Below are 288,358 nucleotides of genomic sequence, written 5' to 3'. Positions count from 1 at the left end.
AGGTCTGTGATTTGGTGCCTCTGCTTCATAACTGTAACAAGTGTTCTCTGTAAGAGTAATCTCTCTCTCAGAAGTATAAGAAAGCATACTTTAATACTTTTAACACGGTTGCTTTCTTCTTTAATTTATGAAAAGTACTATCAGCAAGGATACCATTATTAGCTCCATGTGATCAAAAAGAGATTTCTGGGGCGCCTGGGTGGCTCAGTTGGTTGGGCGACTGCCTTCGGCTCAGGTCATGATCCTGGAGTCCTGGGATCGAGTCCCGCATCGGGCTCCCAGCTCGGCAGGGAGTCTGCTTCTCCCTCTGACCCTCCCCCCTCTCATGTGCTCTCTCATTCTCTCTCTCTCAAATAAATAAGTAAAATTTAAAAAAAAAAAGAGATTTCTGCAATTCTGTCTTAGATAAGCAGTGAGAAGTGCTCTCAGGAGTTTGATCTACATGTTATGGAGACGTTAGTGGACCTCAGCAGAAGGAAGCTCCTTATTTTAAAAACTTTCTTGATCAAATGTTCAAACTCAGAGTCCAAGTACTGTTGAAATGGGCCATCTGTATTGACTATAGTTGTTTCAGTAGGACATAGGGCATATTATTGCTTCATTTATCTGGGAAAGAAGGTGGTCAGTGTGATAGTCCTCAGGTGGTAGCAACAGGAAAACCAGGGTGTCACATGCAATACACCTCCCCAGACCAGTTTGTGCCCTTGATGAGGAATGACACAAGAGAGGCAAGGGGTACCAGCTACCTTTTATTTAAATCATGCAATCTACCGTAAGCAATGTAATATGAGATCTGAAGAGAGATTATCCAGAATGTTAGGAAAACAGGAAGAAACATTCTACTTCTTTGATCAAAACCAAGACAAACAGAAGTGTTATTTTCTTTGTCTCTGCTCTGCTACTGCACAAATACTTTTCTAGATAAAAGTTATTATAACCACCGGAAAAATGGGGAGGAAGTTGTGAGGGGGAGGGGCCAATAAAGTCCCAACACAGGCAAGGCTGATATCGTGGACCCATTTCTCACCACACCGTAAATTTTTCTTCATCTTCTGTCTCCCTTTACTTCCCCCTCCCATTTTAGAACCTCAGTGAAAAATATGTATATATGTGTGTGTGTGTGTGTGTGTGTGTGTGTGTGTGTGTATATATATAGTGTCGTCATTATAGTGAATTCAGCGATTCTCATGGAAAAGCAAGCATGTCTTGCTCTGTTTCCCAGGCTTTCTTGTCTTTTTTTTGAAAGACCAAAAAAAGGAAAAAAAAAATGAAAGAAAAAGAAAAAGCAACAAGGGGAGACTGTTGGGCGCTGCCCAGCTCCCCATCATGCGATGCTGATGTAACGGGCTGGGGGCGTGCGGACTGGCTGCCTGCGAACTGGTCATGCTCTCTTCACACATGGAGCGGCAATCAGCTTACAACTAAATCACATCTGAACACAATCTGTCTCCACAAAGGCAACCAAAGAGGCGGCATTCAAGAGCTGACAACGCATCTCAAAAGCCAGAAAGAAAAGGAGATCCTGAAGCTGCTGAAGGGGAAGGCTTCCAACAGTAATACTCACTCTGTGTGGGCATTGTGCAGCCTACAGAGGGAGAATGACGGATGGAATACCGTCTGAAGTTCACACTTGGAAAACGCTTCATGTTTAACACCAGGGCTTAGAAGAAAGTGCCAAGATACAGAATAAACAAATAAATAAGGAGAAGAGGAAAAGGAAGATGTCGTGTGGTAACAGCAGAACTGATGGTGTTTGTTACATCTTAGGCTTCCAGTGAACTCAGCTAATTATTCACAAGCAGGAATTTTGTGAATTGCATATAATTTGCATGTCATTTATTTTCTAATGTAAGCATTAGGAACAGTCATTTCTTGAAAGTTCAAATGCTTTTGTTGGAAGCACTTTAAAAAAAATTTAACACTGACCAAAGACCATCAAATGATATCTAAAATAGCATTTAGTAAATCTGTTCTTCCTGGGCAGAGATTGTTAGTTAATACGCTATAAATTATTTACAGTCACATCATTGTTCATCTCAGAAATGGGTTGTACTAGAAGAAATGTAGCGGCTCTGACTTAATCTGGCCCTGAGATCTGAACAAATTCTCCTCACAGGATAGTGCAAGATATTTTATAGGATACCTGCCTTTGTTATCCACACACTTGTCTGCCTATTCCTATCTATGCATCCTTCTATGCATCCAATACTCACCAAGTAGGTCACATATTGCTTGGCTGTATTTACCTTTTTGTCATCACCTTCCTCTTCTGAAAGCCTTCGGCAATACGAAGTTACAGATTTTTATCATAGATTCTTTCAAAGAGATATTTGGTAAGATCCATATATGGAAACTTGCTTCATTCCAGGTTGAAAATATACAAATGTCAATTTCCTTCCAATTGAGCTAAACAGAATAATCAAAACGAAACAATGAGCCTACTAAAAGAATGTGAAAAAATTGGATGTTAGAGATATAAGGTTTGAGAATGAGATGTGGAGTGAAAGAGGAAACTAAGAGATTAGTTTGCATGTGTACACAATTACAGCATTTATTTACTCATACTAACTTATGGTTATGTAGTGCTTACCTTTTGCCAGGCGCTTTTCAAAGCACTCAATAAATATTCATTCCTTTAATACATACAATAATTTTGTGATATAAATTGTATTGCTAATCATATTTTATTGATTAGGAAAACCAAAGCTCGCAAACTTACCAAGGTCATACAGCTAATAAGTAGCAGAAATGAGATTTGAACCCCAGCTGTCCAGATCTAAAAGCTGAGTTCTTAAAATCTCTGATACACATCCTTTGTGTTAAAGCATGTTTAAGATTTTTTTTTTTTTATCAGCCCTTTCAAGGAACTTTGACACCTATTTTTTAAAATTAAAAATAAATGTCAGTGGATTGACTTGCAAAAATAAATGTGAGCACTAAGCAGATCAAACTATTTATCAGCTTAGCCAGCAAGAATTCCAGCTACCTGGGAAGTCAAACCATAAGAAAGATGCTGGATAAGAAAGGGATTAGAACAAGAGGATTTTGCTATGTGTCTTAATTTGGACTGCCATGACAAAGCAAAAAACAAAAAACAAAAAAAAACTATAGACTGTGTTGTGTGGCTTAAGCAACAATTCATTTCTCACCATTCTGGAGGCTGGGAACCCCAAGATCAAGGTGCCAGGAGATCCAGCGTCTGGTGAGAGCACTCTTCTTGGTTTGCAGATGGTCATCTCCTCCTTGTATCCTCACATAGTTGGAGAACAAAAGAGCAAACTGTCCTGTCTCTTCTTATAAAGGCACTAATTCCATTCTTGGGGCTCCACCCTCCTGACCCAATTATCTCCCACAGTACCCACTTCCTAATACCACCACGTCGGGAGTTGGAATTCCAACAGAAGAATTTTGAGGGGATACCAACATTCAGTCCATAATGCTAGCGATTTAAATGTGGAAGAGTATCAGGTCCTAACATCCCGATGCCGGCATCTCCATCGGAGGTGCAACCAAGCCTTGTGCGGAGCTGATTCCAGAGCCTTTCTTTTTTCTTTTTCTTTTTTTTTTAAAGCTTTTATTTATTTATTTGACAGAGAGAAAAATTATTTATTTTATTTATTTATTTGACATAGCGAGAGAGGGAACACAAGCAGGGGGAGTGGGAGAGGGAGAAGCAGGCTTCCCGCGGAGCAGGGAGCCCCATGTGGGGCTCGACCCAGGACCCTGGAATCATGACCCGAGCCGAAGGCAGACGCTTGATCACTGAGCCACCCAGGTGGCCCCAGAGCCTTTCTAAAAGTTGGCCTTGAAGAATCAAAATTACCCTCTGATTTGGCATTGGGATATTTTATGTACTACCCTTTTGGAAGATATGCACACATCTTCACATGCGCCACATTTTCATTTGGAAGCTATGATATAACCAAGTAAGGCGGGATGCATATTTGGGTCTAGAATGTCAAAAAGAGGTTTTTGAGGGGAAAACAAATTAAGAACATAACAGAATACAGTTTCAAACAATATGGGCCTGAATTTTAAATGTTGTCAAAGTGTAAGAGTAATTTCAAAATGGATTATATATTAATCAAGACTAGGTTACTTTAAAAGCCTATGGTTATTGTTGAAACCCCGAGAAAAATAACAATGATCATAACAATGCTGTATTACTGAGAAGGAGAAGCTGATTTTACATAGTGATCAACTCTGTTCCGGAGGGTGGTGTTTACAGTACTGCAGTTGGACTGAATGTGTAATAATGAGGAATGCCTTTGAGGAATGGAACGTGGGGGAAGAAGGTGGCTCAGGATTTAGAATCTACAATCCTTCTAGCACATAATCTAATCATCAGGTGCAGCCAGTTTTTTAGTTTGTGTATGAAATGGAGATGGAGAGACACTTCAGAAAACATACTCTAGTTCAATCCAGAGTAGTCCTGCTTCTTACTTTTTTTCAGAAGTTACTACTCAACATCAAAAATGATTTGTTCAAAGAAATGCATAATAAAATCGCACTGTCATCGATCCCACGGTTGAAAGTCTTTTGAAATGATAATAATCGTTGTTTGGTAAAGTGCGTACTCTGCTTTACTAGTGAAGGTATAAATTGGAATATAAAATCTTATATGGAGAAAATCGGTATCAACAAAATTTTTCACATCATTTGATCCAGTAATTCCATTTCTAGAAACTGATGCTAGGAAAATAATAAAAAATCTACTCGAAGATTAATGTATAATATCCCTTATAGCATTATTTGTTATGGTAAAGCATTGGAAACAGCCTAGATTTCTAATACTAAGTAAATGGTTATATTATTGGTTATATTATTTGTTTTAACTGCTATGTCAATGATTACCCATGTTTTAAAGAACATTAACTACCAAACTCCCTCAAGAGATTGTGGCAAGAGATTGTGGCCCCCGGCTCCACGCTAAGAGGGCTGCACTCAGCTTTCTGCTCTGGCTTCATCCTCTATTCCTTGTCTCAGGCTGCTGCCTATCCCCTTCTTTTCTAGTTTTCCACAGGGACTCAGCTTTGCATCTCTCTCCTCAAAATGCCATGCTATAAAACTGGTTCTAATCCCTAATCTCTCAGCTGCCTTCCCCTCCTCCACACAACTCAGGAGGGAGCCAGGTGGCACATTTCTCAGTCCTGAATTGGAAAGTTATTGGTACTTAGGAACCCAATTAAGGAAGAGGGTCACGTCATTAGGAATCCATGCAGTATCTGGCTATTCCAGAGCCAGACATACAACAGGGACTCACTTTCTGGGAAATCTATTTGCTTGGGGCAGAAGCCACACTAAGGAGGTAAGGAACAAGGCTGGGTCCGAAAGAATTTAAAGCAGCTGCTTAAGGCTCTGTTTATTTTAATAATCTATCTCTGTTATTTTTAAAAATCTATCCATGTATTGAAAGTAACTATCTCACTTACAACAGGATTTGTTATTCAGTCATTAAAGGGTATTCACTTTTTCAACATTGCAGTACTTCTAAGTGACCCTTTATTTTGGACCTGGGAAATTTTGACACAGTGGGGGTCATGAGCCATAGAAAGATCTTGGATAGATGAGAATACTGTCTTTTTTTGTAAAATGGGAGAAGGTGGTTATGAATGAGACAATGGAAAAGGACTGTCTTGAGGCTATATCATAGGTGCTTTCTTAGGTAGATAAATTTTAGAAAGAGTGACCTTGGAAAATGTTTGTCAGCATTATCTGGCATTAACTATACTCTCTTCAAGCTCTAATGTTGCTATGATTATATAATTCCAGGGATAGAAAAGGTACTGGGAATTTCAAGTCCTTTCATCTATATTCAGACAAACAAAAACTAATGCTAAACAGGCAGAAAAAGAAAAAAACCATTTCTTGGACTTTCGGGCAAGGCCCCAACTTCTTATTACAAATTACAAAGACGTTTTTTCATAATTACCTCCACGCCAAAGAGCTTCTTCATTTGCAACAAAAGCCAGATTTTCAAACCTTTCCTCCTGCAAATATTAGTGTTTAATTATAAGTTCCAGATGCTTCAAAGAGAAATACAATCTAAGGGAAACATGTCTGCAGTGACTTTGACAGTAAAAGAGACACGGTAGGACTGATTAAGTCTGCCTTAAAACTCTGCAGTGGAAAATGGGTACCACAAAAATCCCCTGTTGCTAAATCCCTGTTGTTCTTTCAGCGATAATGACGTAATAGCACCAGGAAATGAGGAAGATCCCAGAAAATGAGGAAGATCCCAGGTCACTGATACTATGAAAATACTCTTTAAAGTAGTGCTGGGTAAGTTCTTTCATTATAACCTGCCAGTTTTTATCACTAAAAACTTAAAATTTTGAAAATATAAATTAGTGTATTTGATTTTGTGTAAGACATTAGGTCATCACAACCGCAAACACAAAAGAAAGCTTTACATTTTCCTTCTCCTCTAAGCTTTACAGGGAAATGTGAGAAAAGCATTTCCTTTCCCCCAGGAAAATGTAGCTCCCAGTCACATGGCTTCCGGCTACTCATTGCTGCATTAATATAGGAAAGAAAGAAAGCATTTTTTCAGGATCATTTAAATAGAGGGATGAAAATGCCTTAAAGAGATGTTGAAAATGGAAAGAAGCCACGCTAGAAAGGTTATCAATTTTAAAGGCTCAGAAAGACACTGAAAATGGCTGTGGGAAAGTAAGAAGCATAGTTCCTACAGATCTTGAACTTGGCCTTTTGGGAGAACAGATAGATTGTACCCAGTGCTTACAGCATCTAATCCTTATCACCTCCAGGAGAAGAAAGCCTGTAATGAAAGCCGATTCCCTCACAACATGCCCCTAGAAAGAATGAACCATCTACTTTCCACTGCTTACTGAGTTACAGGGTTACCATGGTTCGGGCAGCCTCATTATAAGCAATGCTAAACATGCCCTGTGTGAATGGAGATGACATAAAGGCACCGGGATGGTGCTGTGTGAAATCGCATGGTCCCTTGTAGAGCCACAGAACCATCTGCCTGAATGGTGAGTATAGCAAGAGAGAAAGAAGTTCAAGAAAGCATAATTAAGTTTCCTTCTATGCAAAAGTTCGTAAGCTACCTAAAGCAATTAAGAAATAGTTTATGGGGGCGCCTGGGTGGCTCAGTCGTTAAGCGTCTGCCTTCGGCTCAGGTCATGATCCCAGGGTCCTGGGATCGAGCCCCACATTGGGCTCCCTGCTCTGTGGGGTGCCTGCTTCTCCCTCTCCCACTCTCCCTGCTTATGTTTCCTCTCTCGCTGTGTCTCTCTCTGTCAAATAAATAAATAAAATCTTTAAAAAAAAAAAAAGAAATAGTTTATGACACCGAAGCAAAAAAAAAAAAAAAAAAGTGGACCTTTTAGAGAGTAAGAAGAGTGTAAATAAAACAAATCTGACAGTTTTGTCCCTAATCTTTATTACTTGGTTTAAAGTATTCTGTTATTTCTCAGGCCACAGACTGCAGAGAATAACAACCATTGTTGTTTCAATAAGTTTCACTTTTGTTTCGGTTTTTAGCTTGGAAGATTTTCATATTTTATTTTACTTTTTAACATTTTATTTTATGCTTATGTATTTGAGTGTGTGTGTGTGTGTGCACTAGGCTTTTTTTTTTTCCTGACCTATTTAACAGTTGCAAACACCATGCTCTTTACCCTTCAATACTTAACTTCAGTGTGTATTCCAAGAACAAGGACATTTCTTACCTAACTACAGATAATTATCAAATGTAGAGCTTTACATGAATGCAATATTATACAATTTACATCTTATCTTCAATCTTCACTAATTATCCCAATCAAGTTCTTTTTGGAAATTTCTGTCCCAGTCCAGGACTTTGCACTGCATTTACCTGTCAGGTCTCCTTGGTCTCCTTTCATCTAAAATAATTCCTTAGTCTTTTGTTTACTTTCATGACATTAATCTTTTTGAAGATTATGGACCAGCTGTTTCACAGAATGTCTCTCAATGTGGATTTGTCTGATGTTTCCTTAAGTGTACATTCATTAACACTACACATCTTAGGCAGGGATAGCATGTCATTAATGAATCACAACAGGATGCTCAGCTGTTTGTTAGTGACTTTAAAGATTAAGACTTGGTTAAGGTGGCATTGGCCGGGTTTCTCTATGAGAAAGTTACTCTTAATTTTTATAATTAACTTGTAATTTGTTGGGAGGTACTTTGAGATCATAGTTTCAGCATTTTAACATACATCAGTGATGCTTGCTGGAAATAATTATTACATGATGGTTGAAAAATAATTTCAGTAGCTTTTAAAAAAACTATATTGGTAGAAACTGAGAAAAGAGATTTGGATTTTGTCATTTCTCATTTTTATGTCTTTGGATATACGAGGAGATGCTTGCGCAATTTGATCGAACACACAATTTAACCGACTTCCTAAAACAATACAGAAATGTTTCTTTCCAGCTCACATTATCTTTGAATAAGAAGCCTTTTCTCTCATGAGGGTACCTTAATGTGTGTGTAAGTGCATGTGTGTGTATCAGTTATATTATTTATTGCTTCTTAAGAAAGATCGGTGGCATAATATGTATTGGAGATATATATATATATATATATATATATATATATATATATATACACACATAGAGTGTATGTGTGTGTGCGTGCGTGTGTGTGTTTTCCAGTATAATCCTTATTTCTTCATGCAGCTGTAGGACTTTTCCCCTGTGAACAAAAGGATTGGTGCATGGATGTCCAAATGATGGGTCCTTTTTAAATATCAGATGCTCTGGGGGCCCAGAAGCAGTGCAGAAACTTGAAGACCATTCCATAAACTGGAATAATCAGGTATATAGGAACTAATTTTGTAGCTTGCATAAAATGGTTGTTCAATAGACTATGTTAAATGGATAATTGACTGAGCCCCATTAAATACATAATGAGCTGTTAAAAAAAGATAAAGTTTTCTAGCAACATATTAAAGGTAACGATGCATTTAATACGTAAAAGTCAAGATTGAACAAAACTCTCTTATACTTGAAAGGTAACATTTTACCTATTCTGAAGCAATAGGAAACGGATAAACTCTTGCTTGCTTGATTCCTAAATTATATCTTGGTGAGGAGAAAAAGCAAACCAAGATATACAATAGAAGTGTTAATTTAACAGAAGCAGGTCAAGACAACATCCTGCAGCTTTAGTGTTGGTTGTGTTTTCAACTCAGCAATAACCATGGAGTATTTCTTTATAAGAAGGCATGTAGCATCTGAGGAGTGCTGATTCTGAGCTCTCAGAACAGGCAGAATCTAATATGACAGACACAAGAGGCTTCCTGAATAAACACAATATTTTGAAATACCGACAGGCAATTTTCAAAAAAATCCATCGTCTGACTCAGTTGTGAAATATATAACTAAAATTGTTTTGGTGGAAGAGTTTATTATTGGTTGTCCTGTGAACCTGATGAATCATGCATCACTGTGGAAAGTCCTGGAAACTACAAACTTGCCTAGTATAATGGAAATAGTACTGACCTTGGAAGCCAGAAGGCTTGGGTTTGAGTTTCAGCTTCTTTACTTAATTGGGTATATCCCCTGGGGAGGTTACTCAATCTTTCTGAGTCAACTCTACCTATAAGTAATGTGGCAGATAGGTTAAAATGTTTTTGAAATATTAAAGTGCTAAAAAAAAGTACATTATTTTGAAAGTCCATGGAGGAAATAAGTGAAATGCTATACAGTTTTACTTAAAATGTTTAATCTCATTAAGGGGTAACATATGGATATTAGAATCGATTAAACTGATAATGACCCTAAATATTGAAGTTCACTAGATATGCCTAAAATGTTTGGGGTTGGACTTCAAATGACATCTGTCTAGCAGTTCATCATACTGCTGCCCCATGAATTCTTATTCAGAATAAAATCAAAAGGCACAACAATAATTTAAGCTCCGTAAAGATGGGGATATTTTTTCCTGTATCTCTAGTGCCTAAAACAGCACCTAGCATGAAGGAGGAATTTCATAAACACTTGAGAAAGGCTAAATTAGTTAACTAGGACTAGGTGTCATCTTATTGCGAGAATCTGGGAAGTATTTGAACTGATAACTAGTTGGGAAGATAAATTACCCATCTCTGTAAAATATACAATCAAGCAATGCAAACTGCTGGCTCGAAAGAAGAAAAGAAACTTTTGTCCCTACCCCATTGTCTGCCACTGGCTCAGAAGCACAAGGTATTTACCAACCAGAAATCAAGGTGTGTGCCTTTCTCCAGCTAGAGTGCAGAAACCTGAGTATTAGTTTCCTTCATCCTCAATCGATCCATCTCTTTCTGTAAAAAAATTAGACTAAGACCCCCAGAAAATAAGTAGGCAAGAAATAAGGAGGAGAAATGTTTGTAGAACTATGGGAGATGTAGTCTTCATAAAAAAAAATTATACGTACACGGGGGCACCTGGGTGGCTCAATCAGTTAAGCGTCTGACTTAGACTCAGGTCATGATCTCAGGGTCTTGGCTGGGATCGAGCCCTGTATGGACTCCCTGCTCAGTGGACTGTCTGCTTGTCCCCCTTCCTATGCCCTACCTCCCTCACTGTCTCTCTCTCAAATAAATAAAATCTTTTTAAAAAAATATGTGGGGGTTCCTGGGTGGCTCAGTTGGTTAAGCGTCTGCCTTCAGTTCAGGTCATGATCGCAGAGTCCTGGGATCCAGCCCAGCATCAGGCTCCCTGTTCAGTGGGGAGCCTGCTTCTCCCTCTCCCTCTGCAGCTCCCCCTGCCTCTCTCTCTCTCTCTGACAAATAAATAAATAAAATCTTTTTAAAAATTATATGTATGGATGTAGGATGAGCCCAAATACTACAGAAAAATTATGCCTTGTCCCATAATAATGGTGTTTTAGCATCTCAGACAACCAAATAGTAGAGACAAAATAAGATATCAGCTTAAGTCAACAGAACCCCATTCTCTATATGTTTGGCATATATTTAAATTAGCCTAGGAGGTAAGCAGCAATGTGCTGTCCAACTTTAGATCAAATAATATATTGACTAAAATTCAGTGTTGCACTGTGACTTACTTTAAAATACCCCATCGAAGACATAGTGTTATGTATGTGTCACTTAGTTTAAGCTTCAGCTCTAGGGGCAGTCCATTTGTAATCGAAAAGTTCACATGCTTGAAGGATCAATGAACTTTCCATCAAGAATACAGGCCTGGAAGTGGTCAGTGTGGGTCCTAATCAGAAAGCTATTGCTCTGCTAATTTTCACACAATTGCAAAAATGGGTTTTTATTGGTCGAAACAATGGCCTGTGGACTGGCATGATGAATGTTGGAAATGAACTCTCAAAAGTTAAATTAATGATATTCAAAGTATTTCAATTAGCTAAAACAGCATGGCTAGAAAGATGGATGGATGGATAGATAGATAGATAGATGATAGATCATAGACATAGACATATATGCATGTATTTTTGAAGAGACACTCACTCCTACCACATAAACAAGGAAGAAGAGCCCAGAAAGGTCAGCAGCCTTTAGGGATGATGCCTTGGACTAAAACTCTACCCTCTTTGCCTTCAAAAATGAATCTTGAGGGCTTTGAGTGGTGCCCTGTCCAGCCATATTGGAGCCTGAGCTTGGTAACAAAACAAGTGTGTCCTTTTATGCACTAGCCAAAATGTTCTCCCATATTTTGAACCAAGTGGAAAAAGTTAATGGAATCTCTATAATCAAAAATACGACCATATATAAAACCCTGCATTGGCATAATGGGATCGGATGCCATTGTTAACCTTCATAATTGTTATGGAAGGCCAGTAACCACTGGCTACTCAGAACTGACTTTTTTATTGCACAATAATGCAGAAATTTAAACAGTCTGTCTTTATTTAAAATTTTGACCTTTTGCTCATAATAAATTATTTTGCATTCATTTTGAGTTTTTAAAATATTGACTTTAAATATTTCTCTTGATTACTAAGTTTTTTGGCACCTCTTCAAATTTTGCACCAGATGCCAATGACTCACATCCCCGATTTTGAGTGTCAGAGAATGCTACAAGACTGAAATATCTTGTTTCTAGAATTTTGGCACTTGGCTCCAGCAAACCTTTTATTCCAGGTAGTACTCAAAGCACCTCAGTGGATGATAGACTGTATCTTCTAGAGACTATAAAATGAGTAGTGTAAAATTTTTGTTTTGTTTTTATTTTCTATTTTTTTATGTTATCTTACTAATAAATATTTAGTTTATAAATGTCTTTATGTGTGGTATAACTTAGCTCAAACCAGCTTTCATTTTAACCTTAACAATTTCAGGATGGCTACCAGTATCTGCCAAAAAGAAGCCAAGAGCAAGCTGACTTAGGTTAGTTCATAACACTCAAGGACACAAAGCATGAAATCAAGGGTAATGCAAATTCAGTTTCATTTACCTACATTTTTGTAGCACTTACTATGTGCCAGACATTATTTTACATGCTCTACAAAAATTGACTCACAACAACCTTCCATGTGAAATACTATTGGCATCTCTGTTTATAGATGAGAAAACTTGCTTCTCTCTCGGTAAAATGCAGAATCAGGTTTACTGCAGCTGGAACTGCATGATGGAAAAAGTCCACATGGATATTATATAAAACTAACACAGCAAAAGTAAAACAGAAACAAAAACACTGAAACTTAGGACTCAGAGGGGGACTATATTTTTAAAATAATTAATCAAAAGAACAAAAAAATTAGAAACCTTGTTAAAATCCTCCATGTAATGCAAAAACAATTCATAATTATGAAAAATCAGGCAAAGCAAGACAGCAAATCAATTAGAGTTATCTACTCTAACAATTTTTGGGAGAGCAGAGTAAGTTCTATTGTTAAGTTAAATGTAAATCCTCATAAAGCCTTCATTGAAAATATTTCTGCTCCACTCTCGGTTTAAATATACTTTAAAACTCAATTGCAGCACTGATTAACACAAAAATATTCTGGTTCAGAAAAATGTCTCAAAGACTGGCATTTAATGCTATCCATTCTCAGAGTGTGTCATGTGAATTCTAAGGGTGGATATAATTTCTGAATTTAGAACTTCTCAGCCTAATAGCCCTTTTTTCCTCCAGCTTTATTGAGATGTAATTGATATACAGCATAGCTAAAGTTTGAAGTGTACATGTTGATTTGATACATTTATATATTGCAATAGTACTACAACCTTAGCATTAACTAGCACCTCCATCACATCATATAATTACCACTTCTTTTTTTGTGGTAAGTATAATAATTTTTAATTATTTACTTATGTGTGTGTCTTCCCTTTGTCCCATGATTCAATTACTTTTGTACACTCATACCTAACATAGGCCCTGCACACAAGAGGCATTAAAAAATGTTTAATGAATAAATGTAGGAATCCACTCCTCCCTTTTCCATAAAAAGGTGTGGAACATATGAGTAACTTAAATAAACACATTTCCACAATTTAATATTCTGTGGCCTATCATTCTCAACTAAAGAAGATGGATAGCATCTTAAAAGTACTCTTATTGAAAAGATCGTCTTTTGCTTCTAAAGTATTCCATATGAAAGATTTTGGCTCTTTCTGATATAGCAAACATATCCATAAAATATAACAATAAGTAGGGGCGACTGGGTGGCTCAGTTGGTTAAGTGTCCAACTCTTGATTTCAGCTCAGGTCATGATCTCATGGTCATGAGATAGAGCCCCGCATCCAGCTCTGTGCTGAGCATAGAGCCTGTTTAAGATGTTCTCTTTCCCTCCGCACTGCCTCACAACCCCCCACCCCCGGTTAGAGCATGCATGCACACTCTCTCTCTCTCTCTCTCTAAAAAGATCTCGAATGCCTCTAACTAGAAGCCTTACCTCATCACCTTGTCATATCATTCCCCATGACCTCTTACTCAGTACACCTCCTCGGTAACACAATGGTAAGAGGACATGCTACCCTTCTTTTCTTATGTCTCAAAACCTCCACCTCCTTTCTCAGTTCCTTTTCCTCAACCTGCCAATGCCAGAATCCATCCTCTCTGCCTCAACTAGAATGGGGATTCTTCAATTATGTAGGATGGCTGACTAATCAACTCATTACCCTTTTGGGTAAATAAGTTTCAGTCGATGTACTGCCTAAGCCAAGCATTTCCATCTTAAACCTTTGATCTCTGCTCAATGGTAAGTTTCATCTATTCATCTAGGAATTCAGGCACCAGCAAAAAATTGAAAAAAAATCTCCAAAGGTATATACAATTTCATTCATTTAACACTCTTCATTATAAAGCTTATTTGTCTATTTGTCAAGCATTGTGCTAGGCATTGGGGATATGAAGTTGAGTAAAGTAGAGCCCTCATCCTCTCAGAACTAATGGAGGAGAGGAAATGAGAGAAAAAAGAGGCATGATAATAGCATTAATGTTTTTAAATAAGGTGTAATGGTGGTCCCGAGAGGAAGATTCATTCTACATGAAGAGGTTAGGTAAGTTTTGACAACAAAGGCAATTTTTATGTTGGGTCTTTTAGAAAAAATAGTATTGGAGAGAGAAATAAATGGGGGGGAGTAGACTGAGAAAAGGAACAATGTGAGCAAAGGTGAAGAAAATGGGTAATTGCATTTGTGTTTAGAAACTGATTGTCTATTTTAATTAGAATACATCCCTGGCCGTCTTTCTAAATTACCAGTTTGAGGACACAGACTTTTCAAAAGGGAATGTATTATATATAGAATAGAAAGCAAAAGAGCATGTATTATATATAGAATAGAATGCAAAAGAGCTGAAGTTTTACAACATAAGAGAAAGAAGTTTTATACTGATTTAATTTTTAAAATTAAAGAAGAGATACATATTATAGAAAGGAATTCATTTTATTAAAAGGTAAGGATGCTAAAGGCTGCTAAAATTTAATGAGGACAATTTTGCAAAACAGGAACTTTAGTTATGTCTTAAAAAACTAAAGTTATAAAATAGGTATGATCCTTATATTTTCATTATTTCTTTCAATGTTTCATGGAGTGGTTGCCTACATTAATGCATATGCATATAATTACTCCAAGAAGAAGCAACCCAAGTAAGGGATTCTGTAGCAAGAGAAAATCCATTCTCCACCAAAAGAATAGATAGCTCATCAATAATTCAATCAATACTATTTTTCTTTTCCATAACTGTCCTCAACATTTGTCTAGAATGGTTTAGGTAATACCAGTAGGGAGGCAGGCAGATGATAAACTTTCATAAGTCAGTCATATTTATTCCTAACAAATTTTAAATGTTGTAGAAGTAGTCATACTAGTAATGTCTAAGTTGGTTTGGCTTCTTTCTTAGGATACTAATTTATTTTTAAAAAGAAACCCTAACATCCTAAAGAGATGATTAGAATAGCAAAATGTTTAATGAACTAGATGAATTCTTCCGCAGCCTGCATTAGCTATAAGACACAATGATACCCTCAATCTGTTACTCTATCCCCCCCACATACTCCCCACCAGCCTTCTCCTCGCCTAGTAATCCCAACTCCTTCATGACACCACCATCTACCAGTTTTCCAGCCACAAATCTAGGAATCAACCTTTATTTCTCTCTGTACTTCATCTCTTATATCCATGTCATCAACAAATCCTGCTGCTTCTCCTTCCAAAATATATCACAAAATGTCTACTTTTCTCCACTGCCTTGGCCTCCGTCCTACAATCCCTTCAATGTGACTATTCAAACCCTCCCAGTGTCTCCATGCTTTCATTTTGAAGCATTCTCCAAGAAGAGTTAAAACTGATCAATTTTAAATGCTGGGTTTCCAATTCCCCTTACAAAAAGCAAGTATATGATATTTAACATATAAAAAATGTATAGAGAAAAATAGGGCAAACCTCAGTGTAGCCACTGACTATACTAGGAAATAAAACTTTACCAACACATTTCAATCCCCTTACCTATCTCTCCTCAATCAACTTTCTCATTCACTAACCTCCAACGTTCCTGTATTTGATGTTTATTTTACCAGCATACCTCTTTTTAGTGTGCTACATACATATCTCTAAGCAATGCTATTTCTTCATTTTTAAAGTTTGATATAAATGGTACGATATTGTATTTATCCCTTGGCAACTTGTTTTTTCACTCATTGTTATGCTTGTGACATTTATGAATGTTAATTTTCAGTTCTGCATAATACTCCACTTTCTGAATAAATAATATTTCATTCATCCATTCTCCTGTTGAGGTATATTTAAGTGGTTTTTAGGTTTTTTTATTGTTACTACAAACAATGCTTCCATAGGTATTTTTATACTCTTACTGTGTATTTTTGAGAGCTTAATCTTAGGTATACTCCTCAGACTAAATTGCTAAGCAGCAGAGAATTTCATCTTCAAATTTATATTATAGAACCTACCCACTGTAGTTATTTTCAGTGATTCAGTTCTTTTGGAAGATAAAATAGCTCCAGTAGTTAGAGGAAGGTGAATACCATGCTCACCTGCCAAGAGTCTAGAGTAATAGAACTCTCTCAGGAGTCTGAATGCAAGATCAGATGATGTCCCAGGACAAGGCAACACACGGAGGGCTGCTGAATCCACTAAGCAAATTCTTCAACTGCATTCATGCAAGATGGAAGATGTCTGCTCAGTTTAGCCAACTCACTCATAATATGCAAAGATATTACTATTATAAATGGGAAGAATTCATTCAAATAGATATTTCTAGTATTGCATACATAAGCAGGTGCATTTTGCCCTTAAATCTCTCTACCCACTGAAATCAGTGGCCCTTATTAAGACCTATCTGCCATTTTCCTCACTTTTGCACCCCTCCTTCCTAAAAACAAAACTGGTTTCAAAGTAGCAATTTTAAAAATCTAAGTAGGATGTAGTTTATGAATTTGTCAAAGCACTATCCATAACCAGAGACAAATCAAGACAAGTTTTAGTGTGGGCATTATAACATTTATTACATATTTGAACATAATGTTACTGAATCCCAAATTTGACTGCCTGTTGCAGGAAAGATCAACACTCAGGAGACAAGTGTTGACTGGGAAGGAACAGAGCTTTATTCAGGAGGCTGACCACCTGGAAGACTGCAGGCAATGAACAGGTCAGGGCTAGATGGTCTCCAGGAGGGAATCTGAGAGCTCTGTCCCTGCAGGTGCAGAGGCTTCTTTTGTCTCGGGGAAACTGCCTGTTGATTCCCAACCAACACTAACTGCCAGTTTCACTTTTGACTTGAAGGGAAAGGAAAAGAACATTTGGAACAAGGTGACTACCATGTGAGTTTGTCAGAAGGTGAGTGGACCAGGTGAGTTTGTCAGAGTGCACAGTGACATAGTTTTTTGTGACGTGCCAGGTGATTTTGTTGTTGTCTGAGCTCTTCTGTTCTGGGAGAGGCACAACATTGAGAGAAACTAAGAACTTGAGTAACAGCCAATTTCTTCAAGATTCAGGGCAGATCTGGGGTGTGTGTGTGTGTGTGTGTGTGTGTGTGTGTGTGTGTTTATAGTCTCTTGTGTAATGGGAAGTTCTATCTCTATCCCACCAATTACCCCTGTTTGGTTGGATTTTGAATAAATGGAAAGAATACAGCCAGGAATCTATGACTCAGAAAAGATGGTTTTCTATTTTTTTTTTTAAGATTATATTTATTTATTTGACAGAGAGCACTAGAGAGAACAAGCACAAGTGGGGGGCAGAGGGAGAGGGAGAAGCAGGCCCCCTGCTAAGCGGGGAGCCCAACATGGGGCTTGATTCCAGGACCCTGGGATTATGACCTGAGCTGAAGGTAGACACTTAACTGACTGAGCCACCCAGGGCCCAATTTTCTACTTTAATACTGCCTGGCCAATATGCCATCTAGAATCAGATGAGAGATGGTCCTTAAATGGATCTTTAAAATATTACACTATTTTACAGTTAGAGTTTTTTTGTCAAAGGGCAGGAAAGGATGATGAGATACCCTATGTTCAGGCCTTCATGTCTTTACATCATAAAGATGCTGCTCAGGAAACCAGTAACTTAATGGCGCAGAGACTAAAAGAAAGACCAAAAGTGTGTCTTGATAATGTGAATGAAAAACAAAGAGAGAAGGAGGAGGAAGAATATACGGTAAATCTAGCTCTACTGTTTCCTCTGCCAGAGTTCTTACCTACACCTGCTTCTCCTCCTGTTGGGGCTTTAATCCCACCATCCTATGGGATGGGACAAGGGAATCCTGGAATAGTCTCTCCCTTTAAGACCTGACAGGGCATCCAATTTGGACAGGGAGCACCTACTATGGTGCCTAGGCAATATCCTTTGAGACAATACCCATTAGAGAGCATTGACGCTCAAGGAGAGCCAGTCAGATATTATTGGACATAAACTCCTTTTTCAATTTCAGACTTAATGAATTGAAAAAAATGACAATCTCTCTTATAGGGATGACCCCCAAAAGGTGGTGGAACTCTTTTTAAGCATTTTTGTGACCCATCAACCAACTTGGGCAGACATGTAAGCTTTAATGAATATGATATTCACTGCCAACAAAAGACATCTGGTACTAGCTAAAGCAGATGAGAAAATCCAGCCCAGACCCCAGACCCAGGAACTGCCATCCTATTGGTTGAGCCCAACTGGGACCCAAACGGTTTGAGCATTATCAGTGGTGTATGACGGCAGGTTTAAGTAAAGAGGTTCCTAGGAGCAGTACAGTTTGGGTAAGATTCAAGAATCAAGGAAAGAAATAACTGAAAACCCAGCAGCCTGGTTAGAAAGAACTTATCAAGCCTGTTGGAAATATACATATTGACCCAGGGGCCCCAGAAACATGACCTTCATTGGACAGAGCACCCCTGATAGACAGAAAAAACTCCAAAAGGAGAAAGGAGCAATAGGAATGAATGAAGAAGCCCTGGGTCTCCCTATACCTCACTGATCATTTCCCCACAGGAGACCCAGGTACAATTGACAGTAGGCAACGAACTGATGGACTTTTGAGTAGATACAGGGGTCACACACAGTATCTTGAATACTAAATTGACACGAATGCCCAGAAGACTGTCTCCGTGGTTGGGATCTCAGGTCAAGCACAACAAAGCCCAGCAAAGGGCCATATCTACGGAAAATGGCCCATATAATCACCCAGAGATGCCCTATATGTCCAAAGAATAATCAAAAAATGAGAGACACCCACCAAGCCAAGGGATATAATATAAAGGGGAATTGGCAAATAGACTTTATCCGATGCCTAGGACTACTGGGAATTTTAAATATTTACTAGTGTTTGTAGATACCTTTTTGGGATGGGTTGACTTTTTGGGATGGGTTGAAGATTTCCCCACCCAAAAAGAAAAATCTTCAAACATTGTAAGACTCTTGCTAAAGGAAATTTTCCTAGATTTGGTTTACCCTACACTATTCTGAATGATAATGGACCTGCCTTTGGATTTAATGTGGTACAGAAAGGAAATACTGCTTTACAGATCAACTAGAAATCATATGCTTTATGGAAACCTCAAGGAAAAATAGCAAAAATGAATCATACACTGAAAAAGACTTTGGCCAAAATCTGTCAAGAAACAAACTTGAAATGGGATAAAATTCGATTGCCCTGCTCTGCATTAGGGTTGCCCCCAGAAGCAGGCTAAAATCAAGCCCTTTTGAGATTATAAATGGAAGACCCTTTCAGAACTCGCTCTGGGGACATCACCTTTAGACTAAGAAAGTGAAAATAGGAGTAAACAACATGTAAAACTTTTGAGTCAAATATGAACTGTTTTGCACAAGTTTGTCCCCTCTAGGTCTATGTATCCATCAGATGAGCCACTACATCCTTTCAGGCCTGGAGACACAGAACTATTAAAGACCTGGAAAAATTAAGGACCCAATCAGCAGTTGGCTGAGAAATGGTTGGGGCCTTGTGAAGTCTTACTAACCACTCATACATCTCTAAAACTTGCAGAGGTAGTCATGGATGCACCACACCAGGGTGAAGAGGGCTCCACCTACTGACAACAAGAGGCCACTAAAACCCCCCCGCTGGGGAAGCCATCCTATTCAGGATTTAAAATACCCCTTTAGGAAAGGAAATCCATGACAACTGTGTTCACTCTGTGATCCATATTAACCATGTCTTCTCTCACCCTAGATTGGAAAGACAGGACACTAGGATGGGTAATTCAGACTTTGGCTACAGCCACATGTGCTATTGATTGTTGGACATGTCATCCGAAAGCCCAGTCAGTGCTCGACCATGGAGACCCCTTGGTCCACTCCATTTATAACATCTCAGAAATCCCCAAAGGCAATTGGTTTCCAATCCCTAAGGCCAGGATAAAAATGTATAGGGTTAGAGGGCACCTGGATGACTCAGTCAGTAGAACATGTGACTCTTGATCGCGGGGTCATATCCCACATTGGGCATAAAGCTTACTTAATTAAAAAAAAAAAGACTATTTAAAAATCTATAGTGTTAGAATAGCTAGATTCTCTCAAAATGATCATGAGGCACCCCAGTGTCTCATAGTCCCTCTAAGTACTGTACTAAAAGAGGTTATTTTCAAAGGACAGAAAATAGGCATGTATTCCCCAGTTAGATAGCACATGAAACCATCTTGCAAAAGGGACCAGCTCCCTATGTGTGAACAAGAGTCTTGTTTTCTTTCTGGCTACAGGTGATAGCCATAGCCAGGTTCAGGTGAGCAGAGATTGGATGGAGTGAGCTGCCCTGTCGGTAAGCTGATTCTCACGAAGACTTGAGAAGGACTCCACCTTTCGTCATTGTGCTCTGGCTGGGTTTGTCTTTACTTGCAAATCAGATGGAGTCCCCTGGGTCACAGACTGTATTACAAATTCTTCTACCCTTTCTGGACACCCCAGGAATCCCCTTGTCCCTCTACTTGGCTAATGAGACTAAACACTGGGCTAGTTCCCTGATATTATTTACTAGACTTACTGTGACCACACAGGCAATATCCCTGACGGGGACGAATATTTCTTTGGTCACACGGTGTTGCCATAATGGGAAGCTGCCACTCAGCAACATGTGATTTGCAACTTGTCCCAAACTCTAACCATCACGAAACCACCGAATCTTTGGCTAACTTGAGCAAATATCATTAGATTCCCTAAAGGCCTGCATAAGCATATGGCCCTAGACTATATCCTAGCTTATCAAGGGGGTGTTGATGTTGCTGCCAATTCATCTTGCTGTGCTTATATCAATACCTCCTCAGAAGTGGAAGCCAGTATTGATAAAATCAGAAAGCAAGCCACTTGGTTGCAGCAAACTCTAGATTGCCATACACCCCTGTTCCAGAAAGGATGGAATTGGTTCACAAACATCTTGTCCTGGATACCATCAGGACTTAGGTCCATATGAGAAGGCATTCTAAGGCATTCTAAAATTAGGACTCACCCTCATGCTAGTAGTATGATGTGTATACATAGGAATTAAGCTCATTACAATGTGTGCGACAAAACTGTGCAAGCAAGTCACATCAGTTGTGCATAAAGGAATGCTTCAAACCCACATTAACATGTTCCATTCGAAGGTCCTGACTGTGCCCTATATCAGCATGGAGAAACTCCGGAAAATGGACCTTGGTCCTTAATCCCATAGATATGGAATGGCAAATTGACAGTGGGGAATTGAGGCTGCCTTGATCTTCATAACTAGCAAGATGGTCTTTAATAGGTGTTCTTAAGTTCATATGATTGATTTACTAACCCTCCTTGTGAATCTATAAATCTTACCTTCCTTCCTAGAAGGAGAATAGAAAGCCCTCACACATCCCAGAATGGGAATTAGGCCTCTTGCACTACCCTCAAGCACTGAAAGTTGTAAATAGGCACCATGAAATCTACAGAGAATTAGGAAATGATACAGGCCACTGCACCCCCTCACTGATTAATAAGACCTCCTGTCCTTCTAAAACCCTCTTGGCGAGACAGAAACCTCAGAGCTGGCTTTTGGACAAGTGTCTGCCTTCTCTCCAGGTGGCTGGCCTTCTGAATAAAGCTCATATTCCTTTCCAATCAACACTTATCTCTTGAGTATTGACCTTTCAAGCAATGGGCAGCTGAATTTGAGATTTGGTAATAATAACCTGAAAAGAAAGCCACGATAAATAATTGTAACATGCTCTGATTTTAGAATGGTAAAATTCATTTAATTACTGATAAAATCCCTGAATATTACTTGAAACGTGAGACCATTTATTTCTATTTTAAGGTAAAAGTAATCTGAACACAAAAAGATAGCATTAAAAATTTTAAGCCGTAGAATAACGTAGAAAGGACCCTGTCGGTTCACTGCCCCAAATCTTAGCCAATGCAGGAATTTCCTCCACTGTAATCCTGCAAACCCAAACTTCTTCACTCCCACCGCAGGGACTCATTTGGAGTCAGTGCGCATCATCTTTGGTTTTCACCATTTAAAATTCTTTTTCTTATATGGTACAAACCTGTTTTCTTAAAACTTTTGTCCATGAGTATAAAAATATATAAATATATAATGTAGGCATTTGACAATACCAACTTTGAATATAAAATTGAAGTCAGGATGAATTCTAAATAATGAGATTATTTTATAACATTGAATTTTTGCTTTGTTTCCAGATCCTCACTTCTTTTTTTTAATTAAGAAAATGTTTCCTTAATGAATATCGATAGTCTCTTAGATGTTATATTTTTATTTTGCAATATTTGTGTTCTCAGCCCTTTGGAAATCAGAATTATTTAGTGTCATTATGGTGAGATCTTACATGTATAAGTTTTGTTTTTGTTTTTGTTTTTGTTTTTTACACAAAGTCAAACCAGTCACAGGATAATGAGTTTCACTCTTCTTGTTGATTGACCTCAGGATTGACCTCAGGTTGATTGTATTCAGTGAGCCAAAGTACTGAGGTTTCCTAAATCCCCAGGCCTCCTCCTCTGCTCTTCTACTCAAATTCTCCTACTTAGCCTGGAAGCAAACAACAGCTTGAGGGAAGCTGCTGAGAGGCAAGCAACCATGGGAGAACCCAAAAAACAATCCCACAAAATAAAAGCTCATTTTTATCCTCTCTTGAGGTATCGTGACAAAGAAAACACCACTGCTGCATCCTCACAAATTTCTTTGAGAAATACTCATACCTTTCAATTCCTTTCGGCAATTATTTACTAAGTGCCAGGCACTGGGCCAGGATCTAGGCCTTATGCTAGTATTGCAGTTACAAGAAGCACAACTTGTGACATTCTCTTCCTTAAAAGTTAGCGGTGCTAAAGAGGACTCCCCTTCATTCACAGAGTAAAGACAGCTAAGCAACTCATGTCCTGTGGTGTTTCCACGCTCCATGATGGCCTCGATGAGACCTTGGTGTTTTCCCAACAGTAGACAGTGCATGGAAGCAATGCTAGCCTCAGTTTACACATGAGATTTAAACAGTTTGAACCTCAGTTTACACATAAATTTTTAAGAGTGAATTAAAAGAAAATTTTCTTATTAAAAATAGTTCATCATGGAAAAAATAAGACGAAATCAGAGAGGGAGACAAAATATAAGAGACTCTCAATCATCGGAAACAAACTGAGGGATGCTGGAGGGGAGGGGGTGGGGGGATGGGATAAATGGGTGATGGACATTAAGGAGGGCATATGATGTAACGAGCACTGGGTGTTATGTAAGACTGAAGAAACAGTGACCTCTACCTCTCAAACCAATAATATATTATACGTTAATTGCATTTAAATAAAAATAAATATATTAAAAAATAAAAATAATTCATCATACTTGAGGAGAAATCATTTGCTTTATTGCATAAATGACAATTTCAAGAGTGTACAAGAGTTTGCATTAGATCTATAAACTGGAAGATAGGGTATTCACGTCCAGACATCATTCTAGAAATGGGCAGTTCAAATATATTTGATATAATAAGATTTAGAATGTTACAAATATCTACGTTTGAGGATTATAAAAAAGAAAGCAAAGATAGGAATTCTGCTTGCCCACTCAGTAACTCACAAAGATTTATGTAACAATTTCCACAAACTGAGCTCAGAAACAGAGCAGTGTTACATTTTCTATGAACACAAACCATGAAATACTAGGGATGGTACTTTATATAATGTTGTTTGAGGCAATCTACATAGGAACTATGATCAAGACTCAAAAATGCACAAATTTGATAGGTCTTACACATCCCATCGCAAATTACACTGCTGTCGTAACTCACAAAGAAGTAATTGTAGTATTTTGTAAACTGCTCACTGCCTAGGACTGCAAATTGTTTAGCTAATCCATACAAACTTTTTGGCTGCAAATCTTCAATGCTGTAGGTCTGAGTCAGCACATACTCCAGCTTCCAATTGGATTCTCCCTTTAGATTTGCATCTGTCAGGTTCAAATAATACTGCAACATATCCTATGTCAAAAACAAAGCTTGGTTCATTCTTTGGCATATAAAGTACGGCACAGCAAGAAGAGTCCTTATTAGGATTTGTGTGACATTCTTCATTTAAAGTTGTAGTCATTTAAAAACAGTGAGAAAAAAAAAAAGTCCCAATAGAAAAATCTATATTACTTTTTTCTATGGGAAATAATGAAGGAACATAACAGAAAGTAATCTCAACTATACAGAGAGATGTACAAAATAAAAAGCTTTTGATTCACACGCCTCAAAAGTAACCACTGCTAATAAAATCACTGCATATAAATCAGCGGTGTGCTGAAGCTGCTGCATCAGCTCGCAGAGCCGACCGTCCAATTTTTAGCAGTCTTGCAAGTTAATTGACATCACTTGGGCAGCTTAAAATTGGCCGTGATGGGAGTATCTATATCATGGAAATCGGCACTGTAAATTAAAGTGGGTTTTGTCTCCCCAATGAACAACTTGTTAAACCAGTGTATGTGTGTTTTTCTAGACTTTATGTACAAAACAAATATAAATATTTAGAATATATATACCTATTTACTATCTTTTTGGCTTTTTCAAAAAATGAAGTTATACAATGCACTGTTTTGCACTTTTAAAAATAATTCAGTGCTGGGCACCTGGGTGGCTCAGATGGTTAAGCGTCTGCCTTCGGCTCAGGTCATGATCCCAAGGTCCTGAGATCGAGTCCCATATCGGGCTCCCTGCTCCTTGGGAGCCTGCTTCTCCCTCTGCCTCTCTCTCTCTGTCTCTCATGAATAAATAAATAAAATCTTAAAATAAATAAATAAATAAATAAATAAATAAATAAATAAATAAATAAAAATAATTCAGTGCTATATCACGGCATCTTCCCATGTCAGTATGTGTGTGTATATATACACACATGCATATGTACATGTATACACATACATAATATATATAACATATATGTATATATACGTGTATGTGTATCTGATGTTCAGATCCCAAAATAGGAAACTAAGAATTGTAAAAATAATTCAGTCAACTGTTTTATTTAATCTAATGCTTACACATTAAATCAGACTTTCCCTGCCCTTCTTCCTTCATAAAAACATGTTCTACAGAATAAGAGAGCTACCTCCTATTAAATTTATCTAGAAAAAAATGCATTTACATCAATAGAGCTTTAATTGAAAATTTCTTTTCAAATTATATTAATTAAAAGGGGCAGTACTCATAAGCAAAACACCCAGCCTTTTGAGGCTAAATTGATCTAAAACATAGTCGGGTGTAAGCTCCAGAGAACATGTGTCTCAAAAATAAATGTCCAGCTCAATTTATTTTCTTTACAAAAAAATATTTGCCAACATGTATTGAGTGCTTACTATAAGCCAAGCATTTTTCTAAGTGTTTTACACATATCTGTTCACGTAATCCTGACAGCAACTCTGTGAGGTCAGTAATGCTTAGTTTAATCCTCATTTTACAGAAGAATAGACTGAGGGCAAGGAAGTTAAGTAAAACAACTCTTGAAAGAGTACGGCTTCAGAGTCTACAATGATCTGCACAACTATGTTTTAGGGAAGAGTAATTAGTAATAAATAGGGCTTAGTGAAAAGTTTCAGTATGTATACAAGTCCACAAATCAGGCCCTGACTAATGTGCTAAACAAATGTGAAGTCCTTAGGACAGAAACAACCTCCCCAAAGCTGACCTCCTATACCCATTCTTAGCAAATGCTGATACACCAAATATAAAAAAGAAGAAAGACATCATGAGATTTCAACATAGAAACAACTTACATAGTTAAGCTGAAAACATTCAACTAAACTAATGAAAACTGTACAAAGACATGCATAATTCTAAAATTGTGCCAACTTACCAATAATTTATAATCATGAGGATCATACTGAAATAGCCTGACGCCAGGATTGTTGGTCTGTTTTTGCAAAACACTCTTCACTGGGGTAACAGCAGGAGCCACAAACAAAGAATTTATTGGACTTCCTGGATAAAACATATGTACATAAACATATTTTTTAATTGAGTTTAACTTTATTAAAAATGTGAACAAATTCAAATTAAGAGATAACAGACATCACAGCCAAATGACATATGGTCCTTGATGAATCCTGACTTGAAACAACTATAAAGAGACACTTTTGAGAAAATAGAGAAATCTTTATTATGATTTGGTATTAGATGATACCAAAGAATTTTTGTTGATCTTGTTAGGTAAGTCAATCATATTAAGATTATGTAAGCTAGTCATATATTTAGCAATGCATACAGAAGCACGTAGGGCTAAAATAGATCTAATGTTTGAGACTCACTTTCAAATACTTAAGGAAAAGAAAAAAGAATAAAAAAATGAACAGGTAAAGCAAATGTGGCAAAATCTTGACAGGTGTCAAATATAAGTGATGGTACATGGGGGGTTGTTTTATTATTCTCTGCTTTGGGGCATATTTGAAAATTTTCGTAATAACAAAATCCAAGTTATTACAAGTACACACACACACAAATACAAAACTAGTTTGTTCTATGCATCTACCTAGAGCAACATGCCAATAATGACACATAAGAATCTGATTAATGTCACCATGTTTTTATACATAGCTACTATAGGACTAAATTTCTGAGTAAAAAAAGCTATCAAATGCTGAAAAATGGTCATTTTTTTTACCAAGCCTATTCATTGTAGATGAAAGAGGTAATGCATTTTGAAAACATTCCCCAATTGCTGAAAAAAATACGTAGTTTTTTTTCCCTAGCTGACTACTCTAAAATCAGAACTCTTATTTTGTTAACTCCCAATTTCCTGTCCTTGTGAGGAGGTCATCTTTAAAAATAGGTAATCATTGTTTGTTTGATGCTCGAGCTTCTTCTATTTTTTTTTCTTCTAATTCTGAGTAAATGACAATGTTGATTTGCACTTAAAATTAAGTGCTTGATATATTTTAAACCAATGGTAAATTGTGCTTTGCTAATCAAATTCTGAGAAGTAAAACAAATCATATCACAAGAAATTTGAGTCTAGGAGGTAAATAACGAACAGCAGTATTTCTCTCAACGTGAGGATCTGAAAGAAAAGTTGAGTGAGCTGAGGGTTTCAGAGGGTTTCTTTGTTGACAGCTATCAAATGATGGTGGCCCCGTGGAACAAGTAGGGAGAAACCCAACTGCAGGCCTAAATATGAATTAGACACTTGACTTACAAGTATAAAAGATAATTCAGAAAAATCTGGGGCTGGCAGGTTGATTTAGTGAAACTTTTAATTTGCTGGCTCAATAAAAATTACCGGATATCCACTGCTCTGCTCTAGCATCTTGGATTGGGGAGATGCAAACAGAATATCCTATTACCTTTTTTATCAGAAAGAACCATCATGCTATCTCGGTGAGTGTGTCCATAAAATTGTCCTGCAATGACACTGCTGTATTTTCTGAAAATATCTATCAATTTCTCATTATGGACTTCCCTCATTGTCGTGGTGCTGCCGGAATAGGGCAGATACCCCACCGGAATATGTGCCATGATGTACACCTGGAAAAAGAAACACAAGGAAGACTGATGAGGATCTTTTTGCACACTTACCACAACCAAATGGCATTTAGATACCCGAGACGGAAAGTATATTAATTAAAATTTAGAAAGCTAATATCCCATCTCTCCTATGCCCCCAAAAAGATGAAATTTGGTCTCTGGGATCTACCTTCTCCTTATTTTGCTGAGAGGTGTTCAGTGTATTCTCCAGCCATTCAAACTGATTTGCTGGGTCAGTCTCATTCAGAGTCACAATATTTGGGCCATAGTACAAGTTTGTGTTTAGACTGATGATCCTAAGGTTCAGATTAGGTGATACTTTCTGTGAATAAAAGCCCCCTATAAAAAGAAATTTAAGACACACTCTAGAAAAACACATGTAGAGATTCACAGTGACTATGAAAGCAAATTCTTAATTATGGCTCACAAGCCAGTCAGGAAGGTTATACTTATTTCTCATTATTTAGTTTGTATGTACACAGGCTGTTCTTAAATAAGAATCAGGTTTAATACTGAAAACCTACTGTGTGCCAGGTCCAGCAGCAGCCTTCCCACATCCCGAGCTAATCATAACAGTTGTATCCAATATTCAGATGAAACATGAATTGTTTGGGCACTAGGCCACGAGGTATCGAATTTTAGACAAGAAATATTAGTGCATCAACTTCTACCTCTGCATGTTTGGGTAGTTAAGATGAGAGATAGCATGAAATATAAAATGCAAAGAATGGGAACACAGCTGGACCTTGCCAGAGACTGCCTTGGAAGAGACGTCAGGTAAACCTGTGCTGCTACAGTCTCCGGGGGGATGAGGCTTAAAGGCAGAACCCCACTCACACCCACGAGCCGGTGATGACAACACCCAAGGAGCTGCTGCAGTGGTACTTTTAGAGCTGGTCCCTGACCTTGGACCTGCTCGCTTTGCCCTGGGTCCGCTCACCACCCCTGCCTCTCCTCAGCTTTCAAATATGACTTATGGCCTCCAGAAAAACTGGGCACATCCAGAATGAATACACCCAAGCAAACATTAAAGATCTTAGTTTAAACAACATGAATAAAAAGAGAGACAAATTAAGGATGAATAAATCTTTCACTTACCTTTCCGTAAAGTATGAATAGCTTCTTCATCTAGCCAGGGTTTCCAGAGATCTGCTACTGCATTGTATATCTTGCTGGTGACCGCAGGCAGTTGATCCTGGCCACAAACAATATAACCCACCATTGAAACTTTAAAGACACGTGGATTAACTAATTTAAACATTACTTGAGCACATACCACTATGTTAGACATCTGGAGATGCAAGGATGAATACTAGATAGACGTAACCTTCAAGGAATTTATAACTCAAGGAGACAAAAAAAATATATAATCAATCACCTATAAGACAATGTGCAAGGTGATACTACAAAGGTTCTAGGAGGATAGAGGCGTGAATAATTGAGTCTGGCCCACAGCATCAGGGGGGAAAGTGAAGAGAACATACAAACCAGGCCTTGAATAATGATTTCATCAAGTTGACAAGAAAGGGCATCAAAGCAAAGACAGTGACCCAGACGCCAACATGCACAGTGTAATTTACAGAGAAAAGCACTTTTGCTGGTTGGCCAGGATATAGGATAGATGTGGGAGTGAGCTCATTAAACAGACACACAGGCAGGTTTGAGCCTGAACATGCATGCTGGTATAGCACGCTGAGGGAATGGAGAAAACTTCATGGTTTTAGAACTAAACAATGTCCTCTGAAATGCTCACCCCAGTATAAAACTTCTGAACTTCTTGAATGAAAATTTACAACCACATGATTTTGATTTGAAGATGTCTCTTTATATCAGCAGGTTCTGATTTTTTTTTTTTTTTAAGATTTTATTTATTTATTTGACAGACAGAGACAGCGAGAGAGGGAACACAAGCAGGGGGAGTGGGAGAGGGAGAAGCAGGCTTCCCGCTGAGCAGGGAGCCCGATGCGGAGCTCGATCCCAGGACCCTGGGATCATGACCTGAGCCAAAGGCAGACACTTAACGACTGAGCCACCCAGGCGCCCCACGGTTTTGATTTTTTTAAACAATATGTGTATAAAACATTTTTATTATCATAAAGTATTTTTTATCATCCTATTTTATCATATTATAATAGTCTTTATGGTGACATAAGCTTCAAGGAAGGAAAAATACCCCAAACTTTAAGAAAATACATACTGAATAAAAATGCACAGGGCGCCTGGGTGGCTCAGTTGGTTAAGCGACTGCCTTCGGCTCAGGTCATGATCCTGGAGTCCCGGGATCGAGTCCCGCATCGGGCTCCCTGCTCGGCAGGGGGTCTGCTTCTCCCTCTGACTCTCCCCCCTCTCATGCTCTCTCTCTCTATCTCATTGTCTCTCTCAAATAAATAAATTTAAAAAAATGCACAAATCATGTGTGAAATTTGGTAATTATTCCTATTTTTTGTTTTAAAAAATTGTATTAATAAACTGAAGCCATTTTCTTCACTCTCCTTACATTTTTCTGTATATTGGTAATATGGACCTATCTCTTAAAGGAGTTTTCCTGTCAGCATTAGTTGAAATGCTTAGTTAGTTTTCAAGATGACACCCAAGTCACTATTCATTCCTAATACATATCTCTAATACATGATGAAAATATAAGTACATTCAGGGAATGTAATAACCAAATGACTTGTTCTAACTAGAACTAACTATCCTAAGTATATTTTCAATTTATGTAAGATATCAGAATCATCTGTCTGAAAATCATACAATGACTTATAAATCAATCCCGATTCTGATTAAAAATTGGTTGTCATCAACATCAAAAACTTAAAAGTGTTAGCCATGCCAACATACTGGTATGGTCATGTATAATCTTAAAATTACATAAAATTACTCTAGACTCTTCTCTCAACTTTAGATCTGAGAACTATGAGCACCAGAGAAGTTAGATGATTCATCCAGGGACAGCTGATCAGTTCCAGAGCTCAGTCTAAATCCCAGGTCTTTCGACTATCACTCCGATGTCCAAGTATCTGGTGTACCATACCATCATCTCAGTCCTCTTTGGCTGTGACATGAGCACTGCCGAGAAATGAGGTACAATGAGAAGTGACTCACTCATAAGTTTGTTAGCACCAGTCTGGCCAGTGTAGGAGTAAATGAGGACCCTGGCCCAGACTGCTTCCTTGGGTGGCGACTGGAAGGAATCCCTGGGCAGCCCACGCTAATATCTACTTCTGATGTAATGGGTGGGGATGTGCATCTGTATATGTTTGCTTATGTAACTAGGTTTATGTGCATGTTTATGAGATTATAATGGAGAAAAAGTAGTTAACAAATTATTTGCTCAATTTGTTACTAACATATTTGTTACTAACATTCACCAAAATTCGACCTCGGCTCTCCGTCTGTCGGAGAATTTGTTGTGGGGCTTTCATGTTACATTTGACATTTCTGAAACTGGGGTGGAAGGGTGGAAATAGAATAGTAGAAAGAAGATTTTCATATATAAAGTCATAAGCTAGAAAGAGAAAAAAATTAACTCTTTATGGTGTACAGGCTGCCCAATATACCCTAGCTATACATATAATAGGATGCATTTTAGAATTTAGATATCATCTATATCTTTGAATTATTATAAGATTTGGCTTCACAAAAAGAAGACAGAAATAAAAGTAAAATGAAACAAATCCCCAGAGGAGGTAGGAAAAATGTACCCCATGTCCCCGCTCACTGTGCAACTGCCACTTCCCACTTACTGAGGGCCTAGTATGTGCCGGGCAAGAAGCCATGGCCTTTTCGTGTAGTATCACTAATTCTCACAAAAACTTCCCTGGACAGCTATTTATTGCTGCTATTTATTGCTGCTATTTATAAATGAGTGACTTATGGGTCAAGGGCAGTAAGTGAATTATCCAAGTTGGTCAAGCTGTTAGTAGTAGAGCAGGATGGGGTTTTACATTCTAATGAATACAACCATAAACCCCATGTGTTCTCCACGACACCATTCTGCATGTCACCTAAAGCATATAAAAACAATGTGCGCAGGGCGCCCGGGTGGCTCAGTGAGTTAGGCGGCTGACTCTTGTTTTCGGCTCAGGTCATGATCTCAGGGTCCTGTGATTGAACCCCTCGTCGGGCTCCACGCTCAGTGGGGAGTCTGCTTCAAGATTCTCTCTCTCCCTCTCTCCCTTCCCCCTCTCACTCTCTCTCTCTCTCAAATAAATAAATCTTTAAAAAACAAAACAAAACACCAACGTGGCTAGCCTCTGGCTTCTAGAGATTGTTCATCCCCAAGCCTTTGCCCTGTGTGGTCTACCATCTTAGCAGTAACAAAGTTGACCACCGGCTTACAGGATGACTTGGCAAAGACTAACATATTGTTCATTTCAAGCCTGGAGGCCAGTGCCAAGAAATTACTTGAAACTTAAGCTCATCCTAGAGTACAACTTTTCAAAATCACTCTACTTAGGTGATCAAACCCCTCATGAAGCATTCTTTTGACATGAGATGGAAAAGACATTCTAAGCAAGGAGATAAATCTAGACAAAGAGAGGTAGGAAAGTAAATGCCATGTTCAGGAATACTGAGCATGTGAATCTGGCAATAACAAGGGATAAATGAGCAGATGTTAGTCTAATTGAACACCAAAGATCCAGGATGTGGGCTCTACCACTAAGCAATTGTGAGCACGTGAACAAACAACGTGACGTTTCTGGGCCTCAGTTTTCCCATCTATAAAATGAAGACCAAGGATCAGCAAATTTTTCCTATAAAGGGCCAAATAATAAGTATTTTAAGCTTATGGGCCATACAGTCTCTGTGGCCACAATTCTACTCTGCTGTTCTAGCACAAAATCAGAAATCAGCCACAAGCAATACAGAAAGAAGAGCCACGGCTGTGTTCTGATAAAACTTTATTAACAAAAACAAGTGGCAGGCCCAATTTGGACCACAGATCACAGTTTGTCAAGCCCTGAACTAAAAATGATCTCTGAGCTCTCTTGAATCTTTACAAGTCTAAGATTCTACATTACTCTAAGAGGACCCTATAGGCAAGGCCCAGCATCCAACTGTTATGTACAGGCTGCTTAACAAATGGCCACTCTAATAGGTTGAGACCTGGGCTTATCAGCCATTAAATATTCTGAACACAATCTCTGTCTTGAATCACATCTTAATTAGATAAACTAGACTTGAACAGGAACCTCCCTCTTTGGTTCTTATGATAGTTTGCTATGTTTTGGGGTTTTTTAATATTTTTTATTTATATATTTGAGAGAAACAGAGATAGCGAGACAGAGCATGAGCAGGGAGGAGAGGGAGAAGCAGGCTCCCCGCTGAGCAGGGAGCCTGATGCGGGGCTCGATCCGGGGACCTGAGCTGAGGGCAGACACTTAACCAACTGAACTGAACCTATGTTTTTGTTTTTAATCATAATCTAGCATAGGTCAGACTGTGGAGAACTTTGTATGTCTGATAGAAATTCTGCAAGATGTGAACATTTGTCAATATTAAACTTCTTTGCTAACCTTATTATGGAAATGTGAATGAACAACAGAATTATTCAAAAGAATGTAGAAATTGAGGAAGAATATGAAGGGAAACAAGAACGAATAATCCACAAACTAGGCAATTTGCTTCCATAACTCACTATGAACATAACTTTTTTTATGGATTATTAAGAGTCACTTTAAAGTCTCCAAAGCACTTGTCTTACCTTCTTCAATAGTTATTAAGAGCACACTCCCCTACCTCCATGAGCCCCGCTCCCACTCCCTACCATCAGCTAGTTATTGTCATAGTTTTGACAGTCCTGATGGGAAAAATCCTTTAAACACTTTTGGAAGTTGAAATCAAATTCACCTGTGGCCAGTAGTCATGATTACCCAGCGCAGGGAAAACCTGGAGATTTGGAAAGACACTCCGGATGGTGGTTGTCATATTAGCAATTACATCTATGACTTTGTCTGTTGAGAGTTCATGCACTGGAACATGAGGTGGGCTATCCCTGAAAAGGAGACAGAATCACAGAGAACAAAATCAATTTCTAAACTTCTTTTTTTTAAAGACTTATTTGTTTATTTTAGAGAGAGAGTGCAGGCAGGGGGAGGGGCAGAAGGAGAGGGTGCAAGCAGGGGGAGGGGTTGAGGGAGGGGGAGAAAGAATCCTCAAGCAGACTCCCTGCCAAGTGTGGAGGCTGGAGTGGAGCTCGATCCCAGGACCCTGAGATCATGACCTGAGCTGAAATCAACCGAGTCACCCAGGCGCCCCGAGAATAAAATCAATTTCTCTATTAAGTCACTAGATTTATGCATGATGTCTTGTTACCCTGAGGGTAAATTGCACACTTCCACAACAAAACAACAGATGATTTTTTTAAGAGTTGATAAACTACTCTTCATTTACCTTTCTCCCATAGAGAGTCCTATTTTAAAAAAATTGGCGTAATACAAATACAAGCCTATTACACCGCTTGACTGAAGATTTATGAGAAGCAAATATTTTAGCAACTAAAAGCACAGATTCCAGAGCTAAAATGCCCAGCTTTGCCATTTACTAGCTATGTGCCCTTGAGCAAGTTACTTAGATGCTCAGCCTTCATCTCTTCATCTGTAAAATGGGAATAATAATAATATCAATTGCAAAGATTAAATGAGTTATAATGTATAAATTAGTTAAATAGCACCATGGTCATTAGAGCTGGCACAGGAAATCTAGACCTCGTCACTCTGTCATGGCAGACAGAATTAATTAATTATACCACCAGGAGACGATATGTACAAAATTGCTATCACAGGTTAAGTCCCATTATAGCCTTTTATTTTTGATTATCTAATCAAGACCTATTATCACATTAATAAACACCTCAAAACACTGATGTAAGTGTTCTGTTTGTGGAGTCATCTCTTAGCTAACATCGACATTTTTCTAGAGCCTGTATTCTAAAAAAATAAAAATTCTGAGACTTCTAAAGTCTTCCTTATCTCTAATAATCTAATGATTAATTTGACATAGTATTTTTTTTAAAGATTTTATTTTTATTATTTATTTGACAGAGAGACACAGCGAGAGAGGGAACACAAGCAGGGGGAGTGGGAGAGGGAGAAGCAGGCTCCCTGCAGAGCGGGGAGCCCGACACGGGACTCGATCCCAGGACCCCAGGATTATGACCTGAGCCGAAGGCAGTCGCTTAACCGACTGAGCCACCCAGGCGCCCTTGACATAGTATTTTTAAAACCCAAATAATTCTTAACTTAAAACCTAATTAATCTTCATAGGAATTCAGCATTCTAATGAAGCTTAGGACACCATAGATAAATATTGAGTAACTAATGGTATTTATATAGTCACTTACCCTGTCCATATCATGAAAGATGCTTCTTGTCCTGAACTTTTAATAAAATCAAATGCTGACAAAATAAGGTGATATGGAGAATCACACAGAACATCTCCAAAAGGGCCAGGATTGGAGGCATTGGCGCCTTTAGATGAAGCACACACTTTTGTGTGGTCATCTGTGATGTGGTAAGTAGGGTCTAAGTGCAAGTCAGTCACATGCCAAAACTGTCCTGTTGATTAGAAAAGAAATGGTGTTAAATCCACTTCCCTTTAGCAATTTCCATAAAAATATTTACAGTAAAACTAGAGAGAGTCCTCCCTGTGATGGAGGAAAGCCTTAATGATTGAAATGTTCATTTGCCCCGAAGGTAAATACAATACTTCTCTGTCAGAAGATGAGGATTCCAAAGATAGTAAGAAGAATTTACTAAAATTTACTACTTACATGTGTCAGAACTCATGAGCTCAGGGACGGCACGACTACCTAACAAAGATTACATAACAAACATAAGTTGCATAATGAAATATAGGGAGATATCCTTCTGGGAGGTCACTAATAATATATATTGTGTCTTAGTATGTTTCCCTCCTTGTAGAATTTAAGGTTTTATAGTTTATTTATTTTCTTCTTGTGGAAAAATTGACACAGAAACATGATGTGGTCTGTTAGGGTTTCACAGTGAATAGATTGCAGAACCAGGAACTAAATCTCACTCCTGCTTTCTTGAAAATCCTTGCCTCTCAACATTAATGGAAAAAGAATATAAATTTTTAATACTAGCTTTAAGCCAAAAGTAGGGATTGCCAGAAGCTCCTAAAAGGTACTAAATACAGGAAAATCTCCTAGTGTACACTTGTATCAAATGTTACTAATATTAAGGAAAGCATTTGTTAAAGAGGATGAAACCTCAGGGAGAAACCGAGAACCCATCTGAGAACATGGGAAAGATTCTTTAATTGAAGGAAATACAAGTACAAATAATCATAGTAGTACCTCTCTTTATTAAGCATTTGTGCCGGGCATTATAATAAGGAAACTAAATATACTATGTCATTTCATTCTCAAAACTTGAAGTAGGAATCACTGTTCTCATTTTAGAGTTGAAAAATGAATGCTGGGTCAATTAGGAAATTTGCTCAGGTATACACAGCTAATAAATGGCAGAGTCAAAATCTGAACCCCATTTTGAAAGGTCCTCCAGTTTGTTTATACCTAATTTACATATATCATCTATGATTTTGCTGCCTTCTTATTTGCAATTAATAAATTATTTTAATATTGAGGCTTTTTCACACTTTGAATTTTGAGTTCACTCTGATGATGTCTAATTTATATCAGAAACACATCGGAAGTGGCACAGCAGCTGGTCCTACACCAGAAACGTGGAGCAAACAAGTGGAAGGCGAACTTGTATCTGTCTGTACAAAGATGACGAAGGCTGAGTATGGATGGGAGCAAACACCTGAAAAGAACCCAAAGCTGGGATAATAAAGCAAAAAACTGAAAACTGTTAACTTGTTAAGGTGAAAAAAGTATGTTATATCTGGGTTATTTTTTCTCCACAACATTGTTACAATTTTATAACTTATTTAAGTTGACAGCTAAGAAGTGGTAGACAAAAGATCCAGGAGAAAGTAGACATAAAGCAGGCTTTATGATCAGTTACTTGGTATTCCGTCCCCATTTGAAAACATTTGTCAAGAGAGATTTAGTTTATTCTTTAACGTAGAAAAATGCTCTAGCTTTGATTTTTAGCTTAGACATACTTTAGCCAGAACACAAAATAGGGTTAGCAAGCAGCTCAGAATCATCCTGGAGGCTGTCCTTCTTGGCATATAAATATATAGTACATCTTACTTTTATGCAAACATGTTTTTTTAATTACTTGTAGAATGTTAAGGAACAATAAACTGCAAACAGAACAATATAGTGTTGTGATTAAGAGTGGGGACTCCAGAATGAAACTACCATGACTTTCAATCCTGAGTGACGCTTGTTTGAGCTTGGTTGAGCTACCAACTCTTGGTTTCGGCTCAGGTCATGATCTCAGGGTCATGGATCCAGCCCCGCATGGGGCTCCACGCTCAGTACAAAGTCTACTTAAGACTCTCTCCCTCTCCCTCTGCCCCTCCCCACCCCCCTCTTTCTCTCTCTCTCTCAAATAAATAATCTTTAAAAATCAATCAATCAATCCAAGTTCCACTTACTAATCTAATGGTGTGATCTTGGCTTGTTTTATATGCAGAATGGGAATATCACTGCCTCCTATATGAGAGTTAAGTGATTTAGTAGAATAAAGCTCTTAGGAGATACCTGGCATCTAGTAAACTCAATGTTAGTTATACTATTATTATTTTGACCCCAAGCTTGAATTTGAGATTGAACCTCCTCATCTCCAAGTAAGAGTTAGAATTTATCAAGTACTTACTCTAAGTTTTGTACTTTTTTTTTATGCTTTACATGCATTAACTCATCATTATTTTCAATTTACAGGAAAGGAATTGCAGCACATAGAGATTAATTCAAATCACATGTGTCATATACAACAGAGTCGAGCTAGGGATTCAGGAAATCTAACACCAGGTTCCATGCTGCTCTTAACCACTGAACTGCTTGCCTCTCTGTGTGTGCTCATCTTCAAATGTCCTTCCGTCCCACTTGCCTCATGTAAAATAGATGACAACACTTGCATGAGATACCGTGATGATTAAGGAACATGAGATAATAAATATACTAAAATTTTATAAACCCAAACTGGAAACACATTAAGAACACATCTCTAGTACCTAGATTTATGTATCCTCAGCATCTAGAAGATGTCCGACCTATAGTGGGCCCTCAATAAACATTCTTTAATTAGGCACAGACAGATTTCAGGATTTCCTCCAGATCACACGGTGACTCAGTAATGAAAGCTGAACCAGAACCAGTCTCTCCAGACTTCCAGTAGAGTGCTCTTTCCACTACATTGCATTGCCAGATCCAGATAAGTGAGGGGATAATTACTGAGATGCACTGAAGGAAGTCTTTAAATAGAAGCCAAGAGGAGCTCAGCCAGGTTCTTAGCCTGGGATTTATGAATAATGAACCTCTGGAGGCCTCACCTTCCACCTATAGTGAAATTATAAAGTACAGTGTGTGTGTGTGTGTCTGTGTGTGTGTGTGTGTGTCTAAGGCCACAAACCTGGCCTGTGGCAGAGCCCACACTCTGCTACAGATTCTCTGGTTTGCAGTCCCAAGTTCTTTTCACTACACGATGATTTCTCTCTTGTTCTGCAGATAAAATTCAACAAGATTTCCACAAATGGATATGCACATGCATGTGTGTTTTGTCAACATAGCTAGATAAATGCTCAACACTATACCAAAAAAAACCCTTATAATTTATCTAAAAACATTAAAATTTATCCTAAAGAACGTAGTAAACCATAATTCAGATGTTTAGACACATGATTGTTTCAAATAGGTATTTTTGTTTGTTTGCTTATGTCAGTTCCTACCAAATACTCCTGCAGGCCCTGACCTACTAATTCTTTTTTTTTTTTTAAGATTTTATTTATTTATTTGAGACAGAATGAGAGAGAGAGAGAGAGAGAGCACATGAGAGGGGGGAGGGTCAGAGGGAGAAGCAGACTCCCCGCTAAGCAGGGAGCCCGATGCGGGACTCGATCCAGGGACTCCAGGATCATGACCTGAGCCGAAGGCAGTCGCTTAACCAACTGAGCCACCCAGGCACCCCTCTTTTTTTTTTTTTTTAAGATTTTATTTATTTATTTGAGAGAGAGCACGCACAAGCAGGGGGAGTGGCAGGCAGAGGAAGAGGGAGAAGGAAGCTCCCCACAGAGCAGGGAGCCTGATGCGGGACTTGATCCCAGGACCCTGGGAGCATGACCTGAGCCACAGGCAGATGCTGAACTGACTGAGCCACCCAGGCGCCCTTAATTCTAAAGAGCTGTAGACAAACACACCCACATAAGGTCTCCCTGGGTTGTTGTCCTCTGACCCCTGGGACTTGACAGGACTGGGAATTTACATACACACACAGACCAAGGAAGCAGAAGCCAGTCAAGGTGGGTATTGTAAAGGAAGCAATTTGGGATGGGGTCAGGAGGAAAGAGACGGTCACATCAAGTGGAAAACATATAAAATAATATATCCAGTGAAACTGCTGAGTCGACACATCAGCAGGTCTTTAAACCCCAGTTACTGCATCCCTACCCCCTCCCTAAGTGACAGCCTTGTAGCTTCCCTATCAAAATGGGGAAGTGTAAGTGAAGATTCCCTACACATCAGAAAGTTGTCATTGAGGCATTCTGCAATCAAATCCTTAAAGCCAAACAGCAAATTCGCTATTGGGTGGTCCCATGCAAGCCGGGACATTTTATCTCAAAATCCTAAACAGTCCCATAATTAAAGAAAAACAACACTAGCTTTGATAAAAAGAGAAACCAGCATGCGTAAGTATTTTGGGACAATTTCTTGTTATGACTGACAGTTGGGAAACCAGATTCACAGTTCTTGCTTTCAACTGCCTGACAGCTGAGTCATGAGAACTTGGCTCTCAGACAAAGAGGAGGGACTTTTTTCAGAGCATTTCCAAAGTCGTGTGAGAGAGCAAGGGCATCAGAGAAGAGAGGAGGTTTCAGCACCAAGCACTGTGCTGAGTTTCAGAGACCGCTTTGCCCAAAACACAGAACAGAGCTCCACCTATCAACATTTTCCGCCTCTAATTAACAAAGCAATTCTTTTCAAAGGGAGTCAGGGAGGCGGGGGTACCTTGATCTTTGAAACTGAAGGCTCAAAAGGCATTCAAAAATCTTAAAATTCGTTAAACAGGTTGTTGGGCCCCCATTCTCAGAGTTTCGTACTCCATAGGTCTGGGGTGGGTTGGAAACCTGCCTTTCTAACAAATTTAGGTGATGCTGATGCTGCTGGTCCCGTACCATATTTTGAGAACCCCTCCTGCAACAGTGTTAAGAATGAATAAAATTGGGGCGCCTGGGTGGCTCAGTTGGTTAAGCGACTGCCTTCGGCTCAGGTCATGGTCCCAGGGTCCTGGGATGGAGTCCCACATCGGGCTCCCGGCTCAGCGGGGAGCCTGCTTCTCCCTCTGACCCTCTCCCCTCTCATGCTGTTTCTCTCTCTCTCTCTCAAATAAATAAATAAATAAATAAAATCTTTAAAAAAATTTTAAAAAAAAAGAATGAATAAAATTGGTCCCACCCACAGAGAACCCCGTGGCATCCAGGTCCCACGAGTTCTAACATAGACTAAGAGGTGGGTAGCATCGGGACTGTGATGGTCCTCTGCTGGAGGAGTGGGAAGAAAAGGCCACCACACCCCGGCGAGCAGGACAGAAGACACCCCGAGTCCCACTGAAATGTACACCCCTGTGGGGAAGAGAAAACTCCGCAGCTCCCCTACGCTCTGGGCAGATCGAGCCCTCTGGGAAGGCGGGACATGCAGCTTCTAGCTTCGGTTTTCCTTGGGACAAGCAGAGATCTCCTTCCTTCCTCCGGGGACAAAGACCCGGAGGAATCTGGTCTCCGCAGCCCCCTGCAGCGCCCCCCACTGGCAAGGATACTTCCCCAGCCCGACCTCCCGCCGGTCGCTAGGCGCTCTCGCCCCGCAGTCGCCCTCCTCCTCCCAGCGCTCCGCGCGTCTGGGGCTCCGCTCCCCCGAGCCCCGGCGGGGGCGCACTTCTGCCCCCAAGCACTTCTCCTGACTGCGCGGGCGCTTTAACCCGGCGCTCTCCGGCAGACTCACCCATGGCCGGAGCGGGACCCGGGCTGCCACCGGGCGCCAGGGGCAGCCCGAGCCCGGGACGGCCGTGCCAGGCGACCAACAGGCAGCAGACGAGCGCACCCAGCAGCGCCATCGCGGGTCAAGGCCACGAGCCGGGGAGCCTGGGGCTGCCTAGCCCGGGGGTGGAGGGAAGGCAGAAGGCTGAGGGTGTAGACGCCCAGCGGTCACGTGCGAGGGCAGATTCCGCAACGAGTGGGTTCGTTTGACCTTCTGCAACTGTCTAGCGATTATCTGCCCTCTTATGTCTTCGCGTCAGTGACTGGCCTAGGAAGGAATGTGCTTGGGCAAACCCCAAGCAGATCATCTTTCCTAAACACCACTGGCACCAAACGGATGGGGCTCCTCTGCGGAACACGCGCAGAGAACCTTGAAGTATCATAATTTGGAGTAGGTCATCAGAAGTTTTGGATAGCACAGTGGATCTCAAAGGGCGGTCCCTAGACTAGCAGCATCGGAACCACCTGGGAATTTTAGTTAGAAATGAAAATTCCCGGGTCCCATCCCAGATCAATGACTTCGGAAACTCAGGAGGGAGCGTAGGAGTAGTCCAGTAATTGTGTTTTTAATAGCCCTCCAGGTGATGCTAAAGTGATGGTGATGTTTGAGAACACTGCTCAAAGACACTAGGTTTTAGTTTTTTTGGTTGTTTGGGGGTTTTTGTTTGCTCAACTGAGTTAGAACAATGTCTCAGAACTGTGCTTTAGGCGGTCCAGAGATACATGAAAAGCATAGAGCAAGTTGATTTTACTCTTCTAAGGAATTTTTGAAGATACTCAGTCTGACAATAGAACCAAGATCCCCAAACTGCTTTGGGTTCTGTGCTCCTTCTTTTACCATTTATGATATGAGGATGCTGGTCTCTTTAAGATAAAAAGCATATAGCTTAAATTTGTAGGGCATGGAATTCCTTTGGAGAAGAAAATATCCTGCAGAATGACTAACCTCATAAAAGAGGTTGTTAAATGTATTTGTTTCTCATCAGAGGAAACCTTATATTGTGTCCTGTGTAATTTAATGGGAAAGTGCCACATGAAAGGGGCTTTGAAATGGGAATCGAGGTGCCTCCATCTAGTTTCATGTATTGTCAGAGTGCTTAAGTCCTGCCTCAGTTTTAGGATAATTCAAAAGCCTTTCTAGAACCAAAATGCTTTCCAGTGGTGGACAGAACGGTCTTTGGAATTTCTCAGTCCACAACCTCAAAAGTCTGGAGGAAAATGGGCAGGGGAAAAAATGGTGGACAGATGAGAGAGTAACTTTAAGGACAGCAAAATAACTTGTGTGTTTCTAGCCCAAACATTTTCAAAGATAGGAAAAGGATTTTTTTTTAAGTGTAAAAATAGCATTTTTCAGTCTTCTCCATCCCCCCATCTCCCCAGTTTCCATTAAGCTTTAGTGGAAGTGAATTGATTGTGAAACAATTCTTCAGTAAGTAAGCATAAAATACCACCTGCATATTTTGAAACCTAAGAAATGCTTGAAATCCTAAAAAGACAATGGGTAGAAACATCATTCTGCCTTCTACTTCCTCTGCTTTCTTTTGTTTTCCTTTATACCTACTCTCTAAGAAGCACAAAGCTACAGTGCCTCAACATCTCTGGGTTTTCACCTTAGCTTTGGAAATGTATTGATAGGTCCCCATGTTCCAGAGGGAGGAATGGTTTATTGTGAAGGTGTACATTTGGGTGAGAGAGAACACATGTGACTGAGTGGAAGCCACTGCTTACTCATCATCAGTGGTCCAAGTGTGGATTTCCCAAGACAGCCTTTACTCAAGTTTGCAGACCTTGGGATTTCACAAAGGGTTTTCCAGGGCCTGTTGGTCAAATTGCCTGTGGGCTTGGTAATCTTCCCTTTTCTATTAGCTATGTTAAAAACAAAAACAAAAAGGACAAACCAGAAAAGTTAGTACACTGGCAGATTACTGTAAGAGCTGGAATACTGCTTGAAGAAAAAATGATTTGCAACTACCCTGTAAACATTTAGGAAGCAAAAACATTTGTTAATTACTTTCCCAGAAAAATACATTTGGTCCACCACTGCCACCCTTGATCTTGGTAATTATAATTTTAATTTTGTTCTCATTTAGGCCACCCAAAACCCTTCCCATTCTTCACTCTGCGAGACAATTGTTATGGAAATAAACAGCAGCAGGATGTTATTTGGCCTAATTATACTGAGCCAAAGCTGCCAAATCCCCATCCCAGGCCTTGTATCTTTAAGAATAGAGAGGCCAGAATCCATGCTTCTACTGGAGCTTAGGCTGGAATCACCAAGAGAAATCAGTCCTCCAACAGAAGCAAAGATGAAGGGTGTGCGAACAATTTAGAGCAAACACTGTCTTGATGTTCTGTTTCATGTTTTAAAGACAAAGGTATGGGGTGCCTAGGTGGCTCAGTTGGTTTAGCAGCAGGCCCTTTATCTCAGGGTTGTGAGTTTAAGCCCTGCATTGGGCTCCACTCTGGATTTGGATCCTACTAAAAAAAATGAGGGAGTGGGGCGATAGATCCTGTGCTTGTAGGAATTTTCATCTAAGCCTGTCTTATCTTGGCATTTGGTAATAAGTGTATTCAAATGTTAAATCCTATAGCTACACTTTAGTTTTTTCTACTCTTCATTATAGTTATTAAAGTAATCCAATAGTCAGATAATAGTATCATTATGGTGAATTTTGTAAGTTAAAGTAAGTTTCCTCATGCTTATATCTGTAAGTTAATTGGGCCTTGAATTAATTTATAGAAATTTACTGAAATTGGCTGGCTGATTAAATGAATATTGCATATTTTTCCTGGAAAAATATTTACCCTATTTTCCTACCAGAGGCTAACAGAGAAAAGATTTCCTAAGGAGTGATCAGGGAAACTAAAACTCTTGCTTTTTTCTTTTTTCTTTTTTTTTTTTTCCCCAGAAGAGATGTTAAATGAAATGTCAATTTTTGAGAAGAAACGAAGGGGAAATTCACAAGGTTTACAGTTCTCCATATTATTCATTAATCATGAGAATGTGGACATGTAAACCTAATATTCAATTTCCTCTTCAGTAAACTAAAAATAATAGTATCTGCCTTACCTGCTTCACATTGTTGGTTTGGGGAATTGGCTAAAAAGTATTTTATAAATGATGAAATACAAAATAACATTTGTTTGTTTCTACTTACAAAGGCAAATCCTAGCCAGTTACAAATAGATATTTACTTTCCCTTGGTCAACTCAGTTTGGACAACTCCCACACCCTCTACCCCCCAAAAGAAGGGAATTTGAATGCCTTAATGCACATTCTATGCACACTCCATTTTAGCACTCTTATTGACTTAGTTGAGCTCAACGTACTTGTCTGGAGACACATCTTTATAATCCAGGATAAAATTCACTTTCTTTTCCTATATACCTTTCAAAAAGAAGCCAGTTACATGACATTTTGATTATGTGATATTTTGACTATATTTACCTTTAAATATAAATAAGACATTTTCATGTATATCATTTTGTTCCATCAGACTACCTGTTTCTAATAGCAGCCCAACCCACCATCACAAGGCTACTTTGGGTTCTGGCCAAATGAATTTAATTGTCACAAATTCTCTATGGCAGTCTCAACCAAAACTGTGGCATTTCCACTTTTCCCCAGGCTTCTGCTTATTTCTTTTTAATTCGTATTTTAAACAAAGTGCTAACTTTTCCAGCTTTACCTTATACAATAAGAAAGGCTATTTTGTCTAAAACCTCCTAATGTCTAATTCCCCGCCAGATTACTGATATTAAAAACAATGACAAAATTTCTCATGGGTGTAAGATTTTTATTCCAATTTGATTTGCATTCCAATGGAAATTATAAAATGTATTCACTTCTTTATTTTTAAAATGTGGCTTAAAATTTTTCACGTGAATTATAAAACATGACAAATCTGCAGTTCAAAATTGGGGTAGTTGCAGTAAAAAGTTTTTAAAACAAGTGTTTAAAGCACCATTTTCTACCCACATCAGAGATAACCTTTAATTAGTGATCACCCATGCTGTAAGAACAGGATAACACTGAGACTTGAGTAAACAGAAAAATTGTAGAGCTTTTCCAACCCCAGATCAGGAACCTTTCTATGCCTTCTCATAGTGGCGAACAGCAACCACATCACCAAAAGTAAGAGTCTGAAAGATGCAAAAGATAATCAAATCTTTTTACACAAGAATATCAGCAGCTGAGATTTCTAAAGATTATCATATATATAATTTATGTGTTATGCAAAAGAATAATGTCATTTACAAACATTAAATGCTGCATCAGCTCTTCACTTCTTAAAATAAAAAGAAAAGAAACTTTTTTATTTATGGAGTGAATAACACGTATACATAGTTCATGTCTCTAAAAGGAAAATGAACTGAAACACCGAGATTAACTATGTAGATTCAGGTCAAAAGAATTCCTTTTGCCTTAAATTATCAGGGTAATTGGAGCAAAATAGCTATCTGCTTTGAAAGTGAATCTGTTTTCATAACATAAATTTTGAAGAATTTTTAGAAAATCCAAATAATTTGGACAAATGGTATTTGGAATGACTGGTTTCAAAGTCATCAGGAAAAAGTAAAGTTACAAATGTTCTCATTACTTTGGTCATCATACTTTAGCCGATGTGGACCTAGGTGGCTAGGTGGGTATGATATGGAACATGGGCTTTTATGTCAAATTGACTGGAAGAATTGTTCTAAAATCTCTACAAAACCTAGGGTTTTTTTTTTAATGTTCATTATTTTCATGTGTTGACATGACTTTCAAGAATATAGCATGCCTTCATCATCCATTGTTTTAATATTTTTTGAAATCAGTCTTGACTGATCAGTCATACATGCCAAAGCTGAGCTATCCACTGTCCTGTATCCAGGGGGGAAAATGGAGATAAAAGCATAAAGGAGAATCTCAGATTGGATCTTTTATAAATCAGTCCTTCTTTTCGATGATCAGTGCAGAAATAAGTGGGCAAATATTCGTTCACGTAAAAGGAAAACTGATCCTCTGTTCTCCATCCCATTTCCACCCATGAAAAGAAGTATGAATAATGTAAGCCCTGTGTCTTAATCTAGAACAGCCCTGATAGCAGCAATTATGGAGAAGAGAAAAAAACAACAATTTCCTTAAATCACAAAAACGAGAAACCCCTTTCGTCCACTTAGAAGGAATATGTACAGCAATACCCACCCCCCCAAAAAAACCCAAATGATATATTTATTATTTTAATGTTATCAAAATACCATTACTCAGTTCACAGAATAGTGCCTGGATGTTAGATTAAGGCATTACATTTTCCCCAGGTTATGATGTTACTCCATTATTAGAGAAGTTTTATTTTATTTTATATCTTATAGGTTTTTACATGACTACCAGCATTGAACAGGCATGTTTACAAGACACCTTATGCCTCAAAAGAAAGACTGGAAGGAAGTAACACCAAAATGGTTCCCTCTAAAGAGATACTACACTTTTCTGTTACATCCTAAATTATCTGCACTGAACATATGGAATTTTATAAACTAAAATATAAAGTGCTTAAAGACCTCTTATTTATCACAGTAGCTGTAATTTCTCTGATATTCAGGAAACTTGATATTTTTCTAGTAATATCACTCCTTTTATATATTTCCATGAATATTTTTTAAAGATTTTATTTATTTGTTTGTTTGTTTGTTTGTTTGTTTGTTTTAGAGAGTGAGAAAGAGAGAGAGAGAGCTTGAGCGGGGTGAGGGGGTGGGGGAGGAACAGAGGGAGAGGGAGAGAATCTCCAGCAGACTCCGCACTGAGCAGAGCCCTACATGAGGCTTGATCTCATGACCCTGAGATTATGTCCTGAGTCGTAACCAAAAGTCAGATGCTTAACAGACTGAGCCACACAGATGTCCCCATGAATATTTTTTATATTCAGATTTCATTTGAGGTTTAGACATTCACGGTAATCCTACACATTCTTTTGGCACAGTTGTAGCTAAATCAGTGGCAACTTTTTAAAATACGCTGCATAGAATTTTTCTTTTTTTCTATAATTAAAGAAGCAGAGCTGAGGATACAGTTAGCTAGGACATTTGTATTTCCTCTGTTTTATGCATGGTCAAAGAACCTTGCTGGAGACTTAATGTTATCAACGAAGGGAGGGAGGGAGAAGGAGCTGGGGAACAGGAGTGAGCTGTGCCAAGCTAGAAGGAACCAAGGGAGAATTGCCATTACTTACCATAGCCATTTTGCCATCCTTAATTTCTCTTACAAAATTTGTTTCTTTGCCATCCCATTTCTGTACATGAACAAGTTTGTCCCCATCCAGGCTAACAACAGACTGAGACCGACAACAAAATGCAGAACATAGCAAAGGTTCAGATTAGATTCTCATATAAAAATCAAGTGAAGTGGTTTTTGAAGGAGCTACATAATTGAATAAATGGTGGGCAGCTAATTATCATATTAGTACCATATCCTCTGTTGCTTCTGGAGTCATTATAGAAACTAATAATTCATAATTTGATTGAAATGTGTACATCTAAATGCAAAAACTTCATCTATCAGAAATGAAAATCCTGAACAAGTACTCTCAGACCGGTCACTCTACTCTTTTAAACAAAGCTTTAAGATGAGGCAAACTATTTAGTCAAACTGAGGCAATCAGAGAGATTAAGCAAAATGCAATCTTTATTTTAAATGAACACTGTTACTTTTTGAAATACAGATATGAAAAGAAAAATGTAGAGTAAGAAATAGACTTGAGATTTGAGCTATAGTCAGCACCCACTGTTCAGAACATCATATGTGTGCACTAGAATGCGAAATTAATCCTCACGTCCTCTCTGAATTGAAATACAGAGAACATTCTCTACTTCTCAGCATCTAAAAAAGAGAACCATGCGGACTCTCTCTTTTATTCCCTGCTCCCCACCCCCTTCCAGCGAAGGTGCGGCTCCTTACCTTACAGTTTCTGTCGTCTGCAGTGGTTTCGTCAAACTCTTCTCCCAGATGGAAACTAATCTCTGTGTTCTTAAATGTACTTTGAGTCCTGATCACCACTTTGTCCCCGTCCTGACTGATGATCACTGTTGGTTTAGTCACATTTCCCACCTGCCTAGTGGCAAAGCCCACACCTAAAGAAAGAAGCAATAGTTAGCTGCAACTTCCCAAATAACTCACATAACAAGAATCCACTTTCCTATTCTGGAATCCAGACCCTCAAGTGTAAGTTTCATCAGCCCCCTAATCAGCCAATACAACTACTGAGCTATAATCATATATATGGATGCTTAATTGGATGCACACATGATAAGTGGATGCTGAAGAGAAAACAAAAAGGCACAGAAGCTTCACATTCTTCACAGACTACTAAATGCCCTGTTATTTAGCCCCAGGCAAGAAAGCAGACACATGCCACATTAAAAATCCCTTCTGTGGGAAATGCATAGCCTAGCATTCGATTACGACAATACACTCTGTCTTTGTCACTCACCAATCTCATGGGTGAAGAAAGGAATGGGCGTACTATGGAAGCTGCAGGTTAAGAGGAGAGTAGCACATCTTATTTTTACCTACCTAGAGCCTTCATGTACTCATCAAAGTTCTGGCTGTCCGTCAGCTTCCAGGTAGCACAGAAAGCCTCCACCATCCTTGCCCTTTCTGTTAGCTTTGAAAACAGGTAAGAGACAGGAGGGAGGATCTCTGGATCTTACTGCCAATGCAACTCAGAAGACCCCTTTGCACCTCGCCGCAGCTCCTGCCTTCTTATTTGGAAAAGAGGCAGGCAGAAAGCCAAGGATTTGAATTGCAAACACACCCTTCCAGTGTCCCCCTTTCCAGAAGGCTGTTGCCGGGGGGGAGGGGGGGAGGGGGAGCTCAAGTAAGGTTCCAATCTGCTTTGTGATTGGCTCAGGCCACTGGGTTAGCGGAGTAGGGCAAGTGCCTCCCTAACCTCACTCTGTAGCCTTTCTGCTGAGAAAGCTCTGAAAGGATTCAATGGGGCTGGAGGCAGGGAATGGGGGAAATGAGAGAGGGTCTTTCAGGTTCAGCTCGAAAACTTGGCAAAGGCAATTTCAGACTGTGCGGGAAGAAAAAGATGCACAATAGGACATTCAGATTGATTTCCGTTAATGGCAAAGCTGATTACAAATGAAGACCCCCTTTAAAGAAAACCACTGAAATGTCAGACTTTTCAGACAAAAGAGGCTGAATAGTGTCTTTTATTTTCTCTCATATTTACAGGGAGAGCAAAACACAAGCTACAATATGCCAAACTAGGAGAAGAAGAGGGGGAGGGGGTATAAATGCCTTCCCTAGATTGTACAACTAGAAGGCTACTCCGTCTGAGTTTCAATGGGGCACTAACTAACTTTGGCCTCTTCCCAGCACAAACTGAGTGAATTTAAAGATCCATTGTCCTTTCTAAGAATCTGAGAGCCAGACTGAAATGGAAAAGGGACCTAAGGAAGAGTATGGTTAGGACTCACTAATGAGGTACAAAATAAAAGAATGTTCTTTTTTCTCTCCTTCAACAGATTATAGAATCCATGTGGAAAAATTGAACATAAGATCTTTTAATAAGATTTTGAATACATTATATGTTAAAAAAAAAAAAAAGAAGAAGAAGAAGAAGAAGATAGCAGGAACGGAAAAATGAAGGGGGGGAATCGGAGGGGGAGACGAACCATGAGAGACTATGGACTCTGAGAAACAAACTGAGGGTTCTAGAGGGGAGGGGGGTGGGGGGATGGGTTAGGCTGGTGATGGGTATTAAAGAGGGCATGTACTGAATGGAGCACTGGGTGTTGTATGCAAACAATGAATCGTGGAACACTACATCAAAAACTAATGATGTAATGTATGGTGATTAACATAACATAATAAAATAAAAATATATATATAATATCATAGAACATCCTATATGTCCCAAATCATCAAAATCAAATAATTTTGGCAGTGAGATTACTATCCATATGGCTGAGAAATAAATCATGTTTATTAAAGACTAAAAAAAAAATAAGATTTTGAATGACTTGCACCGTAGGACCTTTTGATTTCCTGAGGCCACATCTATGTAAATACCATCTGTATATAAGTTGGGTGTTAACAATGGGGGTAGGAATTGGAAAAATTGTGAGAATCAGAGGAGCTTTGGCTTTCCTTGTTCTGATTCAGGGTACCCCCCCAAATAGCAAAATACCTCAGGAGTTCTAAGTAGAGTATTTCATGGAGGTCTCAGAAACTCCCTTCCCCAGAGGTTCTTTGTGCTTTACTTAGTATAGACCACAGATGAAAAGCAGGTTCCCTGGCTTTCATGGGGATGGAACAAGGGAAGCTGATTTGGCAATTCCTGCTCTCCTCTATCTGCTAGCATGTAAGCTTCAGCCCGCTGCCTTTTAGCTTCTGCCCGCACTGCAGACGAGACACAGCCTCAGAACATGTCTCATTCCCCTGCCAGCTCCAAGATTCTACTGTGATGTCTCAAAGATACCTCAAAAGTGTTCTTTTAACATAAATTTAATCTTTACCCATACCTGGCCTTTCTCCAGTTTTCACCACGTTTGTAAATGGCACCATAAGCCACCCCACGGCACAAGCCAGAAAATCTGGAATCATTTTTTTTTTTTAAGATTTTATTTATTTATTTGAGAGAGAGAGGATGAGATAGAGTGTGAGAGGAGGGAGGGTCAGAGGGAGAAGCAGACTCCCCACCGAGCAGGGAGCCCGATGCGGGACTCGATCCCAAGACTCCAGGATCATGACCTGAGCCGAAGGCAGTTGCTTAACCAACTGAGCCACCCAGGCGCCCCTGGAATCATTTCTAACACTCTATTCTCTAAAATCAAAATCCATGTCAAGGTCTATCTATTTTGCTTCCTGAATATTTGTCCAATTGTCATCCACCCCTGTCTCTACAACCACCATCTTAATTCAAGCAGCCACTGTCTTTTATGAATCCTTTTGATGTGGGAAACAAAGGCAGAAGAAAAATTATTACATCTCCTTACTACTTCCAGCCCATTGACAAGTCTTTGAAACAGGCAGAGTGACATTCCTCTAGGAGCTCAGCTGCCTCGATGTTAATACTTTGCTAAGGGCAAGAGGCAATCTTAGCTTGAGCCTCAGCATCCTGTAGATCTACTTTAACATATAAAAATTCCTTTGGAAACTTCCTTTTTCTTTACACCCCCAAGATACATGTTGCCAATCATCCTCTAAGCATATGACCCACTGGCATACATCTGAAGAGTCTCATGACTGAGTTTTTACTAAACAGTGATAAATGACCTTTTCTTAAAAATAGCTAGCCCCCTCAGGATCCTGGAGACCTTGTTTCCAAAATGCCAGGAACTGGAGGAACTGTGGGGAATCAGAGAGGCTTTGGCTTTACTTGTTCTGACTCAGGGTACCCCCAAATAGCAAAATACCTCAAGAGTTCTAAGTACAGTATTTAACGGAGGCTCTGAAAGTCCCTAACCCTCTCCCAGCTTGAAGTATATAATGGGCCACTCCTCACAGCCCCAGCACAGCTCTTTGTGCCCACAGGTCCTGTCCCTGTGCTTTAATAAAACCACTTTTTTTTGCACCAAAGATGTCTCAAGAATTCCTTCTTGGCTTCGAACCCTAACATCTTTCCTACATCACTATGGCAACAGCCTCTCAACTGTTCTTCCTTTGGCCATGCCTGATCTCCAGTTCTTTCCCGACACTGGAGCCTGAGTGACCTTTTAAAATACAAATCTGCATCTTCCTAGTGACAAAAGGTGTTGAGACCCTTTTCATGTGCTTCTCTGCTATTTGTATATCTTCTTTGGTGAAGTGACTGTTCAAATCTTCTGTCCATTTTTAATTGGGTTTGGTCTTGCTGCTACTGAATTTCAGAGTCCTCAGTATATTCTAGATACAAGTCATTTGTTTCTTCATTTTCTTCATTTTTTTGATTGTATTAATGGTTTCATTGGTGTGTCAAAATTTATCAGGTATGTACATTAAATATGTGCAGCGGACTCTATGCTGATTATAGCACAGTAAAGCCATTTTTAAAAATCTAAATTTTTTATTATTATGTTCAATTAGCCAGCATATAGTACATCATTAGTTTTTTAACATAATAAATACATAAATACATAAATAAATAAATCTTACCTTGCTCCTCTCCTGCCTAAACGCCTTCATATGACTTCCTCCTGCCCTCACGTTAAAGAACAAAATTTCTAACATTGTATATACCTGGCCTGCCACTAACATTTAAAGGACTCAGGGTAAGAACTCAAAGGGAGGCCGACATGCCATTGTGTCCCAACCATAAAAGTTATGGATCCAACGATGCCCACAGCCTCACCAGCGTCCCAGCTAGAACTCAAAGCCTACCCCTCTACCCTTTCCCGACAGGTCATCCTGTGGCTCCTTGCATTCCTGAGCACTAGCACAGATCTGGTGAGGCGGGCGGGCAGAAACTGATCTGGAATCCCCTAAACCTGGGGTGGGGACTAACCTGGACTTGGTGTTGTGCTGACATGACTAAAGATGCCGGAGGCCACCATGAAAAGCCTGAAATGAAACCAACCCAGTGAAAGCAAAGCGTATATAGTCAGACCCTACTGACATCAATTGAGCCTTTGAACCAAGTCCCTAAAGCTAGCTCCATCTATTACCTTTTCATAAATTCTCTTTTTTGTTAAATCTAGATGATTAATTAATCCATTATGCAAACAGTCCTCTGTGATGGAAGTTCTTAGACCATTTTATTTTGTAACATCAGAATATTCTTATGTTCCATTTAATAAAATATGCTAAAACTGATAGAATGTTTAAGTATTATTCTAAAATATAATAAATCATTTCTTTTTCATTGTCCAAGAATGTAAGATCATTGAAATTGTACATATTCACCTTAGCTCCTTATAGATCATGGTGCTGAAATTATTCACCCATACTCATTTATATCTTCCACTCTCTACATAAGGATGTAAGCTGATGTTATACTAATTTTAACTTAAAACTTATATTCTGTAACTCTGATTCTTTCATACCTCATATAAAACATAAAATCTCAGCAATTTAGAGATAGTCTTTTGGTTGTATATTAATATAGTGTGAAGTGGAAGAGAATTTTGTTATACACATGTCTATAGTAGAAATTTAAGGAAAAGCCACTTGACGATTTTATAATTCTCTAAACTGACGCTTTAACCTTACTGTTTTTAATTATTTAAGATGTATTAGTTTATACCTAAGAATGTTTGCCTTCAAATAATAGGCTATTTTTCTCTGTTATTGAAGATTGTACTAGAAGAGAAAGTGAAAGATTAGCGAAGAGACTGTGTTGTGCTAAGCATGATTCAACTAATAGATATTTTTTCCAATTTTCCTACACCTGAGAGCAGTTTATGATTTTGCTATGGCTTTTATAACACGAATGCATCCACAGGCTTTAGAAAGGAAATACTGTGACAGATTGACCACTCTTTCATGGCTATTTCCTTTATGTATTAACTAATGACAATAAATGAAATAAAGATTTTTTTTAATAGTGAAATTAAAGGAACAAAGAAAGAAAAGTTGCTTTGGGAGATCTTGGCAAAATCTCCACGTGGAGTTGAATCTCCTGGCACCTGCTTTATGGTATTTTTTTCTTCTTAAGAAAGCAAAGTATTAATTTTCAACGCTGTTCTTGAGCAAAGTAAGCCAACCATGCATGCATAGCTTGAATTGGAATTGCTGGGCCATAGATTAACCTTCAATTTTGGAAGATAATGCCAAAATGCTTTCCAAAATGGATGCACCAGTTTAGGCCCCCACAAGTGGATTCACATCTTCCCCAACACTTAGTACTGACAAGCTTTTTAAAGTAGGTCCATCAGATGTATATAAAATGACAATTTTGTCTTGATTTGTATTTTCCTAATCTCTAATGAGGTGAACATCTCTTCATGTGTTTATTGGTCTATGGTTCCTTCCTCTGTGAAATATCTATTCATCTTCTGCCCAATATCATGTAGATTGTTTGTGTTTTTCTTATTGCATATTCTTGATCCTAATTGTTTTAGAGTGTGGTTGTCATGAATATCTTCTGCAAATTTGTAACTCACTTTCTTTAATGTAGCTTTTGATAGCCAAAATTCTCACTTTTTAAATTTTTTTTTTTTAAAGATTTTATTTATTTATTTGACAGAGGGAGAGAGATAGCCAGAGAGGGAACACAAGCAGGGGGAGTGGGAGAAGGAGAAGCAGGCTTCCCACAGAGCAGGGAGCCCGATGCGGGGCTCGATCCCAGGACCCTGGGACCATGACCTGAACCGAAGGCAGACGCTTAACGACTGAGCCACCCAGGCGCCCCAAAATTCTCACTTTTTAATTTTTTTTTTAAAGATTTTATTTTATTTGACAGAGAGAGAGCACAAGTGGGTGGATCGGCAGGCAGAGGGAGAAGGAAGGGGAGAAGCAAACTCCCTGCCGAGCAGAGAGCAGGGTCCTGGGATCATGACCTGAGCCAAAGGCAGATGCTTAACCAACTGAGCCACCCAGGCATCCCTTTAAGTTCTTGCTTTTAATATTGTCAAATTTATTAATATTTTATTTTATGGTCAGTGTGTTTTGTCTTATTTAAGGAAACAGCCTACCCAAGTTCCAAAAGATAATTATATGCATTTTCTACCAAGAGTTTTAAAGTTTTAACATTTGAGCTTTTAACTACCTGGACTATATTTTTACATGTCGTGAGAAGTAGGGACCCAAACTATACTCACCTCTGTAATTTTCAACATTCCATACATGTGCAGATCTCTGCATCCTATTTTATGCTACTAATCAATTTTAAAATCCCTCTACTATTGTTAAGTCATCTTAATTTTTATGGCTTTGGGATAATCCAGTATCTGGAAGAGCAAGTCTCCCCAACTTATTATTCTTCTTTGGAAATATCCTTACTATTCATGGCCCTTATTTTTATATATATACACTAAAATTCTATTAACATCCATTAAAAAATTTGTTTTTTTAGTTGGAATTACATCTATTTTATAGATCAATTTGGAATAATTGACACCTTTATATTGTCTTCTTATTTATGTAAATGATGTATCTATTTATAGAGTCTTCAATATTGTGTAATAATGTTCCATCATTTTCCCTCTAATGCTTTTGTACATATATTATATAGACTTAGATAACGGGTTCCCTGAGACTATGGAAAATAATATTTTCTCCTTAATTATATTTTCTAGTGGTTTGCTGCCATTTCATAGAAATATAACTGACCTTGGGAAACATCTGATCTGTAGCCTGTTCACTACTATCCTATTATTTTTAATAACCCATAGATTATTTTTCTAGGTAAATAATGATAGCATATATAAATTATGCTATTTCAACTTACTCATCTCTGATATAATTTTTCCTATAATATTGTACTTAGAACTTCAACTCAAGGTCACATATAAGGCGAAAGCATTGTTGTCTCATTCCTGATTTTTAAAGGAGTGCTTCTCATGTTCACCTATTTACTATGTCATTTCCAGGATTTTTATAAATCATCTCTTTTTATAGTAACAATGTTCCCTTAAATTCCAGGTTCCCCAATTATATTTATTATGAATGGGTATGCTGGTGGGTCATATGCCCTTTTGCCATCTAATATAGTGTGCCTTTAAAGCTTAAAATAAAGCAAGAAAGTCTTTGATCTACTCCACCATCTGCCTCCTGGCTACAGGATGTTAGGTCTGTGCCAACCAGAAACCTAGCAAGACATATTTCCTTGGATATTGCAAACAGGAACATTACATTTTAGATTGTTATAATTCTGTTCCCTCTTTCCTGCCCTTTCCTTCTCCTCCCTTGAAATTAGAAAAGGGCAGGAAGTACCTAGCATAATGCTCCCTTAGAAGTGTGGTTTCTACATACAAGGTGCTATTATCTCAAGCAAACTTTAAAACCACTTAAGCAGTAAATGATGAATAGGGTAGTTTTTTTGCCGGTATATCCCCAAAGTGTCAGAGAACCAAGCAGGGAGGACAGAATATTCCAATTCATTTCACATTTGTTTCACAACTGGAAGATGATCCCACCAAACCTACCCTCTAGCTAAGATAGCTAGTTCAGATAGCTCGTCTATCTGAGGAGAGGGATCTATCAGTTATTATCTGTGTAGCAAGTTTAGTTAAAAAAACAAAAAACAAAAACCACTACTCACACTGTATGTAACAAATGCCACATCTGAATGATTATTTCTTTTACTACACTTGATCTTAGCCAAAAGGCTGAGAAGCAATAACCAAAAAATAATAATCAAATGACACGTGAAATCTGTGGGCATATCTACAAAAAAGTAAAGGTCACATTATCCTGACAACAGAGAACAAGAGTATACCCTTGAAAATTTTATCAAAACAAACAGAAGAAAAAAAAACAGAAAAATATATCTGGCATATCAATAGGTGCGAGTGGCTTCTATAAGACAAGAGCAAGAACCTGGGCGCCTGGGTGGCTCAGTCAGTTAAGCAGCTGCCTTCAGCTCAGGTCATGATCTCAGGGTCCTGGTACCGAGTCCCACATCAAGCTCCCTGTGGGACTCCCCGTCTGCTGCTCCCTCTCTTGTGTTCTCTCTCTCACTCTCTCTCTCTCTCTCACGCGCACACACACTCTCTCTCTCAAATAAATAAATAAGATGTTTAAAAAAAAAAGACAGGAGCAAGAACCCATAAGAAGAGAACAGATTGAAATAAAGGATAAGCCTAATGAAAACAACAACAAAAAGACTGAGATTCAAAAATAAGCTGAATGGGATCAAAAGACTCAAGGAAATTAATAACTAAATAGAAGGTATTATAATAAGTAATAAATAGAATGATATTGTTTGAAGAGACTCTCCAGAATGCAGGGAGACATTGTGAGTAGTGAAAGTGAAAATGTTAGGTATGAAGAGAATGAAAATGCAGCCTAATTATTACAGATATCATTAAGATAGACATCAAAACGAATGGAATAAACAAAATCATAATTGAGAAAAACCTTCTGTAGCTGAATATAGGCATCAGTATATAGATCAAAATACCACATCATTTCATATAATAAATGAAAATAGAATCCAAACTCTAATTCTAGCAATATTTTTTAATCAAATATAATTCAAATAAGTAAACATATAAATAAGGGGAAAAGCCAATAGACATTCAATCAGAGTTGAAAAGATGCATAAAATGTTATAAGAAGTATAGCTGACCAGTCTTTCCATTATAGCATTTACATTCCAAATCAATATAGAGTAATGTCACAGAGTATTTGAAAACAGCTGTGGTTCAAATCTGTTTTCATTATATGTGAATGTAGAAGACATGTTCTCTTTGAAAAATCAATCAACAGGCATTCTTATTATACCATTTTCATGTGCTGTTTGTCTTCAGGAAGAGACTACATTAGGCAATGGACTTGAGAACCCAATTTACTCTATAATTTTATTTCTCTTACAAATGAGTAAATTCTGATGGCATACATCCAATCCTGACAGCCTAGTTTTGCCTGCCCCTGGGACAAGATCAACCTTTGCTGTCAAAATGTGTTTCAAAATTCTCAAGATCAAGTCCAAATTTAGAACAATGATAAACACTTTAAGGAAATGGCTTGCAACTCATAGAAAAGATACATACAGTAATCCTTTCTCTAAAGGGAGGCTCTTAGGTGCGGGAAGGGAGGATGTGTTCAGTTAAAGAAAGCATATAAAAATACTCATTGTTTTGACTTATAATATCAAGGGTCAGCATGCAGTTTTTATCAAAGAGGTGATGGGTCATAGAAGATTGAAGTAATGCTTCAGTTCAAGATTTCTTGGGGATCCTTTTGGAGAGGATAGTTTTTCTGTCTCTTTGAACATCTCCTTTTCAAAATTTTAACAGATCAGAATTGAGTTAAAATTTATAAATTTTGTCAGCAAGGATTGAATCATTATAATATGTAGTCTTTCCATTTAGAGACCATAGGTTTTAGCTCCATTTATCCAAAGTATGATACTTCTTTCAGGAAAATGTTTACTTTCCGCAAAAAGTCTGTGTCCTCAATCCTTTTACTCTTTTCAAGACAGCTTTCAATTGAACAAATAATTAAAACAAAAACAAAATGAAGCAAAACTCCATAACCCAGGGATTAGCATTTTTAATCTTAAATCTATTCAAATTCTATACTCAAATAAGTTAATATAATAATCTTTGGCTGCCCTATATTAAAATCCTATTATGAGAAGATTTTCTTGTTTTGGCTTTGAAAGATTACTGTCCAGGCTTAAAACACAGGGTTTCTTCCACTGGCTCTCTGTACATTTTTCCTTAGATAAATTTCCTAACCACTTTAACCATCTGAATCTTGGTCTAGAAATGATGACGTTACTTTAGATCATCACTAAGTTTCCTTCTTTGTTAAATGTCCTAGGATTCTTTAATACTTCTACATTATGTTGGTCTATTTTCAAATTTAACTTCATGGAAATGCTGTCAGAGAGGTTAAGAGATCTTGGACCTATTTATGTTAACAGTGACCTTGTATGAGCCTTATCCACTCACCCAGATGGAATTGGGGAAGGAAGAAGGAACTAAATAGCTAAGTTTGAGGTTCTCTGGTAAATAAAGCTAACTTTAACCTGGAAATCTCATAAATTTTGTTTCAAAACAAGTTTTATTTCAAAATTTGGTTATTCACTTAATGAGGAACATACACTAATCACCTTCAAAAATGCAAAAGCACTCATTTTAAGTCGTTATAATGATACATGCTCAACTCACTATTATTTTTCAAGTATTTACGGCTAACAAAATGGCCCTAGTCAACATCAAAGAAAATGCTCAGCAAAGACTATTTTATTGTTAACCTCAATTTTGAAACAAGTAGTGCATTCAAGAAACCACATTTACAGATTTATTCCTCAAAAACCTCCATTTTCTCATTTCTTGCATTTTGTGGTTTTCATTTTATCCATTTTGGATAGTACAACATAATATATATATATAACTATGTATATATAATATATAAAAGCATTATATATGACAGAAAATAATATAGAATATAATAAGATATAGTAATACATAATATAACAATGTAAAAATAGAGCGACTTTATTTAAATAAAATCAGAATGTTATAACAAATTGAGATATTTATTGTTTTCAAAAAGAGCCACTTTAAAAAAATTAGCTATTCAATTGACCAATTTAATAATTAATGTAAAACTACTCCTCAGCCATAGTTTTACAGTCAAAAAGAAAAAGAAAAGAATTACACCTAAAAAGCTTAAAGTGGCTATAACAATTAAATGCTAAAAAAAGTTCAATTAACCCCAAAAAAAGGCAGGTGCAGAAGAAAAAAGGAACAAAGAACAAATAGGATTGGACAAATAGAAAACAAAGGAAACATGGTAGAATTAAGTATATGTACATATATATTCCTAGGATATGCTTTCTACAAGAAAGTTTACTTTAAATAGAAAGTCACATATGTTAAAAGTGATAGGAAAAATATCATGCAAATGTTAATCTAAGAAAGCTGAAGTGGTTGTGTTATTATGAGACAAAATAGAACAGTACAAGGAAACTTACTGGGGACAAAGAGGGATATTTTATAATGATGAAAGTCTCAGTTACTCTTTCTTGCAAAGGGGCCTGAAGAAGTAATGAAATATAGAGTGATGAAAATACCCTCCGTCTTGATTAGTCTGTTGTATACTTGGGTGTACATTTGATAAAATTACCAAACGGTACACTTTAAATAGATACATTTGTTGCATTTGAATTATATCTTAATAAAGTTTTTAAAAAGGGGCGTCTGGGTCGGTTAAGTGTCCGACTCTTGATTTCAGCTCAGGTCATGAGATTGAGCCACATGTTGGGCTCCAAGCTCAGTGGGGAGTCGGCTTGAGATTCTCTCTCTCCCTCCGACCCTCCTGCCCACCCCCCCAACATGTGCTCCCTTCCTCCCTCTCTCTCTCTAAAATAAATAAATAAATCTTTTAAAAAATAAAGTTAAAAAAAGATGAAGAGGGGATGCCTGGGTGGCTCAGTCGTTAAGCATCTGCCTTCGGCTCAGGTCATGATCTCAGGGTCCTGGGATCGAGCCCCGCATCGGGCTCCCTGCTCGGCAGGAAGTCTGCTTCTCCCTCTCCCACTCCCCCTGCTTGTGTTCCTGCTCTCGCTGTGTCTCTCTGTCAAATAAATAAATAAAATCTTAAAAAAAAAACATGAAGAAAAAATTGACATCTGCCAAATGAACCATAAGTAGGCTAGTGGTAGCCTTACAGCATAGCAATTCAGATCATATGCTCTTTGGCCAGACTGTCAGAGGAGAAGTCCTGCCTCTCCTCCTTACCATATAAAAAATTAGCTAAATCAGTTCATTTCTCTGTGCTTCAGTTCCTCTTTAAAATGAGCAGAGTCATAGTTAAACAGTCATTGTAAGAAGTAAATGAATTAATACAAATAAAGTGCTTAGTAAGTACTCAAGAGAAGTTAGTTATTATCATTTCCTGTATTCTCTGCTTAAGCCTGATTAACCATGGATGCTTCTGACAACCTGTAACATTATTTTAATGTATTGAAAGGAGAAGAATAGGAGGAGAAGGAGAAAGAAAAATAGCCCTTTATTGGAAATAATTTTTTAACCTAAGGATTAATTAGAATTCATTTGCATGTCTAGATTTTTAGCTTGAGCAATGCCAAACCTCTTCCTGTAATTTGATTTGCATAGTTGGCAGACACCCTGTGGGGAGGATGGCAGCCAAATACAATTCGGAATTGTTGCCAAGAGTTCTTGTTACTTGATGTGGAGACTTTTAGGAAGAACTTCTGGACTCTATACAGGTAAGGTGTGCTTAATTAATATGTTTGAATAAATGAATGAATGGGAGGGTGTAAGACTCATTCTGAGTATGTGATGCAAGTGGCCCTGCCTCATAACCTAATAAAGGAAAAACCCAAGAAGAAAACAAAATATGATGTTGGTCCCAACGGAACTTAACAAACTTCTCAAAGCACCATGCAGGTCTACCATTTTATAAGATTTAGAAGCAGCCCTGCTCATTGCTGTCCTATTGAGCAGTGGTCTCTAAATATTTTTTATTTTGCACCCCATCAATAAAAAACGCTTGTCCTTCATGTATATAATTTATTCATTTATTCATAATTCATATGTTTATATTACTATATTAATATAGTATGAATTTTACATAAAAATATGAACTGAAGAATGAGATGAAGATGAAATAATATTTTTGTATACTACCTTGCTAATTGCAGATGGCTTCCTATTACCATTAGCTACTATTTCGAGGCCAAATATACTCTTAAGGGTGAGGGTTATCTTCAGTAATAATGAGCATAAACTCACATTTCAAGTGGACTTTTTGTAACTGTGAACTTTCCAAGCCAACATTATTTTGTTAAAATGATCTACATGCTCCCAATTTATATCTTAGAATGTGGCTTAGAAAAACTCACACTGAGAATAGAACACATTAGCAGCACTCATTTTTTTTATAATGTTGTACATTATTAACATTGTCTTAAATCTTCAGTATTTTTGTAGACATTTTCCCAATCTTTTTATCTCATTTTATAATGCCTAGTTTAAATAAACCTAGAAACATTATTTAAGAATTCACTTCAGTGGATCCACATACAAACCAGTAATTCACAGTAAGCTGAAATGGGATGAAAAATGGGACGAGACTACCACTAGACTACCACGTCACTTTTTCCTCAGGACATTTCATGACAAGTGACTGACATTATACCTGTGTGAAGGGCCAGTATCAATCCACATCTAAAGATAGTAAAGATTAATGTAAATCTCATTTTATATAAAGTTAAATATAAATAGGAGTACTAATAATTTCTTCTGGAATCTTAATAGATCATCTTGCAGACTCTGGGATTCATGTACCCTCCTTGAGAGACCAATCAGGAAAGAAAGTCCACAAGCCACATAAAGAGGAGAGAACCCTCAAGGATAACACATACGAATTTGTAGTCCAGACCTACATATTATAATATACGTCTTTCTTTTCCTATAACTGAACTTGATTACTAACTCAACTTCCAGTTTTTATCTAAGGGCAGAAAACTTGACATAGTCCCTTTTCGGCAAATTCAGTAAAATTTGTAACTATTGAGGCATTTTAGGTTTACACTAAGACAATTCAAGGATTCCCTCTTCTTCCTTCTCTACAAGGTTTCATCCAAGATCAGAAGACCAGGGATGAAATGGAGGTGCCAGAGAACAGGGGCCAGGAAGGAAGTGGCCTTACAGTGGTATCTCGGCATCTAGTTCTCAGTCCTCTTTGGACATTGGCCCTCATCCCCCGTGCATCTGATGCCACTGGTCCCTGCTCCACAGGAGAGAAAGGGCAGTGTCGAGAAACATTACCAGACTTTTGGCTGGAGCCACCACTTAAGGCTAGACTTCGAGGCACCTATTGTCACCACTGATGAACAGGGAAGGGGAAAGCCAAAAAAAAAGAAGAAGTTGTAAAAGCTAACACTTTTGAGTTGAAAAAGGTTCAACTTCTGAATTATTTGAAGGTCCCTGGGACAATTAAGAAAAAGGGTACAGTCTCTGGAGAGAAGTCCTCGAGGGGGTGGAAGTCCGAGAAGTCCGATACAGTGAAGGAGTTGCCTTAGGACTGGCAGCATTTCTCTCACCGAAACTGAAGGCATATGGCACAGCGTGTGGCCACAGAAGCAGGGAATCCAGTGGATGGGATTGGAGAAATGAGAAAATATTTCCCTGATTTTCCTCTCTGGAAGACTAAAAATAAACTGTAAATGAATTGAGATTATCTAGGTTTGATGGAGATGAGGTAGAATCCGCTTTGTGGAATTCCTGTTTGAAACCAAGTTTGAATGTAGAAAAATAAAATTACATTTCTTATACAACTGAGTCTTGCGGGCTCATAGTGGTACCCACAATACGTAGAAGCTTCTCTCTACCAAATACACACACTACAGAACCTAATCATCTTGAGGTGAGAGATGGGAGAGAATTGGTGTGTGGGAATGAGGCGGACTCTAAAGTCAAACTAATTTCAGATAAACCTCTGGGTGTGAGCAAATGACTGAATTCTTAAATTTTCTAGGTAGGGGAATGGGAATCTATGTAAGGGAAGAAACAAGAGTCAACAGAGCTTTATGAATTGCTACAGAAATTCAGTCTTCTAAATCCCTGGAAAATACCTAGGAAAGAGTGAAAGTTATATTAGAGCCCATTCCTTAGGTTCTGAATTTCTTTAAAAAATTGTCTGTGGAAACACAGCAAGACACAGAATTTCTTTAACCTTGCAGATTTGCCATCAAGCGGTGGCTTGAGGTATGTGCCGGGAGACAGACCTTGCTTTGGGAGAGCAGTTTGGACTCCCCTCCCCAGTAAAGCCAGAGAGAACCACTTAGTCCCTGAGAAAGAACTGCGTCAGACAACTGCTAAATATTTAGTCTGGAGAAAACACTTTTCTTTTTCTTTGCCTTTAGGAAAACAGCATTTTGTTCTTAGCTTACACTCTTAAAAAGAAACCATAGCTAAAAACAACAAAGACCATGCAGGCTTAGGCAGACTCAATAGATCAGAGAGGGGCCCCAGACCCTAGGCAGCCTAAGCTCAACTAACATTTTCTTGAACTGAACAATTGAGGCAAAGACTAGCCAGTCACCATGTGGAGGGAGCGGATATGGCCAGAACTTTGGTGGGGAAACTGGCCACATTTTCTGTAGACTCTGAGTGCCATAAGGCTTGGTTTGCTGGAAGGGAGAGAGACTATCTCAGTTCATACCTATTGTCCTGGCAAAATTAGAAATGGTGTCCCCTTTCTCTTTCAAAAGTGTCCAAAGCTTGGACAAAGTGTAAAAAGCATCCTAGCTATAAGCAAAGCCAACCCTTCACCCCTTATGTAAAAGCTTTCATCAGAACTTATTCATGAAGGATGGCTTCAGCCTGTATGATGGTCAGTGTCCTCAGAGGAGGGCAAGGAGGGCCAGGAGTGGCTTAGGCCAGCACTGGAATAAGGAAAATCCCCTCTAAAAATGACTGGCAATTCTACTCAAGCGGGTTGCAAGCAGAAGCCACTATTGGGGCTTAACCCTGGAGGCGGGGGAGGAAATGTCACCCAGAGGACTGTGGGATACATTGCGTGATGAGGAACTTACTCTTCTTGTGAAATAGATTTTTGTATGGAAAAACGAGCTCTCAATTTTTTTAGAGATTGCAGACAGGGACAAACGCACCTAAATGAGAAGTCAGTTTTCTTTCTCAGAACATAAAGTGTGACTAGAACAAAATAGTATTTGGAAAAGTAAATCATTGATTCTTTCTTTTTTGCTCCTTAGCCTTTTTCTCAATCACATTAGTAAATTACCTAGCTAGTCAGCTAAGTCACCAAGGGAGGAGAGTTTTCCACAGACAAAGGTGGGAATAGGGGTATGGTGGAAAGCCTGGGGTGGGCAGTAGATTTTCAGTCAGAGAAATCGAAGTATTTGGGACTGGGGACTCAGGCATAAACAAGAGCCAGTCCCCCCATCTCAGATTCTATAAGGCCCATAGGAAGGAAAGATGACCTGGGCAGAGGCAGAGGGATGAGAGAAAATGAAGGGAGTTGAGGAGGGAAGCCAGAGAGCTTGGGAGCTAGTGAGTCCCTGATGAGGCCCAGGGTCCTTCACTGGCTCCCTTTCCCCAGGCCTAGTCCTAAGGTGTAGTACAGAATAAAATCCTGTACATGTTTAGAAGGATCTGAGAAAGAGTTTGTGCCTCAGTTCTCAAGTGGAGAGAGAGGAGGTAGCAAGCTTTATTAAGTTCCTTTCTTACCCAGAAGCAGAGCAGAGTGTTAAAATAGAGATAGCCATTTGCTTATCTAAGTAGGTGTGTCTGACACAGAGCTTTCCTGAGCTAAATGTGCTGAAAAGAGGTGTGAAAATAGCTAAGTGTGAAATGAAACCAGAAAGGCCTGTAGCCAGGATGTGGTAGTTACCTGACTGGAAACTCTAGAGCAATGGTACTTCGCAGCAAGGGTACTGGCATTCATAGTGATGAAAATCGAGGACAAGAGGTATCCGACCATACTTTGCTCCCTAGGGACCCACCATCATCACCTGGAATGTATGCCTAACAGCAAGGATGAAGGTGGAGGTAATAATAGTAGTAGCCAAGATACAGGGCTTCCTACAGACCAGCCACTATTCTATGTAGTTTATACTACATTTAACTCTCACAACAATCCTAAGATACAGGTGCTGTTATGAAACCCATTCTGCAGATGAAGAAGCAGGCACACAGAGGTTAAGAATAAAAATCCAGGGGCGCCTGGGTGGCTCAGTCATTAAGCGTCTGCCTTCGGCTCAGGTCATGATCCCAGGGTCCTGGGATCGAGCCCCACATCGGGCTCCCTGCTCTGCGGGAAGCCTGCTTCTCCCTCTCTACTCCCCCTGCTTGTGTTCCCTCTCTCGCTGTGTCTCTCTCTGTCAAATAAATTAAAAATCTTAAAAAAAAAAAGAATAAAAATCCAGAATTAATTTAGATTAAGTAGAATTGACTGACATTAGTTTTATGATAACTTCTAGAATGCTCAAAAAATTATATATGTGTGTGTATGTATAAGTGTATGATATAATTGAATTTTCACACAAAGATTTAAACCCACTGAAAAGATGCTTAGTGTGAATTTTTAATTATGAGTTATTATATATAACAGATAATGGCAAATCAAAGTAACAGCATAGTTAAAAAAAAAAAAACAAAACCACAAAACAAACAAACAAAACCCCAAACCAGAAAAAGTCAGAGTAACTGAAGCAATCCTAAAGAACAGGATAAATGCCACAATATTTCCTCTTCAACATAAACCTAGCCTTTCAGTGTTTCCTTATTCTCTCATTTATCAGCTACCTCGTGACTTCATTTTTCTCTCTTCATGGGCCTTATCTTAGAGTAAGTCATTTCAATGCTGTTTTTATCAATAACTTATATTTCTTTCACAAGACCCAGGGTTAGACTAAGTTTCTTGTCTCTGTTCATTCTGCCTTTAACACCAGTAGAGCCCAGAGTAAGAGTAAAAATGGAGGCTCACATACTGTTAAGTACATGTTCTATGATTTCATGAGGGTGACAAGTGGCAAAATATCAGAAACAAAAGAATTCAGTTATTATTGCCCATGTCTGATTGCACTGTTAATGAACTACCAACATATGAATGGGTAATAATGACAGGCATAATTTATGAATTATTATACAATTATTCCATAAAATATATTTTCTTGCCTTAATTTAAGCAAAATAATTAGGTAGTAATAATCAAGATTTTCCCCCTATTTTGTATTCTATTGGGAGTAATTATTCTAAAGAATTAAAAGAAAATATGTAACTATATTCAATATGTACAAAACTTGAACAGTTTCATTAAAAAGGAGATTAAAATTAACATAAAAATGCAAACATGAAAATTATTTGTATGTTTCAAAACACTTTTCTTCTGAAATGTCCAACGTTATCTATTAAAATTATAAAGCCAATACAAAAAACTAATGAATATTAAACATATTTAATATAATAAATATTAAACATTTTAATTTTTAAAATTCATATAGATCTTGTTATATATGTCAATAAAGTGTAAACCTCTCAGAATTCTAGTATTCAATTTTCATCTAGTTGAACTGGCCTCACAATGTATATCCAAAATATCAATTACATACTACTGTAAACCTTAAAGATAAAATAGCTAACTACTTTACCAACAAAATGAGCTTATTTGGGAATAGCAGAGGAATCGGAATTCCAGAGATGCAGACTATGGTGAACTATAAGCAAGTCCAGAGAACAAGGGAGTGGAAGTTTCTTTTATAGTGGAAAAGGAGGTGAAGAGGGGCTGTTTGGAATGAAACGGTGTTCAAGATTGTGGCAATTTACTGGCTGAAATGTGGCAGTTTCTCACTGGCTGGATTGTTGCTGGGCAAGGAGCAAAATCTCCCTTCCTCCTCTTGGGGTAGTAAACTAAGCCGCTTCCTGTTGGGTAAAATAAACTGCAACAAATAAGTGGTACATGGGTGAAGGCTCTCCATCCAGAGCTTCCCAGCCCCATTTTGAATGAGGTTTTCCTTCACACCTTTTCACAAGGCTATAAAGTATTTCTCCACCACAGGCAACTGTTGTGAATGCTGTTAAAATTTATAGGCAAAACTGGAACCACAAATTGCAGTACGAAAAGAAGCAAGAGACAGTATGTCTGGGATTGTGGGAAATGATATTTCGTAACACAAGAATCTACTGCATTCTTACTACCTGTGAGAAACAATTTGACCAATTTGGTTTTTACCTTGGCTAAATGTTTCTCCTGCTCAAATCTTCCCTGCCCTTGAAGCATTGTTTGTCTCTGACAGAGGCAAAGGAAGAGCCCACAAATACTCATGGCCGTTAGACATAGTTGCCTTTCGTTTCAAGTCTTTAATTTCCAGTAGGCACAAAAAGAAGTGGTTCCCTGGGGCCTATATGGTATTAGTCATGAGAGAGGGTATGTGGGGTTATAAGTCATGCTTCTCTATTTAGGAGCACCAGATCCCTAAAAACAGACATGCACTTCTTTCCCCTAAGTAATATGGAAATGTTCACATGAACACCAATATAGAGAGAATATGAATCATCACTTTGCTTCCACTGTTACCACCATGGTCACACGTTCTTTAAAAATGTGTGCAGTATCACAAAATATTTTCAAAACTCAGGAAAATAAGGTGTTTGCCCTTTGCTGATTTGCTCCTTTAATAAGTATAGGTATCAAAGTCTTCTCCTTCTATTGAATTTCACTGGGTTCATATGGGGCCAACCCTCTTTGTTCCTTGCCACAGTGGGGAGAACCAATACCAGTCATTGCCCATCCAAGTACCTTCTTTCTAGAGCTAAAAGGTTCAGTACAGGAGCATATCTCCAGTCAAACTGACGCAGTATCCCAGAAATTATTTGCTAGAACTGTTGGGGAACAACAGTCTCTTTCCTCTGTGAGATCTTTAAGGTGGGAGTCAAGAGTTTGGGATTGTTGGTGGCTTTCTTGTCAGTCACACGTCTAGTCCTAGAAAAATCAAACCAGACAGAGATAAGCAGAAGCAAGGGAGAGGGGCAGATCCCTGGTGACACAGCTAGAGCCCCTGAACACAGCCATTAATATACCAGACACAGAGGGCTAGGAAATATAGACAGAGAACAACAGCACTCTTGAAGGCTCTGGACTTCTTTTTTTCAGAAGTCATACCTCTGGACTCTAGTTACGTGAATCAATAAATTCTTTTTGTTTAAATTCAGACTGAGTGTCTGCATCTTGGAGTCAAAGAGCCCTATGAGTAATTTAAGTTCATCTACAATAACTTGATTAAGATAGTTAAATACAGAGTCATACAACAGATACAATGTAGAGATGACAAGCAGGGGCTGGAGGAAGGCAAACAGGAGAGTGTCTGTACTCGGTGGTGATCGGAGTGATACAAATCGCCCCATCATAAAAAGTCGGCATTGAAGATCCTCTCCCAGCTAGTTTAGTAGTACTGAGTATCTGTGCAGCGAAGATTTATTGGTTTAGTGTCCTCAAATAAGAGATATTTTGAGGTTTGAAAACAGTGAAAGTATTCAAGGTGTGAATGATGTTTTGGGACATGAGGAAGAAAGTCTCCATGTCAGTATCTCCACCTCCCCTGCCTGCTCGCTCCTGTTGATGCACGTCTTCCAGAGAACTGAAAATCTGGAACCTGTGGGTCAAGTTGCAATGTTTCAGTTATTTTATTTTGAGAGATGGAGATTTTTTAAAAATCGTAAGAAAAATTGAGAAATTAATCATTGTTATGAAAAATAAAAATGGAATACTTGGAAAAATCATTGTTAATTTACCCATTTCTGTGACATTAGCATATATGAAAGAAATAGTAAAATAGGGTTAAAATAAAGCTTTTTCTTTTTTAAAAACATACTTGACTAAAAATAGGAAATTTAGAATAACAAATCATTAAGTTTTAAAATCCCGATAATCAAGTTGCCTAAGAAACCATGTAATCCCGACAATAAAGTTGAATTAGCTCATCACCAAAGAGCCATAAAAAAAGTACTAATTTGACTAAAGTCTTTTGTGACAGTATACTGAAAATCAAGATTAAAATCTTTTCATTACCGTAAAGGAATTAAGAACCACCATAAGCAAAAGGTTTTACATTTAAGAGCATTATGATAGCCATCTTTTAAAAGATATGAGGTCATTCTCACCAAATATTAAAAACTTAAGCTTGGTGTATCTTAATTACTGGCCATTTTTCATTCTGAATATATTCTCAAAAACTGTAGGATACTATGAAATGTATAGCTATTATAGATAATATAAACGCATTTATTTATTATCAGTGGAGTTTTGTTTTATTATGTGTAATTCAACGAATAGAAAAGGTATTTTCTTAGCTAAAAAAACATGTTCTATGCTTAATACTGCCATACTTCTTGGAGATTAAGTAGTCTATAAATTGTTACAGATTTATTGTAAATATATTAAAATAGAAGAATCTCTTAAGAATCTTTTGTGAAAAATATGCAATGTGGTTAAATAATTCAGTTGAGTAGTGAAACATATCAGTACTTTTGCAAATAATTAAGTTTATTTAATTTAAGCATAAACTTGCAAGTGGTTGGGTTTTTAAAACTGTACAGCTAAGAATTTTAGAGACCTCTGGGCATTCCCAAAATTTTTTTAAAAAATTAATATACCTATGGAAAATACACCTGAAATAAATTCTTAACTTCAATAGAATTTTATGTTCTAATTTGCAAAATAAGATACAGAATTTATTACACAATGATGATAAAATATACCCTTTAAACAACATTGATGAGTTTATAGATTTTAGTTGTTCTTATATATTTATATGCACATATAAATACATACATACATACATATATCTGTATGTGTGAGTATGTGTGCATGCATTTTCTTCTCATAAAATGAGGTGCTGAACCAAAACAGCTTAGAAGTGAAACAGTCTTTGTTAAAAGGACCATCTAGGAACATTTAATTCATCGTGGTTCCCAAACTAAGATTGCTAGATCCACTTTGTGGTGTTATTAAAAACTATTTAAAGCATGTTAAGGACTACTTAATATTTCATCAATACATCATCCAATTGCTTATTAAAATGTCTGTGCTGCTGTACATTTCCACCAGCATGAGAGACACATTAACTTATTAAGATTAAACTCTTAACATATACTAGGAACTGTGCTGAACACATTAAGCTCATTTAAATCATCACTCACCACTCTGGGAAGTCGCTGCTATTACTATTCTCAGTTTGCTGTAAGAAGATGGAGACTTGCCCAGGGCTGGTAATCACAGAGGCATAACAGCCATTGTCTCGGGTCTGTTGGCCTCAGACCCAGGCTCTTAACCACCACACCATATTGCTTTATTTTGGCTAATTCAATAGTCGGAAAAAACAAAATATGTATTTTATTCACATTCTCTTATTATTTTTTCAAACATTTGTTTTTCCTTCTTTGTGCACTATTTTCTGGTATTGATGTGGGAAGCAAAGGCAGAAGAAAAATTATGAAATTTCTTTACTACTTACAGCCCTTTGACAAGTCCTTGGAACAGGCACAGTGACATTCCTCTAGGGACTCAACTGCCTGGATGTTGACACTTTGCTTAGGGCAAAAGGTAATCTTACCCCGACCCCTAGGTTCCTGTAAGTCTACTTTAACATATAAAAATTCTTTTGGAAACTTTCTTTATCTCTACCCCTCAAGATACATGTTGGCAATCATTTTCCAAGCATATGACCCACTGATATACACCTGAAGGGTCTCATTAAGTAAGGGACAGGCAGGCCTAGGTAAGGAGAGATAGGTAGGGGGCTACCTGATCAGCCTCACAGAAATTCCAGAAATGCTGAGGTCTAACTAAATCAGAGATATGGGAACAAACCAGACCACCCTGGTTTGTTCAGAGGTGGGGTCTTTTTATGGCAGTCACATTGTGACCAACAAAGAATAACTAGACCCCAAAGAAGAAGCCATCAAAGTGTTATCACCAGCCCTTACTCAAACCAAGATGTCACAAGAATGTTAAGGCCCACAAGCTCCCTGGTCAGTTCTAAATAAAAGACTGTCAGTGGAGGCCCACATTGGCAACCCTGTCAGGACCCCTCTCACTCCTGAGAACTTTCTCTGTATCCCTGCTTAATAAAACTCTATCGCTTTACTCACTCACCTTTGTCGGCGAGATTCATTCTTCGACTCCGTGAGACAAGAACTTCGCTCTCCCACTTCAGTATCATCCCTTATTTATTTTTTAATTTGAATACTAATGCTTTTCATACTGTTTTGAGTTCTTTTATATTGTCTTAGGAATTATATTTTGCTCAATTTTTATCTTTCTTTTGTTTTATATAATGAATTCTTTCTTAAATAGTAAAACCTAGAGAATTTTTTCAGAATAGAATTTGTAAAAGAACTTCTGGGTCAGTTCCTTCATGTAATATTTGAGGAGACTCAAGGTCACACACTCAGCTCTAATCTCTGAGCATAATCTGGATGGCAGCAGGTAAGAAATACACTATGTTAACATTATATAATACCAGAATAGATTGGAACTTCTAAAATTATTTATTTTATTACAATGATTATTTTTGAATTAGATGTCCTTTTTACCCTTTTATAGGATTTGCTTAGAATTGAAGTATGTAGCAGGGCTCCTGGGTGGCTCAGTGGATTAAGCAGCTGACTCTTGGTTTCGGCTCAGGTCATGATGATCTCAGAGCCCGTGGATGGAGGTGGGGCCCCTGGATGGAGGTCAGGCTCCCTGCTCAGCAGGGAGTCTGCTTGTGGATATTCTCTCTCCTGCTCTCTGCCCCTCCCCCTGCTGTCACATGCACTCTCTCTCTCTCAAATAAATAAATAAATAAATAGATCTTTAAAAAAGGAATTAAAATATGTGGCTATCTTGTTCAACTAAAACATAAAAAGACTTAAAGAATGTATGCAGAAGTGATATAAAATATGCAGAGATGTAGTATATCTGCTTGACTTTCTTTTCAGTGTTACCTAGATCCAGGAAAATAAATACAACTGAGAAAAATCCACCAGACTTTTCTTGGCTTTCTCTACTTCATTCCTGGTTTGGAAAAAATCTTGACCTTAATCCAAATAGGTGGCCAAGGGTTGAGTATTACATTTGCTTTGCTACTGGTCCTGCTGTGAACTTAGATTTTGCTTTTTTCTCTGCTAGATGAAAGTGAAGAGTAAATGATTGACAAAGTGATTCCCAAGGAGGAAATTCAAACATTTGCCAAAAGCCAAAGATAATTTTATTTCATGCTATGCCTTTCTAATTTGTTGTCTATAAGCATAAATGTTTATGATCTAAGATTCATTCTATCTCACAAGATAGCATATGATTTTGTAAGTTTTCTTTATAGAAACCTGTGTTCATATAAAGGCAAAATAGGATGACATAAGCAAAGTATGTTTCCAAACAACTGCAAAAATTCTCACACTCTTTATTCCTGTTTTTGCTTTAAAGAAAGAGATAGCATGAGTCATTATGGAAAACAACCGCTCTTATTATTCCTGTTACCCCAACCCCCTTCCCACACTACTCCAAACACACACACACACACACACACCAAGAATTCAGCTCCCAAAATACAAGGACAACTTTGTAGAGATGGGTTTATTTATAACAATGTAATATTAACATTTTCTGGAAAACACAGTAAACTGTAGGAAAGACAAATTCAAATAGGGGGTGTAAAGCATTTTAAAATATTCTTGTTCTTTATAATTATTTGATTAAACAGAAAACAGTGATAACAGAATCCGTAGAAGCTTCATGTTAATGGAAGATAAAAAATTGTCTTGTAAAATGTGACATTTTTTTGTCTCTACACTAAATAGCTTCAAGTGTACCAAACTCTTTACATGGAAAAATGCTTTTCAACAGCGTCCTTGGCAATCTGTAAAGATGATCTCGCATTGCCAAATGGGCTTTGAGCTGCTTCCTAATTTACTTTTTTCTCAGTTTGTTACTTGATGTTACACATACTAATGTGCCATCCTAGGCTAATTTGACTTCCAAACCCTCACCATGCCTGTGTTTCAATGCTCCTGTTCTTCTTCTATTACCCTCCAAAATCACTGAAATCAACCACTGCTATTATTAGGAGAAAAGCATAATATAGAAAATATGGTGCCCATAACTAAGATGCCTGAAACATGTTTATTTTCCAGCTGATGCTCGTGGAGCAGAAATTCAGGGCGTCTTTTAACAACTATTCAGTAGAGAGAGAACCACTCCTAGTTAAGTTGCCTAGGCAACTATTTGGAGCAAAATCTGCAGTTAAATTTTTTTCTCTCGTGTTCTATTTTTCTAGACATGGCTAATTTTTTCCCCTTATTTTCCAATATCTATTTCTCCTCACATTTTTCTTTATACATTATTTCCAGCATTTCTTCTCCTCTTGCTTTTTTTCCTCTTATTCTTTTCTTCTACTAATTATCCAAACTTTCTTTCCCTTAGGAAAGAGATCAACAAATATTTGCCTTTAAAGTTGGCCTGTCAACTACCATCCGGTTACTATTTTGTTCCTTTTTAGAAAATCGACTGTAGACCTTTCATAAAAATGGAAATTCTGCTCACTTATGCTAAAAATCAACTGTAGACCTTTCGTAAATTTGGAAATTCTGCTCACTTACTCTAAAAATCAACTATAGACCTTTCGTAAATTTGGAAATTCTACTCATTTACACTAAAAATAAACTGTAGATCCTTCATAAATATGGGAATTCTGCTCACTTACACTACCAGAGTGTGGTTGAGTACCAGCTTACTAAAATGCGAAATCCCCGTTTTAGAGACAACAGTGGTTCAGACTCTGATTTCCACAACATCCTGCTTTCTCTGAAGGCTGAGGGCATTTGAAGTGCTATTTCTTAAGCAACACCAAAAACAAACAAAGGGTGAAGAACCTTTGATCTGAGGAGAGATTGCTTTTGTTAGCAGACTGCTAGCTAGGGTGAGTTAGATTTGTAAGAATTAGATTGTTTAGGGAGGGGAATACGTGACTGCTGGGCAGTCATTTGTATGGACTGAGGTTTCTTACAGCTTCCCAGATCTGGCTCTGATGTGGAGATCTTTTTGACAGATTCAGCTAGTTTTGGTTAATTGCCACCCATTTCTCATTTGACTAAGAATAGAGCATAAATATTTTCATTTAGATAATTTAAAATAAAGGTGCTTGATAACTTTCCTTTTACTGCTTCACTACTCAAAACAACAAACAAGAAACACTTCTTAAAGTGAGTTGCTATTGCCTACAGCGTAGGGTCCAGATGCCTTGGCCTGCCTTTCCCAAGTATCTAGAATCTGTTCTGAATCTCATTTCCGATCTTATTTCCCCTATCTTCCACCACTCTCTGCACCTCAATACCACCGCACCAGCCCATCTCTCTCCAAATACACCATGTCATTTCTGTCTCCTCTCAGCCTTTGGTCATAACTGAAATGTTCTTCCCATTCCACCAATCACATTTTCCATCATTTGCAGCTGGGCCCATATTCAGGGAGGCAGGAGATACTCTGAAAAGAGCATCCAGAAAGGCAGCTGGTGAGGTTTTCCCTCTTCTCTTTTCTGACGGTTGTTGCCAAAGACCTCAAATTCCAGAGCCATCTAAGAATAAGGACCAAATGAGGTGAGGAGTCATAGATTATTTCAAGGGGTGAAAGTCTTAAGAAAGAGAGAAGAATGTCCTTATGGTTACCGGCCACTCAGATGAGGTGGGTTCCTTCCCAAGTGTAACATGGTGTCTCAGGACATAAGGAAGTCAGACATGTATTAGTGGAGAGCTACCAATTTCTATATCTTGAAGAAGCAGGGAGGGGAAGTGAGGATAGCTTTAGAAAGGTGCTCAATGTAATTAAATTGAATAAATGAAAGTTTTATATAGTATTACTTGTTAGGGAAACTCTGATCATTTCTTCAATTAATACTGAGAATTTATGTTATCACTCATTTGTTGAATATGTGGACACATAATGTCTGGTCTGCCTCCTCTTAGCTGGAAAAGTGAAATAAGTAGCCAGAAAAAAATTTTAAACAAACAAAATATGAATTTGTTTGCAAGCTAAAGTATATATTCTACTATTCCTGATAGCCAGTTTCATTTCTCAAAGTATCTCTTAAAATGAGCTTGAAAATCAGAAACTATCAGATAAGATTTAGAGGATTTCTAAACAACTTCATTCTACATAGAAGAAAACTGAAATTCCAAGAAATAAAGAATGCTTGTATTTGAAAAGAACCCGCCAATGAAAAAAAACCGTTCTCTTTTGGATTTTCTGTCCCTCCTGGTGACAGAATCATCCAGCCCACTGGTGCTCACTTTCTGCTAGTAGGTGAAGTAACTACTAAGCTATCTCCTTGGGTCTACAGCCTCTGATGGAACACCCTCCCCTGCAACAAAACCTCACAGAATCTCCTGAGCAACCACCTACATCCATTGCTGCAAGCTGTTCTCACCTGCAGAGTGGGGCCATTCGTTTTGTCAATTACCAGTGGGGGGGACAAACATTTGGGGAGGGGACCCAAGGCCATCTTGGCTGTGGGGGGCAAGGGGAAGACTGGTAGGAAGATGGCTTGTATGGAGGGCCGGCTGGAGGTGGGAGGAAGGTAAGCTTCTAGGAAGTTGCCCCAGAACCTTGGTGTGAAAGCAGCACTCCCTCAGCATGTACTGCTCAGCAGAGGAAATCAGTGTTTCTTGTTCTCCCTATTCAGGGTCATTGTTTTTTGGAAAACCCCAGCGGTGACAAGAAGCATAAAAGAAGAAACTCATCCCCATGCCTAGACCAAAACTACCAAAGAGAGGCAATGGGACTTGGGGACAGCCTGGAGGCGGTAACATAATGGAGGTAAGAGAACCCCAGGAGAAAGGAGCTCAGGGCTCAATTCTGCAGCTGCTGAGTCGTCTTGAAATGGACTTTGTTTAATCTTGCCTTTAAGCACACCCTTGACCTCAATCATTATCTTAAACATTTTACTGGCCCATGCCTCAGTTTCTTCAGTTGTAAAATGGGGACGATAATGCCTACATTAGGATTATGAGAATTTAGAGAGCATATGTGGGCAAAGCACTTAGAAAAGTACCTGGCATATAGTAAACACTGGGTTTACTCTCCTTCGAGAAGACGGTATAAGTCAGTGGTTACAAGCACAGATTCTGTTTCCGATCTGCTTTGGTTTGAAACTTGGCTTTGCCATTTACTAGTGTGATCTTGGGCAAGGACTTCCCTGGCCTGTTTTTTCTTATGTTGTGCTGTTAAGGGAAATAAATGAACACACATAAAGCCCTAGTACATTAAGTGTTAACTGTTAATGCATATTAAGCATTATCTCTCCCTTCCCCTCCTCACTCACCCACACGTGGCCTGTCACTGAATCTGGAACTTGTGTCCAGTGACAACACTTCAGAGGTATCAAGAAGCTGTGCCCAGAACCTCTTACCTCCCACAGGGACCTTGCCGAAACGACTCGGCCAGCATCCCCTTTGTGCACTCAACTTGCCCACACAACGTGCAAGGGAAGTTATGGGAAAAGGTTTCCCTGTTTCCCCTCCCGCCCTTGGGAGACCAGAAATAATCACTTAGTTAACCCACATTCTATTTTCATGAGACCCATCTTTCTCCTAAGTGGAGGAGAAACTCTGAAGTGACAGAAGATATTTTTAATTAAATCAAGAATAAAGGCACATAGTCATATGCTATTTACTTGGGCTCAAGCTGCCAGGGGCTTTTCAAAGTCTCAAAGTCACAACTGAAAACAGTACTTCTAACTTTAAAAAACATCAAAGGCCAGTTCTGAATCTAAGATTGTAAAGAATTCAGAACTGTTTTTAACTTGATTTTAATGAATAAGGCATTTGTGCATAACCATCTTAAATTTTAAAAAAGAAAGAAATCCAGTTGACCCTGTTGTACAGAAAAAAGAACTCTTTGTTGCATGGAAGAAAAAGTTGTAGCCTTATTTCTAAGAAGTGTATTTTTAAGATGTATTAGAGCACCCTCTTTTGGTACCTAAGAACATAGGGTGTCCTAAAAATTCAATAGCCAGAGATTAGCGCACTTTCTTAGCCCATAATTTCCTTTCTAAACTATCTCAGAAAAATTGTGTCTGAAATACTGTAATTGTTTGTTGTTGTTGTTGTTTTATTTTTGCAATAATCCTGAACAACACAAAGAGCAGAATTGGTAAAAACCAAACAAATCAAAACAAAATAAATTGGAAACCTTAGGAAAAGGGATTAAATTTGACCCATGTGAAATCAGTAAGAAATGTGGTGCCAGCGCCACCTAGTGTCGATTTTGAGTAATTCTTGCATATGAAAAAAAAAAATTTACCCCAAAGACTATAATTTAGGTTACAATTAGGCCACAATTCTGCAACCAAATTCACATTTATTGACTGACATTCCCCTTCTTTTTTTTCTATTGTTCTCCACAATCTTTATAATATCAAATAACGGAAATATTTTAAAAGTAAGTTTTTTATACTAATAGAAATCCAATTTAGGTGAAAATTTTTTTATAAAACTGGAATATTTGGAGGTCTAATATGTCTAAAGCACCATGAGATCCTTCAAAGAGCTATCAAAGTACATTCCATACATTCTAAGATGGGGCAAGACTTTTTCTCTAATCTCTTGCACTGAGAATGGTTCCCTGAGGCCTCCATAGCGATCCCCACCTGGTGCTTCAGGTGCTTCTCGGCCATCGGCGCGGCCAAATATTACTCAACCCCCGAAATAGATCTGCATAGAACAAAGGCGACCATTTCATTTGCCTGTGTGGCCCTACCTTTAAGATATTTATGGTTAGTTCATGACAGATTATTTTTGGGATTCCCACAGATTATCAGTGTGCCCTTTCCAGTCAGAGGCAGCCCCAGGACTAATGTAAAATGAGGCAAGTTTGGGTCTCCTTTTCAGGGGAGCCTGTATGCCTCTGCCTCATTTCCAGGGTACTACCTCCCGCCCGAAAGAGCCACAAGCTCCTCACCGGTTTCCGTCCCGCAGAGTCTGGCAAGTTAATACGAATTAAACCGCAATTGCACTTGCCATATAGAATCTTTTCTTCAGTAAGATAAAATATAAATGAATGAATGAATAAATGCCAAACAAATAAATAAAATTCCTGGTGCTGAGACATAAACGCCTCATGATGGCTAATGGGCTATGCTGTCTATATACAACTTTTCAATTTTTTTTAGGAATCCTGAGTGGAATTCAGAAAAACTTAGTAAGACTGTCAGATGAGATGGTTTGAACAAAGTGCCTTTTTGTGCCAGAGAGGCAATGAATATCCTGGCTCTGAGAGCCTCATCGCAGGTCACTGTTGTTACTTTCTTACCTGTGTGAATTCCCAAAGGCACTTCCTGAATCCATTTTTTTCATCTGTGAAATGAGGAACATTAGCAACTATTTTGTATGATCATTATTCTGAAGCTTCAGGGGGATCTACTATGGTACTTAGTAAGCACCACTCAAAGAATGGCTATATAATAATAGTAAGTATTATTATATGATAATAATATGTATATAATAATAGTAAGTATTATTATATAGTATATATACATATTATTATCATTATTCCTATTGGTATGTGCTCCATAAGAAATTTGTCCTAGAATTCTAACAGGGAACAACAACACTTTTCCAGCCTTTTGTTTGAGCCAATGCTTCCATTTTTAAATAGCTGCAGATTTCCAGTGTTCAATAAGAATTGTCATCAATAACTCTGGAAAAAAATGGAATCCACTCTGATTAATCAGTCCTGGTTTTAGCTAAAGAGGTGCTGCTCATGGAAAGAAAAGAGAGCAAAGAAATAGGAGGAAAATGTACTTTGGCAAATAACATAGAAAAGAACAGACATTCACCTTAAAGTCTCTGTCACTTTTTATGCTCAGGAAATTATTAATAATAATTGCTAATAATAATAACAGCTTTTCTATGTATCAGGCACTTTCCTTAGCATCCACCATTTGATTTGCATAATTCACCATTTTACACATTGAGGAAATTGCAGCACAGAGACTAAAATAACAAAGCCATGACAGCAAATGGCAGAACTGTAATTTGAATTTGAGATGTCAGATAAGGCAATAGGCTAGTGTGCTTTGCTTTGGTAGCTCTTCCCCTCTCTCTCTCTCTCTCTCTCTACCACCATCATCTGCCCAAACTGGCCAAAGCCAACTGAGCTAGCAAAACTGAAGCTAATGCACCATTTCCTTTTGCAAATAGGACACCTTGCTCTGTAGTCACTCACATTCTAAGACAGTTCTAACCTCTCCAGCCCAGATCACAAAAAGATCTCTTGGCACACGGCATAGAATTTTTTGTTGTTGGTGTTCTGCTTTCTACTCCTTTATAGTCAAGTTTCCAAATAACCACTTTATAGCTTTATCATTCCCTCTTGTCCTGGTTTATCTGACAGTACTAATTAAGACTTTACAGCTATTGACTAAAGCAAGTGGCTTATAAATAGACAATGGCAAAAATGGGCTTGGAGACTTTCTTTAATGAGCCCCAACTAGATAGTTTTGTTGACACTGTCTTTGACAAAACAGCAAAGGTTCTCCCAAAAGAACCTGATTTTTTCAAAAAGTTGGTAGGCAAATTCAATTTTGCATTTAAACTACAATTGAACTCTCATTCTCCTTTGTCTGGAGTCCATTTTAGCAAAAAAATAAAAAATAAAAATAATAAAAAATAAATCCTTTCATTAGTAAGTATTCAACAAGCCTGATACCTTCTGTAATACAAAATACTTATAAATATGTATATAATGGGGAATGCCTGAGTGGCTCAGTCAGTTAAGCATCTGCCTTCAGCTCAGGTCATGATCCCAGGGTCCTGGGATCGAGTCCCACATCGGGCTCCCTGCTGAGCGGGGAGCCTGCTTCTCCCTTTTCCTCTGCCTGCTTCTCCCCCTGCTTGTGCTCTCTCTCTCTCTCTGGCAAATAAATAAATAAATAAAATCTTTTAAATATGTATATAATGGGACATGTATGAGTGCATTGTGATGAATAAGTGATTTGGGATATACATTTGGAATGTGTGTCATTATCAGCAATAGTGAGGAAGGACATGGCTTCATTTCTCATTTTCTAATTTTAGATGAGAAGTAAATACCATATATAATATTATGACCCAAGAGTTGTTAATTTTTTTCTTCTACATTTTCATGGAACGAGTTACTCATTTAAATACTCAAAATTCGGTTTTGTTGCAGTAACTGTCATAAAACATTAGTGAGGTGATTCATTGTTAAAGGATAATACTCATCACCTATCAGCAGCTCATTAGCGTGTCTGAATTGGCACTAATGTGGTAATTACTATGAATCATCCATTTCCATTATAGTGTCTTCTCCCAGCACCAAGAACAGGGGATGTTTGTGAAATCACACAGGAAGGCAGAATATAGCCAAATTAACGAGTTCAGTTGCCCACTACCTCCATTACCAGAGAATAATGGCAAAGCATCTGGAATAAAGATGATGATGATGTTAGCCAATATTTATTGAATAAGTATTCTTTGCCAGCCATTCGTCAACTGTTTTACATATACTATCTCATTTGCTACTTCCACTTACCCTACAAGGTATGTACTATTCCTAATACCATTCTACAGAGGACAAAGCTGAGACTTGGAAATGATGTAAATTGCCCAAAATCATGCAGCAAGTGAGTAGCAGAGATAGAATTCAAACTCAAGTCATATGGATCCAAAATCCACATGCTTATAAAACTCAACACTCAAAACAAATAATCCAACGTAAAAATGGGCAGAAGACATAAATAGAAACTTTTCCAAAGAAGACATACAGATGGCCAATATACATGAAAAGATGCTCAACATCACTGATCATCAGGGAAATCAAAACTACAATGAGATAGCACCTCACATCGGTCAGAATGGCTAAAATCAACAATGTTGGTGAGGATGTGGAAATGGGAATCCTCTTGCACTGTTGGTGGAAATGCAAGAATGTAGAGAACAGTATGGAGTTTCCTCAAAAAGTTAAAAATAGAACTACCCTTTGATCAGCGATTGCACCACTAGGTATTTACTCGAAGAATACAAAAATACTAATTCAAAGGGATACATGCACCCCAATGTTTATAGCAGTGTTATCTAAATAGCCACATTATGGAAACAGCCCAAGTGTCCATTGACTGATGAATGGATAAAGAAGACATGGTGTATACACACACACATACACACACACATGCACACGCTATTTAATATATAATGGAATATGACTCAGCCATAAAAAAGAATGAAATCTTGCCATTTGCAATGACATGGATGGAGCTAGAAAGTATTATGCTAAGCAAAATAAGTCAAAGAAAGACAAATACCATATTATTTTACTCATATGTAGAATTTAAGATACAAAAAAATGAGCAAAGGGAAAAAAAGAGAGGGAGGCAAACCAAGAAACAGACTCTTTTTTTTTTTTAATTTTATTTATTTAATTGACAAAGAGAGAGAGAAAGAGACAGTGAGAGAGGGAACACAAGCAGGGGAGTGGGAGAGGGAGAAGCAGGCTTCCCGCCGAGCAGGGAGCCCGATGCGGGCTCGATCCCAGGACCCTGGGATCATGACCCGAGCCGAAGGCAGTCGCTTAACCAACTGAGCCACCCAGGTGCCCCAAGAAACAGACTCTTGACTATAGAGAACGAACTGATGATTACCAGAGCGGATGTGGGTGGGGGATGAGTCAAATAGGTCATGGGGATAAAGGAGGACACTTGTTGTGATGAGCATGGGGTATAAAGAAGCATTAAATCACTATATTGTACACCAGAAACTAATACTATACTGTATGTTAACTAGAATTTAAATAAAAACTTAAAGAAAAAGAATGAGACAACAAATAACTATTTCAGAAAGTGAACCTTTATAAATGTAAGAAAACAAGGGAGCTATGAAGACTCAATTTGATGGTTGGCCACCATGTTTTTAGAATGAATCCAGTGTGTATAATTCCTTCACCCAGATCAAAAAAAGAAATTATTGTATAAATACTAAACATTTGGAAATAGGAATGATCTGACAATTCGTTGACAATAAAGTATTAATGCTTAATAAAAAAAAATCCACGTGCTTAACAGTTTAATTCTAATCCAGGGTTTCTTAAACTTAGCACTACTGACCCCCATAGCCAGATAATTCTTTGCCGTCAGGGTCTCCTGGTAGGACTGCAGGATGCTTAGCAGCTTGGCAGCATCCTTAGTCTCTGCCCACTAGATGGCAGTAGCGCTTTCTCTCCCCAGCCCCCACCCTAGTTGCGTCAAAAATGTCTCCAGATACTGCCAAATGTCCTCTCTGAGGCCAAACTGTCACTCTCCCGCAAGTTAAAAACTACTGTTCTACTCTAATACTCTTTATACTCTTTACATAATAGCATGTCATTCAATAACTCTCTGAAATATAGTTTTAATGGCTATAATACATTTTACTGAATATTAATTTAGTGCTACACCTAAGATACTAATTTAGATTCTTCTATAAAAAAAATTTGTATTTGAGAGAACAATCGGGTTCTTTGAAATCTACCCCTCTGGTATATGTAAGATATTAAGTTAGACTTTGTCGATGAAATAATACATAGGAAGTGATTTATACTGTAAAGTTTATTAACTTCCTCCTTTAAAATGTGTCACCCTTTTTCAGTTGGTATAGCTAAGATGATAAAAATAAGATGTATCAGTAACAACTTTCTTGAACAGTGAAGAGTTTATTTGATTACTGTATACAGACATGACCTATGTCAACAATCAAATAAAATATGAGCATGCATATATATCTGAAAATGAAAATAAATTCATTACTCCATTTTTAAAAAATTCAGAATTTTATTATTTTCCTAAAATGTCTAATAAATCAAAATTTACTAAAACTTTGGTTTTGTTTTTGTTCCTTTTAAAATATATGCTTAAATATATATTAAAAGCAAGTATTTTGCTATTTCTACCTACAACATTCACTAAATATTTATGTGTTATGTTAGCTACTTTAGGAAAGATATAAAAATTAAGGTCTGCATTCCTGAGGAAATCATTTTAGAAACAAGTTACAAGACACAAAAGCCCTAAGAATAAGAAAAGACAGTATAAAGCAACTAGTAAAGTGTTTTGCATAATTCATATTAAAGAAAAACATATGCACACACGTACACCAAAGTTAAGGAAGATAGCAAAATTCATTTAATAGGCATGTTCCACATAAACGATTCGTCACAAATTTTGTGTTCTGAGAGTCCACATGAAAAATCACAGTATGCATAGACTAGAAGCAAAATGAATCAAACAAAAACATCCTGGAGATATTTAGGTTGTCAAACTTTTGTAATTTTTCCAAATCCTTTTAGGGTTTGGGGAAAAGTGTGCATTTTTGATTAAAAATAAATATTCTCTATATGTTTTTGACTATTATTCCTTCCCATCAAAAAAAAATGTCCTACAAATTCCATAAAGTTTTAAATGAATAGTGTTTGCTTTATATTTACCAAGAAACGGGTTATCTGTTACCATAAAAATGGAATTAAAAATACATCTGGCCACGTAAATCCAAAAGAGAGCAGTGGATTTTGTTGGGTTTATAGATAATGATATGTATTTAAGTGACCATACATTCTTAACCTTTTCCTTGGGTGCAATTTGGAAGTAATATGCCTTTTAATAACCTACATTGGACATCAATGATTGCATTCCAAGTGAGTAGCATCACAACAAAATTGTCTAATACACACATGTTGCTTAGGGCTGCAATGTTACCATAGTTACTACCAGATCAAACATCTCAGGAAAGCAGAGCCATTAAGTCTTTCAATGTACAGAAATTCAGTACTTTTGATAATTTTTGAGCCTTCATTTTTCTTCTTTCTTTGGCTTTTCCAATTGCCTTTGTGTTGTTTCTTCATTTTTCTTTTTTACATCTAAAAAAGATAAATATTTTCATTCACTTATAGAATATAGTGAAATATACTTCATATTATACTGGAATGAAACAGTTGGGATTTCCTTTATGCACCCTAATCATTTTCTCCTTGATTCCGACACGCTTTGCCCTCAATCTAGATATGGACACTACACAAAGGAAAGAAATACGGGTCGGTTTGGCAATCTACATTCTGCTAGTTACCTTTCTCTCCTATTCTCCAGAAGTATTACAAGCCAGGCAGTCTCCTGAGGTATTATTACAATCTCCATTTATAGACTAGTCCATCAAAGCATAGACAGGTTAAGTGACTTGCTCCAAGTCACAGAGCTAGTAAATGACAGAGACACAATTTGGTTCCATAGCCCCACCCCCTTAATGATTTCCCCATAGGCATCACACTCTCTCCGACTTCCTCACACTTTCTACCTCCTCTGCTCTTAGGAGATGATCTTTCTACTTCACAGGAAAAAAAAAAATCAAAGCCATCAGATAAAAGCTCCCTCAACTTTCTGCCACCAAACCTCTAAAACTCCGTCATCTGTTTTTCCTACTACCTTCCCTCCTATTACAATGGAAAGTGTGCTCCTCAGGACCGGCTGCACAATTTACTGGAGCCCAGTGCAAAATGAAAATGCAGCACCTCTTATTCAAAAAATATGGAAAACTTCAAGACAGCAACAGTAGCGCCTGGCACCGAGTGCAAACCTCTTCTGAGCCCAAGGGCCCTGTGCAACCACACTCACCCAGACCTTTGGGGCCGGGCCTGGTGCTGCTCAGACTTTCCAGGTCTATTCCTTCATGATCGGGGATCCTATCCGTTTCTGCCTCATCAGGAAGCTGACTCTTAACAATCATCCTCCGCCTCCCTTTCACCTGACTTTCCCTTTCTCCTGACTCCTCATTTCCTCAAGTCACCACCACCTTCACACTAACAAAGGCCTTCTTTCAACCACAAATCTTCCACATACTGTCTTGTCTTTTATCCTTTAAAGTGTATCATCCTTTGCTGTCTCCATTTTAAATGAAAACTATTAAGTCTCTACTGCTTCCCCAAAAGTGCTTACTGAAATCATCACTGGCATCTCTGAAGTTAATCTGATGGACTCTATTCAGTTCTTCAGCTTTCATTTAGGAAATATGTATTAAGCATGTATTATGTACCAAGCAGTGGAAAAAAAAAAAAAATTCCAGCTCTCAGGAGACTTTTAATGAGGGATGTGGGGAAGAAGCAGAACAAGTAAAATATGTGGTATGTGCGGAGTCCTATGTGCTATGGAGGAAATAAAAGAATAGGAGTTGTCAAGAAGTCTTGGGGCCTGGAGGTTGTGGTTTTAGATAGGATTTGCTGGGGAGAAGGGGCATGCGAGTGAAGCCCTGAGAAGGGGCGGGGTGAGCTATGCTGGGAGCAGGGAGAGAGCATCCCAAGCAGAGGGAACAGCAAGGTCAAATGTGTCAATGTGCAGGAAGGAACTGCAAGGGGGACAGAAGGGAGAAAAAAGATTGGAAAATGGAGTCAGGGAGATACCAAGAGACCAGATCTTTTAGGTGAAAAATGGCAGCTATCTGGACAAATGGGAAAGCAGAGCTGACAATTTTTGCTGATAGATTAGATGTAAAGATGAGAGAAAGAGGGGAAGACAAGGATGACTCCAAGTTTTGGCTCTAGCCACTGGAAGTGTGAAACTGCCATTCACCAAGATGGAGAAGAGGCAGGAAGAGTAGGTGTCAGGAAGAATATCTGGAGTTCTCCCTATTACCCATTAAGTTTGAGATTCCTGTAAGATAGCCAAGCAGAGAGGTCAAGTAGGCAGATGGATTTATGAGTGTGAAGCCAGAGGAGCTTCTGGCTAGAGATAACAAATTTGTGAGTGATCAGGAAGATTATATTATCCCAGTGAAATTGGATGATATCTCAAGAGGAGGGAATGTTGATAGAGAAGAAGTCAAAAGACAGTTCTAGTACCATCTAATTCATTAAGAGATAGGGGACATTAAGAAACAACAGCAGGGGAAGGAACAGCGAGTGAAGCAGGAAGAAAACCAGGAGAGTGGAGTGTTCAGGAAGCCCAGGGAAGAACAGTGTTGAGGGGAAGGGGCATGATCCACAAAGACACAACTGCCAAGAGATCACGTAGGGTGGAGACTAAGAATGGACCACTGATTTCATCAGAGACAATGTCATTTGTGATCTTGAAATAGAGGGGTGGTGTGGTGAGGATCAGAGAAAGAGAGACAAAGGATTTGGAGGCACGTCCTTTCTAAGAGCTTTTTACTAGCTGCTCCTTCTGCAAAGACCATGTTTACCTCTGATCTTCGTGTGCCTCCTGCTTTCTTCAGCTGCCACTGAAAACACACCATCGTCATTCAGGTCTCAGGAAGGGTTGCCCTAATTTCTCGGTCTAGAGTCACGCTGTAACTCTACCACAACATCCTATTTAATTTTCTGATAGAACATATCACTGTTGACATATATTTACTTGTTTATAATTTAACTCTCCCATTGGAGATAGAAGATCCATGACAGCAAGACTTTGTCTGATTCACCACTACACTACGGTTTTTAGAATGGTGCTTAGCACCTAGTGGGCACTAAACTGAATGATGGATCAAATAGTGACAGAGGGAGTTAAGAAAAGGCGCTTTGTGACATTTACCGCTGCCACCCTCTGTCATTTCTTGCTGATATGTTACCAGGCATCATTGTCCTCCCTATCATGGTTATTAATTTATAAGACATAGATTAAAACAGAGTATGAACCAGGCAAATTTCAGGCAGGTTAATTTCATGCAGGACGCAAGGCATTTGAGATCCTAGAGTTCTTCCCGCCTAAAAATATTTATCAAAAACAACGACAACAAAAACCAAAGAGGACTGATCTGAGGGAAACTACCTAAAAACCACTTAATAATCCACCTAATAATCCCTTTGCCCTTCCCTCTAAGGGAATGTGAACTTGCTTGGAACAATCCTTTTTCTTTTGCTAGTAAATTCCTTGGCTCACCCTCCTTCTCATAAAAACCCTTCATTTTGTACAACTCCTCAGGGCTCCCCTCTAACTTGTTAGATAGGATGTTGCCTGATTCATGAATCCCTTAATAAAGTCAATTATATCTTCAAATTTACTTAGTTGGATTTTTGTTATTTAACGATATAAAAATAGTAACAATATTCTTTCAGATAATGGTCTCTAGTGACCAAAATAAAATGGTGAAGACTACTAATTCTCCTACCATGTATTTTTTCTTTTCATTTAGGTAATGTCAACAAGCATTAAGGTTTTGTGTGTGTGTGTGTGTGTGTGTGTGTTTGGGGCATGTAAACTTTAATTAGGCCTGTCAGGCTAATAAGTAACTTAGCTTCTCCACCTCTCTGGTTGAGGATGGCCCTTCAACAGCAATATCATGTTCTGATAACCATATTCCATTTTCAAACTTAAAAGGCCAAAACCATTACACACATTTTTATTTATTTTCTTTCTTTCCCTTTTCCCATCTTATAAGTTTGTATGGGGGCGCCCGGGTGGCTCAGTCGGTTAAGCGACTGCCTTCGGCTCAGGTCATGATCCTAGAGTCCCGGGATCGAGTCCCGCATTGGGCTCTCTGCTCAGCGGGGAGTCTGCTTCTCCCTCTCCTGCTCCCCGCTCTTGTGCTCTCTCTCTCTCTCTCTCTCTCTCAAATAAATAAATAAAATCTTTAAAAAACAAATAGTTTGTATGTATATATGTACTTTTTTGCTATTATTTGTAGTGTCTCATATGAGAAATGCAATGACCACTGGGAACAAGTGAGGTGTCCCTGGCCAAACAAAGATATACTTATTTCATAGGGATCAAACCAGGAACATTTGTAACTTTATCAGGTAACAAATAATGTCCTGAAGCAGAGGACCAAGAGCCTTCTTCTGGGACTTGCATGAATAGGGTGGATGTGTAGAAGCTGCTGGCCTCTTGCCTCCTTGGCAGCAGGAATAAATTTCTACACACATACTGAAGTCTACCTTGACATCTAAAATGGGGCACAAGGCACAGGTATCTTAGTAATGACTTGGAACTGAAATTTTCTTTAACCTTCATGAATGTTTTTTAAATAAAAAGACTTCTTTAAAAATTTACTGACAGTATGGTTATATTTATTTCCAGAAGACCAAACTCCGGAAGCTAGATGAACTATATGTAAGCAATGGGGAGACAAACCCAAGTTTTCCTTCATTGGTTTGACAGCTCCCCTTTGTCCTTAATTCAACTTTTTCCACTGAAGAATGGTTACCTTTTATACAAATACTCACCTTACAGATCTCATCTTCAACTGATAATAAACTGCTTTTTAGATATGAGAAATAGAAGGGCTTATAGAATACTATAGTGAAGCCCAAGCTTCCAAAGTGGTTTGCTAATGGATGACAGGGGGAAAACTATTCTATTTCTGAGTGTTTCTCGATAAATTTTTAAGTTTATTGAGGGAAGGGATTATATTTGTTCACATTTTATTCCCAATAATGAGCACTATGAGTGACTCTACATGTCCACCAAATACATAAATGTTCAGCTTGCACATACACATTGGGAGAGAAAAAGATGAAGCTGTTCACTTTCAGAAAGCCTAAAAAAAATGTACTTAGCCTTCAACAAAAATTGAGAGATCTTAGTCAACACGTAAGAAAAAAGAGCACTTATAACTAGTTAAAAGTGAGACTGTTCCAGAGGCAAGGATTGATTAAGAAGAGAGGGCTGCTAATTCGAAGAGAATTTGTGCGTTACCTTCCTTCATGGAGAGGGCCTCCAGTTTGAGGGGCAACTCTGAGGGCCCACCTGTCCCGGCTGAGCCCTGGATGTCTGGCACAGCATTCCGGCGGCCGGTCCTGGCCGAAGATGCAAAATTATTGACCACAGACTCCACATCAGTCATTTCTGATGGATCTGTCCTCATAACAACATCTGCAAATAGAACGTGCACATGAAGAAGAGGATGAGCCTATTTTGAGGTAAATGTTCACGGTGGCGGTGAAAGGCGCGGCCAGATCAGAACCACAACAGGCTTGAGAATGGAATCACTGATCACACCTTGCGTCTCTGTCTACTGTTACAGTCCTGAAGCTTCCATTTGCACATTCTCAGCAGTGTTCAGTGTGAGCCAGCTTGCTATAAATAACCCCTGAGCTGAATAAGCCACTTGGATGCTTTAGGGTGCAGTAATCTCTTGCCTTTTGTTCTATTTTTCTGTGGATGGATCAGCCGAACGAGGGCTTGGAAGGAAATGAAAACTGACTTGTTCGGTCCCTCCTGTAGGGACCCTGCCTGCCAGGATCTGTTTGTGGTGCTTGTTCAGGCTGAAACCAAATCACTATAATTTGTAGGGCCCACACGAAACACACTTGGCTCTTACTCCTTAGAAATTCAACTTCATCTCAGAGGTGTTTTGCCCCAGTGACAGCTGCGTATCGCAGTCTGCTCGGGCCTCAGACCTAATTTTCAATAGCCTCATGTTTGTGTTTAGGAGAGTAGAACCTGTATTGCCTCTTCTTCTTTATTTATTTATTTATTTATTTATTTATTAAGATTTTTATTTATTTATTTATTTATTTATTTGAGAGAGAGAGAATGAGAGACAGAGAGCACGAGAGGGAGGAGGGTCAGAGGGAGAAGCAGACTTCCTGCCGAGCAGGGAGCCCGATGCGGGACTCGGTCCAGGACTCCAGGATCATGACCTGAGCCGAAGGCAGTCACTTAACCAACTGAGCCACCCAGGCGCCCGCCTCTTCTTGCCTTTAAGTGGACCTGGTAATTCCTAGCGCTTTTCAAAGCATTTTTTTTTTCTTTAAGATTTTATTTATTCATTTGAGACACAGAGATACAGAGAGAGAGAGAGCATGAGCAGTGGGAGAGGCAGAGGGAGAGGGAGAAGCAGACTCCCGGCTGAGCCAGGAGCCTGACGCGGGGCTCGATCCCAGGACCCCAGGATCATGACCCGAGCCGAAGGCAGACGCCTAACCATCTGAGCCACCCAGGCGCCCCCAAAGCATTCTTTATCGTCCTAGTAATTGTCTCTACGAAAGAATTCTCAGGAAATCATTTACCGTACAGGGAGGCAGGGAGGCAGCCGATACTGTTTGTTCTAAAACTAACCCTCTTTCATATGATGTTTTCTAATGAATCTTCCCTAAGAAGTCAAAGCTGAGTAGGATCTCAAAAGCCCTGGTGGCAGCAAACATTTATTGAGAACCTATTAAGTCCTAGGCCCTCAGCTGGGCAACTGAGAGTACAAAGGAATAATAGACTCTCCGTTTTTAGGGGACTTTTACTCTCAAAGGGGAGAAAGAAGGTATACATGCGAGGACAGATAACATCATACCACAGAATGTGCTGAGTATCAACCAAGGGATGGAGGCAATCAATTGTGGTACTTGAGGGCAGAAATATGTGAGTCTTGACCTACCCATTTCACTGTTGTTGGAAGGGGGCCCTTTCCAATCGGTTAACTTCAATTCAGGAAATGATAAAAATAAAGTGAAACAGTCACAAAACACAGTGCGTTTCGTATTCGAAACACAACTCCTTTGGTTCAGCGGACCCAAGGAACGGCACGCTGAGCTTAGCGTGGGCCTCGGGAGTCCAGGAGTAGGCGAGGCTCCTTCCCCAAATAGGCTCATCTTTGCAGGAATCGTGAAAAATTTGAGAACGAGGCTAGATTTTCAGACACAACTTTGGAATCAATTAGACTTCTCACTGTTTAGTATTTGCCAACTGTCTGGCATTGACGGACAGCGTAGAGTAATCTAAAGGGCACCAGACTGTTAAGACAAAAAGAACTTCACCGCATTACAGGCTTGTAGGTGATACTGGCTAATTCATTTAATTTCTCTGAGTCACAGTTCCTCCCTGTGTAAGGGGTATAAAAATACTAGCCTGACTGATTCACAGTATTCTTGGGAAGAACTAATGAGATAGAGGATATAGAAACTCCTCGTAACTCTAAAACCATATGTTTGTTTACTGGCATCATCGTTCACATCTCACAAAGTTTTATTTACTCCACCGCCCCTCTATGTATCCCTTTAATCCTTGCAAGAAACATCTTCCTACTGGAAGAGGAAGCTTCCTAAGAGGGAAACTAGATTTATTCAATACAACATGAACATTTTCATATCTATTATCTCACTTTAAACCTCCCAATAATCTTATGAGGTAGTAAGGAATAACCCCCACTAGATGGATATGGAGACCAGGGCTCAGGGAGTTTAAATGATTTATTTAGTCACACAGCTGCTCATGTAGCAGACAAGCAAGCAAATCCAGTTTCAGTTCACTCTTAAGGCACGATGATGTGGATTACCAAAAAAATTATCTTCCCAAATCCCTGTGATATGTATAGACAGACATACAATAGTTATTTTCAACTCTGCCCTGCATTACTTTTTAAATAGGGAAAATTATATATATACGTATGTTATGTATGTGTGTGTGTTTGTGAGGGAGAGAGGAAGAGAGGAAGAGGTTCCCTACCATTTCACAGGTGTTCTTTTCTGGCTTAAATGTTTGGTTATCTTGTGAGCCTCCTCCTTGTGCCCCCAGCCCCATGATACATGAATGTTAATTAGAGATCTCTTCTCTATAGTTTGTGAGATGTGACTGACACCAAGTTTGGAAAAAGACCCCATTTGCAGGCTTCTACTCTGTCCTCAGCCAGTTAACAGCGCATCAGAAGCCATGGGCATGATCAAGTGTTTATTTCTGTGGAGCATCTTCCTATGTCACGCAAATAAGTTAACTATACTAAGATTGGAGGACCAGTTCTATGAATACCTTGATTATTCCTGGCCTGATATCCAAAATCTTAAAATTGAAGATAATGATACATATAAAAATATTAAGATATGCTATTTAGAATATTTAAATGCTATATATTTTATGTTAAAGGTGTGAGTAAACTTCTTCAGTAAGATACTCTATGTTAAAAGAAGTATTGAATTAGAATTTGTATATTATTGAAAGGGAACTTCCAAAAGGTGGCCTGTAGAGTAGGCGGTCAACATGGAAGAAGAAATTCTGGTCTCCAAGTTTATTTCAAGGCTTCTTTGCTGTTGGCTGCTATTTTGGAAGTTTTTGCTTTTGCCTTTACATTATTATTTCAGACATAGGCTTTCTAAATGAACCCTTTTTTGTCAATTAGTGTTAGAAAACAAGATCATCACAAAACTCTCAAAAAGTCTGTCAAAGTTATACTCGTTAACTACCATTTTAAGATCAGAAACAGAACTGGATGTGAAGGGAGGCCAAGTCAAACAGGCTGCTTTACTTGGGAGCTTTACTTGGTCATTTCCAAGCTCTCTCTCTTCCTTCCCAGGACCATCTTCCTTTCAGAGCCTGCCGTACTGAGTGGCCAGGATGCCAAGCTCCTCCGCAAAACAGCAGTTCACCCAGCCCGGCCCTCCAGGGCTGTGGTGAGAGGGAGTTCTCTACTGTGAAAAGTCATCTCATCTTCCTGGCAGAAGGTGTCAGTGGCTTAGAGCTCACTGGGGGGTAGGAACACTGGAACCCACAGGGTGATTCTCAAACGGGCTCTTTTCATTCTCTGGCAAGGAGATTTATTGCAGCATTAGAAATAATCTGGAAGTCTGTGAGGGAAGAATGGTCGAATAAACTATATATATTATATTATGGAACATTATACAGCTACTATAAAGAATGTCCTAAATCCAGTTAGATCTGGGGCGCCTGGGTGGCTCAGTTGGCTAAGCGGCTGCCTGTGGCTCAGGTCATGATCCCAGGGTCCTGGGATAGAGCCCCGCATCGGGCTCCCTGCTGAGCGGGAAGCCTGCTTCTCCCTCTCCCTCTGCCTGCCACTCTGCCTACTTGTGCTGTCTCTCTATCTCTCTGTCAAATAAATAAATAAAATCTTTAAAAAAAAAATCCAGTTAGATCTACCTACAGAAATGTGTCCATGACACATTGTAAAATAAAGCAAATTTTAAAAGTAATACACTGTGGGGGAGGGGAAGTAATGAATATAATAATGAAGATAATATAATATAATTCTTGTAAGAAGAATAAAAAATGCTAGCTGAAAATATAAGAGAGAACAAGGAGAATATTAACCATTTGGTGGTACTTCCTTATGTATGTTAACTTGTAATAATGAGCATGTATTATCATTGTAATTTAAAAGTACTGAAAGACACGGGGCACCTGGGTGGCTCAGTTGGTTAAGCGACTGCCTTGGGCTCAGGTCATGATCCTGGAGTCCCGGGATCGAGTCCCATATCGGGCTCCCTCTGACCCTCCCCCCTCTCATGCTCTCTCTCTCTATCTCATTCTCTCTCTCAGATAAATAAATAAAATCTTTAAAAAAAAAAAAAGTACTGAAAGACATTCACCTGGCAAAACTAAGAATACACAGATATTCTAGCACAGAGTGTCTCTAAAAGTCACACTTTGACAATTTAGCCAAAAATAGCGTATCTTTAAGTGTAAGCTTCTCCCTGTCCAAAGAGTCATCTTACATGCCTGTCGTTATTATCTTCTGCAACATTGATTGCATATGTCTGATTTTTTTTTTTTAGAGGGATGATTATATACATAGTAAAAGAAGATCAAAATGGAGCAACCAAGTCTAGCTAAAAGAGTCTCCTTTAAAATAGGGTTGGGAGGCCATGAGGGAAGAGGAATTTATGCACATCCTCAACAGAGAAACTATGAACTTTTTGAACTTTTAAGCCAGCCGCAAGCCCTCAGCCTGGACTTAACTTCCTCCTCACCGTGGCAACTGGATCACCCATGGTCTTCGCTTCTAAAGGAGCCAATTTGGTTTAACAAGCTTCAATCCTTCGTTTGCATACACAACCAATCCCAGTTAACCCAACTTCAATCCCTCTTTCTCACACAGAGGACCTGAAAACTACACTCCTAACCTTCCACCTTTATAACTCTGCCTGCCCCCCCCCCACCCGCCTTTGTCTTCCTTGGAACACAATATGGGTGTCTACCTGAATCTGTGTTTCCCTAACTGCAATTCCAGTTGCCCAAATAAATGTCTATCCGCTTTAATTTTCAGTGAATCCTTTCTTGGTCAACATTATAGAGAGAGAGAACTGCTCTCTTCAAATGCTTTGTGACATTTAAAAAATATATAAACCCACAGAAAGAGGAGGAAATAGTACTAATAAATAAATACAGAAGAGAGATTAACATCCAAGTTCTTTTAATTTTCTGGGCTTAAAAAGCTAGTTAGGTTTATGTTTGCTAACCAAGGCAGCTGACTCACTAGCAACTCTTCCTCTTCTTCTACAGAATTAGGTGGGGAATCTGGGTGAGTTCTGCTTTGTCAACTGCGGGTGATTACAGGAGCTGAAACCATTTGGACGTTTGGGGATTTCACAGATGTCCTCGCATGCCCCCAGCAAGGTGATGTAATTTTCATCTCTTTTGAAAACACACCATTTTCAGGGTGCCTTAACCAAAGCCCGTCCCCCAGTCACATATACACACATGCTGGCATTTGCAGCGATGCAATATCGAAAATGCAACATCAGCACAACTGAAGAGGACAAAGATGTTCAAGCTAAATGGAGACCTGGAGGAAGACATATATATATGTAATATATATGTACTTTACATATGTATGTACACATGTGTATTTATATATAAAATCACTAGTCAGCTCCCAGTGGGCTCAAAAGAGCCTGCTAAGAAAGGAGTGTGTTAGTACGTTTTAAGTATAATCAGAAACAAAAGTTTTTGCAACTTCTTTCTCTCCCAGTGGAGATGGCCCACCCTCTTAGCTCACACTCATTCTTTTCTCAAGTTTCCTTACTTGAAGCCAAGACAGCAAGAAGGTGATTACCTTCTCTCTAATCTCTGGATCCATATCACTCACTTCATCCCCCACAGTGAAACTCATTCTGCATGTAAGACTTGAAATACACTTCTTACCCGCTAAATTAGTTCTCTAGGGGTATGAGTCAGGCTATCTGAAAAAAAAAAAACACTTAAAGTAACAAAGAAGAACATATATTTTGGAAAATTAGTGCTTTTCCTGGTCAAAAGAAAGAGAGGATGAGATAGAGCAAGACATGGACTGGTCTCAGTTGATAAATTCCTCATCTGTCTCTCTCCCGCTTTCAGCACCTTAATACCTTATGCTAGATTTCTTCAGTTCTCTGCCTACAGCTCGTATTTTGCAAGATTTTCTGTTCTGGAGTGCAAAAACTTCTTCCAAACAAGGTGAGAGAACTATAATAATTGCCTCTTAATGTGGACCAACAAAAACAGATGATCATTTATTCATCCAGTCGACATTTATCAAGCTCCTACTAAATTATTAAGTGCCAGGCCCTGTGCTAGGCCCACAAGCTACAAAGAGGAATCCACAGTCTGGTGAGATCAAACACATTTTGATCTTTTCAGTAGCTTTCTTGTCCTCAAATCCTGTTCTTTGGAAATAAAGTGTCCACCTCTAAAAATGGGAATCCTAACACAGCTATTCACCTAAGTACCAAGACCATTTTAGGCTAAACAGAGTTTACATGAAATGTATACCTATATAAAAACTATTTTTTTTAACTTAGAGATCTTCCTTTTTTTTTTTTTTTGGTAATTCCTCCACATATGGAGTTTCTGTGCCTCAAGTACAAGCCAGAGGAAATTCTACCTCTTGTCTGTTGACACACATATTATTTTTCATGCTTAAATTCTTGCCTGATAATGATTTAAACAGACCCTTCAACATATATTGGTAGGCACAAGAAAGCTATTTTTACCACCAGAATTTTTGACAACTTAAACCTAAAAATTCTAAATATAACAAATTGATTTTCCTATAATCTTCCAGATAAAGTAGTGAGCAAATCTGAAAACCTTTCTGGCACAATAACATTCTTATACTAAGATAGGGTCACTTAGAATAACAATATGGACTGATGTGGATAAAGATAAGAACATCGAATTCACTAAGCATGTAATCTCCTTGAGTGTAGGGGTCACATTTAACTGGCCATCCTACTTTTTCTTTTCCTGCTAGAAAAACTTACCCAAAACACGTCCTCCATAAAGGATTGTGGGGAGTTAGTTTGCCACAGGCCAACCCCTACCCCTTGCAGCTTCCCAAAATAGTAAGAGATACAGACCCAGACACCAGTGATGCATTAACGTGACACAGCCAGTTTGTGTTTGTTTGTGTGTTTTCTAAGTTCAGACAGTATTCTTTCTGCCATTATCATGACTCCCCCTGCTCCTCTCCAAAACAGATTTCCCTAATTATTAGTACGTTATTTTAGCAGCACATACGTGTGCGCGTGCATTATGCATGATGGGTGGTATCCAGCACACACAGTGATATTTTCAGTTCTCCTTTAGATGAACGTAATTCTAAATGGTTTTAAGTTGTTGCAGAGTATCCCTCTTATTTTACATCTGACATAGTTTGGGCCTTTTACTTCCTACCTTTTTATTTCTATCTTTCTGAGTGATCAGAATTGAGAGCACTTAGCTTGAATTAGAAGGAACCATTCTCATTTTTTTTGCCCCCACTTTACCTCAAACCCTACCTGTACGCCTTCATTCTCACATATTCCTCACATTTTCCTTTCTACTCAAGGGACTCAAATATCATTGTTTTCTTATTTTATTAAGGTTCTGGAGCCTACTTAAGGAAGTATGTAGATTCAATTCAAAAAGTATTTATTTAACACCGACTGTGTGTAAAGCACTGTGCTATTTACCACAGTAAGTAAAGACTTCTCCTGCCTCAACTGGAGACCTGGAAAGGCTGCATGCCAGGCAGCTCCCCGACATGCACAGAGGAAGGAGTGGTTAGTTCCAAAAGAGAAGATGGGGCAGAGCTGCAGAGGGGGGTCCCAGGGAAAGAGTGAGCAAATTCCAGAGAGAGACTGCTCTCAGATCATTCACTTCTCATCTTTGCCTTTCCAACCATTTTCGGACACAAAGTGTTCTTAGCTTTCAAAAAAGGCACAAAGACTCTCCAAGCTCACAAAAGCCCAAGAACTGAATTTGCACAAAAATGAAATAATTTTGAGGATCCCATGGTTTGCTTGCACCATTTCCATGCCAGAGTGAACACAACCTGTCTGTGCAGGGGGTGTCAATGCAAGTCCTAAGAAGTCAGTTCCTTTTTTTAATGAGACGGTGGTTTTAAAATGTCAAGTGACTTTTGATGACATCAGTAGGAAGGAGAAAAAGGGAAGCTAATCTGACCAACGTGGTCATGGTAGAAATGACTTTGTATCCCTCTAAATAGGACACGGGCTGGCACATAGTTGCCCAATAAATTCAATAAATAAATATTGAATTAATAGCTGATATCTATAAATTATGGGCAGGCAAACATAGCTAGTGAAGGGGCTTTTAATTATTAATATTCTCAATAAAGACTGATGTTCAGTTAATCAAATATTAAAATGAATTTTATGACATTACCAATAAAGTAGGGCAGGATGTAGGCTAGTGGCAAATACAATGCCTTGGAGGCATGGGTAACATCAATTGTCATATGCAGAGCAGAAGTTAATGCAAAAACTCTTATGGAATCACCCTCACCCAAGGATCTGAACAGTTACACTCTTCAGACATCAGGTCTTTGGAAGGGATTCATAAACATTAAACTGTGAACAGACTGCCCTACCTAAAGTCAGTTAACACACAATTCTATCAGCTTTCCCTTGTGCAAATATGAAGTCCTCTAACACTTTAAATAGCCCAGATCCTATAGTTTTAACTCATTCAACTAATTCTCTTTCACCATTTTCATTCTCAACAAGGGGAAAAAATAGAGCCTTTAGCCTCTGGGCTTATTTTCTTTGCCTAAGATTATCATTGAGAGTGATACATCTATGACAAAAAATAGTCCCATAATTACTATTCCAGTATAAAGGTAATCTAAAGCAATAGCTTAAGCTTGGACACTTTAAACTGCCTGCTTTTATTTCAGAAAACTTTTATAACTTATATATGCTCATCTGCCTTCAAAAGGAAAAATGCAGTGATACAAAAGAACTATTTTTACTAACATACACAAATTTATATATATAAATGTGTACCATATTCATCAAAGCCATTACTTTAGGAAGCTACATTTGTATTCCACCTCTCAAAATATTTTTGTGATTTCATCAGTGCAACCCACTTTATACTCCTATATAATATAATGGAAGAATAATGCTACATGTAAAATATAATGTTACATTTTATAGTGAACAGTTTTTAATTAAAAACTATCCCAATTGATCACCCATTTCTTTGTACTGAAATGACTTCAGGTTTTCTTCAAAGCTTCCTTAAGTAATTTAGATTTGCATATATTCAGAAGAATTCTATTTCAATATTTCAGAGCAGAGCTTTGAGCAAAGACAGCATTACTGAACTACCTTAATACATCCTTGGAATGACTGCCCTTAAATTAGTCCTCATATTTATTAAGCAGTCCAAATGGAGCAATGGAAAGTTTGGTCACCTAAAAGTGAGCATGTAGCAGAATCTTGCATTGCCTTCTAATAAACTAGCAACTTTCTTTCCTTTTTTTTTTAAATTTTATTTATTTATTTGACAGAGAGAGACACAGTGAGAGAGGGTACACAAGCAGGGGGAGTGAGAGAGGGAGAAGCAGGCTTCCCGCTGAGCAGGGAGCCCGACGCGGGGCTCGGGGCTCGATCCCAGGACCCTGGGATCATGACCTGAGCTGAAGGCAGACGCTTAACAACTGAACCACCCAGGTGCCCCTAAACTTGCAACTTTCAACAAGACATTTAACTTCTCTAAGTTTCCACATTTATCAAAAGTAGAATTAATATTATCTATTTACTACCTTGGAACCCAACAAACTAATGGATATAAATGTGCTTGGTTAATGACCACACAAATGAAATTTGTTTAGAAATCAATCATATTAATTTATAGGCACTATAATAGATTATCATTATAAACATTGATTATCCTGTTAAAGAAGGCTTTTCCTTTGGCTCTAGAGACAGCCTCTGACATTGTAAGTTACAAAGACAAGAAAAGAGTAACACAGAGATATTTCCAGAAATTTGGTGTTTAGGAGGAAAACAAGAACATAAAAAATTTACATTCTGCACCCCAAAACCCCTCCAAGTTGGCTACCTTTCTGCAACATCTCTTCCAGATAAGCCACCTGTCATAGAAGACCGCATCTCCCTTACACCATTCATCATGGTTTCTCCCTAAGGGTAAACCATTTGTATACTTTCAGCAACAAACCATGTTTGAGTGTTTCATTACTAGCTAAAATGGGATTGGAATTCTCTATTTCTTCATGAAACCTGAAAAACAATTCTTAATCTGAGTAATAGCATAACGACATTATATGGTGAGGAAAGAAGGATCACAAAATTCGTGAGAGAATTCTGCCTCCTCAGTAAGGCTCCTCACCCTGTTTAAAACAATGTCTTCTCCCGGTCGCTCCTAACCTCCCTTAACTTGCTCTACTCTCCCTTAGCACTTAGTAGCTATAAGACATATTATAACTTACTATGATTGCACTGCTGTTTACTATCTCCCTCTACTACAATGTAAGCTCCACAAAGGCATAGGTTTTTGTAGGCACAGGTTTTTATAGGTTTTTCACTGATGTATCCATAGCACTAAGTCATGCCTGGCACTCACTCAGTAGGTACTCTGATAGAGTTTGTTTACTGAATGAAACAATTATCCTTCCACATCTCTCTTTCAAAATGAATTCTTTTCTTTTTGCATATGAAAATAATACATGCTCATTGTTGGAAAAAAAATGACAATTCTTCTGGAAGAAAAAAAAGGAAATTTCCTTTTACCCATTATCCAGTGATAGTACTATTATAATTCTGGTGCATATCCTACCAGAATTTTTTCAGTGTTCACATACACAGATGCACACAAACATCTTACATGTCTGTATTTTGAAGTTAGATTATATTTATATAATATCATTTTGTCATATCTTTTATAAATCATTTGATCATATCTTTTAAAATATAATTGTTTTCAGGCCAACACAATTCTGAATTTTTAATGAAAGTTTGAAAAAAGAAAATTTTCTAGCAAGCCAACATTTCAGGGCTTATACCAACTATGTAAAATAGACAGAGCCAAAAGCTTAAACATGAAAAACATGACTGAGGACTGAAATCATTCACAAACCTTTCCTTAATTAAATTGAATAAAGTTGATTTATAGGTAAGATGCTTTTAAAAATGTACACAACTTTAAAAGTTCCAGTAATGTCTTTTTCTCCTATTTCATCAAAGTAAAAAAAATTCTTCGGGATGTCTTTTAGTCTCTTTTTGAATAGATTTAATTTTCATTTTTTTTTTCTTCCAACTGAGAAAAATGAGGAAATGATTGAGGCTTTTCAAGCTCTGATTTGTTTCCTAAGTTCTCTTCAGTATTTTATTTTTCTTTGCAGAAGAAGAAATCATTTTAGTGTTTCATTAAGCAAAAAATTCAATCAAAATCACAGTAGCAAAAATTTTAAAGTTGTTTTAAGGATTTTCTGGGTCATATAGGCAAAAAAAAAAAAAAAATTCCCAACCAAATAGCAAGTAACTTCAGAAAGAAAAGTCCTACCATTGAAATATTTTTGTTCTTCAAATTATGTGTATTTATGTTTGTCTACAATTAAGTTAATAGAAATGAAATTATTTATATGGATGCATCTAACTTTTTACAAAAGCCTTTTGTAAAAATAATACAGTCTGTTACTATGTTTCTTTAGTATTATATAAGTTCATTAGAAAAAAATGAATCTTCATGAAAAATGGTATCTAAAATATATTCAACAGGCATAATAAAAAAACTCAAAGCCAGTATATATAATAATTTTCAAAACAGATGCTCAGAAAAGCATGATAAGGGAAATATCCAAAATTTTAACAGTAGTTCTTTTGAGTGGTGTTATTATACATGATTTCTATTGTCAGAACTTTGTGCTTTCTAAATTATCTATGATGAAGATTTTCATTATGTGAAGAAAGGTGTAAACATGGGTTGAACACATACCATTTTAAATCACTTTAGTGAAATTCAGTCCATGTGATTCTGTACTGTAGGGTGGTCATTACTATCTTCATTTTAAAGGTGAGAAAACTGAGGATCATAAAAATGAAATGATTTGGCTAAGCAATGGAGCTAGCGAATGGCAGAAGCAAGCCCAGAAACCATTTCATCTGACACCTCATACATTGCTCCTTCTATTACATCTCACCAAATATTTGTTGAACAGAGACTCAGCCTTCATTCAGCCAACTGTTATTGAGCATCCTCATTCAGGACAAGATTCTAGAGAAATAAGACCAAACACTGTAATTACCAGAGTGGGGACACACACAAAAAAGTATAATGCATGGTCTTTACTCTGAAAAAGTATGTGACCTAATTGTATAGACGAAATACATGCACATTAAAGGGAATGTAAAAACAGAAGTCAACATATGATATATCCATGTAAGTGGTATAAATGAAAAATGCTATAGAAGTGTAAAAGGGAAATGGCTATTGAATTTTGGGGTGATTAAAAGAGACTTCATAGATGCTATAGAACACACATTGGGCCCTAATATTTGGGAGGGATTCATACAGATAAAAAAGACATGAAAAGGCTTACCAAGCCAGGGAAATAATTCAAGCTAACACATGAAGTGAGTGTAAAAGGCAACTTCCAAGTAAAGGAAAAGGAAACATCTAGCTCTCATGGAATGTTAAGCCACGTAGAGTTGGAAAAATAAGTTGGATCATAGTCTTCATTGTAACCCAAATTGCAAAGAAAATGAATGCCATTAAAAGGAGATTGTGGGTGCACCTGGTGCTAAGTAGGTTAAGTATCCCCCACTCTTGACTTTAGCTCAGGTTTTGATCTCAAGGTCATGAGTTCAAACCCGGTGTTAGGCTCCACACTCAGCAGAGAGTCTGCTTCTCTCTCTCTCCCTCTCCCTCTCCTTCCGCCCCCCCCACCCCTCCTCATGCACACAAGGTCTCTCTCTCCCTCAAATAAATAAATAAATCTTAAAAAAAAAAAAAAAAAAAGGAGATTGCGTTCCTCACTCTGAGCACTGGGGAACCATGAACACTTCTAAGTCACATAATAAAAGTGTGCATAAGATGCATTGTCTGCAAATGGAGACTGATGTGAAGGAGTATTGTTAAAAGGCCATTAAAAATGGAAGTTCTGTAAGCAAATCCACCGTAACAGTGATATGCCGATCACAGAATTTATATGTAAATGCAACACATATCCAAGAATAACTTCTTATTTAAAAAGGAAGGAAAAAGGTAGAAGGATTTACAATGAGAACTCATTATAAAGTTTAAGGACTTAGATCATCAGATATAAAGATTGATTACAAAGTTTTAGGTATTAAGATAGTGTGGCATTCCTCAAGGATAGACAGAATAATAGAATAAAATAGAGATTCCAGAAATAGACACATATACATATGGTCTTTGATTTGTGAAAAGGGCAAAGCTGGTGATGTGGTCACTGAAGTATTGCTGGTGATCTTGGAGGATCCATAGAGAGGAAACACCAGAAAACTAGGTATTGACATTGATGGGAAGATTGTTGATGATGGAAAAAACAGATGGGGCTTATAATAATTTGTGACAAAGTTCTAAGATTATTAAATTAGTGACTTCAAGTTATGGTTTCTTCCCTTGAATTTTGTATTTAAATATTGTCATACAGATAAATTGAAAGAACAGTATGTAACCTCCATTTGATTTCAACAATTGGTAACAGCTATATTTACTCTCTGTAAACATACAATTTTTGTCAGTCATTTGAAAGGAAGCTTCTGATACCATAACACTTCACATCAAATAGTTCAGCATGTATTTAAGAACTATATTCCTCTTTATATCCATAATACTAATTTTTTTTTTTGCACATTGCAATTCTGAGATAATTCCCCCTTTCCCTTAAAATACAGCTTTTAGAAATTCCTTTGGGAAATTAGTGGATTTTTATGTCTGAAAAGATCTCTTTTATCCTCATCTTGGTACACTATTCTAGGTTGAAGTCACCTTCTACAAGCACTTCACAATACTAACCTACTTTATTCCATTTTTGCTGTTAAGAAGTTTGTTGAATATAATAATTTTATGTGGTAACTTGGCTGAACCATAGGGTGCTCAGTATTTGTTTAAACAATATTCTGGGTGTGTCTGTGAGGGTGTTTCTGGAATTAACATTTGGATCAATGGACTGAGTAAAGAAGATTGCCTTCTCCGATCCACTGAAGTCCTCAATATAATAAAAGACTAAGGAAGGAAGAATTTGCCCTCTCTGCCTGACTGTCTCACAGTTGGGGCACCAGTCTCTCCTCTGCCTTCAGATTCAGACTGGGACTGAAACTCAAACCATCACTCTTCTGCTTCTCAGGCCCTCAGAGTTGGAAGGGAACTATATCATTGTCTCTCCTGGGTCTCCTGTTTGCTGACTACAGATCTTGGAATTTCTCAATCTCCGTAATAGCATGAGCCAATTATTTATAATAAATATATACCCTATTGGTTCTGTTTTTCTAGAGAACCCTGATTAATACACTGATGGTATAACTGTCATACTTAGTGGTTTGTGGAGTCTTTTTTTCTGGCTTATTTTGAGGGTTTATCTCTTTGGTGTTCTGAAATGTCATACAAGGTGCCTAGATACCTTTTTGTTTATCCTTCTTAAAATTTGTTAGTATTCCTGAATTTAATACTTTCACCAATTCTGGAAAATTCTCAGGTGGTATTTATTTAAATATTACTTTTCTTCTTTATTATTTCCTTGGGAATTCCAATTAGACACATGAGATAGACACTCTATTAACCATGTCTCTCAACCTTTCATAGTTTCCCTTTCTTTTGTTTCTCTGTGTTATATTCTGCATGTATTCAGATCTATCTTCCCATTCACTAGTTACCTCTTCACCTGTGTCTAATCTGCTACATAAACTACATATCAAGTTTTAATTTATATTTTCCATTTCTAGACTGTTTTGCTCTTTTTCAAGTCTGCTTCACTGTATTATAGTATTTCGTTCTTTATTTATAACTTAAATACCCACATTTATCTTTTCACATATATGAAGCCTATTTTTTAAAATTCTGTATGAATAATCCTAATATCTGAATTCTTTATACTGTGATTATGTTATTTGTTTCTGTATAATCTATCTCATGGTGGCTTATTTCCTTGCATGTTTTATGATTTATGGTTGTAAACTTATATTTTTTTAAACTTTTTCCTTGAAATAACCTGAGACCCTAATTAAAGTGTTTTCCTTTATATAGGCTCTGAATTTGCCTCTGCTGGGGTCTGGGAGCACTACCAAATTGGTTAGCTTTAAATTCTCAGCATGAAATTTTTCACACTACAAAGTTGCAAACCTGTGTGATTTCCACTTATAATAAATGATCAGGAGAATTCCCCCCCCCCCCCCTTTTCCACCTAAGTCAAGGACAACACTGGCAAGTATCCTCACTGTCTTCCTTTGAAGATTAGGGTTTTGCCACATTATCCTTGGACTGGGCATGTCACTCTTCAATAGCCTAAGCCTTACGCTGGGGACCCAATTTCATTTTCCAATTTGGGTGGTTCCTAAGTTTCTTTCCTTGTCCCCAGAACATGGCTTTTTGAAACAGAAATTGTGAATTACTGGGGAACTCAGAGAAGTGAGTACACCACTCACATGCCTCTAGATTTGTGATTTCTCATTGTTCTGGGCTTATGAAGAATTCTCTTATTTGACAACATGAGCATTAATTTTAAAAAAATTTTTGTAAAGGGGGCACCTGGGTGGCTCAGTCAGTTAAATGTCTAATTCTTGATTTTGGCTCTGGTCATGATATCAGGGTCGTGAGCTCAAGCTCTGCATAGGGCTTCTGATGGGCATGGAGCCTGCTTAAGATTCTTTCTCTCTCTCTCTCTCTCTCTCTCTCTCCTTCTGCCCCTCTCCCCAATGCATGTGTGCACATGCTCTAAATAAATAAATAAATAAATAAATAAATAAATAAATAAATAAAATCTTTAAAAATTTTTTTTGAAAATATATCCTACATTGTAGAGTGTTGTGTGCTAGGGCTTTCTGAAGGACATTAAATCTTCCATTATTTTATAAAAAGAAGTTCTAGTTAAGTTTCAATAATTTTTTGAATCAATGCTCACTGTTTTGTTTCATGGTATAGTGGTTATAGTGGTATAGAGACAAAGGAGTTTTGTTTTATTTTTATATTTTAAGTGATTTTTACATCCAACATGGGGCTCAGACTTACAACCTGTGATTTAGAGTTGGATTCTCTACCAACTGAGCCAGCCAGGTACCCCTCAATAATTTTTTATCCAAGTAACAGCAAGATATTCATTTTAGTCAGTCAAAAAAAAACAGATGTGCAATGATGTAAATGCATTATTCTTTAACAGAACTTATTTTAACTCACAGATGCCCATTTTTCCTTCAGAGAAGAAAATAGTTTTGTGATTTCAAGTATAATCATTCACTTCCACATTAAAATTTATTCTCTCTGGGGTAAATTTCCAACCAACTCACAATCATACACAGAATTCATTTCTCCATGTGGTGTAAGGCCTAAAATTAAGGCTCAATATTATATGCTGCCTTGACATCTGGGAGGGGTTCAAATGGACTAAATATAAGTTTCCCTCCCCACTCTGTTCTCATGGATAAGGTACGCTAGCCAAACAAAGGGACCAGGCACAGTTCCTACTTATCCTTAAGTTGTGGTTTTTGCAAGCCTGTGGAATTATTCAAACAAACCAATCATATCATCTTGTAAGAACCAGGAGGCACCACACACTCGTGTTACTACAAAGTCTGCCTCCTATAGTCTCCTTGGTTGTTTTTCACTCTGTTCCTGAGTACAATCCCTATGAAGCCCTGCATGGCCTTCAGTACCCTTCTTCCTGAGCTATAAATATATGTGACTAATAATTTGCTGTCAATCGCATCTCTTCAGTGGCAAGTGCTGAATGTTTAGCTATTCCCATAGCCCCAGGGCAGGAATCTCTCCCTTACCAATGGGGTGAATAAGAAGCAATAGAAACCACTGTGTCCCAAACCACGTGATAAGCTCCACCATGACTGAGGACACCTGGTCAGCCTTAATGAATTGCTCTTGGTTAACTAACCTGATTCTGTGATATGGTAAGGCTGCCTGAGATGGAACAGCTAATTGCTGGCAGGCTTGGGCTACGTCCTGTGTGATGTTTGCCATGTGTTGCCATCACTTTCCACCCTAAAACTCTCTTGCTCCCAAGATGAGAATTGTTATTTCACTGTATCCTGCTATAACCTGGTGACGTCAGGTTTAGTCTGTTTGGCAGGTGGTCTCTGCTTACCAAGGATCAGCCTACGTCACTGTGTCTGGCCTGGTGACTATCAGCAGCTGCTTGGGGAAGCTATACAGACATTGTTTGTAATTGTGCATCTCAGGGACAGGCCCACAGAGAGCCTTTTGTGAGGTTTGTGGAAAGAAAGGAGATCACCCTGTATAGAATTGAGCATAGCATCCCAGTTGTTCATGCAAGGGTATGACCTTGCTGGTTTCCTGTGCCGTTGCTTCCCTTGCCACTGTTGCTTGCGCTCTCCTGACCCTCAGGAGTATCGAGGTGCACATCCATCGTGGCCGGTGGCCCAGGGGCTGGTGAAAAAAAAAAGGTAGGGGGAGGAAGGAACATTGGTACTCAACTGCTCTCCCAAAACAAAACTCATAGCCAGTGTACCCTGGCTTTGCTCAGTATTGCTGCCTACCAGTACACCAAAGGGCTAATCTTGTAATCATTGGCCTTATGGTCTCCATCCAAGCCATAGACAAAATGACTTTACTGGATATGGACCTTGATCCCAGGAAGACTGGCATTCCCTGGATGAAGAGGCAACCCCCTACAAAGGAGGCCACCAAGGTCCTGAACCTTTCCCCATAAATACCTAGAAGGCCTGCCGTACAGGTGATTGTGCAGACAGAAACTGAAAGCTACAACTTTATGTGGCTAAAAACCTAAAATATTTTCAGCCATTCTGAACAGAGAGAGGAAAAAAAAAAAAAGGAAGTCCACATGACAGAAGAGGTGGGGATACAGCAGAGGAGGGTTTTGATCCAACAAGTCTGGCAGTAGGTCCACAACTCCTCCACTGCACCGCTCTGCTCCCCATGTCTCCATTGCAACAAACATCCTAATCCTCAACAAAACACCCATGGCACCTTTGTGGCATCATGAAGGGGTTAATTCAAATGGAACATAAGCCCATGGTCTATAAACCAACTACTGCTATTGGGGATACCCCCAACCATGATGATACTGATTTGAGGTTCTCTGGGGGAAGAAACTTATAAATATGGTAGGAGTGGAGAGCACCATTCTCCACCCCCACCTCAAGTATATCCAGTCACCAAACAACAATAATAAGATAAAGAAAAAAAGAAAAAGAATGAACCCTGAACACAGAAAGAGAAAACCAACAAGAAACAACTTAAAACAAAGGCCTATAATTTGACCTAATTGGAAATCCAAAATTTACTAGAAACATTTATATAGCAAAAGATAAAAGGACACTGATTGTCTTGTGTGCCTTTATAATCTAGATTCTGAATTAATTTTTTTTACGATTTATTTATTTATTTAAGAGAGAGAAAGAGAGAGAGAGGTGAGGGAGGGGCAGAAGGAAAGAATCTTTAAGCAGACCCCCTGCTGAGCATGGAGCCCAACATGGGGTTTGATCCCATGACCCATGAGATCATGACCTGAACTGAAACCAAGAGTTAGAGACTTAAATGACAGAGCCACCCAGGCATCCCTGAATTAATTTTAATATCTGCAGAAATTCACCAATTGAGCTTAATGAATACTAAGGCTAAAATTACAGTTATACCTTGAATCCCACTAAAGGTAAACATGGTATCCCCTATAATGAGGGATTTACTTAAGGGAGTTACTGAATATAAGGTAGAAGACAAATAGGTATGACTCTCCTTAACTATAGGAAATTTTGTCTAGCTTAAATTCCCTATGATTATGGCACTCATTGCCCTAAAATATCCCGTAGTGAGTATGGACACTCTGATCCAATAAAAAATAAATGAAAATTACTGGCTTAACAAAATAAGAACTCACGACCCATTCCCCACGCCCTACCCCCCCCAACCCCATTAAATAGTTAACACGACTCAATGTAATTTAAAACAATGTCCTCAAGGATTAAAATCTTGTTATTTAACAGGTAATGAGTGAATTCTTCCCTGATCCCACTGCTATTCCATTTAACAGCCTTATTTGGCCTGTTCCTTAAATCTGGAACAAATGAATGGTGGCCTATAGTGGATTGCCGCAACTGTGATGCCATGGTCCCATCCCATTAAAGCCCCTATACCCAACGACCTAATTACTGAAATTGCTGACTCCATCCAATCAGCACTGGGCTCTATGTTCAGTGAGGAGTCCGCTTGGGATTCTCTCCCTCCCTCTCCCCCTCTCTCCCTGCCCCTCCCCACTCTTGTGCTCTGTAAATAAATAAATAAAATCTTTAAAAAGAATAAAAAGAAACAGGTATTGACCATTTCAGCACTCGCATGGTTAAGACAACTTCAACATTTTTAGTCCCTTTTGGGTTCTGCAGGTAACATATTCTTCAATTACAAATTTTACTTAATGTTACTAATGTTGTTATTAACAAATTAGCCCACTTTGAAAGGGGATCCCACCAATAAAAGGCTCTAAAAATCTGTCCAAATTGAAATCAACAAGCACTCCAGTTTGTGCCCTCAGAAACCTCTTCACCATGGAGGCTTCAGTAACCATCTTTCATGGCTCCTAGAGTTTCTGGACCACCTATGCTGGCCATAACTTGCCCATGGACTTCTGATGCAAGAAACTGCCTTTCTTGGGTTGGCACTATATACCGTTAGAAGAGCAATTACTGGCCAGATAGTGGGTTTTTCTGGAAATAAAGCTCTCACAAACCTTGAGCCTGTGACCCCTTGTACCTGGCTAGCCGTTATGCCTTGAGTTATTAAAGCAGCACCCCAAAATCTCAGCATAGCTTCTGAGCCTTCCATGCTACTGGATAAAGTCAAACCTGGGCCCTCTGATATGATCCACCTGCAGAGGGGGTGGCTCTTCAGTTTCTCAACAGATGCCACAGTCCTGGTGGAGGCCATGACTTTCCCAGAGCCTTCATCTACTTGGGGGGCCCATTAGAATCAAATGAATGACCAGCAGTGGGAGTTCATACATTTTGCTGATGATATCATCACCATCATACATGATGGGACTCAGTGGAGAGCTGCTGTTTTTCATCCCTTAACCAGAATGTCCCTGATAAAGGAGAAAACCCAAGGGTCAGCATGATTGGCACACTTTAGGTGATAACAATTGGCCCCATCTGTATATTTTTGTACATTGCCTAAGAGTTGCCTCCTTTGGGGTAAAGAACTCTGGGAATCTCTTCACAGATACCCAAAATAAAAATCAAGGTAACAGATTTCTCTACACGTACTAAGACTACAATACAAAGCTTCACTAGGATACCCCTTATCCCCTTTGGAGTTCTAGATACACTAATAGGGACCAAAGCACTCATTTCACTTGTCAGAATACACAATACTGTACCTCTGAAACCAATAATACATTATATGTTAAAGAAGAAGAAGAAGAAGAAGAAGAAGAAGAAGAAGAAGAAGAAGAAGAAGAAGAAGGAGAAGATGATGATAGCAGGAGGGGAAGAATGAAGTGGGGGGAAGTCGGAGGAAGAGACGAACCACGAGAGACTATGGACTTTGAGAAACAAACTGAGGGTTCTAGAGGGGAGGGGAGTAGGGGGATGGGTTAGCCTAGTGATGGGTATTAGAGAGGGCACGTTCTGCATGGAACATTGGGTGTTATATGCAAACAATGAATCATGCAACACTACATCAAAAACTAATGATGTAATGTATGGTGATTAACATAACATAATAAAAAAATATATACAATACTGGGATCTTGAAGAAAGCATTCAAACTTTCAGCTCCTCTATAGGACCCAGGCAGCCAGCCCCAGGCAGCAAGTTTAATTGAGGGTCTATTTAAACCACTCTGTGCCCTTCTTGAGTTCATTTCAGTCTTTCTCCTGCACCCCTCTGGGTGGGGGTCTGGGAACTCCACATGGCCCATCTGCTAAGGCACTTCTCCTCACAATTGCTTCTCTATCTTCCTAGGGTTCTGCTAAATATGAAGCTTCTTTAAGATGCTATGTTTCCCTGAGAATAAAGTCATAGTTCTGTCTACACTTGGGTCTCCTAACCTCATTCAAATTTCTATTGCTTAATTCCCCTCCAGCTCAACCCAGAGAACTGGGGTTCTGGGCACTTTCCCAGAGACTCAGATAATACCTAGGACCTCGTCACATCTTGAATTCCTCTCTCACCAGCTAGTGAATGATTCAATTCTCTTCCCAGAAACAAAAACTAACTTTTATGTTGTCATATACTCTTTCCCACTCTAAAGTCTGTTCTCAGTTTTCCAGTTACAGATACTTTAAAAAATCCTTTCTCTCAAAAAGTCAGGTTATTTCCAGAGACAACTTCGACTTTCAAGACTATGGCTCTTTGTTCACATTTTAAAAAACTAATGAGGGGTGCCTGGGTGGTCCAGTTGGTCAGTCAGGTTATGCATCTGACTCTTTGTTTTGGCTCAGGTCATGACCGCAGGGTCATGAGATCGAGTTCTGTGTCAGGTTTTCATGCTCAGTGTGGAGTCTGTTTAGGATTCTCTCTCCCTCTCCCTCTACCCCTCCTGCTTATGCTCTCTCTCTAAAATAAATAAATAAATCTTAAAAAAAAAACTAATCAGAAACTTAAGTGAACATGTATCATTGCACAACAAACAATGTCTCTGGAAAGCATGAAAGGAAGTGTAAAGGAGTAATTATTTTAATTATCAGCTAGACACACTTAAAACAGCTACTCTTAATTGAGCCTTTACTTACCTAGGTATAATGGATTGCTTTATATACATTATTTTATTTAATCTTTACCACAAATGTTAGAGATACAGGGTCAGGTGAGATAGGGTGGGAATTATACCCATAGTTCAAATGAGACAAACAAAATTGAATCTTCCAGATATTAGGAACTTGTTCCAAATTAGGATTTAAGCCTTGTTACATATGATTCCAAAACATGGTTTTTCATTTCATTTTACTGCCTCCCTTCTAGATTCATTGTCCCTTATAAGTTTAGAAGAGATTAGATAGCATAGAAATGCCCAGAACTATAAAGTTAGGGACCAGACACCACCTAAAATTCACCTCTATGCCATATACCATACACATGAATCACCTTATCAAGAATATTTTCTTGATTTGAACCTCATATTCTCCATAGTGTTGAACCAAACTCACAACATTTTCAAGCAATTCATCTAATATGAAAATTTTCATTCAATTTTGAATCTTAAAAATAAAGATCATTGTAATAATATGCACAACTTTGAATAAAAATTAATTTTTTGTTCTCTTTATACTTCTAATTAACTATTACATGATATATATATATACACACACAGTATAATCATATAATCTGTGAACACACACATTCAGATGTCTTAAAATTCTTTCCCAGAGTAAAATGAAAGCAAATTCCTACTGCTGGTGGTATAATCTATAAATCTATAATTTAATTACTGTTATTTTCAGGTTGTTACTTTTACTTTCCAACTTATCTTACATCACAGTTACCAGAATTCAATGAAAATAGTAAGAGGTCAATATAAACTTTTATGTAAAGGCCATAAAACTTTTTTTGGGGGGGTAATTTTAGACTATTTATTTATTTGTTTATTTTTCCTGTATTCTATCTTTGTGGTTCTAGTTTGCATTTTGTGGAAAGACATTTTCTGATTATAAAGGAGAGGAGGCCCCAGTGAATGCAACAAAGGAAATTAGATTTCCTGGGGGTAACTGACCATTGACTGCAATGTATTTACCAGGCTTTTTAGTCATTTTTATACCGTAAGACAAATAAATATGCATTTTACTGTAAAATTCTGAACTTTCCCCCTTGAAAGCTATAACTATGATATGGTGACCTTCTCCAAGCTGCCCCACCCATAAACACCTTGGCTCAAAGATCCTTTAGCTCAGTAGCTGCTAAATGATCAGGCACTCTGTTTCATCCATCTGCTCTAACAGGGACCTCTTTGGAATTTTTTAATAAGCTTTGGATACTTTCTTTTTATAGCTTTGCCAACATAATCACAATGCATCCTGCCACCAGGCAGTATAAATTAATTCCTTTTCCGTCTTATGAGCCACTTCACCGAGAAGACGCAGATTTTTCACCTTAACACTTGATTAAATTGTGGAAAAAAGACGACCAAAAAATAGGTCTCTGGGAAAATTGTATCTCACTTATGCCAGCCCGGAGACTAAAAGTAAATTTAAAGCAAATTAGCTCTTCCTAAGATTTATTTATTTTTTTAAGTCTTGATAGGGGGGAGGGAGAAAAATAGATAGAGGAAGAGAGGGGGCAAGGGTATGGTAAAAAGCCTATTTACTTAAAATTAATCTTATCCCAGATGAACTAGAGCTTCCCAAATCTAACTGCTCATAAGGATCACCCAGGTAGTCTGTTAACAGTACAGACCAGAGCTTCCAATTCAGTGAGTTTGATACCATGTGCATTGTAAGCACCCAAGGAAATTCATGTTGTCACACAAATTTGGGAATGGCTGAATTGGAGTAAAGGTTTGAGGTCAGATTCTCTAATAATGCATTGAAAAAAACCCCACAAACAAATATAAGTCCATAACTTATTGGGCTTCAGGGTCTAACAGCACGTATCACCCCAAAGAATGGTTGTTTTAGCAAAGTATACCAACGCACATGCCCAACCTTAGAGATGTATTCATCCAATTTCCAAGGTTATTGCAAATTTTCTTGTAGTAGATTAAAAATTAAATAATTCACAAAATTAACTTTTTCCATAGCTGTTCTATCAGGCTCTATCAGTCATCCCCTAGGCTTTTTCACCATTCACTCGAACAGTCAACCCTAAAGTCCACCTCTAAGTAAGTTTAATATATTTTTCATGAAAAGTTCTGTGTGGGTGACTTGTTTTGCCCCTTAGAAGACCCTACCTCCTGGGAGGCAAGAACAAATAAGTTCTACATGTGGACAGTGGATAGTAGTTGTTCAATGAGTGCTTTCCAAATGAACCTCACATCAATCTGATTTTGCAATCCACATCATCTGTAGATCCTGTCTGAGCAGATAGGAAGCTTAGGTTATCAAACCTAAAAGCACTCTTCGGCATTTCAAGTATTAGTACATTTAAACTCTAGGCCTGGCAATATTTCTGAACCAAGAAAGACATTTCAAGTCAACCTGCCACTCTGATCCATTTCACATTAGATTTCTTTTTATTTTTTTTTAAGATTTTATTTATTTATTTGAGAGAGAGAGAGAGAGCACAAGCAGGGGGAGTGGCAGAAGCAGAGGGAGAAGCAGACTCCTCACTGAGCGAAGATCCCAATGCGGGACTCGATCCCAGGACTCTGGGATCATGACTGGAGCCAAACACAGACACTTAACCGACTGAGCCCCCCAGGCACCCCAATTTCACATCAGATTTCTCATTGTTACCCTTTGACATTTGATTAAGGATGCTGAAGAATTTTAGTACAGAAAAATTCCCCCAAATCCACCATAATTAAAATAACCGAAGAAAATACTAAAAAGCTGACTCATTTGCAATAATCTGAAAATTAGTGTATCTATAGACAGTTCTAAAGATCTTCGCTAGCAGGGGAAGCCAAGGAGGAAGGAAGCATGGAAACATGGATACATTGAATATAGCAGAAACAATTGCTCACCAAAGCTTGTTTACCTTGGAAAGTCAGCCTGAGGGACCAGAACATTCTGGATGATATTGACCAAGATATCTTTGGGTCTTTCAAAGAGATTGTAAAAAACAATGGACTAAGAAAAAGGCAAAGTTGAAGAAGATTTCACTTAATTCAACTAATATTTGGAGAGCATCATTTATAGATGTGCATCTTCTGAATTAAAAAATCAGAAACAATCTTTTGAGATGTGATGAATGTAAAACAGCTGTTTGTAAGAGGACAAATACTGAGAATGAATATATGAAGACAGTGAAGTAAGGGAAACAAACATTACATGATTACATTAAAACACATTTAGAGCACAGTTTCATTACAACAGTCAGTACAGCCTCTAGTCAATTGCAGTCTCTCCCAGACCAACTGCTTTGCACCCTTCATAGTCTTCCTTCATCAATTTTCTCTTGTTTTCCCCAGCCCCCACTCCTGCCATAGACCTTCCAGTGTCCTCTTCCTCTTCATCCTATTCAGACCAGCTTTTGGAAAATATTTGCTTAATTCATTCACAGAAATATGCTGTATGTGTTTTTCCCTACAAGAAAAACTCCAGACAAAGTCTTAGACCAAAGAAGCAAATCGTTAATGGCGGCACTTCTGCAAATTATCTAATAGAAAAGAAGTGTTATTTGGGAAAGATGGGGGAAGACTTTCCTGAATTATCAGCATTTTATCTTCTGCCCATGTTTAAGGTTGGGGCAGGGAGGTTGGAGTTGGATCTGCGTTTTTAGCAGCACCAATTACATAATATCAGGCAGATTCCTCAACCTCTTTCAGCCTCAGTTTCCCTTGACGCTGTCTTGTTATGTTTCCTCAATGAGTAAATCCCTTCATTTTCCATTTGCAGTGAGGGCAGTAGAACCTAGATCTTTAGAGTTTTCTTTAATTAAGTAGCTTTTAGCTGTCACCTCTTTCACTCCTCTTTACCTTCACAGAAATCTGCTTAAACCCACTAAACTTCCTAATCACTCATCAAAAATAACCAGAAACTGAAGAGGAAAGTAGTCATTAAACCATATTCTAATTATAAGCATTTATAAACCAATTTGTTTCACTTTTAAGACCTATGGACTAGATGCATTTATTGCAATAAATAGCTCAATATTTGTAATTTAGCAGACACTTAACTGACTGAGCCACCGAGACGACCCCTATTTTACAATTACATAGAGTTGATGCAAAGCCAAACTAATCAATGCTACTGAAAACAGTCAAGAGAAAAACAAAACAATAGACATTCCATAAGTAACTTGGAGATATCTGAGAGTTTTGGAGCTGGAAGGAGCTTTAATCATCAATACTAGCTCAAAATTTGTAATTTTTTGAGCTAGATGGAATAACTTTACTAAAAATATATTTTACTTGTACTAAAAAGTGTGAGCTTAAAGAAAAACTAATCACTATGTACACGATAGCTCTTGTTTCATTTGAACGAGGAATGTTCTTGTTCAAGTCACTCTTGTGTCACCAGGAGACTGTCCCTGGCTCTTTCAGTCTCAGAAGAGATGACTCAAGTTCTAAGCTACATACTCCACCCTGGAGTAGTAAGGTTTCTGAAAACCATGAAGCCTTGCATGTTGGGGACTGCAGGACAGTGACAATAATCATATATCACATTGTGTGGAGAGAGGAATATTCTGGCATTTTCAGAAGCCCCTATTAGGAAATAATGAAAACAATACAGATGTTCATGGATTTTTTTTTTTTATACCTACCTGTGTGTGTGACTTTCCCCAGCAAATCATCCATGAGACATGGAGGGAAAGCAGAGCTGCCTATCTTCTGTTAACTTAAATAGTCTTCATATTTTATTTTTTTATTTTATTTTATTTCTTTTAAAGATTTTATTTATTTATTTGACAGAGAGAGACACAGCGAGAGCAGGAACACAAGCAGGGGGAGTGGGAGAGGGAGAAGCAGGCTCCCCGCGGAGCAGGGAGCCCCATGTGGAGCTCGATCCCAGGACCCTGGGATCATGACCTGAGCTGAAGGCAGACGCTTAATGACTGAGCCACTCAGGCGCCCCTAGTCTTCATATTTTAAAATATTAATTTCCAAAATTAAAATTCAAAACCTGTTTCCCAGTAAATTCTATATCAGAAGGCTTTCTGTAGTCTGAAAACATCAGGTTTCTTTGATGTGTTTTTAATTTAAGCTAGCCCAGTCATAACAATATTTTCACTGAGTATTTTTTTTCCATAGGCACTTACTCAACTGAGGCCAAGTTGAGTGGCCATTTTGCCGCTAGTTAATGCATGCAGTAAACTCTTTGGAGTCTAAGAATCTTCTTTTTCTTTTAATACTTTCTGTAATTTGCCTCGGGAATTATCTGGGGAACATATATTGAGATTTTCTCATCTTTATTTCTCATATACATAGTAGTAATTATAACTGTAAATAGAATTTTTGGTCTTTTTAAAATTGCATTTTTAAAATATTATCTGCACTCTGACACAGTCTCTTCCTTTAAATTATTTTAGTGGTAACTCTCATTTTTAAAATTAAGGGTAGTGATGGAAACATATGATTCAACTCCTAATTCTATCACCATCTATAACTGGGAGCAAGTGACTAATTTTTCATAACACATTTTTAATGACCTGTGAAGTTCAGTAGCTGAGTGAAAATAATAAGTGTGTTTTCTGCTTTTAAGGATATATAGAAATATTTCACTAGGCTAATTTTAAAAATTGAGATGTAACATTTGCACAAGGCACTCAAATGTCTATCTGACCTTGACCATAGCACACTTAATCCAGTTTTTTTTCCCGATTTTACAATGTCTTCTTTTTTTTTAAGACTTTATTTATTTGAAAGAGAGAGAGAGACAACACAAGCAGGGAGAGAGGCAGAGGGAGCAGACCAGGGAGCCTGATGCGGGGCTCAATTCCGGGACCCTAGGATCAGGATCTGAGCCGAAAGCAGACACTTAACTGACTGAGCCTCCGAGACGACCCCTATTTTACAATTTCATAGAGTTGATGCAAAGCCAAACTAATCAATGCTACTGAAAACAGCCAAGAGAAAAACAAAACAATAGACATTCCATAAGTAACTTGGAGATATCTGAGAGTTTTGGAGCTGGAAGGAGCTTTAATCATCAGCAAATAATAAACAAAAATTAAATTAACAAGAAAGGAATCCTGATTTCAAAGATGAGAAAAAGGAGACCAGATTGCTGGTATGACAGAGATCTCATTAATTTCAGAATCAAGTCTAGACAGCATGTCACTGGACATCCAGGCCGGTATTTATCCCACAATAATGATGGTTTCTCATTTTTTCAAGGATAAAACAATTTTGTAAACATCAGATCACCTATGGACATGGTGGATGTGATTTGCAATAGGAAAAGACCAAGCCTTTGGGTGTGTGTGGGAGAGGAAGGTAGACCTTTTGCTACCCCTTTCTATGAAGGTCATGCCTTCAAGTGCTTAGGGGAAGGTTTCTGATTCTAAAGTCTCTTAGGGAAAGACATGTCCATATCCTGACCCTGTGCCATGCTTAGAAGTCAATCTATGTTCTTCTAAGGCTTTGTGAAAATAATCATTCACTCCTTTGATTGGAGAGCCTCTTGCTTGGGAGTAGATTGTTGGGAAAGAGGCTCATTAAATGATAATACTACCTGGGAATGATAATATTCAGACAATAACAGTTACTTATTGTTGTAATTTTAAAGTTGTATTCATTGGGGTCTGAATTGCATAATAACTTCTAGGATGTAAAATCACAACATATACCGATTTCTTTATGTGCAGGGAGAGGGATTCTAGCCTAGGGTCCAGGGAGGCAAGACAATATTGAAGCAACTTCGCCTGTGGAAGGAGGGTAGAAACCTGAAACAAGGCTGGACACTAAGGACACAGCCAACCAGTAGGGAACGTCCCCCCATGAATGGGCATAATTAATGGACTCTAGTAGTAAATGATGTTGAATATCTAATGCTAGGTTTCCCATCTCTGCACTATAATTCTCTCATATTATCCTCCAGTCTTGGGTAAAGTTTACTATGCACCACAACCATCTTAACAATATCTTTGCTTTGGGCAACAAAGAGAGGACCCTGAGGACAATCCTAGTCTGATTTCAACTAGAGAGAGTTGCAGCAGCATCAAAAAAGTTGTAGGAAACAGTAGAAAGTGGGGATCAGAAAGACCAGAGCATCAGAAGAGAAAAGTGAAGGTAGCACTCAGGATGGAGTCCTGGAATCTGAAGATTCTCAGAAATACTAGATGTGGGGGAAAAATAGTTTGTACATCCCGTAGTATGGCAGATACAACTTATTCATTGAGATTTAATGCAAAATGATGCCTCAGGATTGAAGAATTTAGATATCTGACTGAGAAAATACATAACAGATGAAAAGGTACTATGAAATAAGTATTTCAAAGCAACAAATTCTCATTTTTATAACAACAATCTATATACATTTGGAAAATGGTAATATATACGGTATATGACAGTATTTATTTAGACACATATGCATACATGGCTTGTTCATGGCTCTATCAATTCTGTAGAATCCTAGGAGACCAGGATCCCCACGTTGGTAAACACTGGTAAACACTGGACTATATCATAAATCGTCATCCTAGTGGCCAACAACCTGTCTCCTGTCTCCTGTAACAACTGGAACTTTAATCTCTAGTATGTAAGCTCTCTTCCACCTACCTTTAATTCACCCCTTCCTCCATGTAGAATTACAGGCTATTCAAGCTAAAGAACTGTGTTCTTTCTTGAGCTCATGTAATCTAATCCTTTCAGTTGGCTAGATAATCATAGTCAATGTTCATAGACAATTCCGGGGGGTCTCAGCAATGTATCTGTAGAATAGATTGCAAAAATCTCTTATGCTAGATTCCACCCCAATCCAGTCCAATCATTTGTTCAGTCCAGAGTCCTGGTAGCCTATTTTGAGCACTGAAAGCCCACCACCACTTGAGGGCCAAGGGCTCACACATTAGTGGCATTCTTCACTAGGCCTTATCCAAGCCTTATTTGTTAGACTATGATCGTCACATAGCAAAGAATCATTCTTGTGTGACAAAAATAAAATGTCACTCCTGAAAATTCCAAATTATTTTCAGCAAGCCTGGGATGGAAAAGTCTCATTTAATTAGCAAGTGCAATAAAGATGTGACATTTACAAACTAATTATAACACATTTCCATTCTTCATTGGTACACTGAATGATGACATATTGTTCTTTTATAGTTGCCATTTCCAAGTTTTAATTGCTTTGGTTTAATTGGTTTAATCCAAAAAATGTCAATTCAGTAATTACCACTATGCTGTTGGAATTAGCTTCATTTATTGTGAAAAAGAAAATTGACTTCAGAAAGGGAAAAACAATTATAATATAATACCAGAGGAAATACTATATCATTAAGATATTAAAAAACAATGTTGTATATAACTGAAACTAGTTTATTTTATGGGGATAAAGAAAATGTTCTTGGGGCTCCTGGGTGGCTCAGTCGTTAAGCGTCTGCCTTCGGCTCAGGTCACGATCCCAGGGTTGTGGGATCGAGCCCCACATCGGGCTCCCTGCTCCGCAGGAAGCCTGCTTCTCCCTCTCCCACTCCCCTTGCTTGTGTTGCCTCTCTCCCTATCTCTCTCTCTGTCAAATAAATAAATAAAATCTTTAAAAAAAAAAAAGAAAATGTTCTTTTTTCAATTCTAAATAACAATATACCAAATAAATAATCAAATATAAGTTTTTTTTAATAATCAAATATAAGTTAACTAATCCAGAATCACATTCGTTCTTTTATAAATTTATTAATTTGCTTGGAAAATATCTATTGAGTGCCAATTATATGACTGGCAAAACAGTTATATAACTACTTTCATGGAATCTAATGAGAAAAAAATAATGAACACAAATCCATGTATAAATACAAACTGTGGTCTTAGGTGAAAAAATAGTTTATTTTGTGAGTGTATCAGAACCTGATTCATTGACAAGATAAGCTGAGATATTAAGAAAAGGAGCTAGCTGGTTGATATAGAGGCAGAAGAAGAGTATTTCATGCAGAGGAGAAGAACATAGCACATTTCAGAAGCTGAGGGAAGGCCAGTGTGGCCTAAGCACAGAGAAGAAGGTGGAAAATGGCACAAGATGAAGTGGATCAGTTAACAGGGTCTACATCATTGGGGCATGTTAAGGATTTGTTCTATCCTAACAGCAATGGAAAGTCATCGACATTTTTGAAGCAATAGCATGGGATGATCAAAACTGAACTTCAAAAAGATCACTTTGGTGCAGATTGGAAAAGAAGAGTGTATTCAAGAGATGAGTTTGGAGACAATTGCAGTATCCCAGGTGAGAGATAATGACCAGTAAGAAGGTAGAGTTTATGCCTTCAATTTAACAACCCATAAAGTCTAAAGTTACTCGTGTTCTACAAGTGACCTATTTTCACAGAATTACACGTATCAGACTCAAAGGGAAAAGGGAGTGATAAAATAGAAGGTGTGCCTGCTTTAGAATGAAATACACCTGGTTTGACTCTGGTCTGAACTTTTGGCTCCACTACTTATTAGCTAAGGGACCTTATACAAGGCATTAAGCTCTCTGAGCCTCAGCTTTCACATCTTTTGAGCACAGAATACTACCTCCCACAGCTGAGAAGACTAAGTGTGACAACGTGTGTGATATTCTCAGCATGCGGAAGGCCAGTTAGTATGAAGAGCCCTGGGACGGATTGGCTGGTTTCCTCCCCTCATGTTAGATTCTCGAATTCCTTTTGAAACCGGTTCCTCCTCCTGGGTTTCTTTCTCCATGAACAGCACTAAAATCCACCCAGTTGCACAGGTCAGAAGCCTAGCAGGCATCCTTTTCCCTCACCTCCATGACCATCAAGTCATATGAACTCTATTCTCTAAATAGCTTTTTAGTTGATGGACCAACTACTGCTCTGCTCACTTTTTTACTAACCTAGTTAGGGGCACCACATCTCCAGATCGGATTATCCCCTTCACTATTTATCCTGCTTCAGTTTTCTTTTCCTCTTCCATTCTTAAATTCAGCCACACAAATCTTAAATCTCAGCTCTTCGACCATTCTCCTTAAGCCAAGAAAAAGTTGCCCAGGTCCTTAGCATGACTAACAACACCCTGTATGATCTACATTCTGCTTATATCCCAGACTTGCCTCTTGCTTCTCCTCCCCTGTGGTCCAGCAGCTGAGAGAAACTGCTCCCCACTGAGGATTTGTAGCTCTCAGAAATACTCCCTTCACCCCCAGACACAGGCCAATGGATGGACGCAGTTCCTCCTGGCTGGAGCATTCTCCTTCCAAAGCTTCTCTTTACCCAATCAATACCTACTCAAAACTGAGGCTTTGGCTCAGATAGCACTTCATCTGGGAGGTACTTTTCCTCCACCCGACTGTATCTCAGGAATGTAGGACAGCCTATAACTTGAATTTCATTATTAGAATGAACTGAGTGAGCACTCAAGTGGGGACTGAAGAGTCTCGCTGGATTGGCACAAGTCACATAGGTTGGGGTTGGTAGTGTGAGTAGAAGACCCCGGTCTCCTGCTACACGTTGCAGTGTCCCTTTCTCACCATCATGCCAACACCCACCTTATTCATCTCTGATTGCATTAGCTCTCTTCATTAAACCTTAGAAACATTCGCTTCATGTGGTTGCAAAAGGTTGCATACTTATCCTATGGGTTATGGTTTTTTCACTTGAAACAGACTGATGTCACTTCCTTTCCCAATATTTCTTTGACTCTCCTGACATGGTGGCTACTGTAACACTCTGAAGCACTCCTGCAGATTTGTTATACTGATCTCCTTCCCCATGACACTGTAAACTCTTCTGAAACTAGGACCATGCTAGCTTCATTTTACATCTCTGGTACCCAAGACTATTCTTGGGACACAGTAGTATTTAATATCTGTTGAACTTAATGGCACTCCAGAGCTAAATGGCGTCCAAAGGAGGGCAACTAACATGATGTAAAGAATGCTAAGAGAAAATAATGCAAGAGTAAAATGACAGACAAAAGCAATGATGCCTTTGCCATCCAGAGATAGCTGGAGAAAAAGCAGATGACTCTGGCTAAGATAAAGAATCAGGAAGGTAACTGAGAAGATGGTACCGCTGCTGGAACAGGCTGCCTCTCCTGGGGAGTACCTTCAGTCCCTCAGTGGCCTTCCTGCCTCTTTGTTATTCAAGATAGAGAACTGGAGATGGAGAGGAAGAAGCTGTCACTTTCAGACAGCTGAACAGTTAAGTAGGAAAGCTGACTCATACAGCACTTTCTATGCCTGCTGGGAAGCCTACAGCCAGCACAAGAGTAGCTGGTTTCACAGGTTGCACGTTATTGAAATGGCAGAATCAAAGTCAACCGACTGCAATGGAAATGGAACTGAGCTGGGAACAGAAATTCAAAAGTTAGTTCTGGTCTTGTCCTGTGGCCTTCATCAGACCTCTGAGACTCATTTTTCTCCTCTGTGAAAAAAGGGTTTAAACTAGACGGTCTCTAACAGTCCTTCTCACTCAGGGGTTCCACAATTTATGGGCTTGGCTTGATTTACTTAAAGCAGTTACCCAACCAAGGTAGAGAAGACTGCCAATCTGGTTAATGTACACAAATGCAGACATCCAAGCTTATCACCCCTGGAACTTGAACTGGACTAGTTGAAGCATTGACAAATAATGATATCCCCTCATCTACTTATGGGAAGCACAGCTATAAGCTTTATCAATTAAAAGGCAGAGATATGGTGAGGTTGTAGAGCAGTGGTTTGCAAAAATCAAAATCAGCATGGCAACTTGTTTAAAACACAAGTTGCAAAGCCTTGCTCCAGATCTGCCAAATTGGAATCTCCAAGATGGTGCCCTAGGAATATGTATTTTGTACAAAGTTCCCTTGTGATTTGATAAATCAACCACTTTGAGGCTCATTTTTTTTTTTAAGATTTTATTTATTTATTTGACAGAGAGACACAGCGAGAGAGGGAACACAAGCAGGGGGAGTGGGAGAGGGAGAAGCAGGCTCCCCGCCGAGCAGGGAGCCAGATGTGGGGCTTGATCCCAGGACCCTGGGATCATGACCTGAGCCAAAGGCAGACGCTTAATGACTGAGCCACCCAGGCGCCCTGAGGCTCATTTTTAAAAGAAAATTTGTGTTTCTCAAAGAGTAGCCTGTAGGTCATTTTCATGTGACTTATCTGAGATGCTCTTTAAAAATATCTGGGAATTTGGCCAAAAATCTCCATTCTCACAATTCTTTCAGTGATTTTATAAATAATTTATATACACAGACAAATGAAATCATTATGTGGGCAAAACCTCAAAGTCTATGAAACAATATAGTAAAGATAGGAAATTTTGATTGCAGTAGGTTATTTCAGTATTATTATTTATATTGTATTGTTTCATCATTTCACTTAATCCCCATACAAGCCTATAATATAAGCATTTTTAACTTCATTTTACTGATAAATGGAGGCATTAAAGAATTCAGGTAACTTGCTCAAACACACAAGATTCAAATATGGATGCATTGGAACTAAAAATTAATGTCACGTAGCTAGGAAACCACCTATATTGTGACAGAATATGTAATTAAGATCTCAGTACACCTTTTAATTAAACAATTTGCTGAGATCTTATCTGATGAAGCAAGCAAGAAATATGTCTTAGTTCCTGTTGGTTGGTTTTATTAGCTACTACACAAGTGTTAATTCCATTATAATAATCATAGATTACCCAAGATAAAATGACTATTAACTACTAAGCAACAAAGTTTCAGGGATGTCCTAGAATCATGAAATGATCTAAGGTAGTCATCAATTCTAGTCAACAATCTTCAAACACAAGTATTTACAGTTGAGAAGCCCAGAAGTATGCTAAGCTCTTACCACCTAGTGAAGAACCCACTCAGCTCCAGACCTTAGTTACCTGACTTCTTCATTAATCTCCCTTTACTCCATGGGCTCTAGACTCTGCTCTTAACTCAGTATGACAACTATTTGTCTTAGTGCTAAATAGGACTACATTAGATTTCAAAAGGCTTTCAGGGAATAAAATATTAAATGCTGTTGCTACAGATACACTTTTAGGACAAAGCTTTTTTTTTTTTTTTTTTCCTTCTCATTGAGTCTTCTCAACTTATCTGATAAAATACATGCTTGTAAAAAGATGTGCTTGTCTTGACTTCTTGCTAAATTGAAGCAGGAAGGGTCTCCCTGATTCTCTGTTCCTGAGTTGGCCAGTTTTGGATCTAGCAGAGTAAAAGACATTTCAAAAATATGATGAAACTGACTGAACCTTAGCTATTATGAGACCTACCTTTGATCTTGTAAAAACTTTCACTGAAAGTGTAATTGGAAAATACAAAGTCGTCTGAAGCCGTGTAACTTTTAACAGAATACAAATTCTTCCCTTTCCTGTGTTCACACCCTACCCTTTTCCTCTTCCTTCTCATTGATGTTACAGACTTCCTAAAATATGTGGACACACAGATATTTTCATAAAGGGGAAAAAATAATGAAAATGACATCAAGAAATAGAAATTGCCAAAAAATAAGTCAAACATTAACTAGGTGTAGATAAATTTGATGACAGTTTTCTGACCGAAGTTTTGGTTTCTTTGTTTTTTGAGAGGTGATTTTCTGTGTGTTTTACTCTCACTCAAATTTTGCATGCCAACTCAGATTGTATAAGCTATATCCTGTCAAGTGTATTCCTGAAGGAGCCAATTTTTCCATAAAATCAATATCTAATTTTCTAAATAAAGAAAAAAGGATACTTACAAGTCTCTGATTAAAATATGCTGTTATTTCTAAGACGTTTAGGAAGAAATTCTGATAAACTTTCTTTCCTGTAAATTAATTTAAAAAAAAGCTATTAAGAACCAGAAAAGGAATAAATTCAGTTAGATTAACAAATTTTATTTATTTTTTTGAAAGATTTTATTTATTTATTTGAGAGAGAGAGAGCATGAGGAGGGGGAGGGGCAGAGGGAAAAGCAGACTCCACGCTGAGCAGGTAGCCTGGGATCATGACCTGAGCTGAAGGCAGACACTTAACCGACTGAGCCACCCAGACGCCCCTAGATTAACAAATTTTAATCATTTTATTTTTATAGAGTTACAACTGGCAAATACCAGGACTTGACTTTCTTAAGAAAAGCAAAACCTCCAATTCTACAATAAAACTTTCTGTTAAAAGTCAAAAAGACTTCATTTCAAGTAACAGGTGTTAGTACTCTTCTAGGACTATTCCAACATCTTAAATGACTCTTCTTGTTAGCATTCTTGCTTCCTGCAACTCCATTCTTTACTCAGATGTCAGATGGAATTATTTCAAAGTAAATGTGCTCATAGTCATTCTATAATTAATCCTTCACAGCCTTCCCATCACCTACAGGATCAAGCCTAAGCCCTTTTACAGCATGTATGGTGCCCTCCAGGAGTTGACCCCAATCCACCTCTCCTTCATTTTCACCCATGCCCAGCCTGCATTAATCCTAAAGTTCTGAGGTCATACCCAGCTAATGGCACCCCTTTGCCTTATTTATATTGCCCCTGTGACTGAGGTTCTTGACCTCGATCCCCTCCCTATCCCCTGGCTACCATGTATTTATCCATTCAGGGTTAACTTGGGCACCCCTTTCCCAGAAGACTTCTATGCCCCTCAGGCTAGTACATTCCCTCCCCTGTGTTCTGAAACACTGTTGTATCTCCATTATTGAACTTATAAATTTCTGATAACTGTCTTCCCATCTCCACCTCACACAATTTTCAAAGCCTTTTGAGGACATTGGCTGTGACTCATTCCTCTTGCACAACATTTTGTACATGGTAGGAGAAATAAAATAAATATCTGTTGAATGTCAAGGTGCATGAGGTATTTTTCAGACTCAGCGCTGCCTGAATGCATACTTTATCACTGTGAAAGAATTTTAAAATCCAAAATGAACATCTTTTAACTTTGTTCCTGTACCCAGCTTCCCATATGGTTTGCACTGTTCCTCTCACTCTGTATCTGGGACTATTTCCCTTCCATTGAGTCTAATTTGTTCAGGCCAAATATATGGAACTGAGAAGAGGAAGAGAAAAATAAATGAAAACACGATCATGGGGGAAGTTGTAATTAAAATAAAAATTTATAAGCTTCAAAATTTATGTAATATAATGTAAATATTCACCCCTAAAAACAAGATTACAAAAACATACTTTTGTAGTCCTAATTTTTTTCAAACATCTGCATACAGCTCTTGGCAAAGATCTAGTAGAAACTGTAAACAAGAACCCAATTTAAAGTCAGTTTGATAAAACTAAACATTGTTATTTGTGTCTTTCAAATGCATGTTTTAAAAAATCCCTATTGTATACCTTTACCAAATTAGTGTTTTCATTTTATGAATTTCCACTATTTCTGCCCATTGTAATAGAACCAAGAAACAAAAAAAGAAATAGTATGCTGACATAATTATTTTTCCCTCTCTACCTCTTTGCAGCTTGTGTTACGTCCAAGTATACTTATGGGATGGACTTTGAAAATAATATTCCATACATATTTTTGATAACTCACACTCATCAAAATTTAGATTTACGAGGGATATGCTAAAGATTAAGAGACTGGGAGAGTCTCTACTTATCCTTAGTTACCAACTATCAACAATTTTACTAACAAAAGAGCAGTAATTTCTGAAAAGGTTTCAAGAACAGTGGCATGCCCCTAACAACAACAGAATTGTTTTGAGTATACATCTCCTTTTTATGAATATTTCTTTTTATAAATTATAAGTAACACTCTACTAATAGACTAATATGTTATATGTTATATTATAAATTATCATATATATTAGATACATTGACAGAAATGTAAAATGAAATAAAAATAATATAACTGGGTATTCGACTATGTTCTTCCTGAACTTCAGTATAAGATGCACAATCTGTAGGACATTGTTATTGCACAAGGTCTAATTTTCTCTCCTACCTCTCTTAGAACTACTATTAAATCTAGAGAAAACACAGTGTTATACATGAAGGCTAGGAGATATGCAAGGCAGTCTCACCAAAGGGTGTTTGTTGCATGCCTGACAAAGAGTAGCAGATCAAGGTGTGGGTAGGTCAGCAGAAATCCATCATATCAGAACTACAGGTACACTCAGAATTGTGAATCATCTAGTCCAGTGATTCTCAAACTATTTTTTAAATATTTTTTTTCCAAATGAACTCTTTAGCAGATGGCCAATATGTAAGACAGATACACGCAGAACTGCTCCGGGTAAAGCAGCTCCCAGGCTCTACCCACTCTCTCCTCTTCCTCCTCTCCTCCTCCTCCAAAGATGTAGTCTGAAAATGACATAACCACTCTGCCATTAGAGATGAGGCTACCAGGCTAGAGATGGAACGAGAGCAGCCATTTCAAGACAGAATGTAATAAAGCAGCTAAAATTACTCAAACTGGCCACTTGTTCATCCTCCCATTTAATGCCCCTGCCTTGTTTTCATGGAATGGTTTCCTTGTGTATCCTGAGCTGATCTCAGTTGTAAATGTAAATACTTAAAACCATGATGATCTGATGGCATTTAAGATAATTTTTGGTTCTAGTGTTTGGTAAAATAATGAGTATTTATTTTCTCTTTGAAATAGATATATCCTCACTTGAAAGTTTTAATGACTCAAGCAGCCAGCCATGTCGATATACAAATAATTTACATAAAGAAGAAGGATCCAGCGCACTTCAAACACAAGATTTCAGGAGGTCCCTGAATCCTCAGAAATCAAGATAAATAATATTTAATGCAATTTTTTTTAAAAAAATCAAAATTAGTGACTAAAACTAATTAAAAACTCAATGATGAAACTCTATGATGAAAAAAAACATCAAAAATCTAAATAAAGATTTGACCCTGTATTTGTACAACTCAGCTTCATATACCTTGCCCTAGATCTGGACCTGGTCCAGCATCTTCTCTGAAAGAATAAAGAACTAAATATAAAAATAATGTCAGATTAGTTGTATTAAGTAAATATCTGTCTCTATATTACCTAGGATTATAGAAAAAGAAGAAAATGCAGTCTGGAAGACAAAGTCCAAACAAGGTGTGTTCTGTGATATACATCTTCACACCTCAGTCTGCAGGACTAAGCATGAGGTTCATGTGTTTGGGAACAAAGAAGCAACTGGACAATTGTAACACATGAGGTAATCTTTAGTTCATGCTTGCATTTGAGCAATTTTACAATTTCAATGAGCTACTAAATCTAGTTATAGCTGCTTCAATAAGCATTCTTCTATTTTCATTTTGTTTTTAAAAGCAAATCATAGTTTTAAAATGCATAAAAACCTGAAAGTTGAAAAGTGTCAAGTGAACATCATCTGATTCCTAAAAGCAAATTAACCACTTCGACTGCAAGACCTCATTTCAAAAGGCTGTTCTTAAAATGTATTTAACCTCTCAAGCATGACAATGGTGAAAACAAGCTTCAAAGAAATGAATCATTGTGACATTAGCAAGTATGTACATTCATGAAGATGTTTCCATCCACAGCACCAGTTTAGGAAAATAAATGACTCCGTGTCTGACACAGAGTAGGCACTCAACACATATTTACTGGATAAATCAATGAATCAATGAATCAATGAACTTTGAAAAAAAGATTAGAAACAGGTAGAATAGGACCAGATTACAAAGAGCTTCGAAGGTTAAGAGCAAAGTTTAAACAAGAGGGGGAAAAAAAGCGGCTCTTTAAAGAAAGAATGGGTGGTTTGATAATGAGCCATCAGTAAACCCAGCTAATAGTCACCAAAAGTAATCTTGGCAATGGGCAATAAAGACCCGCCATAGGGTAAAGACAATAGAATTGGAGTAAGGAAGGTGTAGCAGATGCTGCTGGTTGGCTCCCGAAGTTCTTCTCCTTGTCTTCTGTAGAAATAGGAAGTTTAGCTGGGCACATAGCTAAGGACCATATAACCAAGCCTCCCATGCTACTAGATAAGACCATGCAACTGGATTTTGCCATTTAAAGATGGGCTCTGAGAAGAAGTAATGTATTTCATTTCTAGGTTATACCCTGAAAGAGAGGAGAATGTGGCTTCTGCCTCCTCTTGTCCCCTTTTTGAACACTGGTATGTACCTGTGGTGCTGAGCCATCGTTAATCAAGCACACTAGGACAATCAAGACTTTGGAGATGACAAAGCAACAGAATCGAAGGAGCCTGCATTCCTAACACGGCCATGCCTCTCTTCCACCCCTGTACCAGCGACCTGAGCTGTACACAACACAGAACTACATTTACGTCGTGTTTAATCCAGCTAGTTTGGCTCTTTGTGATAACTGGTAAACTGATCTCTTAACTGATAAAGATGAATCTAAAAAACATTTCAAAATGGAAAAATCTGTGGAACGTGGGGATAGCTACAGTGAATGAAGGAAAGCAGTAAGCTGAAACAATTCCAAGGTTTTATGTTTGGGGAACCAGGAGAGTAGAACCACTAACAAAATAACAGGTGAGGAGGAGAGCTGGTGACATTTAAATGGTCCCAACGGAGCCCAGGGGAGGTGAACGGTAAGTCACTAGAACTATGAGCCTGGGACTCAGGCAAGAGGAGAAAACTGAAAATGGAAATTTCAGCAATTTTGTATAGAATATAGTTGAAAAGATGAGAATTGATAGAATCTCAGGCTCAGAGAGATCAATGTGTCAAAAACTGAGTAACAGATATTCTCCCAGAAGGCAGGAAGAAGAAGCAGTAATCAGCAAAGGCAAAAAAAAAAAAAAGTTTGTTTTTATCTTAATAAGAGAAGGGTAATGATTTGAAATCATGGAATAACAGAATTAACCTTAATCCAAGAAGACAAACAAATTTAAGAGGGATTTGATGTAGCTTATACTTCTTAAATCCGTTTAAAGTTCTCATGAAAAATTAAAGCAAACATTTCTTGAAATAAAAAGCATTAATCATAGGGTTCTGAACAAGCCAGGTCTCAATCGTGCTTTAGTTTCCATTTAAATGTCCAGAATCCCAAGACAAAAAAGAACAAGCGACAGGTATGTATACCATTTTCTCTTTTCCTTATTCTCACAGTAGAGGAAGGAACGAGATGACAGGAGTAAAGGGAGTGGAAGCAGAAGTTTTGCTACTGTTCTCATCCTTTCTACGAGGCTGATGTTTGGAAATGACAAAATGAAACAAAAGCCTCCTCCCCAACTTTTATTAAGTTACATTCAAAGACGCAGTGGACCTCAATTTCACTTTGGATCTAAATTTAATTCACAGTGGATCTAAATTTATGCTTTGAAATTAATATAAGGTTGGCAACAGGCAAGTCAACTGTGACATCTAAGAGTCTGGGAATCTGTACCACTTGCCAGATGCATTCCAATTACTGGAAGATCACCAGCATTTCAGAATATTCAGGCAGCGTTGTGTGCCACACTCTTAGTTAGTTCTTCCTTCCCACCTGGCCACTGCCACCCACCCAGGAGGACATTTTTTAGGGAGCCGTCGGACCAGAGATTCTGTTCTTCATTCCACTGTCCAGCACTATCCACTTCAGACCGATGACAATAACTATATTAGCTTTTTCGTAAGATTTTTCTTAAAAAAAAAAATATTTTCTCCCTAGCTTTAGGCTGCAGAATGTACATTGTAGTTACCCAAGGACATCAAAATTCCAGGATTCTTTACCATTATATTTTCATTGAAACCAATCATACGAATTCACTTTGTATGAAGAATTGATATTCCCCTCCTTTCCTTTGAAGAGAAATCTGTTAGTAATCTCTTCCTCTTTTCCTCTTCACATACTGACTGCATTATCCATGGTCTTTACATGGGGGTTAGTTTTTGTCCTTATTGTTTCTAGCATTATACTTGAGTTGCATAATCTTTTTCAAAGTTCTTAATACTGGCTCGAACTGAGGGATTCTACCCTCCCCCTTTTTTAAATGTAACAACCAGACATTACTATTTATTCCTCTAAGTAAATCAGGGTAGAAAGGCTTGCCCTAAAATGACCTCTCTTTTATAAATGGTTGCAAAATACCTGAAGAAAAGTTACTGTACACCATCAAAGTAGCTTGGGGCAAAAAAAAAAAAGCTTTCTTTTAATCTTGAGCTGATAGAAGGGAAGAATGTGTGTGTGTATCAGGGGCGGGGGCAGGAAGGAGGACTGTGTGTAGTTGCATACAACATGCAAAATTGTCATGCTTCGCTCCCATCTGTCCTGCACATCTCCTCAGGTGTGGCTTGTGTGGGTCAAAAATTCCTGGCATCGAACATATAGACTGAAAGCCACTCTGCTCACTCAGGAAAGCCCCTTTCTCTACCTCCTTATCATGGTCATAGAAAAACCACCTCGCTAAAGCACCAGTTGCGCATTTATTATAAACTAACTACTCACTGTTTCTTAATTTTGCTTGCCACGCTTCAGTAAAGGAAGTTATGTTTTAAATTTTCCCAACAATATTAAACTTCTTAGCCTGTCTTACTTTCTTGCTTCTGTCACTGTCCTCGAACACCAGGAAAGAACTTCATAAGTCTCAGATGTGTTCCAAATGATTTACAACATCTTAATAGGTATAACTGGGGCTAAAGAGAACACTGTTAGGCATCACAGTTAAGAACGTAATTTCAATGTTAATTAAAAAAATAGACTTAAAATTTTAAGTGCTAACCCCAATACTCTTATATTCATACTAGTATATTTAGATCTGGCATTTATGTTCACAAAGAAAGCCAATGAAAATGATGTTATATATGAAAGTGAATATACCAACGCGGGAGGGAAGGCAGTTAACAATTGTGGAGTGTTCGTGATTTTCCAGATGTCTTAAACATTCTCACACTGAATCCTTACAAAAGCCCTCGAAAGTAGATATTAATACTATTGGATGCCTGAAAGAACCTGTGGTTATAATAGAGCCAGTACCAAGCAGTGTCAAGATTGGGACCCACGTCTGCCTGACACCAAGTCATACTGTCTCAAGAACAGCAGTGTCACTTGATTAATTCAACCCACAGGAGCAGCGAAAAGTAAATATGTGGAAAATATGCCACATTTTTTTCAAAGTGGTTTTTATAGGACATTCTATTAGCATTGTATTTTAATACCAGATGCTCCACCCTCACCTTGATGAGATCAGTAACCTATTCAAAGGAGTCAGCTCTGTTTTTTTAGAAGCATAGCAATATCCTTGAAAGCAGTTCAGGACAGCACTGGATGATGGACATGAAGGAGGGCATGTGATGCAATGAGCACTGGGTATTACATAAGACTGATGAATCACTGAACTCTACCTCTGAAACTAATAATACACTATATGTTAATTAATTGAATTTAAATTAAAAAAAAAGACAAATTAACCAACATTAAAAAAAAAAACCCTGGGGCGCCTGGGTGGCTCAGATGGTTAAGCGTCTGCCTTCGGCTCAGGTCATGATCCCAGGGTCCTGGGATCGAGTCCCGCATCAGGCTCTCTGCTCCTTGGGAGCCTGCTTCTCCCTCTGCCTCTCTCTCTCTGTCTCTCATGAATAAATAAATAAAATCTTTAAAAAAAAAAAAAAACCCGTGTTGCCATCCTCCCATATCTACCAGAAAGTGATTTCACAGACTCTTAGACTAAGGGGTGCGAAGTGGACGAGGAGTACCAAGAAATAGATCCTCAATTTTAAATAATATATATTATTAAATATAAAAATATTACAATATATATTATTCTATATAAATACATTTATTATTATTATTATTATTTAGTGCCTTTTTGGGTAAGACAAGATGCTTTCATGAAATGGACATAATGACCTCTTACAAAATAGTAAAGCCTTCGGACTGCAGTTTCTCTATCTGCATAGACAGCCTGTGGGAGCTTTAAGGGTTTTTGCAAAGTAACCTTTCTTGAAACTTGTTGAGAGGCAGTGTCAAAGGCGGGAACACTGGGCCAAGGAAGTCAGACAGTCCAAAAGGTTTGGTCAGAGAAGGCTAAAGCTGGGACAGATTCTAGTACTAAAGACAGTATAATGCTATGCACATGAGCTTTGGAGCCAGACTGTCTCTAGAACTTAATAGCTGTGACTTGGATAACTCTGGCCCAACTTTCTTTATTTATAATGTGGAAAGAAAACTTCTGCCTCCCAGAATATGTTATGAACGTTCAATGAGACAATGTCTGAAAAGTACTCAGTATAATGCCTAACACATAGGAAGTGCTTAAGAAATGATAGTCTTTATTAGGAAGTTCCTAGTACCCAAGGAGAAACTGTACTTTAGAAGGTTAAGTGACTAGCACAAGATCATAGGCCATTTCTTTATTGTGGGGGGAAGGGAATATAAACTCAGCTTCATCTAAAACCAAATTGCTTCTAAATAACCAATTACCAGGGCACCTGGGTGGCTGTCAGTTAAGGGGCCTACTCTTGGCTTACAGGTCAGGTCATGATCTCATGGGTCCTGCGATCAAGCCTTGGCTGGTGGTCGGCGCTCAGCAGGGAGTCTGCTTGAAGACCCTCTCCCTCTGCCCCTCTCCACATGCTCACCTGCTCCCTTGCTCTCTCTCTCTCTCTCTAAATAAATAAATAAATAAATCTTTAAAAAAATTTTTAAATAAATAACCAATTACCAACATAGGACCAGAAAAGTTCTGAGAAAGTTTCAAATGAACTTTAATTATTTTTTTCACTAACAAAACTGACTTTACGGCTAACTCTTTTTTTTCTCTTCCTGACCTCCATTTCCTTTCAAATCTAACTGTGTGAATTCCTGTGTGATTTTGATTCTGTTAGTTCTTGGGCTAAAGGTCTCCTTCTTGCATCTACTTTGTCCTGATATTCTTAGTTATGGCTATTTCTTTCTCCTATAGTCTAGGAAAAACACACATGAAAGAGAAATATACAGAGGAACATTATTCAAAAGGCATTTATCTTTGCTCACTATTTAACATGCTGCAGATTTAGATGTTTCTATCTAAATAAGATACAGAATGTCAGTCTCAGATTTTAGAATAATATTAAGGAAAAAAACCCTGAAATAGCATTTTGAGATAAATCCATTCCTAAAGGGTCTTTCAGGAGTTACTCTTAAGCACCAACTGTAAAAACAGTCTCTGAAAAGCAAACTGACCAGGTAAAGACTTCATACTCAGTTCATCAGTAAAGAGACTTGGGCCGTAATGCTCATTTCTGGTTTTCCTATTTATCTTTGCTAGGGGATGCAGCCTAGTCTTTCTTGTTTCTTTTTGACATTGCTGTTGCTTGTTGTCGTTGTCATTTTAAAGATTTTTCTTTAACTCAGGTATGTGGGTCAACTAAAAAAAAACTTCACTTTCCTAATTCATGATCTGGCTAGAACTGGAGAGGTATTTGGAGCAGGACTCTGCATTAGGCTATGTAGCCAGAGCTTCATGACTACCACTCACACAGTAGTCCCACACTCACAGCTGAATTTAAATTGAATTGAATTTAAAATTAAATTTAAATTTAATTGATGCCATTGAAGTACAAATTTATAACAAAGGAAAATCTTAATACACGTTTTTAAAGATTTATTCCCCCCCAAGTGTTGTTTACTAGACCCACACAATTCTTTATATTAAATACATTTGCTTTTTAGAAGATGAATTAACTTATTCACATATGCTTCACTTTAACTGATTTAGATATGCTTCACATTCAGACATTAAATTCAATGCACGGTTGTGGAAAGGACAAGAAAATAGGCAAAACTCAACAAAAATATATTAAATGTCAAAATCATCCCCTTCCTTGCATTTGCGAGTGACTACATGTCTCAGACTTAGGCCAGTGACATTTAGTACTAGCTGCATTTACATCTCCAATAACAGCACCTCATTCATGTCAGGATTTATCTGGCTCAGAGAAAAATGGCAGCTGCAGTGGTGATTCACTAAAACCAATTCTCAGTGAAGCACCTGCTGCCAAAAGCTGTGCTTCTCCCATCAGTCATTTGCTGATTGTCACAGCTCGTTGAGTCACATCATCTGCTCCGTCTATTGATTTCATGGCTGTTGATATTTGCGCTGCATTGCGGGACTACTGTTGTCATATCGGGCTGCACTAGTTGAAATAACATCAGCTTGGGGACCCTTCAAATATGAGAAAATTCACATCAGCATGAAAATACAACCTCTTGGGGAAGGAGTTGGTGAAAGAGCAATCATTCTAACTGCTAAGAGACTAACTTATTTTTAGTAGAATGAGTCCCCCCACTTCTGGACTTCTCTGAGGGATTGGCCTCTGTCAGTGACACTTCAGCAGTGTCACAAATACCAGATTTGGTGTCACAGGTTGAATTGTGTCTCTTAAAGACTCTTGAAGTCCTAACCTCAGTACCTATGAATGTGATCTTTTTTGGAAATAGAATCTCTGTAGATATAACCAAGTTGAGATGAGGTTATATTGAATTAGGATAGGCCCTTAATCCAATATGACTGTGTATCCTTATAAAAAGAGGGAAGACAATGTGAAGATGCAGAGATACAGGGAAAATGTCACGGAAGGATGGAGGCAGAAATTGGAGTAATACACCTACAAGCCAAGGAGTACCTGGTGTTACCAGAAGCTGGAAGAGACAAGGAAGGATCCTCCCCTAGAGGCTTTGGAGGGAGCATAGCCATGCCAACACTTTAGTTTCAGACTTCTGGCTTCCGGAGTGCGAAAAAAATAAATTTCTGTTCCTTTTTTTTTTTTTTAAGATTTTATTTATTTATTTGACAGAGAGAGACACCACAAGAGAGGGAACACAAGCAGGGGGAGTGGGAGAGGGAGAAGCAGGCTTCCCGCTGAGCAGAGAACCCAACACGGGGCTCGATCCCAGGACCCTGGGATTATTACCTGAGCTGAAAGCAGATGCTTAAAGACTGAGCCACCCAGGCGCCCCAATTTCTGTTCTTTTTAAGCCATTCAGTTTTTGATACTTTGTTATGGCAGCCCTTCTGGGGCATGGATCTGAGGACGGTGAAAGAATCTCAGCTGCTCCCAGAGGGCATGGGTATAAACAGTGTTGACCCAGGGAACCATAGTGCCTACACAGACTTTTCTTACAGGCCACATTTACTCAGATTAGAGACTTTTCTCAAGTTAAAGCATCCTTAAGATTATAGATAACTCTGAGGATAAACAAAATCAGGACATGACTAACAGATCTTAGATTTTAAAATATGTAACAATAGCTTGAGATGAACCAACTATCCCACAACACCTTATGTTTCTAGTGCTTCCTGGTGTTAATCTCATGACCTGTCAGTATTAACAGATGTCAACCTGTCACCACATTTATTCATGCCTAAAAGTTCCAACACACTCAAAAAAATGAACAGATGTATTAGAATCACTAGAGTACCTATTTCCATGAAGTTTTTCAAAGCAAAGGAAGTGCAGAAGAAATGGCACATTGAGGATAAGGAAGACAGAAATACACTTAAGGGATTGAGCCATTAAATTAAATCTTCATAATTCTTAAGTTTTTCTCTTGGAAAGTAGAAAAACATAGCAGCTAGATTCAGACACCCTTGAGTTATGCTAGCCCCACCACTAATGAGTTCTGTGTCTTTGGGTGAGTTACATATCCTCTCTAAACTTCAATTCACTCATTAGTAAGTGAGACTAATAATCCTACCAACTTTATAAAGAAAGCATTTGGTAATTATAGCAATTATTATTATTATTAATCTCCATGTTAACTTAAGTTGCCACTTCACTCACGGAAGAGATGTGCCTCCACACCTCTGCCTTCTATTTTTAATCCAGAAAGAAATAAAGCTAGCTGCAAAATGGGTCGACTCTAAAAAGTACCCATAGTGCCATAGCCTCACTTGGACTACATGCAATTGCACAGAAAGAGAAAATCTTTTGCAAATTTATTGTTAAGAATTTTTCTAAAATATTCTAATCCCTTCTCCTGTTCGGTAAATGGAAGATAGTGGACTTGACACTATCTTTTTAATCACTGAGCCTCTTGCAGTTTTTGATGGTCAATATGTATTCTGAATATCAAATATCATTAGGATGATCTTTTTTACATAATACTTTAATAAATATATCAAAGTGGCCTACTATAATGTACAAAGCATGCTCACTGTGCTAAATCTATCCCCTTATAATGTTATCCTATTCTTTTGCTTCGTTTTGTTTCATCTTCCATAGGTAGAATTTCAGATATCTAAAAAGCCAGTTATCATGCCCTAACTCTTTTCTTCTCAAACTAAAATAAATATCAACTATATATAACTTGTTATTTTTAAAACCTCTTCCAACCTGTTGTTAAACAGTTACATTTTTGAACCTAAATATAGTTATTTACTTTTAAGGCTGACAACTTTAATATTGTTGATTTCAGTTCACCAGTCTGGTCAGAAGTAAGTATCAATTCCACCAAATGCTGTCCCTTCCAATCTTGTGTCATCAACTAAGATGAAAAAGAAATGCCTTCTAATATTAAACAGAGCTCACCCAAAAACAGTGCTAAGGAGAATATCACTAGAGATTTTTCTCCACCTTGAAATGGGTCCATCCAAGAAAGGAACATAGATTTTATAGATAGATTTTGGATCTGAACACTTAAGATGGCTAAGATGGCAGTACTCCCCAAACCGACCTACAGATTCAAATATAAGCAACATTAAAATCCCAGCTTGCTTTTTTGCAGAAATTGACAAACTGATTCTAAAATTCAGCTGAAAAGTAGGAAATGTAAAACAGCCAAAACAATCTTGAAAAAGAACAAAGTTGGAGGACTTCACATCTTGATTTCAAAACTTAACACAAAGCTTTAGTAACTAAGACAGTGTGATGCTGATATAAGGATAGACATGTAGATCAATGGAACAGAATTGAAAGTCTAGGAAAAAAACCACACATTTATGGTCACTTGATTTTCCACAAGAGTGTCAAGACAATTGAATGGGGGAAAGAACAGTCTTTTCAACAAATGGTGCTGGGACAACTGGATATCCAGGTGCAAAAGAATGAAGTTGGACCCATCTCACCATACACAAGAATTAATTCAAAATGGATCAAAGAGCTAAATGTAAGAGCTAAAACTTTTAGAAGAAAAATAAGTAAATCGTCATGACCTTGCGTTAGGCAATAGTTTCCTAGATGTAATACCAAAAGTGCAAGTAACAAAAGAAAAAAAAAATAGATAAACTGAACTTCACTAAAATTAAAAACTTTTGTGCATTAAAGGGTACCCTCAAAAAGTGAAAAGTTTATCCACAGAATTGAAGAAACTATTTGCCAACCATATATCTGATTAGCAACTCGCACCTAGAATATATGTGAACTATTACAATTAAATAATAAAAGATAAATAACCCAGTTTAGAAAATGGGCAACAGGCATTAATAGGTATTTCTCCAAAGAAAGTATGCAAATAGCCAAAAGGCACATGAAAAGATGTGCAACATCATCATCCAATTGGGAAATGCAAATTAAAACCACAATGAAATACCACTTTATACCAGGATGGCTCTGGACAATGACAAGTATTGGCAAGGATATGGAGAAACTGAAAGCCTCATCCAGTGCTGGTTAGAATGTGAGCTGGTGCAGCCTCTTTGGGAAATAGTTTGCCAATTCCTCAAATTGTTAAACATAGTTACTTTATGACCCAGCCATTCTACTCCTAGGTATACACCCAAGAGAAATAAAAGCATATACTCATGTGAAAACTTATACAGGCATAACATTTTAACATTGCTTCACAGCAATGTCATTCATAATAACCAAAAAGTGGGAACGATGTAAATATCTATCAATTGATGTACGCATAAACAAAATGTAGTCTGTCCTTACCATTTAATATTACTCAGCAATGAAAAGGAATGAAGTACTGATACATGCTATAACATGGATGAAACCTGAAAACATTATGCTAAATGAAACAAAACACATGTATGTTTCCGTTTATATAAAAGGTCCCAAATATGCTAATTTAGAGAAACAAAGTAGATTTGTGGCTTCCTAGGGCTGGTGTGGAGGGAGTGGTTTGGGGAGAACTGAGGAGTCACACTGATGGCTTTAGAGTTTCTCTTCGTGGTGATGAAAATGATCTAAACCTGTTTTTGGTGACACACGGATATACTAGAAACCATTGAACTATATACTTTAAATGGATCACTTTTATGGTATGTGAATCATATGTCAACAAAGATTTTTTTTTAAGTTAAATACATTTACTGGGGCACCTGGGTGGCTCAATTGGTTAAGTGTCCAACTTGATTTCGGCTCAGGTCACGATCTCAGGGTCGTGGGATCCAGCCCCACATGGCGTTCCACACTGAGCATGGAGCCTGCTTAAGATTCTTTCCCTCCCTTTCCCTCTGCCCCTCCCCTGCCTCTCTCCCTCCTTCTCTAAAAAAAAAAAAGTTAAAATTACTGCAAAACATCCTCCAGGATGGTAATGTTCAGTGTGAATACTAATATGAGGGAGGATTTATGTGCAATGTACAAGTTTATCCATACAGCCATTTATTCTTAAAGAATTTTGAAAAACAAATCTCAACTTGAACTTGATTCTTTTTTCGAAAAAGAGAATGTAGAATTAGGATGCCCGCTTGTTACATTTAACATATCTTGTATATGTTCTCTACCTTTTGATTATTTTTCTAAAATAGTAAGAAATATCTAATATGAATATTCAATCTACAAGTATAAATGTTTGTATATAGAAAGGTTTATTAAAGGAGCAAGTGTTTTAGGTAAGTGGTAATATTGATTTCAGAAACGCACAAATCACTGAGATTTTCTCCTCTATTTACAAATCAGTTCCAAATCTGTTTTCCTGAAGAAGCCACACATTTCCATACAAAAACACGCTCTCTTTGGTCTCTTAATCATAGACACAATCATCCTTTTGACCATAAAATAGTATGGGGCCCTCCCATACTATTTGCCTTATCTTATTTTGATCAAGAATTTGGGCTTGATGGAACAGGAAATTTTTGGTGTAAATAACCTTGTGCTTATTTAATTCCAAGATATTCAAGCCTTTCTTTCTCTTTTTTTAAATTTTATTTTATTTTATTATGTTAGTGCTTTCCAGTGATTACCATTTTAAACATACAGCAAGCTCTTTTTGCCATGAAGCCTGTGCAAGGAGGAAGTGACTACGTCTATGGTTTAGCTTCTAAGAGAACAACTGATCACAGAGCTACAGGATGCTAGAGTTGGAAGGAGCCTTAGAGAAGAATATATTTAACTCTTTAATCTCAATCCTCTAATTTCAGAACAGAGGCCCTCTATGCCTTAATTCCTGAACGAGTTGCCAAAATATGGAGCAGAGGCAGAGTTAGATCAGGTCTTCTAAGCGCCTCCCCAGTGTTCTTTTTACCACATCAGACTGTCTTTCAGTGCATAACACAATATGAGCTTCTTTGCTCTTGACCATGTTGTCAACAACAATGTGCATACAAGTATGATAAACCCGCCATGTTTTGTGGGACTTTTCTTATGCACGTCAGAATCCTCTGGGTTCTGCTGTGTTCAGAAAACACCTGCAAATGAGTCAGTGTTTAGCTTTCTCATTCATCCAGAAATTTGACATTTCTAACTCATTTGTAAAAAGCAAACTGAAGTACATAATTAATTTTCATGTTCTTTCAGAATATTTTAATATCATGCTGTGCAGCATAAATGTTTTTCTTTTTTTTCTTTTTCTTTTGTGCAGTGCTTTCTATTGTTGACTGTCATTCTCTGTGTCTTTTTATATAAAAGGTCCTTGTGTGTTACTTTTTTCCTTATTTGTGTCCTCTAAAAAGAGTCTAAGCAGAAATCTCTCAGCTAATAGATTTTCAAATTACTTCACTTTTGCATTTACAGATTCTCCTCTTGCTATTTCATTTAATCAATGCCAGTCCATACATAGTCAACTTTACCCAAAAAAAGTTTGAGACAGAGTGTTCACTAAATTAGAATTTTAGATGCTAGTTAAGAATATGACTTCTTTCAAACAGTGAAATTCTTGTCATGAGCCATAAGGATGACAGAAGAATATTCTCTTCTACTAAGTTGAAGCTTACTCAGTGCTTATATGGAAAAAAAATAAGCCAAGTACCTATAGATAAACATATAACAGTCAAATGGTCTTGAAGAATGATTTAACACTTTGTTTGATTTATCAAAAGATTCATGATTTACAATGTCTTTTAAAACCATAATTTAAATTTTGCATCATCTCTGAGGGAAACAGCATAGTAAGGGCTGAATATTCTTCATGCCAACAATTTTGAAAATATGTAATAACTCTATGGCTTGAAATTTAAAACTGCATTCAAGTATATTTTATGTGTATATATAAAGTCTCATTAATTTTGCTATGTACATTTATGGAGTAAATAAAATTCTAATGAAAAGTAGAGACCTTCAAACTTGTCAAGAAAACAAATTATTTTAAAGTATTGAGAAGTATCTATTTCCATGTAAATAATATGCAAATAAAAACATTTTATTCATTTAAACAGTCCATATGACTTCTATTTGGTGAAGCCTAGTTTTTGTTCCTCATGAAAAAAATTGCTTTGATTAAAAATATTAAATGGAGCTTACTGTTTAATATTATTATAAAATGTTAGTAACACTAGGCTATGATTCTATTGTATTCAATACTATGTTCCCAGTATTTAGAAGAGTGCCTGGCAGATGGTAAGTAGGTGCTTAATAAAAATTTGTCAGAATGCTAAATAAATGAACAAATATCATTGTTAATATAAACATCTAACATTACCAAGTGCTCTGAATGTGCCAGGAACTGTGCTAAGCTTGATTTTATTGCTTTCATCCTCTAACAGACCAACTGGAGACAAACTACTGTCATCTCCATTTTAAAGATTAGGCTAAGTTCAGAATGCAAAGTCCATCCCCAGGGTTGCCCACTGAGCAAGTTTAAGGATCTAAACCCATTTCTCCCTGACTGCAGAGCCTGACCTTCATCCCTACTCTGTGGTAACAATAATAGTACTAATAATATTAGCAATGCTGTAATAATAATAATAATAATACTGTTGAGCCATTCCTGTGTGAGTTACACATGGTTTTAAGCCTTCACACATGTTAATTCATCTAACCCTTATACATTCTTATAAATCAGATACTACAATTCTCGACTTTTGGATAAGCAGACAGAGTCTGTTATTCTGGTTTCCCCTCAATTATTTCCAATTATCAGGCTTGTTTTTATTACGGCTTTTTTGAGTAATAAGCCAAAGAAGAAAAGTATAGTTTTGGTCTTTCCATACTTTGTTCCAAGGTCTGTTTCTGGTGGGATTCTGGCTAAGGCATAAACATATAATAAAAAATAACTTCTACTGAGCAACTAAAATATGCTAGGTAACTAATGTGACTTATTATCACAGTCCTCCTAACATCCTGAAGATAAATATGATTATCCTCATTTCATTCATGAGAAAACTGAGGCTAGGAGAGGTTGCCCAAACCACAAGCTGATTAGTGCCATGGTCAAGATCCAACCTGAGGTCTTGAGTCTAATCCAAACACACTGACCAAATATTGGTACTTCTCATCTTCGGGGGATAAAAATTTTCCTAGAACTTCGGCAAACTAAAATTGACCCATTCCTACCTTGCTCCCCAAAAGCAGCCTCTTCTCTATGAGCTTCACCACTGTGATTTCAATGATACATCAAAGCAATAAAGACAGTGTTAGGCTAGTGTGGTTGGTTTGGAGTCAATACTAACATATTTCTGGAATTCTTTTCCATAGTGGACCCAGAGTAGTTCCTGGACAAGAAATACACTGATGGTAACCTGATTTGCTTTCACTCCACCGTCTCATGGAATATAAACTCTTCCATTTGTCTTTAGTAATGTTAATGCCTTATGCTTGTAATACTACATTTTTCATGTTTTATTACATTCAAAGCTGACCAAATGCATTCATAAAAATATCTCATTAAGGGGCACCTGGGTGGCTCAGTGAGTTAAGCATCTGACTCTTGATTTCAGCTCATGTCATGATCTCAGGGTTGTGAGATGGAGCCCCATGTCAGTTCTGCTCTCAGTGGGGAGTCTGCTTGAGATTCTTTCCCTCTCCCTCTCCCTCTGCCCCTCCCCCCACCTCTCTCTCTCTCCCTCTCTAAAAAAAAATAGAATTATATATAGGGGCGCCTGGGTGGCTCAGTCATTAAGTGTCTGCCTTCGGCTCAGGTCGTGATCCCGGGGTCCTAGGATCAAGCCCTGCATCAGGCTCCCTGCTCAGCGGGAAGCCTGCTTCTCCCTCTCCCACTCCCCCTGCTTGTGTTCCCTCTCTCGCTGTGTCTCTCTCTGTCAAATAAATAAAATCTTTAAAAAAAAATTATATATATATCATTAATTCTAACCGTTTTTCTGAGATAACAATACAATCTTTATTTTGTGATAAAGTATAGAGGCAAACGCACAATTAGAATGAATGCTGAGAACTTCCCTATTGAAGAGACCCACAGTTTTTTCGCATACCTGTCTTCAGTGACCCCTGGTTCAGATTTAAGGCAAAAAGATGTAGGAACTAGTGATGGTCCTGAATCAGGTCTGCTCTTGCCAAGAACATGAGGCTCTCCCGTGGCCCTAATTTAGAAAGAGCTCTGCACAGAGGTTCCCCATTACTAAGGAAAAGTCAAGCTTGAACTCCAACGTTGTTATACTTCTATAGCAATGTGCACATTACATCACAATGAGAGCAGTAATTGCAAGCTTGAAAAAAGAACAAGTGAGTATATAAATGAATGAAGGCAATTAATGAAAAGTTAAAAGTCAGGCAATTGGATTTATTGCACCCCAAGGGATAGTATTTATGTCATAATCTTCAAGGATTCGGCAACCTAAACCAATACATTTCCTACTCTTTGAGTAATATGTAACCAAAAATCTATAAATGTATATAAATATATATTATAATTATATTAATTATATTCTAATTCTATAAATAAATAAATAATATATACATAAACATATACGAGTAATCACTTTTCTGAATTTGTAAGTCAGGTCTGACTCATCATTTACTAAGGATTATTCAATTCTCATAATTATATAACTAATCCAGTGCCCGTATGTGCAGGTGTCATCAAGGCACCATAGAGATGTCTTCACCGAAGCCAGTTCTGCAAATATGAGTTGTATTTAATATTTCCTACTAATGACTCCAAATGTTAGTCCAAACTAACATCTTCCAAAAATATTTTAGAGACCCCCAGAACATTAAAAGCACATAACATTTCTAATCAGTCTTACTTCACAAACTAAGGTTCCAGGCCCATTTTTCTTTGACGTTTTCATGCGATATTAGTAAATTTAACGCATATCCTAATCAGCAGGATGTAAAGAACTTAATCTAGAGATTCAGGACGACATCAAAGAATTAGGATTTGTGAGGGGCACCTTGGTGGTACAGTTGGTTAAGTGACCAACTCTTGGTTTCTTTTTTTTTTTTTTTAAGATTTTATTTATTTGCGAGAGAGACAGTGAGAGACAGAGAGCACGAGAGGGAGGAGGGTCAGAGGGAGAAGCAGGTTCCCCGCCGAGCAGGGAGCCCGATGCAGAACTCGATCCCGGGACTCCAGGATCATGACCTCAGCCGAAGGCGGTCGCTTAACCAACTGAGCCACCCAGGCGCCCTCTTGGTTTCTCCTGAGGTTATGATCTCAGGGTGGTGAGATCAAGCCCCATGCAGAGTCTGCTTGAGTTTCTCTCTCCCTCTCCCCCTCCTCCCTGCTCTCTCTCTCAAATAAATAAATAAATAAATATTTTTTAGAAAAGGACTTGTGAGTATTTCTTTAGGGTTATCATATGTAACCACAAATCTGATAATTGACAAGTCTCTTATCTTTAGTCATGTCCCTTAATTGCTCTAGCAAGAGCTGCAGATTCTGGCATCTGTGAAGCTGGACTGAGAGAACTCATATTGGTTGTTTGAGTACATTGAGATGTGGCTGAAAGTTAGTGTTTAAGTTGAATTACTCCTTAATCTTTCAAAGCTTAGAAACACACAGCTGAAAAAAAAAGAGCTCAATAAATATCAGTACAGTTTATTGAAAACATCAATGTAAGAAAGATCCCAAGAAGCTCTTGCTTAACTATGAAGAAGGAGGAAGCAGCACGCAGATAGCCCCAAAACAAGAGACAATCCAAATACTTCTGTAATCGTTCACTCATAAATTCCTTTCACTAAAAGCTCTACATATTACCCTCAAAACAAAGCTAAATTAGCTGCAAAATTACATTATTTTTATTAGCACTGTATTAAGTCTATTCCCTCTAGCAACTTACATTTTTTTCCATAATACTCGTCACAATTAGTAGCTGTATATTTGCCTGTTTGTCTATCTTCTCTGCTAGACTATTACTCCCTCCATGAAGGCGGGTACCATTTCCACTTTTGTTCCATGTCCTTAGGCCCCAGTAGGCCCTCAACATATTTTTATCAAATATATGGTATTTAGCTATAAGAATTTAAAATTCCTGAGTGAAATGCAGGAAAGGAAACATGGAGACCAAAAATTATTTAAATTTCTCACCATATTAGCAGTATAAACAAAAGGCAAACTGACATAAGACATATTTTTCTTGTACGTGAGAAAAATAAATTTAGACGTCAAAATTTCCTTTCCCAATACTAAATTATAAAGCTTTTAAAAAGACAATGGTAATATATTCCAACAGGTTATGAGTAAATCAACACAGAAAAACAACACTAATAACTGGGAACAAGGCTTTCATCTGTTTTTAGAGTTTGAGGGTAAAATACCAAAATGTAGGTTCCATTCTTAAAATCTACAATCACACAATAATGCCAGTTGGTATTTATGGTTCTCCTTAGCCTTGGTTAACAACCCTGAACATAGTAGACTTTCAATAAATGTCTGTTAATACAAATAACATCCTAGAGGTAAAAGGTAATGATTACGGGTTTGCCTTTAGCATATAAATTATGGAGGCACAGCTGAAGGACTGGAGGAAATGTCTGGAATGACAACTCTCATCTCCACCCTTTGCGTATATATTTGTGTCCATACTTTCATGTTCAGAAGGTAGAGAGGGGGATAGCAGCAAGAAAAACACATTCTGTTAACTGCCTATCCTGTACCACTCACTTCTCACACACATGATCTTATTCCAACATAATGTTCTGAATTATCTCCATTTTTCTTTACAAGGAAGCCACAGTTTAGAAAATTTAACCTCTTAAGATATAAAGAATTCCAACCCTGGTGTAACTAGTTAGTCCCCAGAGCTTAAATTCCTCATACTACATCCCACTGCCAGAACAGAACATCAGGAGTCAAGCTTGGGCAAGACTGGGAGAGGTGACAGAGGGAATCTGGTTGTCCTTAAGCACTAAAGTAATCTGGTCTAAATTAAAGCACAGGTAATGTCCTGCTGATCATAAATAGAGACGGGGAAAGGCACCCAGTGGAAGAGAGGGCTGCTGATTATTACCAGGAAGCACCCCCCACCCCAACTGTTTTTCTTCAAACAATCCTTTTCAGTTGTACTAAACGGAACAGGGAGTTTAATATAGAGGGAAAAGTACATGTTTTGGAACCAGACTCCTCCTACTCCCATTCCCTCCCACTCCCCTGCTGCCTCCCCTGCCATCCCCCAGTTTGAACTGTAATGCATCAGATAAGCTGCCTTAAAAGTTTCCTACAAAAATCTCACAGCCATAGATTACACCTGAAATCCTGTCAGAGCAATTTATGTATTACCTTTTGGCTACCAGAGCATATGCAAGAGTCCAGAATGGCCTAACACACATCATTATTCCAATAAACAAGTCATATGAGCTTGGCTAGAAGGTGGTAGTCACCTGGGAAAAATAATCCAGGAGGAGCTGCCACTTTGTTTTGTGATTAATAACCAAATGTTTTCTCAGGAATATGTGCCCCTTTCTCTCAGAAGAGGTATCATTTTAGTCACATGTCAACCTTATTTTTCTGAAGTACATTTTAAACATTTTAAACAACATACCAAGAAAGCTCAACTATCCATGGACTAGCTTTCTGGAATTTTCAAATTCTAGAATTCTGAGATAAACAAAACTAAATTCCAAACCTGTTGAAAGAATCAGCCCTCAATAGGCAGCAATAAATGAATGCAATGGAAAAGACTCCTGGACCCAAAGATCAAGGCTGACCCACTTTGTTATGGATGTTTTAACTGTGTAGCAATTTAAAGACGTAATAGCCACAGGCTGCAAATAAGATGCTTTTCTGGAAGGTGAGAAAATCTGTTGAGAATAGGTCACTAGAGCTACCTCTTTTTGGGAAAAAAAAAAAAAATGGACTACATTATGCTACCAAAGAGCATATTGTAGCTGCAATACTTCATTCTATTTTTAAGGAAAAATAAATGACTAAAAAGCAAACTATTGTCTAGAACTTTTTCAAGAAACCAAGCCCTAGAGCCTGTACCTGGGTAATTAGCCATAATCTTTATGGACACATCATTTATATCTGCCTATAAGTGTGATGACTATGAGTCATCAAGAACAAAACTGAACTATTAGAATTGTCAGTCTTATGTGTTAACTATTCCAGGCTATAGTCCCCAGTTATTCAATCAAACCCTAATCTAGGTGCTGTTGTAAAGGAATTCTGTAGATGTAATTAGCATCTATAATCAATTGATTTAAGTAAAGGAGATTATCCTTGGTAATCTGGGTGGGCCTGACATAATCAGTCGAAAGCACAGAAGAGTGGTTTCCCTGAGGAAGAAGAAATTCTACCTGTAGACTGAAAATTCAGTTCCTGCCAGAGAGTTTCTAGCCTGCCAACCTGACCTATGGATTTTGGACTTGCCTAGCCAGCCTCCATAATCTCATAAACTATAATCATATAATCTCTCTCTTGGCAGGAACTAGCAGGGAAAGAAAGGGATGAGTTCAGGGCTTGAAAGTCCCAATTCAAGCTCTGCATAAATTACCTGAATGCTTCTATGTCTTCCCAGAGGGATACCCTTGTCTTCTGTAGCTGTAGGGTTGAGATTTCAAACCCAGAATTTCATTCTATAAATTGCTAAATTACAACATCTGTTGGGTATTGATTGGGAAAGAATGGGATTCTGAAAATTGCAATACAGACATATGAGAAATTCCAATGAAGTTGAGGATGTCAAATCCCTAAATTGTGCTGAGTCATCTTTGCCAGTAGAAGCCATTCTTCCACTACTGTCTGAAGAGGTCCATCCCTGCTTTGCTTGAAAAACTTGTAATAGTCTCTCCTGAAGTAGAAGCCTTGCAAGACATTGCTGATTCTCCTCAGGATCTACCCCTGCCACCTCTCTTTGTTTCTAGACCAACCAACAACTAGACTCATGTTCCAGCAGTATCCAAAGGGTAAGGTATAAAGTGTGGCCCATGAGAAAGTATGCTACATACCAAATAAGCAGCACTATTTTCTAAATTGTTGGATAATTGTGGCAGAAATGTAAAGTTGAATCAGAATGAGTTTATTGATATGGGTTCACTAAGCAGAGATTCTGGATTCAATGTTTTAGCTCAAGGGTTAGAAAAAGGTCTAACATTTTGGTTGGTTGGTTGAAACATAGACCAACATTAAATGAAATCAAAAGGCTACAACTGACTGCCTTGGCATACTATAGAATAATTGTTAAAGTGGCTTATTATGTAATACCTGCTTACCTCCCCCAGGACCCAAAGGACACACCTTTCACTATGATGTAAGAAATACATTTGTGAGGGGAGCCCCAGTATCCTTGAAGAAATCTGGGGTCACTCTAATAGGTCAAAAATTACAGTGAGAATTGCTGCCCTGAACTGAATCCCTAATTACAATGAGGAAAATTGGATGCTGGGGGCAAGTGGCAGCACTTAACCACCAAAGACAAAGTAGATGTGGTCACCATAATGGAGAGCAGAGCCAAAACAATACTTAGAATTGTCTGACTTGCCCAGAGAAACCGATGGCATTGGGTATGTGATCATTGTGTCCCTAGACAATGGATGGGCTATCTAATATTTGATCTATATCAGCCTAAGAGTTCTAGGACTAATGAACAGACGTCTCTCTTGAATCATCAAAACAGAGTCACAACCTCTCAATCAATCCCTAGCCTTGACCTAGTTTATAGGCGCAGAACCCTTTGAACGGAAGGGAGGCCAACTCCCCTTGAGAACGTGTTGTACTGACAAAAATTCATATGGTTGATCTTTCTCCCAGCCTATGAGTGCCGGTGGCAGGCAGGAACGTTGTCTGGAGATGTGGCAAGCCCTGCTGGTGAATTACAATGCAAACCCTGAGGCTTTTGGAAAAAAGCCCTCCCTTCCTCTGCAGATACCTACTCTCCTTTTGAGAAACAGCTTTTGGCTTACTATGGGGCCTTAGAAGAAAATGAACACCTAATCATGGGCTACCAAATTACCATGAGACCTGAGCTGTTTATCACGAACTGATTGCTGTCTGACCCAGGAAGCCATAAAGTTGGGCATGCACAGCAGCACTCCAAAATCAACTGGAAGACGTCTGTATGAGATTAGGTTCAAGCAGGCCCTAAAGGCATAAATAAATTACAGGATGAAGTGACGCAAATGCCCATGGCCCGTACTCCTGCTACAATACCTAATCTCTACCCATCCATACCTATTGTCTCAAGAGGACTTCCCTAAAGCTAGTTGATTGAGGAAGAGAAAAGTTGGGCCTGGTTTTCAGGCGGTTCTGTGCAGTATGCAGGTCCCACCTGAACACAGACAGCTGTTGCAAGGCAGCCCCTTTCTCAGATATCTTGGAGGCACAATGGCGAAGGGAAATCCTCCCAGGGGGGGGGCAGAACTTTGAACAGTGCTGCCAGGTGTCCATATTGCTTGGAAGGAGAAAAGGCCAGAGGTATAAACTGTCCTGACTTCTAGGCTGTGGCAAATATTTTGAATGGTCAGTAATTTGGAAAGAAAATGTTCAGAAAATTGGTGGCAAGGAAATTAGGGGAAGAGGTACATTGGTACTCAGACCACTCTGAATGGGCGGCAAACATGAAGATATTTGCGTCCCCTGTGAATGTTTACCAAAGGCTGCCCTCAGCAGAGGAAGATTTTAATAATCAAATGGATTGAATGACCCTTTGTGTGGATCCTGAGCCTCTTTCCCCAGCCACTGCTGTCATTGCCCAGTGGACTCATGGTAGCAGAGGTGAGGATGATACATGGGCTCAGCAACACAAGATTGTACTCACTAGGCCAACCTGGCTACAGCCACTGCTGAGTGCCCAATCAGCCAGCAGCAGATACACACTGAGTCCCCAGTATGCACCATTCCCCAGGAGCTTCTTTCCCTAGGGACCATATTTCTCCCAAAATTACCATCCATGGATTTATAGAACGTTTTCTCTACTATCATGATATTCCACACAACACAGCAAATGAAGACCAACAATGCTCACTCACTGGTAACACCATGTCCTCCATCCCTCTGAAGCAGAGGGCATGATACAACAGTGGAATGGCCCTTGAAGATTCAGCCATCATGCTAGTGAGGTGGCAGCACCTGGCTGGGCTCTGGCAATATCCTCCAAGAGGCTATGTATGCTCTAAATATATATGCCCTAAATCAACATTTAATTTGGGCGCCTGGGTGGCTCAGTTGGTTAAGCAACTGCCTTCGGCTCAGGTCATGATCCTGGAGTCCCGGGATCGAGTCCCGCATCGGGCTCCCTGCTTGGCAGGGAGTCTGCTTCTCCCTCTGACCCTCCCCTCTCTCATGTGCTCTCTCTTTCTCTCTCATTCTCTCTCTCAAATAAATAAATAAAATCTTTAAAAAAATCAATCAATCAATCAACATTTAATTTATAATACTCTGTCTCCCACAGCTAGGATTCATGAGCAGGAATCAAGGGGTGGAAATGAGAGGGGCATCACTCCCTGTTACCAATCACTCATGATTAGCAATCAACTAGCAATCTCATTTGATAAATAAATGCAAGGTTTCTCTAGACAATATTCATGATTATAAAGAAAATCTTTTAGAAAGAACCATGGATTTCCTTCTATTGAAAACAGTACTTGGGGAAATAATGACTGAAGCTTTGGAATTTCATAACAGCCGAGTTAACAAAAAAAAAAAAGTGAACATCAGTATAAGATTTAATTCAAAATCTAAGGAACAGGAAACTTTAACAGAAAGCTGTGAAAAGCTAAGACACAGACAAAAGACTCAATTTCCAATTTTCTCTTTTAGTCCTTGGAGGTAGACATCTTAGTTGGATGCCGAACATTTCCAAGTAACATAAGTTGGCCTGAATTCCCCTAAATGATGATTGCCAGGGAAAGGCCAGTGAACACTCCATGTTGTTGTAAGGAAATTAATTTCAGCAACCTCTACGCTATTTTCTCCTCAATTTCAAGTAAGCTTAGCCAAAAACAACCACCTACTTGCTAATCCTGTCATTTTTACACTCTCTTCTCTGATATATGACCTCTTAGAATAAATCCAAGGAGAGGAAGGAATAACAACACCTCTCAATTGTATGTTTCACTTAACCTACCTAGGCCCCATGTGAGCAGTTCCAACTGCATGGAATTCAATCTTAACAGGTTACTGAAAGCCTTAAAACAAAACAAAAACAAAAAACAACAACTGCAAGTTTCCTTACATCAAAGTTGCCTTCTAATCTAACTCACTAGAAATAAAGCACAGTTTAGTAATTAACATGCTTGAGTTTTTCAGTTTTCAAAAGACAGTCACATGAGTCTATACTGAGGGCTATCAAAGTCAGCATCTGTAAAGACCTGCCTGGCTCCCTGCTCCAGCTTCCCTCCAAGCCATGCAACTCCCAGACTGAGGATGTCACAAGTCCTCTTTACTCTGAGGCCTCTCTCCCCTTCCCCCATAACAGAGTCTCTGCTTTAATGCCCTGCATAGTACCCTATTCCCTCCAAAATGGGCCTGTACACTAGTCTACCCAGTTTTCCCAGGGCCTGAATTTCAGGCCCCAGCCCCAGCCCTAACCCTGGGGCCCCACTATCTGTGATCAGACCTCTCTGTTTATCTGCCTGGATATCACCTGCTTCCAGACTCTGTGTCATCATGGCACACCCACCTGCTGGGACACCATCTGCTGCCCCTGGCTGGTCTTCCTGGACTCCGACCCCCTGCCTGTCAGGACAGCCTCCTGTAGCTGTCATCATCCTCCCTAGATAGTAAGCCCACTAGCGTGACTGGATTTTCTCCCATCAACTGAAACAAATTCCAATTTTAATAGCCTCTTTTACTCTGGTAGGCATTGCTGTCCTGTTAAAAAAAGAAACTAACCCATCCCTCTACCAACAAGCTCTTATTCTGATGTTAGACTGCTCTATGCCTATAAAATATTTCAATTTAATAGGTTTCAAGCTTAATTAAAAGATATTGCAAGTTCTTTAACAAAGAGTTATGTATGTGTGAGAAGCTTAAAAAGATAGAAGCCATATACCAACCTGTACTAAAGAAACCTGGGAGACGGCGGAATATTTTCACTGATACACTGATTTTCACAGAGGTGAAAAGCAATCATCAAATTCAGTTTTCCAAACAGCCTGCCATCTGCTAGCACATTTATAAAGACAGAAATTGAAAAATGAAATAAATGACATTAACCCTTTAGAAGGTAAACAAAATGTCTACACAATGCAAAAACCAAGTTCTAAACCCAGTTATAGAGGTGTCACAGTATATACCACTATGAGATGGATAAGTACTTTGCCTAGATTTTAAAACAATTCTTTAGCTATGCATACGTGCTTTAATTTAAAACAAAGAACAGGGGCACCTGGCTGGCTCAGTTGGTGGAGTGTATGACTCTTGATCTCGGGGTTGTGGGTTCGAGCCTCACATTGCGTGTAGAGATTACTTAAAAATAAACTCTTCAAAAAATTTTTTTAATTTACTTTTTAAAAAGATTTTATTTATTTATATTTAATTTTTTTAAAGAGAGAAAGAGAGCACATGCAAGTGTGGGGAGGGGCAGAGGGCAAGGGAGAGAGAAAACTTAAAGCAGACTCCCTGCTAAGCATGGAGCCTGATGTGGGGTTCAATCTCACAACCCTGAGATCGTGATCTGAGCCGAAATCAATAGTCGGACACTCAACCGACTGAGCCAACCAGATGCCCCTAAAAAAATTTTTTAAATGACCAAAAAAAAAAAAAAAATCATCAATGTTCAACCACATAGCCACTAATACTTTGTACACAATGTTTTCAATAGCATAAGTTTAATGAGTTCAACGTGTGTTGAAAACAAAGGCAAGAAACAGAAACTTAAAATGATACAATCTTCCAATTGGAGATACTCTCATAGAAATCAAACCCAATGAAGTCCAATCACAGTAAAATTTTATTAAATAGTCATATAGGCACTTAGACTTTTTATAAATACCAGTTAATCTTCTTAATAACTGTACATGATAGGTACTATTGTCAGTTCCATTTTATAGATGACAACCCTCAGACAGAAAGGTTAAGTAACCTGCCCTAGAACAAACAGCCAGTAAATGGCACAAGCAGGAGTGAAATTTGGCAATCAGTGATTTGATCCACTGCACGTGCTCTATCTCTGAATGACTTACTAAGACTCATGCAGCCAGAAAGTGGCAAAGCAAGGTATAGAATAGAGATTTCACTTCCAACGTTCAGTGCGCTTTCCACCAAATCTTTTGTGGTGTTCAAATGTTTGCCTAGCATCAGAGAGACCTGAAATGACATATGGTGGGCTAGTAAATTGCCACAAGCAAAACAGCCAAAGAGTATTATAAAGTGTTGTTGAAATTACAATTGATGTGATGAGATTACGTTATGATATGCATTTATTTATTTATTTATTTATTTATTTATTTATTTATTTATTTATTTTTATGATATGCATTTAAATACTAACAACAGACTCTTCAAACTAACATATAGCAATGTTAAGTGAAGTGGCTCCTTTTGGGGGCAGTCAGCTCACAAAGTTGAGCCATGTTCCACATAATCTACAAATAACATATAACCACAAACCAGACTAAACCAAAGAGGAGCTTTCATAGGTCAGCAGTGTGGATATGACTGAGGGACAGTGTCCTTTCAGCCACCCTGCAGCCGCCATGCCCACACATATGGAACTGTTATACACTGAAGACTTTAATAATACTCAGCAGCTACAATATTCATGATGTCTTCCAGCAATGTGAAGATACGTCATCTGAGACAAGTAACAATAATCAGCTCGTGTGCAGCTCCTGGACAATGATTTCATCTTTTTAAAAGTTATATCCCTGACCTTTTAGGGTTGTGTTTTAAAACAACCACAAGCACTTCCCTACTAATGGATTTTTTCATGACTATAGTTATAATTTCTATGCTATTCACAAGGTAGGATAATAGATTGATGTTAAATTAATTAAAAAAATAGTATTTGTTCTCAAGCATCTGTAAATTAGAATTTTACAGGCTGAACTTATTTGTAAAATAATCAAATTACCATAATTTTATTAAAAACCCACTTAGGTGAAACTTGATACTTAACACATGATAAATCTTCACTTTCAGAATACCATATAATTTATATAGAGGACATTAGCAATTGAATTTTATTTCCAGCAGGTAGTCAAGAATACTGGTTTTATTTATCTTACGATTGTATAAAACATCTTGGAAAAACAAAAACAAATTTGAAACAAGTAAAATTTAAAAACTATTTGCAAGCCTTTAATCCAAGGTTGCATTAGAAGTTTAAAATAAAAATGAAATGATGACTTATTTGTCCCAACTCCATGTACTATAAATTATCCAATTCAATACCACCTTACTACGAAGAACGCCAGAGATGGAGCCTGTTTAAAGGGAACTGCAGACCTGAGTTGGAACTGAAAACCCTTGGCTAATTGGGGAGTGAGTTCTCTGTTTCCCGTACAATCTTGGCACACCCAAACCTTGCAGTAACAGACATGTCATGTTCATTAACTTGCCAGTTGTTAACAAGAAAACTACAGGGTAAAGCAAAGCTGACAAGTAACTGGAAAATAAGTGACCTCTGATCACCAGTGAAACCTGATTTACCTGATCACATTCTGCTACCAATTGGGACAAATGGGACAGAGTGCTAACCCAGTGGAAAGAGGCAATAATGAGGTTTACCTGGGCAGGGGAGAGAGCAATCATAGGGAAAAAATGATGGATGAAAGCCATACTATAACCAGCTATTCTGAAGGCAGGGTATCGGGCTTTTTCCTGATGAGGTAGCCCTAAGAATCCATTATCTTCTTTCTTAAACATAAGAAAACATGATGAAAAGAACAATGGACTGGAAAGCTTTGTCTATTTTACCCCATGCTTGTTTGAATTTGAGATTTGGACTGGGTATTTTGAGGGCTTCCATTAACCATCTGTGTAACCCAGAAAGTCATTCTACCTCCCAGAGCCTGGTTTTGTTGCTGTTGTTGTTGTTTTGTTTTGTTCATTTGTGAGCTAATTCTCCATTGTGATTTGCCTGGGAAAGTCTTAGTTTATTTACATTTTCCTGACTTCCCATCCGGCTTAGGTTTTGTCATTTTCAAAAGGTCTTAGTGCTGACAACATATAAAGACGTAAGTTAGAATGATGTTTTCTCCTAACTCATCCAGCAATAACATCCTGTCATCCATGAGCCCGATTTAGGAGCAAGAGAAGCCAGTAGATGTGAATAGCAAATGTCTTATCAAGGAAAACACAAATTTCACCAGGGAGAACAGAGCTAGAACTATATATAACCACATGGATCTCAAAAACATAGTGTTGGGAAAAGCACTCTGATACTATTTTTGTAAATTTTAAAAACACAAACCAGGACTAAATATTGAAATGGTTGCATAAGTACATGAGTAAAGTATAAAGTGGATTGGAACAATAGACACTAATGCATAAGATGCTTCTGAAAGGAGATTGAAATAATTGTGGTTTTTTTTATTTCTTTAAAAAGAAAGATTAAGCAAATATTATAAAATGAGATGTGATAATTCTGAAGAGAGAGGAGGGATTTTATTCTTTGCTGATTTTATTCTCTGCATTGCTTAAATGTCTCAATATATAAATGACAGAACATGGGCTACCAAAACAAAAGAAGCTAATCAAAGGCAGGCCTGGAAAAGCAAGCATACAGAATGGCTTGTTAATTGCAGCTGGTAAACAGAACTTGCAGTCAACCGGTCTGCTGAGTTGATGTTACAGGCAATCACTAATTGCTTTATTGGCTCATGTTGGCAGGACCTGACTGTAGGACAACCACCTGAGGTTCTTTTGGCCTTCTTAATGGGTAATTCAAATTATTCAGTGGTTGATACCAAGCACACAACTGTAACACAGAAACTGATTGCAACACAGATATGACAACCAAAGCCCCCGCAACTTAGTCATCCATTGTGCATAAGCAGGCTCTCCTTGAACAGGTCATAACACATTGTCCAAGGGCCTTTTTGATATAACAGAGGTTGACCATACGGGTCCCTTAGCATAATTCAGAGAGCTAGAGACTGAGCTAAAAAAGGAATCTTTCCAGCATCTAAGAACAGATAAATAATACTCAAATGCTAACAAAATGTAACAACTGACCCAACCTGTTTTATAATGTTGTATGTGTTTACCATTTTTCACTGCACATTTTGGAAAGATTTTGTTTTTATAAATCCCAGTATAGGGCAAGAGGGACTTTCTACATTAATGGGTATCCTTTTTATTTTCTGGACTGTTTAAGGCAGTCCAAGTGTTTCCCAAGATAAGACTCTAGGTTCCCATTATAACAGTACCATTTATCAGTGTCTATTATAGGCTAAACATTTAAAATTAGTTCATTTACACTTATTTTATTCAATTCTCACCACTGTCCTGTGAGACAAATACTAACATTATCCCCATCTGTCTGATGTAGGCATTAAGGCCCAGAGATGGGAAATTTGGCCAAGGTCTAGGAGTTAAGCGCAAAGCTGGTGTGCCTGATTCCAAAGCAGTCTTAGAGTCTCTCACTGAGTTGTCTTCAGGGGAGCCCTTATTATATCAATGATCTCAATAACAGATCCTAGAACTTTCATCAGAGATAAGTTAACTAACAACCTCATCCCCAGCCCCTTACCATCCTATATATTAATTCCTTGTGCCACATTCTTCCCTAGTGGTAGAACCATCTCAATGACCAGAGTAGCTTATTATTAACTTCAGGGAGCTTTTACTTTGATTAAATAAAAATGGGTCTTCCTCTGATTCTCACCCACTCAACCTAGTTTTCCTTCTCAATCACGCAGAACAGATGATATTCCTCACATAACTGAAGAAAGTTAGCATGTCCTCCGCAAGACCTCCCCAAACTACTAAATAAATGTCAGCCTCTCCTCACAGTTCTGGCAGTTCGCAGACCCTGGGGAATTGCAAAGTGTCTTCTGCTGTGTATCCTCAGCGCTCACAACAGAGCCTGGCACAGGGTAAATGGGGTAAGTGCTCAGTAAATACTCACTGAACCAAGAAATGAGAAAATGAGTTTTGCGAACACCACGAACATTAAATGACTATTATTTTGATCACTAACAATTAGTGCTAAACTGTCAATGACCACCTCCATTCTATGAATGTGTTCCCTTTTCTCCCCCATTATGGGGGTGTCTGTGTGCTCTGCTCTTTTGTTGGTTGGTTGTTACTTGTTTGGTTGCCCAATTTCCCCTCCAGAACTAACCGCTTACAAATAGTTTTCTAACAATCTTCAAAGATGACAGTCCGGCTAGCACGAAAATCAACAAGATTTATTTCTCTGTCTTTAGGGCTGTGCTTGTTTGGGTTTTTTTACTCTTAACACAAAATGGTGAAGCTTCTCTTTTGCTTTTATTATGGGAAGAAAAAGTTCTATACATTTCTTTTGGCTAGTTCCAGGCCTTTTTCTGAGGATGGTCAATAATATATACATACTAAGTGTATATCTATGAACAAATAAAATACATGCATAAACAAATATTTGTTTAGCAGGGTTATTAGAGCTAGGGTCTAAGCGGGATTATTTCTTTTAAGATTCAGACATTTCCAGGCATATCTCATGAGCCAGCAGGATGAATGGATAAATCTGCCAAGGATATAACTTCATGAATACTTAAAAGTTTTTATAGGAAGGACACTGATAATGGCTTTTAGCCAATCCCCAAACCAAGACCTCTAAGAGAAAAAGCCACCTATTAACAGCCCCACTCTTATGTCAGAGAAGGAGAAACATCTTTAGAGTTGGTAGCTGAAGAGAGTCGAAGAAACAAACCTGATCCAAGGGCAATGGTCAGGTTAGAAAGGAGGGGAAAGTGGCTGAGTGTAGAACATTGGGCAATTTGACCCTGGAGTCAAAAAGCCATCACAGATGGGGAAGAGACGGCAGAAGGGGAGGGTGTCCATGTCAGCTGAGGAACGACTACAGAAAGGCATGGGGCAGGGAGAGTGACCTCTGGAGGAAGAGCAGTGGCCAGGTATCTACACACTGACCAGAGACACTGAGAAGGACTGGATGTGAACAGAAAAAAAGACCCTAGGAAGTTCATGAGCCTACTGCTTCCTCTTTCTCATGAGACATTTGGGGCTCGGAGTTTAGCAATTTTTCTAACAGGTTCCAGGATAGAAAATTATTGTTTTGTTAGTATTAGTGTGAATTGTCATAGTCCAAGCTGATATCACCTGGGATATTTAAAATAAAGTAAAACTTTTTTTCTTTATTTCATTGTCCATTGATGACAATGAATTTTGCTTTCCCACTTGCTCTAGGGCCTCAGCATTGATGGAGCAAAGCTACTCTGGAGGGAGAGGAAGAAAACAATCTTTCTTGCACCATACTCTACAATAAAACAGGAAATACTTCTCTCCAAATTTGATCATTGTGACACCCCTCTGCAATTATCAACTATACCACAATCCAAGCAGGAAACTGTAATGATTTCAGCTTTATTAGAGATAACATATTTTAACACATTATATAAATTCAAACATTACTCAGTGATGTTGTAAATTACTTCTATTGAAAGTAATTCTTAACATATTTGCATATGTTAAGAATTATAAAACTGTCTAGCTGAAATCCCTTACTCTCCTGGAATGTATAACTCTAATTTAGTTGACCTTTTTAGCTGGAATAATTCTAATTTCTATGTCACTATTTGGTCATCTCTGGAATCCCATCTTTATTTTTAGCTAAGACATACTGTATATTCCCTCTACAAAAATGTCGGTAATGCTCTGTGCCTACAGCAGGTACAGTACCAAATGACGACTATTCCAGGATGGGTTCCGCTTTATTAAGCCTTCAGACAGTAGTGTATTTGGAATATTAGTCAGAACTTGCTGATCTATTAATTCCCAAAAAATCAAGAAAAAAGAATTTTCAAATTTCACATTGTTAAGAATGCTGCTTGAGTCTTTTTTCTCCTTATATGTACAGAAGTTTTGATATGTTCATATTCAAGTCTATCAAGCTTCAATTATGGTTTCTACCTTTGATGTCATATTAGACAAGATTATAAAAGTATTCACCAATCTATTTTCTTCCAGTTATGTCTCACTGTTTTTTTTCTTCTTTAATCTGATAGATATTTGTATATTGTATGAATAAAAGATCCAACTTCAGAGTTTTTCCTAACATTAACCAACTATTGGAACTGTGTTCAGGTGATAGTATTTTCTCCACCAACATGAAATGCTGTCTTTATTAAACATCATCTTATATGCTTAAATCTGTTTGGGGAATTTTCAAGCTTAGTTCCTCTAAGTCTCTATTTTAGTAAAAAGTGCTATACCATCTTAGTAGCTGCAAGTTTATAATCTTTTTTAATACTTGGAAATGAAATTCCTTCTTCATTATTCTTTCTCAAAAATGTGTTTTCCCTTTCTTCCACATGAATTTTAAAAATCATTTTGCCAAAATCTCGCTAAAAAATCTCTGTTTTTAAATGGAATTGCACTAATTTTTGTAAATTAATTTGGGGAATCCAACCATTACAATATCTGCTATTCTCATCCAGGAATACAATGTAAATCTCCATTACTGCTAATCTTATTTTGTGTTTCTCAATAAAATGTTATTATTGTCTTCATTTAAGTCTTACACATTTCTTACACAGTTTACTGATAGATTGTAATATTTCATTGCTGTTATAAATGGGATTTCTTCATCATGTTTCAGCTGTTATAGAAAAGTCAACAGATTTATTCACACTTGTCTTTTGTATGGCCACTTAACAAAGTTTCTTATTCTAATACTTCTTCAGTTAATTTTCTTGGGCTTTTTAGTAAAAAAAGGTAAACATTTTTAAGTGAAAAAGATGTCTCCTCTTTTAATAATTATAACCTTTGAGAGACACAGGAGTTAAACTGCTTTAGTTCTAATCAGTTCTACCACTTACTAGCTGTGTGACCTTGGCCAAGTTACTTAGCTTCTCTGGGCCTTGGCTTCTTGATTTATAAAATGAAGATGATAATAGTTCATATCCTAGGATTGTGAAGGTTAAATGAGTTAATATTTGTAAAGTATTTAGAATAGTTTCTAGCATATATAATAAGAACTTTAAAAATGTTAGTCATTTTTAAAATTTGTTGTATTGGCTAGAATTTATAGAATGATGTTAACTGTAAATGATGAAATCGGACACCCAGTAAGCCTCTAACATTTTTCTGTTTTCTTGAAATTGCTTTTTTCACAATTTAATAATATCTCATTATTTCTAAATTACTGTTGTATGGATGTGTGTCGTATTAAAAGAAATACAGTTGCATTTTATCAAATGTTATTTGGAATTCTATTAGGAAATAAAAAGGAGGAGTTCTATTCTTTAGCCTATGACTATGAAATTATTTTAATAAATTTCCCAATATTGAACCACTTTTACATTCCCAGAATAAACATCATTTGTTGTATTATTCTATTTTGTTGATTTCTACATTCCTTTTTTTTTTTTTTAAGATTTTATTTATTTATTTGAGAGTGAGAATGAGAGAGAGAGAGAGAGCATGAGAGGGGGAGGGTCAGAGGGAGAAGCAGACTCCCCACCGAGCAGGGAGCCCAATGCGGGACTCGATCCCGGGACTCCAGGATCATGACCTGAGCCAAAGGCAGTCGCTTAACCAACTGAGCCACCCAGGCGCCCCATGATTTCTACATTCCTATATCCAGTTGAATCAATGAATTTCTGTGATTCTCTTTTTTGTCCTACTTTTATTACTGTTTGGGGGAGGTTTTTTGTTTTTGTTTTTTTTAAAGTGTTATGCTTTTTATTAAATGAATCAGAAAAATGTTCATCTCTTTTGTAGAGTTCATAGAGAATGGGATAATGTGTTCCTGAAAAAAAATGTGTATTTTCAACCACTGATTATAAATACCTGATGAAAACAAGATACTTTACTCATCTAAACAGGATATTTTAGCTCCTGCCAAATCTTCCTACCCAAGCTGGTCAAGAACATAGGCTTAAGCATCAGACAAAATTAGGCTCAAATCCTAACTTCACCACCCACTGCCTAAATGTGTGCACTTGGCAAGGTGCATTTTTATCACAGGGAAAAATCATACTTTCCTTACCTTCCTCACATGGAGTTCTTTATGAGGATTACAGGAGATTATGTTTATAAACCACTATACACTCCACCCACAATAAAGACTCAATAAATTATTTTATGTTAGTCTCAATTTTTCTGAAATACAAAATTAAAGTTTACAACTTTATTTGCTATTTTTTCTTAGTATGGAAATTTTAGTTATATATATATATTTTAGTTATATATATATAAATTTAGTTATATATATAAATTTGAGTTATATATATAGAGAGAGAGAGAAAGAGAAATGTTTTTGATAAAGTTATTGGTATAAATTGCTTCCTAATAAAAGGTACATTTCAATTAAGACATGTTACTTTCTGCAGTAATAAATTTAAAGGTGGATATGAAAGTAAAAATGCTCTGATAACACATGAAAACGAACATATTGCCACTGTCTACATGAAATTACTATGGGTTATTAAAAAAAAAAAAAAGTTGTACTGGTTTTGAGAAAAACAAGCAACGAGCCTAAACCAAATTTAATGTCTTCCACTCTTTCCTGTTCCCTTGGAGCTTTTTGTTCTCATGGGAATCTGAGAGTGGGAGGAGAATGTTAGAACCTTCACGAAGGCTGAGGCTTACTCCATGTTTTCTGATCAGCCATCTGAACTGCAACAGGGCGGTCAGTCTCTCTCTCTGGCTGGGAGAACGCAGCACTAAGAGATTGAAGTGGCCTCAGATATAAGTCCTACGAACATAACAGAATTTTCGTGAAATATGAAGATTGCAACATGAATGTAGCCTCATTTTTAAAGGGCCCATGATAGATGAATATAAGCATATACAGATATAAATATAGATACATACAATATATATACTATATATACATATGAGTATATGCAGAGATCTATATATATATTCATAGTCACCTGCACAAATGGGTGTCATATATATATATACATCATTGTCATATATATGTTATTTATAAATATGAAATATGTGATATACGTGGATATATAGACACATATCACCAGCACAAAGAAATGTGTTTCTCAAAAAAAGAGTATTTCAGATTTATGTATACCAATCAGTGTCATCAAGAAATATTTGCTTGTATTTACTATGGTCTCTGAGGAGATTAAAATTGACCCGATAGGTAATATAATGACTTTCTCTTCTGTTTTAAAGGCTATAAATTTAAAACATTATTTTGGTATGCTGACTTCCTCTGCTAAGAACAACTTAAATAAGCACAGCTAAGAATATAAATATCAAACCAAGCTCGGTCTCTGTACTAATCACTGGTCTCTGGCAAACACAGGATGAAAATGTCTATCTCAAATTCTCAGCATGCATTATTTGCTATTAATTTGACAATCACAATAGATTCTATTAAGCTGCGATTAAACTGTATTGATCTGTTTTCTAAAATAAAGACCTACCACCATACCTCTTGTTGGCTGTCCTCTGGCTTTATAGTAACAAAGATATTTTTAGGGACATCCTCAACAGCAGGATTGATGGATCAAAAGCCTACCTACCTCTGTCTTTCTGCCCCCTGTGTGGCCTCAATAACTTGATGGTTCCCAGCTTCCCCCAGAGTTCTCTTGATCGAGTGCCTTTCAGTATACTGTGATCCCTGAAAGAAACAAAGGGGAAAAAAGATTTATTAAGATTAACATCTCTCATTCCTTGTCTCTTTTGGAAAAGAATAAATGGTTCCTGAGGCAATGACACTGTCTAATTCAACAACACAATGCCACACAATTTTAAAACAACATTCATTGTTATTTTTTCATTCCTCATCCTGATTTCTTTTTTATACTCTTCTGATTTATAGCAGGAAGCGGATAAATTTCCTTGAGTAAGCAGTTCAATACTCCCTTATAAATGAGGAGTGTGTTTCTTCTTATTTGTTCACTGTTCAAACTCATCAACTGTATTCTGAGCAATCTGTCTTCTGTTTTGCTTCTAAGACTGGGTAACAAGAGCAGTCACACACATTCTTACTAAATGGTAAAATCAACAATACAGCAAGATATATATTTTTATTCAGCTTTTCAAATTTCCATTGAAAATAGATTCATGAGCTGAGTGACAACCTTTCTCAAATGTGTGATTTTAAAAGCAATAAATCCCTACAGCAGTCCATCTTTGAATTCCAATGCCAAGGAGCAAGGACATTGTCTTTCCCATAATATTTGGAGTTCTGGAAGAGAAAACAAACCCCATAAAATTCAGCCTGCATGTAATGCCTTGAAATCAAGAGGTAACTTGAAAACTTGCTGTGAATAGGCATCCGACCCACTTGCTTGGTTTTCCTGTTCATATCCTTTTCAGTACTTATATATCAAAAACCCCTATTTTACAACTAATAATACAGAAAACAACTTGGTTATTTTCATCCACATATATTCCTGATGGAGGTGGCTACAACTGATCACTGGGTGAACCAGACCCCCTTTTGCCTGGGCAGTCTACATATGTGAGCACATGGTAAATGCCTAGTTGTCCTAGATGAGAGCACCATGTTTCATGTTACAGAGATTTATCTGTTCCTTTTTCTACAAAACGTGGGGCCAGGAGCATCAATATTCCTATGCTTGTATGTGCCGCCTAACTTGACGAGGGTTATTCAGAGCAGGAAAGAGTCCAGGGCTGTCTGCTGTTTTCTCCTCTCCCCTCTTCCTCATAAACCACCAAGTTCTGTCTATTTCAGGCTCAAAATGATCCTCAGCTCACCCTTCCAATTCCATTCCCACAGGCCCACACCTTCCTCCACCCGATCAGTTCTTAGAGATGTTAAGACACCTCTCACTAGGTTCCCTGGTTTGACACATGCCCCTTCCGGTCCATATTGCACAGATCATTCATGTTGGGACACTCACTGAACTTTTCACTTGTATGAACCCCAAGAATTATACATAGTGGAAATACTGAATCATTATTCTCAAATAAAGTATCTTGTCTCCCAAATGCCAACAGCATTATGCTAGCCATCTATTAAGGTAGTTTTCAAATAATTTCACTACTCTTCTCTTTCCTTTGCTTTCCGTATTTCCTCACAGCTTACAAGTAACCCAGCACAAGAAAGCACTAAGGCATTGTAATAAAGAGGCAGAAGCAGTGACCTTAGTTCTAGTTCCAGCTCATCCAATTTATCAGCTGTGGGCTTTGATGAGTCATCTCCTTTCTTGTTAAGCAAATGGCAGAGCCTTGTTTATCAAATGGGGATGGAGATATTTATCCCGCTTATCTCTCTAGGTTGTTCTGGGAATCAAGGGTGATCCCATACAATAAAATACCAAATGTGCAATACTGCTATTACCCTCCCTGAAGAACTGCAGAGATAAAAACTGTGCTTCTTGTGTGTTAACTCTAGATTCAGACTGGGATCCCAGAAAAGGTAGCTGTGATCACACTTTTAAGTCTTGCAGCTTCCCTTTGGGACTGTGATGTTCTAAAGAGTTTTGTTTTGGCTTCCAAAGGGGGAAAAATACCAAAGGAATCATACTCTAACATATTTGGATTTCCAAGACACGCTGAATCTAAAGAGGAAAGAAAGGGAGAAGGGGCTCAAAACAGTGACAAATTTTAATTGGCTAAAGCTACCGGAACTAAAATAACCCAACTCTCATTTGTAGCACAAATGTTCATGCAATCTCCTTAAAACCCAGATAATTCCTCCAGACATTACTGGACCCTTTCCAATATGAAATATTTGCCTATTTTCTATCATTGTGTTGTAGGTTTTAACTGGAGAATGTGGAATGTGTATAACAGGATGAGTTTGTTTGGCTTCTAAAGAGGAAATACAAAATATCAACCCAAACACCACTTCATATATAAACAGCACTGCAGCCTCAGTTCAGGAATGTTTTTATTTTAGACTAAAAAAAAAAAAAAAAGGAGGGGGGAAATATATTTGAACTCATGCACCTAAACAAACCAAAGAAAGTGTAGAAATTAAGTATATAGAGAGAAGTGCAGAGTGATAGGAATAAAGACCACAGCTTTATTTTCCTAAAATTTGGTGAGATGAATATTAATCAGAGTTTACAAAGTTTAAATTTTCCTTTGAATTGCATAGATATAATCAGGTAAAGAAAATAACCCTCCATGAAGTATAATTTTTCTTGAAATTATTGTTGCATATTAAGAAGGATCTATAAGTGTGTTCATTTATTCGTTCAGATACTCAAAACCAACATTTACTGAGTGCCTTCCATGCATGAGACTTTGCACAAGATGTGATAAGATGTGCTGGTTTGAACCCCTTGGCCATATCGGGCTAGCAACAAATGACAAAAGAACTGCACAAATAGGACATACAAAAAACACCCTGCTTTTCTGCCTAGAATGCATATCATCCTTTGCTCTCAGTAGCAGACTCTGGGCCATCTTTAAAGGATCCCAACTCAAGCACTGCTCCTTTTGTAAAGCTCTTTGGAATTGCTCTAGTTTGATACTAATCATAAGCCCTGACACTAAATCACTTCGTTCAAAACTCTCTGGTGTGCTAACCATGGTCAGCTTTGCATTAACAGCGCTGTGTGTGACAATCTTCCCTAGCAGCCTGTGAACATCTTGAGTGGCAATATTTTATTCATCCATCCACAGGACTTAGCACGACATACTGTAAGTACTCAATTAGTGATTACTGAATGGAAAATTCATACATCTTTACTTGCATAAGAAAAAGATACATCATAACTTTAAAATAAAGCTTTGCAAATGTTTTATGTTCACTCTTGCTCTATTTCTAAAAAGATGAATTTATACATGAATGTGAAAATATGGAAAACTTGTATATTCATTTATAAACATCTTTACAATAAAATTAGCATTATTCTATTCAAATTCCTTTATTTACTTATTCTTATAAGTTTCCCTCTCATTAACTCAACCTATTCTCTCCTATTTTTCCTACTATATATGCTTGATTTCTTTTTTTTTAAGATTTTATCTATTTGAGAGAGAAAGAGAGAGAGCATGAGAGAGAGAGAGCACGAGAGGGGTGAGGGTCAGAGGAAGAAGCGGACTCCCCACTGAGCAGGGAGCCTGATGCGGGACTGGATCCTGGGACTCCAGGATCATGACCTGAGCCAAAGGCAATCACTTAACTGACTGAGCCACCCAGGTGCCTTATATGCTTTATTTCTATAACAGTTTTTTTTTTTAATTTTATTTATTTATTTGAGATAGGGACAGAGAGACAGAGATAGCAAAAGAGAGCATGAGCGGGTAGGAGAGGGAGAAGCAGGCTTCCAGCAGAGCAGGGAGCCCGATGCGGGGCTCGATCCCAGGGCCCTGGGATCATGACCTGGGCCAAAGGCAGACGCTTAACTGACTGAGCCACCCAGGCACCCCTCTATAACAGTTTTTAAACCAACCTGCTAACCAAATCCTTGGCAACTGCTGTACCTTCAAAAGCTTTAGTAGCTATTGTACATATATAAAATTCTAAATAACCTGTTTCATCCACTCATTCAGGCAACAAACGTTGTCTACTACGTGGGAGATACCACAGAAGAAACACAGATCCTTTCAGGAGAGAGAAGGTTACAGCTAGAGTAGTTGATAAGAAATATCCACCAATGACCAAAATCAAAATGCTACCTAAATGTCATATTTTTAATTTATCTGAAATTATTAAACATTTTTTGAATGAAGTCTTGGTAGCTGAAGAATGAATTAAGAGGAACGGGTGAAAATTACTAAGAATCAGAGATCTACTCATGTTTCCCTTTCAGTTAAGACAAATAGTTAAACAGCCAGCTGTCCTCTTAGATTCAAGTCAATGTTATAAACATTTTTAATAGACAAAGTAAAACCAAGTTTTCTAATTAGAAATGTACTGCCTGCATTGTACAACTGCTTTTATATAGGAATTTGGCAAAGTTGATCAACTTTGTCTTAAAAATGTTGACACACTCTGCCCCCATAATCCCACTGTGAAATTCCCTTGATCCTTCTGGTGCCCGGGATAACTCTCTTTTCATTTCATTGTCAATGTCACTGCTGCTGGGAGGAAGAGGAGACAAAGGGATTTTAACATTTAATAAACACGTGTTCTGTGTCATAAGCCTTGCTAGACACTTAGCATTTTATTCCATTTCATCATCACAATTAATCTACCGCCTAGTGGACTTTTTTCAAAGCTTAGAAATGGCGAGATACCTCCCCCCAAGGTCACATAGCTAATAAGTTACGGAGACAGGATTCAAATTCAGTTCTATCTGACTCTAAAGCCTATGATGGATCCACTGTGCACCATGATGCCTCACAATATTCTTGGGATATTTTCTTTTGGGACTTTTCCCCTATATTATTTTTCTCTTATGGCTAAACAGTAGTTCCAAAATAAAATAAAATAAAATAAACAGTAGTTCCTTAACACTTATTGTTTTGCTTCAAAGCTCTAGGAAATACAATTTTTTTTTGGAGAATTGATCCAAAAACAATTCACTTATTCATTTCCTTTCATTTTTCTTTTAACCACTTCCCATTCCTGCACATCTCGTACACACACACACACACACACAAAATATATATATATATACCTCACATCTCATACTGAAGAGAAACAACCTCAACGCCAAGTGCCTGCTGAATTTATCTTACACATTCACAGAATTTGGGTGGATGTAAAGAAGCATGATTAAAAAGGCTCCCTTCTGTGGACTATAGGCCCATAGCACAAAATAAGCAAACTTAGTTATATAAATGATTTCATAGTTTGCACTCTCTTGCATTCTCTCATCATATCATTAGAACCTGAAACAAGTCTGTTGTGAATACTGAGTTGCCCTCATGAAATAACATGGAACTTAAAGTATTCTGTAATGATCGAGAGCACAGATTCTAAAGACAAACTTTCTGATCATAAATCTTCACTGTGTACATTTGGCCCCATTACTTAACCTTTCTGGGCAGGCCTACACTTCCCCACAGGTAAAATAATCTTAATAATAATACCCATCACATACAGTTACTGGGAGGTTTAAATAGCATGGGTACTTAATTGAAGTTAAAAAGAATAAAGCCGGGTACATACTGTGCTTCTATAACTTTGTATAAAAATAAATAGAATGCTCCTACCAATGATACATATGATAAAAAGAGCAAAATGATCACATATAAATGGTAAGTAGCTATAAATAAGGCATCTTAGAAAGACATTAAAGTTTTCTATGTAGTATTGATATAAATATCCAAGTAGTCCTCCAATTGACTGGCTTAGATACATTAGTGAGTGTGCATTATGAGTGTAAAACAAAAATCTGTGCGAAATTCTTGAGAGGAATTTTTAAGCTTTTAAGTTTTTGTTGTTGTTGTCATCATTGTTGTTTTTAAAGAATATAGTTCCCTCAAAGAATATAGACCTAATGCCACAAAGAAGCTTCCCCTTTGTCCCCACGGCAGCAGGCAGTTACAGCCCAAGGCCAGAAGCACTAGATGAAAACGAAGTGGGACGAAGGGACATAAGGTTCATATCACTTGCCTCTAGCTGGTCAGTGTTAATTATTTCTCAAATCTGACAGCTGCACGTTCCGTTGCTTCACACTTCAGCCTTTGATGAGACCATGTGCTATTCCAAGATATTGAAAGAGCTCAATTTTGGCTTTCAAAATATGTGCCTGGATCTTCAGGAGAAGCCAGTGCTCAACACAGGCAACTTTAAATCCTAAAAGCAGAACTAAGCCTTCTTATGAAAGCTGATTAGTTTTGACATTTTATCAACTCTCCTGAAGAGTCATTTATGGACTGTGTCAAATATTAAAAATAAAATAAGATGTGGGCCTGGTGAATTATCTTCTGACTCGACCAGACCAGAGTCAGTTTGCTGATTTTTCAAATGTAAGTATTTGCTTTCGCTAAATAATGTTAATAGGGAAAATTACATATTCCACGAGGCATAAAGAAAAATTATTTTTCCATTACCCAGAAACTTACCTGGCAACTAAGCCTGAAGGAGGAAAAAAACTGGAAAGAACGTATTTGAAATGAGAACTCTAGCTGCGACAGCTACCGGACTTGCTCCCAGTTCATGTTTAATTAAATTTACATCAATAATTCCATAAATTGCTTGCATGTTCATAGAACATAAATTATCATCTTTGATTCTAAGGTCAAATACTTACTGCTAACAACCCTTGTGCCTCTGAGGGAGGCTTGGCCCCCTGCCAAACTGTACTACTTCGTCCATGGGGGTGGGCCCACTACTGTAAAACTCCATGGGGGATGATGCACCACCATGGCCCCCAGGTTGCTCGGCAACAACCCCTTATGACTGCTCCACGGGGACTGCTAGGCAATAGCAGTGCTGAGTCTGACCCAGCTGCTCCCAGAGCACTGCTTCTCGAGAAGGCAGGGTAACAGGAGGCCAGGGGCCCTAAGTGACTAATTACATAATCTACACATTTCTCAGAATGCTCTCCAACTGTCGCTAAATAAAAATCAGAGCAGAGCTAGTTCCTCCCCTGAAGGGTACTCTTGAATGTATCCTTAATTTAAACTCTATCCCTGGATCTTTAGAGAAGCTGACAGAAAACTAATGCATCAGAGCCAAAATCTGTGGCCAAAAAAGTCTATTTAAAAAAGCGCACACACGCATAAAGGAGGTCATTCTTTTTTCAACCACATTTAAAATATGGCTTTCAAAGCTTTCATAATTTCAAAGAATTTTGCTATTTAGATATCGTCTGTTAACAGACCAAAAAATGGGAAAAACATAAGAATTTTACAAGTCTGTTCCTAACATATTTTAACACATAACTCAAAGTACAGCAATTTCTAGGAAAGACTTTCAGTTATAATCAATAGTTAAACCCACATTTACATCTTCAGTTTCAATGTCTCCTTCTACATTCAACAAATCTAAACTGTTGTATTTTTCCATCTATATCCAACCTACCTCTTAGGACAAAGCCCTAATCAATCTAAAAACCTTAGGACAAAAGTCTAACCAATCTAAAAACTTACACATCAGTGCATGAGTACAGCCTTGCCCCAATCTTCCCTACTGTCCCTTACAATCTCTATTGTAGAGGAAGAGGTAGGTGCTCCGAAAGACATGGGCTTGCAACCAGGACACTATAGATACAAATAGGATTCTGCTACTCCACTAATTCAAAACCATCAGTCAAGTCCAAGCTATTTAGCATGATATGTGAGGCATTTCTGAATCTACTTCCCATCAAACTTCCAGCCACATCTGCTTAGTCCACCATGTGATTTAATTGTAGTTCCCTGAACACCTCACGCACTCTAAGTCTCTTTCCTCTTCTCAGGACACATTCCCCTTTGCCTGGCAAACTATTGGCTATCTGTCAAGATGTAACAATAACATCACCTCCTCTAAGAAACTGTCTCTGATTTTAGAACGACTCATAACCACCTCTGAGCATCTTTATTCCTGATTCACACTGCTATGATGGCATTGGTCATACTGTTTCACAGTTATTTACCTACTTCACATTAGCCCATTGTTCAAAGGCTAGAACCTTATTCTATTCAACCTGCTTTCCTCAGTGCCTGGCATATTCCCTAGCATTAAGAATGAGTTTATAATATAGTTTAATAATGATGAGAAAATTGTGCTCCTGGGCAAAATGGTAAAATACATGAGGATTAGGCATTTTTAACTTGTTAATTAAACAATTTACTAAAAACCAAAAATAAATTAGTCTCCTGACTTTTGGGGTAGTCTTTTTCTCCCTAAACTATGATGAATCATTGAAGGTAAATAAGCAGATACCTCTGCATTGATACAATCCATCCAGTATTATGGCTAAAATAATCAGATTGCATGTGCCCCTTTTGTTATAATTATAATAACATGAAACTCAGTGGAGCTACATGGTCTCGCAATCAAATCACTAAAAGCTGGTCTGGAGCTGGTCTCTGGGAAGATAATTTCCCATTCAGATTAGAGACTCTTAAAACAGCTTTCACAGAGGGGCATCTGGGTGGCTCAGTCGGTTAAGCATCCAACTCTTGATTTCAGCTCAGGTCATGATCTCAGGGTCATGATCTCAGGGTTCTGAGATTGAGCCCAGCGTTAGGCTCCACACTCAGTGGGGAGTCTGCTGGAGATTCTCTCTCTTCCTCTCCCTCCGCCCCTCTCCCCACTCATGCGTGCTCTCTCTTTCTCTCTCTCTCAAATAAATAAATAAATTTTTAAAAAAGTTTTCACAGAAATCTTGGAACTAAAATACAGAAGAGAGTATAAAAGAAATTAACTAAAGGACAAATAAAAAGCAAGGAAAAGTTATTCTCATCTTAAAATTTCCTAAATAATAATTCACAAAATTTTATTTATTCAACATCTCTGTTTATCAAAGCACTAATTTTAAAAATAGGAAGATGACCAAACAAAACACAAAAGCTCACAAATGTTGCAACCAAGTGTAGTATCTCAAAGCCTCTCAACCTCTTACCTCAGCACCACCAGAGATACAGGCCTCCATTTTCGAATATAACAATGCTTTTATGATTTTTCCATAATAAGTTCACATATATGTTTACGCAACCATATTGCCAAATACTTTGATATTAGCAGTAACATGACTGTCTAGGTTAACCCATGCAACACAAACTCTAATCAATGGAAATCTGAATTGTGAGCCTATGAATGCTTAGTCTATTAAGAGTTTGTGGGTTCCACACACTGCTAAGGCTGTGCACTTCTGAAACTAGGAAACTTGTATTCTTGGAAGTATTTGTGTCAGAAAGTACTCACAACCACGTGATAAATTTTGTATATGAAAGCAGTCTTACTTGATAGTATATATATTAAAGCATATTTATATATTAAAACAAAATAAACACATTATAAAGTAGAATGTGAAATTAATACTTGTCAGATGAGTATAAAACTTCAGAGAAACTGCCCTTTTCTATGGAGCACTTTGAGTTATGCCTCTAGATTTCTGGGAATTTTTTGGTGGAGAAGAAGGAAAACAATTTGACCATGGCAGAACAGAGTTGGGCCATCACTTCCTTTGTTCTGGATAAGACACTGCCTTTAATACAACTTACAAATATACTAGTTTTGTTGGACAAACACTTGACAATACCAATTCATATTGAATTGGCTATAAACCAGAATTCTTTAGTATTTTTTTTTTTTTAAGATTTTATTTGTTTGACAGAGAGAGACACAGCGAGAGAGGGAACACAAGCAGGGGGAGTGGGAGAGGGAGAAGCAGGCTTCCCGCCGAGCAGGGAGCCCGATGCGGGGCTCCATCCCAGGACCCCGGGATCATGACCTGAGCTGAAGGCAGACGCTTAACGACTGAGCCACCCAGGCACCCCTCCTTTAGTATTTTTTAAACCAATTCTACTAATAACCATTTTTTCTCTATCTGGTTTCTTTTTAAAACTGCACACCACTCTTGTATTTATCCTCATCTAAAGAAACTGTCAAAATAATTTTTGACTCAGAGTGCAGCACTGATTATATGACTCCCTACTCAAAAACTTGTGAGAATGCAAATTAACTATAAATTTAAGTCCAAAGTCTTCATGCCAGCATTTAAGATTTTTCACTACAGCTCCAATGTATCTTTCCACCCTTATCTTCTCCCAGTCCCTAAATAATTCTACATAGCTCTGTCCCACTCTTTTCTGTATTTGTACCTTTGTTTATGCTGTTTTCTCAATCAGGGATATCTTGCCCAGTCATTGACATTCCATCAGTCCTTCAAGGACCATCCCAATTACTACATATTCAATAAAGTCTTTCTGATTAATCTTAAAGTTTATCTTTCTCTTCTTTGAAACCCCACAGCAATTTTTAGTTCTTTTGTGGTCCTTACTACTGTCTGCCTTGCAGGAAAGTTGTGTATATTATCTTCCCCCACCTCCTCAAAACAGATGTAATTCTAAGCTTCTTTAGAAAGGATGGAGTCTCATTCATTCCTGTATGCACTATATCACTAACCACAAGTACCTGAATCCAAGAGGGTGCTTTTTAATAGATACTTGTTTATTTGAATTTAGTTAAGTATTCACATCAGAGATGCATGTGATGGGTTCCAAAATTCATTAAAAGCTTTTTCTATTATTATTTATTTTACTTTATTTGAATATTTTATTTATTTATTTGACAGAGTGAGAGCACAAGCAGGGGGAGCAGCATAGGGAGAAGGAGAAGCAGTTTCCCCCACTGAGCAGGGAGCCTGACTCGGGACTCGATCTCAGGACCCTGGGATCATGACCTGAGCTGAAGGCAGATACTTAACCAACTGAGCCACCCAGTCACCCAAAAGCTTTTTTTTTTCTTTTTTAAATACCATAACACTTTATTTATTTATTATTTTAAAGTAATCTCTACACCCAATGTGGGGCTCGAACTCACGACCCCGATTGAGAATCATATGCTCCACCAGCTGAGCCAGTCAGGTGCCCCCATAAAAAGCTTTAATGAAGGACATCCATAAGCATCCAGAGAAATGAACCTGAAAATGAATGGGCACATGTAGCACTAAAATATGGAACTATAGACTCTAATAGAATAATTCAGGTACTTTTTTCAATGTACTGATTTCATGATGAAGAACTGAAATCATATTATTCATATTAGTATAATCAAGTTGACAAAAAACTGAAATCTGAAAAGATTAAGAGACTTCTTCAGGGTCACATGACTAATTAAAATCTGAGTTGGCCTTACAGTCAAGCTTTTTAATTTCTAGTTTAGTTATAAATTCTACTGTTATCTCCCAAATCATGTGTCAATATGTTTTCTTTTTTTGTTAATATGTCTTCTTAAATGTTAGCTGCAAAAATATTTGTGTAAAGAAGGATTTCCTTATTTATTATTTATCTTCAAAATATTATTTTAACAGGCAGAATTAAAATAAAATCCATTAGTGATGATTAAAGAGGATTACAACAAACAAAATTTATTTATACAAAGCTTAATTATTTTGTAACTTAACTACAAAGAATAAAGACTCAGGATATTAAATATGTTGCTAAATAAATGTCATAAAATCTATGCACTAATAACATTTACAGTCTTTATTCACAAGACAGTCTTACAAGTTTAATCAGCACCCGTTTGTGCTTCTGTTTTGTTTTAACCTGTGTGTCACCAGTTTGACGGATAGTAAAAATTTCATCTTCTCAACATCCATTTCCACTTTGAGAAGCTTTCCCTCCTGTATTTACTCCATGTGATTCAGTTGTTTCCAAGAATAAAGTTGAGACTCAGATCTTACAAATCTGAGCTCCAGATGCACCTAGCCACAGTGATTCGTTCAGAAGTGGTGCATGACTCAAACCTGCCCCAGAAGACTTACTACATTTTTCCAACCCAGCAATGCTTAAAGAGTGAGTTCATGATACAAGTTAGTCCATCTTAGGACTGGTGCCAAAGCTACTAGGTAAAAATACTTTTTTCTCTTTGAATTTAAACTTGAGAATTTAGGCCAGGAGCTGTTGATAGCTATTTTGTCACCAAGCAGAGCATGAAGATGAAGACAGGTGATATATAAAAAGAAACTAAGGGATTTCAAAAATTTCAAAAGTGTAGACTCTTTAAAGTCATTGACTTACTCTACATAGATAGCATAGATAGCATCCTGGGAAAACTCTCAGGTCCAGAAAAGCCGGGAAATTTGCTCATGTTCTTTGGGAGTATAAGGATCCCTCCAGTAATTTGCATAAACAAGAAGATAGGAGGACATTAGGTCATGAAGGACTCAAAATAGATGAGGCTGTGAAGTTGCTGTAGTTGTAGGGGAGAAGGTGGTCAGGGACTAGCCAGAACCACACAGAGTTCCTTGGTTCTTCACTGACTTGTGCTGATGGAAACATGGAATCCACTGCAAAACATCTTACTCCAAGCAGTAAGAGTATGGAGCGTGAAAATAGATGTGTCAAAAATCAGCCATCCCAGTGAAGCCTAAGGACAAATGTAGGTATAAATCTTTGGATTGGTGTTAAAAAAAAAAAAAAAAAAGGAATATAGGGTGCTATGCCCAGAGAGTTTCTGAATTTAAAGTTGTAGGAAGGAATAATTTCATATGATAACAAGTCCAGGGTGTGGCTACAGAAATGGTTGGGTGAGAAGTAGTAAAGAAAAGATTACTGATTGGGTTGTAGAGATGAAAAACTGAGAGGTCGTGGTGTTAGACGTAGATATGAAGTCACCCAGATTGAGTACAGAAGGCTGGGAAAAGATGACCAGTCACTAGAGTGTTCAGTGAAGTAGGGTTTGTTCAAGTGGCGAGTTGATGATAGGAATGAGCAATGGTAGAGGGCAGTATAGCCAGATGGCTCAAAGAAATTGGGATGAGTAAAAGAGGGTGGAGAAATAATGGTTTAGAGGTGGGATATGGATAGATGGAGGGCATGTGACCCACCTCTCTACCCTGAGATTCATGAACTTTGGAATAATAAACAGTCTCCAACAGAAAGAGCTCAGAGGAAGTGAGATACCAAGTTTCACGGACAGGGAAAAAAGTGGAGGTAAAGAGGAGTTTACTGTGATTGAATAGGTGTTCCAGAGGGCATGATCAAATGGTTTTGAAGAAGAAAAATAGCAGAGATTAGGTTAAGGAGAGACAGCACAAAGCATAATAAAGTTTCGAGGCAGAGAGAAAAAATGAGTAGACAAAAGATAAAAACAGAGGTTTGAAGCATTAGAAAATTATCTGTTTTTCAAGACTAAAAAAAATTTTATGCTCCAAAACTGGTGATATGGGAATTTAGTAAGAGCTAGCAATTATGATATGGGGCATGGAATTCCTTTTCCTTCTGGGGTGAGGTGGTGAGTGACAGATGTGGATCATGGCATCTTGGGGAGACAATCAAAGAGCCTGCAGTCATGTGCAGGAACAGTGGCAAAAAAAAGTGTGTGAGTAGAAAGTCTGTGGGACTTCACAGTAGTAGGGACAGCTATAAGGAAGGTGGGCTCCAAGGAGGTACAGGAACAAGGAGCCATGGGATGGAATCCAAATCAGTGGAGAAGGAATCAGTTATAGAACAAATGGATTCAAGACAAGACTGGCCATTAAAAAATAATAATAGTAATAAAGGCATTTCCCCTGGTTCAGTGCCTACTAAAATAAATTCCAAAGGATTAAAAATTCAAATTAAAAAAAAATCCAAAGTACTACAAAAAAGTAGGTGAATATTTTATAAGTGGGAAGGTTCTTCCCAAGCTTAACAAAACAAGAAACTATACAAGAAATTGATAGCTTTGACATCCATAAAATGTTAAGTATTCTACAAAGCAATGTTCCCTAAATAACTAATGGCAAAAAAAAAAAGAAACTGATTTAAAAATTTCAGTGTAAGGGGCGCCTGGGTGGCTCAATTGGTTAAGCGTCTGCCTTCGGCTCAGGTCATGGTCCTGGGATGGAACCCCACGTTGGGCTCCCTAGGGGCTCAGTGGAGAGCCTGCTTCTCCCTCTCCCTTTGCCCCTCCCCCCTGCTCATGCTTTCTCGTTCGCTCTCGCTCTATCTCAAATAAATAAATAAATTCTTTAAAAAAATAGTAAAAATAAAAACTGCAGTGTAACAGACACACAAGGAGTTAATAATCTTATGAATAAAAAGTTCAAAACAAACAAAAAAGGATTAAAGGTAGGCAAAAAATATAAAAAAGCAACTCAGAAAAATTAAACTAAAATATCCAATAAACATATTGACTAACTAAAAATAGTCAAAGAAATTTGATCAAAGAAATACAAATATGAGCTATCTTTTCCCACTGGTTTCTAAATTTTAAATTTTTGAAACACTCTTAGTATATTAGTAAAAATTTTATTTAGAGTATAAAACCTATAGGCCCTCTGAAATTTTGCAAAATGTATCAAGTCTTTAAAAAGTGAATATGTTGGGCGCCTGGGTGGCTCAGTTGGTTAAGCGACTGCCTTCGGCTCAGGTCATGATCCTGGAGTCCCTGGATCAAGTCCCGCATCGGGCTCCCTGCTCGGCAGGGAGTCTGCTTCTCCCTCTCCCACTCCCCGTTTGTGTTCCCTCTCTCTCTGTGTCTTTCTCTGTCAAATAAATAAATAAAATCTTTAAAAAAAAAATTAAAAAAAAAAGTGAATATGTTATGACCTACCAATTTTATGTCTAGAAATTTATCCAAAGGAATTAATCAAACAGGTATGTAAAGTGTGTAAAAATTATGAACAAAGTTATTTACTATGATATTGTTAATTAAACCAAACTTGGAGACATTCTGCATATTTACCAATAAGGATTATTTAAAAATGTAACAGAACACTATGCAGCCATTAAAAATATAATTTATTGCCTAGGAAACATATATTGAGATGATATATTAAGTGAGAGATAGGGTGTCTGTTACATCAGTGTTGGTTTTTTAAAGCTACATATGTGCAAAGGATTTTATAATTCTTGGTGGAAATACCGGTAGAGACTATTTTCTTCTTAATGCAATTCTGAAATTTCTTGATTTTCACTGCAATGTATATTACCTCAAAAACACTTTAAAAATTTTAAAGTTTAAAACTTAGTAGTATTTTAAGTGGCAAACATTACCTGATCTGGAAATAACATGCACAATAACTTATTATAATATAACAAGGGATAATTGACAAAAAAAGATAAGATTGAGTAAGAATCTGTGATTCTTGGTAAAGAATTTACAATAGCAAGCACATATTGTTCTTGGAAAAACTGAATTCTACATTTGAACATTGCTAATATTTAAAGCAATGTATTGTAATGGATTGGGTATGTTTTTCTTTTGTTTTCTCAGTTCTCAAATCAATGATTACCACAGCATAGAGCAGAATTAGAATGTACCCATTTATTTGGTAAACTGGAAAGTGAACTGTAAGTTCACCTAGCCAAAAACTATTTCATGCGTCACTTTACATAAGAAGGAAAAAATGCTAGTTTTTAAAAAATTTGCAATAGGTTACAATCTGTATCCCATTATATATAAAAATATAACCTTATAAATGTACCAAGACTGGAAGATAATCAGTATTGAATATTAAAACTTAAATTTAAAAATCTTTAAATGTTCTTAATTACATAATGGCTTTATGATAAATAATATCTGAAAGAAGTTAATAAATAAAGTAAACTTTTAACAATCTTTTTGTAAGATAATTTGAGATGTTTTTAGATAAAACCTAAACTGTTGTCATTATACAAAATCCTGATTTCATTAATCCATATTTCAAGTGGATCATATTGAGATAAAACCAACAAACTGAAGAATTGAACCCATTGACTATTAAGACCAATAATAATTATTGATACATAATATAAAAAGTTTTCCACAAATTAGGATAAAATAGGGTACTTATTTAAAGTTGGTAAAAATAAACATTCTATGAGGAAAAAAGTGCTTTGTTTCCCCCATTTTGCAGTTAAAACTGAATGGTTTATATGTCTTTTCAAAAGATTCAAACTAGAACCCAAAACACGGACTCCTCAGAGTTGGAACAACTTATCCTGGGTTTTACCTGAATCTTAATATTTTTTGGCAAAATTCCACAAACATCTCAGGGAGTGGACCCATATCTACCCTGTGAGGAAAATATGTCTCACTTCCCCCTGAAAACCTGCTCCCTCTCTCCCTGAAGCAAACAAATAAAAATTTCACCCCCCCCATGTTGTAGACTGGTCCCATTTCTGCACTGTCATATCCATATGGTACAGATGAATGGAAAACCTGAAATGACCTGGTGTAGACCAAACCTGGTTCAGTGGTACAGGACTTTGACTATGTCAGGATACAGTGGACACACTGCCCAAGTTATCACATTGCTTTTTTGTAACCATCTTAACAACTAATATGAGGAGGGGCACAGAACATGTGTTATATTCAGCAGTGACGGTTAAGAATGTCCAATACGGAAAAAAAAAAAGAATGTCCAATATGAGGGGCACCTGGCTGGCACATGTGACTTTTGATCTTGGGGTCACAAGTTAGAGCCCCACATTGGGTTTAGAGCTTACATTAAAACAACAACAACAATTAAAAAAGAAAACTAATAGGGGGCTAATTTAGGAAGATTATAAAATGAATAATATATTAATGAAAAAATAAATGTTTTTAAAAAAGAATGTCCAATATGAGTGAATGAGCTGAGTATTTCAAGTTAGAATGGCAGGCTGTGAATTTAGGCACCAGTCAAACCTGGCTTTTTATCTCAACTCTGCCACTTTCTTCACCTACTTATTTAGAAAATAGAGCCATAAGGCCAACTCCACAGGTTGGAGAATAAATGAAATATGTGAAAGCACCTAGCCTGGGCCTGGTAAGCTGCTCAGTAAATAGAAGTTTCCGTCGCCGGCAGGCGCCTGGGTGGCAAAGGCAGTTATGCACTGTTGGTTGTTTTCAACTCTTGGTTTCACCTTAGATCGTGATCTCTGAGTCGTGAGATTGAGCCTGCATGGGGCTCTGCACTCTGAATGGATTCTGCTTAAGACTCTCCCTCTTCCTCTGCCCCTCCCCACTGTGCTCTCCCTCTCTCTCTGAAATAAATAAAATAAATCTTTAAAAAAGAAGTTTCCATTCCCTTAACGTGTATAATCATTTCCACTGAAAGAAAAAATAATTATGGTCCCTTAGAAAAATTTCAAGCTTGTGTTACAAATTGAAAAATACATGTTGAAGGCCTCTACTTTTGTTCTAATCCCATTACCTCCTTTGGAAATCTGCTCCATGAATTCTCTTTTCTGTACCTTCAGCCTCTTCCACACTAATTACTTCTTCATGGCTTCTAAAGAGAGAACCAAGGCTCTCCTTGAAACAGTAACTAAAAATTAATTTGACCCTATGTCCTCACCCCCACTACCCACCCACTTTTTTCTTCCATCTTTTGGTTATAATCCTAGGATGAGTACTCAACACTGGCTGACCCCATTCCCTTACTTTCCATTTCTCACCCAATAAAATCTGGCTTCCACCTCCCGATCATAAAGCTGTTCCTCTGCCTTTCTACTTGTCAAATAAAAAATCCTTTCAGCCCTTCTTCTACTGGGTCATCTCATGAGTATGACCTATTGATCATGCCACACATTTTGACGCTCTACATACCCTTGTTGCTATGACAATACCCTTTCCAGTTTCTCTTTTGGGCTCCCAGGAGGCAGCTGCAAGGGATTTGCCAGCCACCCCCAGAAGCTAGGAAAGAGTCATGGAACAGATCTCCTCAGAACGAGAAGAGTATCTATAGCCACAAATACACAGTTTCATGGCATATTAGAAAGATGTAGATTGTTGTAGATCTCTTTCTGAGTCCCCCCAGAAAGAATCAGCCTTGTTGACACAAGATATAGAGTTGCTTTTTATTTTTGTTACTTCTTCCGTACTGCAATGAACACAATTATGATAGATATCCTTTTTCAGGGATGTAGAAACTAAGAGGCAGAGTGGTTTCTGTGGAAGCCTTGGACTTTATAACATCTTTTGGCTTGATGGACCCTTTATAAACCTTTAGAATGTGAAAAAATCCATCATATCTACAATCTAGCTTTTTATTAGATTTCAAGGCCTCTTTGGGAAAGGCAGACAAGAGGGGTTTATTTCAGTGTTTTGAAATTTAATAGTGTATCTGGCTTCAGAGACTCCATGAGAGAAACACTTATTTTCATCTTTTAAATAAACAAACATAATAAACTAATATAATTGCATGAGTTGTAAGACATCCTTAGTTACACATGCACATGTGTGTGCACACACATACACACACTGATTTCTAAAATATTGTTTTCAGGGCACCTGGGTGGCTCAGTCGGTTAAGTCAAATCAACTCTTGATTTCAGCTCAGGTCATGATCTCAGGGTTGTGAGATCAAGTCCCGCATCAGGCTCTGTGCTGAGCATGGAGTCTGCTTAAGAGTCTCTCTCCCTTTCCCTCTGCTCCGCCCCCCACTCACACTTGCCCTCTCTCAAAATAAATAAATAAATAAAAAATATATATAGTTTAATATATATGTAGTCTCTCTCTCTATATATATAGTTTTCTTTTGAGACATATTAGCCCAGCCCATAAAGATTAGTCTAGAAGTCTAGAAGTAAAGAACGATATAGTCATTTAAGTAGACGCATGTTTGGGAAAATTGCTTAACTCTTCCCTGTTTTCCATGGTTTTATTCCTAAAACTATCACACTCGACCTCAGTTTCCTCCTTTATTTCACTCAAAAAAAAATGAAAGCCTTAGAGTTAACCATGATGACTTCCATATTCCCAAATGGGGATTCTTTTTCATCAACATGGTAGATATTAGGGCTTAGCAGAAAGTAGGGACTGTGGGAAGGAAGAATTTAAGAGGTAAAAGAAAAAATTTAGCTCCATTTATTTTCCCTGTAAATTCCGCTAACAGTTTTCAAGCACTCTTGGCTCCAAGACTACATAATCTCAAAGTGTCTCCATATCCTTGACCCTCCTTGCAGTCTGAGAAATCCTATTCTAACTGATCCAGGATTCTAGGTGAGATTACCTCCTCCTGTTCAGGAATATATACAAATCCAAATTATTTTATTCTTATTTAGACAGCTCTGAAATTCTTTTCTAACTAAACATTCCAACTCTTGGACACCATCATATTTTAAAAATAGGAGTGAATGGAGGACACAAATCCTCTCTGACTTATAAAGCCTACAACATATACCACTCCTGGGCATAACACTGCTTTTGCCATTGAGAACTGAAATAATTTATCTTACTTCAGTGAAAGGTAGACTATTTGATTTCTCAAAATCAATTGTATTTCCAATAAAAAAATTAATAATAACCACTTCTGGCTTTCTAAGTATGTTCAAATTCTTAACCTGAATTCTTTTTATGGAATGTCACTAACTGATAATGACTTATAAAAAGTACATACAGCATATTAACATGAAAATTTCTGAGACCAACAAGATTCAGAAGAGCACTGTACTAATGGCAGTTTTGTTTTGTTTTGTTTTGTTTTGGCAGGGGGTGGGGAGGCAAAGGAGAGGGAGAGAAAGTCTTAAGCAGACTCCACACTGAGTGCAGAGCCTGATGCAGGGCTGGATCTTATGAACCTGAGTTCATAAGCTGAGCTGAAACCAAGAATTGGACACTTAACCAATGCCACCCAGGCACCCCAATGGCAGAAGTTTTAAAACGGGAATATAGGAGACCTAGATTTATCCTTAATACATGATTTTTGTACATATCACAAATCAATCATGGGCCTTAGATCTCTATATCTAAGAATAGACTATGTTTAATTATTATTTAAAAGAATTATGAGGCATCATGGCTAAGGAAGCTTATTTTATTACAGGATTTATAGGGTTGTTTTTTATATTCAGAAAGAAATGATCTTTTACTCAATTAAAATCTTGTATTGAAGGAATAGAAAACCATTGAATTTACTACCAAGCCATTCAGGTCTGAGTCTCATCAACATTTAAAACGCAATTTTCAAATTGCTTTCTTTTCCATTTTCAATGGACACTAAAGGAAATTTAGTCTTCATTAAGCCTGATTTACACTCCTTAAGCATTAAAACAAAAGAAATCGGGGAGAGGTATGAATAGGCAGAGAACAGAGGATTTTTAGGGCAATGAAAATACTCTGTATGATATTATAATGATGGATGCCTGTCATTACACATTTGTCCAATCCCATAGAATGTACAAGAGTGAATCCTCAGGTAAACTATGGATTTTGAATGATTGCAATGTGTCGATGTAGGTTCATCCATTGTAACAAATGTACCACTCTAGTGGGGGATTTTGATAATGGGGAAGGCTATGCGTGTCTGGGAGCTCAGAGTATATAGGAAATCTCTATACCTTCCTTTCAATTTTGCTATGAATCTAAAACTGCTCTAAAACAACTGTCCTTAAAATATTTTACTTCTGAAAAAATACTACTTCTTTTTCAAAATTACTTGAGCTCTAAATTTGAAAGGAAACAAAGTGTTTCCTCTCCCAAACTTCTCTCTACATATGTATCAAATCATATATGATCTAGTAAGAAACACTTATTTCTCCAGAATTTTCTACATTTCATAAATACATAACTTCTACATAAAAATCATTCTATAATGCTCTTTCAAAGTTAGACATGTTTATCATACAACCCAGCAATTTCAAGTCTAAATATCTACCCAAGAGAAATGAAAACATATATATCCACTAAGATTTGCATGTAAATGTCATTAGCATCATGGTTCATAATAGCCTCAAACTGAAAACAATCCAAATGTGCACTCACTGATGAATAGATAGACAGAACGTGGTATATCCATACAATGGAAAACTATTAAATAAAGAGGAATGAAATACTGCTACATGCTACAACCTAGAGGAATCTCAAAAACATTATGCTAAGTGAAAGAAGCCGTAAACAAAACACCTCATATTGTATGACTCCATTTATATGAAATGTCCAGAAAAGGCAAATCTATAGAGACTTAAAAGAGATTAATGGTTGCCTGAATCTGGTGTGAGAACAGAGATTAACTATAAATGGACATGAGGGATCTCTTGGGTGTGATGAAAATGTTAAAACTGAATCATGGTGATGTTTTTACAACTTGGTAACTCTTCCTTAAAAATCACTGAAAGGGGTAAATTTCTAAATATCTAAATTTCTAGTTTAAAATTGACTAAAGAGGAGAAAATTTGTTTAACACAAATGAAATGTGACATATTTTTAAATATCCTGCATAAAGCATTCCATTAGCCTTCGATATTTTGCTATAGAAAGATGTGGTAAAGATAAGACTAAAATCAACTACTAAAGACTTCCCTCCCTCCAAAAAATCATACTTTACTTCAAAATTCAATCATTTTATCTTCCAGAATATCTTTTTAGAAAATGAACTCTTTTGAGATAGTGTGAACAGAGAGGCATTGACCAGTATGGCTTATATTAGCAGGAAACAAAAAAAGGTTTTCAAAAATGCTGGTCTAACCAACCTTGATCCAGAATCTATCTATTCCATTACACTACTTTCTGTGAGCTATGTGGCCATCACATCTCATTTTAATAACCCAAATTCTGAGCTTTCTGAATACTAAATCCCAGAAGGATTTTTTAAATGTGTAGCAATGTCAGTATGAAGAAAGGCATCTTGTAAAGAGTGGAGAGATGGATTTGAATCTACATGAACACAAAGAGAAATGCAGTGCTCATAGTAATTCTTATCCAATACTTTTTCGGTATCCAAACCATTAATTGTTTTTAGTTTTTGATTATTTTCTAAGTGGATGTTTAAGTGGTCTTCCGCCTTGAATCTCCACTTTCCAGTCCTGCAGACTCTGACTAATAATACCTGCTGGGTTGGGGGGCGGGGGTTGTTTTTGGCTTTTGTGGGTTTTTTTTAAGTGTTTCCCGTTTGTCCCGCTCATGCCAAGCACTTTCCAAAGGAACCGAGTTCCGCTGAGCTTCCTGGGATGAGTTCTACGAGGATGGGCCTGGCCTGTCTGTCTCAGCCTCACTCAGCAGAGAGCCGGCAGCGGCAGCTGGGCCATCTTCCCCAGAAGACACTTCCAGGTGCTTCCCCAAAGGACTGCAGCAGCAGCAACGAGGACCCACGCCCTCCATCTCCTAAGCCCCTGCGACCACTTTACACTCGGGTCCCTCGCGGGCAGGGGTCCTAGGCTTGGGGAAATCCCAATAGCTGCAGGGGACCCTCAGGATCATCCGGTCTAATCAGTTCCATATTTTGCCAAAGAATGAACGGAGACTAGTGGAGTGAGGCAAGTTGGCTAAAGCCACAGAGCTCGACGCTGGCAGAGCGGGTTAGGGCTCGGGTCTCTGACGAGCGGGTGGCCGCGAGTTTGGAACGCGCAGCCCAAGGAAAACGACGTGGCGTTGCGGGTAGAGAGACTAAGGGCTCAACAACTTATGACAGGAGGTCACTAAGGTCCACCTTCAGAGCACAGCCGGCAAAAAGCAGGTGACCCGACCTCCCTAGTTACCCCTGTTGACCTAAGCGCCCTCTTCCACTCTAAAGGTACCTTAGTTCGCATAGTAATGATGTGGTCGCTCTAGCATACGGGGCACCTGCTTTGAATTCCCCCGTGTTTGTGCAGACTGAGAGGCAAATGGGAAAGTTGCACTTACCACATCTTCTCTCATTCAGTCTCCCCCACCCCCGACTCCCCAAGTCCTTTCCCTCCTTCCTCGCACCAGCCACACTCACGCCCGCTACCCCTCCACCTGGTACGTACCAGCGGCTCGCAGAGCTTCCCGCCGAGCCTGGGCCAGGTGTCTTCGCGCTCCGGCTCGCCCAGCCTCCCTGTGGCCGAGAACAGCGACGCGGGCTCCAGCTCGCTGCCGCCTCTACAGTCCACGGGGATGCGGCCGCGTCTGAGCTGCCGAGCTGGGGCGCAGCCAGGAGGTGGCAGCGACTCGGGGGCGGAGGGTGCGGCCGCCGGGACCCGCCCCCAGCGCAGAGCGCGCACCCCTCCACCCCCCCTCACCCTTTTCTGTGTCCACTTGCGGTGCAGCCCCGGGCGACTCGGGGCTCGAGGGCTAGCGCGACGGAGGCTCTTCCTTGTTGGCTCTCCTGTGTGCACGGTAACAGACAACTAATCGTCGGGGATCGTCACAGCACCGATGTCCTCCCCGTCTGCCACTCTCGGTTCCCTGGGTGACTGTTCAGGTTCTAAGAATTCGCTTGATGTAAGTGCAGGAATTTCGCTTCTCTCTCTCTTTCCGGACGCGACAACTTGTCGGTTGACCCATCTGTGCGCGCCCGGAGGGTTTGTGCTCCAAGTGTCATAAGGTTGCCTTTTGATCTAATCGCGGCTGTTTGGAGAAGGTAGGAATGTGCATAGTTTTCTTATCTGCACCTGGAATTTGGGTCTTCGTGTTTATTAGCAGATTATTTTAACAGATTGGGAAGCAACATGGAATAGCTGACCACTTTTGGACAAAGTAAAACAGGTAACAATGCATATCCAGTTTCATCTAAAGGTTCTCGCTAAGGAAAATGAGGTCCGTATTATTAGGGTTTCATTGTGTCCTTTAAAAGCCATATTAAATGGATGACAATACTGCTGAAAAAAATTAAGGTACAGTTCTCTGCTTCCTGAGAAGGTGGTTTGTCCTCACTGAAGTCCTGAGATCACCTCTGTTTTCCTGAAAGTCATTTTTAGTGCTCAAATCTTAATACTTTTTAGTTTTTAGGAAGGTACTGTGCCCTGGCTTCCTACCCAGGCCTATGATACCTGCCACTTCACTACTGACTATTTCTAAATTCCCTTTCTAGGCAAAGGCTATGTGAGATATGAAAATATAATCAGGAAAATAATTCATTTAAAGTATCTACTAATGGTGCTACAATCAGGCCCTTTAAATTATGTATTTCTACCTCCACAATGTAGTAATAATCATTGCTTGCCATTTTCACTTAATAAGCTGAGGCCCAGCAAGGTGAGATAAGGTTTGAATGAAGTGAAATAGCTAACAAGACTGCAAATCAGTTTTTGAACTTAGATCTTTCTGCCTTTAAGGTTGATCAACTTTTGGGGCACCTGGGTGGCTCAGTCAGTTAAGTGTCCAACTCTTGATTTCAACCCACGTCATGATCTCAGGATTGTGAGATTGAGACCCAGGTGGAGCCTGGGCTTTGGGCTTCACAATGGGCGTGGAGCCTGCTTAAGATTCTCTTGCTCTCCCTACCCCCTTAAAAAAAAAAAAAAAAAAAAAAGGTTGCTTGACTTTATTTAAACTTACACTCTGTTAATAAAGCTTGTGATTTTTCTAGAAGCCAACCTGTACATTTTATTTTCTAAAAACATAGTTACTTGTGTGGTCATACAAATATTAATTAAAGAGATTCAGAGTTATTTATATTTTTAATGTAACTTCAAAACTTACTATTTGACATTATCAAATATATTTGTATATCAAATATATTATAAATATTATTACTAAGGGAAATTATTCTGTCTTAATTGGATAACCTATAATAGAGAATGATACTAAAATGTTTAGATATGTGAGTTACACTACCATGATTGGATTTTTATGATTCTTCATCTGTATTCCTTATACTCATAAAATTTGTTTTGTAAAACTTGTATTTTCGGTTAAATTTGATAAAATGATTAGTCCTCATTGATATACTTTTAAATTATATATTTGAAATAATTAGAACCACTTGAATGTATGTTCCATGAACACTGTATCTTTAGTAGCTCGAATAATACCTGTACAAAACAAGTGCTTAAAAGCAGTTTTTAAATGAAAGAATGTAAACTCATTTCCTTCAATTAAGACAAAATAATGACTTAAGAAAATGCTATTTATAGAATGCTTTGGTCTATGTCTACTTATAGTGGATTGAAGATTTTTGGTAGTCTCTCACTTCTATCAGGCAAGTAAGGGAGATGATGCAATCAGGTAAACAGCCTAAAGGTTTGTAGTAGCTATTGCTAGAAATGGTGGAGAGAAGCTGACCGTAAGCCCAAAGAAATACTTTTGAGTCCAGAAATTGGTGGAAGTAGTAGCACACCATTTTGTGAATTTGAATAAAATATATGACTCTAAATGCAGAAAGGTTAATCAACTTTGGATTTTACCAAGTGATCTGATGAAAAAACAAGGAGAAAAGTTGACTGCCATTACTAAGAGAGTAGTTGAAGGACAGAGCTATGAGATTAATGTAATATGACATAGGAGAATAGGTGAAGACATAAATAAGGAGAGAAAAAGAAGTCAAGGAACTACAGATATAAATCAAATGAAGGCGAGAGAAAAATAAATTGTAGTCAAGGTGGGACAGTTTTCCTGAAAGTTCTAGTAGTAGTGATGACATGGTTTATGGAAGAAAAGTGGGTGAGGTTAGCTGACATAGAATGAAGATCAAGAAATTGGAGACTAAGGTACTGAAAAGGCCATCCACGTGGACACGGCAGCCACCCACAGTGGTTAAGAAGCCATGAGATAGAGAAGGAGTGAGATTCCCATGAATCTGGTGGAATGATCTGGAACTGACTGGATGACAGTGCAGAGTTGGGGCAGGAGGTACACATACAGGGAGCAAGAGGCTAAACAGATCAAGGGCTGGTATAAGAGGTGGAACACTGTTCAAAAGCAATACTAGGGAGCTACAAGGATGCCAATGCTGCCTCCCTTTGGGGTCCTGGAGAGTTAAAATAATGAGTACTGAAGGAAGATCTGTGGGAAACTATTCTCAGAAAAAAAGCTGATTTTTCACGTGAAGCAAGAAAATGGATAAAGCATAGTGTGAGTAAGTTATGAAGGTAGTGGGATTTATCAGTATTGAACAAAGACTCTGCCAAGCCAGAGTGGATAAATTTAGGAGGCAGAGCTGGCCTCATGGGTATACAACCTGTGCAGAAGCACAGGGCTCTACTTTTAAGAAGGACCCATGCTTGGCTCTTCTGCTCTTGTCTTGAAATTCTTAATTTTTTTTTTAAGATTTTATTTATTTATTTGAGAGAGTGAGAATGAGAGAGAGAGAGAGAGAGAGAGAGAGAGAGCACATGAGAGGGGGAAGGTCAGAGGGAGAAGCAGACTCCCCGCCGAGCAGGGAGCCCGATGCGGGACTCGATCCCGAGACTCCAGGATCATGACCTGAGCCGAAGGCAGTCGCTTAACCAACTGAGCCACCCAGGCGCCCCTTGAAATTCTTAATTTTAAAATGAGCCCACATTTCCATCTTCAATGGTTCCCTCAAATTATGTAGCCAGTCCTGTTTGTAGGAAGTGGAGAAGTGGAAGCGTGGGGAAGCAAGAAGCAGTGCAATCCCACTGAAGATTAAAGTATGGAAGAGACTAAATCAGAAGATTGTATTTTGAGGGGAAACCAAGAATGGTGGAGGAAGAGGTGGGGCTTCAAGGTTTCAGATGACTTCAGGTTTTGCTGTCTTCAGGGCCAGGCTAGCTGAGACCTGGGCAGGAAAGGCACACAGCAGTCCCTAACAGCCTGCTTTATGTTGCCACCGGCTAGTGTGCTCATTTCCCAGGGCTGCTATAACATACCTCCACAAACTTGGTGACTTGAACCAGCAGAATTTTATTTTCTCACGGTCTGGAAGCCAAAGTTCAAAATCAAGGTGTTGGTAGGACAATGCTCCCTCTGAAGGCTCTAGGGGAGAATCCTTTTTTGCCTCCTTAGCTTTTGGTGGCTATAGGTCGTCATTGGTGCTCCTTGGCATGTAGCTGCATAACTCCAATCTCTGCCTCCACCTTCACATATTCTCTGTGTTTCTTCTCTGCTGTCTTTATTTTTCTAAGATAGTCATCTGATTTAGGGTCCACCTGGTTAAACCTGGATGATCACATCTGGAGCTCCTGATCTTAATTACATCTTCAAAGATGTAATTTGTCCAAATAAGGTTACATTCACAAGTACTGGGATTAGGACTTAAACATATCTTTTCAGAGACTGGCATCCAGTCCACACAGTGAGGTTGGTTGAGGCCACAGGAATAGCCAGTCTGAATGACACTGGGAGCTGATAGTTTTTCAGGTCTATTTGGAAAACCAAGATATCTATAATAATGTGAAGTTTATCAATGTTTCTAAAGCTTTCCAACCATGAAATTTAATACATATGAACCAGAAGATTAAAACTGTCTAGAGAGACTTTACATCCCTAGGAGTGGCTATCTATCCTTCGGAACAAAATGCACTGAGGAGAGAAGTCATGTATTTGGTTCAGTATCCCTACTGGTTATAGAGAATTGAGCAAACGGTACCTTCCACTCCTCCTCTTCAGCCGTCTTCCATTCTGGAGGACATATGTGGTCCCCTGGTACTAAGGAGAGCCTACAGGATGACTGCATTTCATCCCTCCCTGAAAATATAAGATTTAGAAGGACTGGAAGAGTGATCTTGTGAATCTGTAGCAGGGGCTGAGCTAGCGTCCCAAACCATGACTTATAAAGAACAATCTTAAAAATTCCTAGGGGAGGAAGAAAGAAATGTTGAAACTGATTCTAACTGTGCTACCCCATCCTCCTCCTCCAGCTGACAGGCACTCTGAGAAATGATTGAGTAGCTATCAAAATCAAATGGACTGCCCTTAAAAGAAGTCACACTCTTCTGCTTAAAATAGAACAGGAGCCATAAATTCCATCAAAGGTTCCACCCATTATATTCTAGGTGAAAACAGTGAGAGGATCCCAAGTTGTGGCAGGAGGGCATCAACATAACTGGGCCGAGATTCGCAGCAGGTTAGAGGAGCACCCATCTTTGGTTGACCTTGAAGGAAGTTGCCCTGAGACAGAGCTTGGATGACATAGTGGCCTTGTCAGAAGGGAGTGGAGCCTGAACTGCCCAGTGGTGACTCTGCTCCTATTGTGTGGAAGAAATGATACCACAGACCCACATACATCAAGGGCTGGTAATCCATCCATCTGAGGCTATAGAGTAAGGCAGAGGGAAGAGGAAGAGAGTGCTTTCATTATAGTATTTAGAGTAGAAATTTCCTAACAAAGTATTCCCAAAGATCATTATAGTCATATGTTTCTCTTGCTCCTAGTCAAAGGAGCATCATTTCACAATGTAGTGGGGTATATGAAAACAACAAACACTGAAAATAGGAAATCTTGGATTCTGATCCCAAGTGGCAATGCCACTAATAGTTGTGTACTCTCACTAACGTCAGTTTTCTCTGAAGGGACATGGAAGGTATATGATCAAATGATTGTCCTGCTCTAAAATTCTATAAAAGTCTGAATTGGCTTTCTTATTCATTCCAAACTAATCCACTCAACATTTAGAACACCGTATGGACCCATCTCCATCTCACTTCAATTCTTATCATTTCCCAACACAAATCCTTTTTCCAGATAAGCTAGTCAACTTACCAGTCCCTCTGACTGACTTTTGTGTTCCAGGATTTATAATTGGTGCAGCGAATATGCTTATTTTCACCACCTTCTACTCTTAGGCAATGTCATTTAATTTCTTCAGACTCCTGTTCACAAATAATCTACTTATGGAGGCCTACTGATGAATTTTTTCCATCTCTGATCATTTGTTCAAACATATGCTATGTGTTGGGGAGTATAACAATTTTAAATGAAAAGAAAAATAGTATTTTTCTTAAGTTTTTGGCACCTCCTTAAAACACTTTCATGTGTATTAAGTCTTCTAATTATACTGCAAGTTTCTTAGCAGGAAGTTCTTATATTCTGTAATAGTATTTTCCAGCTTCATCCAGTAAACAAGACAATGTTTTAGGACTAATAAAAATAAAATTGCTAACCATGGAGCCATCCACTGGTACAGAATCAACAAAGTTCTTGGCCCAGAGTTGGCATTCCATAAATATTTTTATGTAAATATATAAGTAAATAAATCAACACCTTTCTACTCAACCATGATTTTATACACACACACAAGCACACATTAAAAACACCAACCATTTGGGTGCCTGGGTGGCTCAGTTGGTTAAGCGACTGCCTTCGGCTCAGGTCATGATCCTGGAGTCCCGGGATCGAGTCCCGCATTGGGCTCCTTGCTCAGCAAGGAGTCTGCTTCTCCCTCTGACCCTCCCTCCCTCATGCTCTCTCTCTCTCATTCTCTCTGTCTCAAATAAATAAATAAATAAATAAAATCTAAAAAAAAAGATTAAAAAACACCAACCATTCTTCCTCTTTTCAATATGATGACATTTCCCCAGTATGTGGTGGTAGTTTATTTGGCCAAATTAGCTTTATTTTTAACAACATATTTTAGAAATAGTTAAAACATTTTAATAGACTTTTAGTTGAATTGCTTCTGTGTACATTCATAAAATCAGAGATGAGAGCTTTAAGAATAGATGATCATAATTTTAAAAAATTAATTAATAACTTCTAACACAGGGGATCTCAGCATCTCTAGAATTTTCTTTGTCTCTGTCTCTCTCTCTCTTTTTTTTAAGTAAGCGCTACACCCAATGTGGGACTTGAACTCATGACTCTGAGATAGACAGTCACTCATACCAACTGAGCCAGCCAGGCCCTCTAGAAATTTTCTCTTATTACACATTTTATTGGAAGTCCAATAACATTTGCATGATACTTATTATATTATTCATAGTAAATATTATTTATTATGGCCCTGAATTACTCAATAACTGTAGATAACTATATTCAATCTAAGTTATCTTATAAAATGATTTGGGTCTTTTTTGATTTGGGGCAAACTGTAACATAACTTAAATGTCACTGATGGAAGTTAGGATGGGTGGGGCCTCCTAAAAAGGGAGGCCTCTGAGATGTTCCTGGGGCATTGGACTTGAATGCTACCCTCTTAAAAATTTCCTTGGAAACTGAGAATTTAAACAACTCAATTGCAGCCCTTTTTTTTTTTTTTTAATTTTCCTTACACAATACAGGAGTTAGAAAAGCTGTAAAAATTGGGCGCCTGGGTGGCTCAGTTGGTTAAGCGACTGCTTTCAGCTCGGGTCATGATCCTGGAGTCCCGGGATCGAGTCCCGCATCAGGCTCCCTGCTCGGCAGGGAGTCTGCTTCTCCCTCTGACCCTACCCCCTCTCATGTGCTCTCTCTCATTCTCTCTCTCTCTCTCTCAAATAAATAAATAAAATCTTTAAAAAAAAAAGAAAAGCTGTAAAAGTTAACATTAGCCCATAAATCTAAGGCAAATGCGATATTGTGATTTATAAGAAATAATATATTTTGGTCATTCAGATGAATGGTGACCAAAATATATTTCTCATTTGTATTTGGTTTCCTTCCATGGTTTCTGGCTCACAGTTCCTAAAACCTTTGGAACTTCCTGTGCTGTGTGATAAAGGTATCTTTTGTTATGTTAATGAATCACTTTTGGAAAGCTCTTTAGGTGACCTAAGGACAGGGAGCTGATTTCTAGAAGAACCAACCATGCAACTAGAGGTTTGGAACATTCAGTCCCAGCCCCAGACTTCTGGGGATGGGAGAGGAGCTGGAGGTTGAATCAGCCAATGCCAATGACTTAGTCAATCATGACTGTGCAGTGAAGCCCCCATAAAACCCCATAAGTACAAGGTTGGGAGAACTTCCAGGTGGGTGAACACATGGAGACACCTGGAGAGGTCATAGATGCTCCTCACCCTTTCCCCATACTTCATCCTATGTATCTCTTCATCTGGCTGTTGACTCATATCCCTTTTCATATCCTTAATAAACTGGTAAATATGTTTCCCTGAGTTCTGTGAGTCACTCTGGCAAATTAAAAGAACCTAAGGAGGAGGTCACTGGAACCTCCAATCCATAGCTGGTAGGTCAGAAGTATAGGTAACAGCCTGGGGTTTGCAACCGGGGTCTGAAGTTGAAGAAGGATAGTTGGAAGAAAGCCAGGCAGGACAAGGGGGGCACCCCACCCTAAGAGGAAACCACCCTTAAAAGGATTTTACATCACCCTGGAAGGAGCCTTCCACCCCTTCCCACATGATAGATGATAAAAACCTGATTGGATGAGAGGGTTAATCAGATTAAAACAGCCCACCAACTAGCCCATAAAAATTCCCAGACTTAGAAACTCCAGTGGCAAACCTCTTGGGTCCTCTCCCTTTTTGGGATCTTTGTACTCTATCATTCAACATACTTTACTATCGCTCAATAAAACCTTGCTTTGCTGTCCACCACTCTGTCTGGTCTACCTCTTCATTCTTCAGAGTGGCATGACCAAGAACTGCGGGCACCCAAGGAGAAGGAAATCTAGTAACAAATTGGGGGTGGAGAATAATCTTGTAGGACAGAGCCCTTATCCTGTGGAATCTGATGCTACCTTCAGGTAGACCGTGTCAGAACTGTGTTGAATTCTTGGACACCCTACTGATGTCTGAGAATTGCTTGGTGTTGTGGTGGGAGACCCCCTCACCACATTGGAATTGGGTCCAGGAACCCAAAAGAGTTATTGTCAGTAGAGCAAATAACAACAGAAAATTGTATGCCTTAATTTAAAGTATCTTAACAGTTGAAATATTATCTTTAGCAGTAACGTTTGTCTGGGTTTCTTGGATTAGATGCATCTTATCCCTGATTCTCCTTATTAGTTGTAGCCCTAGACAAAAATTTAAGTAAGTAAAGCCTGTCCCCTTTTTACATCTTTTTCATCTTCTCCTTCCCAACTATTTAAGTTCTCCTATGAGCCATGAGTGGGTTTATAACATACTGGCCGCCTCAGTAGCTTTTTGTGCAACACTCTTTGAGGTCAGCAGTGAAGGAGTAGAGCAGAGTAATTGACATTGCAGAAGAGAACTTTAGAGAAATAGTAATATCTGAGAACTAATACTTGATTTCCAAAGGTTAGAGTTTAAGCACTGCTCTGATACCTATGAGGGGACATCTTCCTTTACAAATGAGACCTTAGCATTACTAATTAATAGAGATGCATAAGATAAATCTTTTCTCCAACCTTGTATTGATTAAAAAAAAAAAGAGGGGTGGGGGGAAAGGTTTGGAAGGAATAAGGAGTGACTACAATCAATCCCCTTGAGGACTTATGAGATAAGGCCCATACTTTCCTGATTCTAAGCTATTTAATGAAGATTCCTTTTCTTAAGTAATAAGGAAAATTTTGATATAGAATTCTATATTGGTCGACATGTTCTTTTTCCCAATATTTTTAAAAGTTGTTATACTTTGTCCTACGTACAAAATATGTTTTTATTCTGTTTTTAAGAGTTTCTCTTTGCCAGTGGTTTTAAGCAATTTTATTACGAGGTCTTTGGTGTAGGTTTCTCCATGTTTCATGCACTTGAGGTCCATTGCATGTCTTGGGTTGGAAACGTTTCAATAATTTCTTCAAATAATCTTTCTGCCCGCGCCCCCTACCCCCTGCACCTTGAGGATTATAATTAACACATATACTTAAGCTAGTTAAAGTTTTGCCACAGACCACAGTTACTCTGTTCATTTGTTTTTGGTCTTTTTCCTCTCTGTGTTTTATTTTGAATAGTCCTTTTGCTATCTTCAAGTTCACTGATTTGTTTTATTCTGTAGGTTTACTCTACTGTGAATTTTATACAAGTGTCCATTTCATCTCAGATATTGTATTTTACATCTCTAGAAGTTTGATCTGGGTCTTTTACATATCTTCCGTGCCTCTACTTACTGTGCTCAATTTCTCCTCTACATGGGATATAGCTGCAGTAACTTCTATAATGTCAGCACCTACTAATTCCATAGTCTATGTCAATTTTGGATTGTTTCTATTGATGGCTTTTTCTCTTCATTTTAGGTCATATTTCCCTGCTTCTTTACATGTGTGGTAATTTCTTATTAGATGCCAGACATTGTGATTTTTGTCTTGTCGGGTGGGTGATGGATAGTTCTGCATTCCTATTAGAATTCTTGAATTTTGTTCTTGGCCATAGTTAAGTTACTTGGGAAGAGTTTATCCTTTTGAGGCTCTCCATTAAATTTTATGAGGTAGGATTAGAGAGATTTCTTTAGTTTAAGGCTAATTTTGCTCCACTACTGAGGTAATAACTTTTTTGAGTACTCCATCTAATATGTTTTGAATTATGACTAAAATTCTGTGTAAGAACATGAACTACTCTCAGCTCTGTTTGAACTTTGGTGATTGGTCTTTATGTTTCTTCATGTGATTCTTGTTTCCTTACATGCATAAACTGATTTGTACCCAACTGAAGACTTGGGGGTATCTTCTGGAGATTTCAGGAGTTATTGGTCTGTGAAGTTCTCTCTGTGCAGGGACTCTGCCCTGCAACCTCTAACAATGCCTGTCACCCCAGATGACCAGTTTCATCTCTTCAACTCTGAGATAAGACCAGATTTAGCCTGGGTTCCCCCTCCCTGGACTATTACCAGGAAATCCTCTTCAGACACTGAGCTGAGGCAATCATAGCGCTTACCTCATTTGTTTCCTCTTTCTCAGGAATCACTATCCTGTGCTGTCTGATGTTCAATACCTGCAAACATTGTTTTATCTGCTTTTATAATTGTTTCAGACAGAAGGGTAAATCTGGCCTCTATTACCCCATCTTCACTAGAAGCAGAAGTCCATATAGTAATTTGTTTTTGCTTTTTAGTTTTAGTGTTTTCTTTGTTTTTTCATATAAATCCTTTCCATAAAACATTTAGTAATAGTTCACTGCACAAAATGGACTTTTTATAAATGTTTTAGAGTGAATGAAATAAATATTAAAGAGAAAGGAGAAGTTGTATTCCCACTTATGTGTTGCTCAGAGAAAAATTCATCTGGAGAATTCAGTGAGGGACATGATTCTAAGAGGACAGTTCTGTTGCTCAGCTCTATTTGTAACAGCTTCTCTTGCCTTAACTTTTTATGCCTACATTTTCATATAAAATGGTAATGGATGTTGACACTCCTCTCTAAAATTAAAAAGGTTTTTCTACATTATATTGAAACAAAGACGGTCTTAACTAGGATTATATTGAAATTCTATCTCTGTTGCCTCTGAAGTACTTTAACAATTGCGAATGTTATCTGTTTATAAGTTATTCATTATCAACAAGGGAGCTGACTCCAAGTCATGCTCTGGAAATCATCTGATAAAGTCACCATTAATAGCAACATTGATGATATATCTTAAGGAGGGGGAAAAATAAAAATTATTTCTCATTTCAACAGTGATAATATTCTCAGCTTTCACATTAACTGAATGACTTAATGGGTCTTTATTAATAAATGTCCCCATTTTTCCACAAAACATCTCTATGATGGTTATATAAAAGCAGCTTATGCAAATTTCTGCTGTATTTCAAAAGTAAAAGCATTAAACTTGCCGCATCCAGCTCTTTTCCCATCATTCCTCCTGGTTCATATCAAGCCATATCAGGCATTCAAAATAAAGAAAATTAAATAGCACAAATACATGGAAGTATTCTGTATCTACCCTGAAACCCATGTGTGCAGATCTATAGACACATTTGGCCTAATGTGTTAGAAGATTTAATTTCATTCCAATAAACAGTAAAGGGACAATTTATGGCTGAATATGTTAGTTTGGCAGCACACATCTTTACCATCAATGATATTTTTAGTCTGTGAAAGTTCATGACGGAAAGTGACCTCCAAACACTCTTAGATTTCAAATCAAAAATATTAACCTTACCTGACCCTAAATATCAGAGTTATATAAGTCATTGTTATGCAAGATCCCCAGACCAGTAGAATTCATATCAGCAAGGAGCTTGTTAGAAACATAGGATCTCAGACATCACCCCAGACCTAATGAGTCACAATATGCATTTAATGAGACCCCCAACTGATTTGTACTCACATTAAATTTGAGAAGCACTGGTGTACAGCACTTTGCATCCCTAACTCAGTGGCTAAACTCAGGGTTTTACTCTAGATAAACTATATTTTTCTTACTCTAAGAAAGGCCATGCCTCTCACCATTGTACAATAATCCTGGTGTTGAATTCAAATTCTGTAATGACAAATGCAACTTACAGGCAAAGATTCAGGTGCATGAGTGAGATGTTGTAGAAAATCATTCAAGAAAGCAAGGATCTTTCTTTCCTGAAAATATGTCCCAGATCTCTTGATTCTGAACTATAAGACACTGCATATAACTATACAATATTAAAAATGCAAATCCTTCATGATTCTTTTAATGATTAGAATTTTCCAGAATTTACTCAAGCCCCTAAATGAAAATAAAAACCAATTTTCATTGTTCTGATAGAAAGGTTGGATATAGTTTTTAAAAAACCCAATCATAATAATAGAAATTTAGATCAAGTAAGTATACTAGAGGTTATTTAGTTGTCCTATTTTAGACCACCTCCTGTTATTTAAAGGGAAGTAATCTTCAATAAAAAATTGCAGAACTTGTTAATTATCCTCTATATAACTGACCCTGCCAACTTCCAAAAAGAACTTATTATTATAAAATACCACTATGGGGCACCTGGGTGGCTCAGTAGGTTAGGGCTCCCACTCTGGGTTTCCTCTTAGGTAGTGATCTCAGTGTCCTGGTATCAAGCTCCATGCTCAGCAAGGAATCTCTTGAAGACTCTCTCCCCTTGCCCCTCTTCCTCCTCCCCCATATGCATGCACTCTCTATCTCAAATAAATAAATAAATCTTTTTAAAAATAAAGGAAAATACCACTATATGAAATAAAACTGTTAAACTAGATTTATTCTTAAAACTGTATAAAGGAATGAAATAAATATATCAACCACCTGGCCTGTGTTTACTGAGATTAAACATTAAATTTGGCTCTCCACTTCCTGGAAATTAAGTCAAAAAAGGGAAGCAAAACAGAATATATAACCAGTTAGCATTTGCAATCCCATGTATAGAATCTCAGTTGAGGATATTAATAACCACATAGTTCATTTTGCTTTTTAAAACCTTCTATACAGATGATCAATTTTTTGAACCAGACTTTTATCTGAAGAGTTATATTTCTACAGTAAATGAAAGATGGCTATATTTGGTTTCATGTCATTCTAACTGTTCAAATACTATCTTGAATAAGTTCAGATCTATGAGAAGTTATTTTACAAAGGATAGTAAATGGATATTTTTCATTTCTAGTAAAGGAAGCAGTAGAAATCAGTCTATTGAAGAAGAAAAAGGGCAAAGCAAAGCATTAATTTCCAGTAGTCGTTCAGTTATTCAGAGGAAAAGCATATAGTCATTAAAAGTTTTTCTACCCTGGCAATGTGTGTGTACGTGGCAGGGTGGCGGGTGGTGGTGTGTGTGTGTACGTGGCAGGGTGGTGGGTGTTTGTGGTATGTGTGTGTACGTGGCAGGGTGGTGGTGGAGGGTGGTGTGTGTGTGTGTTGAGAAACAGAAATTAGATGAAATACCTTCCTAACTATAGAAGTATTTAACAAGGAAAAAGTGGAGCATGTGGATTTCCCACCCACTTTAGTTATCTCTAAAGTTAGGGATAACTTAGATAAACCATAACCTGCTCATATAGCTGAGATCTACATGTTTTGTTTTGGTTTTTGCTTGTTGTGTTTTTGGTTTTTTTCTTAAAGTAAAGCTTGTGATAGATATGCCCATGAAGGGAAGAATCAATTCTAAAAGAACCATGCAGCTGGAGAGTAGTTTAGCATTGGCAGACCATCTCCATGCTTTTATCTACTTCCATCTACTCCCCCAATCCTTGTCAATTGAAGTCAGTTATCATCTGTGTGCAGAGGACAGCCCTGTAGGCAGAACACTGAGCAGTTTCATCTCCCCACTATCACTTTTATCTCCAGCCTCTCCCTGGCCATGTTCTGACTGACTGTCCCTTCCCCTTTGGCCACACTAAACCAAGAAAAATGGCTGATTGTTCTGTCCTTACGAAAACCCTGAAAAGCTTGCCACAGGGTTTAAACTATCATATCTGTAAGATATGTGTCTATATTCATCAAATTAACTAAAAAGCTAAATAATCTATACTTTTTTGTAGAACACTGATAAAAAGCTATCATTTTACTGTCTGCCTACATTTATAAACTTCTACTGGAAGGAGAAAAAAGTAATTCCTCTCCAGCTTACTGAGTACTCCTAAGCTAAGTGCTTTTCTTTCATTACATCATTTATTACCTCCTTAAAACAACATGCGAGGTATGCAGTATCATTGCCTTTAACAAAAGAGTAAACTGAGGCATAGATAGATTAAGTAACTTACACAAGATATTACAACCTGTAAGTAGCAGAATCAGGTTTCAAAACTTAGATATGTCTAAACATCAGGCCCGTGATCTTCACCTCCTTACTACCTAATTTTCCATCAACAAATCTCACAGAGTTTTTTTGTGAATCATCTTTGATATAAAATAGCTATTCATGAAGTTCTTCTACCTAAATAATGCTTTAAGATGACATCATATTTCTAGCAACTGGGTCATATCTCAGAAAGATAAATATTTTAATTGGATACCATTCTTCCTTAGCAATAATTTAGCATTTTTATATAATTCACTGTTTCTTCTCTAAATATATGTTTAAATAACCCCCTTTTTTTCTCCTTATCCTGATTTTTACTCATTTCTTCTGATATCCATTGATGTCAAAACATATGTAATAATTAAGTGCAGAAGCAACAAAAGATAAAATATTTCAGAATAGCTAAACCCTGAAAATTCTGATCTTTTTCAGAGTGACATACTTGAGTATCTGGACTTGAAAAATTGGTTTCTTATTACTAATGAAATGAATTCTGTTGACAAAAACATGATCAGTTTCACTATCTTTTTTCACTACTGCTCCCTATTTTTTGTGATTTTCTTCATTTTCTATAATAATTAGATACCAGTAACTCATATATCTCTTTTACAGAACACTAGCTGGCCTAGAATGACAACCTCCTCCTGCACATCTGCATATTCTCTCCCAGTCCCTGGTGTAAGGTGAGGTCAAAATAGAGGCATACTGAGTTTTTATTGGATCCTGTGATTTTAAAAACTTTTCTTATATTACACAAATAATTCATGAATACATTCTATTTTTTACAAATTAAACACGGAGATGAAATCAAGCCACCTTTGAAAGCCACCTTCAACTTTTATTTATTTATTTATTTATTTATTTATTTATTTATTTATTTATTTATTTATAAAGATTATTTATTTATTTATTTGACAGACAGAGACACAGCGAGAGAGGGAACACAAGCAGGGGGAATGGGAGAGCGAGAAGCAGGCTTCCCGCTGAGCAGGGAGCCCAATGCAGGGCTCGATCCCAGGACCCTGGGATCATGACCTGAGCTGAAGGCAGACGCTTAACGACTGACCACCCAGGTGCCCCGCCACCTTCAACTTTTAGTCCTACCTTCCCCGTAAGTAACTGTCTCTATCACAAATTTAATATATTTATTTCCCATCTTTTCTTAATTCTTTTATATACACGTCATGTAGATCTGGAACTACTTATATATTGTTTTTTTACATGTTTGTGGTGTTTTACATACTGTAGATATTCTGCAGCTTTTATTTTTATTGTACAATGTCTTAGAATTCTGTTGCTATTACCAAACATAAGTATGACTCATTCTTTTTAACTGCTACAAAGTAACAATTTTATTTCATAGAATAAAAATATTAAGATTCATTTAACCACTCCCCATACAGAAACATTTAGGTTTTTTCCAGGATTTTATTATTATGAACATTACTGGAATAAACATTTGCTTTTATGAATCCTTATATACATGTATTATTCTAGACTAGTTACTGAGAAATCAGATTTCTGACGACATCTTACTCTAAGAGATATTTCTGTGGTAGGAAGTTATACTAGGATCATAAAGGCTCAGACACTAAAGTAAGAACTTCTTCAATCCTGGAGTCAAGAGTTATAAAAAGTCTAGCAACTTAGCAGCAGTTGTATTTTTACAATGGAAAACACAATGTAGTGGGAATCAAAGGAAATGGACACTAACCACTCCTTCTGTTAATTAGAAGTTCTGCAGCCTCTCCAGACTTCCATATTCTCACTTATAGTACTAGTGGATGGGACTAGATGATTTATTTCTCAGAAATGTTCCAGATCTTTGTGGTATATTTCTGTTCTTCCTTTATTCATTCAACAAGCATAAACAATGCGTATATAAGAATCTACAGTGTTTCCATAAGGACAGAAAAAGAAATAATACCAGGAAACAAAGCAATGTATAAACAGATGTTCCTTAAACAAATTTATCTAGGCCACAAAATGTGTGCTTTCTAAAAGAAAAAAAAAAGTACAAAAGATAAACACTTCTCATTTATTTAGTTTGCTCTATTTGTCTGAATAAAGCAGCTGCTTGGTATACCTTTATCTGCAAACAATAAAATCTGGAGGAAAGTTATTGCCCTCTCCTCCCATCCTACTCAGGTGGAAGCATAAGATTTGTTCTAAAAGGCGCTTAAATGTTTCCTGTGGCCCCAAAGTGGTAATTGCCCAGAAGAGCTATGGCCAATACTGAGACATGGAGTTCTGGGGGCTGTTTCTTGTGTTCTCTAGATTTGTAGCTGTCCAAATTCAACTCAAGGTCCATCTACTGGATTGTTCTCCTAAATACAAGGCCTCCCATCTGCTATATCATAAATTGCACATAGCATGCACACACACTGATTAAAAAAAGGGGGTCAAGAAGGGGAAATATGGGGCAAGGACTTCTCAAGAGAGACTATTGAATTTAATACTTATGAAAAATGAAAAAGAAAAATATAACCACTTTTTATCCACGTTTTTAAGATTCCTCTCCTTGAGCACTGAGTCTATACATCTCTTCATTTATTTAAGTTTCTTTGAAGTTACAGTAGCTTCAAAGGCAAAAGGACTATGTGAGGACACAAAAAAAGATGAATCACAATAGACAGTGTAGAGTAAATAATGACACTGAATTATCAGTCTGCTGAGAAGACAGCCAAAAGTGAATTATTATAAAGTGTAGCTATATTAAAATGAGGAAAACACACGACATATCAAGACTGCATCTAACAATTACAACATAAATAATGAAAAACCTAACTGGGAAAGCACCATAAGCAAGTTCCTGTTTGTCAGTGCCATCTCTGGTTAAATAGATCAGTTTATTTTCAACATAGACAGTGTCTACCCATACAAAGTGGGAAATTGAAACACTCTCTGAGTAAGTGACTTCAAAGCATGACTTCACTAACCCTTGGTCGATTACATCAATTTCGTTAAGCTTAATTCAGTTCAGAGAACATTTATTATGCACCAGACATTCTATTAATTGCTAGGAACATAAACATGACAATGTGATTCCTACAAAAAAGAGTTTAACTTCCATTGGAAGTATTTCAAAGTTCTCAAATCTCAAAACTAAATTAATCTCAAAATGTGTCATCTTTAAACAAAGAGAAGGAAAACAAAGAAGAAGAGAAACGGGTTACATATATATTTTGCAAGGACTCAGCATGATTAACATCCTAAGGAAGTAATAACTCCAAAAACACTAGGAATCACTATTCCGGATAATTCGAGAAAATATATTTTTGCCCAATTTTAACGGGAAGCAGGATAGTAGGGAAGTAGTAGGATAGTAGGGAAGCAGGATAGTAGCATGGAAAGAACACTGGACTAGAAGCTAAGAAACTAGGTTTTAGCTATGCTCTTTCATTAACTGGCAGTGTGTGCTTACATAATTTAATTTCACTTGTATACTCTTACATTTCTTTAGCTGTGAGAGAGGGAGGAAATTAAATAATGTATGGACACTTTCAGCTTTAGCCAGCTATTAGGCTTCCAGTTGTTTGTGTAGGAAAGTAGCAAATAAAGATAGGTCAGATAGGTGAGTTCAACGAAAACCAAGTAAAGTTGAAAGGTATTCAATTATTCAGTAGACCATCTGCTGCTCTTTGTATATCTTACCTCACTGTATTGGATAAATATTCTTCCATTGATCATAATACTTTGCCATTAAGGTATTTACTGAATTTAATATTTTGAAACAACAGTAAGTTCATCAGACAGCTCATACTTAGTCTCAACCTTCCATTTTAAAATCCTTTCTTAGTAGACTAAGGCCACTTTTCTGACTATGAATAAATAATGTGGTAAATATAATGTAACATTTCCTTGGTTCTGTTCACTTTTTAAAATTATACTTAAATCTCTGTGATGTAAAAGTTAATAATATCTGAGATAGGAGATATTTTTACCTAATATTTTTAATCTTTCCTCTAAATGTGGAATGTAAGGGAAAAAATCTACTAGATTGTTAATCAGTGTATCACAGGCCTCTAACTTGTTGCTATGTGATTTACTTATTAAATTCATTTATGCAAAAATAAAACACCTGGTTAGAATTCTATTCGTGGTTGAGTTAATCTAGGATTTATTATAATTTCCAAATGATATTTCACTTTTGTACAGACATATTTAAACCCTGGTTTGTAGATGTAAATTTTAACTTAACTTATGCATTTGCTGTTCTCCTGAGATAAGAAAAAGTGGTTCTAATTTGGGGAACTATGTACCAAAAAGGTAGGGATATTGTCCTAAAATCTTGTACATATAACCATTCTTACATTCTTCCCATTCTTGATATGTTTTCTTAATGATGAACTGTAAGCATTTTGATTAGATCTTATTTATACTAATTGTCAACCTATGCTTTAAATAGCCATTTACCTCATTCATAATTATTAATGATGTATAATCCTTATAGGTAAGATTAGGTCCTTCAGTTCTATATATACTTTGTATGCTGAGTGGTTCCTCATATACCAAACCTTACAAAGCTTACATATACAAACCTTCCACTCAAATCATCTTTCATCTCTTCCAAGTCCAGGACTGGGCCCAGAATTGTGCATTCGAGTGAGTGCTGTATACTCATCATCCAAAAGCTCATTTCAGGTAGACAAGTAAAGGTAGCACATATAATTCAAGGCATAAATGCAATCTGATGTCTGGCAGGGGTAGGACTGGTGACAGCAGTCTTCTTAGATCTATTCCAGCAGCACTGCCATCTCTTCTCTCAAACTTCCCAACAATCCTCTAATAAAAGACATTCCAAAATGGCTGTGGAAAAGCTACGAAAGGTTTAAACTTAGCTGACACTCACCCTAATGTCAGATAGGATAAATTTATACATTTCAAAAGAGTGGGGCAGGGTATCAGGAGGGCACCAGAAGAATAATAGGTAATACTATCCTCCCTTCATTCTTCTGTGGCTTCCCAAGTTAGACTCTCCCAGAGTGCAAAGACACAAAATACTAACTCTCCAGCTCTCCGTCCACATGAAACATTCATCTTACATCCAAATGAAAGTCTGATAATCCTAACCGCCTTTCTGCTCTATACTCCTGGGTCTCAGAGGATCTTAAGGAACTGTTTACCTCTCAAGTTGAAAAAATAATTTAAATTTAAGTTTGTGAAAATAAATAAATAAACTAATCCAGAATGGTTTATTCCTATTGTTATTAATATGATTCAGCATCATTGTACCTAGAATAAAACTAAAAAGACACATTAGGATTATAGTGGCAGAATGCATATGTGTGTGATTCTGTGTGTGTGTGTGTGTGTGTTTTAATTAAGTAAATGGGGGGAAGGGGTGTAGGGCTAAACTAGCATCCTAAAGTAATAGCAGTAAAGATTTAATGGAATAATCTGGTAAACAAAGGAAAATGTTAAAGAGGCATTTCAGGGAATCATTTGTGAACAATTGTATTCTCCAAGATGAATTATGAGTCAAATCTTTAATGTATATCATACTGGTTTATTACCCATGTCATTATTAGAATAAAAATTCTCAATTCTAAGAATAATTGAATATTGCTATTAAAAGAATGTGTAAGTCTGTCTTTTCCTTCCCGGCTGCTTGAAGCTTGGCCGCCATCATGAACGACACAGAAACTATCCGGACCAGGAAGTTCATGACTAACCGACTACTTCAGCAGAAACAGATGGTCATTGATGTTCTTCACCCTGGAAAGGCAACAGTACCTAAGACAGAAATTTGGGAAAAACTAGCCAAAATGTACAAGACCACACCAGATGTCATATTTGTGTTTGGATTCAGAACCCATTTTGGTGGTGGCAAGAACCAGCTTTGGCATGATATATGATTCCTTGGATTATGCAAAGAAAAATGAACCCAAACACAGACTTGCAAGACATGGCCTGTATGAGAAGAAAAAGACATCAAGAAAACAGTGAAAGGAACACAAGAACAGAATGAAGAAAGTCAGGGGGACTGCAAAAGCCAATGTTGGTGCTGGCAAAAAGTGAGCTGGAGATTGGACAACAGGAGTAAAGATGCTGCAGTGGCTTTATCTGTGGAGGTTGTGCAGATTTTTCATGAGAGGATCAATAACTAAGAATGTTAAAAAAAAATAAAAAGAATGTGTAAGTCCTTCCATAGAAGTGCTTTAGCACTCTTGTCTCACCCTTTGTTGTCTGCATAATGTAGGAGATACTATTAATATTTCTGTTTTAAGGCTAGTAATAAAATGTTCTGAAATATATTCTCAAAATTATTAAATACTCTATTAATTTGTTCAAAATAATCTTCACCAAAGCTTAGTTTGTTTGATTCCTAAAGTGTATTATGCAATGAAATCAAACAGCAACCCATATAATCAACCCATTTGAGAAAAATAGCCAAAAAGAAAAGAAAAATATTAATGATGGGAGTATTTATCTGTCATGATTGCTAAGACTGTTCCATATCTTAGTCTCTCCATATTACCTAGTATTAATACTAGTATTTGATTATGAAGTCAGGAAAACAAAACACAACTTGCATAGTGAAAGATGACAAAACGCAAGAATAAGGTGTCCAAATTTCTACTACTTTATTCAATAACTGTCTCTTTCATAACTACTGTGTGTTAAGTACCATTTTAAGTCTTAGGATATATAAAAACAAAACATGAAAATCTCTGACCTTGTGGAGCCTATATTCCAGTTCTACTTGAAGATATTTATAGAGAATGTTATGTATAGGACCATCATTGCCTTTATCACAGAGATACAAAGATATTGCACCTTCTACAAATACCATCCATCACCATAAAGAAGGCAGCTACCATCCCAGGCACATAGGGTAGAAAACACGTCTGGTCATATATTTCTCTGTCTAGCCCCTACAGCAGGTAACACCATCCCTAGCTTCAACTTCTTTGAAAGACATATTTACAAACATTAGTAAGAGTGACATTTGAGGGGGAAAGAAAACAGACTTTATATTCAGAATCTTTGTTTAATAATATACTGTGGTATAAAACTGCCTTTTGGCCTTTGGAATCATTCCCACTCATTCGCATCTGAATGAAAGCCAAAGTCAACAACTGAGTGAGCTGTTGCAAGGTAACCACATCTCCTTATTCCTCTGTTAACGTTCTCTTATTCACCTCTCTTTTTTCATGGCAAATAGAAGAAAGTAAAGAGAAGCCCAGTGGCATGACTGATAAGTTCTGTTTGCTGAAGAACATGTACTGAGGAGAGACAGTAAGGCTCAAGGATGACCTGGAAGACTGTAGGACTTTAACTTTTTTTGTATAGAATGTTAACTATTTTAGTTCCATGGAGGTAACAGAAAATAAACAATTATAGAGTCCTATCATCTATCATCAAGAGGCACAAACATTTTTGAGCATCCACTGTGTATTACCCATGAAATATATATTGTATGGTTCATAGTGTAAAAGACAATCTCTGCACTCAAAGAAAGAAAACCCTCTCTCTCCATATATATGTGTGTGTGTGTATATATATATGTGTATATATATATATATATGGACATATATCTATCTATATCTATCTATCTATCTATATAGATGGATATCTATCACCTATCATCTATCTATTACCACCATGAACAATGGATGATTCATAGTTCACATGTATATATTCATGTATATAAATGTATGCATATGTACACATACATATATCCTCATGTATCTGTATGGTTCATATGTAAAAGGAGGGCATAAACATTTTTAAAATACAGAATGATGGGGCCGCCTGGGTGGCTCAGTTGTTAAGCGTCTGCCTTTGGCTTAGGTCATGATCCCAGGGTCCTGGAATCAAGCCCCACATCGGGCTCCATGCTCAGCAAGAAGCCTGCTTCTCCCTCTCCCACTCCTCCTGCTTGTGTTCCCTCTCTGGCTGTCTCTCTGTGTCAAATAAATAAATAAAATCTTTTTTAAAAAGTACAGAATGATGTCATATTTTACATTTCACACCCACTACCTGTCCTATATGCAGACCATTCTTGCCCATAAAATTAGAAAGCTAGAACAAAAACTTCATAATTGTGATGTATAGAAAGATGCAATCATGCAAACATATCCTCATGGCTCAATCAACCAATATTTACTCAGCAGTCAGAGACATCTGGCACAATCAAAGATCTGCAACGATCTCTGCCCACAAAAAGAGATTAAGATGTAATAAGGAAGAAAAACAGAACAAAAGTATGATAAAATGCAAACGCACATGGATAAATCACAGAATTGTAAGAACAAACACATTAAAAGGAGGATTAAGTTTGTGTAAGAGAGAAAATGAGTTTTTTTTAAGCCTTTAATCTTGATCTTGAAATTTTAAAGATTTGGCCATTGTTTTTCAACATTTATTTGGCGAGTTAGTTACACTTAACAAAGTCTTGCATCTTCCATTCCTGATCTAAGTCCTTTGAGAGACTCTCTGACCAAAAAATCTGCATTACTTCTTTTCTGTTCAGTTTTTCCTGGTCATTGCCTGATTTTGATAATAACTAGCAATCATAGGTCAAGATGGAAAGGAATATCTTCCACTGTTAAGGAAATGTTATAATAAAAACAACTCTGACATGACTGATAGGGGGAGGAAATTCTCTAAGCAGAAATCTGCATTTCCTAGGAGACCTTAAATTTCAATACCAAGAAATTGCTTGAGACCTGAAAAGTCTATTCTATCTTTTGTATAGAAAAATTATGATAGGATTATAATGGTTCAATTCTTCTGAATCAATGTGATATAGTAGTTAAATTTGTATTTCCACAAAATTACTAGTTCTATTTGAGGAGTGAGTTGATATCCTGGCTGTGTGATCTCCAATGGTCTTTGGCTCTAGTGTGATCCTAGGTATGACTCAAGCCTGTGATTAATGGACGATCCTCAACATTTGGCAACCTAGAGTCTGTAATATAGATCAGCAGCACCCACCTAGTGGTAGCCAAGACAACAAGAATTGATGATAATGATTGTTTCTCCATCAGCTACGGTTCACGTGTTTTCTCGAGGGAGTAAAAAAGCAAATTTACCACAGGTAGTGTCAGACAAGCTATTGCACACAATCCAGTAATAAGTAAACCTTACTATTCCACTTATCCTTTATTTTTTTTGTAAAGATTTTATTTATTTCACAGAGAGAGACACAATGAGAGAGGGAACACAAGCAGGGGGAGTGGGAGAGGGAGAAGCGGGCTTCCTGCTCAGCAGGGAGCCCGATGTGGGGCTCCATCCCAGGACCCCAGGATCATGACCTGAGCCGAAGGCAGACGCTTAATGACTGAGCCACCCAGGTGCCCCTCCACTGATCCTTTAATTTTTCATTTTGGAAGCTCACTAAAACAGATTCAATTGAAAAAAAGAAAGAAAATGCTGGTGTGCTAGGAACCAGACCAAATAATATCTTCTGCTGCTTGTATGATACATGCAGATATGATGCAGGAAAATTCCAGTGCCAATGTTGCAGCAGCATGAAAACCCTCGTGTTCAGGGAGACCTAACTATCAGTGTGAAGCTGGGCAAACCCTGCCCAGGCAAATAATTCACTTCATTAAAGGACTAACAAAGAAATTAATTTTTAAGAAAGAAAAAGAGAATGAGGAAAAATGTGATGTAGGAGAGATATATTTCTAATTCACTTAATAAATAACATACTAATGGCAATAGGTTTAATAATGATTTTCATTTAATCAAAGAGATGAAAACAGATAATGATACATGCCAAAAATATTTTCCAGAGATCCCAGTTTCCCATCAAAATCAACCAAATTCTAATTTCTAAAGTTTGATTTTCTGTAGTTCGTAATTTAAGATACTACGAGAATGCTTTTCCATGCTTAGATTCCACTTGAAACATTTCAGGCTATAGAAGAATCTTTAAGAAAATGATTTTAGTGTTTGAATTTAAATGCATTCACATAAAATCCCTATTCTCAAAGAGAGAAAACAAATTTTAAAACCTTTAACATATTGGACTAGTAACACTGGTCAAATATAAAATAGTTGTTATATAATTTCAGTATAAAGTCACTGAAAAATATTTTTGTATTATAAAAATTAAAATAAAAATGTGTTAATTTTACTGAATAGGAAGCACTTTAAAACCGACTTTTAATAATTTCAGGACAAAGCTGACGACATTCTCAGTCTATACATGCTGTCTTTGCACTTGAATCTCTCTAAATAGGAAGCATCTGGTGGTGCTTAACATGTATCATTTATTCAGTGGGGGTCCTTGTGTAAGAACAATTCCAATTTCCCCAAGCTGAACTACAGAGAGGTTGACACTTTATTATCGGCAATAACATTCATTATTTACAACCTGATCTTGACATAGGGGGCTCAGAGAAAACACCAGAAGATAACTCTTATTATGTAGCATAATACTTTTAATTAAGAGATGATATGTCTCAAATTTTAAAATTTGAATGAATAAATGATCAAATACTCAAATACATCATATTTTTGTAAATAGTACTTTGCTTTGTTACTAATTATTGATTGATACTCATTCACTTCAAGAAATATGTACTGAGTGCCTAATTTGCTCTAGAGCCATAAAGATGAGTAATATACAAATCCCTGATCTGTAAAAGGCTATAATCTAGTACAGGAAATAAAAATAACTCATATATTCTTATAAGAGAATTTTGAGTAAAGAAAGTGGCACAAAAAATAATAGGAAGAGAATTTAAACAAGAAAACAACTCCAAGGAATTTGATGTACCAGGAAAATCTTCATAGTGGGATATAAAGATGGCTCTTGAAGAACAGGTTAAGGCCTGTGGACTACAAGGAGAAAAGGAGGACATCCCACGCAGGGAAAGCACAAATACAAAGATATAGAGATGAAAATGCATGGGTTGTGTCAGTGCATCAGTGAAAAGTCCAATTTCATTAGAATATAAGATGTCTATAAGGAAATAATTGGAAATAAACCTGAGAAAGTAGGTTGTAGATAAATTATGGCAGTCTTGAACTCCTGACTATATTCTGAAGTAACAAATCATGGAGGGGGTTTGAGCAGGTGGAGTGATGTGATCAGATTTGGCCAGCAGAAGATTACATCATCAACCATGTACATTGTAGGAAAGAGACGGCAGGCTCTGAGAGCCCAGGCAGGAAGTAATAGAGACCAAGATTAGGGTAGTGACCTTGGAAATGGAAGGAAGTAAAGATTCATTAGAGAGAGGGACCCTGGACAACTAGGCATATAACTGAATGTAGGAAATGGAAAAGACAAAGTAACAGTCTGGCATCTCGGTGACTACAAAATCAGTGTTGTAATTGATAGTAACAGCTAAGGCCAGATGAAAATGGATTTTGCATGAGGATTTGATGGGTTCCATTTTGAACAAGCAGAATTCAAGACTTTAGAAAGATGTCAAGAGAGAGAGGTCAAAAACTATATTACCCTTTTTTCGCCACATAAATAGCAACCTTGCGAGCATGAAGGATCATACGTGATGCTAATTCATTTGCCAGATCCTCTGAAAATATCTTGCTTGAATCCTGATTTTATTTTTGTCCATACCTCCCTAGTCTCCTTTCATTCACATTTGAACTAGAATCAATCTTCCTGGCTCTTATTATTACTATTCACATTTCCTTCTAACTCAAGCAGTATTTGTTAATTTCTCACCAAGCACATTTCTCTTCTCTTTTAACACCATCCTAAAATAATTCATGCCCACAACGTTTTATACCTTTACACTAAATTTAATAAAGAAATTATATTTTCCCCTGAACTATGCTCTTTTTTGTTTCACTTCAGTTAATGCATTTTAAATAAATGGGGGCGCCTGGGTGGCTCAGATGGTTGGGCGTCTGCCTTCGGCTCGGGTCATGATCCTGGAGTCCCGGGATCGAGTCCCACATCGGGCTCCCTGCTCCTTGGGAGCCTGCTTCTCCCTCTGCCTCTCTCTCTCTCTGTCTCTCATGAATAAATAAAATAAAAAAAATCTTAAATAAATGTATGGCTTCCCCATTTAAAATAAATGCATAAATGCAATATGTTAAATATATCTTTTTAAATCAGTGTTGTCAGCAATGTTTCTTATAATGCACTTATGTTTACATATAAATTAAATTGTATTCCTTTCCATCATATTACCTTTTGTGATTTTTTATGCTTATGAAAGTAGTGCTGTTCGTGGTGGAAAACTTGGGAAATACCAAAAAGCATAAAGAAGGGAAAAAGTCATTCATAATTCTACAGCCTAGAAATACTACTGTTATTTTGGGGTGCACTTTCTGCATGTTTTGATACATGGGATTATAATTTATGTACAGCTTTATGTCCTGCTCTATTTGTTTTTGTTTAACATATTGTGAGTACATTCTTTGTCTTTAAACATTTTTAGAAAATATCTTTAATGGCCACATACTGTTTTCTCTGAGAACAGTACCATAATATTTTTGCCTATCCTTCTATATGTTAGGCCTTTGAATAATGTCTAAATTTTTAGGATTATATATATTGCGAAGAAACAGTGCTCTCATAAAAGAGCTATCAAGTAAATAACTCTAAATGTTCGGCCCTACATCACGTTGTTAATTGCATTATTTAATTTAATCTTCATGATTTTCTATTAGATATAATTACCCACATTTACAGTTGAGGAAATAGGTTTAGTGAAAAAATAAATAAATAACTTACACTAAGTCACACAACCAGTAAGAAGTAGAGGAGTTATTTGAACCAAAACTTTTCTGATGCCCAGCTTCTCTCTGACCAGGAAAACCACAGCTTTGATTGGACCTTTAAAATTAAATCCAAGAAAACAATATTTAGGCAAAGGGACCAACATTCTAAAATGCTGCGAACACATTTGAGAATGTGTGTATCTCCTAATGGGCATTAAGAGTAATTAAGTTTTAAACCCTTGCCATTTTTAGAGATGAATATTTTAACTCTTATTTATTACCCTTTTCTTTGATTACTAGTGAAGTTAGCTAAAAACTGATCAACTCGTTTCTTATGACTTCCAGTCATTTTTGTCTCCTGTTGGAGAATTGCATGTTCATATACTTTTGCTATTTTTCTATCAGGCCTTTGTGTTTTTCATATTGATTTGTATAACCTCTATATACTAAGGATATCATATTTTTCATATTTGTGGTAGTTTCCTAGTTCAGACTATTTTGTTTCAATTTTTTGGCATATAAAAATTCACTCATTTTTTGGTTCATTTTAGTATACAAACTTTTATAGCAGTTTTAGATTCACAGCAAAATTGAGTAGAAGGTACAGAGATTTCCCATATTCCTCCTTCCCCCACCCATGCAAAGCCTCCCCCATTATCAACATTCCCCACCAGACTGGTACATTTGTTACAAATGATGAGCCTACACTTACATATCATTATCACCCAAATACCATAGTTGATATTAGGTCTCTCTTAGTGATGTACATTCTATCGGGTTGGACAAATGCATAATGACATGTATCCACCATTATAGTATCTTAACATTTACATTTTTAAAAGTCAATTCTATCAGACTTAAATTTGTTTGTCTTTTATACTTTGTAAAGATTTAATTAACTATTAGATGAACATTTCTTTACAACTACTAGGTGAATTTTCTTTACAAATTTTTTTGTTTTACTTTATTATAGTTTGCATAATCATTTTTATAATAACTTATTTTAGACATACAAAAAAACACATGGAATGATGTAAATACACAGAGCTACAATATAGCTTAAAAAATAGAACATTACTGAGCCTATGTAACCCTCCCAGTAACATTCCCTTTCCTTTTCTCTAGAGGTTTTTGCAATTCTGATTTTGACTTTATCTTTCCCAAGAATTTTTTCTCATATATTTTGTTACATATTTTGTATCATTTTGCATTTATGCAATTTTTGCATATATGATATTGCTTTGTGTGCATAAAATTATTTTGAATATGCTATGGTTTCACAATACTACCCTACTTACGAATTCTCTAAAAATTGCTTCTTTGATTTAATAATATGTTTCAGATTTACCTATATTGATACAAACAATCAGTAACTGATTTCCTATTAAGTTAGCCAATTTAAAAATTAAGTGAACAATTCACAGTGCTCACCATAGCTGTGAATTGTGCAAGACTGTTGAATCACAGATCTGTACCTCTGAAACAAATAATACATTATATGTTAAAAAAAATAGAAGAAGAAGAAGAAGATAGCAGGAGGGGAAGAATGAAGGGGGGGAAGTCGGAGGGGGAGATGAACCATGAGAGACGATGGACTCTGAAAAACAAACTGAGGGTTCTAGAGGGGAGGGGGGTGGGAGGATGGGTTAGCCTGGTGATGGGTATTAAAGAGGGCATGTTCTGCATGGAGCACTGGTGTTATATGCAAATAATGAATCATGGAACACTACATCAAAAACTAATGATGTAATGTATGGTGATTAACATACCATAATAAAAAAAATGCAAAAAAAATTAAGTGAAGATAACCAATCCTAGTGTTTTATCTTGGGTCCTTCCAAAAGTAGACTCTTGAGATGAGGCTTCAAGTATAAGAAATTTATCTGTATAGTACAAAGAAACTTGGCAGAGTGGGGAAACAAGACAGGGAAGAGAAGACAGCAGATTAAGAGTGTGTTATATAAATTGGTGCAGCCACTATGGAAAACAGAATGGAGAGTCCTCAATAAATTAAAATTAGAACTACCATATGATCCAGCAATCCCCCTTCCTGATATATATCTGAAGGAAATGAAATCACTATCTCAAAGAGATATCTGCACTCCTGTGTTCATTGTGGCATTATTTACAATAGTCATAGCATGGAAACAACCTAAGTGTCCAATAGTGAATGGATTAAGAAATGTTGTATATATATATGATAAATATTATTCAGTCATAAAAAAGAAGGAAATCCTGCCATTTGTGACAACATGGATGAACCTGGAGGGCATTATGCTACTTGAAGTAAGACAGAGAAAGGCAAATAATGTATAATCTCTTTTTTTTAAGATTTTATTTATTTATTTATTTATTTATTTATTTATTTATTTATTTATTTGAGAGAGAGAACACAAGCAGGGGGAGCAGCACAGAGAAAGGGAGAAGCAGGCTCCCTGCTCAGGAGAGGACCCGTCACCGGGCTCCATCTTAGGACGCTGAGATCATGACCTGAGCCAAAGGCAGACTTAACTGACTAAGCCATCCAGGTGCCCCTGTATGATCTTGTTTATATGTGCAATCTAAAAAAACTGAACTCATAAAAACAGAGTTAAATTGGTGGTTGCCAGGGGTAAGAGGGTGGCGGAAATGGGCAAAGGTGGTCAAAGGGTACAAATTTCCAGTTATAGGATGAATAAGTTCTGGGATCTAATGTACAGCATGTTGACTTTAGTTAATATTGTCTTGTATACTTGAAAATTGCTAAGAGAGTAAATCTTAAAAGTTCTCATCATACACACAATAAAAGGTAACTGTGAGGTGATAGATGTGTTAACTAATCTTTTGTGGTAATCATTTTGCAATGTATTCCTATATCAAATCATCATGCTATACACCTTAAACTTATATGTTCAAGGTATATGTCAATTATATCTCAATAAAAATGTGGAAATAAAAGACTGTGTATGAAGCCAGCTACCACCAGTGGGTGGGTGACTGGAGCATCATTCTGTAGATACTGGCATAAAACAAGATGCCTCAAAGGATAGTTATTCATCAGCTCCCATCAGTCATCATTTAAGGGCTGTTTCTGGGATATGCTAATTCCCCACCATTTCTGATCTACAGCACTCACTTGGACAGAAATCCAGGCAGAGAAATACAGATGTCACCCATTGGAAGTCACCTGAGTACACCAAAATGGTACAATCCAAGGCAGATAAGGAAGACAACTGTAGCATCTACTATAGCCAGGCAGGGCACAGTGAAACTTACATCTCTGTGCCTTTCTAGGAATGATGTAATTTGCCACAATTCTTTTAGAAAGATGGCTGACTATCTATATATCAAGAGCCTTAGAAATGTTGGTACTAAGGTCAACTCCATAAAAATAATATAACTACATATATACACATATATATGTAATATATAATTACATACATATATATTCATCACAGCATTACTTATAATGTTAAAAAATAAGAAATAATTTAAATGTCCAACAATAAAAGAATGGTTAGGAAAATTATGTATGTCTAATGGATGAAATTTTGCCATTAAAGCTGAGAATTATGAAGATTATATAGCTATATGAGAAAATGGTTTTGAGGGAGAAAGAAAGCAAGAAAAAGAAAGAAGAAAAATGAAGATGTAATATTTAAGAATGATAATAACACAATTGTGCTGGGGGTTGGGCTTATGTAGTTATTTTTATGCTGAAAATAACATGTTTTTAAAGCAATATAAGTATTGCTATAAAGATCATCCAAAAATATTTTAATATGTGCTTTCTATCTATAACTTCTGAGGTTCCATATACAATCTCATCTTGCCATCACAAAAATTTTATGAAATAATTCAACTTAGTATTAGTGTCCTTTATTTTACAGATGAGGAAATTAAATCTCAGAAATGGCCAAATGGCTAGAAAGTGATGGAACTGTGATTAGACTATATTTCTTCTGACTCCTGGCCCCGTGCTCTTTATGACAGTGGTACATATCTGTTATGTTTGCTTGCCCAGCACCCTTTTATAGTAACTGGATTTCTTGTTTTATTTTCAAGAACCTTCTCATCTTCCCATCTTCAAGGGTGGGTAGTAGACCTAAGCCTGACTAGTGGGAGTGAACAGTGATTGGTGAAGAATTGGGCATGTGACCCAAGTTAGGCCAATCAAGGACAGCCTAGGACTTTTGATGGTTTCTTCCACTGACCTTACTGCACTGCTAGAAAATGGAAAGCTTGGAGTCGCTCATGCTTTGTCAGTTCATGAGAGACTCTGCCTGAAAGTGAAGGAAAACAGAGCTAGAGATGGAGAGAGACCGATTTCTTATGCAATAGTTAAAGCACCTGGATATTCAGATCTGGCCATGCCTCAAGCCAAGGTCTACCCTTGGCTTGAGGCATATAGAGATCACTTGTTGTTACTGACAAATCTTAATAATGTTGAGTTGGCCAAGTCCAGATAGGCTTCAAGGTAATGAATGTTCCCCTCATACTAGCTAGAATGTGGTCCACCTGTGCTATGCAGTAGTAAAGCAGATGGTTAAACTGTTACCTGTCACACCTTTGGACTCAGGTTCTGTGTCTACTGAGGTTAGAACTTGAGAGAACTTGGTAAAAACATGTCAGGATCCTGGAATATTATAGCCAATTCTCAATACTTCAATCTTGACTGTTTAAAAGCAAAAAAAAAAGAAAACACAGTCTTGCTCTATGGCTACATCTAACAATCCAAGATAGCTGAGATTCAAATAAGCCCTGTGCTTTAAAAATTGAAAAAGCCAAATTCCTCATCCTAAGAAAAACTTAGTGCATGGAAAGCCAAGGAGTCTGACAACAACATTGCAGATAAGAAGAGGATCTAGGAGAAGCTACAATATGATTCTCTAGGCCCTTTCCAAGAACCTCAACTGCTACTGCCTGCCTGAAGAAGGTGTTAGGTAGGAGTTTTTCAGGTGGAAATGACAGAAACTCCAATCCAATGATCTTAATTAAAAGACAGTGGAAAGCACTTGCCCTCATGCCACCTTGAGATATGGAGAGGATTAGTTATGACTTCCAATCCCAACCAATTGTTCTTTACCATTATAAACCTTTAAGCTAAGAATTGGAAGGTGGGTAGAGCATTGAGGCCTACTGCTAAGAAACAGAAACTACAGTCTCAGATTTCTCTTGAAACTATGATTCAACATGATCTCAGTTTCCACTTACTAGTTACTAGTCTATAGCATTAACCAAATGCAAATTAACTGAATGCCTGTCAAGGTTTTAATGATGTTTTCCTTCCAGAAAAACTCCAATCCTGGCAAGCAAATGCTCATGAGTACTTAACCCCTAAGTATTCCCTCCACCATCAAAACTTCACCAATAGGAAGTATGTTGCTAACATATGGCAGCCACCAAAAACACATATCAAATATATCCACAAGAAGATAACTGCCAAGTAAAATCCACCATAATGCAGATTCCTTACCAGGGGACTCACTGTCCTTCCAGGGTAGTAAGAACTTACAATCTCTAATGAGTAGAACAACTGTTTATTTACTTTTTCCCTCTTCCCATTTCCAAATGAGAATTTTATTGAATTTATCTTTTATTTACTCCATCATTGTCTATTACATTTGCTGTAGGTGGTTAAACAAATATATCATTAGTCATGGACTGCCAGGCAATAAGAAGGTATATCTGAGACTGACAGGCACAAAGCAAAGATCCTGATCTAGAGGTAATACGATAACTGTACAACATTCATTTTTACTCTTTAGACAGGAGGTGAATGTAGTATTTGTTGTACATAAAATAGTTGTTTTGTGTTACATAGGAGCAATGTATGTATAAAAATAAATTTTGAAGTATATGAATTAAAAGAAAGTGTATATGTTTGCTGGAAAACGATGTGTGCTATAATAGAGATGTATTGATTTTACCTATCAAGCATCCTTGGCAATAGAACCCCTCTTTTTCTTACAGACCCCTCTATTTTTCAGTGCATGATATTTGGATGAGCCGCTCCAGATCCAGGAGTATACTCTGACCTTATCATTCACAATCAGAATCAAAAATTACTTCTTAAGAGATGGCACATGACCCAAGGCAGGTCAATCAAATTAGCCTGAAGATTTTTGCTGGGAACGCCTGGGTGGCTCAGTCGGTTAAGCACCTGCCTTTGGCTCAGGTCATGATCCCAGGTCCTGGGATAGAACCCTGCATCTGGCTCCCGGCTCAGTGGGGAGTCTGCTTCTCTCTCTCCCTCTCCCTCTGCACCCCCCCTCACACTCTCTCTCTCAAATAAATAAATAAAATCTTTTTTAAAAAAAGATTTTTGCTAAAAAGTATTGGGAAAAGAGCACTCCTATTCTATTGGTATTGGCAGGTTGGTAGAATATAAGCCTGGAACTACCAATGCTCATCTTTGCTAACACTTAGAAAGTTTTTTGGGGTGGGGGGAGGGGCATAGGGAGAGGGAGAGAGAGAATATTAAGCAGGCCCCATGCCCACTGCAAAGCCTGATGCAGGGCTTGATCTCACAACCCTGTGAGATCATGACCTGAGCTGAAATCAAGAGTCAGACGGATAACTGACTGAGCCACCCAGGTGCCCCACCATTTAGAAAGCTTTTGAGGTGGAAACCACCCAAGAAAGCAGCTTTAAGAGGTGCAGATAAAAAGGGAGACTTTTGATAATGTGTGAGCACCTAAATTTGGCCATGGCCAACGCCCATATATACAACCTGCATTTCTCAGTTATTTGAGCCATTAAATTCCATTCTCTGCTTCAGTAAGTTCAAGGTGTATTTCTGAAACTTAGAGGTTGTAATAAGCATAATTATATTTCTTGTCTTACCCTCTACTTCAGCAATCAAACTTTTAATTCCTAAATCTTTCTGACATATAATATTTATTAAATTTCTCAAGAAAGAACACTTGCACAGAAAAACTTCCTAATTCCTTAAAATTCACTTAGTCAGTTGTCTTAAGATTATGAAGATTTGAAGAAAATCAAGGGCTTGGAGGACATGTGTTGTTCAGTCACAGAAGTAGAGTCACAATGAGTGCTGCAGGATAAGTGATATATTGTAGGAAGTAAAGCTTATACAGTTGTGGGAAGAGCTAGGGAATTGACAATGCAGAGGGGGAAAGTAGGAGGGTCAGAGAAGGAGTCTCTAACGAGTCCTCCTGAAGCACTGGTGGAGGTAAAAATGTCCATAATTTCAGGGAATTCTGAAAAGACCAGCACATCTAGCCACCAGAGTGGGACTATGGGGTTGGGGGGAGGTCTATGAAAAGCTTCATCAAAGTACAGCCACACATCTGGTGATAAGCCTGGAACTGTTCTTTTTTTTTTTTTTTTAAAGATTTTAAAATTTATTTTAGGGAGAGAGAAAGGGCAGAGGGAAAGAAAGAACCCTGAAGCAGATTCCACACTGGGCGTGGAACCTGACATGGGGCTTGATCCCAGGATCCCAAGATCATGACCTGAGCCAAAATCAAGAGTTGGCTGCTTAAGCAACTGAGCCACGCAGGCTCCCCCTGGAACTGCTCTTAATCATGAGAGCCAAGAGTTGGGAAGAAGAGCTCCTCTCTGTCACTTTCTCTGACCACAAAGACCTCCAGAGTATGAAGGTTGCTGTTTCACACCTGTGCCTTCCAAATCTGATGCATGTTCTCTTTTGGTCAACTTTAACTTGTAATTTCACAGGGGATAGGATTTTGGGAAATGTGGTTCTTAGCTTAACCAAGTTGACACAGCACAATCCAAAACCATTCTCTCCTAGTCAACTTGTCATCAATGCATACCTTTTTAAACCATATTCCATCTAAAGCAAAAGAAAAACCATGCTTCTGCCTAACATCATGCAACTATCTCTTGCTTAACTGAAAATACATTATTCTTCCCCCCCAAAGAAGAATATGCAAAATACCATCTTAGAGTGATTTCTTCTCCACATTCACTTTTTGATATCCTATAACTAAATACTGAACCATCAGTTTAACCACTATCTTACTTATATAGTAGGGAAATAGAAAAAGGAAAGAAGAAAGAAAAATGATGAGTTAGTATAGTTAAAAATAAGTTCATGTCAAAATAAAGAAGAAATACTCATAACTACAACACTCCTTATTTCACCAACTGGTCATATAATTATAGCTGATACTTATGACCTTCTTTACCAGCCATTCCATAATCTCTTTGTTCTCAGCAAGCTTCTCAGTTGGTGGTAGTTTCTTCATAGAGAGATCATCAAAATTTTCATTTTGAAATAGTCTATACCTTTACCAGTCCTGCCTCTATTGATTAGTTATAATTCAACCCCCCCCCCAGTCCAAATATAATCCTAGTTCTCCATTGTATAGGAGTAACCCAATTTCCCCTCCATAGTCGGGAACAATCACTCCAATAATATAATAACCCCCCTTCTTACCAATTGGTAAGGTGGCATGAGGAGTCCACAGTGGCCAGTTAGTCTCAACAATCAGTTTAGTGAAATCCTTGCTATGTCCCCTAGGGGAAGTATCTCTTCCTTGGGAACTAAGACCTTCAAACCAGTAGAGTCAAAAGTTCCAGAAATAAGAGGGAAATATTGATAGATAGACACTCCCATTTCTGCCCCCTTGAATCTTGGCTGTGGGGAAAACACTACCATCTTTTGGTCTCAGATTCAGATAATATAACTAACCCTGGAATACATCACTTCAGCCCCCAAAGGTGTTACTGTCCAACTGGCGCCACAACTGAGTTTTCACACAGCTCTATCAGGCCAGCTGCTTCAGGGAGATAGGGAGCATGCTAAGTTCAGTGAATTCTATGAACACAAACCCATTGCCACACTTCATTTGTTGTAAAATAAGTTTATTAGTCAAGGGTAATTCCGTGTGGAAATCTATGATGTTAAATAAGGCATTCCATAAGTCCAAGGGTGATGGTTTTGGCAGAATTTACAGATAGGGAAGGCAAATCCATATCCAAAGAAGTATCTACTCCAGTGAAAATAAAGCAGCATGATGGAAGAGTTCAATGTAATCATCCTGCCACCACGTGGCTCGCAAGACTACCAGGGGAATAATGCCATATTAGATTTTGTCTATTGGCGGGTTGGACATTCAGCACTGGCTGTGGCCAGATCAACCTTGTGTTGCTGAGTCCATACAAAACCTCCATCCTTGTTTCCATGGCCACTTTCTGTGTTTATTTGGCGAAGACAGCAGTAGCCAGGGATAGACTCTCACTGACAGCCACGGAATAGCAACTTTTCAAGTGATTATTAGAATCCTCCTTTGCTGATGTCATTCTTTGTTCACCCTTAACATAGATCACAAATATCTTCATATGTGTAGACATAGTCAGAGGTCTATCTATATATATCTCTTCCCTAGATTATCTTGTAGCCAATTTTCTGATTGTGTTCCTTCCAAGTCCCTGACTATTATTCCAAACGTTAAGCACTGTATATGGATCAGGGTAGACCCATGTCTCTGGCCATCTCTTCTTCTAGGAAGAAATGAACAACCATATGCACTGCTCTGACTGCTGCCCATTGGAAGGATTTCCCTCACCAGTGCCCCTTAGGGCTATCACTCAGTGGAGCTATAGTCCTGCAGCTTTCCTCCTTAGAGTCCTGCCAGCATATTGTGCAGTACCACATGTAAACCAAACCACAAATTTTGTTCTTCCTTAGTAGGTTGGTCATAGGGGGCTCCCTATCAGGCAATAGGTACAGGTTGAGATAGAGGAAGCAACGTAGGCAGAAATAGGAGTCATGAGCATCTGTGACACTTGCTCTGCACTAACTTTTGCCTTCAAGACCTGCTTGATCTTGATCTTGTATATACTAGTTTCATTTGATGAAGTGCTGCCCAATATACATGCTTAATATTTTAGCTTAGTGCCAAATACCTGGTTCATGGTAGACAGCTCAGATGATTTGGTGACTTAAAGGCCCAGGATCCAGCTTTTAGTTTGATCCTACTACTTATGACTTGCCCAGTAACAAGTCAGAAGCTGCTTTTCAAAAAGGGGAGAGTTCTCTGCAGAGAATGCAAAGCTTTGTTCCAAAACTATTAAAGCTCTGTGCTATTACTCACTTGTAGGGACTGCCAAAGGTTCTATTCAGCATTCCAGTCCACCTCTGACCCTTCAAGAGCCATCCGATCTAAGCAGTATGGCAGCCCGGACCTGATACAGAGACTTCTCTTTCTCTGGTTCTACTCAAAACTGGCAGCCTTTGGAAATATTTAGTAAATAAGTTGGAATAGCATACACATTGTCTCCAAAAATCCAAAGAGGCCTACAAGGGGTTTGTCTCTTTCTTAGTGTTAAATGAGGCAGGTACGGTAGCTTGCCCTTCATCCTCAAAGGGATGTATCAACATGCCTCAGACCACCAGACCTCCAGATATTTCGCAAAGGGGACAAGCCCCTGAACTTTCATGTGGTATTTCTATATTGTACAAGGGCTTACATTTTCAAGGTGGTGAGTTTTTCTCTTGTATGTTATGATAAGATTAGCCTTCTGAAAAGTATCATTACTAATAAGGAAGAGCTAAGTGATAGGGAACAGGATCTTCAAACCAACCATAAGTAATGTTCTGAAAGAAAGCAGAACACTAAGATAAGAGGGGCGCCTGGGTGGCTCAGTCGTTAAGCGTCTGCCTTCGGCTCAGGTCATGATCCTGGGGTCCTGGAATCGAGTCCCACATCGGGCTCCCTGCTCGTCGGGAAGCCTGCTTCTCCCTCTCCCACTCCCCCTGCTTGTGTTCCCTCTCTCGCTGTCTCTCTCTGTCAAATAAATAAATAAAATCTTTAAAAAAAAAAAAAAAAAAGAACACTAAGATAAGAAATGAAACCAAAGACTAAATCCTAATAGCAATTTGGGAAAAAAAAAAAAAAAGAGGGCCTACAGGGTAGGAAGTCACAAAATTAGAATGTGAAATTACTCCTCTCCTACCATCAAAAAGAGAATGTCACATTCAAGAGGAATTCTGCAGGTCCTTATCTTCTTTATATTTTGTCCTTGCTTTAAGCATTTGGTATCTCTTTTACTCTCAACCTAATGCTGAGTTCTATCAATTATCCCTACCATAATCTATCAGTTTCCAATGCCTCCTTGCTGCCTATAAGATAAAACGCTAAAAAAAACTCATAGCCAAAGGCTCCTTCAAATATGACCCTATGTATCCTTCCAGCCTCAGCTGCCCATACAATCTATTCTCAAACCATGCTGAATTCTTCACCTTTCCTAGAATACATTGTATGTTTTCACAACTACCAGTCTTTGTGTGTACTGGTACCTCTCCTAGAAATGACCTCCCTCTTCTTCTCCCAGATTGCTCAATTCAACCTCAAGATTCAACTCAAATATCATTTCTTCTCTGATTTACCTTACTTCCTGGATTCCCCCCCAAAAAAGTGAATCAGTCAGTCTTTTCTCTGGGTTCCCCACAGCATTTGGATCATAATTGTTAGAGTGCTCACCACAAGAAATTGTTTTTCTATCTATATATGCCTATTTCAGTGAATAGAAAAAAGAAGGAGCATAATAAACATTTGCTCAACAAATGAATGGATGGATTTATTACCTTCTGGTTTGCCAAGATCCTCCACTGTAGAGCCCCATCTACTCACCTGCAATTTGCTGTTGATTTTATTTTAAATCTTTAAAAGGAAAGTTATTTTTCCAAAACAGCTATGTAAGCAATTATCTAAAGTCATTAACAGAATGTTCCTTTGAAATAATTTGTTTAGAGGTCATTTAGAAGTCTGCTATTCAATGTCTAATTTGTTGATATTTTTGGTGGTCAACCTTTGCATGAATCTCTATATAAGAAAGAGAATTGACCAGGTATTTAAAAATTTGATCTTTTTATAGTTTACTCTAAGTTACATACTTAGCCAGAATAGTGGACAGAGACCTTTATCAAAGTCCTTGTTTTCCAATATACTGTGACATTTGACAGATAATCCCTCTACTGCTCAGTTATCTTTCCACTGCAAAATGAAGATAATTCTTGCCCATCTTACAGATTTCTTGAAAATGACAGTTTATTAAGTGAGTACAAACACTAGTCAAATGCAAGCATTATGAGTATTTTTGTGCCTAATAAACATATTGGTACATTTAGTGAGTACCAATGATTTGTGTACTCTATGATTTATTTAATATTATATCTCTACCAACCTGCACAATGTCTGAGCAAAATAGAAACCCAATTAACATATATTTAAATATCTGCATTTCAAAAAAATCATTGAGACAGTACATGGAAAATTCAGAATTTTTTTCAAATTTTTCAAAATTTTTTCAAATTTGTTTCATAGTTAGAGTTAATAATTTTTTTTGTCACTATTGTCACTAAAATCTTACTTTCACCAGAAAGAAACAAGTAATTTGTAGTCATACTAGTCTAGTGTAGTAGTCCTTGTGTCTAGTTCAAATTCCAGCCCAGGTAAATCCCAACACAGTGGTGTAGAGTTTTAAATTGGTAAATTTAAGGAATCTATGAAATGCTAACTTCTGAATTTTTTTTTTGAGAACTATAGATTCTCAGTCATTCCTGCTGACCTATAAATGTAAATGTCCACCAGAATAGCGAAATACACTGATAATTTGTTTTACCTAAATGAGAAGTGTTACTTTGCTCCAACTAAGTTAGAAGCACCTGTGTCACTTTGCGCCAGTCCTGTGAGTTGTGAAGAGCACCAAGCTCAAGCTGGTCTGCCAGCTGCTTTGAAAACAGTGGGGGTGCCTGGGGGGCTCGGTCAGTTAAGCATCCGACACCTGATTTTGGCTCAGGTCATGGTCTCAAGGTCGTGAGATTGAGCTCCGAGTTGGGGCTCCTCGCTGGGCATGGAACCTGCTTAAGATTCTCTCTCTCCCATTCCCTTTGCCCCTCCCCCACCCCCCTCTAAAAAAAACCCAATCAACCAAACAAATGAAATAGCAGGTTAGTACAGCTGTAATTGTGACAACAGCAATGGAAGTAGGGCTACACACCAAGGAAGAATCATCCTACCAGGTACTATTTTTCCCTCTCCTGAAATTTCACCTTGATTTTGCTTTACATTAGTAGTTCAGCTCTCTATGGAAGAAATTCTAAATTAGATTCCTTACAAATGCAACACATTGATTCATTCCACATAGATTTATTAAGTTTTTACTATGTGACAAAATGGCAATGTGCTAGGTCTGGTAACAGAAAGAAAGATAAAGGGTTCACTGTAAACTCAGGGGTTCATACCTGTGAACAGCTTATGCCTTAAGGGAACAAGAGGTAAAACAAACAAACAAACAAACGAAAAAAAAAAAAAAACAAATCTCAAGAGAGAAAAGATCAGGGAAGTCTTTCAGAAAAGGTGGCATTGAACAATCTTGTGAGATGACCGCTGCTGAGTTAAGGTATGTCTAAAGTAAGGGAATTGCACACACTTAAGGCCCAGGAATATTAATCTGCTTTGTGAATTGTGAAACCTCGAGTAATTTAGCATTCTTAGAAAGAAAAAAAAAAAAGGAGTGTTTAGAGATGGGGAGCAAAGTACAGGGCATTCAAAGATAGCCAGGGGGTATATGCATAGATGGTCAGGGCAGATACCATGCCATTCCCCTGTAGGTGATAGACAGTCTCTTAGGAGGCTTGAAGAGCAGGCTCACAGTGACTGTAGCAGTCAGGACTGAATCAGAGTAATTTGAACAGGGATGGGTAATATAAAGAATTACTAACTAGAACAGGAGGTTACTAACTATAATACCCAGGGATTACCTAGTAAGAAGTAAAAAGAACTCTAGAGAATATAGGAATAGCAGCTATAAGAAGCAGCTACTACCTCTTAGGATGAGATAGAGCCCAAGGACAAGCCTACCTCTGTTCCCAAAGGCTCCGATCCAGACCTTGTTGGAGAGGGCACGGAAGTGGCTCACTGAATGCAGAGAGGATGCTGTGATGCTGCACTGGTGGAACTTGCTGGAAATATACCCACCAGGGTGCCAGTGAAAACTATTCACAGAGAGATGACTCACTGGAGGCCTCTTGTTATAAAACTGCCTTAGGGTGGAGATGCTGAGGAAGCTGCCGGCTGCTGGGTTCTGCTGCCCAACGTTAACTGCAAAGCTGGGTACTGGAGAGGCTGCCTGGTCTGGAAAAGTCTGGGGCTGCAGAAGCCCCCCAAGCTGCAGGAGCCAGACAAAAGGAACACACTGGAACTAGGAAGGAAAGCCCCTTCCTCCTTAAATGTCTTTCCAGCACCCTCTAGTGACAAAGCTGAACGTTGTGCTACCTGCAAAGAAAATATTTCATTGGGCCATCTTCATTTTCACAGAGCAGGTGAAAAGGGTGAATTTAGAGTGAGAGAAAGCAGTGGAGACAGCACAGAACCAACATGATTTTTGTATCAAGAATGCACAAAAGGCTTAGCAATGGGTCCACCTCTAGAACTGGCAGGGAAGACAGAGGTAAAAATGGAGAATTGGTGGAATACTGTTTAAGTAGTCAGATCCACTGATTCCTTCCATCACCCTCTGCAGCAGGCTGAATGCCTTCCTTCAACCCAGAAGGAAGACCAGAGTTTTAGTCTTTGAAGACAAACAGAAGGTCTCTGGGCTGGGACATGCCAGGCACAGTGTGAAAACTAAGTGAAAAAATGAATACAGAATGCTGAATGCTGAATGTTGAGACCACTGTGTTTTCCTTCCTGGTTCCTAGAAGCTGGCTCGATGTTGATAACTTTTAGTTCCACACCCTTAAAATGAGAAGATAAGACCAGTAGGACATCTGAGGAAGCCTCTATCATGAAGGATAGAGACAAAAACAGTAATTGGAACAAAGACCTTAAAAGGAGAAGAAAGCAAAAAAAAGGGGGAGGGGGGAGAGAAAGCTCAAATATTCTCAAAGAAATCAGAAAACATTGCAAGACTTAAAGAACATTTGGTGGGACGGATGGGTGGCTCAGTCAGATAAGCGTCTGCCTTGGGCTCAGGTCATGATCCCAGGGTTCTGGGATCGAGTCCCGCATCGGGCTCCTTGCTCAGTGGGGAGCCTGCTTCCCCCTCTGCCTGCAGCTCCCCCTGCTTATGTGCTCTCTGTCTCTCTAACAAATAAATAAATGAAATCTTAAAAAAAAAAATATTGGGGAAACGAAGGACATGATAAAAAGTAGGAGATGAAAAACCCAATAGTAGTGATGAAAGATTATGTCAAGGAAGTGATCCAGAAGTTGGAGGACAAAGATAAAGAGATGGGAAATGACAGAAAGATGAGAAAATAAGAAGATGGTTCGGGAGGCAAAATATTTGCATCATGGATGTTTCAAAAAGGGAAATCAGGTAAACAGTAGCCAGGGAATCACCAATATTATTTTAACTAATAATAATAATTTAAGAAACTTTCTCAGTACTGAAAGACATGATTTCCCAGATTAAAAGGGCCCACTAAGTGATAGGGGGAAAAAAAAGATGAAAAATAGATCCAACTAAGGCCCATAAGTGCAATTTCAGGATAATGAGATACGTTTCAAGAGAGAAAAAAAGAACTGTAGTATGTCATGCAAAAATAAGGAATAATACTGTTCTCTAAAAGGAGTGGAGCAGCACTTTCAAAATTAAGAAGAAATAATCATTTCAGTATAGAAATTGATGCCCAACCTTCTAGCGTTATGTTAAAATAAAGATATTTTCATGTATGCAAATTCTTAAAATTATATTTCCCATGCCATGCAGCCTTTCTCAAGAAATAACTGGAAGATGTGCTCCAATAAAACAAGGGAGTAAAAAAGAAAGATGAAAAAAGATATCAACAAAACAGGACACTTGGGGCACCTGGGTGCTCAATCGGTTAAGCCCCTGCCTTCAGCTCAGATCATTATCCCGGGTTCCTGGGATCGAGCCCCACACTGGGCTCCCTGCTCACAGGGAACCTGCTTCTCCCTATCCTCCCTGCTCATGCTCAATCTCTCGCGAGCTCTCTCTCTCTCAAAGAAAGAAAACAGGACACTTATATCAGAAGAAAATCAAGGGAATTCTCAGCATAGCAAGGAAGAGAAATTCCTGGACAAGTGCTTTGCAGTATCCCTAAAAAGAATAGAGGTCTTCAGATGGATGACTCCATAAAAAAATAATTGGAACTGATGGATTACCTAAGAATGATCTTGGGGAAATGGCCCTAAAAGGTTATTGTGAAAAGTTAACAAAAGTTTAAATGAAATCAATCTAATGAAAAATCAAGGCTATTATTTTCAAGAAAGATAAAAGCATAAAAGGAGATATAACTTCAGTAAATTCCTAAAATGATCAACTATAAATATTGACACAGTCATAATAATGTCAGCAATTAATTAAATCTAAACAAAACTTTTAATGTAACTTTATTGTGAGAAGTGGGGAGGGAAAGCAAGGAGATGAAAATGTTGAAGAGAATTAATTGTTTTCTTCCCTTCAACCTCCTTCTAGCTGGACTAAGAATCAAATTGACATGAGACAGATTAACAGGAGAAAATCAAATTCAGTTTTGTATGAACGGGAAATCCACACAGACATGACATTCCGAAGACAGTCAAGCAAAATGAGATACATATGTCATCCTGAACTAAGGAGAATGGGGTAGGGGTTTGGGACTTCAAAGGGAAGGAATGCAATTCATAGGGCAATAAGAAGAAGAATAGAGGTTTGATAATTAGATTTTTGTCCCACCATACGATGGGTCACTCAGATAAAATTTATCTCTGGTAATAACCCCTATTCTGGAAAAGACTCTCAATTTAGATTCTCCTATATAGTTAGGGGAGGAACAGAAGTTTCTCTTGAGCCCTCAGGGTCTTGATTGCCTTCAACTCAAAATAGTCCACAGGCCAAAGTGGTGTATTTTGGGGTGGGCCTTGGCCCCTACAGAAGTTTCAGGGAGCTAAATCCTCAACAACCATATTAGAAATTCAATAGATAACATCTAAAATTTAATGATAAAAATATGAGTATAGGCATATTATTTAGAAATATAGATATGTATGAATCCGAGAAGAATTTGACAGAAAATTATAATATTTTGTTACATATATTTGACTTATAAACTGTGTAAATATTACTTTTTCAAAAATGACATCAGCCTAAAAAGGAAAAAAGAATATATTAGTTAAAAATGTTTTCATATTCACGCTCATGGAACAAATTTGTGCTGAGAATTTATTGTGTGCCCAGCTCAATGTTCTGCACTGGGGATTAAACTGAAATAAGATAGAGTCCCTAAGCTCAAGGAGCTGACAAGTTTAGACAGGCTAGAGGGTGGCGAGAGAAACATGAAACAAAGAAATTAGAGGACATTGCCATCAGTGCTAATTGTAGGGTATGAACTGTAGCATGGAGAATTTAATTATTTAAGAGAAATATGAAAAAAATTTCTTGAAAATAAATATTTTCCACTTAAAACAAGACTACTGTATCATCTCATTAATAATAATCATAGCTGCCTTTTTTTTCTTTTTTACAGCCTCATATGTATGAGATACTCATACGAGGTCTTTTACCTACACCTTTTGACTTAATCCTAATTCTAATGGGACAAGTCTTATTAGCCTCATTTTACAGATGAGCTGAATCATAGTAGCTTTAAGAATAGAAGAGATTCATATCTGTGCTGATGGCTGACACATGATTCAGACTCAAAGGGAGGGAGGGAACTAAATTATCTTCTTGGCTTACTTCAAGTACCATGATTTTACAGTGTATTTCTTTCTGTGTGTTGTAGTTGAGAAAGTGGAAAGTCACTGCCGTAGGTTATCAGAAGCTCACAATAGTATTGAAATGGACCTGTGTGCTAGAACATGGAGAGGTCTTTGTCATACAAAACATTCCTGTTATATAATATATAGTTACCTAAGAAAGTATTTTGTCTTTCTCTTTAAGTAAATTTCTTAAAATTTCCATGTGAATGAATTCAAAGTACAATCAAAATATGCCTAAGTGTTCTCTTCTTTTGTAGCTCCCAAAATGCTAATATTGTTAATTGTACTCTAATATATTCTGAATAATATAATTTAAACTCTAGCTACTTCATTTTTCTGCCAATTTAGTCATTGTTCACCTGCCATATTTGTCTCTCTTTATAACAAAAATAAAAGATGAAAACTGAATAATAAATAAAATGCTTCATTCTATTTTGTATTCATTCTGCCATCCTATTACTGAAACTCTTTGAATAATATCTACAGATGACCTGTATAACTATCACAATACCATATTCTAAATTGAAATTAAATAATAATATTTGATGTCTTTTCCTCCTATTATTCTCTATGTATGCTTTCTATCTTGATGTCAGATGACCATTCTAAAAAGAGTAGGATGAAATTTCATACTTGCTAAGAGATTTCTTTGTTTATGTTTCAGAAATGCTTGGAAACTCAAGAGTTCAGCTGTTGAAAGTCTATATACCCTTGAGAAATTATAGAAGCTTTTAAAATCCTTCTCATAAAAGTCTCATAAGAGGTTATTTTCACATTTAAAATGCACTGTGGATTTCTTTTTTGACCAGAAAATGAGTTGAGAGTTGTCTGTAAGCTACTGTAATTCCCAGGTGTGTTTTCAATTAATTAGAGTCATGTCAAAACAGGTCTGTTGAAATTAAATTACCTTTGTTCTTCCTTTACAACACATTTCCAAGTCCGGGAGGAAAGAGATTCAATAAACTAGCAACCAGGTTCCTATTCTCTGAAATATGAATGGTAAATAAAATGTTCTAAAGTTACACAGAGATTTACTTTATGGATTTAGCTTCATTATTCACTGATCTAAAGCTGACCTGTATGAATTAAATGGTAAATAAAAAACGACACCAGGCAGCAGTCATAATCCCTTCTGTCCCTTCCTCTGTGTGGCGCTTATTCTGAGCCCTTGTTAACACATGCCGTGTTCTACCTCACATTGTGTTGTGTATGTCTCATCCCCCTACTACAATATAGCGTGTTAAGAAAGCCACCTTTTCTTATTTAACTTCTTATTCCCACTGTATCTAGCTCTGATTTTGTACATATTTAGCACTCAATACATTATTTTTATTAGTGCTTTTAAAAAAATACGATTAAAGAGTATTTGAAGAATACAGTAAAGCAAAAAAAAAAAAAAGAAATCAAATGAACAGAGTTTCTTCCTCTAAATATACAGAGATAATGTTTTAAAATATCCCTCCCCTTACTTTTTTCCTGTTTGTGGCCATTTTTATATGGTTATAAGCATGATAGCCACTTAATTTCTACATAAAGTTAGACAGTGAAGATGAACAGTCTCCATGTTATTTTAAAATATAAAACAGTTCAATAGCTACATAATATTTCACCTAGAGGGTATTAAAACATAAAATTATTCCACATTCTTCTATTGTGAAACATAAAGGTTGTTGCAAACTAAGCTGAGTCTCTAAATGTCCAGTGTTTCTGAAATGCATCATTTTGAGGATAGAAGTGGGGCCAGTGATCTGGTGATAAGATCACATCTTAAAATGTAGGTTTTAGGATGAACTGTATCCAACTAAGGGATCCTTGTATTAGCCACAGCTCTGATGTATGACATACTGGGGTCATCAGACATTATTGGCAATTTTGTCCCCCTACTTTTCTACCTTGGCCACTCAAAAAACTGACCTTCTCAAGAAGAGAAAACTGTTTGTAGCTTCCAGCAGCTGAGGACCTTGTTTCTAGTGGACACTAAGTTACCCCATATTTATACTGCTAATTAGAATGCTTCCATTAGGGGTGCCTAGGTGGCTCAGTTGGTTAAGCATTTGCCTTTGGCTCTGGTCATGATCTCAGGGTCCTGGGATCCAGCTTCGCATCAGGCTCCCTGCTCAGTGGGGAGTCTGCTTCTCCCTCTCCCTCTGCCCCTCCCTGCCACTCATGTTCTGTCTCTCTCTCTCTCTCTCAAATAAATAAATAAAATCTTAAAAAAAAAAATGCTTCCATTAAAGAGAAATGAGCCTTTAATCTGAGAAGACTCCTGTTCCTGGAACTTCACCACATATTAACAAAACCTCTTGACTCTATTCACAGACCCCCAGGGCAATCTCTCTGGGCTCTACCTCTTACCCACACACTTAATCCCAATAACTACTCTGTTGTCCCAGATACCAGTCTCTGCTCTATACTTATATTCACCTCTCTGTTTGGTCCTTTTAAAGCTGGTGGTCCATTCAGATAATTTTTTTTTTTTTTAATTTAGGAAAGAGTGGGAAACCTCCACTAAGTTCTACTATGGACCCTCCCTTTTCTGGCATACTCTGTTCTTACAGCCAAGCCCAGATCTCAAAAGTCCCTTCCAGATTAGATCCCTGCACCATCTTCTTGTTCAAGGGAAAAATCAGTATCTGGTTTTTTGAAAGATTATTTTCACATTTCAAATGTTTGTAGGTTTTACTTAATATGCTATGTTCAGACCTGAATATTTGGTCTGAATATTTTTAAGGTTTATAAAAATTTATTGATATATTTTCTTTAGAGCCAAGATTAGTTAAGAACTTTTCTCAAAGTGACACCACTAATATGCAACTCTTGCGTATGCATGCAACTCTTGATCTCAGGGTTGTGAGTTCAAGCCCCATTTGGGTGTAGAGATTACTTAAAAATAAAATCTTTAGTTATATATAAGTGATGAACCACTAAAGTCTACTTCTGAAACCAATATTATACTATATGTTAACTAACTAGAATTTAAATAAAAAATTTTAAAAATAAAGAACACCTGGGTGGCTCAGTCAGTTAAATGGCTGCCTTTGGCTCAGGTCATGATCCTAGGAGTCCAGGAATCGAGCCCCACATCGAGCTCTCTGCTTAGCAGGGAACCTGCTTCTCCCTCTCCCTCTGCCTGCTGCTCTGCCTACTTGTGCTCTCTTTCTCTGTCAAATAAATAAATAAATAAAATCTTAAAAAAAAAAGTTTAAAAATAAAATAAATCTTAAAAAAAAAAGACTGAAAAGTAAGTGCTAAAACCATAAAAGTCTTAGAAGAAAATATAGGAGAAAAACTTCATGACATTGGATTTGGTGATGATTTATTTGATGTGACACCAAACGCATAGGGACAAAAGCAAACATAGACAAATGGGACTACATTAAATTTAAAAACTTCTGTGCAAAGAACACTATAAAGAGAATAAAAAGGTAACCCATGGAATGGGAGAAAATAACTGCAAATCATTTATCTGATAAGGAGTTTTTATCCAGAATATATAAAGAATTCCCCAAACTCAACAACAATAAAAAACAAACAAGGGGTGCCTGGGTGGCACAGTCAGTTAAGCCTCAGACTCCTGGTTTCAGCTCAGGTTGTGATCTCAGGGTCGTGAGATAGAGCCCCGAGTTGGGCTTCACACTCAGTGTACAGCCTGCTTGAGATTCTCTCTTTCCCTTTCCCTCTGCCCCTCCCCACCCTTGCATATATGTGCACACTCTGTTTCTCTCTATTTTTTTTTAAATGGGCATAGGACATGAATAGATAGTTCTCCAAATAAGATATACAAATGGCCAATAAACACATGAAAAGATGCTCAACATTATTAATTGTTAGGGAAATTCAAAGCAAAACTACAATGAGAGATACCTCATGAGCATTAGGATGGCTACTATTAAAACAAAAAAAAACAAACAAAACAGAGAATAACAAGTGTTGGTAAGGATGTAGAGAATTTGGGATCCTTGTACACTGTTGGTAGGATTGTAAAATGGCACAACCACTATGGAAACCAGTACAGAGTTTCCTCAAAAAATTAAAAGTAAAACTACCATATGATCCAGCAATCTCAGTTTCAAACAAACTAAAAATAGGGTCTCAAAGAAATATTTGCACACTCATGTTCAAAGCAGCACTACTCATAATAGCTTACAGGTGGAAGAAATCCAAATGTCCATCAGTGGATAAGGGGGGGTGGAATGTGGCATATACATGCAGTAGAATGTTATTCAGCCTAAAAAGGGAAGGAAATTGTGTCATTTGGTACAACATGGGATGAACCTTGAAGATATGCTAAGTTAAATAAGCCAGTCACAAAAAGATAAATCCTGTATTATTCCATTTATATGAGGTACCTACAATATACAAATTCATAGAAATAAAAAGCAGAATGGCCGGGGCGCCTGGGTGGCTCAGTTGGTTAAGCGACTGCCTTCAGCTCAGGTCATGATCCTGGAGTCCCTGAATCGAGTCCCGCATCAGGCTCCCTGCTCGGCGGGGTGCCTGCTTCTCCCTCTGACCCTCCCCCCTCTCATGTGCTCTCTCTCTCTCTCATTCTCTCTGTCTCAAATAAATAAATAAAATCTTAAAAAAAAAAAAGTAGAATGGTCATTACTAGGGGTATAAGGAAGAGGAAAAGGGGAGTTGTTTTTTAATGGGTATAAAATTTCAAATTTGCAAGATGGAAAAGTTCTGGAGATCTGATCTACAACATAAATGTACTTACCACTACTGAACTATACATTTAAAAATTATTAAGATGATAAATTTATATTATGTATTTTTACCACAATAAAAAAATAATGTATTCCTATCTTGTACAGTAATGTGTATACTTCCAATAATGCTTCCTTGAAGGTAAAAGATGATGGTAAGAAAAATTGAGTCCTGTGTCTGAGGACAGAGATAAATTTTATTTCAGATTCAAACAAGGAAGGGAGAAGAAACTTGTGATTATAGTACATCAACTTTCTAACAAAGAATTAACTGTTGAAAGATGTTTTCAAACTGAATATGAAATTCATGGGAAAGAACTCTGATGGGAGAGCTTATGTTATAATTATCCACTTGTAAAACTCTATGCAACAACACTGTTGATACTTAATGAAGAAATTCTTAAAGATAAATGCATGACAGTAGATAGTAGCCGTGGCAGAGATAGGTCCTGTGTGCTTCCTCCTGTGGAAATAAGTATGTTCAGTTTCAGCAGAAAGATTTTGACACTTTCCTCATGAACTTAGATCAGTTTGAAGAAAAAAGGCCAGATTATGCTGAGGAAGCAACAAAGGAAGTTGTATATCTACAAAGAGTCTGAGAAGAAACAATCACTTCTACTAGAGAAGGGGTCTAGCATCAATGCAGGAGAAAAAACCAGATGAAAAAACCATGTGCACACTTAGATACATGCTAAAGATCTGAATTTTAAACTTATAAAGTAGCATAAACACTTAGGGGACACTAACTATTCTAAGTGTCAGGAACATGATGATTAACAAAAAGACATCATTCTTTCCTTTAAGAGCTTGAAGAAACTAACCCATACATCAATAATTTCAATGTAATATAACAAATGCTATGATAAGGTATGAGTAGAGTCTCAGGAAAGCAAACTAAAAAGGCACTTGGACCTGCCTGACATTTAGGAAAGGTGTCTTGGAATTGATGCCTGACCTTGGTCACCATGGATGAGTATGACATAGCTGGGAATATTAAATTGCTTTGGTAATGAATGGTATTGCAGGGAGAAATTTTTGAGAGGTAGGAAACTGCATGATAAATGTGGAAAATGCAAATAGTTCAGCACAAGGGTGGAGAGAGGAGATTAGCATGTCATATCTGGGCTATGGTGGACCTTAAAAGCCTTGCTAGTGTGATGTCTTCTGCTTCCATCTAGGGCTGGTATAAGAAATGTTGCTTCCTCCTGCTTGGAAAGCATCTCCTGCAGTTCTCCAAATGCTGCTCTGTCTCAGTCTTTAGTTCTCGGCTTCAAATGATTCCCCCTCAGAGATGTCCTGACAACCTCTGATTAAAGCAGAGCCTTACTCCCTCAATTTCTCTGATGAAATCTCCCCGAACATACTTGAGCAGTTAGTTCCTCTCTCTGCTAAAAGACCTGCATATGCTACTCTAAAAGACTGTATTAAAATAAGAGTATCTGTTTATTTTCTTCTATCTCCTTCTAGATTGTGAACTCTTAAAAAGCAGGGTTGGTAACATAGACCCACAGGTCAAATCCAGCCCACTCCCTGTTTTCTACAGCCAACAAACTAAGAATGGTTTTCATATTTTTTAATGGTTGGGAAAAAACTCAAAAGAAGAATATTTCATGACATGCAGATTATATAGAATTCAAATTTCCATATCCATAAAGTTTTATTGGAATACAACCGTGCTCATTCATTTTTTATGGTTGTTTTGCACAACAGCAGAGTTGAGTAGTTGTGAGACAGAGACCATGTTATCCTGCAAAGCCAAAAATATTTACTCTTTTGTCCTTTACAGAAAAAGCTGGCCAATTCCTATTTTAGAGGGCAAAGTTGGTATTTTATTCTTTTTAAAATCCCTGTTGCTTAGTGTATAATAAGTGTTTAGTGAACATTTGTTTAATATTTGGACATTTTCTAGAAAATGTTAAGAAAATATTAAAAAATTTTTTAATAAAAGTCAGAACAGTGGTTACTTTGGGGGTTGACTGATGCCTGGGACTGAGTACAAGGGAAGTTTCTGGGGTTCTAGAAATATTCTATAACTTGATTTGGATGGCCATTAGGATGTGCTCATTCTGTAAAAATTCTAAGAAATATGCACTTACTTGTGTGCTTTTCTGAATATATATGCTATGTTTCAATAAAAAGTCAACAACAACAGCAAAAAAACCAAAACCTCTGAGTGACTGGAAATATTTCCAACGACCTTTTTACTTCTAAAAATTCTGAGATTCTAAGACAAAATCCACCAAATAAATATTCAGATGATCCATATGGCCAGGTACCTATATCATTCTGGGCCATGGGTAGGAACAGGGTATCAGCACAGAGTAAGCTAGGATGAAAATTAAAATCAGGTATCTGTTCATGCCCATTCCTTAATAGACACATCTTTCAGATGTCCCTGGAAGAACTTAAAGGACAGACCAGGAAAGAGCATTCCCTGTTCCGATATGCAATGGGGATCTCTCATTCTTCCACTACTCCTTGTCTCTTCTCCCTAATTTCATTCCTTGGCTACTCCCATTCACAATACATGTTTCAATATTGCCTTATTGGGTGGAACTTCTTCACCTGTTTTCTGATACTGTTCTGTCTTACTTGATTCTAAATATTCTATATCCCCTCAATTTCAGTCAACTTGGTTCTTACTACAAGCTAGGTCTAAGTGAAAGATGATGCAGCTGCAAACTAGGACACACAGCAGCTAGAGAGGCCTTCCCCAGCACACACACTAATGGAGGGATCTGGGACACAGGAAACTACATATGGATTACAAACATGAAAGCAGGCCAGGCCTGGGGTCTGTAGCAGAACAATCAGAATTGGGAATTCAGACAAAGGTTATGGAACCAGTTACCTATAACATATTAAGAAGGAAAACATATTTATAATCCAAGAGTCTATCTTAGCAGTAGGCACAAAGAGACTTGGAAGTTGAAGGCAAGAACGTGGGCAAGTGACTGGACATTAGTGATCAGAATCATGAGTGATGAATGTGTTAAAAGGCACAGGGAACTGAAAGTCAGCTTTTTTTTTTTTTAAGATTTTATTTTTAAGTAATCTCTAGAGCCAATATGGGACTTGAACTCACAACCCAGATATCAAGAGTCACATGCTCTACCAACTGAGCCACCAGGCACTGAGAAAGTCAATTTTTTGATTCATCTTGAGATCTCTTATGGTCTGAAGCCTGAAGGTGAGGATGAGTGGAATCACCTAGATGATATGAAGACCAAATGACCAGAAAAGAAGATGGCTCAATATTTACACTATGTCCTCCAGGGGACCAGATACAGGTTTGCTCCTTAACCATAAGTAGTTACGTTTGTGCTCTTTGAGATTTATACTTCTGTTGCAGGACACCAAAATTTTATTATACTAGATTCTACAGGGAATTCACTAGTCATTATAGCTCCTTTAATTAACAGTGATTTTAAATATGAGCCAGGAATCATAAAAACTTCTGAGGAAACGGTTAACTAAAATTTTAATTAATAAACAAGATCTCCAGTGAAGATTTTTGACTTATTTAAATGAACAAATGACCAAACATGTAGATGGCACTCATTTATATGTGGTAACTGATAATCTGTCACTTGTTCTTAAAGCAACTTCTTAAGGGCATCTATTAGAAAATAATTTATTCTTCAAGTTTCTGTGTTGTATATCAAACTATGAAAAGACCTTGTTCTTATTCTCAAGTATTATTTAATTCCAACTTTATCTTGTTTAGATTAACTTGATCTTCCCATGAATCTGAATTAATAAAATTTTTCTAATGAAAATTAGCTGTTTTGTCCTATGAGTTATAAAGTATTTGGAAATACTTTATAAAATAAAAGTAGTAATTTGAAAATCTTTTATTCTCTGTAAGTGACAACCTTGATGCTTACTGAGCTCAAAGAGGTCAGAAATCAAAAACTAAATATAAAAGACATTTTTTATATTTTATCGTTTGGCTTTCAAAATAAGATGTTATGCCTGGAACAAATAGTTCAAATCCAGAGGTTTATCATGAAATGATAATTCTGTGAATAGAAAACAATTTAGCATTGCGTATTAGGGTTGAATTTTTGGTGAGTTCGTTAACGTCCATTTAAAGTTTTGTTCTTCACAAAGAAGAATGTAAATTTATAAGAAACTACATTAATACCAATTATAAGATTAAAATACTTTTACAGTTGGGTTATCTCTATAAGCATACCATGAGAGAAGGAATTGTTCAAAAACTTTACCATTTACTTCTGCAAAGACCTCAGTCACAGAACCATAGAATAAATGTGATACCAAGGCTGAATAAAACTACTCTCTAAAGCAGGATTTCTTATCTTGGTATCCACAGAGAGAAGATTGGTAAGGACTCTGAAACTGTCTTCTTTAAGTCCATTAGATATAATAAACACTTATATTGCAGCTTTCAACATCCGTATGTGTGCCAGCTTTGTGAACCTGACTCTTCATTTTATTGTTCTGCTGCATTTTACTAAAGGTAGCTTGTTTTTCCAAGTGTGTTTTAAATATTCTTATGAGCTCCTTAAGGTTTTATGGAACTTTATCAGTGGGACTTCTTTGAGGCCTGGACAAGATAGTTCATCCCCTTAACATGTTCCCTTTGGGATACCTGGATTGGCCTCTGCGTCTCATTCCAATCTCTCAAATTGCAGTGTTCCTGACTTTAATAATCTACCCACTAAAATAAAATCTAAACTGCTGGGGAGCGACACATACCTTCAGTACAAATGTTGACTCTAACACTGACCTAGAGAGAGACTCATGTCTTACTGTTTTTGGTCTTTGAGGATTCCATCACTTTCCTTACTTACACATTTTATTTTTTAAATATTTTATCCAGCAGTTTAATTGTTTTTTACTTTCACGCCAACACCAGGTGGAAGGAGAATACCACCTCTGTAATTTGTTTTTCTCAACATACAGAGTTAAGAGCTGGTGAAACTACACATTGCAAATGCTTCTGCTCTTACAGGTATGCCATCACTTTTCTTCACATTTCACTGGCCAGAATGTCATATGGCTGAGCCGAGTCTCAATGCTGTGGGAAGGTATGTTCTATCCAAACAAAGCACTATGAGCACATGGCAGCTGATGGAGGTATATTATTCTCTTAGAGGGCAGGAGAGAATGAATAATTGGAAACAATAATACAATTTGCCACAACAGAGATCACAGGTGGAAGAGTGAATGTGGGGAGTGAGATATGTTCACATGAGACATGTTATGCTTGAAATATCTGTGAGACATTCAAGCACAGATGGTGAGCAAGCAATGGAATATATGGGTCAGAAGTTGAGGGAAAAAATCCGAATGGGGGATATATAGTTTTGAATCATTTATATTAAAAATGGTAGCTGCAATCTTATGGAAATAAATAAAAATTTCCAGAGATAAGAGAGTAGACTTGCTGTTTGGACATTAACATTTGCATTCTTCCAATTTTCCTTAAAACACAAAGCTCTCTTGGTCTTTCATTTTCCAATTTTTTTATGGAAGCATAGAAATCAAGAAATATTTCTCTATTATAAGAAAAATAACAGTCCATGTGATAAGCAACAATTGAAGCTTAGACTCAGTGCATTAAGAATATCAAAGACAGTGGTTGGTGGAGGAGATTGCACATGTTTTGTCCAAAGGGGCCATCCAGCACACAGCTCCAGCTAACTATCACCAGGTGGAAATACTAGCTTAGGTTGTCCAGACAGTCCAGTTTTCCAGGAAAAGCTGAAAACAGATTTCATATGTAATCCCCCAATTTTTAAATTGGATACATTTCAAAATATTTCCAAGGTCAAATTATTGTTATTATTACTATTATTTTTATTAAGCTTTTTCTTTTAATTCCATTATAGTTACCGTATGGTGTTATATTAATTTCAGGTGTACAGTACAGTGATGCAACAATTCTATACATTACTCAGTGCTCGTCACGAAAAGTGTACTCATTAATCCCTGTCACCTATTTCACTCATTCTGGTAACCATTAGTTTGTTCTCTAGTGTTAAGAGTATGTTCCTTGGGTTTGTTTCTCTTTTTCTTTGTTCATTTCTTTTGTTTCTGAAATTCCACATATAAATATGTGAAATCATACGGTATTTGTCTTTCTCTGACTTATTTTGCTTAGCATTATATTCTCTAGCTCCATCCATGTTGTTACAAATGGCAAAATTTCAATTTTTATGGCTGAATAATATTCCATTGCATATATACCACATGTTCCTTACCCTTCATCTATCAATGGACACTTGGGCTTCTTCCATAATTTGACTATTATAAATAATGCTGGGAAAATAGAGGTACATGTACCCCTTTGAATTAGTGTTTTTGTATTTTGGGGGTAAATACCTAGTGATTACTCAGTCATAGGGTAGTTGTATTTTTAACTTTTTGAGGAACCTCCATACTGTTTTCCACAGTGGCTGTACCAGTTTGGATTCCCATCAACAGTTCAAGATGGTTGCTTTTTCTCCACATCTTCACCAACACCTACTGTTTCTTGTGTTGTTGATTTTATCCATTCTGACAGGTGTGAGGTGATATCTCATTGTGGTTTTGATTTGAATTTCCCTTTTGAGCATCTTTTCAGGTGTCTCTTGGCCAGCTGTGTTGTTTTTGGAGAACTGTCTGTTCATATCTTCTGTCCACTTTTTAATTGGATTATTTGCTTTTTGGGTGTTGAATTGTGTTAGTTCTTTATATATTTGGATACTAATTTATCAGATACGTCATTTACAAAAATCTTCTCACATTTACTAGGATGTCTTTTAGTTTTATTGATTGTTTCCTTCACTGTGCAGAAGCTTTCTATTATTATTAACTATTTGTAGGCAGATTTGCCCTATAGAGTCACTAATTTCCAATCTCTGATAGAGACTGACAAGAGGACAAAGAGAGAAACTTGAGAACACTTAAGGAATGAACAGAAAGAGAAAATGCCACTAAGAAGAGGAGTGGGGAGTAACATAACCCAGAGGAAAAGAATGTTTCAAGAAGACTCTGATTATTTTAAGGCATTGATGCTTTCCTATTTCTCAAAAATGCACAAAATAAAATGTATCTTATATTGCTTGAAGTAAAGATAGAATCCTGAAGTGCTAGTGTGTTAGGATACCACCACATTTTTAAAGAGGTTAAGACATGCCCTGAAAAGTGTCTGCAATGCAAATCTTTACATATTTCTAAACCAATACATTTATTACCTTTATGTAAAATGTCCTTCAGTGGATAAAATATGTAATTATGTCTATACCAAAATATGAGAGATGTGAAAAATATTATATAACATGGCAAATATTTAGTTTTCAAAAATTTTTATTTAAATTCAATTTAATTAACATATACTGTATTATTAGTTTCAGAGGTACAGTTTAGTGATTCACCAGTTGCATACAACACCCAGTGCTCATTACTTCAAGTGCCGTCCTTAATGCCCATCACTCAATTACCCCATCCCCCCACCTACCTCCCCTCCAGCAACCCTCAGTTTGTTTCCTATAGTTAAGAGTCTCTTATGATTTGCCTCCCTCTCTGTTTTCATCTTATTTTATTTTTTCTTCCCTTCCCCTATGTTCACCTATAGTACAGTTTGTTGGAAATGTGCTAAAATCATTTTTCATGCTATGGGAAATAACTCTCTGTGCATCCATGTAACATACTGAAATTAGACAGAAAATGCATTCAGAGAAACTAACATCAACTTTCAAGGAATTTTAAATGAAGGGCAGCATTGTTTGATTCAACTGCTGGACACTGATCACTTAATGGCTTGAAAACTATTTGAACCATAGTAAATAAAGCAGTATTTCATTAGACTCATATGTATTCCAAGTTGTTGAGGCCCATACTCCTCAAGACAAGGTGAACTTTATAGTTAAATGAATTATTTTATCAAAAGGAAAATGCATTTAATAGATGGTAAAGATTTTAAAATAAGGAATTACCGAGATTATAAAAGATTCCTAAAGCCAGGATGCCCAAGATCAAAAGACTTGACACCCACTGACCTCAGAAAAGAAACTAATTATTCATTGCTGCAAAGTCTACCTCAAAAGACAATAAATATAGGTCCAGCCCACTGAATTAGGAATGAAAAAATGCTTTTAAATATATCCCTCATTGGCATCTTTCCAAAGAATATGAATAGTTAAAATACATATTTTAACCCCTAGAAAATATTTGAGTAACTGCCATAAAACGCATTGGAATTAACTCATTATCGTTATTGGAAACTATAATGTAGGTGGATGTTTGGCTAAATAGAAATCTTTTTGAATTTGTTTTGGTCTTTCCATATTCTTTTTTTCTTTAAGATTTATTTATTTATTTTAGAGAGAGAGCATAGGCGAGCAGGGGTGGGGGGCAGGGGGTGTGGAGGGAAAGGGAGAAGCAGACTCCCCCCAAGCAGGGAGCCCAGAGCAATCCCATGATAACATGGCCTGAACAAAAACCAAGAGTCTGATGCTCAACTGACTGAGCCACCTGGGAACCCCAGTCTTTCCATATTCTTTTCCTCTCTTCTATATTTGTTTTGTACTGTAATCCCTATTTTCTTTGGAAAATTGTCCTTCCTCAACCCTGGTCTGGAAAGTAGGCTGTTAAAAAATCACAGTGCCTCATCTTCACAACCTAAGATATGGATTTATAACCAAGGCCTAACCAACCATAGTTGTCCACTGCCCTGCTATAGGAAATAGGAGAGGAATAGGCAAGACTATAGGTAGGTATCTAATCTGCCTTGTAACATCCCCAAATAAACAAGTCCTCTCTTTTGGGGTACTTAACTGAACTGACATGTATCCTTTTGAAGGAAGCTTACGGTAGTAGAAGAGAATGAAGCTACAACAATAAAAGAAAAAAGATAAGTGATAGAAAAAGAGAAAATCCTGAAGACTTTATTTAAATCCCTGGATCTAGTCATCTTGAAGTACAAGATAAATTCCTTTATATCCTTAAGCCAGTTTGAATTGAGTTTTAAGAAACAGAAACATTTATATAAATTAACATCAAACACCAACTATCCATAATAATAGTAGCATTTGGATTAATTTACAAGTAATACATAGGCCTCTTATGAGGCATAATTTTTACTTCCTCTGTGACTTTTAAATCTCTACAAGAGTTGCTATGTGAAAATTTCAAAGACTCACTACCCGTGCCTGATTTTTTCAAGGAAGACACGTAATTAGCTATGAAAAATTACTGAAAAGTGATCTTTAACAGAAAAGAAACCAGGATCTACATAATTCATGAGCTGCAGAATTCATCTCCAAAAAGTCTGGAATTTGGTTTATTTAGTACAAAAAGAAAATATTTTTGGTACTTATCTTATAGCAAATAAATTTCCCCATATCTAAGAAAATGTAATATCTATTTATTTTATAGAAATTAACCATATCTAAGAGTCCATGCGACGAGGGGTAAATTCTTAATTCTCTGTAGCAACCAGAATAATTCTAGAGATAATCTCATATAGCATTTTTGTGTGTGAACTCCCAGCTACACGGTGTAAAAGTTTACAACTACCAATATGGAAAAAGACTCAAAGTTATTTCTTGTGCTGTATAAGTTACTGCAAACAAAAATTTAAAGAAAAGAGCTAAAATAGAGAGGCAATCTTCTGTTTCCTTCCTCATTATTACAATTCTATTTCATTAACATTTATTGAACACCTAGTGTGTCCTGGGTAGTGAATATTAAAAATGAACATGAGGGGTGCTTAGGTGGCTCAGTCAGTTGAATGTGGCTCAGTCAGTTAAGTGTCTGCCTTTGGCTCAGGTCATGGTCCCAGGGTCCTGGGATCGAGCCCCATGTGGGGCTCCTTGCTCAGCAGGGAGCCTACTTCTCCCTCTCCCTCTGCTGCTCTCCTGCTTGTGCTAATAAATAAATAAAATCTTTAAAAATAAATAAATAAATAAATAAATATGAACATGATATAACCTCTACTGCCTAGAAATACAAGGCCTATTGAGGAATTTTCTTCCATTATTCCTAATCTCATTGAGTGGGCTATTAAGGCAAGAGTTTTCTCTACCATGGCCCAATCTGGGCACTGTCTCAATAAATACACCAAAAAACTGATTTATTTATAGAAGCACAGTTGAAAGGATTAGTTTTGTATAGTCTTATTTCTGTGGTGCAAAGCTCAGTCTCATTCTCTTAGTTGTATTGTTTCATCCCACTTACCCACTCTCACCAAAACCACCCTGACTAAAAGTGTTCAAAAAACTTTAAAAACTGGGTTCAGGGTATACATGAAATACATGAACTTCCTGCATTATCTTTGCAACTCTTTGATGAATCTAAAACAATTCTAAAAATTTTTATTTTTTAAAAAACTGAATGTGAGGATAATGAGCTTTTTATGTAGGTATTTTGCCAGCAATTATTAATCAATAGTCCAAGAATCATAGGACACTGAAAAACAATATGAAATGCTAACACTATTATCTTCTGTATTAAGTATTTTCCTGAAATGAAAAAAGAATTGAGATTTACTTTAGGGGTAATTTTTTTTTTTACCTTTCCTTTTCAATACATGGTTTTGAACCAAAAGAACCAAAACACATTAAATAAGCTTAGTGGAGTTTAGCAATTATCTGCCAATGTTTCCCAAAGGAAGCATCATCGACAATTTGGTTGGGACAATTTTCTATAGTACAACAATATCCCATGAATTAAAGGATAACTAATATTCTGTCCTCTGCTCTATAACACTCTTTAGTTATTGTGACAATTAAAATAAATACAAATATTTCCAAATACCTTCTGGAAGGCAGTACCATCTGGCACCACTAGCTTAATCTCTGTTTTTAGAAAGGAGAAAACAGAAATCCAGAGTAGTCATATAGGCTTGATTAAGGGTGACAAAACTAGTGAAGTTCAAAATGGCAGGCAGGCTTTTCTTAATCAATATTCCTAAAAAACAGTCCAATGTTTTTTAAAGCTATAGCATTCCTTTCAAGTTTTCTGAATTTTTGATCTTTGGACTCAGTGTGAACTAATAAACCAAATTTTCAAACAAGAAAACTCAAGGCCTGTGTGGAGTTGGATTTAGTAACTGATTTTGAATTACTAATAGATATTTTTATTTTGTTCTCTATTAACATGAGCATATGCTTCATGACTCTAAAGGACAACTTAAGAAAACAGTTAAAAATTAAAAGCAGGCAATAAAGCAAACCGTAGGGATAGGAAAGATCTTATTCCTTTCCAGCAGAGCCACAGAAGATAAATGACTACAAGAACAGGATTCGTGGGAACCTAATCCTGCAACCTGGCTATGGCTCCAAGAAAAGAATTCTATATACCTACAGTAAAGAGTACAGACAGGAAGGTCAAAGTCAAGTCAGCAAATATTAGACTGGCTAGACCACCTCTTATGTAAATATAATTAAGGAAATTTAAGTCCCAGGAAAAGATTCTGAAGGACGAGAGAAAGGAAACATAAACCTAAATCTCAGAAAAAGAACGAGCACGTGAATTTTGTATTCTAATGAAGGAGAAAAACATTTTAGAAAACTCGGAGTTCTTGGTCTCATGCAAAGAGACAAAGCAGAACTTCAGGCTAAATATTCTATTTATGAGACACCACCAATATCAAAGTTACAGGATAATGAACACTTATGTGCTAAAAAAGCACAGCATCAAAATATACATAAAATCTAATAGAAACGTGAGAAACTGAGAAAAATAATCCCACAATTTTCCATATAAGATTTTAATACTTCTCATGCTTTGACAGCTCAAAAGGATTTATTTTTTTAAATTGAGAAAATTTTGGAAAGCCTAATTAATGAGGTTGAGTTTAGATACACAAATAGATAACTTATCATGGGAAATATATCCTTTTCAAGAATGCATGAAACAAAAAGTAATCAACTACTGGGACACAAAACTTCAATTTTCCCAGAGTAGAAATGACAATAGCCATATTCTCTGACTACAATGTAATAAAAAGATAATTAATGATAATAACTTAAACTAAAAGCCTTACCCTTGTGGAAAATGGAAAACATGTCCTAAAAAATTGTTAGGTTAAAAGAGAACCAAAGCTACCAGTAAAAAATTTTGAGAAAATTTTTAAAAATAAGAACTCCTTCTATTAAAATGTGTAAGATATGGCAAAGCTTTAAGTAGGCAAACACATAACTTTTTATACATCCGTTATTATTAATATAGAAAAATAAAAAGAACGAGCACTTCAACAAGATAAAACATAAGATGTTAGAGCAATGAAAATTATAATAAAAGTCAAATTAGAAACTGAAAGAAAAAGGTAGTTTGATCTATAAAAGAAAAACCTGATTCGTTAGGGGGAAAAATTATTTGAAAGAATGTCTCTGAAACCCCTATTCTAGTCCAGGAATTAGTGGAAAAGAAATATAAATACACTTCTGGAAAAGTCTTTGGTCTTATATTATTTCTGGGTGCTCAATGGTAATTCTGATTTAGAGTCCAGAGGTGGCCCTAGGTCAGAGACCCAAAAGAAGCACATACTTCCTGACAAGCTCACAGCTTCCCTATGACCTGGATTCTATTTGCTTTTCCTTTTTCAGAGTTTTTGTCCCATGAGCACTACACATGAACAACTGGTGATTCTCCCAGTATGCTTATAACTGATGCTTCTTAAACCCAAGCACTACTTTCTGTATTTAGCAAAAGTAAAACACTATTTATTTATCTGGATCTCCAAGACCAAGCTAGAATCAGTATCCTCACTAAGTTCCTGCGCCTCTAGCTCACTGCTCTGGTGGCCCTCTGCTGCCCCCTCTTGGTTCTAGGCAATACTGTCAGGCACTAGGTACAAATGGCTTAAAGCCTCAGAATAAAACCTCCAAACTTCAGAAATACCTATGTAAACCAATACACAGCTAGTGGGTCTTTGCTTTTAGTAGTGTAATAAAATTACAAATGTTTTTTGTTACTCATAATCCTCACATATAAGTAAAAGAAATTTGCCTACTATAAAAGCACAATATTTTTACCAAGTAGTTTCAGAAATTAACTTCAGCTCAAAGCTTTCTAGATTAACTTTAGTTTTCTAGATTAAAACAGTCAAGATATACACTAATGAATCTGCCCAATAATTCAGTGATTCTTTACATTTCTGAGTCCTGAACAGATTTGAAAACTACAGCCCAGAAGGCATCTACCAGGACATCCATGATATAGTTCCATGATTCATTTTCAAGAAAAGACTTGTTGCCCCAGCTTGGGAAAGTGCTTCCCTGACCAAAGCCACCATACCCCTTCTTGTGACCTGTATCAACAACTGATTGATGCCAGGGCATAAAGGCCCCACTCAACTCTAAAGGTCATTCTGGCTCCAGAGGTTCTGCACGAAGTCAGTTGAGGCTACGGGTAGGCCTGTATCACAGCACAGCTTCTCCCTCTGCCTATCCCTGTTTCCTCCTCATCCCTGCTGCAGGTACCAATCCCAAGAGCACTTATCCTTATTTACTTATCCTTATCCTTATTTACTTAATAAGGATATTAATAAATATCCTCATGCTAAACTTCAACTCAGAGTTTTCCTGGGGAACCCAACATGTCACAACTATATTCAAGCCTGCATAAAGCAGCATTTTCCCCTTCTCAGGGGAATTATTCAAAAGCTACAAGAAGAAGTTTTTATAAGTTCACAAACCATTTTTGGAGAACTTGGAAACATATAATTCCCAGACTCCATTTTATATCAAACATTGACAAAAGCAGATGACATTCATTGGGAAAAAGGAGGCAGTGGAAACAAGAATCTGTAGAGAGAAATCTTAAGAGCAGGGAGCCAGTGAAGATAGATCTCCAAAAGCATCAGTAAAAATATACTTCCTGAAAATTGAGGTACATCTTGAAGTCAAAAAGTAATATTCCAAGGTTATGATCCTTGGTGCAAGGACTAGCTAGAGTTGGCACATCTTTCTTCCTCTGAAGAGGTGGGTCTATAAAAAGAATTATACAGAAAAGTCATATTGCAGGAAGCAATATGACTGTGTAACAGAAAAAGAGAAAGCCTATGCTCTATGAAAATTAGCTAGCCTAAAACCCGACTTTGTCATCTTCTTCCAAAAGGAAAATCTTACAAATGATGAATTCAAGAAAACGTAATTCATTCAATGATGAGTAATAGTTTAAAAGGACAGCTCAGTGGAGAGTCTGCTTCTCCCTCTCCCTCTGCCTGCCTCTCTGCCTACTTGTGCTCTCTCTCTATCTCTCTGTCAAATAAATAAATAAAATCTTTAAAAAAAAAAAAAAGGACAGAATTGATTTTTTTAAATACCACTTTTTTAAAAGTCTCTTCTCCCTTCCACTCTTTAAAAAATATTTATCTATTCCTTTCTCTTGAGGCAGCCAAGACCTGTGAAACCTATAGGGCCAAGGAGACTGTTGAGGCTGTTGAAGTAGGCAGAGCAGAGGAGGAAACCAGCTGGGTCAGTAGTTTAATTACATATAGAAGGAATGAGCAAATAAGTAAATGATTTAAAAATAATGGGACCCAGATTTTTCACTATTAGAAAAAGGCGTTACAAATATGGAAAAGCCAAAAGCCAAAATCAGCCAAATTCAACAATATTGAATTGTAACTGGAATTATCACTGTGAATGCATGGTATTTATTATATAGATGTAGATCTAGAAATAGATACAAATGCTTGTATGTAAGCATAGATGGATGATTGGATGGATGGATAGATGATATAGATAGATGATATAGATAGATAGGTAGATAGATGATAGAGATAGATGATAGATAGATGATAGATAGATAGATAGATAGATAGATAGATAGATAGATAGATAGATAGATAGATAGATGGATATTTCCTGTGCCTGATGGGAAACCTTATAAGCCACTACATACCAGAAGCAGCGAACAGACCTAGTGGTCAGATCTTGGTTTCTAAATAGCATTTTCCACTATATAGAATGAGAACTCCTTGGGAAAATAATAGAACAATATGAACCTGGAGATCTTGTGCCAGAAAGTAAGAAAGAGCTGAAGAGAAAATGATGGGGAAATGTCAAAAAGACATAGGATTCAGCTTTGGGAAAGGGAGATCTCATTTACCAAACATAGTTGTCTCTCCTAATCTGTGGGGAATATATTCTAAGACCTTCAATGGAAGCCTAAAACTCTGAATAGTACAGAACCTATATATACTATATTTTTCCCCATACATACATATCTATGATAAGGTTTAATTTACAAATTTGGGTGCCTGGGTGGCTCAGTCAGTGAAGCGTCTGACTCTTGGTTTCAGCTCAGGTCATGATCTCAGGGTCCTGGGATTGAGCCTAGTGTCAGGCTCCACAATCAGCATGGAGTTTGCTTGGGATTCTCTCTCCCTCTTCCTCTGCCCCTCCCCCCACATGCACTCTCATTTTCTCTAAAATAAATGAATATATCTTTAAAAAAAGTTTAATTTACAAATTAGGTACAGTAAGAGATTAACAACAATAATACAGCTAATTATAACAATATACTGTAATAAAAGTTATGTAAATGTGGTCTCTATCAAAATATCTTATTGCAGTGTAGTTACACTTCTTGTGATGGTGTAAGATGATAAAATGCCTATGTGATAAGATGAAGTGAGATGAAGTTAGGTGAATGATGTAGGCATTGTGACATATATAGCCTTAGGCTACTATTAACCTTCTCACATACAGCAAAAGGCAGATCATCTGCTTAGAGGTTAATTGAACACAGGTAACTGAAACAGCAGAAAGCTAAAGCATGGATAAGAGGGGATTACTGTATGTAGCAAATTGAGCATCAAAATAAATAATTATAGCAAAGGATTATCAACCCATTAAGTAGGATACTATAAGTGTGTGTGTATGTGTGTGCATGTGTATACATAAGAATAAAGAAAGTGAGGGAAAGCTATTACTTCCAGCAGAACTCAAATAAAATCTAGAAATAATGGTGAGGGGCACCTGGGTGACTCAGTCAGTTAAGAGTCGGACTCTTGGCTTTGGCTCAGGTCATGATCTCAGGGTTGTGAGAAGAAGCCCCAAGTTGGGCTCTGTGCTGAGTATGGAGCCTGCTTAAGATTCTCTCTCCCCCTCTCCCTCTGCACCTCCCTGGCCTCTCCTCTCGCTCTCACTCTCTCTACAGAAAAAAAAAAAAAAAAGAAATTAGAAAATCACAATATGGCACTCAGCAGAGTAAGAATATATTAAGGTAAAAACCTTCAATGGATACAAAAGTGAATGGGTAAACAATTATTGACTAACAGGATATTTACATAATATCAAAATATCTCTCTTCAAAATACTTCTAATTACAAAGGGAATGGAGAAACTTGGCAGATACCACTTAAACAAGTGATAAAAGTTATTATCACCAATAATGGAACAAATTGATATCATATGCTTACTAATGGGGTACAATGAGAAGAACACAGCTTTACTTCTGTAAAATTCCTGCCCCAAATGAATAACCTGAATCTAATCATAAGGAACATCAGACAAATCCAAAGATGAGAGGCATTCAACAGTTTAACTGGACTGGCATGCTTCAAAAAACAACAAGGTCCGTGTGTTATACGCAAACAATGAATCATGGAACACTACATCAAAAACTAATGATGTAATGTATGGTGATTAACATAACATAATAAAATTTAAAAAAACAGGGTCATGGAAAAAAAGGAAAGACTGAAGATTGGCTCTAGATATCAAGATAACAAACAGACATGACAACTAAATGCAACATGTAATCCTTCACTGGATCCTGGACCAGATCTATCTATCTATCTAATTATCATAATTAGGTAGGTAGGTAGATATAGGTAGGTAAGTAGATAGATAGATACTGCTGAAACATAGAAGATAAAATTAAAAAATGAACCAGTGAAAGAGAAATAAATTTAAAATTAATAAAGACAAATTTATAGATATAGAAGATGAAGAGGGTGGGATCAAGCAACTATGATTGGAACCTTCAAAGAAAAAGCTAAAATAATGAAATATAACAAATAGTTAATCACATAATTTGTAAAAAATGTTATAGTTGTTATTCTGGAATGAACATAGTAATTACTTGAGACTGAGTTTAGGGGGACTAAGATGACTGCAGGACTTTTCATATCTGAAATATGATCCAAAATGATGAAACCAGATCAAGATTTCTTCCATTGCCACAGGAAGAAGTAGCATCATGACTAGACAAAAATAAAGTGCTTTATTTCTAACTTTATATGTTCAATCTATCAGTTACATTTTTATGTGTGTCTCTGAATATATTCTGTCTAGAAGAGAACCATAAACTGGCACTAGAGGTTGCTGCTAGGGAAAGAAATTTGTTGGGGATTTGGAGGACTAAAGTGGAAGAGAGGCTTAATTTTGGTGACCAACATTTACTGCCACACAAAAAAAAGAAAAGGCAAGAAAGATGTAGGGCAATATCCAAACCTTATACTGAATCAATCCATACTGCTCAAGTGTACTCATTTTTAATTCATGATAAAGAAGACATCAACAGATCCAGTTAAGCATTCCATCCTCAGGCACATTTCAGTCGGCTGAGGATTTCTTTCACCACCCTTCAGGTCAGAAACCTGAACTTGATCTTTTGTTTTAACATTGCCTTTGATGTTTCCGCTATTAACTAACCATTCTCTGCTCTCTTCAGGCTTTGACTTGGAAGTGTGTTAACCACCCCTTCGTTTCTTAATTTGTTTCTTGTTTGCTATGTGCACTTCCCTTGGATTCTAATTTCTGTATTCCAGTCACATACTACTGATTTTATCCTGAATCTTAATCATTCCAGAGAATTTAATGTTGTTGTTATTGCTGATACTTCTGCTTTTTACCTGGAGGATGATGCTACTTTGAAAAATTAGTTTGTTCTAATATTTTAACCCAAACCCCCCAAATAAATACTTTATGGATGACTATCTCTTCTATTTGTAAAGTAAGATTCTAATTTTCCTTTGGGAAATAAATTCAGTGCATAGATTCTTACTTAGAACTCTTATTTATATCCCATGTAATAGATTAATCCAGTTTTCCTATTTTGTCTCATTTTATTCTCAATGGAAATATAAACCACCTAGTTACCATGTTCTGAAAAAGAGTATATTTGAACAGTGTGTCCCCAAGCCTAATCCATGAGATGTGATATATGTTAATTGTTTTGTTTTATTTTGTTTCAGGAGACAGAAAATCCTGAGGTTGTATAAATTAAACACTGGCTTAATAGGTTTAGCACAGGATTTCTCAAAGCCTTTAAAAAATAATGTGTGCTGTGAATCTCTAACAGAGAAAGCACTTATTTGAAAAAGATCTCTTTACTTTGGCCCCCCTTTTATTTCAGTATTCTCCCTTCTTAACAGAACTACATCAAATCTTCCCATAACAATTCCTCAGTATTTTCCAAAAATTAAATCATATGTATTCTTTGAAGTTGTCCATATTCCAAGAATTGATGGGAATGATTCTCAGTTAAGATATAGAGCTGGACTCTGACTTCTAAGGCACAATCCTACATCTTTTAGCAAATACAGGGACTGAACACATGAAATTATTTTATATGATTTAGTTTGTTTGTATCGATTAGGTTTTAGGTATTTGATAAAGGCATTTTTTTTTACCTCAGATATTTATTTAAAAGTGTATGAATATGGGGGGAGGGGCAAGATGGCAGAGGAATAGGAGATCTAAATTTCATCTGGTCCCAGGAATTCAGCTAGATAGTTACCAAACCATTCAGAACACCTACAAACTCAACAGGAGATGGAAGAAAAGAATAGCTGCAATTCTATGAACAGAAAAGCAACCACTTTCTGGAAGGTAGGACGTGGAGAGAAGTTAATCTGAGGCGATATTTGGGAAGATAGACCATGGGGGGAGGGAGCCTCCATCAGGTGGCTACTGGCACATAATAGAACAGCAGAGCACAAAATCAGAATTTTTAGAAGTCTGCTCCGCTGAGGGACGTTGCTCCAGTGGTGAAGCAGGGGGGTGGAATCCTTGCTGGGACAGTGTCTCAGGACCCTCGGGATCACAGAAAGACCTGGGGTGCCTGAGTGTGGCAGAGCTCCCAGGTATCAGAGTAGGGAAGCCAGCTGCAAAGACGGAGCTGAGGAGTAGACTCTCACCTCGGGGTTGCCCTAAACTGTGATTGGGGCACAGTCGGGCCACTACTCTTCGAGCCAGGACCCAACAAGCAGCAGATCCGGGAAGACTCCCCTTCTTCCCCCCGGGAGGAGTGGCGGGAGAGCACACCGCAGGAATCTGCTGGGTTTGGAGACTCCAAACAAGGTTGTGTGCAAAGGCATTTGAGAATCACTGCAACAGGCCCCTCCCCCAGAAGATCAGCAGGAACATCCAGCCAAGACCAAGTTTACTTATCAATGAGAATGGCAAAACCCCAGCACTAGGGGAATATAGCACATAGAATTCATGGCTTTTTTCCCATGGTGCTTTAGTCTTTCAAAGTTAATTTTTAAAATTTTCTTTATTTTTCTCTTTTTCTTTTTTTTAGTTGAATTTTTCTTCTTTCCTTTTTCAACCAACATCTTATCAATTCCATTTTTTTTTTAATTTTATTATGTTATGTTAGTCACCATACAATACATCATTAGTTTTTGATGTGGTGATCCACGATCCATTGTTTTCGTATAACACCCAGTGCTCCATGCAGTACATGCCCTCCTTAATACCCATCACTGGGCTAACCAATCCCTCCTCCCCCCTCCCCTCTAAAACCCTGCTTGTTTCTCAGAGTCCATAGTCTCTCATGGTTCATCTCTCCCTCCAATTCCCACCCCCTCATTTTTCCCTTCCTTCTCCTAATGTCCTCCATGCTATTCCTTATGTTCCACAAATAAGTGAAACCATATGATAATTGACTTTCTCTGCTTGACTTATTTCACTTAGCATAATCTCCTCCAGTCCCATCCATGTTGATGTAAAAGTTGGGTATTCATCCTTTCTGATGGCTGAGTAATATTCCATTGTATATATGGACCACATCTTCTTTATCCATTCATCTGTTGAAGGGCATCTCGGCTCTTTCCACAGTGTGGCTATTGCGGACATTGCTGCTATGAACATTGGGGTGCATATGGCCCTTCTTTTCACTACATCTGTGTCTTTGGGGTAAATATCCAGGAGTGCAATTGCTGGGTCATAGGGTAGCTCTATTTTTAAATTTTTGAGGAACCTCCACACTGTTTTCCAAAGTGGCTGTACCAACTTGCCGTCCCACCAACAGTGGAAGAGGGTTCCCCTTTCTCCACAACCTCTCCAACATTTGTTGTTTCTTTCCCTGTCCATTTTGGCCATTCTAACTGGTGTAAGGTGGTATCTCAGTGTGGTTTTGATTTGGATTTCCCTGATGGCTAATGATGATGAACATTTTTTCATGTGTCTGTTAGCCATTTGTATGACTTCTTCAGAGAACTGTCTGTTCATCTCTTCTGCCCACTTTTTGACTTGATTATTTGTTTTTTGGGTGTTGAGTTTGAGAAGTTCTTTATAGATCTTGGATACCAGCCCTTTATCTGTAGTGTCATTTGCAAATATCTTCTCCCATTCTGTGGGTTGCCTCTTTGTTTTGTTGACTGTTTCCTTTGCTGTGCAGAAGCTTTTGATCTTGATGAAGTCGCAAAAGTTTATGTTTGCTTTTGTTTCACTAGCTTTTGGAGATGTATCTTGAAAGAAGTTGCTGTGGGCAATGTCAAAGAGGTTATTTGCCTATGTTCTCCTATAGGATTTTGATGGATTCCTGTCTCACATTGAGGTCTTTCATCCACTTTGAGTTTATCTTTGTGAATGGTGTTAGAGAATGGTCGAGTTTCATTCTTCTGCATGTGGCTGTCCAATTTTCCCAGCACCATTTATTGAAGAGACTGTCTTTTTTCCATTGCATGTTTTTTCCTACTTTGTCAAAAATTATTTGACAATAGAGTTGAGGGTCCACATCTGGGTTCTCTATTCTGTTCCATTGGTCTATATGTCTGTTTTTGTGCCAGCACCATGCTGTCTTGGTGATCACAGCTTCGTAATATAGCTTGAAATTGGGCAACGTGATGCCCCCAGCTTTGTTTTTCTTTTTCAACATTTCCTTGGTGATTCGGGGTCTTTTCTGATTCCATACAAATTTTAGGATTGTCTATTCCAGCACTTTGAAAAATGTCATTGGAATTTTGATCGGGATGGCATTGAAGGTATAGATTGCTCTGGGTAGCATAGACATTTTAACAATGTTTATTCTTCCGATCCATGAGCATGGAATATTTTTCCATCTTTTTGTGTCTTCTTCAATTTCTTTCATGAGTGTTTTGTAGTTCCTAGAGTATAGATCTTTTACCTCTTTGGTTAGGTTTATTCCGAGGTATCTTACGGTTTTTGGTGCTATTGTAAATGGAATCGTTTCTCTAATTTCTCTTTCTACAGTTGCATTGTTAGTGTATAAGAAAGCAACTGATTTCTGTGCATTGATTTTGTATCCTGCCACATTACTGAATTGCTGTATGAGTTCTAGTAATTTGGGGGTGGAGTCTTTTGGGTTTTCCACATAAAGTATCATGTCGTCTGCGAAAAGAGAGAGTTTGACTTCTTCTTTGCCAGTTTGAATACCTTTTATTTCTTTTTGTTGTCTGATTGCTGTTGCTAGGACTTCTAGTACTATGTTGAACAACAGTGGTGAGAGTGGGCACCTTTGATGTGTTCCTGATCTTAAGGGAAAGGCTCTCAGCTTTTCCCCATTGAGGATGATATTCGCTGTGGGTTTGTCATAGATGGATTTTATGAGCTTGAGGAATGTTCCCTCTATCCCTATACTCTGGAGAGTTTTAATCAGGAAAGGATGTTGTATTTTGTCAAATGCTTTTTCTGCATCAATTGAGAGGACTATATGGTTCTTCTCTCTCCTCTTATTAATGTGTTCTTTCACATTGATTGATTTGTGAATGTTGAACCACCCTTGCATCCCGGGGATAAATCCCACTTGGTCATGGTGGATGATCCTTTTAATGTATTGTTGGATCCTATTAGCTAGGATTTTGTTGAGGATTTTGGAATCCATATTCATCAGGGATATCGGTCTGAAATTCTCCTTTTTGATAGGATCTTTGCCTAGTTTGGGGATTAAGGTAATGTTGGCCTCACAGAATGAGTTTGGAAGTTTTCCTTCTGTTTCTGTTTTTAGAAACAGCTTCAGTAGAATAGGTATTATTTCTTCTTTGAATGTTTGGTAGAATTCCCCAGGGAATCCATCAGGCCCTGGACTCTTGTTTTTTGGGAGGTTTTTGATCACTGCTTCAATCTCATTACTGGTTATTGGCCTATTCACGTTGTCAACTTCTTCCTGTTTCAGTCCTGGTAGCTTATAGGTTTCCAGGATGGCCTCCATTACATCCAGATTGCTCAGTTTATTGGCATATAGTTGTTGATAATAATTTCTAATAATTGTTTCTATTTTCTTGGTGTTAGTCATGATCTCTCCCCTGTCATTCATAATTTTATTAATTGGGGTCCTTTCTCTTTTCTTTTGGATAAGTCTGGCCAGTGGTTTATCGATCTTATTAATTCTTTCAAAGAACCAACTTCTAGTTTTGTTGATCTGATCTACTGTGTTTCTGGTTTCCAATTCATTGATTTCTGTTCTAATTTTAATTATTTCTCTTCTAATGCATGGCTTAGGCATCGTTTGTTGCTTTTTCTCTAGTTTTTTAAGGTGTAAAGTTAGTTGGTGAATTCAGGATTTTTCTATTTTTTTGAGTGAGGCTTGGATGGCTATGTATTTCCCCCTTAGGACCGCCTTTGCAGTATCCCATAGGTTTTGGACCAATGTGTTTTCATTCTCATTGATTTCCATGAATTGTTCAAGTTCTTCTTTGATTTCCTGGTTGACCCAAACATTATTGAGCAGAGTGGTCTTTAGCTTCCAAGTGTTTGAATTTCTGCCAAATTTTTTCTTGTGATTGAGTTCCAGTTTTAAAGCATTGTGGTCTGAGAATATGCAGGGAATAATCTCAAACTTTTGGTATTGGTTGAGACCTGATTTGTGACCCAATATGTGGTCTATTCTGGAGAAAGTTCCATGTGCGCTCAAGAAGAATGAGTATTCTGTTGTTTTAGGGTGGAACGTTCTGTAAATATCTATGAGGTCCATCTGGTCCAATGTATCATTCAAAGCTCTTGTTTCCTTGTTGATTTTCTGCTTAGATGATCTGTCCATTGCTGAGAGTGGAGTATTGAGGTCTCCTACAATTAACGTATTGTTATCAATATGACTCTATTTTGGTTAACAGTTGGCTTATGTAGATGGCTGCTCCCATGTTGGGGGCATAGATATTTACAATTGTTAGATCTTCTTGTTGGATAGACCCTTTAAGAATGATATAGTGTCCTTCTGTGTCTCTAACTACAGACTTTAGTTTAAAATCTAATTTGTCTGATATAAGAATTGCTACCCCAGCTTTCTTTTGAGGTCCGCTGGCATGGAAGATGGATCTCCATCCCTTCACTTTCAGTCTGGATGTACCTTTAGGTTCAAAATGAGTCTCTTGTAGGCAGCATATAGATGGGTCCTGTCTTTTTATCCAATCTGCAACCCTGTGCCATTTTATGGGAGCGTTTAGGCCATTCACGTTGAGAGTGATTATTGAAAGATATGAATTAATTGTCATCATGTTGCCTGTGAAGACGTTGTTTTTATAGATTGTCCCTGTAAATTTCTGTTGTATATCACTCTTGGGGTCTTTCTCCTTTTATAGAACCCCCCTTAATATTTCTTTTTTTTTTCTTTTAAAGATTTATTTATTTATTTGAGAGAGAGAGAATGAGAGACAGAGAGCACGAGAGGGAAGAGGGCAGAGGGAGAAGCAGACCCCCTGCTGAGCAGGGAGCCCGATGCGGGACTCGATCCCGGGACTCCAGGATCATGACCTGAGCCGAAGGCAGTCGCTCAACCGACTGAGCCACCCAGGCGCCCCCCCCTTAATATTTCTTGCAGGGCCGGCTTAGTGGTCACATATTCTTTCAGTTTCTGCCAGTCATGGAAGCTCTGCATCTCTCCGTCCATTCTAAATGATAGCTTTGCTGGATAAAGTATTCTTGGCTGCATGTTCTTCTCATTTAGTACCCTGAATATATCTTGCCAGGCCTTTCTGGCTTGCCAGGTCTCTGTGGATAGGTCTGACATTATTCTGATGTTCCTCCCTCTGTACGTAAGGAATCTCTTCCCCCTAACTGCCCTTAAGATGGTTTCCTTGGGTCTAAGATTTGCAAGTTTTACTATTACATGCCAGGGTGTTGGCCTGTTTTCCTTGATCTTGGGAGGGGTCCTCTCTGCCTCTAGGATGAGAATGTTTGTTTCATTCCCCAGATTAGGGAAGTTCTCAGCCACGATTTGCTCAAATACATCTTCTAGTCCTCTCTCTCTCTCCACTCCCTCCGGGATTCCAATTATTCTGACATTGGAATGCTTCATGGTGTCACTTATTTCTCTGATTCTATTTTCATGGATTCTGAGTTGTTTTTCCCTGGCCTCCTCTTTTCCCTTTTGATCTATTATATTGTCTTCCAGGTTGCTTATTCGCTCTTCTGCCTCAGTTACCCTAGCTGTTAGATTATCTAGATTGGATTGGATCTCATAGCATTTTTAAGTTCTGCCAATTCACCTTTCATTTCTGCCCTTAGAGACTCTATGTTGCCATTAATTGATTTCTCCATTCTAGCCATTGTCTTCACAATTGCTAGCCTGAATTCCATCTCCGACATCTTGGTTATATCTGCATCCATTTGTAAATCTGCAGCATAAGTCATAATCTCTGAGTCTTTTCTATTTTGGGGTCTCCTCCTAGTCATTCTGTTGATGGGTGTTTGAGGGAATGTATAGAGTCCAAATTATTGACCAGAACCCAAATAAGATGCACCTATTTTGTAGGGACCTTAGGGTTGCTGGCCTCTTGTTTTCCCAGCCTGTCTTCTGTAGGAGGGGCCTGCCACGCTGTTACTCAGGCAATCCTGTTTGGGTGGAGTTGCCCTGCCCCCCTGTGGCGGGGGATGGGCTCAGCGGGAATCAGTTTTTGGGGCTTTTGTTCTCTGGCAGCTTTCCCTGGTGGCTTTCCGAGTCTCTTCCATGAGTCAGAGCAGAAGAGACCGTTTCCAACCCTCTGCCTCAGAGCAGAGAGACCGCAGTCTGTTCTTCAGTGAGCTCTCCAGGCCACACTGTCTCTGTTTCTGTCCGTGCTGCTATAAACTGCAGCATCCTAGGTTGTGCGCCCCTCCACAGCGCCCCCAGTCCTGCCTCCAGGTCAGGGCACGTCTCTACCATTTGTGCTTCTAAAACCACCAGCCGCTCCCCGTTCACCCACGCGACCCCACCACTCTGGGTTTCCACCCCAGTGGCTGCCCTAAAGTCCTTTCCCTGCCGCTACAGTTCTGTGAGTCTATGCCCATCCCCAGCACGTGAGGCTGTCACTCACGGGCGGTGTAGGATCCCCACGGCCAGGCACCCTCCCACTGCCGTTTATCCTCCGATATCTGCCCGCGGAATCATGGCTCCCCACTTCCTACCTCGAAACCAACCGCCTACAATATTCTGCTTGTAGAGATCCAGATCTTCTTACAGCTCAGGCTGGTTTCGTGGGTGCTCAGAGTGGTCTGGTAGATATCCAGCTCAATTCCGGGGACCAGTGGAAATAGGGTCCCCTACTCTTCCACCATCTTTCCCCCCTCCATTATCAATTCCATTTTTAAAATCTTTTTTAATTTTCATTTTTACAGTCATATTCTATCTTTCATTGTATTTAACCTTAATTTTGGATATATATGTTTTTCTTTCTTTAAAATTTTGGGATACAGTTTCTTCTAACAAGCCAAAATATACCCTAAATCTAGTGTATGACTTTGTCCTAATCTCCTGCATGATCACATTCTCTGTTTTCTTTTAATATTTTTTCATTCTTTTTTCAACCAACTTTTTGTCAATTCCTTTTTTAAAATCTTTTTTAATTATCATCTTTACAGTCACATTCCATCCCTTCATCCTATTTATCCTTATTTTTGTATATATAAATTTTTCTTTCTTTAAAATTTTGGGAGGCTATTTCTTCTAACAGACCAAAATACACCCAAAATCTAGTGTGTGACTCTGTTCTATTCACCAGCTTGATCATATTCTTTTTTTTTTTTTTTCCTTTCTTTTCCCCTGTTTTCAGGTCTCTTCTGATTTGTTTAGAAGATTTGTTATTTTTCTGGGATCATTGTTACCCTTTTAGCATTTTGTTCTCTCATTCATCTATTCTCCTCTGGACAAAATGACAAGACAAAAAAACTCACCTCAAAAAAAGAATAAGAGATAGTACCAACTGCCAGGGACCTAATCAATACAGACATTATTAAGATGTCAGCACTAGAGTTCAGAATGATGATTATAAAGACACTAGCTGGCTTGTAAAAAAGCATAGAAGATACTATAGAATCCCTTTTTGGAGAAATAAAAGAACTAAAATCTAACCTAAAGTCAAAATCAAAAAGGCTATTAATGAGGTGCAATAAAAAATGGAGGCTCTAACTGCTAGGATAAATGAGGCAGAAGAGAGAATTAGTGATAATAGAAGACCAAATGATGGAGAATAAAGAAGCTGAGAAAAAGACAGATAAACAACGACTGGATCATGAGAGGAGAATTAGAGAGATAAGTGATACCTTAAAGTGAAACAACATTAGAATAATTGGGATCCCAGAAGAAGAAGAAAGAGAGAGGGGAAGAAGGTATATTGGAGCCAATTATAGCTTAGAATTTCCCTAATTTGGGGAAGAAAACAGGCATCAAAATCCAGGAGGCAAAGAGAAACCCCCTCAAAATCAATAAAAATAGGTCAACACCCCAAGATCTAATAGTAAAACTCACAGGTCTCAGGGACAAAGAAAATTCTGAAAGCAGCTCGGGACAAGAGGTCTGTAACCTACAATGGTAGAACCATTAGATTGGCAGCAGACCTATCCACAGAGACCTGGCAGGCCAGAAAGGACTGGCATGATATATTCAGAGCACTAAACAAGAAAAACATGCAGCCAAGAATACTATATCCAGCTAGGCTGTCATTGAAAATAGAAGGAGAGATAAAAAGCTTCCAGGACAAACAAAAACTAAAGGAATTTGCAAACACAAAACCAGCCCTACAAGAAATATTGAAAGGGGTCCTCTAAGCAAAGAGAGAGCCTAAGAGTAACATAGACCAGAAAGGAACACAGACAATATACAGTAACACTCACCTTACAGGCAATACAAAGGCAGTAGATTCATATCTTTCAATTGTTACCCTGAATGTAAATGGGCTAAATGCCCCAATCAAAAGACACAGGCTATCAGATTGGATAAAAAAAACAAGACCCATCGATATGCTGTCTGCAAGAGACTCATTTTAGACCCAAAGACACCCGCAGATTGAAAGTGAGGGGGTGGAAAACCATTTACCATGCTAAAGGACACCAAAAGAAAGCTGGGGTGGCAATCCTTATATCAGACAAATTAGATTTTAAACCAAGGACTGTAATAAGAGATGAGGAAGGACACTATATCATACTTAAAGGGTCTATCCAACAAGAAGATCTAACAATTGTAAATATCTATGCCCCTAACATGAGAGCAGCCACTTATATAAGCCAATTAATAACAAAAGCAAAGAAACACATTGACAACAATACAATAATAGTGGGGGACTTTAACACCCCCCTCACTGAAATGGTCAGATCATCTTAACAAAAGATCAACAAGGAAATAAAGACTTTAAATGATACACTGGACCAGATGGACTTCACAGATATATTCAGAACATTCCATCCCAAAGCAACAGAATACACATTCTTCTCTAGTGCCCATGGAACATTCTCCAGAATAGATCACATCCTAGGTCACAAATCAGGTCTCAACTGGTACCAAAAGATTGGGATCATTCCCTGCATATTTTCGGACCACAGTGCTTTGAAACTAGAACTCAATCACAAGAGGAAAGTCGGAAAGAACTCAAATACATGGAGGCTAAAGAGCATCCTACTAAAGAATGAATGGGTCAACCAGGAAATTAAAGAAGAATTTAAACATGAAATGAAAACACAACTGTTCACAATCTTTCGGATGCAGCAGAGGTAGTCCTAAGAGGAAAGTATATAGCAATACAAGCCTTTCTCAAGAAACAAGAAAGGTCTCAAATACACAACCTAACACTACACCTAAAGGAGCTGGAGAAAGAAGAGCAAATAAAGCCTAAACCCAGCAGGAGAAGAGAAATAATAAAGATCAGAGCAGAAATCAATGAAATAGAAACCAAAAGAACAGAACAGATCAATGAAACTAGGAACTGGTTCTTCGAAAGAATAAAATTGATAAACCCCTGGCCAGACTTATCAAAAAGAAAAGAGAAAGGACCCAAATAAATAAAATCATGAATGAAAGAGGAGAGATCACAACCAACACCAAAGAAATACAATTATAAGAACATAATATGAGCAACTATATGCCAGCAAATTGGATAATCTGGAAGAAATGGATGCATTGCTAGAGATGTATCAACTACCAAAACTGAACCAGGAAGAAATAGAAAACCTGAACAGACCCATAACCATTAAGGAAATTGAAGCAGTAATCAAAACTCTCCCAACAAACAAAAGCCCAGGGCCAAATGGCTTCGCAGGGGAATTCTACCAAACATTTAAAGAAGAATTAATACCTATTCTTCTGAAACTGTTCCAAAAAATAGAAATGGAAGGAAAACTTCTAAACTCATTTTATGAGGCCAGCATTACCTTGATCCCAAAACCAGACAAAGACTCCATCAAAAAGGAGAACTACAGAACAATATCCCTGATGAACATGGATGCAAAAATTCTCACCAAAATACTAGCCAATAGGATCCAATCGTACATTAAAAGGATTATTCACTACGACCAAATGGGATTTATTCCTGGGCTGCAAGGTTGGTTCATTAATAAAAGAAAGAACAAGAACCATATGATCCTTTCAATAGATGCAGAAAAAGCATTTGACAAAGTACAGCATCCTTTCTTAATTAAAACTCTTCACAGTGTAGGGAGAGAGGGTACATACCTCAATATCATAAAAGCCATCTATGAAAAACCCACAGCGAATATCATTCTCAATGGGGAAAAACTGGGAGCTTTTTTGCTAAGGTCAGGAACACAGCGGGAATGTCCACTATCACCACTGCTATTCAACATACTACTGGAAGTCCTAGCCTCAGCAATCAGCAACAAAAAGAAATAAAAGCCATCCGAATCAGCAAAGAAGAAGTCAAACTCTCACTCTTTGCAGATGACATGATACTTTATGTGAAAAACCCAAAAGACTCCACCCCAAAATTGCTAGAACTCATACAGGAATTCAGTCAAGTGGCAGGATATAAAATCAATGCACATAAATCAGTTGCATTTCTACACCAACAAGACAGAAGAAAGAGAAATTAAGGAGTCAATCCTATTTACAATTGCACCCCAAAGCATAAGATACCTAGGAATAAATCTAACCAAAGAGGCAAAGAATCTGTACTCAGAAAACTATAGAATACTCATGAAAGAAATTGAGGAAGACACAAAGAAATGGAAAAACGTGCCATGCTCATGGATTGGAAGAACAAATATTGTAAAAATGTCTATGCTACCTAGAGCAATCTACACATTTAATGCAATCCCTATCAAAATACCATCAACTTTTTTCAAAGAAATGGAACAAATAATCCTAAAATTTGTATGGAACCAAAAAAGACCCCAAATAGCCAGAGGAATGTTGAAAAAGAAAAGCAAAGCTGATAGCATCATAATTCTGGACTTCAAGCTCTATTACAAAGCTGTAATCATCAAGACAATATGGTACTGGCACAAAAACAGACACATAGATCAATGGAACAGAATAGAGAGCCCAGAAATGGACCCTCAACTCTATGGTCAACTCCGACAAAGAAGGAAAGAATGTCCAGTGGAAAAAAGACAGTCTCTTCAACAAATGGTGTTGGGAAAATTGGACAGCCACATGCAGAAGAATGAAATTGGACCATTTCCTTACACCACACACAAAAATAGACTCCAAATGGATGAAAGACCTCAATGTGAGACAGGAATCCATCAAAATCCTAGAGGAGAACAAAGGCAGCAAACTCTTCGACCTCAGCTGTAGCAACTTCTTCCCAGACACATCGCCAAAGGCAAGGGAAGCAAGGGCAAAAATGAACTATTGGGACTTCATCAAGATAAAAAGCTTTTGTACAGCAAAGGAAACAGTCAACAAAACCAAAAGACAACTGACAGAATGGGAGAAAATATTTGCAAATGACATACCAGATAAAGGGCTAGTATCCAAAATCTTTAAAGAACTTATCAAACTCAACACCCAAAGAACAAATAATCCAATCAAGAAATGGGCAGAAGGTATGAGCAGACATTTCTGCAAAGAAGACATCCAAATGTCCAACAGACACATGAAAAAATGTTCAACATCGCTTGGCATCAGGGAAATCCAATCAAAACCTCAATGAGATACCACCTCACACCAGTCAGAATGGCTAAAATTAACAAGTCAGGAAACGACAGATGTTGGTGAGGATATGGAGAAAGCAGAACCCTCCTACACTGTTGGTGGGAATGCAAGCTGGTGCAGCCACTCTGGAAATCAGTATGGAGGTTCCTCAAAAAGTTGAAAATAGAGCTACCCTACGAGCCAGCAATTGCACTACTGGGTATTTACCCCCAAGATACAAATGTAGTCATCCAAAGGGGCACCTGCACCCCAATGTCCACAATAGCCAAACTATGGAAAGAGCCTAGATGTCCATCAACAGATGAATGGATAAAGAAGATGTGGTATATATATATAATGAAATATTATGTAGCCATCAAAAAAGATGAAATCTTGCCATTTGCAATGACGTGGATGGAACTTGAGGGTATTATGCTAAGCAAAATAAGTCAATCAGAGAAAGACAAGTATCATATGATCTCACTGATATGAGGAATTTGAGAAACAAGACAGAGGATCATAGGGGAAAGGAGGGAAAAATGAAACAAGATGAAACTGGAGAGGGAGACAACCCATAAGAGACTCAAGACTTAATCTCAGGAAACAAACTGAGGGTTGCTGGAGTGGAGGAGGGTGGGAGGGATGGGGTTGCTGGATGATGGACACTGGGGAGGGTATATACTATGGTGAGCGCTGTGAATTGTGTAAGACTGGTGAATCACAGACCTGTAACCCTGAAACAAATAATACATTATATGTTAATTTTTTAAAAATGTAAATTAAAAAAATGTATGAATATGTTTGCCACAGAAATGTCATGTGGAAAACATTCAAGGCACAAGGAAATGCATTGATTCATTCAGTAATTATTAACTAAGTCCCTGCTCAGTGTAGGGCACTAAGCTGATGATGGTAGTAAAACTACAAGGAGGATGAGGTGTGTTTCAGAGAGAACCAGTATGAGATCAGGCCCTAGAGAGGAAAGAGTTCAATGTCTCAAGAGAAATAAATAAAAGGGAGAATGTTGTGGTTCTGTGTGGCAGAGGGCCAGGGGCTGTTAAAGAGAAGTTGTGAGTCATGGTACTGTCCATCTTAATCATTTGTTTAAATCTTAAATATTTAAATATTTAAAATTTACCTCAGCCTAGCAATATTCAGTAGATCTTTCTATTTTTATTTTTTAAAGATTTATTTGTTTATTTTAGGGGGCAGGGGGGGAAGGGGGAGAGGGAGAGAAGACGACTCCCCACTGAGTGCAGAGTCCCCTGCAGGGCTTTATCCCGTGACCCTGAGATGCTTAACCTACTGAGCCACCCAGGCCCCAGATCTTTCTCTTTAGATCATAAATACTTGTTTAAGACTGGAAACTTCTTGAAGGTAGAGATAATCTCTTAATCATTTTCAATTCCTCCAAGTACTGGCACATTTAAATCCCAGCCAGTGAACATTCACAACATTGTCTCAACCATATCCTCAGCGGTCTGGGCATGCACTGTTCCTGGTATTAATGTATGTCTGTGAGTAGAGGTCATTTACAGTTCTGAATTTCAATGAAATAAATATAAATCTGACATAAATATAACCATTGAGCACTATTAATGACAGCAGAGTCAAATATGTAGGATCAAATTCTCAATAATAATACAGGATTTATTAACAGGTAAGTAGTTATTTAGTAGCTACCTGAAGTTCTGCCACTTACTAGCTGGGTATCCTTAGGCAAGTCACTTGATTTCTCCAGGCTTCAGATTTCTCATCTGCAAAATATAATACTATTTTCCTTATAGAGTTGTGATAAGGATTAAATGAGTCAATACATGTAAATACTTATAACAGCTTGCATACAGTACAAGTTTTGTATTATTATTATTATTAATGATGGTGATGATGATGATGTTAAGAGTCATGTAGTAACTAGGTGATTATTTTTCCTATCCTGGAATAAATGTCTGTGCCTCCAAACTGAACATGAAACCAATGAACTAACTTGGAAAATGGATAAACAGTCAACTAAAATATTCTTGTTGACTTTTACTTTTTAAATGGAATATCATTCAAGAGTGTCAGCTCTCTTAAATTGATACTCATGTTTTAAAGTAAATATATATTATAAGTATATCAGAGTCATCAATGGACAAAAAAAAATTGCTTCTGATAATTCAAACACTGCCTAGATAGATTATTAAAAAGAAAACAAATCTGGTAATAATTTAAAACCACAATTCATGTCAAAACTGTAAGATTTTTAAAGTGCATCTATTCTAGAGTACTACATCACCTTGCCTTGGGCAGGACTAAACCTTACTACTGCTGAGAGACAATATACACAATCTCTTTTAAATTGCAGGCTATTTTGCACTCCATATATTTCTCCTCTACCCCAGGACATAATCAATAACCTTATAAAATAAGTCAGGATTCTTAATCTTAAACATTCCGACCCAAGTCCCAACTCTTTCAGTGTGTAGTTTCAAGATAAAATTTAAACATCAATATAGAATAAAACTCTTATTTGGAACTGAAATATTAATTTAAACATAAATATACACAGAATCAATAACCTATTTTTAAAGAGATAGTCAGCTGTTCTACTTTCTCAGACAAAACATTGGTTATATTTATATAAAAGCAACCATAGTTATTGGTTGGCATAAATAATGCCTACACAAATCTCTCAAGCATTACAATGCCTGCTGTTTATGAAGCCTACATTCTGGCTTTACATACAAAAGCAAGATCAAGCTGTGAAAGTCAAAAGAATTTATGACATTTTTCCACTACTAGAGACTACAGAAGAAGGTATTATTGAAGAAGCACTGAAGAGCTCTTAAAGATTCAAAAATCAATCCATTTGCAGCTAACTGTTGGCTGCAGGCATTTATGGAAGAGGGAACAAATGCACTAGAAAAATCTTATTTTTACTTAGAAGTAAAGACCAAATTAAAAATCCTCTGGTAGTTTGGGGAACAACAAATGACAAATTTTAAAAAATGACAAATAAGATGTGCCTGTAATGATGGAATTATTTGCAATCACACTATAGGTGAGGTGTTTTATTTTTTATTCACTTACATAATACTCACAATCAAACCTTATCCTTTCAGTTCAGTTTGTTTTTCTATTTCTCTCCTCAGTGACTGGAAGCATCTCATGGGTTTTGTTGTTAAAAGCAATCATATTTTCTGTAAGACTTGCTGCCTTCTCCACATCTTTTAATTCCAATTCTCTATGTCAGGACTCATACCACCTGGAAAAGAGGATGAATTGAATGCCGTGAACCTTTAAATTAGCTTGATATTTCTGGGGCGCCTGGGTGGCTCAGTCATTAAGCATCTGCCTTAAGCTCAGGTCATGATCCCGGGGTCCTGGGATCGAGCCCCACATCAGGCTCCCTGCTCAGCGGGAAGCCTGCTTCTCTCTCTCCCACTCCCCCTGCTTGTGTTCCCTCTCTCACTGTGTCTCTCTCTGTCAATAAAATCTTTAAAAAATAAAAAATAAAAAATAAATTAGCTTGATATTTCTAAAAACTAAGAGGAAAAGTTTTTAAATTCTTCAAGGTTGCAAGGTATTTCTTTTTTTTTTCAAGGTATTCCTTAATTAAAATTCATAGCATACCATATTTCTTGTTTTCTAAATGTTATAATTTGTGGCAACATTTATTTCTGGCTTTTTAAATTAAATTCTAACACAAGCCATCGATTCCAAGTTTTGTTTCCAGGATAGTCACTTATTCTACCCTCTCATGTATAAAAGAGGTCAAATGTTTTCAGGTCCCATTTATTAGACAAGGGAAGTTTTGTTGAGATATTTCATTATAATATATCAGCTTTATTTCTGTAACTGAGGAAGAACAAAATCAAAAACAAAATTTTGCTTTGTGAACTAGAGTTCAGCTTAATATTGTTTTACATTAAAGCCATTATATTACCTGGAATTTGGAGGAAGGGGATAAGAAGTAGGAAGGAAACCCCAAGAGATTTTCTCAATAGATAGTATTATAGATTGCTTTTCTCTAGATTCGTTAATGTTCTAAAATTTAGTAGTTGTTATTCATTTAGGACTGTCAACATACTTGCTTGTCTTTTTTCATAGAAAATAATCATCAATCTGGGAAAAATAAATATGATTTCCAGATTTTGATATTATAGATTATTTCCAAGAAAATAATTTTGAGAAGTATCAGAAATTTTGAGTCTCCTGAAGAAATACTTTCATAGCTGGATCAAAAAAAAGGTGAGGGATGCCTGGGTGGCTCAGATGGTTAAGTGTCTGCCTTCAGCTCAGGTCATGATTCCAGGGTCCTGGGATGGAGTCCCACATGGGCTCCTTGCTCAGCGGGGAGCCCACTTCTCCCTCTCCCTCTGCCTGCCTCTCCCCCTGCTCTGCTCTCTTTCTCTCTCTCTGACAAATAAATAAACAAAATCTTTTTTAAAAGGTGAAAAAGGGACCTTAAGTAACTACTCACAGTCATCCAAATCCTCTTTCACTTATTTCCCCCTGCTATGAAATTCACTCTTAAATTCATTCATTTATAAATATTTACTGAATGTACACTATGTGCAAAGGCATGCCCAGTACCATCAAAGCATATAAAATAATCTATGACCTTATGAAATTTACACTATATGGGGCATTCAAGGAGGGATGAGTCATGGAAAGAAAACCAAAGGGAACTATCAAATTCATTTCACACCAGCTCCATAATTTAATTAAAATAACATTTATTTAAAAACACTTCCTATGTAAAAAGCATGCTTTCATTTTGCAAATACAGTAAATTGCATAGGTATCATGTGATTAAATTTTGAGTATAGTGTTTGAGGCACGGTGAAGACCACACATTATTTAAATGTGGTAACAGTATGCTTCTTCCGAGGTGACCTTAAGGAAACAAACCAGATTATTCATTAAAATTTTCATGTAAATACTTTGCAAATGTGTTATTTATTTTTCAATAAATTAAAAGAGGGCTGCCTGGGTAGCTCAGTCATTAAGAGTCTGCCTTCGGCTCAGGTCATGATCCCAGGGTCCTTGGATCGAGCCCCGCATCGGGCTCCCTGCTCCGTGGGAAGCCTGCTTCTCCCTCTCCCATTCCCCCTGCTTGTGTCCCCTCTCTTGCTGTGTCTCTCTCTGTCAAATAAATAAAATCTTTAAAAAATAATATTAAAATATTTTCTTAAAAGATTAGGTTACTTTCCATAGACAACAATTATAAAAGATTAAGGAGAATAAAAATTCATTAATCAAAAAATGACAAACTCTACAGTTATTGCCAAAATCAGAGCACCTGTGCTAGGCTGAATAATGGCCCCTCCAAAGAGGGACACATCCTAATTTCTAGAATCTGTGAATATGTCACCTTATAAAGCAAAGGGGACTTTGCAGGTATAATTAAGATAAAGATATAGAAGTGGAAAATTAGCCTGGATTATCCAGGTGGGCTCAATGTAATCACAAGGGTCCTTATAAAATAAAGAGGGAGGCAGAAAAATAAGAAAGAGATATGACAACACAAGCAGAGGTCAAAGTGATAAGCATCTATAGGCCAAAGAATGTGAGTAGCCTCTAAAGCTAGAAAAAGCAAGGAAATGGATTCTCCCCAAAACTTCCAGAAAGAATGCAGTCCTGCCAACACCTTGATTTTAGCCCAAAGAGACTTATTTTGGACTTCTGACCCACAAAACCAGAAGATAATAAATTTGTGTTGCTTTAGGCCACTGGGTTTGTGCTAATTTGCTACAGCAGCAATAGAAAAATAATTATAGCACCTTTTGAGCATTTACTATGTGCAACTACACATTTTAAATGTATTATATCATTTAATCATCCAAAGAGCTCTATAGAGTAGATACTGGAGTGACATCACCAAGGTGGTGTCATAGGTCAATTTTCTCACCAGAATAATAACTATTCAAAAACAAAATACCACTGAGACTATCCTAGAACAGGAAAGTGAGACTCAAGCACCCCTTGCACCGCAGAGACCAAGACAGACTGCATTACAAGGGTAAGAGAAGCAGCTACATGTTGACCACACTGCCCCTACACCAGCCCAGTGCAGCACCACATGAAAATGTCTCTTCTGGGTCTCCAATTCTTTTAGTGGGAAAAGAGAACACACAGGGGACAACCAGCTTCCCCACAACATTGTGGATTGTTTTGTGGGAGCCTCTACTCTGATCTTGCCCCAGGGGGATTGCAGGGGAATTTGCAGGGCTCAATCACTGCGAATTTGACTGTGACAGAGAAGGGAGGATGGGCCTGTAACAACCAGCATAGGGATCTTGGCAGACTGAGTTCATACCTGCAGTGCACAGGTACTAATCCAAACAGTAGTTTTGCTCATCTATAGAACCAAGTCAGGGATACACTCGGATCAAGGAACTCAGTGAGGTGCATATATGCCTGGTTTGGATCCTCAAACAAGAAGTTTTGCTGGCCCTAGAGCCTAGTTTGCCCACACCTAGGCAAAAAGCTGAGTGACACACCACCCACTGTGGAGAGGGTCTCTTGGCCACATCTGACCAGAAGGGCTGATGAGAACACCTGGAATCTGTGTGGCCCCCTGATGCTTGAGATGACAGAAATGTAGGCAGAGCCAATTGTTTTCAGAGCAGACAGTGGGCCTGTTTGGCCAGGGAACTTGGGGCATGAGTCACCTTGAGTTAGGACAACAAAGAGCTTTACCAGCTTTAAAGCTCCTTCTCCCACTGCACTTAAGCAGAGAAACTAATTCATAGCCCCATTCATTACTGACTACGGCCTCAGTCTTCCTGACCAAGGAACCCAACGAAAACATTCAGGAAGCTGTGAAGCCCATTCAACAGCTCTGCTTATAGTAGCACTTAAACAGAAAGCATAGCATGTGACCTTCTCCATCTGCAGAGCAAAACCAGGTGCCTCATCTGGCCAGAGAATTCAATGAACAATCTTGCTTGATTTGGGTCCCCAAACAAAGAGCTGCACAGGCCCTGGGACCTATCCTGCTGTCCTGAAACCCAAATAAGCTGACTTGTGAAGAACTGTTGTTGCCAAAACAAACCTGTAAAATCTAGAAGAGGAACCCAATTACTCAAATGCACAGATAGCAATATAAAGAATCAAGGATCACAAAAAACTAAAAACAAACAAACAAACAAACAACAACAGAAAAACAGGTAAACCATCAAAGGAAACTAACATAGCTCTAATAACTGATCTTAAAGAAATAGAGATCTATGAACTGTCAGACAAAAAATTCCAAATAATCCTCTTAAAGTTTAGTGAACTACAAGAACACACAGACAACTAAATGAAATTAGGAAAACAATGCATGAACAAAACAAGAAGTTCAACAAAGCAACAGAAGCCATCCAAAAAAAAAAAAAAACTAGAAATCCTAGAGTTGAAAAATAAAATAATTGAACTGAAGAATTCAGTAGAGAGTTTCAAAAGCAGACTTGACCATGCAGAAGAATAAATCAGTGACCTGGAAATAATACATTAGAAATTACCCAGTCAGAGGAACAAAAAGAAAAAAGGATGAAAAAGAGTGAAGGTCTATGAGACCTATAGGATGTAATAAAAAGAAACAATATTCACATTATGAGAATTCCAGAAGGGAAAGAGAAAGAGAAAGGCACAGAAAGTATATTTGAAGCAATAATGGCTAAAAACTTCCCAAACCTGAGGATAGAAATAAACATCAAGATCCATGAGGCCCAAAGGACTCCAAATAGGTAGAACCTAAATAGGGTTACATTAAGACAAATTATAATTAAATTGTCAAAAGTCAAAGACAAGAAAGACTTTTAAAAGCAGCAAGAGAAAAGAGAAGTTACATACAAGGGAAACCCCGCAAGACTATAGGTGGATTTCTCAAAAGAAACATTCCAAGCTAGTAGAGTATAGGATGACATTTTCAATACATTGAAAGAAAAAAATCAAGCAAGAATACTGCAACTGGCAAAGCTTTCTTTCAGAAATGAAGGAGGGATAAAAACTTTCCAGAACAAACAAAAGCCGAGGGAGCTCATTATCACTAGACCTGCCTTTTAAGAAATGCTAAAGGGAGTTCTTTGAGTGGAAATAAAAAGATGCTAATTAACATCATAAAAATATAAAAAGATAATCTTAAACTCACTGGTATCTTAAATATATAGTAAAAATAGATTCTGTAATTTGGTAGTGGTGGCACATAATACACTTACAATCTAGTTTAAAAAATAAACATCACAGGGGTGCATCGGTGGCTCACTCAGTTAAGCATCTGACTTTTGATTTTGGCTCAGATCATGATCTTAGGATTGTGATATTGAGCCCCACATCAGGTTCTGCACTAAGCACAGGGCCTGCTTAAGCTTCTCTCTCTCCCTCTTCTTCTGCCCCTGCTCCCACTTGCACTTGCACTCTCTCTCTCTCTCTCTCCAAGTAAATAAATAAATAAATAAATAAATAAATGTAACCATAACTACAATAATCTTATTATTTACACAATATAAAAAATATGTAAATTGTAACACCAACAGCCTAAAATGTGAGGGGAAGAAGAAGCAAAGGTGTAAAGTTTAGGGACTGTTTTGAAGTTGTTATCAGGTTAAAATAGGGTATCATAATTTTGAGGTGTTTTATGTAAGCCCCATGGTAACCACAAGGGAAAAACCTTTACCAATGACACAAAAGAACATGATAAAGAAGTTAAAGATACTGATACCAAAAGACATCAAAACATGAAAAAAGACAGCAGGATAAAAAACAAGAAAAAATGAATCTACAAAACAACCAGAAAACAATAAAATGGCAATAGTAAGTCCTTATCTACCAATAATTACTTTAATGTAAATAGATTAAATTCTCTAATCAAAAAAGAATGGCTGAGGGGCGCCTGCGTGGCTCAGTCGGTTAAGCATCTGCCTTCAGCTCAAGTCATGATCCTGGGGTCCTGTGATCGAGCCCCACTTCAGGCTCCCTGCTCAGGGGGAGTCTGCTTCTCTCTCTCCTTCCCCTCTGTGTGTGTGCTCTCTCTCTTTCTCTAGTTCTCACTCTCTCTCAAATAAATTAAAAACAAAAACAAAAACAAAAACAGAATGGCTGAGTGAATTAAAAAGAAAAACAAAAAAACCAAGATCCAACCATATGCTGTCTATAGGAGATTCACTTTAGCTTTAAAAGCACACAGACTGAAAGTTAAGGTATAGAAAGTCATTTCAAGCAAATGGTAATAACAACAAAACAGGGTTAGCTATACTTACAACAGACAAATAAACTTTAAACTAAGTATGATAAAAAGAAATAAAGAAGGGCATTATATAATGATAAAGGGTCAATAATAAGACATAACAATGGTAAAAATGTATGTTCCCAATATTGGAGCACCTAAATATATAAAACAAAATTAATAGATCTAAAAGGAAAAATGAATGGTAATACAATAATAGTTGAGGATTTTAATCCCCAACTCTCAACAATGGATAGGTCATACAGACAGAGAATTAATAAAGAAAATAGAAGATCAGAACAACACTATAGACCAAATGGATCTAACAGACATATACAAAACATTCTGTCCAACAATAACAGAATACATATTTTTTTCAAGAACACATGGAACATTTTCTAGGATAGACTATATGTTAGGCCACAAAAACAGGCAAATTCAAGAAGACTGAAATCATACCAAGTATCTTATCTGACCACAATGGCATGAAGCTAGAAATTAACAGCAAGAGAAAAATTGGAAAATTCATGAACATAGAAATTATGAATAACTAGTGGATCAAAGAAGAAATTAAAGGGGTAATATAAATGTTTCTTGAGACAAACAAAAATGGAAAACCAACATTTCAGAACTTATGGGATGCAGCAAAAGCAGCTCTAAGAGGGAAGTTCATAGAAATAAGTGCCTACAATAAGAAGCAAAAAAGATCCCAAATAAGGCACCTAACTCTATGCCTTAAGGAACTAGAAAAAGAACAACAACCTGAGCCCAAAGTTAGCAGAAGAAAGGAAATAATAAAGATGAGAATAGAAATAAATTAAATAGAGAACAGAAAAACAATAGAAAAGATTAACCAAACTAAGGGTTAGTTCTTTAAAAAGATAAAATTGAGAAAGCTAGACTAACCAAGGCTAAAAAAAGAAAGGACCTAAATCAATAAACATAAACGAAAAAGGAGACATTACAACTGATACCACAGAAATACAAAGGATCATTAGAGGCTACTATGAACAACTATATACCAACAAACTAGACGATCTAAAAGAAATGGAGGGGCACCTGGGTGGCTCAGTCAGTTAAGCATCCAACTCTTGATTTCTGCTCAGGTCATGATCTCAGAGTCATGAGATTGAGCCCTGCCCTGAGCTCCATGCTGGGTGAGGAGCCTGCTTAAGATTCACTCTCTCGGGCGCCTGGGTGGCTCAGTCATTAAGCATCTGCCTTCGGCTCAGATCATGATCCCAGGGTCCTGGGATTGAGTCCCACATCAGGCTTCCCACTCTGCGGGAAGCCTGCTTCTCCCTCTCCCACTCCCCCTGCTTGTGTTCCTGCTCTCGCTATGTCTCTCTCTGTTAAATAAATAAAATCTTTAAAAAAAAAAAAAAAAAGATTCACTCTCTCTCTGTCCCCACCCCACACTATCTTCTCTCTCTCTCTAAAAAAAGAAGAAAGAAAGAAAGAAAGAAAGAAAGAAAGAAAGAAAGAAAGAAAGAAAGAAAGAAAAAAAGAAATGGAAAAGTTCTCAGAAACACATATCACTTACCAAGACTGAATCAGGAAGAAATAGAAAATCTGAATAGACCAATTATACCATTTAACAAAAAATTAACACCAATCTTTCTCAAATTCTCCAAAACAACTGACGAAAAGAATCATATAATTATCACAATAGATACCAAAAAAGCATTTGACAAAATTTAACATCCATTCATGATAAAAAAAAAAAACAACAACTCTTCACAAATTAGGCATAGAAGGAATATATCTCAACATAATGGTCATATAAGACAAACCCATAGCTAAACTCATACTCAATGGTGAAAGGTTGAAAACTTTTCTTCTAAGATCAGGAATAAGACAAGGGTGACCATTCTCACCACTCCTCTTCAACATAGTACTAGAAGTCCTAGCTGGAGCAATCAGCCATGAAAAAGAAATAAAATGTATCAGAATTGGAAAGGAAGAAGTAAAATTTTCTCTATTTGCTGATGACATGATTTTATATGTGGAAAACCTGAAGACTCAGTCAAAAATCTCTTAGATCTAATCAGTGAATTCAGTAATGTTGCAAGATACAAAATTAGCATACAAAATTCAGTAGAAGTTCTAAACACTAACAACAAATTTTATGAAAAAAAAGTTAAGAAACCAATCCCACTTACAATAACATCAAAAACAATAAAATACTTAGAAATAAATTTAACCAAGGAGGTGAAAGATCTCTACTCTGAAAACTACAAGAGACATTAATGAAAGAAATTGAAGAAGACACAAATAAATGAAAAGCTATCCCACGTTCATGGATTGCAAGCATTAATATTGTTAAAATGTCAATTCTACCAAAAGCCATCTATAGATTCAATGTAATAACTTCCAAGATTCCAATGGCATTTTTTTACAGAATTAGAAAAAAACACTCTTAAAATTTATATAGAACCACAAAAGATCCTGAATAGCCAAAGAAATCCTGAGAAAGAAGAACAAAGCAGGAGGCATCACACTTCCTGATTTCAAGCTACTTATCCTATAAAACTATAGCAATTAGAACAGTATAGTTATGTTGTAAAAACAGACAAATATATCAGTGCAACAGAACTGAGAACCTAGAAATAAAACCTAAGCATATGCGGTCAACTAATATTTGACACAGAAGCCAAGAATATTCAATGGAGAAAAGACAGTCTGTTCAATAAATTGTGCTGGGATAACTGGATATACAATGTAAAACAATGAAACTAGATCTTACCTTACACCACTCACAAGAATTAACTTGAAATGGATTAAAGACTTAAATGTAAAATCTAAAATCATGAAACTACTAGAAGAAAACACAGGAATAAAGCTTCTTGACATGGGTCTTGGTAATGATATTTTGGATATGACATCCAAAACACAAACAACAAAGCAAAAAATAAACTACATCAGACTAAAAAGCTTTATACACCAAATAAAACAATCAAAAAAGTGAAAAGACAACCTACAGAATGGGAAAAAATATTTGCAAACCATATATCCAAAATATATAAAGAACTCCTATAACTCAATAACAAAAAAACAAAAAACAAAAACAAAAAATAATCCAATTAAAACATGAGCAAAGGACCTGAACATTTACCCAAAGAAGATATATGAAAGGCCAACAGGTACATTAAAAATTCTCAACATCACTAATCATTAGGAAAATGCAAACTAAAACCACAATGTGATATTACCTCATGCCTAGTAAATGGCCAACATCAAAAGGACAAGGGATAACAAATGCTGGTGTGGATGTGGAACACTTGTGCCGTGTTGGTGGGATTGTAAATTGGTACAGTCACTATGTAAATAGTATGGAGGATCCTCAAAAAATTTAAAAAGTAGAACTATAATCCAGCAATTCTACTTCTGGGAATATATCCAAAGGAAATGAAAACACTAACTCAAAAGATATCTACACCATTCTTACTTACATGGAATCTAAACAAAACAAAACAAACAAACAAAAAACCCACCACACCAAATTCATATGAGTTTCTATGAGATCAGACTTGCAGTTACCAGAGGCAAAGGATTGGGGATGAAGAATTGGAAGAAGTTGGTCAAAAGGTACAGACTTCCAATTATAAAATAAAAAAGTACTAGGGATGTAATGTACAACATGATGACTGTAGCTAACACTGCTGTATGATACATAGGAAAGTTATGAGGATAGTAAATCCTAAGAGTTCTCATCACAAAGAATTTTTTTCTTTCTTTTTTCTTCTCTCTTTCCTTTATATTGTACCTATATAAGATGGTGGGTGTTAGCTGAACTTATTATGGTAATATTGTTTCACAATATATGTAAATCAAACCATCATGCTGTAGGCCTTAAACTTGTATAGTGATGTATGTCAATTATTTCTCAATAAAACTAGAAAAGAGTAGTTACTATAATTATCCCAGTTTCATATATCAGAGGACTAAGGCAAAACTGTTTAAGCAATTTGCCAAAGATACTGAACTCTGAATCATCACTAGGTTTCCTCCTGCCTAAGCAAGATAATATATACACATGAAGGATACCCAAGTAGTAGCAATTTTACTATTGAAGAGTTCTACCAAAGCTAATAGTTTCCTTAAATTTTATTTTGTACCTTGATGAGAATTTTCTAAGTTTATAATATTACAGATTTGAATGATTACTTGAATTTCATAATAAATTAGTGACCTTTCTTTATTTGTGATGACTGTATTCCATTTCTAACATTTTCCATTTGTTTCACTTCTGGGAATTCTCATTTTTTTCATTGAAAACTTTTTCTAGAAATGAAAAAAAAATATTCTCTAGCATATATATTGGTACTCCTGTTTAAATACTAGGTAAACTTTATCAAACATAATATAAAACACCCACAGATTTACCTTCTATTTGTCCATACACAAGTAGAGAAAGTACCTGTGAATATATTAGAAATTATCATTTATAACTAATTATCATACAACATAATTTTGATTATTCCTAACAATAAGTATGTATTTAACTTATTTTATTATATCTTTTATTTGGTTGAACAATAAAATGTGCTTTTATATTTACTATTTATAATATATACTCTATTTAGTACTACCTTCTCTTCAAAACAAAAAAAGAAAGAAAAAAAGAAATATTATATAATGCCCTTTTTCATGTGTCTGTCTTTATTTCCAAAAGGTTTATAGAACAATTAAAAAACCAAGTTCAATGCAGTTTTGCTCATGCATAAATGAGAAAGACATATGTTAGGTTTATATTGCTAAATGTCAGAGATATATTTCCAAAGGAGTTAAAAGTGAAATACTATACCCTTAAACTTGACATTAAGATATCTGATGTTAGATTACATGAAAGTAATAGTTTTTTATATTACTAAAAGGCTAACTTTACCAGTCATATATTGCAGAAAGAATAACAGGATGTTTCTCTTACACTGCAGAATAAGAACTGTCAGCTAAGATCCAATTGCAATAATTATTACTGATGAGGATGCAAAAAACAGAAATAGCATTACTTGCTTACAGATCACAGGTGGATTGTGGGTTACTAGAAGCAACAAAAATTACATTTCCAGGTGAATAGCAAACTTGCTAGGGAAATGTCGCTGAGAAATGAATAGGTTCACTCACTGTAATCTTATTCACACAAAACGATATTGCCTGAGCTGAATTGCTAATTTTTATAGTTATATCTATACATGTAATTATTTATAAACGTTTTAAAAACTAAATTCTAAATGAATGCATTTTTTTATGCTCAGGAATGTTACTGGTCACATATTTTGAGAGTGTTCTCTCTAAATAAAATGTGTATTTATTCATTCAACTAGCTTTATTGATTGTTTATCACAGGCGTAACACTTTTTTTAGCCTGAGGATACAAAAATGCCTAAAATAGTCACTGCTCTCAAAGAAGGCTAGTATGGTTGGGAGATAAAAGCACAACAGAATAACAACAAGTAACGCAGGTAACAATAAGATATATGTAGGCATGCAAAACTGCTCAGGCCACATAGATAGTAGATAAATCGTCATACTTAATATTAGAGATTAGCAAGGAAAGGAGTGTCTGTCAGGGAGATTTCTTGCAGGAGCTGCACCTGACTATTAGCTGATGAATTGGTATCAGCTATATAAAAGCTTTTATGAGAAATGGTGCTGGGAATACTTCTGGTAGAAATACGTACAGAAGCAAAGACAGGAAGATAAAAAAGTTCATGGCATGTTGGGTAAACTCCAAGCAGTGTGCAGTGACTTAAGCGTAAAATAAAACACAAGTCACAACAGTGGACTTTCAGTTCTAAGATGGAAGTGGAAATTGACATTTTGCTCATTCTATTCCTGGAAGTCATCCAAATTAAATGAGGAGAAAGAAAAACAAAAATACAATCTAATTCTCAAAGTAAAATCAGGGGACAGCTAAATCCTAGGTGAAACTGAAAAAAAGGCTGACAAAAATTACTAGAGAAGAGATGGGGATACATTCAAGAGGAAGAAAAGAGAGGATGCCTTGGATGTAGATCCCCAAAAGAACCAGCAAAATCCACTTCCCAGTGGATGAGGGCACACTTTGATGTGAAAAACTAAATTCCTTATTTGCAATCATGAAAACCAATAGTAGACAATGGTTATAATGTTTCTCTGGGGCTATTTTGGGTATGAAAAGCAGAGGTAGGGTTATCTAAGGATCATGAAAATAAGGTCATATCTGTAGATAGGAAGCTGTGGTAGCAAAAGAAAACAGAAGAAAAATAAAAGAGAAACTTTTGTGGGGTGGTAGGGGATAGAAATAATTTCCCACTGACTAAGGAGAAATAAAATATAAATAACACCCCTCATACTGCCCCCCCCCCCAAAAAAATCCTAGGTCAAAAGAAAATTTCAGATAGGGTGGAACATGGTGCTGGCCATTTCTCCACATCAATCTCCTTTAATCACCAAGTCCAGGACTAAACTCATCATTTAAAGATGAGAAATTAAAATATTATAAGCATAGGATCTATATAAGAATATTATCAGGAATGATGAGAAAAGGAAGAAGAAAAATAGCAGATGATTATAAACCAGAAAAACAATACCATGCAGCAAATAAAATAGTCAACCATGATCTTAAAGATGCAAACTGACTTCTATGAAGCAATAGATCAAAGCAAGGACAGAGAAAAGAACTCAGGGAAGAAATGAGGAAATAATAGGAAGAGAGAAATGTTAATAGCAGAGGTAAGGCACTAGGTGGTAGAAGTTGAACAACATAAAACAAAGAGTTTAAAATGATTAGAAAGAAGATAATATGTATGGAAGGCAGGCAAGAGAGCCAACATATAAATAATTGGTGTTCCAGTAGAAGAAAAACAAAGTAAGGGAAATAAGCAAATAATTTACAATTATATTTCAAGACAACTTTCTTGAAAAAATTAAATCTGAATTTTCCCATGAAAGGTTTCCCCATGCTCCAGAGAAACCTGACTCAGAATGTTCAATACCAAGATATATCCTAATGAAGTCACTGGACTTGGAATTAATAAAACAACACTTTGGAGATGAAGGCTAAAAAAATTAGGTTACTTATAAGAGGAAAAAAAAAATCAGACTGAGTTCAGACTTCTCCACAGAAACATTTAATTAACAATTGATACACACCTAAAAATATCCTTACAAAGAGAGAAAGTGATCCAGTAGTTTTATTTCTAGGCAAACTATTATACAAATACAAAGGCAAAAACAATTTAAAACAAGGAAGAACTCAAGGAATCTTCTTTTGAGAGTCCTTTCTTGGAGAATCCACAGAGAAGAACCTCACTAACTGAAAGATAACTTAAGAAACTACAGCAAAATACTGGAGTGAACACTGACTATATTTTACTATAGAACTAGTATTAAAATAAACAGAGCTGAGGCGGTCAGAAGAGAACATAAATGTTATATGCCCTCATGCCTTAGAAATAGCAAAATAACAAAAACTGAGGCAAGAGGATGAGGGAAGAAGTGTAAGAATGTTGATTGCTTCAGTTAAAACAGCAAATTATATCATTTAAAGCAAATCAAAAGAAAGTAGGAATAGTTATATAAATATCAGAGAAGGTGAATATTGGTATGATACAGCAGAATGAAGAAGGATTCAGTGTAATAAAAAAGTTATAATTGAAAAAGTTAATATAACCATAAACTTGAACATATCAAAGAAATACCTAACCACAAAGTAAAAACTATGAGAAATGCAAGAAAAAAGTGATTTAAAAACTTAATTATGGTGGGAGATTCAGCAGACCCCACTTACAACTGGATTTTTCCAGCAAATAAAAAATAAGGACAAAGGAATTAAATAATAGATATAATAACCCTAACTTAATAGATTTATGGATCTTTAAATTCCTCTAATAGATAATATACTTTTTCCTTTTCATGTCAGTATAACATCTAGAAAAACCAATCAGATGCTTGGTCATAAACTGAAAAAATAAACCAATAACATAAGCCAATAACATTAGAAAAGTTATAAGCCAATAATATTTGAAAAGTCTATTTGGAAACTAAGTAATATCATTACGGCTGAAAACATTCATATCAAAAAGGGAATTTTAAAGGAAATCATAACCTTTATATAATGCAGTGAAAGGGAGAACTTTCATACTATATCTACGAGAAATGGAAAATATTACTCAGGGAAAAATCTATTGCTTTAAATGTCTTCACTATTAAAATAAAATTATGAATAATAAAAGACATGTATTCATACTGGGAAATGTAAAATATTTGTAGAAAGAATAAATAATTGAAAAATGAAGAAATGGAAAGACAGGAGACTGGAGACATAGGCAGATGAGCTACATGGCACCTTCAACTTTATTCTTTAGACCAGGAATAAAAATGCAAATGACTTCAGAGTAATATTCATGCTTGAAGCAAATGCAACACATGAGACATTGTGAAGCCCACCGAGCAGGGGAAATTAAATATCTTTACCTCACCTAAAGATATTTAATTCTTTTGTTTTTCCTAACCACTTTGCAATTGTTTAAGTATTAGATATTATTGGTTATCCATCCAAAAGCCATTGTCTCCATTGTTCTTGACTACAGAGTAGAGCTGCCAGGTCTGACTGTTCAGGATAGGTACCACCATACAGGGGTTCCTCAACTAAGGAGGCATGATTTATAGCATACAAATTTTTATTAATAGGAACATATTTATTGTAGTATAAATATTATTGACTCTAGTGATGAGCAATTTGGATAATTATTTTCTACTATATTCTAATGAAGTATCTTATCCTACTAACTTTGTTTAAACTAATTTCAAATTGATGAGAATAAATGTCTATCTTAACAGAGTTGATATATATTATACTACTTCAATTTATGCAAGAGAAATGTTTCCAATAACTGAATATCCTTGGTGTGACTGCTCTTAAAATACTACATTATATTTAGCACTAGTTCCAAATACCTTTACAGCTTTCAGAATTTTTCTCTATATATTTATACTTATGCAAATATATAAATATATTTATGTAATATTATTTGCCAGTGGAGTCTTCTCAAAATTAAAAATTATTAATGACTAGTTAAGGTGTACAATGTCACAGGAAAGACTTTTGGACCTAGCAATCATTTCTACAGAAAACGAGATTGAAGCAAGTAAGCTTTGGCTCTCAAAAGAATTTTATTTCCTAGAAAAGAAGATGGGTAGTTATTTTATAGAAAATTAGTATCCTGGGGCACGTGGGTGGCTCAGTTAGTTAAGCATCCAACTCTTGATTTCAGCTCAGGTCATGATCTCAGGGTCCTGGGATCAAGCCCTATGTTGTGCTCGTGCTCAGCACAGTCTGCTTGAGATTCTCTTTCTCCCTCTCCCTCCTTCCCCCCTGTCCTCTAAATAAATAAATAAATAAATAAATAAATAAATAAATAAATAAAATATTTTTTAAAAATTTAGTATCCTACTGACTTAAGTTCCTAAATATTGTGAATAAAAATTCACATTTTCTATTTATTTATAGAAAACGGTATTTTAACTTTAATTTTTATTATTGAGAAGTTATACACTGAATTTTAAAAGTTTGCTTGAGAATGAAGCAGCTTCTAGATTTGAGGTGGCTTGGTAACAGAACTTTAATTTTGTTCAGGTTTGATCCAAGGTTATGTTCTTCAGGGCTCTATGTGGGAATGCTGATGAGTAAATCTATCATGGTATCTCCACTTCCTTTCTCAAGAATTGTTTAAAACAATTCTGATCTTGAGGCTGAAGAAGAATCTGATGGCAGGTGGGCAGGGCTTCTGGAAAATGCTTTCCTTCCTTGTCGAAAAGAGATGTTTGGTAAGGTGTAAAAGGAGGGTGCAGAGAATTTCTCTTTCGTTCAAAATTATCATACTTAAGTGCTTAAATCAAGCAATCCTAGAACTGCTCTGCCTCCAGGATAGATTCTAAATGCCTCCATTCTCACCTCCTGAAATGGGGTATTTGGTAAGATTTTAAAAAGAAACAAACATTCTCTTAACAAAATAATGCATGGGAGTTGTACTTTAATAAATTAGGTGAAAATTAAAAAACAGCAACCAAAAAAAACACCTCGGTTAGAATGAAGTCGGGAGGCCAGCAGGGGGGGCTCTTACACCTAGCACCAGTTATCAATTGCACACCCAACAGAAGAGATGGACCTTGCAAGTCCAAACTACTTTACTATCCCATCCAGAGAAAGGAAGATTTCTTCTTGCCCTGGCAACAGCCTAGCCAATGAAAAGCCACGATACTTCAAACTCCCAATTTACTCCAATGGACTTTAGGTTTATAACAGTCCCTCCCAACTATCCCCTTTCCTCTACACTCCTTTCCTTTGTTCTCCATACCTGGCTATGGTTTTGCTGCGGCTTGCTTGTCCTGGATTGCAGTTCTCTGCTATTCCTGAATAAACCCTTCTCTTGCTGACAAAATAACTGCAAGTTTTATTTTCAAGGTTAACAGTTAATACAAATTATAAAAAGGGCCTGTTTTGTCTTGTGGTTATTTACTTAGCAGGACCTGAAGCCCTTACCCTATTCTACCTTCAGTTCTATTGAGGAGAAAATTAGATGGAAACCTTTGAGAGCCAGACAGAGGGTTTCAAAGATTAAGACACTATGGGGGTGGGGGGAGTTATTAAAGAAAAAGAAAACAAAAGAACAGTCCCTAATATCTAGAAGTAGTAGCTAATATTTATTTAGCACTTACCATGAGCCTGACACCTTTCTGTGCACTTTGCTTGTTTTCATTTAATTAACACAGCAACATTATGAAGAAGGTACTGTTACTCTCCCATCTTAAAGTTGAGGAATCTAAAGCACAAAAAATGAAATTTGCCCAAGATTACACAGCTAATTTGAGGTGGAGGTAGCATTTAAGCACAGGCATCCTTACTCCAGATTTAAGCATGTCTCTAAACACTTCTCTTTACTGACATTTAATCCAAGGTTGTGTCTATATGGAGATTCAATGGGAAAAGTCCATCTTCTGGACTCTATTTGTATGAGAGAGCTCCCTTTTTAAAGCATAATTTTCATGTTGTTATATTAGCCAACTCTTTGTTTTTCTTACTAAAGACTAACATTTGGGATTGCTGAACTGTGGTGCAGTGTCTAACCATGCCTGAATCAAAGCATTAGCCTAAATAATTATAAGAACTTAACAATTACCCTTCTTACAGTCTCTCAGATTTGATTTTTATGCAAAAATAATTAGATGAAACCAATTCAATGTCTGAAGTAAATTATAAACGTGGCTCACCTTATATTTCTGTTGGAAAGTGATGATTTAAACATTGCCTTAATAACATATTTAATAAGAATTCAAAAATCTGATAAATGCCTAAATAGAAATAGTTGGCCCCTTTCTACAGCATAATAACATTTTTTGGTGAATGATTGCTTGATTTTAATAGTTCTTCAATATATGATAACATTGTATTTTATCAACTCCTATGTGAGGTCAATAAATCCTTAACATATTTTAGCTAATTGTCCTTCAGAAGCAAAATGTTTTAGAAATGTCATTAGCGTTTCTTCAAGTAGTCACTCTAAATGATTATAAAATAGTATATTAAACACTGGAAACATTTTAATTCTCTACCCACTTCATTATTTACATGGTGAATATTTGCTTTTTTCCCTTGAATTTATATATGTTCTGCCTGAAATAAATATTATACTTTTGTATTCATCTACTTCACTGGTATAGACATATCTGGTTGTCATGGGAATTACCAATTTACATTTGGGGGAAAAAAAAACCTGTGTGGAAAGAAAATTGTTCATAGACTATCTTAATATTAAGGTAATAAATTAGGAGAATGTTTTACCTTTATTGTATATTGATTTTTATTTAAAAAAATCAAAATCTGTCTTCACTAACAAAAGCATGTCTTTAAGCAGGATACGGCCTCTTCCAATTCTAAGTTTATACTGACCCCTATAGGTATTTTGTCCTAATCTATTCCTGGCTTATTCTTATAGAACATATGTTAAAATATTTAAACATGTTTACATTTAGAATTTAATTATGTTAGGATTAAAGTCATAACATACTTTTCATAGATCCTTTCTCTCCTTGTATTGTACAATATAAACTATGCATAAATTTTATTCATCCTTTAAGACAATCTATTTTGGGGGAAACTAGCTCGTATTGATTGTCTACAATAGGCTTACACTGTGCTATAATTTATAGGACCATGTGATATTATTTAATCCTCTCAACTCTTTAAGGTTGAAATATTACTAACAAGGATTCTGAGATTCTGAGAAGTCAAGTACCTTACTAAAGGTATTTTCACAACTTAGATTGAAAGCAGAATTTAAAATGCAGAACTTGAAAGGACAGGTGTGTCTATGACATTAACAATCGAAGTGAGAAGTTAAAAACTAAGTCAATAGCTTCTCCCCACTTGATAATTTTTCCAGTGTTAAGTTTTTTAGATCCATATTAAGGACTTGTAATTCTACAACATTTCTCTTTGGATATCTACCTCAATCGTATATCTTTGTTAAAATGACTTAAGTAGAACCATTTTAAAATGGAGCCAGAGCAGCCATTTCAGGGGAAATGGTTTTCACATCCAGTTTCTTGAAACTTTGAAGTTGGCCAAACCATCAACATTCAAGAAGTCAGCAAGCAGGAGAATATTCTGTTTAGAAAAAGTGAACTTTTGCCTAGTGATCACTTCACCTGACCAATCAATGAGTGCAAATCCAGCCCTACTCGTCAGCACCAATGAACTTTTCTTTAAAACTATTTACCCAATCTTCCTCTTTTTTTCCCCATGAAAATCCTGTCAACCTCCTGAAATCTGGACACTATTTGGGATTCTACTTAAAACTGTGTACCTGAATTGCAATTCTTTGATTCCAGTTAAACGCTTTGCTTCTTGAACTAGTTTCTTGTTTTCAGGCTGACATCTTCAACTCTAACGGCAATGTAAGTTACTTTAAATTTTGCATCTCATCACTCTTGGTTTTTAAGCTTGCATTTTCACGTGCTGAGGGGTAACATTTCTGAGACTTCAAGTTCAACATGTCCAAACTAAACCCACTGTCTTTTACTGAATTCCATTCCTTCATTTTTGCTACTTACCATTTAATGGTCACAGTTCTAGATTCCTAGGTGTTACCTCACCTTCACCCATCTAATTTTTGTAAACTTAAATTATTAATGACAATGACTATTTCTAAGTTATTTCTGTGCACCAAACTGTTCTCCCAGAATATCTTTTATAAAAGAACTACAACTTTGTGTACATTCCCTGGAGATGATCATTATCACTTAATTTGCAAGGATTCCAAATGTCTCCTGAACAGCTCATAACGTTCAATAAAACCAATGCTATATTTAAGTTTTTATAATCAGTATGTCTTTTTTACCTAATTAAAATTTTTTAACGTGCAAACTTCCCGTAACATCTTAATTGGGCAAGAAATGAAAATGCGTGTCAACAACAAAGAAGTGATAAAAAGAACTGTAAGTACCCAAACGAATGGAAATACCCCAATAAACTTGTCCCAGGCAGTGGCCTACAGGAATACCTGGGAATGTAAGTGGGGTGGAAAAGGACGCAAAAGTGTAAAAACGAGAAATAAGTGGATGAACGGATGAACATTGAGAAAAAGAAGGCAATCCTCCAAAGCCGTCAGAAATTCTTCTAATAGACGAGGACAAAATCATCAACCAC

The 288,358-nt window shown here is 37.5% G+C and overlaps 3 protein-coding genes and 2 pseudogenes across 5 annotated transcripts; 1 reads left to right on the top strand and 4 right to left on the bottom strand.

The window, feature by feature from the left end:
• Nucleotides 1-23,709: 23,709 nt before the first annotated feature.
• Nucleotides 23,710-41,223, bottom strand: SMPDL3A (sphingomyelin phosphodiesterase acid like 3A). 2 transcript variants are annotated; one of them, XM_064598063.1, is made up of 9 exons: nucleotides 41,017-41,202; nucleotides 40,959-40,981; nucleotides 35,208-35,421; nucleotides 33,716-33,860; nucleotides 28,961-29,057; nucleotides 28,032-28,201; nucleotides 27,682-27,862; nucleotides 26,199-26,323; nucleotides 23,710-24,343 (listed from the first exon to the last, which is right to left on the bottom strand). In XM_064598063.1, exons 2-9 carry the CDS (start codon nucleotides 40,960-40,962, stop codon nucleotides 24,026-24,028), a joined length of 1,254 nt encoding a protein of 417 aa, XP_064454133.1. In that variant the 5' UTR covers nucleotides 40,963-40,981; nucleotides 41,017-41,202; the 3' UTR covers nucleotides 23,710-24,025. The 2 variants fall into 2 exon arrangements, with proteins under 2 accessions (XP_064454133.1, XP_045721429.1); XM_045865473.3 differs by having other exon boundaries at nucleotides 40,959-41,223.
• Nucleotides 41,224-47,115: 5,892 nt separating this feature from the next.
• On the bottom strand, nucleotides 47,116-48,684 carry FABP7 (fatty acid binding protein 7). The gene is made up of 3 exons (XM_045866067.2): nucleotides 48,546-48,684; nucleotides 47,931-48,103; nucleotides 47,116-47,307 (listed from the first exon to the last, which is right to left on the bottom strand). Exons 1-3 carry the CDS (start codon nucleotides 48,616-48,618, stop codon nucleotides 47,116-47,118), a joined length of 438 nt encoding a protein of 145 aa, XP_045722023.2. The 5' UTR covers nucleotides 48,619-48,684.
• A 7,376-nt stretch (nucleotides 48,685-56,060) lies between these two features.
• On the bottom strand, nucleotides 56,061-56,239 carry LOC123838113 (U2 spliceosomal RNA; annotated as a pseudogene).
• A 26,574-nt stretch (nucleotides 56,240-82,813) lies between these two features.
• On the bottom strand, nucleotides 82,814-185,673 carry PKIB (cAMP-dependent protein kinase inhibitor beta). Of its 2 annotated transcripts, XM_064597033.1 has the most exons (5): nucleotides 185,523-185,633; nucleotides 162,899-162,996; nucleotides 124,658-124,725; nucleotides 88,762-88,938; nucleotides 82,815-83,999 (listed from the first exon to the last, which is right to left on the bottom strand). In XM_064597033.1, exons 4-5 carry the CDS (start codon nucleotides 88,928-88,930, stop codon nucleotides 83,932-83,934), a joined length of 237 nt encoding a protein of 78 aa, XP_064453103.1. In that variant the 5' UTR covers nucleotides 88,931-88,938; nucleotides 124,658-124,725; nucleotides 162,899-162,996; nucleotides 185,523-185,633; the 3' UTR covers nucleotides 82,815-83,931. The 2 variants fall into 2 exon arrangements, with proteins under 2 accessions (XP_045721428.1, XP_064453103.1); XM_045865472.3 differs by lacking the exon at nucleotides 124,658-124,725 and having other exon boundaries at nucleotides 82,814-83,999; nucleotides 185,523-185,673.
• A 19,850-nt stretch (nucleotides 185,674-205,523) lies between these two features.
• On the top strand, nucleotides 205,524-206,155 carry LOC123837118 (small ribosomal subunit protein eS24-like; annotated as a pseudogene).
• Nucleotides 206,156-288,358: the final 82,203 nt, after the last annotated feature.

This window comes from Mirounga angustirostris, unplaced genomic scaffold, assembly GCF_029215605.1.
Source record: "Mirounga angustirostris isolate CCGP_5_RB_7025 unplaced genomic scaffold, mMirAng1.0.hap1 SCAF_8, whole genome shotgun sequence".
Lineage (NCBI taxonomy): Eukaryota > Metazoa > Chordata > Mammalia > Carnivora > Phocidae > Mirounga > Mirounga angustirostris.
This window is presented reverse-complemented; position numbering and strand designations above follow the sequence as displayed.

Bases quoted from the DNA above. Each gene is read 5' to 3' on its own strand.
- SMPDL3A (XM_045865473.3), bottom strand. From the start codon at position 41,070: ATGGCGCTGCTGGGTGCGCTCGTCTGCTGCCTGTTGGTCGCCTGGCAC. The intron at 27,863-28,031 runs GTAGATCCCAGA...TTCTTTTTCCAG, and splicing joins CTCAGCAAAATAAGGAGAAG to GTGTACATCATGGCACATAT. The intron at 26,324-27,681 runs GTAATAGGATAT...TGTTTTATCCAG, and splicing joins GGTTCTTTCTGATAAAAAAG to GAAGTCCAATAAATTCTTTG.
- FABP7 (XM_045866067.2), bottom strand. From the start codon at position 48,618: ATGGTGGAGGCTTTCTGTGCTACCTGGAAGCTGACGGACAGCCAGAAC. The intron at 48,104-48,545 runs GTAGGTAAAAAT...TTCTTTCTTTAG, and splicing joins TGAGTACATGAAGGCTCTAG to GTGTGGGCTTTGCCACTAGG. The intron at 47,308-47,930 runs GTAAGGAGCCGC...TGTCGGTCTCAG, and splicing joins CAGACGACAGAAACTGTAAG to TCTGTTGTTAGCCTGGATGG.
- PKIB (XM_045865472.3), bottom strand. From the start codon at position 88,930: ATGAGGACAGATCCATCAGAAATGACTGATGTGGAGTCTGTGGTCAAT. The intron at 84,000-88,761 runs GTAACGCACAAA...TATCTTTTTTAG, and splicing joins GGCCCTCTCCATGAAGGAAG to ATGTAAAAAAGAAAAATGAA.